This window comes from Carcharhinus amblyrhynchos, chromosome 11 (assembly GCF_965287045.1).
Source record: "Carcharhinus amblyrhynchos chromosome 11, sCarAmb.v2.hapA, whole genome shotgun sequence".
NCBI lineage: Eukaryota > Metazoa > Chordata > Chondrichthyes > Carcharhiniformes > Carcharhinidae > Carcharhinus > Carcharhinus amblyrhynchos.
In genome coordinates this window covers 75,070,390-75,358,747 of record NC_137334.1, presented here as the reverse complement: position 1 = coordinate 75,358,747, position 288,358 = coordinate 75,070,390, and positions in this window count along the sequence as shown.

Genomic DNA, 288,358 nt, shown 5'->3' with positions numbered 1-288,358 from the left:
GCAAGTCATTCAAATTTATATTCCCAAACAAGTAAATTATATTAACTAATATAACCAGAAGCACAACAAAACAGAAAGGAGAAGAGGCAGCAAGTAAAAGGGGAATGATTCAAGCACAGCAACATAGAAACTAAAAGCAGGAGTCAGCTATTTGGCCCTTCAAGCCTGCTCTGCCATTCATTTTGATCATGGCTGATTACTGACATCAATATCCTGTTCCCCTCTTCCTCCCATATCCCTTGATCCCTTCAGCCCCAAGAGCGATATCTAATTTCTTCTTGAAATCAGATGTTTTGACCTCAACTATTTTCTGTGATAGTGAATTCCACACATTAGAGTCACAGAATCATAGAGATTTACAGAATGGAAACAGGTCCTTTTCTACAATTTGTCCATGCCACCCTTTTTTTTAAACCCTTAAGCTAGTTCCAATTGCCCGCATTTGGCACATATCCCTCTATACCCATCTTACCCACGTAACTGTCTAAACGCTTTTCAAAAGATAAAGTTTTACCCACCTCCACTATTACCTTTGACAACTTGTTCCAGACACTCACCACCCTCTGTGAGAAAAAATTGCCCCTCTGGACTCTTTTGTATCCCTCCCCTATCATCTTAAACCTGTACCCTCTAGTTTTAGACTCCGCTACCTTGGGAAAAGATGTTGACTATCTAGCTGATCTATGCCCCTCATTATTTTATAGATCACCATAAGATCACCCCCTCAGCTTCTGACACTCTAGAGAAAAAAGTCCCATTCTATCCAGTCTCTCCTTATAACTCAAACTATCAAGTCTCGGTAGCATCTTAGTAAATCTTTTCTGCACTCTTTCTAGTTTAATAATATCCTTTCTATAATAGGGTGACCAGAACCATATACGGTATTCCAAGTGTGGCCTTACCAATGTCTTGTACAACGTCAACAAGATGTCCCAACTCCTGTACTCAATGTTCTGACCGATGAAACCAAGCATGCTGAATGCCTTCTTCACCACTCTGTCCACCTGTGACTCCACTTTCAAGGGGCTGTGAACCTGTACCCCTAGATCTCTTTGTTCTTTAACTCTCCCCAATGCCCTACCATTAACTGAGTAAGTCCTGCCCTGGTTCAATCTACCAAGATGCATCACCTTGTGTTTATCTAAATTAAACTCCATCTGCTGTTCAACAGCCGACTGGCCCAAGTGATCAAGAGATAACCTCCTTCACTGTCCACTATGCCACCAATCCTGGTGTAATCTGCAAACTTACTAACCATGCCTCCTATATTCTCATCCAAATCATTAATATAAATGGCAAATAGCAGTGGACCCACTGATCCCTGAGGCACACTGCTGGTCACAGGCCTCCAGTTTGAAAAACAACCCTCAACAACATCCTCTGGCTTTTGTTACCATGTCAATTTTGTATCCATTCACCACTCTGAAGAAATTTCTCCTCACCTCAGTTCTAAAAGGTTTATCCCTTATCCTCAAACTATGACCCCAAGTTCTGGACTCCCATACCATTGGGAATATTTTTTTGAATCTACCCTGTCTAATCCTGTTAGAATTTTATAAGTTTCTGTAAGATCCCTCTCACTCTTCTAAACTGCAGTGAATATAATCGTAGTCAACTTAGTCTCTCCCCAGACCTGCCATCTCAGGAATCAGGCTGGGTAAACCTTCACTGTACTCTTCCTGTAGCAAGGAATATCCTTCCTCAGATAAGGCACCAAAACTGCACACAATAGTTCAGGTTTGGCCTCAACAATGTCCTATACAATTGCAGCAAACTATCTTTATCCCTACACTCAAATCTTTTCGCTATGAAGGCCAACATACCATTTGCTTTCTTCACTTGCTGCTGTCACTTTAAGCGACTGATGCATGAGGACACCAGTATCTACTGCTCCCAATTTATACCCATTCAAATAATAATCTGTCTTCCTATTATTGCTACCACAGTGGATAATGTCACATTTATCCACATTATGCTGCATCTACCATGCAAATGCCCACACACTCAGCCTGTTCAAATCACACTGAAATATTTCTGCATTCTGTTCACAACTCACCCTCCCACCCGACTTTGTATCATCTGCAAATTTGGAGATAATACTGTCAGCTCCCTCTTCCAAATCATTGAACAGTTGGGGTCCCAGCACAGATCTCTGCGGAACCACACTGGTCAATCAGGAAAAGATCCATTTGTGCCAACTCTTTGCTTCTTATCTGCTTTCTATCCATCTCAAGACATTACCTGCAATCCCATATGCTTTAACGATACCTAGTAATCTGTTAGGTGAGACCTTGTCGAAAAAAAATCAGCTCCTCAACATCTAAAAATTGGATCAAAGATGTCCTGATTGTATGATGTTCAACATATTTGGCTTGTTTCAATTCTGTGATATAAAAGATTTTTTTTAACGAATAATCAAATGGAGAACTTAGGTTCTCTCAGGACAACCAACAGTCTAGGTTTAAAAGCTTCCCATCATTTTACAGATTCAATGCCATACTTCTGTTCACTACAACACGTTCATATCCACTCTGGAGAATCAATATTTCTCAATTTTCCCAAGAGTGATGGTCTGCTGAAAAAGTTGGATTTTCTCTGTGGTTGGCCCTCAATGGGAAATGCATGAGCATGGCTGTCTTTCCCAGAGAGCTGTGGCATTCCTTACCATTGAAACAGTAATTGCCCAGGCATATGTTATTAATCAATGCACACGTCTCCAATAGCATTACAGTTCTTTTAAAAAGCTAGATTTTGATTTTAGAAATAATCCTATTCGTGATGAAGGTAGCGTTTTCGTTGCCAGTAAATTAGGCAAGGACGGATCTTATTTACTTTCAAATCCTCAAAGGAAATCCTATACAGACTGATTGTGGTAGTTTACATACACCCTACTCTATAAGTCTTAGTGACGACTGATACATCAGCTTTCAACAATCCCGTATCAAGTTTTCTCAAATGTCAGACAGGCTGTGACATAGGATATTTTGCAACGATAGAGCATCTTATCCTATGGAGAAACTGGCGCTGGATATTTTCTTCTCTTGCAAAAATCAGATTCAGACGTGGGGTCTGTAACAGAAAGCAATGTTCCTTGGCCATAATGGGTCATTTGTGAAAAGAAGAAAAAAGATGTGAACCTAGCGAACAATGTCAAACCATTTCCAGTTCACCGTTCTGTGAACATTAAAGGACAGGAAATAGAGTGATTACCACCAAGTTTTAATATTTATATTGATGCAGTATGATTGAGCAGGTGAGCTGGGGGAATAGGTGACCCATTCTTAAGCTTTTATCATATCTATTCTGTTGGGTCACCCACTTGCATACAAGTGGCAATTGATGCTTTCTTCATATGAGTGCAGCCACGCTCTTGATGGAGGGAGGGTCAAAGAACAACACAGCACGGGAAACAGGCCCTTCGGCCCAACGAGCCCGCGCCGCCGTCCTACTATCTCAGTGTCCTATTCATGATTTTAGTCTACGCCTAACGTGCAAGGATCAGGGAGGTCCAATTTAGGGACAATTTTAGTACCCAATCAATCAGCCTAAAAGCACATCTTTGGGGGATGTGGGAGGAAACCGGAGCACCCGGAGGAAACCCACGCAACCACGGGGAGAACGTGCAAACTCCCACAGACACAGGCCCAAATCCATGTGTCCGCACAGCAACAGAGATAGTCTCTGAGCTGTCATGTTGCCCTCGAGATGGTCCAGTTTAAGCACACTAACGACATGAAGCAATAGGCAACTCCCGAAGCAACATCCAAGAGCAGCCCACTACAACCTGCCGCCTGCATGCCCCATGCTGGACTTAAATGCCTGTGGAGACAAAAAAATTCATTATTAAACAGGCAAAGACTAACATTCCTGAGGCAAAACGTATTCCCAAGCCTACAATGTTCAGTAAGGCCTACTATATCCCCCTATATGTAGCCCGCTCATATGGCTGTCTAAGTGACTCTTAAACAACCCTAGCGTGCCTGCTTCCACCACCTTACTCGGCAGTGCATTCCACACCCCCACTACCCTTTGCGTGAAAAACTGCCCTCTAATATTTGTCTTATACCTAGCCCCCCTCACCCTAAGCCCGTGACCCCTCGTTCTATCCATTTCTTGTAGCGGAAAAAGCTTACCACCATTTACTCTATCTATCCCCTTCATAATCTTATAAACCTCTATTAGATCCCCCCTCAGCCGACGTCTCTCAAGGGAAAACAGCCCAAGTTCATCCAATCTTTCCTCGTAAGACAGCCCTTCCATACCAGGCAACATCCTGGTAAATCTCCTCTGCACTCTCTCCAGGATCTCTACATCCTTCCGGTAGTACGGCGACCAGAACTGGACGCAGTACTCCAAGTGAGGCCTAACCAACGTTCTATACAACTGCAACATCAGACTCCTACTCTTATATTCTATACCTCTTCCTATGAAGGCTAACATACCATACGCTTTCCTCATCACATTCTGCACCTGTACCGACACCTTCAGGGACTTATGCACTTGCACCCCCAGGTCTCTCTGCATATCTATACTCCGGATAGTTCTACCTTTTATCGTATAACTCCCCTCCACATTATTCCGGCCAAAGTGCATCACCTCGCATTTCTCCGGATTAAATTCCATTTGCCATCTATCTGCCCAATCTACCAGCCTGTCTATGTCCTGTTGCATTGCCAGGCACTGCTCCTCAGTACCCGCCAATCCAACCATCTTGGTGTCATCAGCAAATTTGCTGATCACACCACCTACCCCCTCTTCCAAGTCATTAATATATACCACAAATAGAAGAGGTCCAAGTACCGAGCCCTGCGGCACACCACTGGTGACAGGCCTCCAATTGGAAAAGGAGCCTTCCGCTACTACTCGCTGTCTCCTCCTCCCAAGCCAGTTCTCCACCCATCTACATACCTGGCCTTGTATCCCATGAGCCTTCACCTTTTCTATCAGCCTACCATGAGGGACCTTGTCAAACGCCTTACTGAAATCCATATAGACGACATCAACGGGTCAACCATATTTTGTATATATTAATCTATATTTTGAGTATATATGTTTATATTCTGCTTCTTTGGGGCATTTTAGATGTGTCAACCCATTTGGCAGCATTGGGAAAGTTTGCCAGTTCTCAAGAGGTCTTTAAAAGAGGGGAGACAATGGAATGATTTTCTAGCCTTCCCATGCAACAGCGTGGAAATTTCCTTGAAATCATGGGCAATGAGTTACTGACCAGGGGACTAACCAGTTTCCATGGTGAAATTAATATTCTACAATATTATGTGGCTGCCTGCATGAATGTAACATGTTCTGTTACTAATACATAGAGCAGAATTAGTATGAACTATTTTCATTGTGAATGGTAGGATATGTGTAACACTCACACTGCAGAATCTTGCTAAAAAATTGCAGAAACAGGGTGTTTCCCTCCAACGATGCTGGCATGTTTTCAGACCGAATCTTATACCACATTAGTAATAATGTTTATGCCCACGAGTATCATGCTGCACTTGCGACATGTTCTATCAGATTTGCTTGCCTCACGAGAACGTAATTGCTGCAAGCACTGGAGAGCTTCACAGTGTGGGCCTCATTGTCATGGGTCTCCACTGGTGTCTGTTGCCTCCGCACTAGCGTCATCAGCCACCTCCTGAGAGGGTGTTATTTTTCCCTGAGAAGCCAACCCTCCAGTTGCTGCTCTCCCTTGAAGAAAACTGGGATCTGAGAGTGCCCCAAGATGCACCTGTCATGGATGCTTCCTGGGAAACGGGCACATACCTGCATGAAGCGCAACGTGTGTCATGGATGAGTTGCACATTGAGGAATATCCTTTGCGGTTCATGAATGTTGCTGCGTGGTCCCACGGAGCACCTCGGGCCACGTGGATGCAGTCAATCAAACCTGGGATAAGTCTGCTAAGCAATCGAAGCCCATGACTCTGACATCTTTACTCACCTGGTCACAGTCCAGGTTGATATATTTGTGAAAACTTGCCTAAAGGGCGTCTGTGATCTCTCGGATACATTTGTGTGTGGCAGGCTGGGAAATGCCACATGGGTCACCCATGCTGCCCTAGAATGAGCCACTTGCACAGAAATTCAGAATGGCTGTGCGTTTAAGGGCCACAGGCAGTGGGTGTCTTCCCATTTCACGTGGTGCCAGCTTTTACAGGGTCTGGTAGAGGTGGTCCACCATCCCCCAGGAGAGACGCAGCCTTATATGGTACTGAATCTTGGACATTTGCAGGTATGATGATCAAGAACAGAGTACCCTCGGCCAGTACCTATGCACCTGCAGTGCTGCCTCTAGAACAGTGACAGGTCCAGCCTCCCCTCTTCTCTGCAGGGTCCTGGCCAGGTGCCACAGCATGTTGGTGTCTTTGCTGCTACTCTATGGTAATAAATAGGATAGCCAACAAGCCAGGTTCCATGATCCTCCAGACCATGCACTGTTAAGAAGAGAAGAGCAGAGTGAGCTACAAGGGTTCATGAGAGAGTCCCAACCTTCATCTCATAATTGCTCTGGGATTTCCACCCAATCTCCGATTATTCAGTAGGTGCCTCAATGCCATCCCTCACACCCTCCACTCAGATACTATAGTCACATCGTCAGATTGGTCCCTGTCAGCTCCCGGAGGATGCAATGGTCTCAGTAGCACCAAATGCCCACACTCCCTTAGTCCCCAGGCCCCTCCAAAGGGACCTGGCATCAGGTTAGTGATCACTCGAGTGGCTGCATGTGACCAGTGTTTGCATCCTGATAGGGGATCTCACCGATACACCCTGTCATGAGCTCGATTGGGGTGCTTAATGATAGACATCACCATCACACCTTGCACTGTGGGGGACATCAGAGTTATCTGTCTAATGCCTTACTGGGGATGTCAGCTCAATGTCTGGAACGTCAGCTTGCAAAGGATAGCTTCCACTAAACAGCAGTGCATTTTGGCTGCACACCACTTAATGGCACAACCACATGTGAGGAAAGGCTAGGGTGCCTGTTCAGCCAAGTGTCCGCCTCTTCTGGCAGAGATGAGGTACTGCTGAATCACTCTGAATCATTCGGCCAGTAATTAGCATGTCTAGCTCATTCCTAGAGGGCATCCTGTTTCTCCCAGCTCACAGCTTTGAGCTATCCCTTGCTAAGGAAGGGCATTCCCTCAGTTGTGATCAGGACATGGGAAATGCTGCCTTCATACCAGCCTTCACAATCCCTTTAAAACAAGGGGCACCCTGAAATGAAGGGAAGGTATGGCCTGCAAGTGACCCCTGTGCCCCCCCTGAGGTATTGTGATCATGTGACTGCCCCCAAGTTGTACTTACCTGTGTCTCCCACATCCTCTCTGGTGCCCGGTGTGCAGTGAACACCCCGGAGTTTGATGGCTGCCTGAACACTTACTTCTGAACTCCCCCCTTCCACTTCCCTATCCCCCAGAGGTGAAGGCACCAGGTTCATGCTTAGAGCTGTTGTAAGTGATGCTGGCGTGACATCACACTAGCGCCCGCTGAATGTCCAGTCAGGGCAGAGAGAATTTTTGCTATTGACCTGCTAATGTATTAAAATTAGCTTCCTGGGAAGTTTCACACTACTCCACCAGCAAGGGGACGGGAAGTTTGGAACTCAGAAACGCGCTGGCCTGAATAGCGCGTTTTTGAGTCCTCCAGATTTTGACCATATGTCACCATTCCTGTGGGTGGGAAGCGTGGGTTCAAAATCACCCTTTCCAATGTCAGGAGGGTTCAGTTTTCCAGGGCTTTTACCGACTGCCACCTTGGTTAACAATGAGAGCTGGATAGTGGAGATGAAAAGAATTACAAAGGTCGAACTATTGAGAACCTGAAATAAAAGTAGACCAAGTTATGATGAATAGTCTCTCATACAGATACTGTGGCAATGTATATTTTATAGATCCTTTTGTTTTTATGGGACCTATTTTAAGTTACAGTTCTGGGTTTTTTTGATCAAATTAAGCTGCTAGCAAGATACAACACTATGGATGAATGAAAATTGACATTTCTTTTGACCTAAGCCACCAGCCAATTTTGTTCCTCTCAATGCCATTCAATGCTAAACCATAGAAGCTCAGAATATTATTGGATAAAAAGCCATTGCCATTTTTTCTTCTTTTCCCTTTCCCAGCTGATAGAACCATTAATTGATGCATTTCTAATACTTATTTCATATATGTAGATCAAAGAATGCTTTTTCATTACATCCTGACCAGTTGAAATTCATTACAGTATGACTTTACCTCCAAAACTCACATATGACTTTCCTCAAAAGTACCGCAGCGGGATGGAAGAATTGCCCCTATTATTTTTCCTTCCAGTTTTCTCTGCCAATTACTTCCACTTTCCTCCAGTAAGCTTCGACTCCTTGCTTGGGTGGGGTTCTATACCACGTGCTGAGTGCCCATTAAGTCCTAGTTACATTGTACATCTGTGAGCCTCGGCTGTGCATTTCAATTGGCTATTCACCAACAGGAGGAATCGTATGTGTCCCAGCTTTTATCCTCTTTCAGCATATACATACGCTCAGTCCCAGTAGGACCTGCTGCATAGCAATCAGGAGCTGAAACTTTGGACAATATTACTTTTATTAACCCAGGGGCACTGAGACCAATTGTGGATGATGCCTGAGCAGTAATCTTCTAAATAATGGAGACTAGCGATCAAGCCAGGGGGCTTTCTTATCGCTAAAGCTCAGCTGTTTACTGAACAAACTTGCTGATTCATCAGGGAACCCCAGTCAAACTTCTCTACAGTAAACTCAGTTTATTAAAGACTGCTTTATGACAAACTTTTTTCATCTGGTCTGACTGAAAATTTATTACAGTTTATAGTGCTCAATTCCAAATGAGTCAATCTTCAGTATACAAACACAATGATATTCAAAATTAATTGTACTCTTGCCCCCACCCTTTCCTCCTCTCTCAGAACGCCAAGGCCTGTGGTACTTTAAGCATTGGTAATACATGCCTGGTGCTGTCAAAATTTCCTGCTTGCAGTTTCAGTACATGCACCATTGAAAAATGGGCTGATGTATTAGATTTTCTCAGAGGTATGTTTTGAACAGTAGAAGGAGGGTTCCAATATCACCATAGGAACTATTTTGTCCATTCAGATTTGTCATAATGCCATCTGCTTCATGTACAGTTTTTGATTTTAAACATATTTAATCAAGGTTAGCCTAATAGTGACATACCAAGTCTTATTTATATTGCAGCTCTGGGGCCAAAGCAGAAAAGAATGTAATCTCGAGGAATATTGGCTATGGCACTGGGGTTACACCCTGCTGTTGATGATTAGAGCCAAAGGAGCTTTATTATCGACTGAGGAGAACAAAAAAAATCTATGTACAGTGCCGCCCAAGTGAAGTGCTCCCCAACCTGCAGATGCTGTCGATATTGGAAGTTTTAGGCAAGCATTCAATTCTTCAGATACAAACCTGGCACAGTGGTTAGCACAGCTGCCTCACAGTGTCAGGGACCTGGGTTCAATTCCAGCCTGAGGTGACTGTCTGTGTGGAATTGCACATTCTCCCTGTGTCTGTGTGGGTTTTCTCCGGGTGCTCTGGTTTCCTCCCACAGTCCAAAGATGTGCAGGTTAGGTGGATTGGCCATGCTAAATTGTCCAGTAATGTCAGGAGGTGAACATGTGAGATTACAGGGATAGGGCCTGGGAGGGATTGTTGCTGGTGTAGGCTAGATGGGCCGAATGGCCTCCTTCTGCACTGTAGGGATTGTATGATGCAAATGGGAGTCCAGAGACAATAGCCATGTTACTGTAACCAGTGCCAAATTTGTATGTGAGGACAGCGGAGGAGTGCGGGTGCTTGGTAAGGGGCTGGCAGGGAGGGGGAAAATAAAAGCAGAACTGTTTCTGCACACCGGAAAATTAATCTCACTTGAATATCTGCTCCCAAAATAGTATGGCGCTGTAATTAAAGGTAAACAAATGTCTCCGTTACACCGTGCACTTTGACATGTGTTTGCCATTATTTCCTCTCTCTCATATGTCTCACACATCCAACATTACTAGATGATTAACATCCTCTCTGGAAATCTTCACTGTGGTTACATGGCTTCATTCAAACCTGGCTCGCCTGAAACCTCATGTTTCTTTCTGATGTTTCTTCATTACATCCTGTCCAGCTGAAATTCATTACAGGATGACTTTACCTCCAAAACTCACATATGACATTTCTCAAACACACAATGTGCCATTATGGCTTGCATTACTGCTGATGCATGCACAGAAGAAGAACAAATTGTACTCCTTCCACAACTGATCATTTTGTTTGCGGCTGCTGGTAAGTGTTTCCTGCTACGTAATAATTATAAGGCCTCGGGGGAGAAAAATTAAATTTAAATATAATGGAGGACAAAACGGAGCACCTAAAGGATGTCTCTTTATGAACAGACTTGGTTAAATAAACACAAAAAAAACATGCTAACTGGCTTCTGCTATTGAGTGATGTGGAAGAAGAAAAAAGCAACAGGGCTGCGTTACACCCTTGGAAGGCAGATCTGTACAGTTCATATGTCAGTTAGGAAAATATGATCAAGTTTATAGAACTCCCTCATGTTTGCTGAGTTACAACCCTAATTTGAAGCATAGGCACGAGGATAGATTACAAGCCTCTCAGGTTCTTTCCAAACTCTTTCTGCTGCATCTGCAATGTTTAATGGAAGCAATGTTTTGAAAAAGTGCTGGCACAAACATCACGGACATCTTGTTCATGCAAGGTGCAGCTCAGGGCAAAATAAATCACTGTGAAAATAACAACTGATTTTTTTTGGGAGAACCTCTTTAAACATCAATTATAACATTCGGAAGGCCCTCACATTTTGTTGCTTTGCTCGAATTAGTGGGGTAAATATGTGGGGGTTATGGGAATAGGGCTTGAGTAAGTTGTTCTGTCAGAGAGTTGTGCAGATTTGATGGGCCGAATGGCCTCCTTCTGCATTGTAGTGATTCTATGATTCTATTACAGCTGAAAGTATATCTAACAAAATAGTTGTTTAATGTATTGTGTTGACCAGCTCTTTCTCCAACTAGTATTTAGCTTTGGAATACAATTAGCAGAGTTTTTTGAGGAAAGCCCTCAAATGAGACCAAGGGGGAAATTTTCTCCCTTCACTTTTGTAGCAAAATCACAGCCCCCACCCCATATTCCACCCCCCCCCCACCCCCCATTCCTACTTGTATTTTTATGATTTTGCTAAATAACACAGTGAACGTACTCAGGGGATAATGGCTCCGAATTTCCTCATACCTTGTGTCAAAGTCATGACCCATCAATGGAGTACTATGTGATGGTGCATTAACGGCCCTTAATATGTCAGCACAGTGTTCAGTCATAATGACATTTTAATCTCCTGGTTAAATGCATCATTCCAATAATACACTTTCTGCAAATAGCTAAAAATTAAATATAATGACATGCCCCCAGGCAAACCATTGTGATGATGACCAGTTCCTCGATTCTCAGTCATTGTCTCATTGCTTGAAGGCAAGCCAATAAAGAAAGGTGCGCATACACACCAAGACAAACTGTATAAACAAATTTATATGAAAAATGGTTTGGCGAGATCATGATTAATGAGAAACCAATACTCTTGAGAAATTGCCTGTGTGGAGTTTGCATGTTCTCCCTGTGTCTGCATGGGTTTCCTCCGGGTGCTCCATTTTCCTCCCACAATCCAAAGATCCACAGGTTAGGTTGATTGGCCATGCTAAAATTGCCTCTTAATGTTGTGAGATGTTTAGGTTGGAGGAATTAGTGGGTAAATATGTAGGGATGTTGGTGTAGGGCCTGGGTGGGATTGTGGTTGGTGCAGACTCAATGGGTCGAATGGCCTTTTTCTGTGCTGTAGTGATTCTACGGTGTCCCCAATTCAAAATTCTATGGTAACTCAAATTGAGAAAGTGGAGCAGCGAAGAAAACAAAAGCATGAATTGTGTCAATTCATTAGGTATAGAATGATATTGTTTGTATTGATTCGCTTAAAACTGGCATTCCTATTTTCATATCCTTCGATCATCCGACTATTACAGTCTGTGTTAATGGATAGCTCTACTATTCCATATTTGAAACACAATATAGACTAATGAAAGGAAGTTAAATGTTTTTGCACCTATTTATTAGTCTTGGTTTTGATTCAATTTATTTTACCGCATTCTCCAGAAATGATCCTATTGCCAGTTTATATTTGCCAAATTTGTAAGTAACCAGGTAGCACGGTGACATAATGGTTAGACCTACTTCCTCACAGCACCAGGGACCCAGGTTCAATTCTGGATGATTGACTGTGTGGAGTTTGTACCTGCGTGGGTTTCCTCCAGGTGATCTGGTTTCCTCCCACAGTCCAAAAATGTGCAGGTTAGGTGAATTGGCCATACTAAATTGCCCCTTAATGTCCCAATATGTATAGGTTAGGGGAATTAGTGAGGTAGGTATGTGGGGGTTATGGGGATCAGGCCTGGGTGAGATGCACTGTCAGAGTCGGTACAGACTCGATGGGCTGAATGACCTCCTTCTACACTGTAATGACCATATGATTCTGTTACAGCTGATAGTATACCGAATAAAATAACTATTGTATTGTGTTCACCATCTCTTTCTCAAACTAGTATTCACCTGTGGAATACAATTAGCACTATCAGTGTTGAATTGTGAGGAAAGCTAGGTAAATAATTTATTATTTCATAAAAATATTTTCCAAAACAGCCAAGGTAAGTCTTTTTTTTAAGAGATACCCAAGAACAAAGGCAACTAAACATAGTGGAGAGCGGGGGATTCTGCTGTTTTCAGACTAAGTGCCCACACACCAGGGAACAATTGGAATGTTTCCCATTTGCGCTGGCAGCCTCATTCAAATGGGAGTCACCCACCTAAACAATGCAAATTAGCTCATCTTGGGGAACTCAGCTAGCTAGACTCCCTGTACCGAGATCTGGGCACTTTTTTTTAAAAAGAGCACCACCATCGCCCAACCTCCCAAAAAATGAAATGAAATGGTAGCACCCCCACTCCCCTCCCCGGGGTGCCACAGACCAGGAGAGCATCACCAAACCCTGACCAGAAAGAGACACCCCATCCACAAATAATGGGTAAACCGCACCTCCCCCCAACACACCAATAATGAATATAAACCATTTCCACCACAACCCCCCCAACCCCGACACACAGACACACTATGCAGGCACGAGACTGACCTGATGTGAATCCCTGCCATCCCCCACCAGGACTCCCAATCCCCCCAGCCTCCTCTCCATTCAGACACCTCACTCAGCTCCCCTCCAATTCAATGTTGGCATTGACTCTAAGCCTGGTTGACAGCTAAAGTTTCTTCAAAAATAATAAAGTGAAGCCACTTATACCATTTGAAGAGTGAAGGTGCATCTGGGAACCTAAAGCTCTGAGACCCACTGACTACACCGTAAGCCAGGGCTAAATGCTCGATCGAATTTCTCATGTTTCTCTGAGTGTCTTTCAGATAAGAGCCATGATCAGGATGTCAGCAAAATTGGACATTGAGGGCTGAATTTTGCAGTTCTGGGTGTCTGTTTTGACAACACAAACTGTGCAGGTGGGAACACCTGTTGGAATTTATCCCATCACATGTATAGACAGTTTTTGGTTGGCAGGACTAGTTCCAGTCAAACAGGTGGGTAAATCCTTTAAACATTAATTTGGGGCACTTACCAACTTTCCCCACTATCTGGTATATAGATGTCAGAGACTATACATGTCCTTGTGAAATGGGCACTCAGACTTGCTAGGCAGTATTAAGTATGCTCGAGGTCATGGAAAGGACACATCAATATTTAGGCAAGGAGCTTTCAGTATTTCTTTTTTTGAATGTTAGCTTATCCTGGCATAACTTAGGTTCTCAAGAGTTTTACGCCAGATGCCAGAAATAATTATATGTATTTTTAAATCCCCAGTACCATGACTGGCATCAATTGGTTTTCAAAAGGAATCCTCTGCTTGATGTCATTTGAAGAAAAGAATGGTCTATTAAAAGATGCTGAAAAAGAGATGGACTGCACTTGCCAATCAGTCCACATGCCTTTCCATACTGGCAATATAGTTTGTTATTCTAAAAGGACACTGAGATAACTGACAAAGCAAATGTGTAGAAGAATGTGTGCCAAAGAAACAAATCCACCAAATTCCCAACTGGAAATCATGGATGAACAGGGATATCTATTGCTTGCTTAAGTCTAGGTCTGATGCGTTCAAGTCAGGCGACACTGACCTATACAAGAAAGCCACATACGATCTAAGCCAGATACGGTCAAAGATGCCAAAAGACAGTACTGGACCAGGCTACAGTCCCAGGCTAGCCATACAGACCACCTCGAAACTATGGCAAGTACTGCAAGACATAACAGGCTACAAGATGAAGGCTTGTAAAATTGCCAGCTCCAATGCACACTTCCATGATGAATTCAATGCATTCTATGCCTGTTTTGAGTAAGAGGTCAGCAAGGGCATGCCCCCCATCCTGGAAGTCTCGGATGAACATGTATCTGAGGTCACCATTGCAGTTGTCAGAGCAGCTTTCTGGAAGGTCAACTCACGGAAAGTGACTGGCCCGGATGAACACTCAGATCCTGTGCGGATCAGCTGGCGGGGGTATTCACAGACATCTTCAACCTCTCTTTACAACAATCTGAAGTCCCTATCTTCTTCAAGAAGATGACCATCATCCCACTACCTAAGAAAAGTCCAGCAGCGTGCCTTAATGACTATCGGTTGGTGGCCCTGACATCCATCATTTATGAAGTGCTTTGAATCATGGCACAACACAATTCCTGCCTCCTGAACTGCCTTGATCCACTACAGTTTGCCTACTGCTGCAACAGGTCCACAGCAGACGCCATCTTCCTGACCCTGCACTCAACTCTGGAACATCTAGATAACAAAGACACCTATGTCAGACTCCTATTTATTGACTGCAGCTCAGCCTTCAACACCATTATTCCCACAAAACTTATCTCCAAACTCTGTGGCCTGGACTTCGGCTCCTCCCTCTACGACTGGATCCTGAACTTCCTAACCCACAGACCACACCGCCTCCTCTATGATCATCCTAAACACCAATGCCCTACAAGGCTGTGTTCTCAGCCCCCTACTATACTCTTCATACACCTATGACTGTGTGGCCAAATTCCTCTCCAACTCAATTTTCAAGTTTGTTGATGACACCACCGTAATGGATCAGATCTCAAACAATGACAAGACAGAGTACAGGAATGAGATAGAGAATCTAGTGAACTGGTGTGGTGACAATAATCTGTCCCTCAATGTCAACAAAACAAGGGAGATTGTAATCAACTTCAGGAAGCGTAGAGGAGAACATGCCCCTGTCTACATCAACGGGGATGAAGTAGAAAGGGTAGAGAGCTTTAAGATTTTTGGTGTTTGTGTCACCAACAACCTGTCCTGGTTCCCCCCCCCCCATTCTGACACTATAGTTAAGAAAACCCACCAATACCTCTATTTTCTCAGAAGACTTAGGAAATTTGGCATGTCAGCTACGACTCTCACCAACATTTACAGATATACCATAGAAAGCATTCTTTCTGGCTGTATCACAGCTTAGTATGGCTCCTGCACTGCCCAAGACCAGAAGAAGCTACAAAAAGTCATGAATGAAGCCCAATCCACCAGGCAAACCAGCCTCCCATCCATTAACCCTGTCTACACTTCCCGCTGCCTCAGCAAATCAGCCAGCATAATTAAAGATCCCAAGCACCCCGGACATTCTCTCTTCCACCTTCTTCCATTGGAAAAAAGATACAAAAGTCTGAGGTCGCACACTGACCGATGCAAGAACAGCATCTTCCCTGCTGCTGTCGGACTTTTGAATGGACTTACCTTGCATTAAGTTGATCTTTCTCTCCACCCTAGCTATGATTGTAACATTACATTCTGCACTCTCTCGTCTCCTTCTCTATAAATGGCATGCAAGAAGCAATACTTCTGACTGTATACTAATATATGTGACAATAATAAATCATGGCACCATTATGCCGTGCTAACTATAATGTTGGATGTTTTGTTGAGAACACTGTATGAAGAAAAGGTGCATCACACCGATTAATGGCTAGTGTAAACGTGGCCTTAGCAATCTCTAGGAACTCGATCAGTAATATGCTATTGGGCCCAACTAGCCCATGACTAGTTCTAGCCTCCTCCTGAACATTCACGTACTGACCATCATCTCATCATAGCAACATAAGGATGGAAATCTGTCATTCTTAGCTGGTCTGGCCTACATGTGACCCCTAGATCCACAGCAATGTGGTTGATTCTTAAATGCCCTCAGGAGTGGGCAATAAATGCTGGCTCAGCTCACATCCCATTAAAAAAAAATCCAATGATTTCATCTTGCCTGACACTAGAACCTCATTGTCATAACAGGAGAGAAACCAGACTGCAAAACTGGCCCAGCCTCTTTTGTGTTCTATACAGATGGCAGTGACATCATTTCCTCTCACTATTTCAAAGCACAGGAGTAAGTGACAGGCAAATTGTTCTCTTTTACCAGACAAATAAACCATAGAATAATGTTAAAACGAAAAATAAATCCGTGGGTGAGTGAATTGTGTAATCCACTATAAATTGATTACTTTTTATTCCGTCATACTTTCCAGGCCATTTATTTGATTTATAGCCACTCGCTGAATAGCTACTTGGTTGAAATTTCATCACATTTTGGCTGTTGCAGACATATCTCTGAACATTTAGAGGAGTCTAAAACTAGAGGGCATAGGTTTAAAGTGAGAGGGAAGGGATACAAAAGTGTTCAGAGAAGCAATTTTTTCACTCAGAAGTGGTGAGTGTCTGGGAAGAGTTGCCAGAGGTAATAGTAGAAGGCGGGTACAATTTTGTCTTTTAAAAAGCATTTAGACAGTTACATGGGTAAGATAGGTATAAAGGGATATGAGCCTAATATGGGCAATTGGGAGTAGCTTAGTGGTAAAAACTGGGCAGCATGGACAAGTTGGGCCAAAGGGCCTGTTTCCATGTTGTAAACCTCCATCTATTTATCTTTCATTTTGACATAAAACATAGAAAATAGAAGCAGGATTATTGGCCCTTCGGGCCTGCCCAGCCATTCATTCTGACCATGGCTGATCATCAAAAGCAATATCGTGATCCAGCCTTCTCCCATATCTCTTGATCCCTAAAAATTATGTCTAATTTCTTCCTGAAACCACACAATGGGTGGCATTTTCAGACAATATGAACTACAGTTTATTTATTAGTGTCACAAATAGGCTTACATTAACACCACAGTGAAGTTACTGTGAAAATCCCCTAGTCGACACACTCCAACGCCTGTTCAGGTACACTGAGGGAGAATTAAGCATGGCCAATGCACTTGAACAGCACATCTTTCAGACTGTGGGAGGAAACCAGAGCACGTGGAGAAAAGCCACACAGACACGGGAAGTCTCCGCAGACAGTGACCCAAGCCAGGAATCGAACCCGGATCCCTGGGCTCTGAGGCAGCAGTGCTAACCATTGTGCTACCATACTGCCCAGGGCTCGGTTTTAGCAAACATCCATTTTAAATTAATTATATAGCTCCTCCAGTCTCATCACAAATCTCAAATTTCCATGGTGCTTGCACTGTTAAATGACAGTACTTTGCTGGGATTATACCGCTTATTTCTTGTAAGACTCTAATATGTGTTCATTTGAAGAAAGACAGTAATTAATATATTTTACCATTGGAAAGGTGTACTGGTTGAAGAGTCACATGGGACCGTGAATGTTTGGGTAAGAGCTAGCAAAAAAAAAATCATATTTCTTTTTCTCCTCCGATTATTTGATCTGGAAAGTTTTCATCACCCACAGCTGTAATCAATTAATGGTGTGTTCACCCAACAGTACCGTGTTTAAGTTTAAACAAAATGGTTCCAGGATGACATAAGAATGTTTCAGGTTGACGTACTTTTGAGTGTCTGGAAATGTTACTTTTATCTTAGTCGCCCATTATGAACTTGGAGCCATTTCCAATGCTTATCTTGGTCCTTTGGCAGCTTAACAGTGAAAGCGGGCTTTCCCCTCACTATAAAGTGGAAATAATTACTGCAGCAGTGTGATAACTTTTCCAATCAGTTAGTTTCAATTAACAAGAACCGATTAGCAATGACCACTATGGCAGGATCCATCTTTTCTGCACCCCCAGCCCATTTTCTGAGGCTGGGGAGGTGGGGAAGGGTGTCAGGAGTACTCACCACTTAGCAGTTAATTACACTAAAATGAGGGTCTGATGACATTATAAAAAGTCAAAATAAAATGTGTCCCCGGGGCTGCCAAGTTGTGTCATATATTTTCGGTCATATATTTAAACGATCCTGTAGCTAGTTTCTTTTGGCAGAATGTTTAGGCTTTTTTTTACATTTTTATTGTTTTCTTAAAATGCCTTTCTTGTTTATATTTAGTTGGTTCGGAGAATTTAGACCAAGTGTTCTGGCACTACCATTTATTTGGGATATTCACAATTGGAATAATGTGTTTCCTAATGAGACTCACCCTTATATTTTTGAAACAAAAGGATTAGTGGCTCGAGGCCAATTGTCTCTTGAGGGAAAGAGTCCTGAAGTAGAAAGCAGGCCACTTTCTTCAGTATTACATCTTTCGTTCCCTCTCCCACTTTACTAATCATCAAACAAAAAGGTGGGAGTGCAGCGCTGCTCCAGCACTTGACCGCAAATTCATTTATTGTGCTAATTATTGGATGTTGCTAAGCAGTTTTGCTACCTCATTAAAAGATAAAATGAGTTAAAAGTATTACAACCAACATTCTTATCTGCACATGCTAATCGTGTACCTTGACCTCCATGGCAGCCTGAAAACCCAGAGAATTTCACTTTGTCGCATGGGACATTGAGTAACAGTGTTAAGCTTACTTACAACATCATTGGCCTGCACCCAGGTGTCCTTGTGAACTTTGGGCCTGTGAGGGTCCAGGGACTGGCCATTGCACCAAATATTCCTCAGGTTTGATATGCTGATTGAGACTACAGTTACAGCCAGAAATAGGAAGACCTGGGTAGCTAGAAAAGTGATAACAGCTTGTCTACACCCAATTTAAGACTATTTGCATTGTTAAGGAATCTCAAACCAGCACAGGGGAACTAAAAACTTTGTCTTACAGCTCTCTTCTTCTTCCTGGCTCTGGGAAGAAGTAAATCACTCTGGTGTAGCTTTTTGCAACAACAAATAAGACTTGACATTATCAGCAAAATACTTCAACCTGTATTTGCAGCAGCACAGTGGTTAGTCCTGCTGTCTCACAGCATTAGGGATCTGGGTTCAACTGCGGTCTTGGGTGACTGTATGGAGTTTTCACGTTCTTCCCGTGTCAGCGTGAGTTTCCTCCGTGTCCTGCAATTTGATCCCACAGTCCAAAGATGTGCAAGTTAGATGGATTGACTGTGACAGCACCACAGTCAGTTTAAGAACATAAGAACATAAGAAATAGGAGCAGGAGTAGGCCATCTGGCCCTTCGAGCCTGCCCCACCATTCAATAAGATCATGGCTGATCTGTCGTGGCTCAGTTCCACTTTCCCGCCCTCTCCCCATAACCCTTAATCCCCTCTCTTATCAAAAACCCATCAACCCGCTTCTTAAAAATATTTAGCGAGGCAGCCTCCACCACTTCAACGGGCAGAGAATTCCAGAGATTCACCACCCTTTGAGTGAAGAAGTTCCTCCTCAACTCCGTTCTGAACCGCCCCCCCTCTATCTTGAGGCTGTGCCCCCTAGTCCTACTGTCTTTTTTGAGCGGGAAGAGTCTTTCCACCTCTATCCTATCCATCCCATTCATCATCTTATACGTCTCAATGAGATCTCCCCTCATTCTTCTAAACTCTAACGAGTACAAGCCTAGTTTATTCAGCCTCTCCTCATAGCTCAACCCCCTCAACTCCGGTATCAGCCTAGTAAACCTCCTCTGCACTCCCTCCAAGGCCAAAATATCCTTGCGCAGGTGCGGCGCCCAAAACTGCACACAGTACTCCAGCTGCGGCCTCACCAATGCCCTATACAGCTGCAGCAAGACCTCCCTACTTTTATATTCAATCCCCCTCGCTATGAAGGCCAGCATCCCATTCGCCTTCCTGACCACCTGCTGCACCTGCAGGCTGGGTTTTTGCGACTCATGCACAAGGACCCCGAGGTCCCTCTGCACCGTCGCCTGCTGCAGTTTTTCGCCACGTAAGTAATAGTCCTTCCTACCATTCTTCCTACCAAAGTGGACCACCTCACACTTGCCAACATTAAATTCCATTTGCCATTTCCTGGCCCATTCGCCCAGCCTATCTAGATCCTTCTGCAGACTCTCCACACCCTCCGCACAATTTGCCTTTCCCCCAATCTTGGTGTCATCAGCAAATTTCGACACCCTACACTCGGTTCCCTCCTCCAGATCATCTATATAAATGGTAAATAGCTGAGGCCCCAGCACCGACCCCTGGGGCACCCCACTAGTCACCAACCGCCAATCCGAATAGCACCCATTGACCCCCACTCTCTGCCTCCTATTTGACAACCAATCCTCTATCCACGCTAACACCCTACCCCCAACTCCATGTCCTCTGACCTTCTGCAGTAACCTCTTGTGAGGTACCTTATCAAACGCCTTCTGAAAATCCAGAAAGACCACATCCACCGGCTCTCCTCTATCCACCGCCCTAGACACATCCTCATAGAACTCCATAAGTTAGTTGGGTAAACCATGGTAAATGAGTAGGGTTACAGGCAAGAGGTTCAGAAAATAAGCCCCAAAATGATTCCAAGGAATGGACTCAAAAAGAAAAGCATTAACCAAGCCAGCCAATTGAACGTTTCAATGTATAGCAGAATGCAAGTTGGGTACAATCTTGATTAAACTGTAAAATACTCTGGTCGGATAACCTTAGTCCTGTTTCCAGTTCTAATCACCAAGAAGATGGTATTTACACACAAAAGGCAGTCAGTGCAAAGAGTGAGGCTCAGTGTTAGCAACTGAAGCTCTGAGGAAAGATTGAAGAATCCAATTATTCAGCCTGAAGAAAAGCATTGCAGGAGTAATATTATAGAGTTATTCAAGGTATCATATTGCCAGGGAACGTTACTTTAAATGGAACCATGGGGCATTGGGCAAGAGGATAGAAGTTCAATTTAATAAAATGTAACATATCAATGTGCTCTTCTTCATACGGAAAGTGATGAACAATAAGAATGGATTTAGAGACAAGAGGTGAAGACAAAGCACTGCAAATCACTTAAGCAATACTCAGGTGCAGCACTGGAATATGTAGTGTTGTTCTGATACAGCACTGGGGCACATAATGCTGTTCCTATTAAGATAGGCAGAATGGCCTTTCACTGTCTGTCAGGATCTTGTGTCAAGAAAACAAAGGTAGTTTTAATTGATTTATATTGGTATTGGTAAACATCAGAAATAAGGTATAGTTTTAAGTAGATTTAATGTACTGTTTCCATGCCTGGAAGGAAAAAATCTATAATTAGATGCGTGTTGGACAAAGATGTGTAAATGTGCGGGAGTTGGTTAAGTTCCAACTGTGATTCTATTGTGCTTAGAGAGGTTTGTAGCATGAAGAATAAGTAGCATTAGCAGGGGCTGCTTAGCAACTAAAGGCTATTGTAAGTAGGAAAGTTATTAAGTTTTAATTTTGGCTAGACGCGTTGCACTTAGGGAACAGAACACCAGGAAGTGAATATCTTTCAACTCTGCCAGAATAAGCTGGATAGAACAAGAGAGTTGCAAAAAGTCAGGCTTCCTAAGGAACAGGTTGCAGTCCAGGTAACCAGGAAATTGGGACAGAAAGACCAAAGTGTTGTTCAGAAGAAATCAAGAAAAAGTAAAGAGTAAATTGAAGTAACTAGATTTAAAGTAAGAAGCAGACCTCAGAAGTAAATCAAATGTTTGATGTCATTTTACTAGAAGTTAGGAATCAAGAGTTAAAGCAATTATGAACAGTTCGTACAACAGTCAAGACAAAGAAATCCTAAAGGCGGTGATGTAAATCCTGGACTTGATTCACTGCTAAAAGTGGAACAGAAGCTTTCTTTAAAAGAATAATTTGTAAAACCCAGAGTGGATTTCGGTATGCAAACCACCAATGGAAAGTATTATTGTGAACAAAGATCTTACAGTGTATTTTTAAGAGTGGAGTTCAGAAGCTCTCACATGACAAACATCTGCAGAGATTCTGAGGAGAAGGCTATAGTGGAAGCTATAGTTCATAGTGGAATGTGTGTTTTTGATCACAACCAAACTGTATGTTTAAATGGGACTTTGTTTTAATGTTACCATTGTAGTATGAGATGTATTTTGTAATCCGTGTTAATCTTAAAATCTGTGTGCATCTGTTAAAAAAATGGGGAAGTAAATATTGTCTTCCATCCAGTTATCACATCAACTGGGATTGTAACACTTGTAAGTACTTAGGTATTGCCACAATAACAGAAATACATGACTTTGAGCTCATTAGATCAATTGATTGCTCTGTAAGTGAAAATCAATCATTATTTTGGAATTAAAATGTGAAGACTGTCCAAATCCCTCACTATTGAGCTAAATAGTATTGAAATTGAGTTTAAATGTTGGAAGATAGTCATGTGTACTGAGCAAAACTGTTACATGGCCATAATTAACATTGTCAAATCAGCATTTTAAGTGTATCGGAATTTTCATATGGCATATCTCGTTAAGCACAATTCTTTATCAGTATCCCAATCCTGTCATAACCCAACCTGAGATGACTTCATGACGCTAAAAGCAGAATGATAGACACACCAATTTTATGGTTTTCACTTCATAGTTTGAGTTGCATTAGGATTATTTATCTGGCTTATATTGGGGCGGGGGGGGGGGGGGGTGCGGTGGGGGAGAGGGGGTTAGGAAGAACAAGGATGGTGAAGAGGATTGGGATGTTCTTCATTTACATAAAAGTCCCAGCAGCTCAAATAGCCTCTCTGAATCAAACTCCTATTGTCCAGCTTAATGAACCAATCCCTGTTTAGAATTGTTTAGAATTATTTAGAATTTAGAATTGTTGGCAGAGTTGTGAATTTGAGTGTTTGGCGCCTCTAAACCAGGCAGTGCCAGGTTGATAGGATTCATCAGCCTTAATTCGCCTTCTATCTCGGAGGAGATAACTCTGGTTTCAAAAGACCCAGTTATGGGTTAAGAAATACGTTGGCTGACAATGTGGAAGATTAAAAAGACTGCCAATAGACTGGGTAGCAAAGTTAAGAGTTCCTTTTCAGCCTGCTCAATGACTCAATTTGGAGAAAAACAACTCCAAAATCGAACCTGCACCCTTTCAGCTGCTTTGCTTGTGGCACACATTGCACCAGTGTAGTATTCGCAGCTCGGTTGAGAGAATCAGTATCAACCCCATCCACTTAAATTTACTCAAGGTGCATTTTATTCAGTACCCAAAACATCAGACAAAATTAAAAAGTATATATTTATTTGCTGTTAGCTCTGATGAAGGGTCGTCTAGCGTTGAAACATTGGCTTTTTTCTCTCCCCACAGCTACTACCAGACCTGCTGAGATTTTCCAGCATTTTCTGTTTTTGTTTCAGATTCCAGCATCCACAGTATTTTGTTTTTACCAGACATTATTGCCCTGTGGCAATGGGGAAATGATGATGGGAATAAGTAGTGATCATACTGGCCGTTTTCAGTTAACCCCCATGCACAGCAGTCGCCAAGGTGAGAGTTGCTCCCCACAGATGAGGGCAGATGGGGAATTCATGTCCTCCTGAAGTGATGGAGCTGGTTTTCTCAGGTACAGTGCTGCTCTCCCCAGTCTGAGGAAGGGAAAGAAGCAAAATTCTGGACATAGCATGCTCGCTCTGCACCAACCAATTTACCACCCCGAGCTGGTCTTCCATTCACCGCAGTCAAAATGTAAAGTAATCGGGGCGATCTTACTGGCCACCACCCGAGGTCTTCAATGGCCTCCTGTCCCACTGGCGAGGCCATCATGTTGTTGCTGGGGACCATATGGGACCCTCACTGGTGAGGACCTCCACTGGTGAGATTGTTAAGGCAAGTGAGTCTGGACAATTGCATACCAGGCTCATTAATGACGTTAAAACTATCTCATTAATATTTAAATCAACTTTGTGCCTGGGCTCTCACATTGGTAAGAACATGAAGTTTGTCTCAGAACGAAGATAAAATCTACCATGTGATGGTTCTTGCAACAATATTTATGGTTCAAGACTGGGACAACATACCGGCATCAATTCAGCTGTCTGAGATCTATTTGTGACATCAGGTGACAAGACAAATTCCATAACACCGAGGTTCTTGCAAGGTGCTGCAAACTTGGCATCGAAAGCATGCCCATCAGAGCTCAACTTCTCTGGGCTTTGCAGGGAGGATTCCCTCATAACAAATGCAGCATTCTACTATCAGAAAAACACAGGAAAACTCAGCACAGGACATCCCAAACTTAGATATAAAGACAATCTGAAATAGCTAATCTCAGAGCTTGCAAGCTGGGTCCAAATGAATGGCAAAAAAACGTCCTTGGATAGATCTAAGTGGAGAAGCCTTTGTCATCTATCAATTTTGATATTTTAGGATAACAGAGTCAGGTACCCTTACGACAAGCGAGTGCAGAGCCAAAGCCAATGCCTCCACCCATCCCTCCAACACCGAATTCATTCACAGTGTTTGCAATCAATTGTCCAAATCAAGACTCGGCCAAATGTCAAACGTGAGACAACATCGACCTCGACTGTAAGCCAGTCATCACTGACCTGGTTGTGCACACACGAGGCGCTATGCATGCTTAAGGGTTGAAGCAATTTGTTTGGCCTTGGGCCCCGGTTTTTCATATGTATTTTACAATTGGGACTGAAGATATGTCAGATACAATCCTAAATGAGAACTTTCTGTGTTAACAATCTTTTGCTTTCTTTCTGTAATCCTGACCACCTCTGGGAAATCACAGGAATCTCCGCACTGTTTAGTTAGAATCTCACACTTCCAGCAGTTGCCGACACACATTATAGGAACAGTTTCAATGGTGGGGAGACATTTATATTTTCACTGGGATACCACTGAACGCAGAACAACTGAATAGGCAAAACCTCAGGATGACCATAATGACCTCCTGTAATGATACTTAATTACTTTTGGCTGTACAGTTGATAATTAGGTGAGGGTCCAATTAACTCCCACCCAGATACGTTTTCAAGAGTTGGCACTATTTCGATGAGGTATTTAGAAAAACAGGGAAAATATGTGGGCCACTAGCATGTTTTAATAGAAATATTATTTTAAAATTCCACAGAAAATAATTGGGAATTTATATTGTTTTATATTTATGAAATCCAATCTTATTCTGACCCTGGCATTTTGATGAAAGTCATCTTATTACTTATTATTTCATCAATTCATAGAGAGAAAAATTATGCGATGGAAAATCATGGGGTCATCAAGGTCTCATTTCTTGATGACATCACATTATAGTGCTTAAGTTTAATTGGCATGTAAGAAATTATTATGCTCCCTTTCAAATGAACCTTAATAGGTAGCTCTGGCATCAAAATGTAATGCGCTACAGCTGATTATTCCTCAGTATCACCAATGTTCATTGTTCGCTCCAATCTTCTAAGAATAGACCAAAATCATATTTCAGTGAAAGGTTTTTGCCTCTTACTTTTTATACCTCAGAAATGAAGAGATGGAAATTGAGTGCATCGATTTCTTATGGAACTTTTGAATTTGAGAGTCCCAAGCCTCATTACTTTAATTTATTTATTCATTCATAGGATGTGGGCATTGTTGCCCATCCCTGAGGACATTTCAAGAGTCAACCACACTGCTGTGCATCTGGGATGACATGTAGACCAGGCCAGGTAAGAACGACAGATTTCCTTCCCTAAAGGACATTAGCGAACCAGATGGGTTTTTACGACAATTGACAATGGTTTCATTGTCATCAGTAGATCCTTAATATGGGCAGCGTGGTGACACAGTGCTACGCTGCTGCCTCACAATGCCAGGGACCCAGGATCGATTCCAGTCTTGGATCATTATTTGTATGGGGTTTGCACATTCTCCCCGTGTCTGTATGGGTTTCCTGCAGGTGCTTTGGTTTCCTTCCACAATCCCAAGATGTGCAGGTTAGGTTGATTGGCCATGCTAAATTGTCCCTTAATTTCCCAAGATGTGTAGACTGGGGTAAGTAAGTGGGATGAGGGGTTTAGGACCTGACTAAGATGCTCTGTTAGAGAGTCAGTGCAAACTTGATGGTGGTCTCTTTCTGCACTGCAGGGATTCTGTGATTCATATATTTATTGAATTCAAATTTCACCATTTCCCATGGTGGGATTTGAACCCAGGTCCCCAGAGCATTACCCTGGATTTCTGGATTACTAGTCCAAGAACAATAACACTATGCCACCACCTCCCCCATATAAATACATGAAAATAAAACCCTATGTGTAGAGTAACACAAACTCCATTTCTGTCTCAACCTCTTTATAGGTAAATGATTCAGGTCACCAGAATCTAAAGCTTTTTATCTTTGTGTCTATAGCATTGTAGGACAGTATTATAGTGCAGTAAGAAGTCTCACAACACCAGGTTAAAATCCATCAGGTTTATTTGATAGCACGAGCCACAAGCTTTCGGAGCACTGCCCCTTCATCAGGTGAGTGGGAATTCTGTTCACAAATAGGGCATATAAAAACACAAACTCAATTTACAAAATAGTGGTTGGAATGCAAGTCTTTACAGGTAATCAAGACTTAAAGGTACAGACAATGAGAGTGGAAAGAGGGTTAAGCACAGGTTATAGAGATGCGTTTGTTTTTAATTGAGTTTGTGTCTATATATGCCCTGTTTGTGAACAGAACTCCTGCTCACCTGATGAAGGGGCAATGCTCCGAAAGCTTGTGGCTTGTGCTACCAAATAAACCTGTTGGACTTTAACCTAGTGTTGTGAGACTTCTTACTGTGCTTACCCCAGTCCAACACCAGCGTCTCCACATCAGTATTATAGCAAGCAGAATTTCTTGCTGATTGAAATCACAACATTTGAATTGACCAAAGACTATTATTTTCCTAAACTGGCACATGATAACCATGTTGCGGTAAGACTAATCATATTTTTTGGAACAAAATACAAACTATATTTGGTCCCGACAATAGTTTAACATTGCTTGCTTTGTTAATGCTCAACCTTGTGTCTCAGTTACTGTGCTCTGTTCTTCTTCACTGCATGTTCTATCTATCCATGCTGTTGTTGTGGGGTATTTTAAACACTCACACAGGGTCTTTCATTCAAACATCAGGCAGCCTTTATTTTTTGCACCGATAGGGAGACAATCTCCAGCAGCAAACCAGGAGATAGTAAACCAGGAGATTTCTCCAATGGTGCAGAGTTTCAAATCAGTTTATATTCTAGTGGTGTTACCATCACAGCGTCGCCTACAACAGAACTGACGCTATCAAAGGGACTGGAATGTAGAATAATGCCACAGGATAACCACCACCATGTAATCCGATTAAGGAATTGAGGAGGCCATTGTCTCAACTAAATGGCCTCAGACAACATCCATTCACTCCTGTCATGGAAGGAGAGAAATCTTTACATAATGATCAACTTTGGAGCCAGAGACTGCTCAGAATCCATTGTTTTCAGCTGTGGAAATCAGCACCAATGTTTGTCCAGGACAGACATGCAGGCTCAAAGTGGGTGCTAAGTACCAATCATCCAGCAAGATGTCCTCAGGAGAAGTGACTGTGTATTGTTTACTGAAATAAACCGTGTGACTCACAGATCCGCATAAACGTAGCATCTGGGAATTATTTTAACCCCATAATTGCTGTTCAGCCTGGAAGCCCGACTTCATTCTGGAGTGCTTCAGTTCTCTTCTAATCACTTCAACCAAAGTCTACCTCAAGAACTTCAGCCCTGGTTCTGTTCCATCTCTCCCATGCTGCCAGCTTTTCTTCCCACACAACGTTAATTTGTTGTTTTCTACCTTCGAGCCTTCCCCAGTGATCACTTTCTGTTCCTACACCATACTTTGTAATATTACAGCCCAGAAAACCCCCCTTCAGCCCAAAAACACTTCCTCCAATGTGGGGATCCCTGCAAAATCAACAATAATACCAATGTGCTTTGATATAGCACTGGTAATGCCAACATCCCAAAGCATTTCTCAGGAGATTCACTTAACCAGGTGAGGAGACATTAGGGAAGGCTGGTCAAAGAGGCATGTTTTAAGGAGTGACTTAAAGAAGAAAGATGTATCCTGTCGTTGGAAGCTCATCGCTGCATCAAAAATGTCACCAAAGTTGCAAGCAACCTTGCTCAATGTCTGGAGCTTTCTAGGGAAATGAATGGGGTCAGAGACTAGAAACAGTGCTTACGGTAGGGACCAAAGACAATGGCGGGAGTGGGGGGGGATTATCCGCTCCGGCTTTGGGGGGCAGGATCAGTGGCAGGAGCGGGAAATTCCACAAGCTTCCAAAATTGTGATCAACGCTGGAGAGACTTCCCAAAGTGATTGTCCTGAATCCCCATCAATGATGTAACGGGAATCCCGATATTCAATGTCAGGATCTCCTTTAGAATGCATTTAAATGTCTAAATGTAATTGTCAGACGTCTACCCACATCCCACCTCCCCCCGCCACCTTCCCTTCAAAGGACAGCTTAACATAGGAACGTAGAAACTAGAAGCAGGAGAAGGCTATTCAGCCCTTTAAGCCTGCTCTGCCATTCATTTTGATCATAGCTGATCATCAAATTCAATATCATGATCCCCCCTTCCCCCCATATCCCTTGATCCCTTTAGCCCCAAAGGCTATATCTAATTTCTTCTTGAAATCAGTTGTTTTGGCCTCAATATATTCTGTGCTAATGCATTCCACACTTTCACCACCCTCTGGGTGAAGAAATTTCTCTTCATCTCAGTTCTAAAATGTTTACCCCTTTTCCTCAAATTATGACAACCTAGTTCTGGACTCTCCCACCACCAGAGCTTGCAGTTAAGTATGAGGAAGAGGGCAAATATAGATCTTTGTGGGGACCAGAGGTAGTGGTGTTATTGCAAATGATTCTCTACCCATGAATAGATGGATAGGACAGAAACCAGGAGAATGCAGTCCCACTTAGCTGGATGATGCGAGAGAAGTATTGGAAGTAGATGGCATGGAAAACTTTGTCAAAGGCTGCAGACGGATCAAAGAGGATAAGTAGGGAAAGTTTATCTTTATGACAATCACATAGGATGTTATTTGTGATATTGATAAGATCCATTTCAGAAATGTGGCAGAGGCAGAATCCTGATTGGAAGGATTCAAATATGGAGCTCTCTGCAATTGGGAAGGTCTTTGTGAATTAACTGATAGCTTAGGGACTCTGACCTGGGGCAATCTCAACACCACACTCTCTGGAGGGACACTGAATCACTCACAACAACTTCTAGATTTCTACGTTGTCCTCTGTATGTGAATGTTCAAACTTGCAGTCAACATCAAAGGAATACTGGCTCCAAACAGTTTCACGATGACTACTGCTGCAAAACCTGGGTCATTATTTCATTATTGACGTGCGGTACTGAGCAGTGAACCACACACCCAGTTTTCCGTTTTATATTAATAATTTTTTGCCCATATTAAGTCACACAGTTATTTATGTTCCGTGTTCAGATACAACTACAATTTGCATTTATGTAAGATATCTCAAAGTGCTTCAGAAATATACATTTGGAAACAATTGCAGTGACAGAACATAAGAACATAAGAAATAAGAGCAGGACCAGGCCATCCAGCCCTTTGAGCCTGCCCCGCCATTCAATAAGATCATGGCTGATCTGTCGTGTCTCAGTTCCACATTCCCGCCCTCTCCCCATAACCCTTAATCCCCTCGCTTATCAAAAACCCATCAACCCGCGTCTTAAAAATATTTAGCGAGGCAGCCTCCACCACTTCAACGGGCAGAGAATTCCAGAGATTCACCACCCTTTGAAGAAGGATTAGGAAAGGTGACTAAAAATTTGGTTTGAGAGTTGGGTTTGGAGGAAATTTTTAAAGATAGAATGAGAAGTGAAGAATAGGAGATGTTTAGTGAAAGGGTTTTAAGAGAATAAGTGAGGGGGCATCTTGGCACAATGGTTAGCACTGCTGCATCACAGCACCAGGGACCCGGGTTTAATTCTAGCCTCGGGTGACTCTCTGTCTGGAGTTTGCACATTCACCCCGTGTCTGCGTGAGTTTCTTTTGGGTGTTCCAATTTCCTCCCACCCTCCAAAGATGTGCAGATTAGGTTGATTGGCCATGCTAAATTGCCCGTTAATGTCAAGGCGATTTGCAGGGTAAATACATGGGGTTACAGGGATAGAGCCTGGGTGAGATTATTGTCGGTGCAGAGTCGATGAGTCAAATGGCCTCTTTCTGGACTGCAGGGATTCTGTGATTCTATGAAGTTTAAAGACTCTGAAACCAATGCACAAGAAAGATGTGTGATCTGCAAAGAAAACTAAAGCCAGAAGAACAGATTGTTTTAGAGAGGATTTAACTGATTGAGAATATAGACATTGGTTGGAATTCTCCCAAAATATTTTTAAGTGTCATAACGGCAAGAATAACAGAGCAATCTGTGCTGGCCTCTCAGGCATGCTCCACATTGCAATCCTCCCACATGCAGTCATTTTTTTGGGTAGCTGAAAGATCCGCGCTGGTACTGAGGTGGGGAGGGAGTGGGGCTAAGCACACTGATAAGACCTGCTTCAGTGTGATCGGGCACTGTTTTGCAGGAGTATCCCACAGTGCATTGGGAGATCCCTTCATTTCCTCCCCTCATAGACATCGGGATCCCTACCATCGACATGACACTACCCCCCACCCGCATCCCGACATGGTTTGCCGGCACTAGGGCCTTCCCAATGGGATGCCAATCATGACCCATGGCATGCCCCTAACATGATCCATGCCATGCCCCCCATCATGACCTTCCCCTTCTCTTCAGACCCCCATGCCATCTGGTGGCCATTGCCGGGCACCACCGGTGTTCCAGTTGGACACCATCAGTGTGTTTGGTGGGCATTGCCAGGTGAGATCTGCCCAGCCACACCCCTGACCACCTGGGAGCTTCAATGGCCCCCGAGCCCCCAGTGTGACCATTGCGCCAGGTCTCAGCGAGTTAAACCGGTACTGTTTTGCGCCAGTTTGATCTCCTGCCAGAGTGGTGGGAACATTCTGCGAGCTGGAAGGACTGCTTGCCAAACTCACTAATGTGATTGAAATCCAGCCAATCTCATAGAAATCAGCACGATCCTGTTCACGCCATTAGAAAAGAGGCCAGGAGAATTGCAAACTGTTTGGCGCCGGGTACGAAACTGATGTTTAGGGTCATACACTATTCTCTGGGCTCGACGCGACTTGCTCTAAGTACAGCGAGGTCGTAGAACTGCCCCCACAGGGTGAACAAGACGATGGTGTAATTAACAAATAGGAATGGGAATCAGTGTAGATCAGTGAACATGGAAATAACGGGCAAGTAGAATTTAATCCAGAATATGAAATGTGGGGTGGTGATTTGGACAAGTTGGCACTATGGAAGATGGGGGATTGGCATTGAGAGATATGAGATCCTTAGAATAATCAAATGCGAAAATAATTTTCACGTATTTTCATTGATGGAGGGACTGAAGGAGAATGAAGCCATACAAAATTGTAGAGGAAGAGGGAATTGGTCTTGCAATTGATGGGATATTGACATAGAAACACAGAGTGCAGGAACAGAAGTAGGCCACTAGGCCCTTCAAGCCTGCTCTGCCATTCATTTTGATCATGGCTGTCATCCAACTCAATAGCCTGATCTCATCTTCCGCCCATATCCTTTGATCCCCTTTGATGTGGGGTTCAAATCTCAGTTCAGGAGTGAGCAGAATGCTGAAGTTGAGAATTATATGTTTCAATCAGGAACTGTGGTTGGGAAAGTGGTCGCAATCAGAATTTGTGGCAGGGACTGAAGATAATGGCTGCCTGATGTTGAACCGGAGGAAGTTAGAACTCAACGAAGAAGTTCGGGCAAGGCAGTAATTGAACAGCACAGAGGCAATGGATGCAGTGAGAGAGATAGCTCCAGAAACGAAAGAGCAAGGGAAGGAAAATAAGCAATTGGCGAAAGCAGAGGCGGGTTTACAGTTAGTGGGGCCCCGTCCTCACCATCAGTTCTGAGACACTCCTCGGAACCTCACATCTCACCCTGTCTAATCTCGCCCAGAAAAGCCCAAGGGCAGAAATCACAAAATAAAGTGTTTTGATTATTAGTCACAATTAGGGTTAGATTAATACTGTAATGAAGTTACTGTGAAAATCCCCAAGTCACCACACTCCTGCGCCTGTTCGGGTATGCCGAGGGAAAATTTAGCGTGGCCAATGCACCTAACTGGCATATCTTTCGGACTGTGGGAGGAAACCGGAACACCCGGGAAGAAACCCACCAGACACAGGGAGAATGTTCAAACTCCACACAGACAGTGATCCAAGCCGGGAATCAAACATGGGTCCCTGGGTGCTGTGAGGCAGCAGTGCTAACCACTGCGCCATCATGCCGCTCTAAAATGTGGATGAATGGGCACAGTTTAATACTTCAAACATTTTAAAGTAAAATGACAAACTGTCGTTTTCACCCAGCTTCATCCTCTTGCCTCACCTTCAGTTTTCTGCATTTTTGACTGCCAGATTGATATTGTCGCTTCATGTTGCTAAAGAAACTGATCTTAATTTTAATGGTGTCTACAAGAGCAGCAATTTTCACTGTCAATCCTACATTTTTATTAGCTTCAATTCAAGCTCTGCAAAAATTAAATTCATCTTTTAACTACGAAGCTGTGATTCTGGTTCTCAAAAAACAATCACTCTACTCTTCTCCTGCCTATTCCCCCCACTGCCCCCCCCACTCCTCACAACCCCACACGCTGTCCGTCCCTGCAAGCCTGTAACCCTGGCTAACCTCCTCATATGCGTTCCTCCCCCACCCCCTGATAGTCTCCCCTGACCCCTCATACTCACCCATTCTCACAATCTTACTCACCTCACTCCCCTGGGCTCTTCAAAGCAGCCTCCCACCTTATCTCCTTGATTTGGGGTATTGCATCTCGCGGTTGCTGGTCTGTCCTGGGTCGAGTCACATATCTGTTCACCTCGCCTGCTCTGCTTGGCCACTGACCCCACCCTGTGGTGGCTCTCAGTGCCTTGTAGTTGGCCTACCCTGGCTCGAGTTGTCTGCTTGCCTCACCTACTCCATTTGCTCGGTGGCTGATCTCACATCACGATGCCTTTTGGCACCTTGCTGTTGTGCCAAGTTAAATGTTGTGCCTCAAGTTAAATGATCTATAGTTTGGACCAGACTCATCAATCAGTGTCTAATTTCGTTCTGCATTGCCTATGATCAGGGTCTAATTGGATGCCCAGGACATTGACCAGCACAACCAACACCACCCCTCCATTGATATTGGGGCCCTGTACTTAGGTGTGGTATGTTTTATTGTAAATCTGCCTCTGGCTAAAATTGCTGACGGTGGCTTGGACTTTCAGAACGTTGAAGAGGCTCTTTGTCACGGCACAAATTCTGGAAATGGCCGAAGTTTCGAACTCCCACCCCCAAACCTAGCAGTTCCCATCTACATGGGGACAGGCCTGGATTTGGGCTGGTGATCACACAGCTGCATTTTGAGCAAGCAATGAGACATCTAATTCACCAGTTGCATTAATTGAAGTGGGATTTTGGGAAGCTAGGAGCAGGAAGTGGTGTGGTTGGGTGCGGAGGGCTTCAGTTGACATTGGATTAGCACGGGTACGTGGAAATAGTATGAGGAGTGGGTGGGGGGGGCAACTGGGAGCATGGTAATAGGTTGTGAGGGATCAGGACTAGAGGATCTAAATTTTAAGTACAGGAAATCTGCCAAATCTATTTGGTCCAGCCTGCTTGTGACTCCAGACTAAAGGGAATGTGGGTGATTCTTAGCTGTCCTTCAAAATAGCTGAACAAGCCATTCAGTTCAAGAGAAATTAAAAGTTGGGTAATAAATGTTAGCCTTGCCAGCAACATTCACGTTTGAAGAATTAATTATTAATAACTCCAGAAGGAGTTAATTTTGGAGAGGTGTTGGCGAGAACAACACCTTCAACCATTGTTAAATAATATGGAAAGTTTGAGGGATAAACAGCCACAGTCAGGAAGTATGGGATTCATGATTTTGGTGCTATAGGAAGGATAAGGGTGGGGGTGTTAGGCTTGATAGGTGTAGAATTCTTGGGAGCTGACAACATTTTTGAAGGACTAAAGAGAGAAAGGCAGGAAGGGGATGATTTGGTAGGTGCAAAGGAAGTCTCCTTTGATGACATTAACTTTGACAGGGAGAGACAGATTTCAATAATTCTTTGTCCATTTCCATCGTCACAATTCAAACCAAGGGTAAATTTGATTTTTTTTTAAATTATTGGTGTTAGAAATTATAGAAACCCTGCAGTGCAGAAGGAGGCCATTCAGCCTACTGTGTCCACACCGAAAACAGTCCCACCTCGGCCTTATCCCTGTAACTCCACATACTTACACCGCTAGTCCCTCTAACCAAGCATCCCGGGGCACTAAGGGGCAACTTAGCATGGCCAATGCACCTAACCCACACATCTTTGGACTGTGGAGGAAATTGGACCACTCAGTGGAAACCCATGCAGAAGAGGAAAGAACATGCAAACTCCACACAGACAGTGACCCAAGCTGGGAATCGAACCCAGGTCCTTGCAGCTGTGAGGCAGCAGTGCTAACCACTGTGCCACCATGACGCCCCTTACCAATCACCCAACTGTTCTGCAAATCTCTCTGTGGCCACTTAATTGCCCAAGCCACCATACACAGTGACTATATCCAAAGCAGTCATTTCCCCGAGGACACTATAAAGTGATCCGGCAGCAAAACTTACATTGCTTGAAATGAGCGGCAGATTCCCAAGGCGAAGCTGTGTCCCCACGAAGTTCCCATCTGCTGAAATTTGTTAGTTTACACAATACAATCCAAAGGTTAGTTGTGTTCGTAAGAAACCGTCACAATGTGACCCGCGTGACTAACTATGGCTCATTTATAGTTTTCATAGGGAAATGCCTTTGAAAAGGTACATTTACATATTGTGGTACTTGATCCAAAGGATGATCATGATCAATTGACAGGTGCTGCGGTATTATTTAATTATACTTTTCAGACATTCCGCAGGAGTATAACATATGTATAGTTTATTATAATAATGATTGTGTCCTTTTATTTCTCTTCAACTGATCCTGAATGGAGAATCCTGCAGATTATATTGTTTGTTGAGCTGTGATGCACATGTGGCACATTTGCTTTTGTTTCTTCAAAGCTCAAGACTGCTGTGCAGCAATAAACAAGTCACTTTTCCATGGGAGAACCCCCTAGGAGTCTCTCTGCGGAGAGTAGCTCTTGATTCATTCACATCAGTGTGACTCCAGTCTTGCACTTCCACTGCCAAAGTGCTGCTTTTCCACAGTGCTGGACTGACTCCAGAGTAAACAACTGAGAATGCACTGTTTAACCATGAACCCAGAGGCACACAACAGCAGTGAAATCATTTCCCATTGCCACTTCGCATTTTCTAGCATTTGTGCGGAAATTAATCAACATTTCTCAGCAGTCATTTTACATACCGAAGACAATTTAATGAATTTCCAAGGGTACTTTCCATGTTTGATTTACTTCCTTGGAGTGAGCTTTGATTTGTGCACATATACTAAATAATGTTTTCAGAAGTACTGTTGCCACATTTTATTAATAGAGTGAGATTTTGCATTGCCATTGAATTCAGAGTGTTCACTTCCATTCATTACTGCCTTTTTTAAAACTTAAGCTTTATCTGTTAATACTTCCACATTATCTGACCACTAAAGGTCACTGTTGATTCAATTTTGTTGCAAGGCTAAAACGAGGGCCAATTTTAACCCTACCTGCCACCGGTTTCTACTCAGGCAAGTAGACCCTTAAAATTGGCTGAGTGATTTTCTGCCACTGTCCAAATCATAAATCATAGAATCCCCACAGTGCAGAAGGAGGCCTTTCAGCCCAATGAGTCTACACCGACTCTCTCTGACAGAATATCTTACCAGGCCCTTTCTCCCACCCTATCCCCATAACCCCACATACTTACTATGGCCAATCCACATCATTGGACACTAAGGGTAATTTAACATAGCCAATCCACCTGACCTGCATCTCTTTGGACCGTGGGAGGAAATCAGATCACCTGGAGGAAACCAACGCAGACACGAGGAGAATGCGCAAACTTCACATTGTGATCCAAGCCCGGAATTGAACTTGGGTCCCTGGCACTGTGAGGCAGCAGTGCTAACCACTGTGCCACCGTGCCACCCTAAATGGATCCTCTCGCTTGAATTTACAAAAAAATCTGCACAACGCAGGTGAGATCCATCTTTCATCATGAAAATTAACATTCAATTACGTTATTGGTCCCTGAGCTCTCAGTTACGGCTTTTCAGTCAGACAAGGCTGTAAGTAAGTAAGAAGAAAATTGGAAGCTGTGAACACCATTCAAAATAACATTTGGCCTCCTTACATGGCTCCAGAAGTGATTTTTCTGAGCCCAATAATGAGGGAGTTTGGATTCCCTCACCTCCTGTATCAGAACTGTTGCCCGGGACTCTGGTCCCCACGCTAATCTGATTGCTAGCATGCAGACAAAGGCTGCATGAACTTTCATAGACCGACAGCCACTTTCACCCACTTGCCTCCTTCTCTAAATGGCCAGTGGCATGTTAATGGAACCCAATAGTTCCCCGCCAGAAACTTGCTGGCAGTTAACATTTCACCTTGACTTTTAATCTTTTGCATTCTCTCCTGGTGTAATCGTTCTTTGCCACAACAATATTAACCATATTAAAGAAGTTTTTTGTAGCAATCAACTTGGCAACTCAAAAAATGCATAGCTGGTGTTCTGCAACATGTTCCACAGCACAGAAAGGGGAGGAGAATCCAATATTGGCTGGATTCTGAGGGAATATTTCCCTTAAATTGCATCTTTCAGCAACAAAGGGCATAAGGCCAGTAAATAGTAGCTATTGTTGGCATCTGTGAGGACTTGTTTTCAATTCAAAGTAAGTAAAAAGGCAAACCTAGGATGTGTTTATAGGTAAAAATTGAAAATAAGCGATGCACATTTTTAACCAAAAACAACAAAAAAGCATCACCTATCCAAAATGCATTTTTACTTTAGTTCGAATTGTGTGCATGGACCACAATGTGCGTCAGTTAATCATCATTTATATTTTATTTTTAAAGGTTGGTGCAGGGGGTAAAAGGGGAGGAACTGGCTTCATCACTTGTGGAAATGTCATGGTAAACGAAAATGTCATGGTAAAGGAAAATCCAGACCACCAATGACTCAGACAAAAACATGCAATAAATAGCATACATCGTTGTAATGATTTATCTATGACCACAGACTTCATTAAGAAGACCAAAGGTATTTATTAACAAGAAAAAACTCTGCAGAGCACCCCCCCACCCCACCATTCACCACCCCATGAGGCACTGGCTGCCTCAATCCCTGCATATCTTCCATGCCTTCTCGGTGTCTTCTTCCTAACAGAGGACTCCAGCCCATAAGGTGATTATCCACTCTCAGTCCCAATTTGTCCCTCAAGCCCGGTGACCCTCTTCTGATGTGTTGCACTTAAAAATACAATCACCACAACCCTCCCACTTTAACCCTTTTGGACAATATTCAGCAACTAAGTTACTCAAGCCCAAATTCTAACTAAACATTATGGACATGTGTTGGAAAATTGTAGAAATCTGTTTAGCTCAGGTGGCTGGATGGCTGGTTTATGATGCAGAGTGATGCCAACAGCATGCGTTCAATTCCCATACAGGTTGAGGTTATTCATGAAGGATCCACCTTCTCAACCTTGTCTGTCACCTAAGGATTTGATTTAGTATTGTCACGTGTATTAGTATACAGTGAAAAGTATTGTTTCTTGTGCACTATACAGGCAAAACATACTGTACATAGAAAAGGAAATGAGACCATGCAGAACGTATTGTTACAAACATAACTAGGCTGTAGAGAAAGAGAAAGGTGTGAGAATCCTCAGGTTAATCACCATTAGTCAGCTCTCCCCCTCAAAAGGGAGAGCAAATGATGGTCATCTGAGACTATGGTGACTTTACATTTACATTTTCTTCTTAAATTCTCCTTCTTAACTTCATTTTGTAAATTTATTCTGCAATTTTTTGTAAGTTTGTGGTCAATCATTTCATCTTGATGTTTTACTGTCTTCTCTAAAGCTTTAATTCTTTTTGCTGATTCCTCTTTATGTTCAATACTTCATAGTTTCTTTAAAGTTTTTAATTCCTGCATTTCTTCCAAAGTGAGTCCAGATCTTACTGACATTTACGTTTCACAAATGGAACCCTAATTTCTACTTATCTTAACTTCAGTTCAGCCCTTTTGGCTTCACTGTTGGTCAGGTCTGTCTCTGACAAAATTGTTGACTTGTTTCCATTCCTCAATTCTCTCATTGCCCTTCATTTTGTCATTTAGTGTCTTTTATAGATCTCCTCCTGGGATCTTTCATTGCCCTGCTTTCGGGTCGTTCTACAGGTTCCTCTTTGATGTCTTCTGTTGTCTCTTCCTTGATGTCCTCCTCTGGGATCTTGCACTGCTACTTGCTTGAGGTCTTTGTTGCTCATGTACCATTTTTGAGAGTTGACTTCTATCTGGGGTCTTCTCCAAGGTGGACACTGGCTTGGCCTCATCATTTTCTGTGCAGTTGTGTTCTTACTCCCACATGGAGACATATATAGAATGGATCAGACAACATCAGGAAGTGTCAATCATATCAGCTAAAGACTGGCATGCAGAGGTCAGGGTCACATGTTATTTAAATGACATGGAAGGGGGGGTTGCAATCTCCCAGCCCGCTGCGCTGCTCTAGCATCTCCTAACCTAAGATTTTCAGAGTAATCAGCTCTGTGCTAGAAATTGGTGCAGAGTTGATTTCAATATGTTAATCTGCATTTCAATGTCATTAACAGGCCCGAGACTGAAGGTTCTGGGCCCACTAGCAGCTCCCCCACCCACGATATGAGTGGTTCACTGCAGCAGGGTTTACCACTGCTCTCCACTAATGCGGAGCAGGTAACTGAGCCTATTAGAATGAAGAGAGGCGATTGAGGAGCCCCAAGGAGGTTGGGGGAGCGGGGGTGGGGGGGGGAGCGGGTAAGGTGAGCTCCCCCTAACACTGCCAGCCTTGCCCCCTCGCACTGCCCAAGAGGCATCTTGGCATTACCATCAGGCATTGGGCAGTGTCAAGGGAGTGGGCCAGAGATCTGGTGTCAATTGGATAGGCGGGGCCTATGGGGGGAGATTGGTGGAGGTGTGGGAGAGGGGTCCTGCTGCCACTCTGCATTTAGGATCGATGGATCAGTGGCAGAGTGATGGAGAATGGTGATTGGGGTTGGCCATCTGAGTGGAGGTGGGGCAGTGGCAGTTGAGGCTGCCACGGGGTCAGGCCTGCCAGCGAGGTGTTGTTGGGACTGTTGGAGGGGTAGTAAAAGGTTGGGCATGGCTGAGTGGGGGGTTGGGGAAATCAGTGCTGGCTAGGGAGTGGGAACATAGGAGCTGGTCTGGGGAGATCTGGGAGGCCAGTGATGGAGGGTTGAGGGGTTGGCTAGTGATCGGGCTGGACAACAATCAGGAGCTCAGCAATGGAGGGCTACTGCGCAAGTGCCAATCTCTGCTCTGACAGATTAGCGCATGAGCAGTAGCCTACTCAGTGCCAGCCTCTCCTATAGGAATAGGCCCTGCTCCTGATTTCCAGATGGAATCCCGTTAGGGCACTTTGTGATGCACAGTGTGAGGGAGATTCAATGTGAAAATCCTGCAAAGAAATTTGGCTGGAGTTACTCCTGTTTTTATTCGAACTGGGGACTTGGAGTTTTTTTGGGAGAATCCCGGTCATGTTGTCTTTGTCAGTGAAATGGCAAATGTTACAAGGTACCTAGAAAGGAGACAAAAAAAACTGTAAAAAGGGGGAGGAGAGATTGGTTAAGAACACAAATGTGGTTTAAATCATTTAGAATTGTGAGCAATGGTATCACTAGGTTTAATACCAGATGTTAGAAGCTAAGCAGATTTCATAGAATCATAGAACTCCTACAGGGCAGAAGGAGGCCATTCGGCCCATCAAGTCTGCACCGGCCAATCTTACCCAAACCCTATCCCCGTAACCCCACATATTTACCCTGCTAATCCTCTGATACTCAAGTCAATTTGGCATGGCCAATGCACCTAACCCTTTGATCAACGACTTTCCAATTCCTTTCTAAAGCCCCAATGCAGGGGGAGCTGAGAGTGCTATAGTCCAGTTCTTAGGACATTAAGTTTGTGGATGTAGCAACTCTCCAGGTAATTTTTCTCTGAGTGTGAATAATGAAAGGGGAACAAGACCAAATTAAAGTCCTCAGATGGGATGGCTTCTTAGGTCTAACCACAAATAATATACTCATTGTGGATCAGTAATAATGATGCAGAGATGCTGGCGTTGGACTGGTGTAAACACAATAAGAAGTCTCACAACACCAGGTTAAAGTCCAACATGTTTATTTGGTAGTACAAGCCACTAGCTTTCAGAGCGCTGCTCCTTCATCAGGTGAGTGGGAGTTCTGTTCACAAACAGGGCATATAATGACACAAACTCAATTTACAAAATAATGGTTGGAATGCCAGTCTTTACAGGTAAACAAGTCTTAAAGGTACAGATGATGTGAGTGGAGAGAGGGTTAAGCACAGGTTAAAGAGACATGTATTGTCTCCAGTCAGGGCAGTTAGTGAAATTTAAACGTTAAGCATTAGCGTTCTCCAAGGCGGCCTTCACGACTCACGACAATGCAGATTTGCTGAGAAGAGACTAATGGCTAAGTTCCGCACGCATGAGGATGGCCTCAACCAGGATCTTGGGTTCATGTCACACTATCTGTAACCCCCCATGACTTTCCTGGGCTTGCAAAATCTCACTAACTGTTCTGGCTGGAGACAATACTCTTTAACCTGTGCTTAACCCTCTCTCTACTCACACTGTCTGTACTTTTAAGTCTTTATTAGCTTTAAAGACTTGCATTCTAACCATTATTTTGTAAATTGGGCTGTGACAAGTGACATTCCTCAGGGATCAGTGCTGGGACATTTGCCATTTGTAATGTATATAAATGATTTGGAGGAAGATGTAACTGGTTAAGTTAGTAAGTTTGCGGATGACACAAAGGTTGTGGATTTGCAGATAGTGATGAGGACCATCAGACAATACAACAGGATATAGATTGGTTGGAGACTTGGGCGGAGAGATGGCAGATGGAGTTTAATCTGGTCAAATGTGAAGTAATGCATTTTGGAAGGTGTAATACAGATAGGAAATATACAGTAAATGGCAGAACCCTTATGAGTATTGATAGGCAGAGGGATCTGTGTGCACATATACACAGGTCACTCACTGCAAGTGGCAATGCAGGTGGAGAAGGCAGTCAAAAAGGCATACAGCATGCTTGCCTTCATTGATCAGGCATTGAGTTTAAAAATTGGCAAGTTGCAGCTTTATAGAACCTTAGTTAGGTCACACTTGGAATATAGTGTTCAATTCTGGTCACCACACTACCAGAAAGATGCGGAGGCTTTGGAGGCTTTGGAGAGGGTACAGAAAAGACTTATTAGAATGCTGCCTGGTATGGAGGGCATTAGCTATGAGGAGAGGTTGGAGAAACTTGATTTGTTTTCACTGGAGCGACAGAGTTGAGGGGTAACCTGATAGAAATCTACAAGATTATGAGGGGTGTGGACAAGAGTGGGTAGTCAGAAGCTTTTTCCCAGGGTGGAAGAGTCAATTACTAGGGGGCATAGGTTTAAGGTGCAAGGGGCAAGTTTTAAAGGAGATGTACAAGGCAGGATTTTTACACAGAGGGTGGTGGGTGTTTGGAACTCATTGCCGGGGAGATAGTGGAAGCGGATACGATAGTGACTTTTAAGGGACGTCTTGAGAAATACAAGAATAGGATGGGAATAGAGGGATATGGTGCCCGGAAGAGTAGGGGGTTTTAGTTCAGTCGGGCAACATGGTTGGCGCAGGCTTGGAGGGCCAAAGGGCCTGTTCCTGTGCTGTAATTTTCTTTGTTAAACTTCACTACCTCCCAGCATATGATAAGTCAATAAATCCACTCCCCTTCCCCATGTTAAGGAACTTTTACAAAATTGCTGGACCTTTACCCATCTCCCTGAGAGGCTAAATTGTTAAACCATCTTGAACTCCACAGTACAATTTCAATAAATTGAATTACCAGCCACATGCCTGTGGCAAGGGCATTCAAACAGGTGAAAATGCCATTGTTTTCTACTGCAATGACAGAGCCAAACATGATTCAACAGGATTTTTAAAGCTCACAAGCGGACAGATAATATTCACTGGTTCGAAACCTAGAGCAAGAGTCCTGAATGAATGAACATCTGAATAAATGGCACTGCATTGTGAGTGAGTGAGGATATCTATGCAGTGAAAAATAATGGGGAGAATGCTGACTCTTCTGATATCAAAGCAGCTTTCTTGTGAAATTGGAAAGTAGGCTGAGCTGTCTTCAGTGTTTGAAATAAGAGAAGCACAAAGCTAAAAAGTCAACTTAATTAACATCGGGCAGTTATGGTGCAAATGAAGCATTTAATAGAGACCTTTGAAATAGCTTCTCCGGGGCTTGATTATTTGCACTCTCAGTTCCAATTGTCTAAATTGACGACAAAAACGTTTTGTGAAAAAATGTGACCTCATTGTGCTGCCCACTACTGCTTAGCTTCTCTTCCCAATTAATACAGAAGCACAATGCTGTGTATTTGCTTGTCCTCATTCCCTCGTTCATGGTATAGTTCAACCATAAAATTGCCAATTATCCGCCAATTTCTGTTATTTGATAGAAGGTCCCTCTATCTGGTTGGGTCACCGGCGGCGGCTGTTCCGTGTTCGAGGATGGCATCTACTCAGGGCGTCACGGGTTTCTGCCATCAGGTTTCCATGTGACTAAACAGGCCAAATTGTGACCTTCAAGCGCAGGATATCCTTCAAAGTAGTGGAATCCAAGATGTGGGATGGGCTTTTTTTTCTTTCTTTCTTACCCAATTCTCTGCCCTGTTATTAAAATTTTTGGACTCATAGCACGATGCAGGCGGCTAGACAAGTTGTCACCATCTTGAACGATTGGTAGTGAACTGGACTGCAGTGATGTGGGCTGCAGCATTTCAAGTAGGTAGTTCACCTCCATCTTCTCAAGGGGAACTAGGGACGGGCAATAAATGCTGGCCAGTCAGCGATGCCCGTGTCCCACGAATGAATGAATAAAAAGAGCTCCTCTGAGTCATTAATACCAACGCTGCCACACTTCAAGGAGACCTTCAGTGTGTCATTGAAGCACATTCTTTATCCTCCTCTGGAATGCAAGAATGGAGAAAACACAGAGATTTGGCGAGAGGGATGCATTCCAGCCATCCAGACAAAATGCCTAGTTCGCTGAAGTTGATATTGGACTTTTGCCTGAGTGTTGATGGAGCTGACTTCAAGAGTGATTCTAGAGTTTGTTTTATGGGCTTCCCATTTAATCTGGGGGATGCAGCAGAGGTAATGCTGATGGATTTTCCCTAGCACTCCCATGTGCCATGATACCCAATCCAATTCTCACAGCCACCCAGAAGTATGGTGACGAAAACTACTTTCTCCACAAACAATTTTGTTGAGTTTCAGACAAAATTCGTAGTCAAACATACACTGCCATTTATGAAATATAATAGAATCCCGACAGTGTAGAAGAGGCCATTCAGCTCATCGAGTCTGCACCAACTGTCTGACAGAGCATCTTACCCAGGCCCTCTCTCCCGCCTGATTCCTATAACATTTCCCATGGCTAATCCATCTAACCTACGCATTCTGGGACGCTAAGGGGCTATTTAGCATGGCCAATGCACCTAACCTGAACATTTTTGGACTATGGGAGGAAACCAGGGCACCCAGAGAAAACCCACACGGACACAGGGAGGATGTGCAAACTCCACAAAGTCACCCAATGCTGGAATTGAACCCGGGTCCCTGGAGCTGCGAGGCAGCGGTGCTAACCACTGTGCCACCGTGCCGCTGAGCTAGCTCAGCTTTATGGAATAAAGGAGAGTCCACTGAATTTGTAGTTCAATTGTGTCAACATTTCAAATGATTATGACCCGGCATGACTGTGTTCAGTAATAGGTTCTATGGCCGGAATTCTTCCTTCCACAGGAATTGTAGTGGGTGTGGGGTGCACCATGCAAAGGTACTATTGACCTCAGGTGGGATTCTCCAGTTTTGAGGCAAGCGCGGTGAAGAATTTCACTATTATCTTTGGTATTAACTAAAAGTTTACCCATTTAAATAAAAAGTAAGAAAACCAGAAAATGTGGAAAAAGAGTAGAATAGAATTATTGGTTGAAGCACAGAAGAAAATACCTGGAGGGCCCATCAATATCTGCTGAAGAGTTGCACACCTGAAATATTTATAATCTAGATTTTATCTGCTGACTGATCTGCTATGAATTTTCAGCATTTCCTGCCTTTATTGATTCATCCATTGGGCTTTTTCAATCAAATGAACTGATGCATTTCTTTCTTACTCAGCCAGGTTTTGCTGCATTACAGCATTTAGTACTACTTCATTAAAATAGAAGAATCCATACAGTGCAGAAGGAGGCCATTCAGTCCATCGAGTCTGCTCGACCACACTCTCACCCAGGCCCTATTCCCTTGACCCCACGTATTTACCTTGCTAATCTCCTGACACTAAGAGGCAATTTACCATGGCCAATCAACCTGACCCGCACATCTTTGGACTGTGGGAGGAAACCAGAGCATCCGGAGGAAATGCACGCAGAGACAGGGAGAATGTGCAAACTCCACATAGTCAGTGACCCAAGCTGGGAATTGCACCCGATCCCTGGCGCTGTGAGGCACCAGTGCTAACCACTGTGCCACCGTGCCGCCTGTTCTAATTAACCCAGGTTAATTAGACTTCTCCCTTCACTTCTTTCTCAAACAATGTTTGCTCACAGAGTTGCTGATACCGTGAGCTGATAGTCTCACAGTGAGGAACAAGGTGTCTGGGCTATGAGTGAACAGGACAAACAATAGGATGTTCCCTTAACCGATACATCTATGGTTTGATAAATTGCAGAAGCACTGGGAAGGAAAGTGAATTAAAGGTGGGTGAATGCATTGTCAAATCGAGGCCAGGAAGAGAAATAAAGAGAGAGAAAGATTGAACAAAAAATGGGGAGCACTGTAAGAAAACACAATGAAAATTCAATTTGACCTTTCTTAAATCTCATCAAAACATTCAGAACCTGAGTACTTCCAATTGTTCATTTTTGGTGTCAAAGAGGTTGATTGGCAGACATTAATGTATCTCACATCATTAAAAAATATTGGCAAAATACTGCGGATGCTGGAATCTGAAACAAAAACAGAAAATGCTAGAAAATCTCAACAGGCCTGACAGCATCTGTGGAGAGAGAGAATAGATGTGGAGATGCTGGCATTGGACTGGGGTAAGCAGGGTAAGAAATCTCACAACAGCAGGTTAAAGTCCAACAGGTTTATTTGGCAGCACAAGCTTTTGGAGCGCTGCTCCTTCATCAGGTGAGTAATGAAGAATGAAGGAGCGAGACTCCGAAAGCTTGTTCTGCCAAAGAAACCTGTTGGACTTTAACCTGGTGTTGTGGGACTTCTTACAGAGAGAATAGAGCCAAAGTTGAGAGTCTGGATGACCCTTCACCAGGGCTGATTAAAATGGTATTTACGCTTGCAAGAAGAAAACTTTGTTTTGTGCTGTGTTAAGTGGGAAATTAACACTAAATACAGCAAATCCCAAAAGAAAATGAAAGGCTAAAGGCAAGAAATTGTTTCCACAAAGCTAACAGTGGAGTGGCACGACTTTTGCATATTCGAATTCAACTGCGCATCTGCATCTGAAGTTGATGTACTATTTAACCTGAAGTAACAATGAGCCCCATTCACCTCAGCATTATTTTAACAGCAAGTACTGTCCATTCTCTCCTTTCTCACTTCCATCATCACTTTGTTGCAGTTTCCGAAGTATGTTTTCACCGTAATAAAGCTATAGGAGTTAATTATTTTTTGATATTTATGTGGAACTAGAAAAATAAATAAGGATAGAGAAAGGTCATGTCTCAGCTAGTAGGAAGGTTTGATAAACATCTCCACAAGCAAGGCTGACAAGATAACTCACGGACAACGAGGAAGCGACTGGTTTAAAGTTACCCTTGCGAATGGACACGTTATCATATTTCCGCTTCGCCCGTGACATATTCACTTTGAACTAGCTGTTTAAAAAACGGTTCTGACGTAAATCTATATTTTTAAGATGTCGCAGATAGAAAGATAGAAAAAAATGTAACGATAGAAAAATATCTCCAGGGTTCACGGACCGCACATGTTGTGTATTTACGATCTGTTTATCATTCCACACGTTACATGCTTGAAAGGTTAAAGGAAAATGAGAACAAATTAGAAGCACGTTTTGCTTTTGTTTGCATGTGACCATAACACCTCAGTTTAATCAAGACAGAGAAAGGGAGAGAGCAAATCTTCTTATGGATGAGGAAACTGCATGAAAGAATGAAGGATGTGCCTGTACAGTGAGCTTGAGATGTCTCTCTGCGATGAAACACTACATGACATTTCAACGGATTGTCTTGTTGTCTCTCCATTTTATTTACCATGACAGCCAGAAGAGCCAGGATAAATGTGTTTAGATGAGCCTTTTGGTAGGCCATTCCACCAAGGGATTCCCCCCTCCCCCCGCACACACATACACACACACACACACACCCGCTCTTCCTGCTTGCTGTATTCTGCAGTTTTTGCCTAGTGGAAGCCTTCTATTAAGTGGCAGTTGGCTGTATTGGAGCGTTCATCAATATCCCAGGCAATCATGCAGACAGCCAGGAGGCCATTCCATTAATGAAATGTTAATGACTGAATTAGACCTGTAATAACTGCACGATGCCACACTGCTGTGAGTCCATTAGCATTGCCGGACCCTGCTGGGGAGCAAGTAAACGAGACAGGCACCAAGAGGAAAACTTCAGTGCCACAGAGTTGTGTTGCTAAGCAGGTGTGAGAGGTTTAATGACAAATTCATCATGAACAAAGCCTGTGGCGACTACATTTCAGAAGAAGGTGCTTAGAAGCTAGATTACTATATTCTTTAAACGAAACAGCATCCCTTTTATTAGTCCAAACAAAGAGTGCAAAACATCTCACTTCAGCCTTCTTGCAAAGTTGCTATTATAGTTTTCTGATTACCTTCTTTTATTGAAGATTCAATCACATAATGTGAGACTTGTTGCCATTGTACAATAAGAAACCTGCATACCGCACAACAGCTTCAAGGTAATTAACTAACAGTACAAAACCATAGGGATACTAATAGGATCCAAAAATCCTTTGAGCTGTGTTAACTAAGCACAAGATCTGACAAAGTCTTTCCACATGGGAGCAGAGATATGTCTCTAGTTTTCCTCATATTCTCAATGAGAACATTTGGTAGATTTCATCATAATGACTAAACTTTGTTCCTTGAGACAACTCCACATTTTTTTTTAAGTAATCACAACAATGATGTTTAAACCATTAGCTTACTATGGCTGAAGAAGCATATAGAATCTTGCCCAAAATCTGTGCAAAATACTACAAAATTTCTACGGTCAATAAGTATAAAATAATAAAGAGGTGTGAAGGGATGGCAGAGTAAAACACAAGTGAGAGCTTCAGATAACATCTTGAAGTGCAAAACCAAAGTTTCAATGCAGCTCTCTCCAACCAGGAGATTATATTAAGACCCCTGACTCACTCAGCTCTGCGTCATGTAATACCAGCAAATTTTGGTCTGGATTTTATCAGCCATTTGAGCATTGGCTAGCAGGTTAGTAGGTTAGAATGCACAGGAAGGTGACAGGTAGCATATCCATTGCCTTCCTGCTACGTGCCGCTCTGCTAGATGTAGGAGATGTGGCAGATGGTCCTCCTGCACGGAGTCCAATTGATACATGTGGCCAATTAAGAGCCTCCTCTCACCTCCAACCAGTGATGGGGAGATCCTCTACTGCATGTGCAGACCACTAGGTAAAACCTGGCAGACACCTAGCAGGCTCTGGAAGGGGTGAGTCTCTCTTTTTGGGCACCATCTGGCCCATAGATAAAGTCGAGGCATTGGATGGGTAGAAATGTCAATTACTAGGGGATATTGGTTTAAGGTAAAGGGGGAATAGTTTAAAGGCGATGTGAGAGGCAAGTGTTTTTACACAGAGGGTATTATGTACCTGGGATGTGCTGTCAGAGGAGGAGATAGAAGCAGATAGAATAGCAATGCTTAAAAGGCATCTTGGCAGATACAAGACTAGGCAGGGAATAGAGGGATATGATCCATGTAAAGGCAAAAGGTCTTTAGTTAAAAAGGCATCATGTGTCGGTGCAAACTTGGTGGGCCAGGGGACCTGTTCCTGTGGTGGACTACTCTTTGTTCTGTGTATGGGAAAACTTCAAGTGGAAATCAGAGGCCTCAAGTGGGGAATAAGGTGAGAGGCCTCAGGCCGAGTTCAGGGAGAATGGAGCTGTCAGGGATGGTGTCTGACCATGGAATGTTGAAGAGACAGGTAGGCTGAATCCACTAAATGAGTGAAAATCTATTTATGAATAAAATTTATAAAATGTATTTATTCTGAATCCAGCAGTCCTCGTCTTTCTGTAGTCAATGGCCTTCCCAAGACCTGGAAAAATCCAGTTGGCTGGAGTTCAATTTGAAATTATGGATAAAAATCCAGACATGTAGTCTTACTATAATATGTAAATTTCCAGCCCTTTCCTAAAGGCTGGTTAATCACCCACTCCTGTCTTTGTTAAAGGATTGGAGGCAGATGGGTTAGCATTCAGATTTTAAGACTCTAACCTCCTACTCATTTCTGGAGGTTCAAATTCTGTGTGTGACAGTATACAGATCATGTACAATGACTAATAATCCTGAGATCTGGGCTGGTAACACTGTGAGAAAGAATTTGGAGCCAAACATAGGAATGTGAGGATTTAAGACTTGAAGACCATAAGAAAGTGGAACAGGAAGAGACTCGAATCTGCTCCACTATTCTATAGGAACATGGCTGATCCGACATTCCTCATGTTCACTTTTCTGCTCTTTCTCTATAACATTTGAATCCCTTACTGATCAAAAATCTACTGATCTCAGCCTTAAATATACATAAGGACTCTGCCCCGACAGCTCCTTGTGGCAAAGAGCTCCAAAGACCATTTGAGAGAAGAAATTCCTTCTCATTTCAGTCTTAACTTGTCACCCCTTTATTCTGAGACAATGCTCTCTGGTCCTAGGCTCTCCCGCAAGAGGAAATGTCTTCTCAGCATTTATCCAGTTAAGCCCCTTAAGAATCTTATGTGCTTCAATGCGATCATCTCTCATTCTTCTACATTCATAAAATACCTACAGTGCAGAAAGAGGCCATTTGGCCCATCAAATCTGCACCAACAACAACCCCAGCCAGGCCCTATAACTATAAACCCTTGTATTTACTCTGTTAATCCCCCTGTCACTGACGGGCAATTTAGTATGGCCATCCAACATAACTCGCACATCTTTGGACTGTGGGAGGAAACCGGAGCATCCAGAGGTAACCACACAGACATGGAGAGAACATACAAACTCCACACAGACTGTTATCCAAGGGCTGGAATTGAACCCAGGTCCCTGTCGCTATGAGACAGCAGTGGTAACTATTGTGCCACCGTGCCACCCAATGAGTACAGTCCCAAACTGCTCAAACTCTTTGTGCATAAGACAATGTCTCTGTATCGAGGAGCTATTCTAGACAACCTGCACTGAACTGCCGCCAGTAAATAAGTATCTTTCCTTAAATAAAGGGATCAAAACTATTCACAACACTCCAGATATGCACTCACCAGTACTGTGTATAGTTACACCAAGGTTTCCCTACTCTTATACTCCAATCCCCTTGAAACGGTTGAAGAGTGCCCCATATTGGCATGGCAGGTTGAAGCCGGGTGGGAAAGTTGCAGGATGTGTGATGAGGAAGTGGTTTTTAATGGTGGTTTGTTGGTTCCATTCCTGCTGCCACAGGGCATTTGATGTTATTCCTTGGGCAGTAAGAAGACTCACAACATCAGATTAAAGTCTAACAGGTTTATTTGGCAGCAAAAGCTTTCTGGGTTGAGTAGTTATTAGGTATCTCAAGACGATATGCGTTCTTGTGTTGAGCTAGGCATCTATAAAATTGTTGAGGGATGAGTTGTACCATACTGGCGCATGGTACTCTGCTGTCAAGTGGATAATGGCAAGAGATGAGGTCCTTAAGGTTTGAGCATCTGTACCCCATGAAGTTTGTTTAGAAGGTTGCATTGCTCAGGTATTTTTTGTGTGTCCGTGTTCGGTCAAGGGTAACATCAAGCTAAACGGGATGTTATTCATGATTCAGTCCCTTGCCATTCAAGTAGATGTTGAGTTCTCTCTTGGCACTGGCATTGTGGAGGTGCAATATACTTGAGTCTGTTTTGTTACGGCTGGCTGAAGGCAATATGTCTTGCTACCCAGTCTTGCTACCCAGTTGGCCAGCTTTGCGACATCTTTGGTTAGTGTTGCTTCCGCTTTAGAAACTGTCCAAGCCTGAGAGACACAGTAGATATTGTCAATATAGATTAAATGCCAAGACAGGGACCTAAATTGGGTCCCGCCCGCCAAGGGAGTCGCCAGGACAGATAATTTGATAGACCACCAAAAGGTCTGTTGATCTCAGGTGGGAATTCCCTGTCCAGAAACAACACACAGACACAGAAGTATTGATTGATAGCTTGAAGGTAAGTTTGGGTGTTTGCCTAGTTTTGGGAGGTTGATAATCTTGCGCATACACCAGCCTACCTTCGCAGGTAATATTTGTAAGAAAGTGAGACAAGTAGTCGTGGACATGTGGGCCAAGTTGTTTGAGAACAAGGTGCAAGGTGAGGCCAAGGAAGGGTGGTGGTCTGTAAGACAATTAGCATAAATCCATTGCTTATGGATTTGCATCGCTGTCTCTAACTTGGTGGTAACTGAGAAGAAGAGGTTATCTATGAGGAAAGAACAAACAGATTCACATTCCCTTAGGCTCAGGTGTGACAATTGAGGAACAAGCTTCCTCTTCAGGCTGCTAACCTTTCCTGCTGGGTTGCTGACATTCTGCATGGATGGTGAAGACAGGTGGGCAGGAGAGACTGACATGAGTGTGCTGCATTGGTGTTTAAAAATGGTGCCAGGGCATTCAAACCCATCAGTGTCTGGGAGAAACTGAAGCAGAGGGGAACTCACCTGTGTACAATTCACAAGATACTGGTGCAGGATCCCGCCATTCTGGCCAACGGGAAAGGTACTGCCGGAGCAACCTGCCACCAAACTTAGTCTCAAAAATGAAGAATTCCACCCTTAGCTTCTAGAAGTTTCCAAACTCTGAAGTTGAGCTTAAGACTGGTCTGGAGTTGCTGGGCTCATAGTTATATCCTTTTTTAAACAAGGATCTAACATTTGCAATTTTCCAGTCCTCTGGCATCACACCTGAGTCTAAGAGAGCGTGAATCTGTTCCTTCCTCATATGATAATATCTTCTTCTAAGTTACCACAGGTTAGAGACAGAGCTATGCAAATCCATAAACAATGAATTTAGGCTAATGCCTTGCTGTATTAATGTGCTGCACATTTAAGCAACAAACCCAGAAAAGAAAGCTCTGTGAACATACCCCTTCACAATGATGGCAGAGCCCAGAAAGTCAGTGCAAAAGGTAAAGATTTAAAATTGTCTTTGTCCAGAAGCACAAGGGGATAATCCTCCTCGGCCTCTCCCTGAGGTCCCCCACCACACAACTGCCAGTCATTAGCCAATTCGATTGAAGCTGATTCACTGCATGGATATCGGAAAGTGCACTTGATACAGCAAAAACAATGAATCCTGACAACACTGTGTTTCTGATGACACATACTCCAGATCCCATCTGTATGCAAGTGATGTCTGCTCTGCTCAGGTGGATATGGCCAATTAAGATCACACCATCAAATGGTCACTTTTTTAGATTCGCCTGGAAGCTAAGAGGAATCCCTGAATCCACAGTACCTTTTCCGACTGCTTCCAACATATGTTAGTGCCCCTTTCCTGTTTCCCTGTAAGACTGAACGGTTGGCTGTTACCGGTGAGGCAGGAGTCATATTGCCTATGGAGACATAACAGATGCTGAAAGTCTAAGGCCTGAGGTCCAATTTTAGGCTAATCTTGGGTCCTGCAGTTGGGGGCCCGGTCTCCTTACACAACACCCGTTTCAGACCATCCCACTGTGTACACTAAGGCCAATGTCATATCCTGATTAGAGCAAGCTTTAATTTTGATGGAAATGAATTAACATATAAGAATTTAATTCCTTCTCAATGTTGTTCTTGATGTGCTGGTTAATGCATCCATATTTATTCCTGCCTGCATTATTTTCACAGAGTCGCTAACCCATTTGTTCTAAATAGTTTAATAAGTGCAATAAAGTACACAGACCGGAACATACGCAAGCATCATAAAAATAACACATAGAGGGAAATAGACCTAGTGTGCTATAAAATTTGCACTGCCAATGACCTGCGTCTGCATTTTCAGTGTACATTTAATTCCTGCCAAAGCTGTTGGATTTTTAATTTGAATCAGAAAAGTTTAGTTAATACTTATTTTATGATGGAAGGTAGATTTTACAAATCTCCTGGCTTCCATAAATGGACAAAGAATTCCATGGAGCATGCTAATCTGCCCACATGTGTTCCCAATGCACCATCTTCAGGGTCACGAGAGCTAATTGCTAAAAATCTACCTCTTTGATGTATTTCTTGTCACTTGTGGCTCAGTGGCAGCCCTCTCAGCTTTGAGCCAAAGGCTTGTGGCTCTATTGAAGTGACACTCCCGAGGTTTGAGCATACTATCTAGGCTGACATTTCAGTGCAGTGCTGAGGAAGCCCTGCACTGTTGGAGGTGCCACCTTTTTCCGATGTTAATCTGAAGCCTGCTCGGGTTGATGTAAGAGGCTCCGTGGCACTTCTAAAAAAAAGAGCAGCTGAGTTTTCCAGGCCAACATCTACCTCTCATCCGACACTGAAAAAGAGATGATCTGCTCATTTGCCTTGTTGCTATTCGTGGGATCTTGCTGTGCACAATTTGCCTGCTGTGCTTCAGATACAATAGACACATTTAAGAATCAGCTTGACAGAAACATGAATAGGCAGGGAACAAAGAGATAGAGGCAAAAGATCTTTAGTTTAGAAAGGCTTGGTGGGCCAAAGGGCCTGTACCTGCGCTGTACTGTTCTGTCTTCTCTTTGTTCTTTGTAAATCACCAAAATGACTACCTGTCAAGAATTGCTTAGCTGGTTGTAAAAGGGCATTGGGATGTCCAAAGGCCACCAAACCATGCCTATTCTGTCCAAAGGTTCATTGTCTAAGCAAGTCTGGGCAATGGACACTACCTCTTTCTGTGAAAAGTTGTTTGAAAGTACTGGGAGGGCGTTCTCGTTGTTACAGTTACGAGCTTGATCAGGGCCAGCTGGGTTTGTGGTGAGGTTTACTCTCCTTACTCTCCTGAAGGTATTCATTTCACTGCAGTGTCATTCCATGTGCACCAGTTGCCCTCCAGTACCTTGTTGATTCATTCTTTATTGCTTGAGTCTAGACAATGTGTGTCAGCACCACTGTCCGGTCTGATTTCCTCACATGCCACCTGTACACGCATTTTTAAATCAAGTAGAAATACACCCTGTTTTCTCCCCATCTGTTTCCAGCTCAATTAGTGCTTTGTAGGAGCATTTTCTACTTCAGGCACGATCCATATATCACTATTATTTTTCTCAACTTTTTGGAGGATCTGATCAGTTTAATGACCTGTTCTTTAAGCTCGGCCACTTCTGATCTATGTTCCCCCTGAGCTTCTCTGCTGACATGAGCTACAAAGTTGATTTCGATGAAAAGTAGCACTTTGGACCTGCCTGGGGCTAATCCTGAATCACCTGAACTTCAGGAAAATCATTGCCAGATGGGTGCTACACACTGTGTAGCTTAAAGTAAGACATTGCAGTGATTTCTAATGACTGAAAGGGAGGTCTCTTCATAACATTTCCTCCTCTGTTAAATTATGATCTCAGTTGTAGACACTTACAAATATAATTGGGGGGATATGCTATTACATCTTGTGAGTTGAAGGTTACCCTGCTTCAAGAGCCTGCAGGAGTGCAGATATGGATGAGGAGAAGAGAAGGCCATGGACAAAAATTGTACAGTAGGACAGTGAAATGTTTGTGATTACTTCCTGGTAAATGCATTAACATTCTTATTATCCATTTCAGAAAAGTAAAGAAGTTTCTGCATCTGTGTAGTTACATAAACAAATAAATCTCCCCAATTATACAAATAACTATACGGTTCAACAAAAAACCTTGAATACATCAATTTTCCTTTCAAAGTTACCTTTGATGGTTTTCATAAGTTAACATTTATCTTGTTTTGATGTTTCTACACAGCACAAAGTCACAGTTTTAACAATAGGATCCTAAGCTTGTTAATGCTCCTGGGCTTTTTCCATTGCTAAAAAGAGATGGGCAAAACCTTACAAACTGCAGGTCCCAGCCACGCATTCTGACTGATTAGGTAGCTGTCAACACATATCAAAAAATACTGGCATGGATAATTGACTTCTGTGGAGCTGAATATTGGACGGGGTATATAATGGATGGTCCACGTGACTCTGACCAATTTGCATTGCAGGCCTTGAAGACTTTCCACCCCATTGTCTTGTGCCTAGTTGGTCTCCTGCTTTTTATATCACAGTGATAGCTCAGGAAAACTGCTGAACTCAAGGCTGAGGCTTAAACAAACAGTGAAACGGCCTTCTCCTGCAACACAAAAGACATTTTTTTGAGGAGTTTGTAATTCTTTATGTATTTGTGCTAAAAATTATTTTTCTGTTCGCTATCTTGAGCCTGCTAAGAAGGTAAATTTGCACTGTACTTCTTCATCACATCATGATTGGTTGGGAAAATGGAGGAGTACTGAATAGGATTCAGCTGGAATCCTATGTTCAAAGACTCCGGGCAGGATTTTCTGGTCATACTCGTCCCAATGTCGGAAAATCCCAATCAAGGCCAACGGACCTCTGCATGGTCCATGTTCTGTCCTTTATGCTTCCCCTAGTGAGTGGGATGGGAAAATTCCAATCTTCACCTGTGGTTTAAAGTAGTAAACTTAGAATGGATATCTAAAGCAGCTTTGCTTCATTTCTATGGACCTGTGCATACACACATTGGTCTCGATGTTGTGGTTTCCCAATCATCAGACCCTGGAAGGATTCCAGAAAACGTGCTGGGGGATCCCCTCAGAAGTCCCAATACAAGCGGCAGAATTTTCCGGCCACACTTGCCCCAAAACTGGAAAATCCTGTCCAAGGTCAACGGACCTTTGCATAGTCTCTACGGCAATCACAAAGAGAACAAAGAGCAACACAGCACGGGAAACAGGCCCTTTGGCCCAAAGAGCCCGCGCCACCATTTTAACATTGTGAGTGCCCTCTTCTACCTATGACCCTTGTCTACGCCTATTGGACTCCACAATAAAGGAACCATAACCAGATTGAGGGAAGACTAATTTAGGGACAATTTGTTAACACCAATCAATCTAAAGGCACGTTTTTGAGGCGTGGAAGAAAACCGGAGCACCCAGAGAAAACCCACGTAAGCACGGGGAGGATGTGCAAACTCACACAGACACTGGCCCAAATCCATGTATCTGCACAGCAAACAGTGATAGTCACTGAGCTGTCGTGTTGCCCGTCAATTGGTCCAGTTTAAGTGTACACTAACGACATGAAGCACTAGGCAACTCTCAAAGCAACATCCAAGAGCAGCCCTCGCACAACCCACGGAGTGTATACCCCTTGTTGGACAACAAGGCGAACCGAATCACCTGTGGATTAAAAGAAAAGACATCAATAAACATGCACAACTTATACAGACATTGCTGGAAAGTTTCAATTTTCAACGACTAAATCCCTGCACCTGAAACCTTCTAAAAAAGTCCCATTCTGAGTTAGAAATGGAAATTTTGGAGCATGCTGACTTATTTGCCTGGATAGTTACCCAAGAAATGTCAGACTGAAAAAAACCAAGAGGTCTAACTCCTGTATAACTATATAACTAAACACTCCCGTTCCCAATCTCCCCCCATTTTGCCCCACCCCACGACTCCCTCATGAACACCAAACTCCACCCTCAAAAATCTGACTCTGCTCCGATGCTCCATCTCCCTCCCGATTCTTCGAATCACCCGCAAGAATCCAACTCCCCACAGACCTGACCTGATTCAACCTCAACGTAGCACAGTAGTTAGCACTGCTGCCTCACAGCATCAGAGACCTGTGTTCAATTCCCAGCTTGGGTCACTGTCTGTGTAGAGTCTGCACATTCTCCCCGTGCCTGCATGGGTTTTCTCCGGGTGCTCCAGTTTCCTCACACGTCCAAAAGATGTGTTAGTTAAAGTGCATTGGCCATGCTAAATTCTCCCTCAGTCTACCTGAACAAGCATCAGAGTGTCGCAATTAAGGGGTTTTCACAGTAACTTCATTACAGTTTTAATGTGACAATAAATTATTGAATTTTAAACCCACCATGCCACCTTTATGTTTTATTTATTCTTTCATGGGACGTGGGCATCGTTGGCAAGGCTAGCACTTGTTTCTCATCCTTAATTTCCCTTCAACTGAGTGGCTTGCACAGACTCTTTAGAGGGAAATTATGAGCCAACCCCATTGCTATGGAGCACAATGTCGACTAGACCAGGTCAGGACAGCAGATTTCTTTCCTTACAGGACACTAGTGAACCAGATGTGTTTTTATGACAATCAGTGGCAGTTTCATAGTTGCCACTACTAAAACTAGCTTATAATTTCACAGTTATTAACTGAATTCAAATTCCATCAAGTGCTAAAGTTATTTGTTTTATATTGAAGATATGATTTTTTATTTCATTCATGTGAATCGCTGGCTGAACCAGTATTTATTGTCCATTCCTGATTGCCTTTGAACTGAAAAGCTTGCTAATCCATTTTTGAGGGTATTTTTCTGAGGGTATTTTAAGAGTCACCCACATTGCTATGGGTCTGGAGTCACAAGTAGCCCAGACTGAGTAAGAATGGCAGATTTCCTGCCCTAAAGGACATTAGTGAACCAGATGGGTTTTACAACAATTGGCCATGGTTTCATTGTCACCATTAGACTTTTAATTCCAGATTTAAAGTTTAAAGTTTATTTATTAGTCTCACAAGTAGGCTTATATTAACACTGCAATGAAGTTACTGTGAAAATCCCCTAGTCAACAAACTCCAGTGCCTGTTCGGGTACACTGAGGGAGAATTTAGAATGATCAATACAACGAACCAGCCTGTGGAGTAAATAGGAGCACCCGGAGGAAACCTACACAGACACGGGGAGAATGTGCAAACTCCACGCAGACAATGACTCAAGCCGTGAATCAAACCCGGGTCCCTGGCACTGTGAGGTACAGGCACTGTACCTTCATGCCACCCCATTTTATTCAAATTTCACCATTTGCCATGGTAGGATTTGAACCAGATCCCCAGGGCATTACCATGGGCGTTTGGCTGGCATGTTTGTAGATCAGTTAGATGGAGAGACACCACAAGTTCTCTTCTCACTGTTACCCACTTATGGGCCAGGATTTGACAGCCCTGCCCAGACGTGCCGTGGTCTATTTAAATTGCTGTTATGTTGGGAAATGCAATATCCCAGCATATGGGAGTTGCCGCCAAATCCTGGCCATGGTCTGTCTGAATCCAACTTTGGAAAAGTATTGTCTTTTTTAACATAAAGGGGTGGCTTACAATCACATAACCTCCACTCACCAACTAGCCAGTCACTAAATATGGCCATAGCAAGCTTAGGAATTCTCCTTCTAGTTTCATTGTTTTCATGATTAGATTAGTCAGTGGAGCCTCTCCTCAGTCAAACTCAATTGTGCAAAGTGATTGAGTTTAAAAATTTGGTCCACACCCAATTGAATAATCAGATTATTATTTTTTCATTCATTCGTGGAACATGGGCTTCGCTCACTGGTCAGCATTTATTGTCCATCCCTAGTTACCCTTGAGAAGGTGGTGGTGAGTTGCCTTCTTGAAATAATGCAGTCCACATGCTGTGGGATGACGCACAATGCCGATAGGGAGAGAATTCCAAGTTTTTGATCCAGTGCCTGCGAAGGAACAGTGATATATTCCCAGGTCAGGATGGTGAGTTGCTTTGAGAGGAACTTGTAGGTGGTGGTGTTCCCATGTATCTGCTGCCCTTGTCCTCCTAGATGGAAGTGGTCATTGATCTGAAATGTGTTGTTTAAGGATCTTTGGTGAATTGCTGCAGTGCAATTTGTAGATAGTACATACTGTTGCTACTGAGCAGTGGTGGTGAAGGAAATGCATGTTTGTAGATGCAATAGGAATTAAGTGGGCTGCTTTGTCCTGGATGGTATCAAGCTTCTTAGTGTTGTTGGAGCTGCACCCATCCAGGCAAGCGGAGAGTATTCCATCACACTCCTGACTTAAAGATGATCTGGAGGAGGGAACAGAGTGTATGGTGTCGAAATTTGCTGATGACACCAAGATTGAGGGAACGGCAAATTGTGCGGAGGGTGTGGAGAGTCTGCAGAAGGATCTAGATAGGCTGGGCGAATGGGCCAGGAACTGGCAAATGGAATTTAATGTTGGCAAATGTGAGGTTGTCCACTTTGGTAGGAATAATGGTAGGAAGGGCTATTACTTAAGTGGCGAAAAACTGCAGCATGCGACAGTGCAGAGGGACCTCGGGGTCCTTGTGCATGAGTCGCAAAAACCCAGCCTGCAGGTGCAGCAGGTGGTCAAGAAGGCGAATGGGATGCTGGCCTTCCCATTAGCAAGGGGGATTGAATATAAAAGTAGGGAGGTCTTGCTGCAGCTGTACAGGGCACTGGTGAGGCCGCAGCTGGAGTACTGTGTGCAGTTTTGGTCGCCGCACTTACGCAAAGATATTTTGGCCTTGGAGGGAGTGCAGAGGAGGTTTACTAGGCTGATTCCGGAGTTGAGGGGGTTGAACTATGAGGAGAGGCTGAATAAACTAGGCTTGTACTCATTAGAGTTTAGAAGAATGAGGGGAGATCTCATTGAGACGTATAAGATGTTGAATGGGATGGATAGGATAGAGGTGGAGAGGTTCTTCCCGCTCAGAAAGGACAGTAGGACTAGAGGGCACAGCCTCAGGATAAAGAGGGGGGCGGTTTAGAACGGAGTTAAGGAGGAACTTCTTCACTCAAAGGGCGGTGAATCTCTGGAATTCTCTGCCCGTTGAAGTGGTGGAGGCTGCCTCGCTCAATATTTTTAAGACGCGGGTTGATAGGTTTTTGATAGGCAAGGGGATTAAGGGTTATGGGGAGAGGGCAGGAATGTGGAACTGAGCCACAGCAGATCAGCCATGATCTTATTGAATGGCGGGGCAGGCTCAAGGGGCTAGATGGCCTACTCCTACTCCTATTTCTTATGTTCTTATGTTAAGATAATGGACAGGCTTTGGGGAGTCTGGAGATGATTTATTCACTGGAGTATCCCTAGCCTCTAACCTGCTCTTGTAGCCACTGTGTTTATGTGGTGAGTTCAGTTGAGTTTCTGGTCAACGATAACCTGAAGGATGTTGATGGTGGGGATTCATTGATGGTAACACCATTTGAATGTCAAGGGGCAATGGTTGGAATGTCTCTTATTAGCAATGGTCATTACCTGGTTACTCGCCACTTGTGAGACCAGGCTTGGATATTGTCCCAACCTTGTTGCATTTGAACATGGACTGCTTCAGTATCTGAGAAGCTGTGAATAGTGCTGAACATTGTGCAATCATCGGCGATCATCTCTACTTCTGGATGTCTATAAGGAGTTCAGCTGGAATTGGGCCACTCAGACCAATTTACGTATATTGACCTGGTGGGCTACTTCCGGACTGCACGATTCCTTTCTGATTGCTTTGTAATTTGCAAAGTGAAGTTGCATAAATGTTCAGCCATTTTAAGAACTGTTGTTTAGGTCACTTAAGAATATTGTCAGTCTTTTTTTTTAAAACTCATCCTGTGGCTTTAGTCCACTCAATAAATAAAATCATTTTTGATATAAGATATGGTTTTATAACACCTCGCTACCAGGATGAATGAAATGCTGCAGGTATTTCATTACAATTTCTTCTTTCAGAAAAAGAAAAGAAATGGACATGCATTCATTCTCAAACATTCAATTATACATATATCAGACATAGCAACTGTGTTCTATATGGTCTGGAGTTGGAATCCTACTGTCCACAGTTTGGGGGATGGTTTGTTGTGTCATTTCAAACCCAAGATAGGGTGTGTGCTCCCATTTTATTTTTTTCCTTCAATGTGTGTAATCTTCAAGTGAAATGGTTGCAATAGTAGATTCCATCGGAATAGCCTCTCATTTTGTATTTTGAATTTCACGACAAATGTTAATGGGTTGTGATCCATCTAGGCTAAGGTTTTTCTGTATCTATTGCTAACATATATTTCAAAGTGCTTGAGGGCAAACAGCAGTTTCAAAGTTCTCTTCTGTACTGTGGAGTATCTCTTTCAGTGTCTGTTCAATTTATTTGAGAAACACCCAATCGGTCTTTTAATGCCTGATTCATCACCTTGGAGCAGAACTGTGCCTACCTCTACTTCACAAGCATTGATCGCCACATTGCAAAAATTGCATTATTCCCTGTTTAGTCTTGCAGGTGGGGAAACCAATCAGCGGTCATATTAGACATCTGTTTCCAGTGGCTTTCACAGTATCATAGAATCCCTACAAGTGCAGAAGGAAGCCATTTGGCTCATTCAGCTTGCACTGACAACAATCCCACCCAAGCCCTATCACCATAATCCCACACATTTCCCTGCTCCCCTAATACCAAGGGTCAATTTAGCATGACCAATCAACCAAACCTACACACCTTTGTACTGTGAGAGGAAACCGGAGCATCCAGAGGAAACCCACGCAGACATGGGGAGAAAGTGAAAACTTCACAAATATAGTCACCCAAGGCTGGAATTGAACCAGGGTCCCTCGTTCTGTGAGGCAGTAGTGCCACCATGCCATTTTCTGCAGGAGTCAGTACTGACTGCCTCACTTTTTGAGTTACATATCAATTATTTGAAGTTAAGTACAAGGGCCAACATTCAGAAATTTGCAGACAATAAAAAAATTAACCATCTGGTTGCTAGTGAGGAAGAAATTTGTAGATTGTGCCGTGAGATATCAATGCACTGAATAGATGGACAGAAAATTGGCAAATAGAATGCAATCCAAAGAAAAGTAGGGCAATGCATTTGAAGATGGAAAATAAGACAATGGAATTCATAATACAATTGTAGGATTCTCAGGATAGGAGAGGAACAGAGGGATCCTTGAGTATATGTCCACAGATCCCTAAAGGTAATAGGATAGATATATAAGGTAGTTAAGGATTTGATTTGATTTGATTTGATCTGATTTGATTTATTATTGTCACATGTGTTAGTATTCAGTGAAAAGTATTGTTTCTTGTTCATTATACAGACAAAGCATATCATTCCTAGAGAAGGAAAGAAGAGGATATAGAATGTAGTTATAGGTAGGATGTAGAGAAAGATCAACTTAATCTAAGGTGGGTCCATTCAAAGATCTGAGGGCAGCAGGGAAGAGGTTGTTCTTGAGTTAGTTGGTATTTGACCTCAGACTTTTGTACCTTTTTCTCGATGGAAGAGAGTGGAAGAGAATATGCTCAGGATGCATGAGGTCCTTGATTATGCTGGCTGCTTCTCCGAGGGAAGTATAGATGGAGTCAATGGATTGGAAGCTGGTTTGCATATGGACTAGGCTTCACTCACAACCCTTTGTAGTTTCTTGCGGTCTTGTACAGAACAGGATCCATATCAAGCTGTGAAACATCTAGAAAGGATGCTTTCTATGATGCACCTGTAAAAGTTGGTGAGCATGTCATTGCAGGCATGCGAATTTCTTTAGTCTCCTAAGAAAGTAGAGGTGTTGGAGGCATAAGGGATACTTTGCTGTCTTACCAAGTCCATTCAAGGATAACTGCAAAAGTCAAGGAAGGATTCAAATCCTTTGGCCTTGTCAGTGGTTATGAGTATAATGGTTTTCCTTGCTCTGATGTTGGCATAATCCATCTTTCCTGTGAATGAACATACTTTTTGCACCATTTTATTGTTCAATATAGTTGCTGAATTTGCACATTTAGTGTTTTTCTAGCTGTTAGCCAGACTTCCTGGAGATGATGTCTTCCTATTTTTCTACTTTAGTGCACATATCTTGTAGCTTTGTTCACAATGGTAGAAGGATATTAGGCATCTGTGTATAATTTTGGTCACAGTCCCATGCAATCATGCATGGGGTGATGACATATACTGTGCATGTATATTGTTAATTGAACACCAGAGGGCCCCTGATGGGAGCAGGTTAAAATAATACTCCAGGGTCTCCTCTTGATACCAGTTAATATATCCAGAGAGAACTGTTTCAGAATTAACTGGATAAAGTAGCCATTAATTAATGTTTAATGGACATAATAGTTGACATCACTGAAAAGTCAGTTCGTCCACCCAAGTCAGCCCAACTCCCAGTCGTAATTACATGTGAATCCATAACACCCTATCATAATTGCATGACTATGTGTGTTTAATCTTCTCTATTTGAATAAATAGGAAAGTTAATGTTTATTATTGCTAATTCCTGAAGCATTGTAAAGCGTTTAGAGTGTGCACAGGGAGATTCAGAAAAAAGTACATTTATGTAATAAATAATAATGACAGCTCAATTTATTGTTCAGAATATAATGTGTATAATGGATTAAATATGAAAGGTTTATGGTTTTATAAATGCCTCCGCGTAGCTTGATTAACGAGAATGGATATATTAAGTTGTAATGGAACAGATCAATAATTGCTCACACTCAATGGTGAGATTTTCAAATCTGCTCAGTAATCAGAGTTCAGCCTATTTAATATAGTAGATATCAGCCATAATTGAAACATTATGTAGAAAGAAAGAAACAAGCATTTTAGATTACTTAGCACCTTTATTTCGAAGGGAAAGGGGCGTATTAAATTAGTGCCTATTTTTTGGGACCTCTCCAATTCCTGTTTCAAAGTAACTAAACATTATCAGATGTTCCTGCTCCTTCAATGAGTAAGAGCACAACCCAGTCAAGTGTTGAGCCAAGCATTGAGTTAGCAAATCTCAGCCTATGTGAGAGTAAAGTTTTAGAACTCTCCACCAGTTAAGAGTGGTGGATGAAGGGAAAAGTCAGTAATGATCCCCGCTGCTGATTAGTACCTTGTGAACTACACTGTAAAGTGGGTTCACATGTATGTCAGGTATGTGCACAGTTAGGCATGGCTGTGATGTTTTTGACATCCTCCTCATCTCCAACATCACCCTTGTCCCTGTAACATTCAAAAAGTTAAAGTTTATATATTAGTATCACAAATGGCTTACATTAACATTGCAATGTAGTTACTGTGAGAATCCCTTAGTTGCCACACTCCAATGTCAGTCCGGGTACACTGAGGGGGAATTTAGCACGACCAATGCACCTAACCAGCACATCTTTTGGACTGTTGGAGGAAACTGAGTACCCAGAGGAAACCCACTCAGACATGGGAAGAATGGGCAGACAGTGACCCAATCTGGGATCAAACCTGGGTTCTTGGCGCTATGAGGCAGCAGTGCTAATCACTTTGCCACCATGCCACACTTAATTCCCAGATCAAATAAGCTGCAGAAGCCCCTTGCTGTGGTTCAGGCATGAAAACAATGCTGCAGGTGTGATGTTGATGTACTATGATACCTTGGACTTCACCTGAAGCAGAAGGGAAGAAATGTAGTGAAACAGATGGTGAAAAAAATGCTAATTTCACAAGTACACTTGCCCTTAAAGACTCCAAGTATAGACTAAAACATCTTAAGCTTCAGTGCATAGAACCATAATCTGTGTGATGTCCAAGTTTTTCTACTTACATTTTGAAGATAAAAAGCAGAAATGTGCAACAAGTAAATGTATGCAGTAGCAAAAGGCCCCTGTTTTTATTAAGCATTTCACAATTTAACGGTACAATGACTACTCCCATTGTTACTGCTGGAATGTGTACCACACTCAAATCAAATTCCTCTGCTATTTTGATGGAGATGGTAATCTCATTAAGAATGATAGTTTAATGCCTCAAATAAAATCACATGCGGAGGAGTATCATGTGAACGCTTGTCCACTATTGTGGCACCCAGTGGGAGTGGAGCACAATTTTCTCCCAGTGTCCCAGGAATAACATCATGTTGCTATCTTAACCATTCAGGAGCCACTGGGCACTAATCTGCTGTGAACCACACTGGCATGGACCTTTGAAACATCCTTGAACTCTTAGCTACAAGCCTGAGTTGGGAGCTACAGTGGAAGATTAGGCGACTGAAGGCAGTTATCACACTCTAAAGGAACATTTAAGAGGCACCTGGACGGAAACATGGATAGGGGGGGAATAAAGGGATACAGACCAAGTAAATATGGTATGGAGTTGCCGGCGTTGGACAAGGGTAGGCACAGTAAATAATCTCACAACAGACTTGTACTTTAACCTAATGTTATGAGACTACTTACTGGACCGAGTAAAGGCAGAATAATTTTTTTTAGTTTAGCTAGGGCATCATAATCAGCCCAGCCTTGGAGAGCTGAAGGGCCTGTTCTCATGCTGTACTTTATTTTGTTCTTTATTCTCTGTTCTTTGTTCTTTGTTCCAATAAAGCAAGTAAGTGCAACAGAGAACTTTTGGGTGAGACTTGCAGAAGGTTTCCTCCTTGCTCCATAGTGGAAAGCCTCCTACCTACCTTGGAAAGCTACCTCACAACTCCCACAGCTTTCCACCAGGTTCACTCAGACTAAATTTAAAATGCCCACCAGGCATTGGACCCTGTCACAAACACAGAAAATGGGGGCAAAACTCAACCGTCCCGAGAGCACCTGTGGAGAGAATACAGCCTTTGTCTGACGAAGGGTCATCCTGACTCAAAGCATTGGCTCTGTTCTCTCTCCACAGATGCTGTAAGACCTGCAGAGTTCTTCCAGTGTTTTCTGTTTTTGCTTTGGATTACAGCATCTGCAGTACTTTGCCTTTACATTGGACACCCTGACTTCACACAAGTTTTTTTAAGCCACCACACCTCAGCAACCTGACTACAACAGGCAGTAAAAGTGGCTGCCAGTGATATTCCAGGATGGAATAATGATTGAACATTCCACTTTATAGACCCCGCTGCCCCTCAGTTAGACAGACAACCCTACCTCTGCCCCATGTTGACTGGGGTCAGTTAAAATTCTCCCTGCCATTTGAACTGAATTCTCCTGGAATGTTTCTGCAGTGAAAGAGTTACTAATAGAAAGTAGACGTATGCTCCTGAACAACACATGTCCTTAGGAGCAGTTTCAAAAATACCTGTTCTCTCTTCTTTTTGCGAGTGAATCATAAGCAATATGTTAATTGCTCCTTGTTGATTCTCCACACACACACACACACACACACACACACAAAACGCTGAGGTGATGTTTGTTTTATCTGTTTTGCCAGAAGCTCTTCAGGCAGCACCAAGGTTTGCCGTAATGTGCAATGGCCATTATTTAAATGTGATGGAAATGTGCAGTCACTAACATTACACGTCTGTGTTAGCGAATAGCTGAAAGTCTTCTTTGAGATAACATATCTGCTTACTGTTTACTCAAACTAAGACTAAAGATAAATGTTTCTTGGGGGGGTGCACGGAAGAGATAAAAACATTAATCTCCGTTGGAAGTTCATTTCAAAGCTTAACATAAAACAGATGAAGGTATAACTTTAGAACCATTGGGTGGGATTTTTTGGCCATGCTTGCCCCAAAACTAGAAAATCCCACCTGAGGCCAGTGGACCTTTGGAAGGTCCACCACCCCCGTCCACTACCATTCCCATGGCAGCCAGGATGGGAATTCGCCACCACCACCACCACCACCCCCCCCCCCCCCCACCCACAAAGATTCCTTACAGGGCAGAAGGAAGCCGTTCGGCCCATTGAGCCTGCACTGACAACAGTCCCACCAATACACTATTCCATTAACTCTATATATTTACCCTGACACTAAGGAGCAATTTAACATTGTCAGTCAACCTAATCTGCACACCATAGAACCATAGAAAATTACAGCTGAGAAACAGGCCTTTTGGCCCTCTTATCTGTGCCAAACCATTTTTTGCCTAGTCCCACTGACCTGCACTTGGACCATATCCCTCCACATCCCTCTCATCCATGAACAAGTCCAAGTTTTCCTTAAATGTTAAAAGTGATCCCACATTTACCACTTTATCAGGCAGCTCATTCCACACCCCCACCACTCTCTGCGTGAAGAAGCCCCCCCTAATATTCCCTTTACTTTTCTCCTTTCACACTTAACCCATGCCCTCTGGCTTTTTTCTCCCCTAGCCTCAGTGGAAAAAGCCTGCTTGCATTCACTCTATCCATACCCATCAAAATCTTATACATCTCTATCAAATCTCCCCTCATTCTTCTATGCTCCAGGGAATAAAGTCCTAACCTATTCAATTTCTCTCTGTAACTCAGCTTTTCAAGTCCCGGCAATATGCTCGTGAACCTTCTCTGCACTCTTTCAACCTTATTTACATCCCTCCTGTAACTAGGTGACCAAAACTGTACATAATACTCCAAATTCGGCCTCACCAATGCCTTATATAACCTTACCATAACACTCCAACTTTTATACTCAATACTCCAATTTATAAAGGCCAACGTACCAAAAGCCACCACCTTTGGAGTGTGGGAAGAAACCAGAGCACCTGGGGGAAAACCACACGGACACGGGGAACACCGGGAGAATGTGCAGACACCACACAGACAGACACCCAACACTGGAGCCCCTGGCTCTGTGAGGCAAGTCAATAAAAACTGATTAGAATTTATGCCATACCTTCATCGTCCAATACAGCTATAATATTTGATGCTCCCTACAAGGTGGCATGGGTCCAATAAAACAGCTTTACAAAATCTGTACCAATGTGGTTTCTGATAAAGACAGATTGTAGGCCAATGGACAAGACATTTCTCAATTCATTCACACACACACACACACACACACACACACACACACACACACACACACACACACACACACACACACACACGTGAAAGCGACAGACTAGATGTAAAATGAAGCGAATTCTTTGTGATGATTTCTTGGTTTGATCTCAGAAGATATTTTGTTCTCATCTACGTTGGAGAGATGAATAACTGTTTGTCTCATACCAGAAACCGCAGAAGATGGTCACATATGCAATCTGTCTAATTGAAAATAAGGGCCAGCCCTAGAAACCATGCAATGACAAAATGTGTAGCATACTGGTTGTTAAGCATATGTGCTTTTATTTCTCTGGGTTGCTTGGCAACCAAAATGATTTTCCAAATAAATTTTTATTCTGCCAAAATACCTTCAAATGTACAGGACTAAAGACATTTTAGAAGCAGGTCGCATTCCTCTGATGTCTATGTCCCTCTTAAGAATATAGATAACAAAAATATCCTGTATCCACAATAACAACCGATACAAAAAAAGTTATCATTCTCCGTGGAAAAAGTCTTCACAGCCAGAAAATGAATAAGATAAAAAAAAAAATTAATTTTTGAAAAGACATGTACCAAGTGGAAGAAAAAGGTTATGTCACCTTCAGCCAAGCACTACTGTCATTTGTATGCTATCAGCTCATTAAAATCACATTAGGCTACTCCAAGGGGCTCAAAGAGCTATTAGTGTACCTAAAATGGCATGACAAAATCTCAATTCACTTTAAAAAACATTGCAATGCGACATTTTGTATTTCATCACTGAATTATTGCAGTCTCTGATGCATTATACAAGTAAGGTAATGGAAACAGGAATACCGCAGAGAATGCAGCCCATTTCTTTATTCCAATCCCAGGAGAACGGAGGCAAACTTTTCAGAAACTAGGCCAAAAATGTGGCATTAACAATTTAACCCTCGCAGCATTTTGACAGACTTTAGCGATCCCACAGTTGTTAAATCCTGTGGTCACTTAATGGCAAACCATAATCCAGTATTAATTCGATGTCTGTGGCAAGACAGGAATCCCTGCTGCTTTTTTCTTCCCCCTGAATTTCTGAAGCTGCTTTGCAACATATAATCGCCTGAGAAGTAAGTAGTTTGTATGCCATACATTACATTTTTATTCACCAGTTTCTCTCACAATGAAATTATCAGGTTTTTAAGATTTGCGGCAGCTGGATCATTTTCTTGGTCATAAAATTTTACTCAAACACAAATGAATTATTTATTTATATAGATATATATTATATATATTTATATCTGTCCATAGTATTGAATGTCTTAACGCATGTTCCATGGTTATAAGTGTGCACATAATCTTCGGCTCACTGTGAAATAGTCATCCACTGATCTGTGCTCAGGTTTTTAGTGGAATTCTTGGGCACAGAAGAATAACCAGAAAATCTAACCAAACATTCCTTGGAATCCATATCATTTCATTGCAATCAACTTATAGGACGCATAGATCCACAACATAACATCCAAAATTGCTGGAGAATTTAACCTGATGGAACATAATTCTCACTCGTAAGTTATAAGGGCAGACTTAGGTATGTTTCTTATTCCGTTAATCTGCCTTCTTAAATTTCATATTATGCTTTGACATATTTAGTTACCCATACCGGTTAATAACTGTATTAAATTTCCATTCAAGTGGAGTTATATTTTCTTTCGGAATGTGTACTTTGAACAGCTTTTCAGCAATATGGTCTGAGATCCAAGCGACTGTACAAAGTAACATAAACCGTTTTACAAGAGAGAAACAGGAGTCAGTCTCGATCAGTTCCTCTCCAATTAGTTCACTTGCATTCGATTATTAACTTGCAAACGTATGAAAATGTTCAACAAGAAATGGCCAACTGGTCCGTCTATCCTACATAAGAACATAAGAAATAGGAACAGGAGTAGGCCATCTAGCCCTTCGAGCCTGCACCGCCATTCAATAAGATCATGGCTGATCTGAAGTGAATCAGTTCCACTTTCCTACTTTCTCCCCATGACCCTTAATTCCCCTGTCTATAAGAAACGTATCTAGCCATGGCTTAAATATATTTAGCGAAGTAGCTTCCACCACTTCAACAGGCAGAGAATTCCAGAGATTCACCACCCTTTGCGTGAAGAAGTTCCTCTTCAACTCTGTTCTAAATTGCACCCCCCCTCCCATTCTTATTTTGAGGCTGTGCCCTCTAGGTCTGGTTTTCTTTCTAAGCAGAAAGAATCTCTCTACCTCTACCCTATCTAGCCCCTTCATAATCTTGTAAGTCTCTATATGATCCCCCTTCAGCCTTCTAAACTCCAACGAGTACAGGCCCAGTCTATTTAATCTCGCCTCATAAGCTAACCCCCTCATCTCTGGTATCAGCCTGGGGAACCTTCTCTGTGCTCCCTCCAAGGCCAATATATCCTTTCGCAAATAAGGGGACAAAAACTGCACACAGTACTCCCCCGTACAAACATGATGCACCGTGATACAGATGCCCACCACTCATCCTGGGACATATCCTCATCTGGAAGAGGAGAGAAACTAAGTAAAACTAAGGCCAGTCAGGGGTAGGAAGTATGCAAACTTCCCTAATAGTCCCTTTAGGTCATCCAGAATGTTCATGGGACGACACTGATCATAATTTATATAATTGGATACCAATCTTTGATAGCAGGTGATCTCCACCACAGCCAGAAAAGGTCCATCTCTCCTTTGAGAATATATAATGAACCAGCTTTCATGGGATTAGTCAGCAACCTGTTCCCCAAGTTAACTAAGCTCTCAGAAAAGAAGAAGTATCTCAATGTTTGACCTAGTTCTTCCCTTCTGTAACTTTGAAGTGTGATCCCTGGTTCTCCCTAAATTAATTGTTGAAATAATGTAAACACAATCCAGGCTCTTTTATGAACCACAATCAAATTTCCCTTGAGCCTACATCTCTCTAAAGTATACAGATCCAACTCACAAGCCTAAATGGATACGTAACAGATTGGAGAATGGGGCTTATGGCTCTTCTCTGTCTCATTATCCTCTACCAAAATTGTCCAAATGATATCTAAAGAAGATCTTGGACAAGAATAAAATATTGGGCTCAACACCAAATTCTCCATCCTCGCTTTTCGCGGCAGCAGAATGTGGAAAACCCTAACTAGAATGTTTATTTTGTCATGAATTGTCTTATGAATATAATCTAGTGCACATTTACTTTAGATATAGCTTTCTGCTAGTGATCACAGATGTTTAGAAAGTGTTGCATTATCTTTTTGGTTTCTATAACATTGCGTGACCGCAAGAACAAATTCTTGCAATCACACAAGAACTTGGGGCTTAAGGAGTCAAGGGAAATGGGAGGGGAAGTCAGCATCAGGATATTATAATTGATGATCATCCATGATCAAAATGAAAGGCAGAACAGGCTCAAAGAGCCGAATGGCATAATCCTGCTTCTATTACCACCGTTTCTATTATCTTTTTCTTGACTTCAATTCTGTTCCCTATGGATAGAGCTACCTATCTGCATAATTCTACAGGTTCTAAGTTAAAGATCTCATGCCAAATACCAGCCCAGTAGTTTACATCCTCGATAGTCCCAACACTTGCTCTTAGCCATATACCACCTGAAAAAATGCAAATATTTCCCCCAACACTTACATCTCGGCAAATAATTTTGATCGTAGTGAGCAAAGATCTTAACAATCTCTGGGCATCACTGGTACCCAGTCTTCGTATTGATCCCAATTCTCAACACAGTTTTCTGCCAATCAGCATTCTGCTAATTGTTAACCCATCATTGTACATTACCAGCAATTCCACTAGATTCTATTTTATAAAATAGCCCTGTGTGAACCTTGGGAAGAAAATGAACAGGTTTAATGGAGCTGTAAATGCTTTTTTCAAGCTTGTTCGAAGACCACCAAAAATGAAGATTTGCTGTATTTCTTAAAAAGGAAGGGAAATCTCAGGGAAGTTCTCATTTTAGTCAGAGCGCTCTCCCCCAGTCATTCTATATTGAAAGTATACATGCAAAGCTACCTGTGGCACAGTGGCTGCCTCACAGCGCCAGGGACCCAAGTTCAAATCCAGCCTCGGGTCACTGTCTGTGTGGAATTTGCACATTCTCCCCATGTCTGCATGGGTTTCCTCCAGGTACTCCTATTTCCTCACGCAGTCCAAAGATGTGCAGGTTAGGTTGATTGGCCATTCTAAATTGACCTTAGTATCAGGGGGATTAGCAGAGTGACTGTGTGGGGTTACGGGATTAGGGCCTGGTCGGTACAGACTTGATGGGTTGAGTGGTCTCCTTCTGCACTGTAGGGGTCCTGTAATCTTATATTGCATAAAATAGAATCTTGTGGAATTGCTGGTAATGTACAATGATGAGTTAATGATTAGCTGAATCCTGATTGACAAAATCATTGTGGATCCATATTGATTCTCTTACTAGACCCAAGATTATTTTGTTTGGCCTCTGTCAGCTTCTAAGTAGGACGCTCCATAACTGTTAGTCTTTTCCAATGATGACACTGATTGGGAGAATGTCAATGGCTAGACTTTACAATGGTAACCACAGCAAAGTTGTCAGGTGTCCACCATCATTACTCCACCCAGACTGATGGAAACTTTGAAAAGTCCAAACAGGCCCCAAGAAACACCAAAATCTGGAAGTAACTGACTGTGATTCAACACTCCCCAGAACATGAACATTACAGTCACACCAAACAAACTGTAATCCTTAAACAATCAGTAAATTGATAGAAGTTCTCTTTTATGTTGTTTGCCCCTCCCCAGCCCCCAGTAAAAAGTCTTACACCTTTCTGAATGAAGTGTGCATCCACTGACTCTGTTTACACTTCCTGCTGCCTTGGCAAAGCAGCCAACATAATTATGGACTTCACGCACCCTGGAAATTCTCTCTTCCACCTTCTCCCATTGGGAAAAAGATACAAAAGTCTGAGGTCATGTACCAACCAACTCAAGAGCAGCTTCTTCCCGGCTGCTGTCAGGCTTTTGAATGGACTTACCTTGCATTAAGTTGATCTTCCTCTACACCCTAGCTATGACTGTAACACTACATTCTACACTTTCTCATTTCCTTCTCTATGAACAGTATGCTTTGTTTGTATCGCACGCTAGAAGCAATATTTTTCACTGCATATTAATACATGTGACAATAATAAACCAAACCAAAACAAAAATCAAAGTATGCATTTTAATAGCACATTAAGTTCATAATTACAGCTCAATACCTCATTAGTCCTGAAAGACTAATTTGTGGAAAGTCAAATTTCTCTCTTCTGATAAAAAAGCCATACTTTTGAAATACTTTTAAATTGTGTTTCTAACCTTTCAGTTTCTTTCTTAATTCAATCATAATCATTGCTTTCATGATGTGAACATGTAAATTAAAAGTGAATGATTTTAATTTCCTGTTTTTCTGTCTGTTAGAATGGGTGGGATTTTATGGCCAGAACAGACATTCCCACCCGAGGTCAACGGGGATTTCAGTTGTCGGTCCCTTGCCCGTACCGACTCTGTGGCAGACGAGGTGGTAGAATTCCGGCCAATGTCTCAATAGGATTCTCTGCTTACCCTGACTGGATGTCTGGAGATTCCCTTGACTCGTCTCCACTTTTAAACTGTCATTGGCAGAGAGAAGCCCCACAGAGATCGTCCTATTTTTGTGGGCAGATTTCTTTGAGCTTGTCAGTGAGTAACTCCACAGGCAGAACCTTACAAACTTGTTTCCTGCTGGAATGCAGGAATATTTTTGGATCTGGAACAGAAATCTCTTTATATGACCCAGCAAAGCACACAACTATCTAGAAAATATGCATCCTGAGTTCGGAGCATGGGTTCCCTCTGTCAAAATGTGTTGAAGATACAGCCATTATTTTCTTTCTTTGAGATCCACTTTTGGGCATACTGGCCGGGATTTTACTGCCTCGCCTGCCCCAATTCAGGCTCGCAGTATGACATTCTCCATTGGCCTCAGACAGGATCTGAAGAATCTCGGGCAGGTGAGGTGGTAAAATTCTGGCAATGGAGTCACTCACAATCTATTATATCACCAAAGTGGCCTAACAAGGATCTGCCATTTCAATCTATATACTGAAAAAAATGGTGGGTTTATTAAGCTCTCCTGGAATGGGAAGCATTTTGAATAAAGATGACCTCCTAGAACTTCCTTCACCATTAGTCTTATGGCCCAACATTTAAAATAGAATGCTATAAAGCGCAACTTTTGCATTCATTCTGAAAAATGACAAAGGGAATTTAAGTGTCCCAAAAGTCAAAGTAGAATTGTTTTTTTAACCATTCACTATAACTGATATATGAACTCTGATGCTTTCACAACAATGCATATTTCTACCTTCTTCAATAAAAAAGATTCATGTGAAACACTCTGTAATATTTTGTCACTCTGACATGTTGTTTTGTATGGTTCACAAAGTCAGTGTTGTTCAGAGCACCTAGCGGAATTTGACTGACAGTTTTGATATGGAAATTTCCAATGGACTGCGTTGGTCAATCACCCTTTCCTGCTGGGTCATTTCATTTTTGTCATATGGCATATTTAAGTAAAACACACTCAGTATTGTACATATTTCCCTGAATTTGTTTTTGAAAACCTAAGACTGTGTGCTTATTCAAATTTCTAATGTGTTCACATCAAATTCCTTGATTTCTGACTTTAGTGGAAGCATTAGTCTGTTTATTTCAAATGGATTACCGATGGCAGTAAAATAATGGACAAAGGAATTTGGTGCGGACGTGTTAATGTGTCACAAAATAGCAATGCAGAACTTAATCTTCGAGCTTCCTGATTACCATGTGCCTGACTTGGAAACATGTAAACTGTGTACAGTTTTGGTCTCCTTGTTTAAGAAAGGATATAATTGCATTAGAAGCAGTGCAGGCAAGGTTTACTTAGTTGACTTCTGTGATGAAGGGGTTGTCTTATGATGAAAGGTTGGACAGGCTGGGCCTGTACCCATTGGAGTTTAGAAGAATAAGTAGTGATCTTATAGGAGGGCTGGATAGGGTAGAGGTAGAGAGATTCTTTCCACTTAGAAAGGAAAACAGAACTAGAGGGCACAGCCTCAAAATAAGGGTGTGGGGGGGTGCAGTTTAGAGCGGAGTCGAGGAGGAACTTCTTCACTCAAAGGGTGGTGAATCTCTGGAATTCTCTGCCCATTGAGGTGTGGAGGCTACCTCGTTGAATATATTTAAGTCACGGGTAGATAGATTTCTGATAGACAAGGGAATTAAGAGTTATCGGGAAAAAGCGAGAAAGTGGAACAGATCCACTTCAGATCAGCCATGATCTTACTGAATGGTGGGGCAGGCTCAAAGGGCTAGATGGCCTACTCCTGCTCCTATTTCTTATGTTCTTATGTTGATCTTTGAAACATGCAAGATCCTGCAGGGACTTGACAGGGTGGATGCTAGAAAGATGTTTTCCTTCAAGTTAGAGACTAAAACTCGAGGACATTAAAACTAAGGGGTCGCTCATTTAAGATGGAGATGAGGAGAAATCATTTCACTCAGGGGGTCATTAGTCTGTGGAATTCTCTGCCTCATGAAGGAGTAGAAGTGGAAGCATGGTCATTGAATATTTTAAGGCTGAGTTAGATAGATTTTTGACTGACAAAGGAGTCAAATGGTATGGGAGGGGCAGGGGTGGGGGGTATGGTTGGAAGATATGAAAGTACAGACCACAATCAGATCAGCCATCAAATGGCGGAGAAAGCTTGTGGGGCCAAAAGGCCTACTCCTGCTCCAATTTTGTATGTTCATGAAAGACCTACTTTCAGGTTTGCACTCATTCTGATCATCATTTGATCCTCCGAAAATGCGCAAGAGTAATTCAAGTTAATTGCTGAGCGAAATGCTCCCTTTCCCATCGAGAAAAGAAAGGGCAGAGCAAATTTGGGTGCAGGAATTGGGGTTCGTTGTGCGGGGAAAGATTGGCTAATACAGATTTAAGAGGATAAATATTCTGGGACTTTCCTTGGTTAATTGTGAAGGTCAGGGAACATTTATGCATTCAATTTAATAAGATTACATGAGTGGGGTAGAATCCTTTCAAGATTAAGTTACGCATTGGCTGCAGATAGACCATATGGCCCATTTTCCTGTTCTTAAAACTCACTTACATTTGGCAAACCCTTTGATGGCCCAGTTGAATTTTACCATATGAGAAATTACAGACAGAAAATGCCACAGTGTACACTATCTAAAACATCAAGCAGCTGACACATTCAGTATTAAAATTGCAGATGGACCAAATTTACAAGTTGGTGTTTTATTTTCAATTTCTTTGGTACTTTTTTGTCACATGGAAGGAATCGTTCACCCAGATATCCCTGAATGGTGTTGCACATAAATTTGAGCAAACTTAATTTGATCTGAATCTTAACTAAGCAGCTCCATATAACTCGTATATAACTGAAGCTACAAAACGAGTTATTAGCCATATGTAGATGATGATTCAATCCATGAACTTATATCATTAGCATTGGCCACATTAATGTTTGATATGACCAGCCATCCAAATGAATAATTGCGCAATGAGTATTCCTCTGCTTGACTGTTGGCGGACTATTAAATGTAATATTATTCCTGATACTCCACAGATTGCATAGTTCTCTTATTGGATATAAAAACTGAATTCATCACCTACAGTTGCATTGTAATGCTAAATATATTTTGACAAATTTTGAGGATTTAGCTTCCCTATTAAGAATATATGAAAGAAACATTTTGCAGGCTATCTGTTGGTTGGAAAACAGAGAAGTGAACCAGTGTGCTCTGCCAATGGTCTATTTTTTTTCTTTATTCATTCATGGGATGTGGGCATCATTGACAGAGTCAGCATTTATTGTCCATCCTTAATTTCCCATGAACTGAGTAACCATTTTAGAGTAAACTACATTGGATCTGGAGTCATATGTAGGCCAGACCAGGTAAGGATGGCAGATTTGTGAACCAGATGGGTTTTGGCAACATTTGTTGCATTTCAGCTTCCTCTGGATTCAAGTTTCATTATGTCCCATGGCGGGATTCGATCACTGGTCCCCAGAACATTACCTTGGGTTGCTAAATTACTAGTCCAGTGATGTCACCGCATGCCACCACACAGGGGCTTAAGTGGGGATTAAGGGCCTCATTCAGCCACCACTCTGATTTACTTGGTGGACAGGGAGGTCTGCGCCCAATGTGTAGCCCAGCAGATTTAACACTTTGAGTGGTTAGTCAGTGAAAGGAAGAGCAGGTGTCTCCTTCCCATTCCCCTGTGTCAATCAGAGTCCCACCACCACTCCCCACTCATCCACAGGTTTTCCTCCTTTGATCCTCCTTCAATATGCCCTCATTGGTGGCCTGCCAACCCAATGCCAGTGAAATAGCGACACCCAGCAACAACTCTGTACAGACTGAAGGGCATGTCATGATAGACGATGTGTGGTAAATGTCAATGGCATCTATCAGGGAGAGCGATTAGTTCAATGTGACTATAAAAAGTGGAAAGCATCACACAGAATAGAGCATATCGATATCATAGATGGTAAAAAGTTGCCCAGCAGCTGACATTCAGAAGGACTGAGATGAAAACACAGAAAATGGCTCATTTCCCGAGGTGATGGGCAAACTGAAACCATGCAACCCATTTTGGACCTAAGTGTTATTTTTATTGACTCCAGGAATCAAACATGGAATTTGCAAACGACTCGGTGTTGAATAAAATGTCAACCTCAGCACTGGTGCCTCAGAGCGAAAGCCAACCAGTGAGATGTTTGGATCTGTCTCTCACATCCCACTTCCTGAATCTGTAGAACAGGCAGAAAGAACAGATTCAAAATTGTGATTGACGAGGAGATTAACCACTCGTGTGTGGGAGTGAACATCAGTCAAATTTATTGCTCCAATCCCATGCCAGTGAATTGGCAGGCCACCCACAGGAAATTACAGTAGACCCAGAGAGTAATTGCAACTGGCTGCAATGTGGTTCCACAGCTTTCGAGCTAAAGCTGGTATTAATTTGGCTGCAATCAAAATCCGGTTTGCCTGTGCCAGTTAAAACATATTTGCTGCAGTTTCCTTAATTTGCAACAGTACTGACCTTTAGTCATGGTGGTATTTGACACCACTGGCTTTAATTTTCTCTCTACTCTGGACGATGATTGGGTTAAGCCTCATTCTGAATGAGGCTGAAAGTTTTCATTGCTTTGCAGTTGAAATCGAGTGAGCCAACGCAAAAGAAACGCAAGTTACGTTGAATATAAACCGACTTCCCCCTTGATTTGAAAAGTTCTGAAGCGTAAGTTTAATTTACAAAGACTACTTAATTAACGTACACTAATGTGCACTAACACCTTCCCTCCCAATCCCTTACAGTAGTTTGAAGGGACTCTTTCTTCTGAGCCACCCTGGTCACATCCCACAACAAGCCTTTCCCCTTCCCACGACGGCTTTCCATTCCAGCACACTTGCCGTTTTTAGCTCCTCTCTCCTCAGTGTGCAAGGCCCCAAACACGCCTTCCACATGAAGCAATGAGCTGTATTTAATATTGTGAAAACAGAATTCCATCATCCCGTGGTGATGGAATATCCAGCGTGATGGCGTTAGGTCACGAAGCTGATGTCATTATGTCGGCTGGCTATAAAAGGGTAGATAGGAAGACACTGAAATTGGGAAGCCATTTTGAAATGAGCAATTAACAATTGTCAAAGTTTATTTGTAAACCGATTAACTGCAATAATATGCCCCCTGACGTCATGACACATTTCTTGCACGTGGAACACCCCAGATGATCCCCTGCTCTCACCCATCTGTGTAGAGATACAGAGAATTAACAGCCCGATACTCCATATCTCCCAGTATACATCAGGACCATGGTTCAAATGCATTGTGACATTTTGACCTCCCTCAAATCATACGGTAACTAAAGAATCTCACTCACTTCTGGCAATGTTTCCAAATAATTCTATTCAGTTTTTTCTACTGTTAGTGTTTCAGCCCAGTATAAAAGTTGGAGGTGGGTTGCTGCCTGACTATGGCAGGTGCAGGAAAACCTTTGAAATGTATAATTCCCTGGGAGGTACTAGGAATATTATTTATCTCTCTGCCTTCAAACAGGTAAAGAATGGGTGAATAATGTGAGGGGGTCGAACAGCATCCCATCCCAGAAACAAAGTTAGCGTGCAGCTTAAAGAGTCATTGAGACACTTTCAACACTCAATTCAGGCTCTTTGGGTGACCCCAAAGCAGCTGACCCCCACTGTGATCTTCATCCAGGATTCTTTGATCAGCTGAGAGGTTAGCAGCCATTAGGGTATCCAGCTGTCACCTACAGCCTGGATGAGGGCTTGTAGGGAGTCATCAACCAACCTTAGGGTTATCATAGTCTTTTTACCTCCCTCCCCCATCTCAATTGGCTCCCTGCTCTTACCCTTCTGTGGAGACAAAGAGAGAGAGAGAGAATTGACAGCCCGATGCTCCATATCTCCCAGTACACATCAGGACCATGATTCAAATGCATTGTGAGGCTTAGTCCTCCCTGCCAAAGATTCTGAAACCATACAGTAACTAAAAACTCTCACTCACCTCTGGCAATGTTTTCAAATAATTATATTCAGTAACAAAGTCTTTTCACTTCAACAATGATCACTGGTGCACCTGACACAGTCCAGGGCCTGGGATCACTTTAAGTGAGTGGCTATGATCTCATTGTGCCGGCTTGGTGCCTAGAAGTCCCGCCTTCAATGATCCATTGGCCACCCTGCACTATAATGCTGTTGGCCAACAACCCACCTGACAGTCTTGACTTGGCCGATTGTTTTGCTGGGCATCTTGGAATGCCAGGGTGGAGTCAACAATCTACGCACGTCCGAGTCAGATTCCCACCGACCGCCATGGACTAAAAAAAAAATCACCTCAATAACTTATTTGTACTTCTTTCAATTCAGTTTGCTGTATTTGCTGGCGTTTAGGAGTACAATGGGAGACCAGATGAAATTGGGTGATGGTTTTACAGAGCACCACTGGTTATTCCTCAAGCCTATCCCTCTAACTCTTCACTTCAGTCCCACTCTGACCTCTCTGCACTTGGCCTGCTTTACTGGCTCAATGATGTTCAAAATAAGCTTAAGAAACTGCATCTCATCTTTCAATGAGGTACTAAACAATATTCTGTCCTTAATATTGAATTCACAAATTTGAGATCATAACCTTTGCACCCATTTTATCAGAGTGGGGCTGTTGGCATCACTTTTACTAATCCCATTCTCGCCTCTTCAAGACCCACCTTTTGCTCTTCACTTGTCCCATTATCACCTGCTTTTGCTTTGCATCATCATTTTTTCTTTGCTCATTTAAGTTTGCCGACTGTCCGCACCATTACAGAGAGGCACTGGAAGCCTTTGATCTCACCTGTGGCTGGGATTCTCCAGTGCCACTGCAATGAATGAAGTTTTGGCTAAATGCCAAATTCTCCATTCTCGCAGGCAGTGGGGAAGGCGAGAAGGGATGGACAAGATCGGAGAATCCCTCCCAGCGTCTCTCCTCCCTCCCACTTTCCCTGCATTCTTACTTATTTAAATCCTCTTGTGTCCCTAACTTTACCTTGTTCTGGCGACAGGTCATCAAATTGAAACAAATACAATTCCTCATTCCACAGACACTGTCTGATCTGTTTTCAGTATTTGTGGCTTTTACTGCTTTCATTTTAAGTGAGTAAATGATTCAGTATAAATTTCAATTCATTTTCAGTGATTTAAAATTGATTTACTCACAGATGGTGGACTGCTTATTTTTTGGTCACAACACATTTTCAGCTATATAATGTAAACTCTACCAGGTTACTGCTCCTAAATATATGAAGGAATATTTTTAATACTAGGGGCAAAAAAGCAATTGCATTTTAATACACTTTTTTATTTATTAGTGTCACAAGTAGTTTTAAATTAACACTGCAATGAAGTAACTGAAAATCCCTGAGTCACCAAACTAGAGCCTTTTCGGGTACACCAAGGGAGAATTTAGCATGGCCAATGCACCTAGCACGTCCAGCATGTCTTTCAGACTGTGGGAGGAAACCAGAGAACCCGGAGGAAACACACACAGATACAGGGAGAACATGCAGTCTCTGCACAGTCACCCAAGCCAGGAATTGAACTCGGGTCCCTGGCACTATGAGGCAGCAGTGCTATGTTGGTTCATGGACAATTTAAATGTGTGATTATGCAAATAAGTTTGGGTGGAAGCTTGCATCCTAATGTCACTTTGAAAAAAGAAACACATCACAATTTCAAGTTCAATTGACACCCAGTCGCTAGATAGGAGCAATGTGAACCACATTGTTCAACATGTAGTTCAAATCTTTGGTATACATTGATGTACCCTGGAAGGACAAAGAAGCTCAAAACTTCGAACAACAGGGTAAGCAAGCTATTTCATGCTGCTACTTCGCAGGGGCTATGCCAAAGGTATTGTTCATGAACAGGATGTTGCCATCAGCCCAAAAAGATGTACGGCCCACCACTTCACCGAGCAATGTTGTGTATGAATTTCAGCATTGTGTGTTGCCAGGTATGTAGACTGTACATCCAAGCGATGGTCTGATTGAATCAAACAGCACGTTCCTTTGGTTGTTCGTAATAAGCAGAGGGTGCACCGTATTCAACTAGTCCATGCTTAGAAAACCCAAAACAAAATGCTTACCATTAGATGTGATTGTTTGAGTGGGCAGCACTGGCTGAACAATCCTGAGTATGCTACTGGCTACACTAATCGATAATCAATTGAGTTCTTAACATGGTGGTAACATATACTCATGTAGTGACCTATTCTATGCAACAAAAAAAGGAATGTGTTCTAGCCTTGAATCTCTTTTGAATCATCTGGGAGCTTGGGGAACTTATAGTTCCCTGATGCTTTTTCATTGTAGCAACTCAGCCGATCAGAGTTGATTTGCTATCCAATCAGCACTCTCTTCTCCTGTACAATGACTTGCTGTGATCATTTGAAATTTGCCATTCTTGTATTTTTCCTGATGTTTACAAAGCAAAAAGCTTCAGCAACTTGTCTCTCTTTTCAGCGATATTGTAGCTCCATTAGCTTCATCCAACTGTATTGAAATTTGATAATGAGGAGAGAGTCAAGACATGCCTTAAACATGTCTGACTAAGAAGCCATAAGAACCCGTTGATAATTATGATATTTTCTGAAAGGAACATCTTACTCTAAATCCATCAGACGAATTACATCTTCCACGTATATAGGATGGCACGGTAGCCCAGTAGTTAACACTGTTACCTCACAGCGCCAGGGACCCAGGTTCAATTCCGGCATTGGGTGACTCTGAGTGGAGTTTGTACATTCTTCCTGTATCTGTGTGGGTTTCCTTCGGATGCTTCGGTTTCCTCCCACACTCCAAAGGTGTGCCGGTTACGTTGATTGGCGATGCTAAATTGCCCCTTATTGTCATGGGAGTTAGCAGGGTAAATATGTGGGGTTACAGGGATAGGGCTTGGGTGGGATTGTACTCGGTGCAGACTAAATGGACTGAACGGCCTGCCTCTGCACTGGAGGGATTCTATGATTCAATAGCACCTTTAACGGAACAAATGTTCCAAAGTGCTCTGCATATTATCAACTCAAATTTTAATTATCTTTCTCTATAAACAGTAATTGTCTCATTTCAAGTTCAAGGGTATGTTATTATTTATCCTTAACTGCGTGTAAACTATTCTTTTTAAAGCTTGGCAATCACTACAGCTCAGGTAAATTTTCCTCAACAAAGAAAGACAAGATTGTACTGTAATGTAATTTGCTTGTGAATGATGTAAAAGTAAATCATTACATGCTGAATGATAAAATTACATTTTTGTTTAGAGGCACAATGTCACATTGTGTATCTACTGTAAGAAGTGGCTGATTGACAAGATAAATGTTACAATAAATCACCGCAACTCTATAAACAAGGACACGGGAAAAGGTCTTTGAAGGGGAGAGGATTCTCTGCCTGATAAGGTAGCTATGACTTTGGGCAGGAAAGTGCTGTTGGCTTCACATGAATCAAGGTTCCTTCTTTCCACTGGGAGCCATTCAAATATGGACCAGTAACTATGGTATTTATTAGGTTAAAAATGAAGATGCTGCAGAAGTGTTCATACAAATGAAGATGCCCCACCACGGGGATTGCATGGGACATATTTATTACTGCTGCTTTAATGTATAGTGAATTAAACTTTAAAGGATTACATTCAGGTAGGCTGGATACATTTGAAGAGAAATAGCCATTAGTGCACTGAAAAAAACCTGCAGTCCCTAGTGACGGGTGAATGTCATACTGTCAGTCAGTCAGCCATACCTCTACCTCTGCACCAAATTTCACTCAAAGCTTGAATGATGATGCTACTTGATGAATAACATACAAAGAACAACAACTGAGATTTTGTTTTTACCTTGAAACTTAAGGCTTTCCAAAAAGACCAGAAGTTTGTATTGAAAAGAAACATTTGTAAGAGTTTTGCAAACACCCAAGTGCAATGAATCATGTTTTTTTTAAAGCCTGTTGTCATTTCCTTACAAGAGGTTTATTCATACATTAGTCCATCTCCCTATAACTAGGTTTTCAGTGTGGTCAGGGATAGAGATGTTTAGATTTTGAATGTAATAATCCTGATAAGTATATCGTAATTCTTATAATAAAGCAAGGATTAAAATAGAGAAGCTAAATTGATGGTGAAAAAATACATTATTTCTGAGCTTTCTTTAAAACAGAGTGATTGGCAATAAAAACAGTTTTCATTGATAATATACTGTGGAGTGATAGGAAATGGTTTGTTGTTGAACAATTGAAGGAAGGAATCTAAAATCAAAGAAGTTAAGTTTAAATATCTGGTAAAATCAGAGTGCTGATAGTTACAGCATAAGGTTCCCAAATGAAGAAATTCAAATGTGCCAATGTTGGCTCGGTCATTCTCTATTTATTTGCAAGTTACTTGAGCCAGTCTTGGTAAGTTTTCCAAAAGTAGTCCGTAATGAAGCACTTCTATAAACTTCATTCATGAACAACAAAGGGTTTATTCACAATGATCTACATGAGCAGCAGCATTTCCACAGCTAATTCTGGAATGCCTCCTGCCTAAGAGAATTCCTCCCCCTGGAGTGATTCCCCACCCTAAGTCCCAATTAGTCACCCAGGCCAGGTGACCATTACTCTGCTGTGTTGCCTTTAAAGGGTCATTCACCATACCATCCTAAATTATTTGATGGCATTTATTTCAATCTTTCAGATTGACCAAGGAGAAGTACTGACAATGTACATCCACTGGAATGACTCAGTTGTATAGCCCTCAAGCGACAGGCAGATTGGAGTATTGGAAGCTTTTTCTAACAAAATAGCCTTTGTGATTTTTATAGTATTACAAGAGAGGTGGCGATGAAGGTTCCTTAGTTTTTGTACAAATCAGTATTTAGAAGACTGTATTCCCCTGACAGTTGTGTGCTTGTTCATTTCTGAATTGGTTCACACTTTGGGGAAAAAAATATAACATACAGCTGTCAATTTTGAACCTGAAAAATAGTGGGGGTGGGTGGGGGGGTGGGAGCAGTTGAACATTGTGGGGTTTGGGGGCAAGTGCGACCTTGTCATCCCACTGACACACAAAGCCTACCTGATTACATATTTAACTTGGCAAGCAGCCAGCTCATCTTAAGCAGGTAAGATAACTTAAATGTGCAAATATGGGTGCAATGCCACTTTAAAGAACCCAGTTACAAAATTCAGCTGAAGTGTCACGCATTCCCTGCCTATTTATGCCAGGTACTGTAAAATGCCTCTTGGGTATATCAGCATGACGACATTAGAAGGGAAATGTAGCGTGTGGCCTAGTCTTTGTTTCACTTTTGCTTTCAGTAGAGCACACACGTGCAGCTCTGATGTATTCAGACTTTATATCTGTGTATAATGATTCACGTGCCTAATCTTAATATGAATGCAGAACAATTATGAACAATTGGTGCCTTGAATCTTTACAACAAATAAGCTCAAGAACTTATATTATTTTAGGAACATAACAGTCACTGGAGTTTCTTAAAGGAGTTGTTTGAAGCCACTTAACCTTCTGGGTCCAGAGGAAGCATGGTCGAACACACTTAAAAACGTGACTCAGGCACTGAATGGTCCCTCCACCCACTTTATGTGCTCGCCAAATGTCTCCCCCTCTAGGTATACTAATTATTAATTTTTTAAGCACATCTTCACACCCACACTGTTCATTTCCTTTTGAGGAACAGAATGGAAGTGGTGGAAGGATTTCTAAACTGATTATCAGCTCCATTGAACCACACTGAATGCTCCTTTTGTGGCCAACAAGCGTTGGCACTGGACTCAAACCCAGAGCTTCTGGCCCAGCAATGGGGACACTACGTCGGTGCTCCAAGGCCTCCTGATAATTAATTAATTAGTAACAGCTATTATATAATGAGAGGATGCATGTTATAAATTTTAAATATGTATAGCTATTGGCAAAATAGTTTCGTGATCAACATAACATAATTTAGAGGTCTGCTGACCTTCTCCCCAGAAATTATCATGGATTATTTATTGTTTGCACATATTATGCAAAGTTTAGGATCAGGCCCTGAGGATGTTGATTGCAGCAACTATTTAAGGCAGTTAGATTATAAAGAGCGCCGTACAAACATGCTATATTTTAGGTACCAGAAAGCAATACGATTATATTCCATAAAAACCGCTCTGACTTTTTCTGCTTTGTACTTTAGCGCTCACAAATGCAATGCTGTTTCTGCGGTCACTTGTCTTCCCCCGAGGTGCCTTTAAACCAATCCATCGTGATGGAAACACTGCCAAACAACTGGTCAATTAGTCTGTATTAACAGAGATAGGTCAACAGCGTCTAGCCCTCAGAAGTTTGAAATAATCACACTTTCTAAAATGTTGGAGCTCATCGAGTGTATATCTTGCAGCTCCCTATTTATTTGGTGAACAGATACACTGTTGCCCAGCACCTGACTGCAGTGCAGCAGTGGTATCCTGGATGTATATCCACATAGCAATTAGTTCTGAGCTCTTTATGAATAATATAACAATATAACAGATAACTATGCAAATGTAGCAGTCATGAAACCCCTACTATGTAAGCTTAACTCTTGTCCAGAATAAACTCTTGTGTTCTTATGACTCCACAGCAGGCAGCTCATCTTAATGGACTATGCACTGTTGATTCTGTCTTTAAAAAAATTACAGAAACATTTCCCCACAGAATATTTGCAAATGTTGCAATGAAAATGAACAGGCTATGTTAATGTCTTTCATAGCAATATCCTTCCAGTAGATTTTTACATGCAAGACCATCTGTACTTCACAGTAAGCCAGGAATTTTTTTTCCACACTTTTAAAAGATGCCTGATCAAAAATAAAACTTTGCTTTGTCAAAACACAAAACTTATTTTTATTGAAAATAAACTTTGGAAGAAAAGAGCAGATTGCTGGCGGTTCCCAATGGAGTTCGGGTTCTTCTCTTTCTCTGAGACCTTGCTGTTGTTAAAAAAAATCATGAAGGATCAAAGGTGAATGTTATCTTGTCCTCTGCACTTGTGACTGTAAAGAAGTGTCAATGCAAGCTAATTTTAGCTTGGAACGTGAATCACTAGGAATGCCCTGGGTAGAGGGTGAGGGGACAAATATCTCCTTTATTCCCTCCATTTGTGCAAATTTTCAACGCCGCTTTCCATAGGCGAAACCTTCATCCACAAACCGATTATTTTGAGAATCAATTGCTCGAGTATTCTTCTCCACAATTTTCTGGCCTATACCTTCCACAAATTTCATCTAATCCAGAACTCTGTAGCATGAATTATCTCCTACAAAATGTATTGTAGCCATCCTCATTCAATTTGGTGCATGATTATATGAATATTTGAATGCTTCTGTGATTCTATGAATCCACTGGCACTCTGCAGGCCAGCAAATCAATTTCAAAAACCTCATCCTTGTTTTCAAACTTCTCTATTACCTCACCTCATCCTATTTAAGAAAGTCTCCTCCAACCGCATCTCCCATCAATGCGTTTGTCTAACTTTTGATCACTTGTTTGCTGCTCCCTCTAATTCTGTTATCGCCAGCTTGTCCAACCCTTTATGTGTGAGGGGCCACATTTCAATTATCTTTTCTCACTCAAAGAGCCAATGGGCAAACCTTGGAAATGCTTGGCACAACATTAATTATGGATTTCAAGAAAACAATTGACATATGGAGAAAAGAAACAACTTGCTGAGCAAGAATGAAGCAATGTTAAAGCAATTACTTGGTAATTTAAGAAGTAGTAATTAATAAAGGTGAGTGTAGAGTGTAAAAGGGTGAGAGTGTGTGTGTCCAGTGCTGTCCTCATCTCAGAATGCGCACTCACTCATCCTCACCCACACCCACACTGTGGGTAGGTCTTAGAATGTATTGGTGTGCAGGGCTGAGGGTGAATGAGAATCCTGTGACTGGGAATGTCACACTCACACATTGGCAGCCACACTCCCCCACCTGCCTCCAACACCCCCACCCATCCTCCCCCCAAACCCCATCCCACTCCACTCACCTGGCAGCCACCTTCCCTCCCTCCTTGCTTGGCAATCTCTCTGCATCCCCCTCATCCAGCATGCCAACCTCTCCCACCATCACCTGCCCAACCCGGCAGCCATTCACCACCCCGCCCACCAGGCAACTACAACCAATCAATAGGCTAAGGGTTGGACAATGCTGAGTTATCAGAATGCCTTTCATCCACGAAGAAACTGAAACTGCAATTCTTTTCCAAAATCATTTCAACTTGCTCTATCTCTCACTGCTTGCTTCGAAAAAACTTCTGAAAAATTCTTTTAACTATTGTTGTTATAATGTAACAAGTGATAACATTGGAATCTGTTATAATGTAATCAATGGTAGCATGCTGTGAGGGTCAGCTGACCCAGTGGACAACGTAACCAATGGCAAAATGATGTTGTGGTCAGCTGACCAGCTGAATTGGTAAGAATAGAAAGCAGATGGAAATTGAGGGGAGAATTTGTGGTCCAGGACGTGGCCCAAGTGATGGTGTAACAAAGTTTCTTTATTAAACCTTTTCTGTGATTTGTGAAGTTAACTCTTTTATTGCTGCAACTGAACTATCCTTACTGCCAAATGGACAATTTGTTTCCTTTCAATTACAGGTTCCCCACTTATTCACTTTCTGTTTGTGATTCAACTTTTCCTTTTGAGAAGTGCTCTGAGATGCTCCATTACACAAACAGCTTTATATAAAAATAAGTAGATTATGTATCTGAGAAATGGTCAATTTCTGTATTGGTTGACTTCCAACACTTGGTCAAATAAACCCAAGTGCCTGCTCATCATTGAAGTCAAACTCACCCTGGTGCAAACCTATTCATTCTTAGAAACATTAAGTTATACATCATTGATGGTGGTTGTTCAGCGCTTCATATGTACACCTGTCAATATGTGATGTCAAGGCTACTACCTCAGTGGTGCACCCTCTGTTGCCACCAATCCAACCCTTTAATATGGCAATATGGTATCAAGAAGGAACAATAGCGCAGTTCAAACCCGAAGCCATTGAGTTTGCAGAGCAGACAAATAACTGTGCGGCAGCTAGAGAATTCAAGATGTCAGAGAAGAATGTTAGAGACTGGGGAAAGCTCTCTCCACAGCTTAGGCCTAAGGATAAATGTGCAAAGCCTAGCATGTGCCTCCGTTGGAAAATGAAGTTGCAAAATGCATCAATGAAAATCGCCAGAGTGAACTCAGTTTCTCGAGGACCAATCCGAGTCTTCACCCTGAAACAAGCAAGAGAATTAGGCACTGCAGATTTCAAAGCCAGCCCTGGATGGTGCACCGGGTTTAAGAAGAAAAATAATCTTACACTGTAACAGAAGAGCAAGGATAGATTGTCCTATATTGGGAACATGGATGAGATTCCTATGAATTTTGACATGTCAAGTGGTGAACAAATTTGGAAAGGAGTCAGAGTTGAGACAAGTGACCATGAATGAAATTGTATGCATTTGATGAATTTGATGAATTTAGTCTACACCAATTACTGATTGCTTCCATAGAGGTTATTATTTATTTATACATTTTTTAAAAATCAACAGTAAAAATACTTTTGGCTCCATCTGTGCCTCTTCTGGGGACACAGTCAACAGGAACTCTCTCTGAACTGGCAGTGCTGCAACAGCTAAATGATGGGAGAGGGTGGATTCCAATGCCTTGAATATATTACTTGTGTAAAAGTTGGCCCCCTGCTTTTTAGCAAAAAATTTAGTTTTGGAAACTCACCTTCTACAGAACCCCACTCCAAACTTTATAATGCCATGGTGATTTAGTGGATGGAACATATTCACTGGGCTTATATTTGCCCTCCCAATGAAAGTTGCTAGTAAGGGCAAAAGGAGAAAAGACAGAACTTACATTTATGTAGCACCTCTCATGATCTCAGAGTAACAGTAAATAAAGTACCTTGAAAGTGTAATCTGTTGTATATTGTCACCTTCACATCAAGACTACAATCACAAACTGCCAGCTTCAAATGGAGAGGATCTCCAAGAAGATCACGCATATCAACACAGACATCAAGTTTCTACAAAGTTGCAAGAAAGCAGACAAGATACCGACTGGCATCCCCACATCATAATACAGAAAAACATGGCAGTCAATGTGCAGACAGCAAGATCCCAGGAACTTCATGAAATACTTTACCAAATAATCTGTTACTTTGGTCACGTTTGAAGTATAAGTATTGACCAGGACACTGGAAGTGAAGCAAATCTCCCTGTACACCACAAGTCTGTGCTTTATATGCTCTGTCTGAGGCCAGAACTCTCCATTCACCTGACAAAGGGGCTAACCCGAAAGCTTGCGAATATATTATCAAATAAATAGGTTGGACTAAAACCTGGTGTTGTCAGACTTTTTACTGTGTTTACACCAGTCCAACGCCGGCATACCCACATCATGACCACAAGTAGTCCATGGGATTTCATTTAATGGAATGTATCTCCAGCAGTGCAACCTGCTTTGGTAGTACTGCTCAGAGGAGGCAGCCTGGCTTTTATGGTTCAGTCTTTGTACTGGGGCACCTACAAACTTCAGAGGTGAACGTATTCCCACTGAGCCAGTTACATGCAGAACGGAGTGTGGGTAATTCCACCACATAAAAACCGGAATATTGTTAATTTTGTTTCAAAGCTGATCTGTCAGGTTGTCACTTTTACTGCTGAACTTGAGCAGGTAAGATTTTTGTGGCTTGATTTTGTTTCCTTCTGGTCAGAAGCTGTTTGTTGATTGATTGCCTGGTCCTCATCATTTACCACCTTGCTCATTGCGTGCTGTCTAGCTGTCAGCTTTTATTGCTTATCATCTCCTTTATTCTTATTGTTTCAAGAAGTCCAGTTCTTTACAGGGTTAATACTAGACAGGCAGTATCAGCATATTTATTCAGCTCTCTGTTGTACTGCGGCGTCTGATAGGGAAACCACATCAAACACAACCTTCTGGAAAATATACCCCTCACTGTAACGTGTTTTTAAAGTGTTTCCCAGAAACAATATTATACAGATGCTGTGCTATTTCAATTAATAATAAACCACACTCGGTCAATCACAGCCAGATATTGAGGGATAAAAAGCATTTTGTTAGGATATGCTCTATTATTTCTTGGAATGGAAATTTGGATAAAATTAAACCTCCACTCAACTGGCAAAAAACTATGCAAGTTATGTTACTGGGTATCATCAACGATATAAGTCCTATGTAATTTCTGGAAACAGTTTGAGGTTTTTTTTCCAGGTGCACTTGTCCAAAATACAACTTCCCCGGGTTGCTTCGGGATTTAAAAAAAGTATTCTTCAGCTACCAGACTTCAAGGCTTACAGAGTGAAGGAATTGTCATAGTCTAAACTATCGTCAGAAAAATAGGGTCTCTTCAGGCAAGCTAATCTGTATATGAGAAATGTGCGAGCCAAACTGAGACAGGCAGACAGACGATGAAAGGACACTAATTCCATCAGATGGTATTGGCAAGGAAGTGATTGTGACGGGGCACTGAGTGCCATTTACTGACACAAATGTATAGTATCATTTGACTGAAACTGCACAAGATACTGTGGCAAATGACAGATATTGAGATTATACACCAGCTGCTTGGGTTTCAAATGTCTCTTATCTCCCCGCAGAATCATTAATAAGTTACTTATTCATTGAATATCCACAAATTGTGATTGAGTTGGAAAGAGACAGTTGTCCGGGAGCAGATTGGGGTGTGACAGAGGCCCAGCCAATCTCAAATGAAAGAGAAGGATCAACAATCAAAATGAACCTTTTGTAATGTCGACAATCAGATTGTGTTGTAATCGTACTTATTCGTCACAGGCAACAAACAACAAAGCATCACGTTTAAAGGCTTGACAGAAAAGCCACAATGGCAACTTTAAAATCATCACATTTTCATGGGCAGGTTGTTAAATAACAAGAGGCAGCATTTCAGAGTCATTTCAATCACCAGCTGCAAAGATAATTGGCTTGTTTATATAAATAAATCTTCTATTGATTGCAGAATTGGTTTAGTTTGATAATTGGAGTTTTTATCTGTTGCTAGTGAAAATTAGATGTCATTATAACACTCCTGCAAGGGGCTTCATAGACAACATCTACCAGCTAATGTTCGAGATGTTACATTTTCTTTATTTATTGACAACATATGTCAATTGTCTGCGACGGAGAATATAAAAGGTGTGCTGATTATCATCAAGTGGTTGAACTGTACATAGAAAATGACAGCTCCTGATCACTGCAGCTTGAAGGTGCTGTCATTTAACTTATTTTCACAATGATTCATTTCTTTCGGTGTAAAAAAGCTTGCTTGTGTGTGGGGGCGAGAGGCCATGGAAGAGCAAATGTACTCACATGGCTTACAGTGGGCTGAATTTAATAGGGATGATGAGGCTCTCATCTACGGGCAAGGGAGCCAGCAAGATTCATGCTCTCTTAAGAAAGGTTTACCATATTAAGTGTCACTTAAGTACTTAATTGGGCAGTGACTTTGCCTGGATCAGGGTAGTAGTCCCACCCACTGAGAGCTGCCAGCAAATCAGAGACTAACAAATGTGATAAACAGCAGTGTCACTGGGGAGGCAGTGATTTTGATTTGATATATTGTTATCACATGTATTGGCATACAGTGAAAAGTATTGTTTCTTGCATGCTACACAAACAAAGCCATGGGGACAATTTTGACATCCCGTTGCGCTAACCTTTCAGCACAGCGGGCCGGGAGATTCAAGCAGGGCCTGATGTACGGGATCTGCGTTGGGCGTCACACCTCGATAACGTCTCCCAGCGCCGTATTCCCAGCGGTGCCAGCTCAGTGCAGGAAATAGACACGGAGCTTCATATGTATGCAGGATGTCATTTCCTACAATTTAAATAGATTTGGTGAGCCTGGGAGTAAAATATCCAGTCCACTCGCCTCTCCCCTCCCTACCAGGAGTATTTCACTCCAGCGGGGTTTACAGTAGCACCCCACTTGCGAGGAGCTGAAGCCCGTATATCTCTAGGCTAGACCAGGTAAGGATGGCAGGCTTCCTTCCCTGAAGGGCATTAGTGAACCAAACAGGTTTTTATAACAATCAACAATGGTCTCATGGTCATCAGTAGATTCTTAATTCCAGACTTTTTTTTATTGAATTTAATTCCACCATCTGCCATGGCGGGATTTGAACCTTGGGTCTCTGGATTACCAGTCTAATATTTGTACAGAAGCAATCTCCCTTGCTGCAATATTTGTTGCAGCAAGGGAGATTGATGGGAGATTTGATCGAGGTACTAGATAAGGGAGATGAGGGAAAGGCGTTCCCTATTAGCCGACCAGATAAGTACTCGAAGATCAGGACCAAAGACAAGAGGTGTAAGGAAAGAGACTCCGGTGAGGAGGAAGACTTTCACGCAGCAAGTGCTAATGACCTGGAACACGGCAACCATGTTGCAGGGACAATTAATGATTTCAAAGGGAAATTGGATGGGCATTTGAAGGAAATAAACTTGCAGGACAGGGACTGAACAGGGGAGTGGGAACGGATTATTCCGAGGGGAGCCAGCATGGAATCAGTGGGCCATATGGCCTCTTTCTATGCCGCAAATGGTGGTGTGACTCCAGTGAGATTGGACTGTATTGTGTAAAGTGCTGTCGCTCAGATGAGATGTTAAACAAGGGCCCTCATCTACTTTCTCACGCGTGTGTAAAATTTCACATTACACTATTCTGAAGGAGTGCAAGGCAGTTCTCCCTAGCATCACTGGCCAGTATTCATCCAGTAAGAAGTCTCACAACACCAGATTAAAGTCCAACACGTTTATTTGGTAGCAAAAGCCACTAGTTTTCAGAGTGGTCGCTGCTCCTTTGTCAGGTGAGTGGGAGGTCTGTTCACAAACAGGGCATATAAAGACAAACTCAATTGATGAAGGAGCAGCGATGCTCTGAAAGCTAATGGCTTTTGCTACCAAATAAATCTGTGGGACTTTAATCTGGTGTTTTGAGACTTCTTACTATGTTTACCCCAGTCCAACGCCAGCATCTCCACATCAGTATTCATCCTTCAATAAGGATCACAAAAACAGATTATCTATTTGTTACTATATCGCTGTAGGTCCAAGTTTGCTGTTTACAAATTGTTTGCCATGTTTCCTATATTCCAACAGTGACTACACTTCAAAAATATTTCATTAAGTGTGAAGTGCTTGGAGATCACCAATCGTTGTGAAAAGTACCAGAAAAATGCAAAGCTTTCTCTCCATGTCATCTGTGTCAGTATCTATTCATCCACATCAGACAGGGGATTTAATAGGGGACTCTTAATTTAGAATTTCCTCATCCTCAACGTGGCATGCTCAGGGAATGGAAGTCTACTCGAGATTGCAGGAGTGTAAATGGAACAGGGTGTAAATGGTACAAGCCTGAGGACTGTCCTGGGCCGCTGTACAAATTTGAATGTGAGGCTATGAGGAGGATGCATCAAGGTTGCACAGGTTAAGGACAAAAAGAAAAGGAAGAATAAACGGCGCAGGAGCTGGAAGTACATGTGAAAAAGGGCACTGCAAATGAGATTCCTGCAGCAATTTACAATGGCAGCCTGGCAAAAGCATCTGGAAGATTATAGAGAACAGCACAAGGCGGATGTTAGCAATTTTTACTGTGGTCAAAACTCATGATCTTGGAAACAGAGAGGCTGCCAGGATACAGACGCCAGCTTGGAATCTACATCTGGTTTAGACCATGCCACCTCTGAGCTCTGAACAACATGAAGCCTACCTCAGAAAGTGTGTAAGGATTCTCACCAACATGACTTTGGTTTAAGCAAGTTTAGGCAACAAAGAGAGAACCCCATTGGTTACATGGGAGACATTCAGTGGAATAAAATGTCTTTCAGTCACTTAAGTGGCCACAGTTGGGCCTCCCACTGCAATTGAGTCCACAGCAACAGATGTCCCACTTATTGAGAGAAGCCAGCCAGTGGGAGCAGTGATTACTGCAGCATTGCACCCATCAGAGGCTCAGGAATACCATGTTTAAAGTTCATTTCTTAATGTCATAAGTAGGTTTACATTAACACTGTAGTTACTGTGGAAATCCCATAGTCGCCACACTCTGCCACCTTTTCGGGTATACTGAAGGAGAATTTAGCATGGTCGATACACTTAACTAGCACATCCTTTGGACCGTGGGAGGAAACTGGAGCACCCAGAGGAAACTCATGGAGACATGGGGAGAATGTGCAGACTCCACACAGACCGTCACCCAAGGCAGGGAATCGAACCTCGGTTTCTGGCGCTGTGAGGCACAGTGCTAACTATCGTGCACCGTGCCACCAAAGATGAGTCAGGGCAGGATGCAGCTCATGGTGTGGGTCTACAGAGAGGGACGTGGAGAATTGGAGGAAGGGGGGTTTGGCTTTCAGTGCTTCTCTCACCCTCTTTCTTCTCGATGCAGCATACCCCAATCAAGCAGAGTGCGCGATTATGAGTAACTCTTCCCCACCCCTGGGAGGCCACTTGCAGACCTGGTAGGGTTTGCTGTATGGTCTTCCAACGGCACGGGAAAGACACGTGGCTTTGATTAATTCCCTAAGTTATGGCAGGCTCAGGAATAATAGTTGTCAGTTTGCTTATTAAACTTTAAACTGACATGCCACCGGTGGTGGCTGGGAATTTGCCAGGAAGTTTGAACTTCTGGTGGGCATTTCCTGTGGTTCCCAGGACCCTCTGGAAATGCTCCAACACAGTATTAGACTTGGAGACTTTGGATGGTGCTACTGGTGCAAACAGTTACATAAGAACATAAGAAATAGGAGCAGGAGTAAGCCATCTAGCCCCTCGAGCCTGCCCCACCGTTCAATAAGATCATGGCTGATCTGAAAGTGGTTCAGTTCCACTTACCCACCTGCTCCCCATAACCCTTAATTCCCTTACTGATCGGAGATCTATTTACCTGTGACTTAAACACATTCAACGAGGTAGCCTCCATCACTTCAATGGGCAGAGAATTCCAGAGATTCACTACCCTCTGAGAGAAGAAGTTCCTCCTCAACTCTGTTCTAAGCTGACAACCTAAAAATGTTAGACAGGAAAATCCTGATCTGATAGGTCCCTACCATCCAACCCACCCGCGACCCTCCAACTCCTGTTCAATTTCTTCCACATCCAACTTAATCAGGAAAGGTTCTCATTCCAGTGGGAGACTGATGCAGAACCTCTCCCGTGAATAAGTGAGCCTGGTCACTATGTTTCTCAACATGACTGGCTACATCAAATCCAGCCCCAGGTCCACTTGCCAAGTGTTATCAACCTCTGATTTTTGTTTATAAATGTCACACTGTTTCTATCACTCTAATAAGTAAAGATAGCTGCAAGAAAAGCTGTCCCTTGTCCATTGCTTTGTCAATATATCACTATGAATATATTTAAATTATCCTGAATCACTTTCACTCTTGCTAATCATAATTTTTTAATGATTTCGTCTCATTGAAATCTCTGACCCTATCTGCATAACAACCCTTCCAAACAATGCATCACCTTTAAAAAGTTACACTTTGAAAAAAATGAACATTGTAGCCAGTGGCAGAGAGAAGTTGCTCATTGTTCAACTCACTGACAGAATATTTTGTGCTTTTTAGCAAAGACTGGTTCTAATCTGGTGCCTGATGCTCTTCAGAGGAATCTGGAATGCCTACAAGTAACTGTGAGGCTATTCAATCTTCAAACTGAAGAACCCTCACTGTGACAAACCAGGAAGTTTAAGCTAGATTGAAAGCAAAGTAACATAAAAATTGGGAAAGGATCAAGTGATTTAGGATAGAATTTCCTGGCTGCCTTTGCCCCAAAACTGGAAAATCCTGCTTTGCATGGTCTGCAGCGCCCCCCCCCGCCCCAATACCCCATCCCCGGGTCCCCGGGTACAATTCCCACAGCGGGCAGGATAGGAAAATTTCTCCCAGAGAGTTGAAAGACACATGGCAAAGTTTTAGAGAAATGCTATTTTATTTATTTTTAAATCATCAACACAAATCCACTTGCAAACGAATAAGACCCCATACTTGGTAAATTAATTTTTCAGGACCAGAGAGGTTGGTTGGTAGTTGCACTTACCCATGAATGCATCAGCCCTAACTTTTTTTCTGGCGTCCTTAGTGGAGAGCTTGTGGATAATCTCAGCAAATGCAGTGATGCATTGATTCTAGTGCTGAATATATCGATGAAAGCTCCAGCACCAGACCCTGAGCTGAGTATCTCTGACAGAACCTTCCAGATTTCTGTGTTTATCTGCATATGTGCAGATACCAGAAAGTCAGTGTCAAAATTCACCAATATATCTGATTATATCACCATTATATCACCATTGTATCAAGATTCATTGCCACACAAAATCATGGCCAATATGTTTTGTACCTTAAAGAAGCAACATCTACAATCATATGTAAGTCAAGTGCTTTGACTACTCTAAAACTAACCCCCTGCACAGCATTAATCATCAGCTGCAGGATAGGTAGGTCGTGTATATAAACATAACATCTTGAGACATATAAGATGATGAATGGGATGGATAGGATAGAGGTGGAGAGGCTCTTCCTGCTCAGAAAGGACAGTAGGACTAGAGGGCACAGCCTCAAGATAAAGGGGGGGCGGTTTAGAACGGAGTTGAGGAGGAACTTCTTCACTCAAAGAGTGGTGAATCTCTGGAATTCTCTGCCCGTTGAAGTGGTGGAGGCTGCCTCGCTAAATATTTTTAAGACACGGGTTGATAGGTTTTTGATAGGCAAGGGGATTAAGGGTTATGGGGAGAGGGCGGGGATGTGGAACTGAGACACAACAGATCGGCCATGATCTTATTGAATGGCGGGGCAGGCTCGAGGGGCTAGATGGCCTACTCCTGCTCCTATTTCTTATGTTCTTATGTTCTTATCTGGTAGATTAGCATATTCACATTGTCATTACATACACTGTATTTGACCCAAATGCTCTTACCTTTTCTCTAAAGGAAACAATAGGTTTCATCATTTAAGTACATTTTATTGGCAGAATAATACATCTTCATTGTGTGTCCATCAGTTGACATGTTAATATGATGTTCATGACAGTTGCAGAAGCTAAGCCTGCAAAATAAGACACAGCCAATATCTTACAATACATAGTCACGTGCAATCCCTCCATAACAAAAAAATAAATCGGATAATCAAATAATCAAAACTTAATTAGTATTAAATTCCAGTTCTTAATTGGAGAGGGGAAGAGACCACCATTTCTCATGATTTATTCATTGTGCACCAATATTCTGTGTTTCACGCAAGTTGTCATTTGCGACTACAAAGTAATGCGCTTGCCAAATTGTAATGCAGTGACATGTTTATTGATAATGTTACCTTGTTTATTCCACACAACTCTACCTTGGAGACAAAGCAGTAAAAGAATTGGATTCACTGTACTTGTTTGCACAGAATCAAATCTAGCAGACGCCAATTGGCGCCCTTATCACTGTGGGAGCTGTAAAATTCCAGCAGACCTCAACACAAGAAAGCATTAGGGAACACGAGAAATATTTTATATGCCTAGTAAAGTTGTGCATGCAGCTGGAACAGGAAGGCTCCTTTTAGTCTTCATACTCTTAACTGTTCACTGCTAGTGATACAAGTCTGAACAATTCTTAGAGTGTGAGATTGTAATTATTTTATGATTTGACTACAGTAAAATGTGATAGCGGTGCATATTTTAAGATAACAATATCCTGTTAAGCAAACATCTCCATGCAAAATTTGGACGCTAAAGTCTTGGTTTATTAGCTGCTTAGTTGGGATAACATTGTGAACATAAACATATATTAGTTGCTTGTTCCATCCAATATCTTTACTATTGAAATGGCTTTGGGTGAATTGATGAATAATGAATGACTTGTGAGAATAGTTAGAACATATTATTCAAAGATCATATCAAACAACTTATATCAGTTAAGGCACAGAGAACAGTTTGAGCTTAAACTGAATTTCCAATGGTAGATTTATCAATGAATCATTAAAATGATTTTGGCATTAATTTTAGAATAAATTAGATAAATAATAAAAATACTGCAAGCTATTTCTTTATCTGCAATGTTCCCAAGCTAAACTAAAGCACCGTGTCCTTGTTGCACTTTTTAATTTGAAACCAAATGCTACCGTAGTTGGCACTATTTCTGGTTGATCGGTCTAAGTAATATATAGAATAATAAATATTGGCAACAAGGCTCTAATATAATCAAAAGGATCTGACAATGCTGTAAACTACAAGAGCACAGAGATTGCAGAAACTAGGACATGCCTGTATGGGGAAACAGCTCACATGCTTAATACAAGCCCACTTCTGACTAAAAATTCACACGTCTTGCCAGATATTTCTAAAACTGCTTTTCTTTTGTTGCTCAGTGCAGAAGAATCACGAACGCATTAGTTTAATACATTTACAAATTAGACCAGAGCAATCCTTCCACCATTATTTGACTTCTACTGAACTTGCAATTGCACATTATATAGCTCCGTTCACATCCACAGTTTTGCTGACAGCTGCAATTAACTCATGCGACTTTGTTGTGTGACCTTTAACCTGGCTGGTACGCAGTTGAGTTTTTAAGCCAGTTGGGTTAGTTATTTTCCATGGATGTGAGGATTAGTATGTTGCCAGTTAACGTCTCACAGGCCTGTTCTGCGCATTGGCCTCAGACACTTTGTGGATGCCCAAAATTTACATAATCACTCAGGTTCATCTCAAACCGCATTACATTTTTTTTGAGTAAGAATCAAACTTGATAAGCAGCAGCCAGGAAAAATGTTTAACAAAGATGATGAATAAATTATGATTGACTGACTAATCAGTACAAGCATCTGACCTGATCTTGATGTTCGGAAAGCTATAAGAAGTCAATAGGGTAGATGCAACGTGGCACAGTGGCTTGCTCTGCTGCCTCACAGCGCTAGGGACCCGAGTTCAATTCTGGCCTTTGCTGATTGTTGTGTAGAGTTTGCATGTTTGCCCCATATCTGTGTGGGTTTCCTCTGGGTGTCTTGGTTTACTCCCATAGTCTAAAGATGTGCAGGTTAGGTGGATTGACTGTGCTAAATTACCCCTCGAGTGTCACAAGATGTGTGGGTTAGATGGATTAGCAGGGCAAATGTGTGGGGTTACAGGGATAGGGTAAGGAAAAGAAACTGGATAAAGTACTTTGTCACAGAGAGTTGGTGTCGACTGAATGGACTGAATGTCCTCCTTCCGCACTGTTGGGATTCTATCTATTTTCTCAGCAAGGGGAATCAAGAGAGAAGGGACACAATCTTAAACCTTGAGAATTAGGCCGTTCAGGAGAGAATTGATGCTTTTGAGATTGAGACCAATAAATTGTTGTTAGATGAGAGCCAAGATGGGGTTGAGATACAGGTCACTTGCGATCTACTGAATGGCAGAGAAAGCCTATTCCTGTTTTTTCACATTCCTAACCTTTCTCCTTTCGATCTTCACTGACAACAGAATCTGAAGTTTGCAGTGACTTACTGTCATTAAGGGAGTGGAATGGTATCTCCTAACTATAAACAGTTTATACGTTTGCTTATTCCATTTATTAAAAATACTTCAAATTTTAAAAATTTGTTTCAGATTGCTTAGCTTATGAATCAGGATTGCCTCTAACTTGAGTTGGAGTTATGAGCCTGCGAAATTTGTGGCGTTTTATGTCATTTCTCAGCTGGTTCATGAAGTGGAGCAACACTAATAATAGAAACTTTCCACCAACTTGGTTTTCCTTGATTTATGAATTTAGTCTCCAGCCTCAATTCTGTTCTTTCTCATTCCTCCTCCCTCTCAACAGCATAAGTGCACAGACTGTGGTTACACTGTGACTCATTGGTAAGATTCCTGTCTTTGAGTCTCTTGGCTCAAGAGACTTGAGTGCATCCCCGACAGCAATAATAGAACATAGAACATAGAAAAACTACAGCACAAACAGGCCCTTCCGCCCATAAGTTGCGCCGGTCATATCACTACCTACTAGGCTTACCTATAACCCTCAATCCTATTAAGTCCCATGTACTCATCCAGAAGTCTCTTAAAAGACCCTATTGAATTTGCCTCCACCACCACCGACGGCAGCCGATTCCACTCACCCACTACCCTCTGAGTGGAAAACTTACCCCTGACATCTCCTCTGTCCCTACTCCTCATCACCTTAAATCTGTGTCCTCTCGTAGCAACCATTTCAGCCCTGGGGAAAAGCCTCGGAGTATCCACTCAATCAATACCTCTCAACATCTTATACATCTCTATCAGGTCAATACCTCGCAACATCTTATACATCCCTAATCACTGCCGGAGGTGCCGTTTTTAAGGTGAGACATCAAACGGAGGTCTCTTCTGCCTCCTCAGGTGGATATCAATTATCCAGTGTCACTATTTCAAAGAAGATCAAAGGAACTTTCCTTGTAAGCTGGCCAATACTTATTCCTCTATGGACAGATGACTTGGTCATGAATACATTGTTGTATGTGGGATCATGCTACATGCAAACTAACTGACACATTTCCAACATTACAACAATAAAGATTTCAGAAGTGTGCAATTGGTTGTAAAGTGCTTTGGGACATGATGTCATGAAAAGCGCAGAGTTGGATTTTCCGATATTCCTCACTGCTGGGGTTCTCCGGACCCTTTACTGTGAATGGAGATTTGACTGAGCACCAAATTCTCCATTCTCACTGACATCGATAGCGGGGCATACGACACCAGAGAACCCCAGCCGCTATACAAATGCAGGCTCATTCTTTCTGTAATCTGCGACAATGTAACTGATTTTAATTACCAACTTAAATTAGGATTCTCTGACCTCTATAATATAAGCACACTCAGAAGGGATATATTTCTTAACTTTAAAGAGCCCACTTGCTGTGAAACATATGCAATTAATACACATGAAGGTAAAAGCAAGTCACTAATAACTGCAAACTCAAATCCCATAGTGAGTCTTACGTATCGTTTTAACTGGTTATTGCACTGATGAGACAATCAAAATGCTTGTAGAATATAATTTGTCAGAGCTGTATCATTTTAGTTGTAAGCATCACGCTGAAAATGCCACAGTTTGACTGGGTCAGCATCAGAAAAGGCAGTGGAATTTTTTTTTTTGAACAGATTTGTTTGGGAGACTAAATTGAGTAAAGTCATTGATTTGGATTGATCTAAAAAGTAGATCAATCGATTGTTCTAAAAATGATAAACCACACCTTTTATCGTCACCACTCCTTTTTTTTAAACATTATGTGCTTTCCGACACAATATTCAGTTGTTACCACACCAAAGTGTTTGACATGAGTTTAATATTTTATTTGATTTGGTGTATTTATTGAACTAATAAATTACCTAAGTACCTGTCTGTCACCATTGTTGACAGGAAACAATAATCCTATTCTCATTTGAACAGAACTAATAAATTGGATCAAGAATCAAATAAATATTTATAGCATTTTGTATAAGCAGACATGTTAATTTCACCCCTGATCTTTTCCTGTTAAATTAACCTCCTGAATACTGAATAGTTTAATAGATTTTCAAAACTGGTGACATTTTTTATTTTGAAATGATAACTTTTCCCTTTATGCCTTTCTTTTATTATTTATTCATTTGTATTTTACACAGACCAGGCCACAAAATAAAGTGGATAGAATGCCTTTGTGCCTTATATGGAGGAATAGTCCAGGAGAAGGAATGGCGAATTACCTTTCATCTTCCCATCCTTTGATAAAGAGCTACAACAACATTTGGTACAAAGTGCTTCCACACCCTCATAGTCTGGATTACTTTTATTCATTTGTTCGTGGGACATGGGCATCGCTGGCTGGTCAGCATTTATTGTCCATCCCTAGTTTCCCTAGGAGGGGTAGTTGAGAGTCAACCACATTGCTGTAGCTCTGGAGTCACATGTAGGCAGCCCAGGTAAGGATGGCAGATGGCAGAAACAACATATTGGAAAAGAACTCATTCAAATTCGATGCCTCTCCCATGCCATACAGCCAAGCTAGGGAATACATGGAACGAGTGTGCTAGCAAATATCCATGACAGGATGGGTGGAACCTTATGCAGGTGATGAGGGTCATGGCCACCAGCTAGAGAACCAGTGAGGCCCTCACATCACCAGTTTTCAGGAAGGTCTGCCACCCCATGTTCCACTCGAGCACTTGATAACTTGATAGGCCAGTGGCAGACTTTCCCCCAGAAGATCAGAGGCACTGGGATGACGCCCTGCCCACAGAACTGCCAGGCAGAGGCTGGCAGCTCTATTTAATGTAGCACATGGCTTTGCTTATTATTATTGTGGTTGTGGGTGGCATGGTGGCACAGTGGTTAGCACTGCTGCTTCACAGCTCCAGGGACCTGGGTTCGATTTCCAGCTTGGGTCACTGTCTGTGTGGAGTTTGCACATTCTCCTTGTGTCTACGTGGGTTTCCTCCGGGTACTCTGGTTTCCTCCCACAGTCCAAAGATGTGCGGGTTAGGTTGATTGGCCATGCTAAAAATTGCCTTTAGTGTCCTGAGATGGGTAAATTAGAGGGATTAGTGGGTAAATATGTAGGAATATGGAGGTAGGGCCTGGGTGTGATTGTGGTCAGTGCAGACTTGATGGGCTGAATGGCCTCTTTCTGTACTGTAGGGTTTCTATGATTCTATGAAGTAGGCTTATGTTAACATTGCAACAAAGTTGCTGTGAAAATTCCCTGGTCAACACCCTCTAGCACCTGTTTGCGTACACAGAGGGAGGATTTATTTTGGCCAATGCACCTAACCAGCATGTTTTTCAGACTGTGGCAGCAAACTGGAGCACCTGGAAGAAACCCACTCAGACATGGGGAGGATGTGCAGACTCCGCACAGACAATGACCCAAGCCGGGAATTGAATCCAGGCCCCTGACACTGTGAGGCAGCAGTGCTAATCACTGTGCCACCGTGCCACGGTGCATGGTGAGACCTCTGCCCACCATTGGACTAATACAGATGGTGATGGGAAGTTAAGTAGGAGTTAATTTCTCATTTAAAGGCTTCAGTTGGCAATGGGGTGAGAAGGCTGTCCGCAGGCCCTCCCACCATGGAATTAATTGTGCTGGATGTGGGAAAGTGGCAGCATTTGTGCCTGCCATCCGCCCATCTGATTAAAGGCCTCCCTTCACCAAACCCGCCACAGGGGCGGGCACAAGATTTTCCACACCCCCGTGACATGTTTCACAGCGGCAGAGTCAAGCTGCCGTTGGCTGGCAGCGGGATCTTCTGGCCCCGCATCAGTCAGCGGAGTTTCCTGTTGTTTGCATCCTCTAATGCTGTGGAACCCGCAGTGGACGGGTCGCCGTTGACGGGACTGGAAGACTCCACTGATGGGAACATCTGTAAAATCCACCCCCCTTCCTCCCGTGCCCCTGCCATATGTGGGAGCAGTAGCATAAGACACTTCCTGGCTCCCAGTGCATACTTTGCACCATCTGGAAATACAAATGACAGTAAAGCACACATCTGTGAAACACTAGTAACTCAAAAACATCATCCATACTGCGGTTATGTGAGTGCAAACATATTCCCGTCTTCTCAGATACTTAAGAAAAAAAAACACATAAACACACTCGCCCCTTTTAAGAGTCAGAACCAATGGTGCCCGTCCACTTTCTCCTCCTTTGACATCGAGGCTACTTCTCAAAATGTTCCACTGTTTTTCTTGTTCAGCGTAAAATGACAAAATCAGCCTCAAATGATTAATCTCTAAAGGATCCGAGTCGAGTCCAAAAGTTTGGGATGAATTTTCTCATCTCTAATTTAACAGTACTCCACTGCAACTTGGTAAAAGAACACTTTGATTTCTTCTTTAAACGAAAGGTTGCATTTTTTTTCCGTCAAAGATTGCTAAGTGCCACAAGTGAATTGAGCTCCAGCACTCTCAGGCTTACTTACTCAGGGATATTCTGACAGCACAGTACTCTCAGCAGTGAGAGAATGTGTTCAGAAATGGGGATAGTGGATGCATCCATTATCGCACCGCTGGCTGCTTCTCTGAAGCAATGTTTTCACATCTAAAAGAGATTAACTGCAAAACTGCAAACCTTGATGACCTGAAATTTAAAAAAAAAATGCACAGTGTGGGGTGGGAGACTATGCAATGTGTGGTAAGTGTGCCTAAATTATTGTGATTTCATCACCCCGGTGGTACCCTCCTCCCGTTCCAATACCTTCCCAGGTTGCAGATGGAGTATAACGTTGGCAAGTGTGAGGTTATCCATTTTGGTAGAAATAATAGTAGGCGGGATTATTATTTAAAGGGTGAAAAGCTGCAGCGTGCTACGGTGCAGAGGGACCTGGGAGTCCTTGCGCATGAATCGCAAAAACCCAGTCTGCAGGTGCAGCAGGTGATCAAGAAGGCAAATGGAATGTTGGCCTTTATAGCGAGGGGGATAGAATATAAAAGTAGGGTGGTCTTGCTGCAACTGTACAGGGTACTGGTGAGGCCGCAGCTGGAGTACTGTGTGCAGTTTTGGTCACCACACTTGCAGAAGGATATATTGGCCTTTGAGAGAGTACAGAGAAGGTTCACCAGGCTGATACCGGAGATGACGGGGTTAGCTTATGAAGAGAGATTGAATAGACTGGGCCTGTACTCGTTAGAGTTTACAAGGCTGAGGGGGGATCTTATAGAGACATATAAGATAATGAAGAAGTTAGATAGGGTAAAGGCAGAGAGATTTTTTCCGCTTAGAAAGGAAAACAGAACTAGAGGGCACAGCCTCAAAATAAGGGGGGAGGGCTACAGTTTAGAACATAGTTGAGGAGGAACTTCTTCACTCAAAGGGTGGTGAATCTCTGGAATTCTCTGCTCATTGAAGTGGTGGAGGCTATCTCATTGAATATATTTAAGTCACGGGTAGAAGATTTCTGATAGACAGGGGAATTAAGGGCTATGGGGAGAAAGCAGGAAAGTGGAACTGATCCACTTCAGATCAGCCATGATCTTATTGAATGGCGGGGCAGGCTCGAAGGGCTAGATGGCCTACTCCTGCTCCTATTTCTTGTGTTCTTATTGTTTAGCAACTGAAAGAGTAAGACAGGTTAACATTTTTTATTATTCATACATGGGACGTGGTCATCGCTGGCTGGCCAGCATTTATTGCCCATCTTGAGTTGCCCTTGAACTTGAAAGGCTTGCGAGGCTCTTTCAGAGAGCAGTTGAGAATCAACCACATTGTTGTGGGGTTGGAGTCACATGTAGGCCAGACCAGGTAAGGATGGCAGATTTCCTTCCCTAAAGGACATTATTGTCAAAATAACCATCGATGCCTTTCACAAGCTATGGGCAGCCCAACCCACTTCACAGACAATTAAGTAACTTTTTGAGGGATTCCACAAACAGCAATTTGAAACTAGTCTGATAACCTGTTTTGAATCATGCTGGTTGAAGGTTAAGTACTGGCCAGGACATTCAGCTGTTTTTTTCCAGAATGGGGCCACAGGATAATCTCCGTGCGTTTGGTTTTGTCATGTCATCCAGAAAACAATGACCGGGGTTTTCCGCCCTCTCCACAGAGTGTTTTCTGGTTTATCACTGGTTGAGGTTTATGGCGTTTTGTGTTGCTTGCTCACCCTGCTGCCAGGGAGCCTGCCATGGTGGCGGGGTGAGGGAGGAGTACGCCTTCTGTGGGACTGGAAGATCCTGCCAGCAAATAAGGCCGAGCATCTTAACAATGCAGCAGTCCCTGCAGTTTGAGCCCAGGCCTGATGCTGAAGGTTTTTCTAATTCATTTGTGGGACATGGACATCACTGGCTGGCCAGCATTTATTACCCATCCTTTGTTCAGAGGGCAGTTGAGAGTCAGCCACACAGCTGTGGCTCTGGAGTCACATGTAGGTCAGACCAGGTAAGGAGGGCAGATTTCCTCCCCTAAAGGGCATGGTGAACCTGATGGGTTTTTTTGAATTCACATTCCACCATCTGCCCTGGTGGGATCCGAACCCAGGCACCCAGAACATTAGCTGAGTTTCTGGATTATATAGCTTGGCGATAGTACCACTAGGCCATGATCTCCCCTGTCTGGAATGAAACACAAACATTCGTGTGAGTGACATAACTGTGCTATACTTGGCAAGGATGCGCTTCTTGGCTTTTTTGGCTATAACAAGCTCAAGATGGAGCGCAGTGCCTTATCTTGTCAGCTTGGATCTTGTACATGTTTCTTGTGGGGACCATAAACTGGATTTAATTTAAATTTGGTTTTTGGACCAAGAAGCAAGATTGATTTGGGTTTGCCTGGCCTGTTCTGTCTGTTGGTTTTGTATCTTTAAGAATTGGGTATAACTGAGCTCCAGCTTAGAACTGAAACGTTGGCTTATCTCTCTGCTTCAAATGCTGCCTGCCCATTGTCCATCTTATTGTACTAACAATTTTGCACTGATGAATCCATCTGTAGTGGTCCTGCCTGCCTTGCTGGGAAGTAGCAAATTCCTCAGTGAGGAATGGTTTTGGAATCATTTTAATTATAAAACAGAAATGGGGATGTTAATGGAGGCGCACACACAATAAATGCCCAAGAAGATTAGAAGATAAACATGGAGGAGGTTTGCAATTTATCCAGTCAGAAAAGTGAACAGTCCTCCTGACAAGAGAATAAATGTGATGAGAACTTGTAGAGATGGAAGCTGACATGACTAGTGGGCCAAGTGGTCTTTTTCCTGATTGCAAAAACAAAATACTGCCTATGAGAATCATAGAATCCTACAATGCAGAAAGAGGCCATTCGGCTCATCAAGTCTGCACCAACCACAATCCCACCCAGGCCCTGGCCCCATATCCCTACATATTTACCCACTAATCCCTCTAAACTATGCATCGTGGGACATCAAGGGGCAATTTAAAATGGCCAATCAACCTAGCCTGCGCGTCTTTGGACTGTGGGAGGAAACCGGAGCATCCAGACGAAACCCATGCAGACACAGGGAGAATGTGCAAACTCCACACAGACAGCGACCCGATCCAGAATTCGAACCCAGGTCCCTGGAGCTGTGAAGCAGCAGTGCTAACCACTGTGCTAGTGTGCTGCATTATGCTAGAATCTGAAATAAAAACAAAAAGTGCTGGAAAATTTCAGCCGGTCTGACAGGATCTGTGGAGATTGAAAACAGTAAGAAGTCTCACAAAACCAGGTTAAAGTCCAACAGGCTTATTTGGTAGTAGAAGTTACAAGCTTTCAGAGTGCTGTCCCTTCAGCAGGTGAGTGGGAGTTCTGTTCACAAACAGGGCATGTAAAGACACAAACTCAATTTACAAAATAATGATTGGAGTGTGAGTCCTTACAGGTAATCAAGTCTTAAAGGTACAAACAATGTGAGTGGAGAGAGGGACACCACCATCTGTCGTGCAGTTAGACATAACTGTTGTGGCTGGAGACAATACACATCTCTTCAACCTGTACTTAACCCTCTCTAAGAGGCATGCAAAATTGGATGGGTGGCTAGCCCATCACCTTTGCACCCATATGCAAGCTACCTCCCAAAATATGGGGGGAAGCTTATCACTCTTAGACATAAGCGGGCCATTAACTGACTAATTAAGGGCTAGTTAAGATCCTAATTCCACCTCTGTCGTCATAACATGGTGGATAGTGGAAGGAAGAATGAAGGAGGCCACCCTACTTTTTCACCAGTTCTAGTGCCTCCTTTGGTGGGGGGAGGTGTCTTGCATGCATCAGAGATAACTACTCATAACGATAATCCTTCTTTGTGCTTTCTCCTGTCTTTAAAACATTAGCTCCATTCACCTGCGCCTCCCAAAACTTCCTGATCCCTATCCATCCAACGTACTATAGTTCAGCATCCAATGACACTTCTTCCCAGGGACTTCCTTGTAATCACAGATGTGGCCATGACCTGCTTCTGGTTCTGTTGGGATTATCCTATCTCAAGGTGGGACGTTTGTCCCCGAGGAATGCAAGTCCCACACATACCTCATTAAGATTGCCGCCAGCATACCATTGTCACCAAGCAGCCTGTATTAAAGTTGGCCAGTTTGCACCTAGCTTTTCTGCTGTGGGTGGGGGCAGGAGCGGTGAGCAATAAGCCACCCCATAAATCCAGCCCCGTGGTCTCCAGGTAACCCAATAGGAGCTGTCACCCTGGGATATGCATCCTAGCTGGGCACCAATAGAGGCCTAGCCCTCCAAGGTGAGAACGCGAACCTTCCCTTTGACCTGTTAATCTTTGCCATCCGTTGGGACCCATAGCCAGAGCCTGCTAGCCTGGTGCAACTCTTGACTCACCTTGTCCTCCAGGTTCATTGGTTGAATGCCTTTCTTGGAGCTGGGACAGTCCTGCAGTAACCTTCACTTCCAGCGGTGCAGCTGGGGCCACTGGCCATTTGATTGGCTGATAGCTCTCTGGGGTGGGACTTATTCATAGAAGGGGACTGAGGCCCCGTCTCAAGCAAATTAAAGGCTGGACAATCATCAAATGGCAATGGGGAGAGTAGGCAAATGCAGGTGGGCTTGCCACCAACTATAACATCGGGGTGGGATTGTCCTGTTCGTAGTATAAAATTCAGTCCATTGTGTGTATGTGTTGGTGGGGGGGGCGATATTAGTACTAAATTCACCTTTGACACATTTGAACCTGGACCCCATGAATCCAATGTCACAATTTAAATAGAATTCAATAACTTTCATGTCCAAAGATGTCAGATCAGAAGTCTTTTATACTGGATATCAGTATCTTGGCCTTTCCATCTTCATTCTTGCCTCTTATGGAGACCAAACCAGGCCAGAGCATTCAAAATGGAGCCTGACTGTGGCGATTCTAGCAACGATATCCTACAATCTGTATTCTACAGCAAGTCTAAAGAGTCTTAAATATAATTTCTAACCAAGTTAAATTTGTGTCACCCAGACATGCAAATGCTGTTATTAATGTCGTTCTATTGTGACTATAACTGGTGATTATAAGAGTTGGAGACTTTTTTTTGTCACCTGGATTCGGGACACTCTTTGGTCAAGAAAGCGATTCGGTTAATTTTTCCAAGGCATAAAATTCTCCAGGGTTTCTTCTATCCATATCGCAGTGGCTGTGAGGCAGGGGGGTGGGGGTGGGGTGGGGGGACATCTGGTTCCCCCTTTTTGCTTCTATCTCCTGTTCAGTTGGCATGAGAGGGAGCTAGTCCCGGTAAAACCCGTGAGATGTGTGCTTCATTTTAGAAAAGAGAAGACAAAGTAAGTGAAACACCGTATTGTCTGCCGACGCATTCGGAAAGTATAACACAATCAAGCAAAAATGTATGATTGAAGACATTGGTATAGGTTGCTGTGCCAGGTCTTAGGGTAAATATTTGTATCTCTGTGGTAGTCATGCATCACTGATGTCAAGCAGTTGGAATTTTCATTGTTTATAAACTTTTGTTGTTTTAGTTGGATTTGGCAGGAAGGAAATTAAAGGGAATGATCACTTCAGGATGAATTCCATCTGAAGGAACATTTCATATGGACGTGATTCATGTGGAATCCTGCGGATTGAGCTCTTCACCCTGAACCTAATTTTTGTTTAATGGTGATATGATGTTAACTTCTTTACTGCGCTCTCTCAATCGAGTAATGTTGTGATATAGGCTATGCACCAATTTCCAGAACTAAGTTCATTGTGAGGGTGCCAAAAGAAGCGAGGGGGCATGCAGTTGTCATCTTCCCCCTGCGGACAGCAGAGTGAGAGGACATTACCCCAGACACTTTTGTTTCATAGACTCATAGAGGTTTACAGCCTGGAAACAGTCCCTTCAGCCTAACTTATCCATGCCACCCCTTTTTTTTAAACAACTAAGCTAGTCCCAATTGCCCATGTCTGGCCAATTTCCCTCTATACCCATCTTACCCATGTAACTGTCTAAATGCTTTTCAAGAGACAAAATTGTACAAAAGACAAAATTGTACAAAAGACAAAATTGCACCATCCTCTGTGTGAAAAAAAAATCCCTCTAGATCCCTTTGTGTATCTTCCTTCTCACATTAAACCTATGTGTCCTACTTTTAGACTCTCCAGCCTTTTTTGGGAAAAGATATTGACTCTAGTTGATCTATGCCTCTCATTATTTTATAGATCTCTGTAAGATCACCCCTAAGCCTCCTATAGTCCAGAGAATAAAGTCCAGTCTATCCAGCCTCTCCTTATAACTCAAAACATCAAGTCCCGGTAGCATCCTAGTAAACCTTTTCTGTATTCTTTCCAGTTTCATAATATCCTTCCTGTAATAGGGTGATCAGAACTGTACACAGTATTCCAAGAATGGCCTTATCAATGTCTTGTACAACTTCAATAAGACGTCCCAACTCCTATATTCAATGTTCTCACCAATGGAACCAAGCATGCCAATGCCTTCTTCATCACTCTGTCCACATGTGACTCCACTTTCAAGGAGCTATGAGCCTGAATCCCTACGTTTCTTTGTTCTATCACTCACCCCAACGTAATGTTGATGCTGTTTGATGCTGTTGTGCAGAGCTTGATTTCAAAGATCGATCCATGGCTCATGCTGAGACACAAGGACAGACTTTCAGGTGTTGGCAGGGTCGGGGCACATTGTGAGGGGGCAGGCTGATTTTAAAGAGATGTGCAGGTGGTCGTATCTCTGGATCATCACATCTCTGGGACAGATACTTTTTACAAAGTACTGGCAGGTGTGGAGGAAAGGCAGAACCCACTTGCCACAAAATAATAGACCATTCATGGGGAGGTGATGGCCTAGTGGTATTATCGCTGGACTATTAATTCAGAAACTTAACTAATGTTCTGGGGGCCTGGGTTCAAATCCCACCAAGATAGATGGAGGAATTTGAATTGAATTTTTAAAAAATCTGCAATTAAGGATCTACTGATGATCATGAAACCATTGTCGATTGTCAGAAAAATCCATCTGGTACACTAATGTCCTTTAGGGAAGGAAATCTGCCGTGCTCACCTGGTCTGGCCTACATGTGACTGCAGAGCCACAGCAATCTGGTTGACTCTCAGCTGACCCAGCAAGACACTCAGTTCAAGGGCAACTAGGGATGGACAATAAATGCTGGCCCAACTAACGATGCCCATGTCCCATGAATGAATTGAATAAAATTAAGCTCCTTGTTCACAGGCTAGAGGGGGTGAGAATGGGATTTTCAAAAGGCAGCTCAGCAATCCCAATCCATCTGGTGCACAATACTGCCCAGTGTTGGGTTCATTGTGAGGACATCTGAAAGTTTATATCTATTTGTTGAAAACAGTCTCTTCATCTCATGCCAGGTCAAGCTCGGAACTCTTATTCTGTATTTTTTTTCTCCCTCTGAGGAACTGCTTGGTCGATCTGGCAAATAAGGCAGCAGGCCCCATTATGACTGCCATCTAACTTTGCTACCGGTGCTAGGCTGGGAGCCCCCCTGTCCTTGAAGCATTCAGTGCCATTAATTTGGTACCAAGCTTGCCTCCAGGCCAGCTGGGTCATTTCCATTTAAAATTGGCATCACATCAGCAAAGCAGCTGAGGAGCAGAGGGTTAGGGTCGGGATTAAAATTATTCATCCTGTGTTAGGTTCCTGATCCCACTTGAAAATACAACCCATGCAATCAAGCTTCCAGGAATGCTACAGCATCATTGCATAGAATCATTTGGTCATATGCCACAGAAGGCTCTTCAGCCCATTGTGCCTGTGATGACTATCCCCTTCTTATCCCATTTTGCTGTGCTTTCTCCATAGCCATGCAATTCTTTCCTCTTCAAGTATATGCCCAATTTTCCTTTGAAAGTGATGATTGAATCTCCTTTCAGCACCATTCCATGTATTCCAGCTCATAGCTACTCACTATGGAAACTAAATTCCTCATCTCCCCACTTCTTCCAATTACTTCCAAAGTTGCTTCCTTTGGTTACCAACCCTACAGCTGGTGGAAACTGTTCCTCCCTATTTAATTCCCTCAAGCATTTAAACACCTTTTATTAAGTCTCCCTGGCTGGTAAACAAGCGAATGAGATTGAGCAGCCATGACGAGCTATTCTGTCATGAAACTACTGGCTTGGTCTAATCCCTTAACGACACAGTTTCAACCAGGAAAATCATTCATTTTATGGGATGTAGGCATCACTGGCTGGGCCAGCATTTATTGCCCCACCTCAACTGCCCTCCATTTTAGAGGGGTATTTGAGAGTCAACCACATTGCTGAGGATCTGGAGTCACGTGTAGGCCAGACCAGATAAGGATGGCAGATTTCCTTCCCTAAAGGACGTTAGTATGGGCATTTACAACAATCCACGGTCATCATTAGGCTTTTGATTCAAGGCTTTTTCTTTATTAATTCAAATTTTACCATCTGCCATGGTGGGATTCGAACTCTGGTCCCCAGATCATCACCTTGGCTCTTTGGGATTGTCACTGGATTAGTACAGTGACAATCCCACTACACCACTGCCTCCCACCACTGCAGAGCGTCACATCCCACAACTATTTTTTTTAAATCCCACTTCGAATCTCAGGGTACTTTTTGATTTGTTACACCTTTCACCACATGCACTGCCCCAACTACAACTCGGAGGCCCATTCAAAGCTCTAGCCACTGAGAGGCGTTGGAGAGCAAAGTAAATGACTCAATTTCTGCTCCTGCCTTACAGAAAGAACCTCACCGCTTCTTGGCACTTTCCCGAATACCCTTGCTGAGCTAAGAACTTTGCTGAGCAAGAGATATGGTTGAAAGCCACTGGCTGGCACTGTTAGCTAGTATGTTAACGCACCATGCCTAGAGGGTCAATCTGTTTCACTTTTAACATTGATTGGGATTATACGCAATTGCTCAAAGCCAAAATCACTGTATCAAATGTATCCAAACAAACTTTCACTGGAGAGACACAATACCCTAGCTCTTTTTAAAAAAAACTCAATCAGCAAAATGTTAAATCCAAGCCCTAATCAGTGATACAAAGTATGTTCAGTCCAGCGCAAGAAGGCAACTTGAGACTCGTGCGGCATGCAGAGTTTTAGAAGTCTTTTTGTGCAGATTGTTTTTAGCTCATAGATGAGTTGCACATTATTTTAGCGGCTTCCATGAGAAACCCGACTTCTGATGATTCTGCTAATTGTTTGCAGGTTCGTTGAGTGGCCTGTGAGAATTCCAATACTTTGCACAGAAAGGGGGCAGCACAGTGGTTAGCGCTGCTGCCTCACAGTGCCGGGGACCCGGGTTCAATTCCTGGCTTGGGTCACTGTCAGTGCGGATTGTGCACGTTCTCCCCATGTCTGTGTGGGTTTCCTCTGGGTGCTCCAGTTTTCTCCCTCAGTCCGAAAGACCTGCTGGTTAGGTTCATTGGCCATGCCCACTTTGCTGAGGATGTCATGTGTACCCGAACAGGCACTGGAGGGTGGCAACTAGGGGGATTTTCACAGCAACTTCATTGCAGTGTTAATGTAAGCCTACTTGTAGCAATGATAAATAAACAAACTGAAGTGCCCACTTTCTCTGCGCCCACCCGGCCCACCACCCTCCCCACAATCAGCTCGGTAATAGTTAAATTATGATTTACAACAGCTTTCTACAACGTCAAGGAACCACGTCACTATGTGTTAGGACCCTGACTCTTTACGAATGTCATCCTAGAGTTCGAGATCAGCTTCAGATGTCTGCGTTATATCACTGACCAGTAGATGGAGCTCTAATCTGACATCTGTCAGCTCAGCGATTTACAATGAGTTCATTGTTCCCTGGCTCCTGTCACCATGGTCCCGGGTCTCCTCCCACATTCTCTCTGGTTGCATGTTCCACTTAGTTTAATGTATACCTCTGTGCAACTCCTGTCTCCCGGTGGTTATGTACCCTGATGATATGTGGCCTGCAGGAAAAGTGCGCAAACTATTCCCATGACATCCTCAGCAAAGTGGGCCAAAAGCAGCACAGGAACACCTAATCCTTGGTTCGGCTCCAAGTACCACAATATATGAACAGCTAACATGGGCCACTGGGGAGCCTTGCAGTTTAGGTGTGTCTCTTAGTGCTAGACCACAACTAACCGTGAGGCAAATCTACTTCGACTAAAGCAAATAAACTGCGGACACCTTTTTTTTTGCTGTGATGAAGTATTCAGTTACATGTGTGGGAAACCATATTACCTTCTGCTAAAGCATTAAAAACGCTATCCTCCACAAAAGTGCACATGTTTTAAGCAGAGCAAATAACATGCACGCATATCACCACCTCCCCCCCCCCCACCCCCACACCCATCCTCCCCACCACCACCCCACAAACTCTGGCAAATGCATCTCCGCCTAAGAATTTTAAAAAAACCAGAGTAAATCTCAACAGGAAAGTGAGGAAATCGAGACATAAAAGAAAGTTGCCTTATTCGTTTTTGTGGTGTTTACTTTGGCTGAGTTTTTGAACTAATTACAGTCCTCAAGGCTTTTGTTTTTAAGTAGTTGCTAGATTTTTTCAGCAGATATTTATGAGAGTTCTTCGCAGTCCGCGGGAAACGCAATAAAACTCCACATCCTTCTGACATCACTTTAATGTTCATTTAAAACAAAAATGATCTGTTTTATTTTTATCTACCACACGAATACTTGTGAAAGAAGTTGTTTTTTTTTGTTTGTTTTCACATCAGGGGGTTTTCTTCCCCCCTCACCACCAGTACCACACAGGGTAATTTAAATGATGAGGGCACCTGGGACCTTACGTGGGCGAGGGTTATAGGTCAGGCTCTTGTGCAAACTGCAGTGTTTTTCCCAGAAGAGTTTTTTTTTCTTCTTCGAATCGTTAAGCTTTCAGTGCTTGAATATTTTTCATATCTTATTTGCCGTCAGGAAACGAGAAGGACGAACGTAGCAGGAGAATTACAGCCATGAGCATCTTTAGATTCCCCCACCTCTCCCACCCCACCCCACCAGCACCCCCCAGTAAAGTTACCTGACAGAGTGGCATAGAGGACTGGGTTGCTGTAATAAAATGCTTGTGAAAGTCTGTCCAGTGGACTCAGTGAAACTGTCAACTTGATCAAACAAGTGGCAAGTTTGAGGGTTGAGACTTAATGTTTGCCTTGTCATTTAGCCAATACAGCAGTGAGAAAATGGGATATAATTCTGTTCAGTGTCATGTACATGTCAGGAACGACAGTATAACATACTGAAAGCCGGGACGTACACTGCCATTCCGGGGAAATGCAGAGTTCACTAAACCTCATGATATCCAGGACATAGCAAGCAAGTTAATAGGCATCCCGTTGATAAGAAACATGCACTTAAAAGGAAGGTTTGACTCTGTGCCAATTATTTTCCTGTATACGACAATGTTACTTAATATGAACGATAAGATAAAGGCACATTTTAAACTTGAAGAAGTTTCTGTTGTAAAACTGGGAATGTTGAATGTAAAGCTGGGCGTCTGCACACCACCCATCGATATACTTTTCAAACAATGAGCAGGATTCTCCAGCCCCGCCCTTCTATATAAATGGATGTTTGGCTGGCCTGTCTAAATCACTCTGAAGGGTTACACAGCAGGATTGGAAAATCCCCCCACAGTGGGAAAGTGATTAGAATGGGTCAGAGGGAGGAGTAAGGGGGTTGGCTGGTCAGGGAGGGGTCATTGGGCTGTTGATGGCTTGGTGGAATAGTCAGAGGGATGGGGGTTCGTAGAGGGGTGGCGGTAGATGGAAGGGTGGTTGAGGTGTAGTCAAAGGTAGTCTCACTGCACACATTATATTCCCTCTACTCATACTGCAGTCCTCACACTCAACCCTCTCCACCATAGACTGCCTTAACAGCAGAGGAATGCCATTCAGCCCATCGAATCTGCACTGACTTCCTGAAAGAGCACCTTACCCTGGCTCACCCCCATCCTATCCCTGTTATCCCATGCAATTACCGTGACTAATCCATCTAACCTGCATATCTTTGGACTCTAAGAGGCAATTTAGCATGGCCAATGTACCTAACCTTCACATCTTTGGGAGGAAACCAGAGCACCCAGAGAAAACCCATACAGACACAGGGGAGAATGTGAAAGATCCACACAGTCACCCAAGACAGGAATTGAACCTGGGTCCCTGGTGCTGTGAGGCAGCAGGGCTAACCACTGTGCCACCATGCCACTCATATCATGCTCCTCACACTCTACACAGAAGTGCACACAACACACTTCTGATATACCCAGCTCTCTGCATATTTCCAACTCACTATAAAGAGAGGTAGCATGTTGGCACATTGGTTAGCACAGCTGCCTCACAACACTAGGGACCCGGGTTCAAATCCAGGCTTGGGTCACTGTATGAGTGGAGTTTGCACATTCTCCCCATGTCTGTGTGTGTTTCCTTCGGGTGCTCTGGTTTCCTCCCACAGTCTGAAAGAGGTGCTGGTTAGGTGCATTGACCCAAACAGGAGCCGAAGTGTGGCAACTAGGGGAATTTCACAGTAACTTCATTGCAGTGTTAATGTAAGCCTTACTTGTGACTAATAAACAAACTTTACGAGCATGATACATATTCCCCACACATTTCCCGTGCATTCACTCCCACACACTCCTCAAAGTTCATGAACTGCCCACACCGAGCTCCACACTTATTATAGTGTTGTCTCGAGGACAGAAGAATCAAGACAGCTGAATACATCTTGAAATCTAATTACTGTAGGAAGAATCAAAGTTGGTGCTACTCTGTGAAATCAAAATAGCTCAATAACCTTTCATGTTTCACATATCGTTAAATTGCTCTCGATGTCTCCGTTATTAAATGCACTGTCCTGTATGGGGATAAGCTCGGCTAGAAATGTTTGAGGTCCAGACCTGGCTGATACTGAATCTGCCAGTCTTATTCAGGCTGATAATTAGAGGCAATATCATTGATCTCATTGCCACAGGGCTAGGGAGACAAACCCCAGCCATAGCTTCCAATCCTGATATTGATCCAATGGATTTCTGGAAAGTGTTTTGTTGGATGTCAATAAAGACCGGCAGGGGGATATACATTGCGATACCTAAAGCGGGTTAAGAACATGAGAAATAGGAGGACAAATAGACAATTTGGCCATTTGTGCTGATGCTGCTGACCTGTTGACCCTTATAGATCAAAGGTCATGTTGCTGACTTGTAAAAGATGCACATTTTAATTCTGGTGTAATCCAGCACCCCATACAACATTGATGTGGGGTGGAATTTTCCAAAAAAAATGGCAAGGTCTCAGGTTCTGACTGAAAACTGGTGTGTTTCTCACTGCCAAGCTTTCTGACCAGATCTTCTGACACTATGTCAAAAGAATGGGGGTTGGGGTTGGTTTGTACTATCAGTCTGTCAGAGTGGGCCCTTATAGGACTACTCCTCGGAGATCAGGGGTCCATCATCAATCTATGAAATCTTCCCCACCACGTCTATGGAGGAGGACCCTTCCCCAACACCACAGAGGTATTGGAGGCACTCATTAAATCATAGAAAATAGGGACAGGAATAGGCCCTTCAAATCTACTATTCATTATGATCATGGCTCATCAAACAACTCAATATTCTGATCCAGCCTTCACACCCATCCTTTGATCCTCTTTACCTTAAGAGCTATTACTATCTCCTTCTTGAAAATATATATTTTGGCCTCAACTGCTTTCTGTGGTAATGAATTCCATAGGCTCACCAATCTCTGGGTGAAGAAATTTCTCCTAATCTCAGACCTAAAAGGTTTAACCCGTGTCATTAGAATATGACCCATGGTTCTAAATGCTCACGCCATTGGAAATATCCTTCCTGTATCAACCCTGTTTAGTTCTGTTAGAATTTTACATATTTCTATGAGATTCCTCCTCATTCCAGCAAATATAATCCTAACTGACTCAATTTCTCCGCATATCAGTCCCACCATTCCAGGAATCAATCTAAGGAACTTTCACCGCAGTCCCTCTACAGCAAGAACATCTTTCCTCAGATAAGGAAATTCAGAAAATGGCCTGTTTATTCCCTCTCTGTTTCCCATCTGCCAACCTGTTTTCTATCCATCTGTGCACTGTAATTTTACATGCTAATCTCTTATATGGGTCTTTGTCGAAAGCCTTCTGAAAGTCTAAATAAACAATATCCACTGGCTTTGCCTCAACAATTCTACTAGTTGCACCCATGAAGAATTCTAGCTAACTTGTCATGCATGATTTCACTTTCGTAAATCCACGCTGATGCAGATTCTACCACTGTTTTCCAAGTTCTCTGCCATAAAATCTGATAATGGATTCCAGAACTTTCCCCACTACTGACATCTGGCTGACTGGCCTATAATTTCCTGTTTTCTCTCTACCTCCCTTTTTAAATAGTGGGGTGACATTAGCTATCCCCCTAACAGTAGCAACTGTTCCAGAGTCTCTCAAGTCTTAAAGGATGACCACCCAATGTATCCTCAATATCTAGAGTCACCTACCTGGATTACTCTAGGATGTAGATCCTAGGATGGGCCCTTAAAGGACTACTCCACAGAGATCAGGGGTCCTGATGGATTTATTGGCCTTCAATTTCCCCAACAACAATTCTCTACTAAAATTGATTTCCTTTAATTCCTTCCTTGCACTAAACTCTCTGTTCCCCAACATTTCTGGTATGTTATTTGTGTCCTCCTTTGTGAAGACAGAGCCAAAGCATGTACTTACTGAGTCACTTTTTTGTTCACCATTATAAACTCACATGTTTCTGACTATAAGGAGCCTGCATTTGTCTTCACCAATCTTTTTCTCTTCACATACCGATGGAAGCTTTTACAGTCAGGTTTTATGTTCCCTGCAAGCTTACTCTCATACTCTATTTCCCCCTTCTTAATCAGTCCATTGGTCCTCCTTTGCTGAATTTTAAACTGCTCCCAATCCTCAGGTCTGTTGTTTTTTTTTTGGCCAATTTGTATGCCTTTTCTTTGGATCTAATAATACCTCTAATTTTCCCCTGTAAGCCATGGTTTGACCAGCTTTCCAATTTTACATTTATGCCAGACAGGAAGGAGCAATTGTTGCAGTTTATCCATGTGCTCTTTGAATGTTTGCCATAGCCTATCCACCATCATTCCTTTTATTAACATTTCCCAATACATCACAGCCAACTCATGTTTCACACCAACATGGTCAGCTTTATTAAGATTCAGGACCCGAGGTTCAGAATCAATACATCACTCTCTATAATAATGAAGAATTCTACCATGTTATGGTCACTCATCCCCATGAGGTCTCTAGTTGACCAATTATCCTTTTTCATTACACAATACTCAGTATAGGATAGCCTGTTGTCTAGTTTGTTGTTCAAAAAATCCTCCTGTTTACACTCCAGGAATTCCCCTTTCACAGTATTGTGACTAATTTGATTTGCCCAATCCTTAACTTCACAACCACAGCTTGGAGATCTATGTAAAACCTCCATCAATGTCTTTTGCCGTTTAATGTTCCTCAGCTCTACCTAAATCACTCCATGGCTTCACTGCTCCCCATCTCTGTAACCTTCTCCAGGCTTGCGGCCTTCCAAGATTATTCCACTCTTTTTCTGAAGCATACCTTCCTTGATGCAACTAAAATCAAAGTGGAAATATAAAAGCAAAATACTGCAGATGCTGGAATCAGAAACAAAAGCAGAAAATGCTGGAAAATCTCAGCAGGTCTGACAAAGGGTCATCTCGACTTGAAGTATTGTCTCTATTTTCTTCCCACAGATGCTGGCAGACCTGCTGAGATTTTCCAACATTTTTTGTCAAAATAGTAATACACTGGTAAAGATTTTTGGGCCCTAAACAACTTTCTGAAAGGAACTTTAGATTTTGGTTCAATAATTCTGCCAGAGTATCACACGGTGTGAAGGGAAACAATGGCATTCTATATTCCTGGAGAAATTATCCTCATTACTCACTCTCAAAACAGAGTATTGAGAATGTCACTGATAAAATACAGAATGTATTGATTGAAGGTTTTATTCTTTCCCCTTTCAGGATTTTTAATATATATATGTGTATTCTTGTTATGTACGTGCAATTTTTTCTGACTGATTGGATAACAAGGAAAAAGGATTGCTGATATGCCACACCATGGGTTACTTAAACAAGCCAACACAGCTTTATTCATAACATAATGCCTGGTTGAAATCCAACATGGAACAGAGACAAAAGCCCATGGATGCCTTCACTGATGTCATAGCAGATCATGGGGTAGCACAGTGGCACAGTGCTGCCTCACAGCCCCAGGAACCCAGGTTCAATTCCAGGCGTGGGTCATTGTACAAACTCTGCAGACATTCTCCCTGTGTCTGCATGGGATTCCTTCAGGTGCTTTGGTTTTCTCCCACGCTGCAAAGATGTGTAGGTTAGGTTGTTTGGCCATGCTAAATTGCCCATTAGTGTCAAAGGGACAAGCTGGGTGCATATATGAGGTTACGAGGATAGGACCTGAGTGGGATTGTTGTCAGTGCAGGCTCGATGGGCTGAATGGCCTCCTTATGCATTGTAGGGATTCTTTGATTCTCGGATTCTTTGTGACTAATCACACAGAGATACATTGCTTTACAATACATAACATCCCTCCCCCTTTACTGCAGTTGTACAACAATAAACTTTTACACATTAATAATTACCCGCTATGGACATCAGTTACATTTTCAAGTATTATTATCTACATATGTATAATTAAATTGAGTGTCTTTTTGGTGAACCTCGATTTTGTTTTGGTAAGATAGGACATTCCAGAGTGTGATATTTCATATCCTCGGTAGTTTGTTCCTCACAGGTATCTGATACTTCATATTATGAAGTTGCTTCAATGTCAGCTTCCAGAGGTGGGTTGTTCTACTGGAGTAGAATCTGAACTTTATTCGTAGTAATCCGTGGTTCAGAGATTTCACAACCTTAGGTGTCTGATGTAATGTTTCTGATACTGTCTCCGCTAATTCACTTTTTGAAGTGGGGATTTGATCTCTGTGCCTTTGTCATATTCTCTCATCATCAAATTGCACTGTATAAGAAATTGGACCTGTCTTAGCTAGAATGATTGCAGGTACCCACTTCTCACTTATTGAGTAGTGTTTTGCTAAAGTCCTTAATTCTTGTTTAAAACTCCTCAGTTTTGAAGCTTGTTCATGGTGAGTAACTTGTGCTTGTTGTTGTTGCTCTCCTATTGCAATAGAGTCAGGTGGTGTGAGTAGATTGAAGTTAGTTCCTTCTCAGGAACAACATTTCCAGTGAATTTTGTATGGTGGCATGAGTCTTCTCACATATATGAGGAAGTTGTTTACTCTCCTAGATAGTGAACCTTTGTCTTTTAACTCTTCTATGGCATGTTTCGTTGAATGTATTAACCTCCTCGTCAATCCAGTAGTGGGGCAGTCCCCATGTGCTGTATACCATTGTTTTTAAGAGAATCCACAAATTCCTGGGCTGTGAATTGTGTCCTACTATCACTGACTAGTTCTTTGGGCCATCCAAATCTTGCAAACAACTCATCCAACTCCACCTGGCTCTTTCTTTTGTGGTAGATTTCATCACCCTGACTTTGGGCCACTTTGAATGCATATCCATTAGGACAAGAAACATGTAGCCTTCAATGAGCCCTACAAAGTTGACAAACATTCTCTGCCAAGCTTGTTTTGGCCACTCCCATGGGTGAGCAGGTTGTGGAAGTGGAGTATTCCATGTTCTGGCAAATGACTGGCATTGCCCCACTTTTTCTTCTATTTGTGGGATAAGTCCCAGCCACAAAAAAGTAGCTTTGTGCAAGATCCCTAATCCATACTATCCCTGGAGTTGATCCAGGATCTGGCATCAGAAGCATAGAGGGACGATCATCCTGATCTCCCATGGCAATACTCCATTTTGGCCAGTTAATTCAAACTCCCTCATTACATAAGAATTCAGGATTCTTCTTTTGTTTGTCGAATGATGTTCCTTTTAAAACCCGATCCATGACCCTCCCCACTACCGCATCATTCCCTGTGTGCCTTTGCACCTGAGACAATGTTACTGGAACATCCTCAACCTGGATGAAGGATAATATGTTGATGTAGCTGTCTTGTGATCCGGTTTCATCCTCAAGTGGCAATCTCAATAAGGTGTCCATGTTGCCATGCTGTTCTGACCTCCGATACTTGATTTCATGATTATTCATTGACAAGAGTAACACCCATCTTTGTAGATGACTTGTGGCTAATGATAAAATTCACTGGTCTGGACCAAAAATCGTCATCAACAGCCTGTGGTCAGCCAACAAAGTAAATCATCTGCCATACAGCTACTGGTGAATTTGTTTAATGCCAAAAATTATGCTGAGCACTTCTTTCTCAAGTTGTGCATAATTTTGTTCTGTGCTTCAAAATGGTCACTATTAGTGACTCCTCCCCAGTTACCACGATGTGAGGTACAACAGCACCCACCCCATACGGCAGTGCATGACATGTTAGCTGAATTTTGAATTCTGGGTTAAAGTGGACTGCGGATTGCTTGAGTTTTTAATCTCCTTTGTATGCACTTCCAACTCCTTTGTCCAATTCCATTGTTAGTTAGCACACAGTAAACATGAAGTGGCTTTATTAGTGTTACAGGGTTTGGATGCACTTTCTGTAATAATTGAATGGTCCTAAAAATGATTGTAACTGTGACACTTTCTGTGGTCTTGGCACATCTAGGATCACTGTCGTTTTTTTAGATTCATTGTGGAGGCCATCCTTTATCTATGCTGTCTCCTAGATAACTGTTTTAAAGTCTGACCGAACTCATTGAGACTCAAAATGTTGGCCTACACTCTCTTCACAAATGTTGTCAGACCTGCTGAAATTTTCCAACATTTTTCTGTTCTTCTTTTTCAAGGCTCAGTTTTGCTTCTTGCAGTTTTCTCTGCTCTTGAGAGATATTTTACCGCATGGCAAGGTTTCTCGACCTGTTTCACATTGAGGTGCTGATGTTTTTTCCCCTTGTCTTCCCGATGTCAATGTCCCATTTCATGCCAAAGTCGCTGTTTAAAAGAAAAGCTTCAGAATCCGGTCTATTCCGGCTTAAAACTAATCTGGTCGCCAGTGTTTCCTTCTTGTACAATTGTTCCTGATGAACCTGACAACAAGGAACAAGAATTTCTGAGGCGCCACAACTTAGGTTACTTAAATAAAGCATTGCAGCTTTATTTACAAGGTGTGGCTTGATTGAAATCAAGATGTTAGATGTCTCAAAACTGGGTCCACTGACCTAGTCACACCTACAGCTCACCATGTCAATGGACCCAGATTTGAGACATTTAACTCACCAGCAATGGCCCTCTGTAAAATGCTAGGAAGTGAATCACACTGGATGGCACAGTGTTTAGCACTGTGCCAGGGCCCTGGGTTTGATCCCCGACTTTGGTCACTGTCTGTGCGGAGTTTGCACATTCTCCCGGTTTCTGGATGGGTTTCCTCTGGGTGCTTTGGTTTCGTCCCACAGCCCAAAGGTTTACGTGGATTATGTGGATTGGCCATGCTAAATTGCCCCTTATTGTTAGGAGGACTAGCTAGGATAAATGCATGGAGTTATGGGGATAGGGCCTGGGTGGCTTGTGGTCAGTGCAGACTCGATGGGCTGAATGGCCTCCTTCTGCACTGTAGGGATTCTATAATTCTGTGAAAGGTGGGATTTTGGGGGTGGGAAGAGCATATTTAAAAACACATTTTATTTACCTCTCCGGTGACATCCTCCTGCTACACATGCACATCAACAAAAATCGCGCAATCAACAGCATTAAACAAGTGTAAGAAAGTCACAGCACGTCTGGCAGCATCTGAGGAATGAGATTGGAACCAAGATTTTGAGTCTGGATGTCTGTTTGTCAGAGTGAAGAGCCAGATACATTCTCGATTCTCTCTGCACGGAAGCTGTCAGACCTGTTGAGATTTTCCAACATCCGCAGTATTTTGCCTTTATGTCAGAAAGTCCAATGTTTGTTCCAATCTGACTCTTTTCCAGTTGTAATTCAGTCATCCCATGCAGTGAAAATGGAATTTAATTTTGTTCGCTGTGGCTCGATGGTGATTGGAACTTCGTCTTTTAGCAAAAAGTGCAGGAGAATGTCTGGTTTCCTTCATAATTAATGAGTCTTCAATAAAAATTGTGGGGATCGTGGATTTAATTTCATTAGTGAGTGGCTAATTATGAAAAACATAGGCATTCTCCTGCTTTTTCCTTAATAAAGTGGGAATTGCAGCCTTTAGATAAGAGGTTTTTTTTGTTCACCAAAGCGGTGTTTCAATTAAAAGTTTTCCACAGAATCAAGTCTTACTTGTGCAATCTTTATGGGGTGGGGTGGGGGGAGGTTATGTGACATCAATCTTTAATTATATTGAATTTCAATATAATGTTACTTGTAATGACAGGTTAGCTTGTGAGCAGCTTGTTAGCAAAAGTCAAATAGCTATTTTAGTTCTCAAAAATGACAGTTGTAGTCCTTTTTTAAAAAAAATGCATTAGTCATCACCGTTGCGTCTTCAGTGTTCCAGCTTCAGGCTCAGGCAGCAGAACTCTAATAACTGCACACCGTGAACAAAGTTGCCGTCATCTTCATTGTGCTGCTATTTTTTGTTACTGGGGTGTAGCATACCATGTCTTACCCTCCCTCCGCAGCCTGAAAGGAACTCAGGATCTATGTCTGTCCGCTCCGACACAGCAAGGTTAGTTAATCAAGCCTGAGCTCCTCTTCTTGCGTGTGGCCTATGAATCAGCAACTGACACAGGAGAATGGGCAAAATGTCAGGTGGCGTTTCATCAGTCGTTTCTTTCACAGCCGTATGAAAATGGATCATCAGCAGGGGCTGGATAGGTTACCGACAGTTAAAAGTAAAAAAAAAACCCCAGTGGCCAGCCGATGGCCTCTCTGTTCCCAAACATCTGGAAGTGGTAGGTAGTCATCAGGGCTGCGCCCCTCACCACCCTTGCTGACTGTTTCAGAAATGACCACCTTCTGGTAAATATTATTCACTAAGGTTTCGTTAGAGTCCCACAATTCTGAACCACACCACATTCCTGAATAAAACATTGCTGTCATCCGAGTTAAAGATATTGATGATGCAACAGTGTTGCAGTGCCAGGAAGAACATTGTTGTGCAACTTCTTCTATTAAAAAAAACAATTAAGGAAGGATGCTAGGTGAAAGGCTGGACACCCTCACAATGCAAGTCACCTCTGAGGGGGAGAAAACACTGTACAGTCAGGGGGAAAGGCGTTAGGTGACACCGAGTTTAAATTTTCAGTATCTATAGATTGGATGGAAAAGGCAAAATTAAAAGCCACGAGGAAGCGCTATTAATTTTGAGGTGCTGGCAAGGATTGAGAGAGTGGGAGGTAAGACAGTGAGTCACGATTTCAACAGAAGGGTGTTGAATCTGGTACACTGCGAGGGTACAGTGGGGACTTTCTTTTGAGTGGAAACTTTCATTTTGTGATGAACACTTGCTGAAACCAAAATGGCACTTGTTTGGGGAGACAGCAAAGGCTAGCAATTTTGTACTCAAAACAGCATTGGCAAAGTGGAGCGCAGTTATAACTTTTAATTTGCCCGTTCAGAGAAATAACAATAAACCTGAAGTGACAATAACAGTGATTCGCGCCAATATAGTCATTCAACCATTAAAATCACTGCAAAAATAAGTCAGTCATATATTTTCCAATGACTGCAACTGTAGTTTTTTGGAGATTCTTGATTATGTTGCCCATTTAGAGGGCACTGTGAAGGCTTGCATTTGACTAGTGTGACAAGAAAATGGGATAAAATGTATATAAGCATTAGTGGCGCATTGAAGGGCTGCTCCATGTTGACAATTTAAATGTTTTAGCTGACTGCTATATTTATTTTAACCTCGAGAGGTACATTGATGGCATTGTGTGCATTGTTACCTTTCTGCCCATACTTCTGGGTTTTGGTGAAATAGAAGTGCTCAGAATACAATGCCGGCTGATGAAGTTCAATTTATCTTGCTACCAGATGTTTCTCTTACATATATTTCTGTTTAGTTCAGCAGCTTCCACCCCTCTACACCCCCCAATTTCCCCCTGTAGGCAATGGGTCTAACTCTGTATATGGTCTGTCACTCAGTCATGATGTCATGACTTAATGTCATAGAATCACAAAATCCCTACAGTGCAGAGGGATGCCATTCAGCCCGTTGAGTCTGCACCAACTACAATCTCGTCCAGATTCTATACCTGTAACTTCACACATTTACCCTGCTAATCCCCCTGGCACTACGACCGGAATTTTACTGTCCCATCCGCCACGGGAATTGGAGTGGGCGAGGGGCAGACAATGGGAAGGTCCGATGAATTCAGGCAAGTTTTCCGGTTTAAGGATGAGCAAGGCCGTAAAATACCATCCTAAGGATTAATTTATCATGTCCAATCAACCTAACCCACACATCTTTGGACTGTGAGAGGAAACTGGAACACTTGGAGGAAATTCATGCAGACACAGGGAGAATGTGCAAATCCTACACAGTGTAATTCAAGGCCAGCATTGAACCCAGCCCTGGCGCTGTGAGGCAGCAGTGCTAACTATTGTGCCACCATGCCACCCTTCTTGTCACTCTACCTGCATTTATCATCATAATTTACTCTCAAGAACATTCCAGTGCTGATCGGGAACACAAATCCTGTCTCTTCTATTATCTCCCTCTCTTAAGTTGAGCAGCATTGAAGCCACTGGCGGTGGTGTTAGTGCCAACCTGGACAAGATCAACAAACTCACCAAGAACCAGGCCTTGAATCTGAAGCTCAAAAGGTACAGTATCTGTTTGAAACATTGCTAAAGTACACTCCGAGTAAGATGGATATGTGTTGAAAAGAGCAGGAGCCATGAAAAGGAAAAGGATGCGCCATCAAAGGTCTTTTGTAAAACTAAATAACCAAACTCAAGTATCTGTGCAGAGGGCACTAGATAGCGCCAGATTTGAAAAGAATCAAAGTGACAACAACAACTTAAACTTAGTTGGCGCCTTTATTATAGAAAACTGTCCCAAGGCATTTCGATCAGCAAGGGAGCATTACAGTACATTCCAATGAAGGTTGTCAGAATTATAACAGAATGAGGAACAGTAGAAAGATATGGAGAAAAGATAATGGTGTACCATAGATATCACCAGCAACAAACCATCCAAAAGAGAGAAATTCTTTTTTCATTAATTCATGGAATCACAGAATCCCAACAGCATAGAAGGAGTCCATTCAGCCCTATCGAGTTTGCAACACCTCTCTGGAGAGCATCCTACCCAGGCCTACCCCCATGAAGAAAGGATGAACATGTTGTGTCTGTTCCTTTTGGGGTTTTGGAGCATATTAGGAGATCTTATTGAAACAAATAAGGTCCTGAGGGGATTAGATAAGTTGGATACTGAGCAGATGGGTGGAATTTTACAGCCTCACTCGGGCCAGACCGGAAATTCCTGCCCGAAGTCAACAAAGATTCCCAATGCCACACTCTTTCCCACTCTGATTGCATGGCAGGTGAGGTGGTAAAATTCTGACCGGTGTTTTCACATATGGCAGAGAGTAGAACCAGGGAACACAGTGTGAGAATAATAGGCCTACTAGGAATGAGAAGATTCTTTTTCTCTCAAAGGGTTGTTACCACATGAAATTCTCTCCCCTAGAAAATAGTAGAAACTGGGTCATTGAATTTACTCACGGTAAAGTTGGACAGCTTTTTGACAGGTGACGGAATCAAGGGTTATGGGGGAACAGACAGCAAATTGGAGTTGAGACCATAATCAGATCAGCCACGATCTCAGTGAATGGTGGAGTGTGATTTAAGAGCTGAATGATTTACTTCTGCTCCAAGATCCTGTGTTCCTCTGTTCCAAGGCCTCCATTAAGCATTAAGATGGGGGAACAAAAGTTATTGATATGACTGCTCACTAGTTAGAAAGAATGTGTGTAGGGGTTTTGCTACCTTTGGTACACAGAGGTAGGGTGGGATTCTCCCAAAAAATTCTAAGTGTCAAATTTGTGTAAACACAGGGGAAAATCTCACTGGTGTTTTCAGCAGAAGTTTCAAAATAAACCTCCCACTCTCCTTATTGTGATTCACTCGAGAAACCAGTGGGCGGTGCCTATTCCTGCTGGAGAAGCCGGCAGAGTAGCGGTGATGGGCCACTGGGCATGTGTCAATCTGTCAGTGCCGAAATCGGTGCGTGTGCGGTGGCCCCTGTCTGCCGGCCTCTCGATTGTGGCAGTTCGATCGCTGGCCAGCCTCACGACCCCTGTATTGCCAGCCCTTAAACCCTCCCACGGCCCAAGTGTTGTTCTCTTAGACGTGTCCAGGCCAGCTTCGAACACGCCCCATCCTTCTGGCCTGCCTCAATCACTCACCCCGCCCACCGGCAGTCCCAATTCCCCACCTCACACATTGCCGACCCGCCCTGACTCCCACCCCCCCCCCCCCAACACTCCCCCTTCAGCAGGCTGCCCCTGCACCCCCACCCTACAAACAGATCAAACAGATAGCCAGCCCAGATCACTGGCCTCCCTTCCTCCCCCACCGATTTTGACTGCAGAGTGGCAGCAGGATCCCCCCACCAGCACAGGTTGCTTCTGCCCGCGCCCCCCCCCCCCCCCCCCCTTCACCCCCCGCACAGAGGTCTTGCTCTCATTAGGCACTGCCCTCTTGGCACTGCTCTCTGTCTGGTGGACTGTGCCAAAGTACTCCCGGGCATTGGCAAGTTGTCCCTTGGGCACTGCCAGGGGGTCCAGGCTGGCAATGCCCGGGGGGGGGGCTCCCTCCCCTGGTGCCCAACCATCTCGGGAGAGCCTTGATTGCCCCCCTCTTCACTCCAGCAGTGTCAGGCCATCAACTCCCCGTTAGTAGGGAGGTATAGTAAACCCTGGTGGTGGTGGTGGTGGCGGTGGGGGGGGGTTGGAGTGGTTCGGTAGGGGTAGAGGCTAGCGGGCCCAGAGCCCACTAATGATGTTCATACTAGATTTAAATTGGCTACTGCATTGATTAGGCAGCTCTGCGCCAGAGTTGACTGCGCTGGAAACCCAGCTCCGAGAGACACTCAGAGATCCGGACGCTCAGTGCGAATCGACTGCCGCTCGAGTCTTGCGACCCACGGTGCTAAAAACGCATTGGCATGGGAGAATCACCCCGTAGCCTTTACCCCTTACTGTAACATGAAATGCAGTATTTATTTTTAGTCTCTTTCCATGACTGCCATTGGCTAGCTTTAGGGACTTTTGTCAACCCTACTGCTTGCATTATGCATCATCATAGCTGCAGCTACAGCCGTGACAAATTTTCATTTGGTTAATTTTACCAGCGATTCCAGAAAAACAAAATGATGTACAGAGAACGGGTTCATTTTGGAAAAGTTCAATTAGAACATCTGGATTTAATCACACTGATTTTAATAGTAATTTGGATCTGAGTGGAAAATCCAGTACCATGTTGTGGGAAGTATGTATGTTTGGTAAATACCAGACAAGCATTCCAATTCTATTCCCACACCTTGTGGTGCACACAGACAGACTTTTGTCTGTTTCTACAGCTTATTATTCCCAGAACTCATCACGAGCCTGCTACCCGGGACTTATAGCTTGAGGAGGCCACTCTACATCAAGCATGGATGACCAGGAGCTTCCCCCAGTCTTACCTCTAGCCATTGTCATGTTTGGAAGAATATTGCAGGTTGACACACTCAACCGTCTTGACCACATTATGTACGCACCCTCCTTGGCCATCAGATGTTGGGGTGGGACTCGTAATGTGGAGATGCCAGCGTTGGTCTGGGGTAAACACAATAAGAAGTCTCACAACACCAGGTTAAAGTCCAACAGGTTTATTTGATAGCACAAGCCACTAGCTTTCGGCGCACTTTCGAGGAAGGAGCAGCCCTCCGAAAGCTAGTGGCATGTGCTACCAAATAAACCGGCTGGACTTTAACTTGGTGTTATGAGACTTCTTACTGTGGGACTTGTACCCAGAGCTTCTGGCTCAGAGGCAGGGACGCTATCCCCTGCACCAGAAGACCGCCTGCCATGTAACTACAGCAACTAAAGACTTCTAAGTGCTCCTGACACGATGCAACAAGAAGGCATTTCACATCATGAAAATGGCTAAGAGAAGTATTTCAACTACTGACAATTCTTAGTTCATGTACCATAATGTTTTTGCTGTTATTGTTTGTGTAGTTCAATAATGATCATTCAGATTTGATTATAACCCAAACCTCCAGAATCAGTGTTTCATATTTTATTAACTCATACATTTTTTCCCCTAATTTAGAACCATAACATAAAAACTAGCCCTCAGTGTAATCACTGAAAGCTTATTCTGGCCTATTGCACTAATTGTACCTTTACATCATGATAAGCAAGCCTCAAGAAAATTGGGCTAAACTTAAATCTTTTCTGGTTCTGGCTTAGTTCTCCATTAACGTAAAGTGACAAGCTAGATCCTAGTCTGAGGATCTAAGAGTTAGTTATGCAGCGTGGCAGAATGCTTAGAGATCATGGCAGAGACAGTAAGACAATATGCAACAAATATATGCCCCTAAAATGGGAAACTGCTGACTGCACATAGACCCTGTAAAAGCACTGAGAGCAGTTTTGTCAGCCTTTGACTGTATTTAGGTGAAAGGTCTTTTCTGTGTTTTGTTAACTGAGTAATACTTCGTGAGCTGGAAACTCCATAGAGCCTACCTTTGGGATGAGTCTTGTTTTTTGGAGGGCGTTCACATGTTCTGATGGTAAATCTGCTAGTCATCCGCCCAATTGCTAACACATGTGGGAAAATCTAGCTGTAGACACTTATGATTATAAGGATGGCTGCCACTGTGTCATTTCTTTCAGGGCAAGTAGTGTGTCTGAGAAGAACGACTCTGAGTTTGGCAGTTGCCATGGCACAAGATGTACGTCCACATTGAAGACCATTTGATAGAGTCATTTATGGGAAAAAAATAGAGATTGACAAAATAATATGATTTTGTGATACGATTTCTGGAAGTGTTTGCAAGTCCTACCCATTAGTTTCCAAGAGTAGATCTCATAACCTTTCTCTTTGAAAACCCCTTTTGATTGCAGCTGTGTGCAGTTCTAACGAAAGCAACTCATCTGGACAGGAACAAAGAAAAAAATCATTACGTTCATAAGCTTTTTTTTCAGCTTGCTCACCTTTAGATGATAGATTTTACTTGCCTTTTAAGATCTTTGGTTTGCTTAAATATGTACAAGCCAATAGACTGCATCTTACACTGTTTCAACTCATGTGGAAGCACTGAAGATCTAATGTGCACTGTGCAGCTATTAACACATTTTTGTCTCACAGTTTTCAGCTATATGAAAGGAGAGATGGTGACTTCCAACTGAGCAATTTGACTCAATTTGTATCTTGGCTTTGGGCGTCCCCTGACTGAACCCAGGATCAAATTGACCTTCTGGTTTTTTAACCATCCATTTGTAGGTGAAGAATTGATTTAAAATAAAAAAAACAAATATCATCTGATTTTTTTATTTCCTGGCTCTAATTAGGCAGTAAGAAATAAACAAAGAATTTGCATTCATATAACACCTTACACAACCTCAGGACATCTCAAAGTGCTTTACAGGGAATGAAATAGTTTTGAAGTGTATGTTGATAATACAGGAAATGTGCAGACACACAACAAATCACATTAACAGCAATGTGATAATGACCAGATAATCGGTTTTAGTGATGTGGGTTGAGAGATAAATACTGTCTAAGACACCAGAGAGATCATCTGCGTTCTTTTTTAAAATAATGCACTGGGTTATGTGCACCTAATAGAGCAGAGTGGGCTAATGTTTTCATGTTTCATCTGAAGATCAGCACCTTCGACCTGGCAGCACTCCTTCAGCGCTGACCTGGAGTGTCCATCTAGATTTTGTGCTCAAGTAATAAAGCATTACCATGACATAATCTTGAGTGCTGTTGTAGCCAGAAGCATTCCTGTCAGAATACAATAGCTCCAAAGTTGGAGGATTGTGAAATACCAAAATTAAGGTTTAAAGTTTATTTGTAAGCGTCACAGGTAGGCTCGCATTAACATTGCAATGAAGTTACTGTGAAAATCCCCTCGTCGCCACACTCCGGTGCCTGTTCAGGTACATTCGAGGAGAATTTAGAATAGTCAATGCACCTATCCAGCACATCTTTCAGAATGTGGGAGGAAACTGGACCACCCGGAGAAAGCCCACACAAATACGGGGAGAATATGCAGACTCTGCACTGATAGTGGCCCAAGCTGGGAATGGAACCTGGGTCCCTGGCACTGTAAGGCAGCAGTGCTAACCACTGTGCCGCTGTGCTGCCTTAGTTTATTCTAAGAGAAAGGAAGAACTTCTAAGTCCTGCATGACCACACAAGGAATCAACCAGTGAAAGAAGAATATGCACCCCCTACCACCCATACCCTGCCACACTCCCCTTCTCTACATCGCATTGAGTCACATTAAACTGATCCATACAGGCTAGACAGATTCAAATCATTGAGCTACTCAAGATGCTGGTTTCACACAGCAACAGTGCATTGAAATAGAAATGCTCTGGCATTTCCCTCAGTTACTAGTTAAAACAGGGAACACTGCTTTACAGTCACACCTAATTTCCATTAAAATCTCCTCACAGAGGAGAATGTGCACGTTGATCACAACTGAGGGACAAATGCTCGGAAGCACACATGTCAGGTGAGGACAAGATCAACCTTTGCTGTTATAGTCCCACACTTGTCAATTCCAGAGAATCGTAGAACGGTCAGTAGACTCAGTTAACTGTGTTTCTCTCTCTATGGATGCTGACAGACCTGTTACGTTTTTTATCTATTAGTGAGGAATAACCACTTAGATGAGATACTAGAAAGCCATTGACCTGGTGGGACGCAACAAAACCGGAGAAAATTTAGATGCTAAATTGTGGTTTTGAATTTTGAAAACCAGAAAGCCCAATCCAAATCAGAAACCAGCCTCCCATCCATTGACTTTGTCTACACATCCTGCTGCCTCAGAAAAGCAGTCAGCATAATCAAGGACCCCGTGCATCCCAGACATATTTTCTTCTGCCTTGTTCTACCTCGTTCCATTGGGAGAAAGATACAAAAATCTGAAGACATGTACCAAATGAGTCAAGAACAGCTTCTTCCCTGTTGCCATTAGACTTTTGCATGACCTATCTTATATTAAGTTCTCTACACTAGCTGTGACTATAAGACTACATTCTACACCTGCTCCCTTCCTTCTTACGAAAGGCTTGTATAGTGTGCCAGAAACAATACTTTTCACTGTATCCCAATACATGGAATAAATAAAATCAAATTAAAATTGTGCAGAAGAGTCTGGGAAAAATGCATCATCACATGTGTCTACAGGGGTATGAGCCAACATTTGGATGCCTGGGTAAAATCCCCCAGGAACTTCCCGGCATATGGATTTAACTTCCATGTTCAGCACGTAGTCACTTTGTTGAGGACATAACAGAGAACCTGGGAAATTACAACTTATTTTTACTAGTCCTTCCTTTTATATTTTTCATCTTTTAATTAACAAATGGTAGACAACTAGACATTTTCTGTAAATGGGCAGCCAACAGTGTCAAGTTGACCTGAGTGCCACATTGAAAATCTATCAAAATCACTCCTTTCACTTTGGCAATCAATTCTTTTGTGATGTAATGATGCTACTCATGATTGCTCTTGTCTACATCACTGTGCCAATGTGCATCATGGTCGTCCAATGCTTAAAGAACCCAGGAATTTCCTGCACAGTCTCCAAATCGCCCCCCACCCCCCATACCCCCAACTGATGGCCACCTACTTCCCATCCTCATCATCACCATTCCTCTCCAGTTACAGTACCATACAAAGGAACATCATTCCTCCCTTCAAATGAAGAGTGCCTTGTAGAAAGCATTACTGTTAATTTGTCTAATTCACATTCTATGTCCCCGAAAATGGCCCACAGGTCAATCTGCCAGTGGCTTACAAATGTTTTTCATGCAATTTGTGAGCATAGACTTATTACCCTGCTGTTTAGAGATATAGTATGAGTGAGATAGACTGCAGCAGCATAAGGGAGATAACTTGCAGACAATGTAGTTTGTTTTCTGTAGTAAGCCATTGAATTATGATTATCAAAGATATTTGAACTGAAAGAATTAAGTATAAATGTGCACTTATGGAATGCACATTGAATAAAAATTGACAAGAATTTTATTTTACTTTGCTATTACACGGCCTTCGTGTGTTATTGTCAATTTCAGTACAAGCAAGCTTTGAACTAGTTAAGTACACGCTCACCCCAGCAAAGTGGTCAATATTTGAGAGTGTATCAATGTGCATCGATGGATGGAGGGGACCAGTATCATCTCAAAAAAGGTATTCCAGCTGTACAAATGAGGCCAATATAAAATAAAGTTATCGATGCCTAAAGGGAACATATTTGTTCACCTTCCGAGAACGAAATAACTTCAAAAGGTATGGTTGTCATTGTGAGGGTGTTATTGACTCGCTATGGATCGCATGGACTGCAGGAGATTCACAAGCAGATCAAATAAGGTCTTTCATCAAGGTTCACATGAGCTATTGGTCAATATTTATTAATCACCATCTGTGACTACAAACCCCCTCCCTTTTCCCCACTGTTTAATAATGCACATGTTAGTCATACAGAGGCCAAACTGGGTACAGGTCAGCCAGTTCATTTTAATCACCTCAATGCAAATAAGCGTAGTTCAAAATTTACTGATTTGTCCCTGTTTCCACTCAGATTTAAGTCCCACATTTAGCTAGGGAATACTGGCTACTGAGTTCAGAGAAATGTAATTACAGAAATATTTGATTCATTGATGTATTTCAGAATGAAAGGCTAATAATCACATTTCAAAATAGTATAGCTATGAGTCGACATACAATCGGACATATGTCTGGTGGTATCTTCTGCTTTCAATCACACCAACCGGTCCAAGATTGTTATTTTCTATTTAAAAAAAAAAATCACATGATGGTGAGATTGTGTAACTGTCAGAATCCCCTGAAATGATTCACTTGGTGTCATGCACACAGCTGAAATGATGTGAGAGACAATACAAAGGAAAGCAAGAAACAAACTGAACAGTTCTTTTTTCATCATTGTCCTTTTACGTAGAGTAACAGCATTGTTTCATCAGTCTGATTGCCTGCTTCTAAAAGGGCAAATGTCAGTGTATTAAGGAGTATTTAGACAGGCAAGGACAGCCTGCTACAGAGCCTACTTCCAGTGCCACCTTTTTAGACACTACGGCAAGTTTGTGCAATAGGGAGATGCCTTGTCCAGTTCAGTGCAAGTTCTCAAGGAACTCTTCCATTTTTGTTTGTTTCTTATTTAACTCTGGATGCGATTGACAAAGTGGCAAAGAGCAGGATTTTCCAGCCTCACTCACCCCGAAACCAGAAAATCCCGCTCGAGGTCAATGAACCTTCCATAATCCACTGCTCACCCGCTCCAATTCCCATGGCAGGCGAGACGTTAAAATTCGCCCCAATGAGCCGAAGAATTGTCCTGACGACTTCCCGTGGTAGCATTGAAAAAAATCTGGCTGGAATTCTCCCAACCCACCTGCCACTGCAACTTTCGTGGGCAGGTTGCGGAAAAATGTGAAGGCCCATTGACAATCGGACGGGAATTTCTGGGCTTTAGACCAGTCTGGCTTAAGAATTCCACCCTCTGTTTCAGGATAAGACACTCAAGGCGAAAGAATTAAGTTTAGGTTTAAGTTTGGTTTACATTCTCCGTTCAGTTTGGCCTGAACTGACTGTGGTCCATCAGACTGAAAACCCAACCCAAAGTTCTGAACCTTCAGGAAACAGTGTAATTGAAAGTTGGGCTTGGCTCCAAGGTTTTGTATATTCAAGTTCAGATTTCTTGACCAACAAAGAAATCGCTCATTTTGTAAAAAAAACACTGAAGCCTGAACTCAGCTTGACCATGTTGTAGGAAGGGGAAAAGGATTTCATAGCTATCAATTTAGTGCAGCATCTTATTTCTTACGATAATGACAAGCCAGACATACCATTTATGATAGTCAAATGGAAAAAGTAGCAGGTTGTCCTCGGTGCTTATCCATTCATCTAATCTTTGCTAATCTAGTAGGAATAATAATAGACATGTCAATGCCAGGGCCTTAAGAACACAAGAAATAAGAGAGTCAGAGCTATAGGACCATTTCAGTCTGCTCAGCATTTAATAAAGATCATTGCTGAATTACATTACCTCCGCTTTCCTGCCTTCTCCCCATCTCCCTTAATTATATTAATGTCCCTCTGGGATAGAGAATTCCCAAGGATCACAAAAAAAGGTTGGCATGGTGGCAAGGCTAGCACGATGGCATAGCAGTTAGCACTGCTGCCTCACAACACCAGGGACTCGGGTTCAATTGCCGAATTAGATCACTGTCTATGCAGAGTCTACATGTTTGCCCAGTGTCTGTGTGGTTTCTCTGGAGTGTTCCACTTTCCTCCCATAGACCAAAGATGTGCTGGTTAGGTGCAGTGGCCATGCTAAATTCTCCTTCAGTGTACCCGAACAGGCACCAGAGTGTGGCAACTAGGGGATTTTTGCAGTAATTTCAATGGAGTGTTAATGTAAGCCTACTTGTGACACTAATAAAATAAATTTTAAAACCTCTCGAGTGAAGAAATTTCCCCACGTCTCAATCTCAAATGACCAAACCCTTATCCAGCGATTAGTTCTAGACACTCTAACCAGGGAAAATAACCTCTTAGCTTATATCCTGCCAAGCCGTCAAAGAACATTCTACACTTCAATGAAATCTCTTTTCTTTCTTCTAAAATTCAGAGAATATCGGACCATTCTTCTCAATAATCACAGGGACAGCCCTCCCAGAAATCAATCTAGTGAACCTCTGTTTCATTCCCTCAGACAAAATTGCATATGTATGCTCTCTCAGGTGACTACTGGGGTGGGGTTTTCCAGCTGTTCCCACCAGTTGCTGACCAATAGTTTTTTTCGAATTTACTCTGTCAAAATCCCTCCTGATCGAACACTAGACTGAGTAAGATGAAGAAGAACCACTATTTGTCATGCAGTTTCACTTCAACTGTGGAGAATCCGAATTTCATGTCTTCTGAGGCTGAAGATACACTTAGTGCAAATATTGAAATTAAGGTTGCGCAATTAAACCTTGGCTTGATATTATAGTTTCCAGGCGGTATAATACAACAAACAAATGATCTCATCCGTGACCATGGGTTCCAGGTGTTTTCTCACTCATGTGGAAAGATTGATGTATCTCACTTATGACTGCAGTACTCATTGGTTCTCCGACTTAGAGAAATGCCAAATCCTCTCACTGAAGAATTAAACTGTGAATGCCAACATCTACTTTGAGCTCTTGGATAATAGTATAAAAGTCTCAGCTCCCAGAGTTTACATTTTGTTACATTATCACAAAGAGGTCCAAGGGCTTAATACATATGATGTCAAGGGGGCATAACTCTGCTCACTGCACTCTCACCCTTGTACTAATTGTCAGATCTATGCTCCTCAAGTTGTTACTTTCATGCACTTGATAATTCTCCTGCACTATTTGAGGATTGGCAGCCCATCCAGCCCCTTAGATATCCACTCCCTCAGCTTCCAATAGAGATATAGTTTCCATAGCCTCAGATGACCACAGGCTGCTCTCTTTGAAGGGGAGAGCTGACTGGTGGTGATTGAACCTGAGGATCACCACACCTGAGGTGAAGAGCGAGGTTGACAAGGTGGGGTCCCTGAATAACCAATAATACACTGTGGCTGATTGGTGCATTTTTCTGCAAGATGCACTATAGCAGCTCGTCAAGGCCTCACTAGCAGCATCTTGCAAACCAACAATCTTTGCCATTGGTAAGGACAACACCTGCAGGAGAATGGGAATGTCATCACTTCCACATTCCCCATCAAGCAACACACATCCTGAGTTGGATCTATATAGTCATTTCTTCATCATCTCCATGTAAAGATCCCGGGACTCTCTCTTTAACTCCATCACAGACTGTAGTGGTTCAAAGAAGGTAACTCACCTTTACCTTCTCCAGGATAATTTAGGATGAGGAATAAATCCTGATCTTGATAGTAATGACCACATCATTAGAATGTTCTCAAACATAGAAACTAGGAACAGGAATAGGCCATTCAGTCCTTCGAGCTTCTTCCACCATTTAATATAATCATGGTTCACCCTTGATCTCAATGTCATATTTCCATTTTCTCCCCTTACCCTTTAATGCCATTAAAATCTAAAAAAAATCTCTTTCTTGAAGAGATTTAAGTTACTTGGCCTCCACAGTCTTCTGTGGTGGAGAAATCCACAGGTTCACCACCCTTTAAGTGAAGAAATTTCTCCTCATCTCTATCTTAAATAGTCTACCCCATATCCTGAGACTCCGACTCCTGGTTCTAGATTCCCTAGCCAAGGAAAACATCTTCTCTGTATCTCATTTGTCTGGCCCTGTTATATTCTTGCGCATTTCAATCAGATCTCCTCTCATCTTTCTAAACTATGAGTGGGGCGGCACAGGTGGCTAGCACCACTGCCTCACAGCACCGAGGACCTGAGTTTGATTCTCAGCTTGGATCACTGTCTATGTGGAGTTTGCACATTTTCCCTGCATGGGTTTCCTCCGAATGCTCCAGTTTCCTCTCATCGTCCAACGATGTGCAGGTTAGGTGGATTGGCTATGCTAAATTGCCCTTTAGTGTCACGGGGACTAGTTAGGGTGTATGCATAGGGTTATGGGGATGGGGCTTGGGTGGAGCTGTGGTTGGTGCAGACCCAATGGACCGAATCAACCCTTTCTGCGCTGAAAGGTTTGATAATACAGGCCCAGTCAAACCAACCTCTCCTCATTGGACAGCTTCACCAACCCCAGTATCATACTAGTGAACTTTTGCTGCATTCCCTCTACGGTAAGCATATCCTTCCTGAGGTAGGGAGACAAAAACTGCATACAATACCCCAGGTGTGGTTTAACCAAGGCCCTGTATAGCTGCAGTAAGACATCCCTATTTCTGAACTCAAATCCCCTTGCAATAAAGGCGAACACGCCATTTGCCTTCCTAATGACTTGCTGTACCTGCCTCTCCACTTTCATTGACTAGTGTACAAGAACACACACATCCCCTTCTACATCTGCAATTCCCAATCTATCACTATTTAAATAACTCTCTTCCTTTCAGTTTTTCACAACAAAGTGTGTAACTACACATTTAAAATGGTCTACATGTGAACATCTCTTTCTTTATAAAACTCTGATGAACACCAGCAACCATTCCTTGGCCCACATATGGGACAATTTTCTCATCCTACTGTTTTCCATGTTGTCATTACAGGCGATAGCTCACCATTTCCCAAAGCCAAAACCATAACCAAAACTATAGGTAAATCTTCAAAACAAATGCTACTTATCACTTATTGTCTAATCAGGATGGATATTTGATTCTTAGTGGTTTTCTGGAGACCATCAATCTATTCCCTTTCTGGTTGGTGTTAGTTTGCATGGACAGGAAGGGTTTAAACACAATTTCTAGTATTGCAGAGATGAATTAGCATCAATTTTCACAGCAAGTACACTGGGAAGATTTTCTTATATTGTTTGGGAATGTTTTCACCTCAACCATTGGGATTGGATTCTTGGATGTTAGGAGTGGATTAACTGCAACCTTCCACTATAGACCTAATGTATGCTATGTTAATTGTTTAATAATATTCACTGGGATATATAAAAGGGTTACAAGTGCCACTGGTATTGGGTGTGTGCATATAGTGTTGTAAAATACAATAAAGTGAGTTTGTGAAGAAGCTGGACTTGCATCATCGTTTATTACTGGGCTACAACTGAGAGGCTTAACATCGGACTCATTCTGGTTAAATTTTGTACCTTTATGGCCAAAAGCTAAAAGAAATAACTTGACCCCCAAATCTGAGGACTGGAATTATTTTGGTTTTCCATTTAAATATTTCAGCCCTCTTTAGATTAGCTTTTCCATTTCTTTGCTGGTGCATTAGAAGGAAGAAGGCCAGTTTGCTCGAGTGTAGGACCGGAGGGCATAGTTGCAGAATAAGGGGGTGTTCATTTAGAATGGATTTGAGGAAGAATTTCTTCTCTCGAAGAGAGGTGAATATTTGGAACTCTTTACCTCAGGAAGCTGTGGAGGCGAGTCCTTGAACATTTTCACAGCCAAGTTCGATAGGTTTCTAATCTGTAGGAGAATTAAGGGCTATGGAGAGAAGGCAGGAAAGTGAACTTAGTGAGTGCTAGGTCAGCCATGATCTTATTAAATGGTAGGACAGTCTCGAATGGCTGAATGGCCGACTCCTGATCTTATTTCTTATGGTCTCATGGTCTTGTGTGGGGGGGGGGGGTCACCTTATCTCAATCATTGATTAAGTTCCCGGTGATGGCAGCAGTTATGAAGCAAGAGGCAGCCCTCATGAGTCTTGCAGCAGGATTAGGAAGGCATGGAGTCAGGTGGGAAGCACTGGAAGTCTCAATGGAAAAATAATTTTAGCAGAATAGGAGGAAGAAGCAGAAAAACAAGAAATAACTTTGCACTACGTGCATTTTATTTACGATTGTCTTGCAAACACAGCAGCTGTTTGGAGTGACTGGTTCGATGTTGTATTTCTGGGATCTTGGGTCATAAATGCGAGGGTATATTTTACTGAGAAATGTGACTCAAAAACAACCCCAGTAACGTAATAAATATTGTACGGTAGATAGGTGTCAGAGGAACATACAGAGCTGTTAACATGCTCCCTCAGTACTGAATTATAAACCTCTGGTGCTGTTAAGCAGTTCCCCCCTCCTCCCTCATCCCGCTCAGCATAAAGTTTCATCTGCTTTTGTCACCGGAGAAATTATGAAAGTGTCACCCTGGCATAGCAGCTCATTCAATGTGATCCTCAATTTTAGCAGGGCACATTTTAATGCAAATACAGCAGCACAATTTCCAGGCCCTAATAGCTTCTTACAAATGATGTGCCATTACAACAAGGTTTATTTAAACAAATTTAATACATCTTTAATCAAGCTGGAGAGAGCTTTCAAAGGTCACACTCCAAATCAGGATCACTGTATAGCCTATCAAGGTATTGGTTCCGAGGAGGGAAAATTATTTCTTGAATGAGTAATTTTTTAGCAAATTTGTTTGGTCTTACTTAAACTAAAGCTTAATTACAAGTCCTTTGTCTAAATGAAATGGCAAAACTTATTTTTTCCCATTAAAATTTAACTCTTTCGCGCCTCTGTGTTTCCTCGTGCGTTGACATTTGTACATAAAGAATAGCTTGGTTAGATGAAGCTAACTAAATAAAGGTAAGACCCAGCTGATAGTATGAAAAATGGATTTTCATTTCCATTTCATTGATTCTTGTAAATAACAGCCTAAGGCCTGCTACAAAGGAAGGAAACAGTAATAATTTAATTTGAGGTGACACAAACCAAAATGTATGTGGACAAAATCATCCTTGAATATTAAATAACTGTCTGGAGTCAGAAAAAAAAAGTGTTGCGGGTGAATTTAAATGTATGCAGATAGCTCAGTAATGTCTTAAACAACACAAATTAAACATTCGTGTCATAAATCACATTTGCTACCATGGATATGCCTTGTTATGCAGGAGTTTAAAACCTGAAAGGTTAAAGCACTTGGTGCATTAAATTCCGTGAGGATAATTAATACATTTCTTGTGGCTATTTATAAGAAATGGAAAATGTAGTCTTCTCGGCTGCGACACTACAGTAATTTGAGAGAGAAAAAATCCAAAGCACAAGAAAGGGTTTTAATCGGACATCTATTAGTGCTCATAAAGGCCGGGTGTGTTTTCAAGCATTACCGTACTGTAATATGCATGAAATTCAATTGGAAAATATATTATCAAAACCATTGCGGTTGATTTCTTGTAAGTAAGTAAACACCCTGCCATAGAATGCAGGGATTGTTTGCAAGATTTCGATAGATATTTCTGCAGCAGGAACCAGATTTAAACCTGTTTCTTATATCTTCGCCCTGTGCTATCCGGAACTACTGTGCAAGACACTTCTCAGTGAAACATGCAAGTAGCTGTTCTTAAAGCCAGGGCTGGCAGTCTATTCAGCTATGCAAGTCATCATAGCCAAGCACAATTCTGTTGTCCCCTGATGTGGACACAGGATGCTTTCCAGTGGGATTCAGTGGCTGCCAGAACAGTTATACTAACAGACCTTTCCCCTCCCTATTGGCCATTTGTGACATCTCACAATTGCTCCAGCTGAAATTAGCCTTTATAGACCATTATAGAGACTGGAGCTGAATTTGAGTTTTCTGTGTGTGGCGTCATGATGCGAGAATGAGAGAATTGCTATGGACCTTCTGTGCCAGAATGATGTTTGCAGCTAACTGGGGTTGCCTCCATAAGGTCAACGCTGTTCTTTTACTACAAAATGAAATCCATTGCATATTTCGTGCACACATGATTCAATTCAATGCAAATTAAAATTAAAATGCTGGCAAAAAATATTTCCCATTTCACTTCATAGAGATCGACCTTATATTAAGTTGATCTTTCTCTATACCTTAGCCATGACTGTAACACAACATTCTGCACCCTCTCCTTTCCTTCTCTGTCTATGGTATGCTTTGTCTGCATAGCACACAAGAAACAATACTTTTCATTGCATACTAATACATGTGACAATCATAAATCAAATCAAGTTGTGAGGTAAAATGGTAGACACATTAAAAATAAGAAACATGAAACTAGATTATTAAATTAGAAACTCAAAGCCATTTCTTCAGGAAAATAAGTCATTTGTAAAAGAAAAACATGTTCAACAGTCCTCATCTTTTTGCCTTCTTTTGAAGTAATGTTTGCATTGAAGGAATTTTACTACATAAAAATAGTCACTGCGCTTCAAAAAAAAATTAATGTGTGAAGTATTTTCAGATACATCAACAAAATATGGCAACAACCATGCAAATGAAAGTGTTGTGTTTCATTATTATATAAACTTTGCAGCCAGTTTTGGGTCAGTATTTCAGGTTGAAGCATTACGAGGAAAACATGTACATTTGACAACCTGTGTAAAGAAGTACTCAACTTGCACTTGTGATTTTGTATAGGACAGTGACACAAGGGATTTCTATAGAGCTGGTGTAGATGGCTAATGCATCTCTCCTGCAGGCCCGAGCTATTAATCAAAAGGCAGCTTGTATATCAAGCAGGTAACTTAATACCTCCAGGCACGCAAACTGAGTCACAGCAGTTCTCATGTAAATCCTTGGAGGGATTGTAGTGATTTCAGGTCATCTTCCTCCAAACCCTTTTGGGTTGCACTATCTACTGGGTTTTGTAGCAAAGGGCAAGCAGTTCATGTAGAACTGTGTAGCCCACAGACGGGGGCAGGATTTGTTGGGCAGTCAGGGAACCCTCGTCAGTTCTGTGGTGGAGGCTCAATGGAATCAAGTGCCTTTCAGGCCACCACCATGCCTTCCCACAATTGAGATCCTTGGCGGCGGAAGTTCTGCCAGCTGAGAGCTGCTGCCAGTGGGAGTAATGGAGCTTGCACCAAAGCCCTTGAGAACTGTGGGATGACCAAAATTGAATGAGGGTAGGATAGGGTGGAGGAGGGGAGGGGGTTGAGTGGGTGGAGGCAAGGAAGGGCGTGAGGTGGCTTTCAGTGCACTCTCTTCCCAATTGCAGGTCCCCCAATCAGACGCAGAGCGATCCCTCACATCCAACCCTGGGCAGCACTGACAAACCTGACGGGGCAGCCTTGTAAGGGTGTGGGAAATTCCTGCAGCTCTCATTACATCCCTGAGGCATCCACTAAGGGGAGGTGATCTCAGCGACAATGGACATCATTAATGAGCATAACTGACATCCAATGCCAGCAGCCAGGAATACTGCACTGAACATGCTTTTCTTTAACAAAAGACTTATTTTCCTGAAGAAATGGCTTTGAATTTCTAGTTTAACAATGTAGTTTCATGTTTCTCATTTTTAATGTGTCATGTTCTCAGGAAACCCCAAAGTACTTCACAGAAATACAAAAAAAGGCAATAAACATGAAGAAATATAAAAAAATGTATTTATGCATAAACATGAACTAAACTTCTAAAGAAATGAATCAACTGTGAAGTACTTTGGGGTTTCCTGAGAACATGAACATGTCAGCTGGGAGTCTGACATGGGAGCCTCCCATGTGCCACCATGCTTTCCTGCCACAACAGTCTGCATTAAACTCAGTCGCCTTCGGCCCTTGCCAGTGCTGTGCTCCCAAAGGGTCCATTTGGATTGAACATTAGAAACGTACAATGATGCAGCCTGAGCCACAACATCAATATTAAAAATTTCTCCAGTTTTTTTTGTTTGGAGAAAATGGATGGCACGGTGGCACAGTGGTTAGCACTGCTGCCTCACAGCGCCAGAGACCGAAGTTCAATTCCAGCCTCGGGTGACTGTCTATCTGGAGTTTGCACATTCTCCCCCATGTCTGCATGGGTTTCCTTTGGATTTCCTCCCACAGTCCAAAGGTGTGTAAGTTAGATGGATTGACCATGCTAAATTGCTCCTTAGAGTCCAAAGATGTGCAGGTTAGGTGGATTGGCCATGCTAAATTGCCCTTTAGTGTCAGGGAGATTAGCAGGATTACAGAGTTAGGACTAGGGTAGGATTATTGTTGGCGCAAGCTTGAAGGGCTAAGTGGCTTCCTACTGCACAATATGATACTATATAGATTATATTACAATTTTAGTGATGTACTTTCAGCACGGTGAAACCTGGAAGTGTCTTTTCTGAATGTCAGAATTGCACTTGCATTTTATTTAGCTCCATGGTATTCCACAGTATCTGAGTTTGTCTACATTTCAAGCACAATCTAGGCAAACCTTTTGAGATAAAGTGCATTTTTAATGCAGCTTCACATTCACAACTGGGCATTTGTTGATGATTCAGAACAATTAAACAGATAAATACAGTCTGAATGCTTTCTCTTTCAAATGAGTGCAGTGGTAGCCTCCAGCTAGGCAGTAATTATTCCTAAAGATAAATTAAATCATTACCTTACTGACTTCCGTTTTTCATTTTGATATAGGGAAATTACCTTTTATGCGGCGCTTTACCCGAAAGCAATAGTTTGCATTTTCTGATATATAAAAAAAGTTTTCTCTGACCATCTGGGAAAAGCTACTTGCTTCAGAAAACAAGGCAATATGTGCACTTCCTAAAGCAACCGACTGCAAGTTCTATTGGATTGTTTTAGTTCTAAATCATCATTTTAATTTGTTTTTTCTGATATAAGATAATGGAACTTTTCTATTTCTTTTCCTGTTGGCATAAGATCACTTCTCTTAAAAAGAAAGATTATACAGCAGCTTTATACCACATGGCACTGTCACAAACATATGATAGCAGATTCTGCCAAAACCAACTCATTTCAACATGGAATCATTCCAGATTGTTTAAACTTATAGTGTAACTTCCATTGCCCACCAGAGTGCAGGAGATGACCCCAAATAGATGACGGAAATTATCAGAGAATTGTCAGTCCCCCAAATCTGGTTTTTCATGTATGGTGCACCACCCTTGGCACGGAAAGGAAGTAGGGCGGCGTGGTGGAACAGTGGGTAGCACAGCTGCCTCACTGCGCCAGGGATCTGGGTTCAATTCCAGCCTTGGTGTGAAGTTTGTACGTTCTCTCTGTATTTGCATGGCTTTTCTCTGAGTGCTCCGGTTTCCTTTCACACTCCAAAGATGTGCACATTAGGTGGATTGGCCATGCTAAATTTCCTCTTGGTGTCCCAAGATTTGTAGGTTAAGGAAACTTTTGCAGAATAAATGCTTGGGGTTATGGAGATAGGTGGGATACTCTTGGAGAGTCAGCCCACACTCGATGGGCCGAATGACCCCCTTCTGCACTGTAGGGATTCAATGACTCAATAAGAGCAAAAACAAATCAGATATCGGATGCAATATTTCTCTCAAGCTAATGCCAGATGGGGATGATCACCAAGGCACAGTGATTGGAATTCTCCAACCTCTCTCTTGGCTGGGATTCTTCAGTCCCGCTGCAGTGAATGGAGATTTTGCTAAGGACTAAATTCTCCGGTCTCACCGGCAGTGGTGATGAGGTGACCGACATTGAAGAATTTCAAACATTTTCCCTGCTGCGGGGGGTTCATCAGTTAATCAGAAAAGCAGATAATCGAAGCAAGCATAATAAAAGTTTCACTGAGTCTTCAATAATGAAATGCAAGAAATTAACCATTTTAACCAGGACAATGACGCCCAGTTTAACATTCAAAGATATGACACTTCTGTGAGATTAGTAACTGTTTCTTTTTAATCAATAAATATCAATAGACATAAATATTGTAAGATGGTCATTGATGAGAGATTCTTGATTCAGAATGCCAGCTACACTCAGAGAAGCAAGTATCTATATTCCTTGATTCATATTGAATGAAGCATTTGTAAATTATCAAACCTCAGAGGAAAGAATTAAATTTGGGTGTTAATCAGTAATGGAATACTACTTTGAAACCTGGAACTAATAGTGTTAACATTTTGGGGATATGAATTGTTATAATCCAGCTGAGTGTTATATTTGGTCCACTATTAAGTGTGGCTAGGGAAGCAAAAGCTTTCAGTTTCTACCAATAAATAAGATGTGAGCTTATAAAATGTTAAACAGTCTTTGGCACAAAACACCCAGCTGACCCTGCCAAAGATACTTGTGCCCTTAACTGGTTCTTCCCATAGATTCACATAGGCACCAGGGTTGTTTTATGCTGATCTAGTTGCCTCGCCAGTGACTTTACAATGGATTAATCAGAATTGGATTCTGCCCAAGGTCTGCATGGGTAGAACTCATTTAGATTAATACGACTTGGATGAAAAACCTCAACTTTACACACATCATACAAATGACACTGTCAGTCCAAATTCCCATTTGGCTTGATATTAAAGTGCTTCCAGTGTACGTAAACAAAGTAAGTGTAGCTGTATTATTTAAAAAAACAAATGTGTGAAGAGACTTCACGTCATCTCCATAAAGAGGAAAGAGCTTCCCCTAGAGAACACAGCCAAATCACTTTGAAAATGACATTGTGGTTTTTAACTTTAAAATGCACAGGGCAGATGTAATTCGGCATAATCCTATTCTTGTACTTTTTGATTTTGTTTTGAAAAAGAGCAACCTATTACTGAACATATTTTTTCCACTTTGCCTATTATGTGCTAAAAATCACAAAACAGCATCCATCCTTTGGGTGAAAATTTTCTTCAGATTGGTCCTCAATGGGCACCACTTATACACACACATCCCCGTGGGGAACTGTGGTGATTATTGGAGAGAATATAGTAATATTTGAATTTCCACATGTGAGAATCCAAATGTGTTACGGTTAACAATTTTTTTTAAGAACTTGTTCACGGAATGACGAAAATAAAGCTAGTCTTAAGCATATTTTCTCACCTCTTCCTTTTACTCTAAAGAATATTTATGATCAATGGGGTTTTTTTTTAAACCTGTTACTTGGAAAAAGTAAAATTGCAGCACTGTAGGTTGCCACAATATTTCTATTAAAAGCTAACTGGAAATGTATGTAATTTCAGGCTGACAACCATAACTGCGCCACTGAGTTGTCAATCACACAATTCTTACAGTGCAGATGGAGGCCGTTCAGCCCATCATGTCACACTGGCTCTCTGAATATGCAAATCACTTGCTGCCTTCTCCAGCCTTCTCCCCATAACCCTGCAAGTTGTTCCTTTTCAGATAATTCACTTTAAAAATGTCTTGATTGAGCGTGCCTCCATCACACTTTCAGTAAATGCATTTTAAACCTTATCCACTCGCTGTGTGAAAAGGTTTCTCCTCGTGTTGCTTTTGCTTCTTTTACCAATTACTTTCAATCCGTGTCCTCTTGTTCTCGACGCCTTTACAAGTGGGAACAGTTTTTCCTGCTCTACTCTGTCCAGCCTTCTCATGGTTTTTTGAATGGCTCTATCAGACCTCCTCTCAGCCTTCTCTTCTCCAAGGAGAACAGTCCCAACTTCTCTGGTCTACTTGTATAACAGAAGCTTCTCAACCCAAGAACCATTCTCAACAATCTAGACATTGAGGATGTGCATGAGGGAAATACAGTTTGAAATCTGTGTATATGTATTCCACTGAGGTATTTCAAATTAATATGTCTAATAGCATAAATATTTAAAGCGGGGATATTTGCATTACCATGGGTCACTTGTATCCATGTTATGGATATGTATGGGTCAGTTGTAGATTCTATTGTGCTTCGTGATGCAAATCCACTTTTGGATCTGCCTCATCTTGCATCAGCTGTTATTTTCTGATTAGAACAGCAGCAAATATCAAACATTCCTGCCAAAAACAGGCAGCACCTTTGTCATAATTTTATTATTTTAGGAAAGCGCTACTTTCCAGACATCTTGCCACTTTGTGGTCTAGAGTATGTGATTTTATAAAGTTCATTTGATTAACAGGTAAAATACAAGGTAGGGTTCTTGAAGATGAAGAGGAATTCTGCAACCCTAGATTCTGACATTTGAACAGCTGTCCCATCTGTAAAACTGGACGTGACACAAGTTCTGGCCAGTTGAATCATAAAATGGCAATCAGGATCCAAATTCACCGTAAGCCCCTGTTTCAGATATTAAGAGGATTCAATGCCTAAGATAGATGGACACTCCAGCCATCCAGTGTTCATTCAGGATGACAGTGACAGGATTATTGACATGAACAAAGGTAAGTACCCTACAGCTATTATAATATCATTATTCCCTCACTTACGCCAGGTTCCCACATTGAAATCCACCCCCCCAACACCCCCCACCCTCCACCATGTCCTCGTAATCACCAGGGTCATATGCTTCTCATTTTGTAACATCACCTTTTTTTGTATTTATTAGTGTCACAAATGGACTTACATTAACACTGCTATGAAGTTACTGCGAAAATCCCCTAGTGTCCACACTCCAGTGCCTTTTACGGTACACTGAGGGAGAATTTAGCATGGCCATTGCACCTAACCAGCACATCTTTTGGACTGTGGGAGGAAACCGGATCACCCAGAGGAAACCCACGCAGACATGGGGAGAACATTCAGACTCCGCATAGACAGTGACCCAAGCCGGGACTCAAACCCGAGTCCCTGGTGCCATGAGGCAGCAGTGCTAACCACTGTTTCACCGCGCCACCCATTTACCCTTGCCACCTGTCTCTACCCTTAACTCAGTTTATCCTCCATACTTTTAGCACCTCAAACCCAATTTCTCTAATGCTTAGCTGGTCAACATCCCAACCTACACTCTTCATTAATTTCGGTTCATACAAAACCCTCTCACTCATATCCTAACTCACACCAAGTTCTGCTTGCTCAGATTTACTGCCAATACCAGCAGTTCAAGTTTTAAATTATTGTCTTGGTCTTTAATTGTCTTAAATACTAAAACATCCCCCCATTTTTAAAACACTAATTCAGGGGATATGGACTTTGTTTTCAGGGTCAGCATTTATTGCTCATCCCTAATTGCCCTTGAACTGAGTGACTTGCTAAGCCATTTCAGAGATCATTTAAAACTCAATCATATTACTGTGGATCTGGAGTCACATGTAGGCCAGACCAAGTAAGGATGGCAGATTCCCTTCCCTGAAGGGCATTATAAACAGATGGGTTTTTACAACAATTGACAGTGATTTCATAGTCTTTATTAGAATTTTAATTCCAAATTTTTATTAATTTTAAATTTGACTATGTACCATGGTGGGATTGAAACCTTTGTCTTGAAAATAGCACCCTGGGTCTCTGGATTATCAGTCCAGCAACATTGTCATTCCTCTGAACTTTGATCTTTTATGTATTCCTCTGCCCCATCCTGCCCCACCGCCATCGGCAGTTATACTTTTGGCCAGCAAGCTCAATATTTGTGCACCAAAATTCTTCAATCCCTTCACCTCTCCAGCTTCTTTGCTTTCATAAAGGCCTGACTTAAGCCTGACCTCTTTGACAATGCTTTTCATCACTCTTCAGAATACCTCCTTCTTAAGTTGATCATCTGCTACATTCACATTTCTGTGAAGTACAAGGGGTGGGTCTCTATGTTGAAGGTGTTCTATAAATGCAAGTTTTTGACATTTTAATGTTAGTTGGAGAAGGAGGGAGCGATGATGAGGATTACTCAGTAACTGAAAGAAATTCCACCACTATGATTATGCTATTCATTTTGAATATTAGAATAGGCTTTACTAGGATCTCCAACCTTAGGACCCCTGGGGAGACCATTAAATGTTTCGTGCAGTCGGGTCTGAGCGAGGTACTGATCATATATATTATAGCTTGTGTCACATCTTTTCAAGCACCCTAACTGACTCATTCTAATGCCTGACTAACCTGACTGCACTAGCTCCCTCCATTGTATTACCTTGCTGCTCCAACAGCATCGGGTTGACATGACGAGTGACTCACAATTACTACTGCTGCAAGCCTCGTTCAAACTCCTGCAAGGCTTTGAAGACCCTTAGCAGCGCATGTTTTCATTCTGGCAGTGGGAATGTTATTAATCAAAGATGTAATCCTTCGTGCAACTTGTTCACAATATGGTTCCGCTTCCAGTTCCACAACACCTGCACCTTGCCAACTCCACACACAAAGGCTAGAATTGTCTTTGTAAACTTTCAATTCATTAATTTGCAGCTTTTATAAATTACTAACAGACCTTGGTGATCTGATTTGAGATACATTCACCTATTAGGCAGCAACACTCATCACAGCAGTGTCCAAACCTTTGTCCTAAACTCCAATAGGGTTTATGGGGATAAATTTAAATGGCAGGGATGAGGAGCTTTCTCCAGATAACTAACTGTAACTATGACAGAAGGACTGCAGATACAATTGAAAAATGGTACACAAGGTGGTTACCAGATTTTCCTCAGCCCTTCCATTTCTAACATATATATTTTCTCCCCTCCCACTGCCTGCCTCCACAGATCCACTCCCTGGAAATGTAAACCACACTGAGATTTCTAGGCTTTGTGAGCTGAACTGTTTCAATTCACAAAACAGGTGTGGGCCAAATGTCAGCAGCTCAATTTTAACCCCCAACCCTGACAAAAAGTGGGTCAGCAGGGATGTGGGATAGGGGTTAAAATTGTGGCAATGACCTTCAGGATTGGTATACATTCATACCCCACACTAATATTTACAGGCACACGTGGAGCAACATGCAGTGGCTCTCCCTGTCTTCGACATTGATGTTCAACATTCAGGGTCTGATGATGTCAATCTGACTCCTGCATTATTTTAACCTTGTGTGGCAAAGTTTGCCGCTGGTGCTGGTCTTACCAATTTAACCTGACAATATGGAGAGGGCCAGGAGGATTAGCTCTGTTTATTTTTGAAATTTCTCAGTGGAGTGCAAGCAAACTGGGTATTTTTGGGCACATTTTCCTTTGTTTCTGCCTTGTCTAGGCCCAGCCTGCTCATCACGCAAAAAGGAAGCTATTTGATTTGATTTATTGTTGTATGTATTGGTACACAGTGAAAAGTATTGTTTCTTGCGCACTATATAGACAAAGCGTACCGTTCATAGAGAAGAAAAGGAGAGCATGCAGGACATAGTGTTACACTCATTGTTAGAGTGTAGATAAAGAACTTAATGCAAGGTAAGTCCATTCAAAAGTCTGATGGCAGCAGTGAACTAGTTGGTCTTGAGTCGGCTGGTATGTGACCTTAGACTTTTGTATCTTTTTCTCGATGAAAGAATGTGGAAGAGCGTATGTCCAAGGTGTGTGGGGCCTTTAATTATGCTGACTGATTTTCTGAAGAAGTGGGAAGCGTAGACAGTGTCAATGGATGGCAGGCTGGTTTGTGTGATGGACTGGACCTCGCTCACGGCCTTTTGTAGTTTCTTTCAGTCTTGAACAGAGCAGGAGCCACGCCAGGTTGTAATACAACCAAAAAGAATGCTTTCTATTGTGCATCTATAAAAGTTGGTGAGAAGCGTAGTGGACGTAACAAATTTCCTTATTTTCTTTATTTGTTGGTCTGCCTGCTGCAGTTCCAGTCCTCCTTGGATGGCAATGTTGTCTAACTCATGACTGGATGTCATTATGGATGAGACACTGGCTGTAGAGAAGATGAGCCCCAGACCTATCTGTGCATTGAAAGAGTTGCTTCAGGAATAAAATGGTGAGCTCAATGATTCTCCTCTTGCTGTTATAGGTGTTTTTTATTTCTGAACTGCTCAAGCGCAATGCGTTTGTGACAGCGTGTTGGGGCTAAGATTGAAGTGAATTGTCCCTCCCCCCCAACATCCCCCTCTCACGTATCTGCCCTGCCAGATGAGAAAATCAGGGGGATATTTGACAAGATAAATAACTCAGCAGCTACTGCGGAACTGAGCACAGACATCCACAATATGCTTATGTGGTCACGTTCATCGATAGGGTAAATCACTTCAGTGGTAAGGGCACTGAACATTTTGTCAACCTGTGTTCTTGTGGATGGACGACTGAAAAATATTTAAGATGATTGCAGTGGCATCCCGCTGAGATAGAATCATAGAATCCCTACAGTGTAGAAGGAGGCCACTTGGCCCATTATGCTTGCATCAACAACAATCCCACCCAGGCCCTCTCCCTGGAACCCCTGCAAATCTCCCTGACACTAAGGGAAATTTAACATGGCCAATCAACCTAACCTGCACATCTTTGGACTGTGAGCGGAAGCTGGTGCACTTGGAGGAAGCCCACACAGACACAGGGAGAACGTGCAGCCACCCAAGGCTGGAATTGAATCCAGGTCCCTGGCAGCGTGAGGCAGCAGTGCTAACCACCGTACAGATCCTTGGTAAGGGCCTTGCAGTATGGTTTGATCACAGAACATTGAGCAGGACAGCAGCAAAACCATCTGTGCTTCCTTCAAAATGATTTTTCTTGATCATTTCTAGTATGTTGTTCTTTGCATTATTCCATATCCTCTTCTCCCCCCATTCAAATTCCCTTACTTCTTCTTAGCCATTCATGGGACATGGGATTCACTAACTGGCCAGCATTTATTGCCCATCCCTAGTTGCCCTTGAGAAGGTGGTGATGAGCTATCTTCTTGAATCGCTGCAGTCCACATGCTGTGGGTTGACCCACAATGCCACTGAGGAGAGAATTCCAGGATTTTGACCCAGCAACTGAAAAGGATTTATTTCCGAGTCAGGGTGCTGCCCTTTACAGTGGAATATTCCTTGGACCAGGATGATGGACAGTCAGATTTCACCTGAATCCCCCAATACTTCACCTTTGCTTTTCTTTCTTCTTTCTCAAAGGGGACTTAAAGAAAGAAAGAACTTCACATTTGTACAGCATTTCAGAACATCCCAAAAGCATTTAAAAAGCCAATTACATGGTTTTGTAATGTAATCACTATTGTAATATAAGGGAGAGGCACTCAGTAAATCGCTCCTACGGAGAGCTGGTGCAGACACAATGGGCTGAATGGCCTCCTTCTGTGCTGCAGTGATTCCTTGATTCTGTGAAGTATTTGCTGATTAAGTACCAGCTAATATTGGAAACTTGTGGTGCAGCAAAATATGAATATGAGCCACATTTTATCAGCCTGTGCCCTAACACTTTGGCATGGTAATGTATTAACTGCTGTGCTGCCTCTTTAGTAAATAATTTAAGTAAGTGGCAGATAAATACAATTTATCTTAGAATGTATGTGCATGGATGTAAGAGTTGTGTATTAGCTCTTGCACAGTGCACATATGTCAAGTTATCAGAAAAACAAGTATGAAGGATCTAAAGGTAAATCCGTCAATTTCTTTTTCCACTTACTTTTATCGTGAACTTAGAATGCATCTTGACTTTGGCACATAGCCGTCGTCACAGCCAGCCTGTCTCAATTAAACTCACTTCACGACTCAAAGTTTAATTGAATTAGTCAATAGTGTAGCAAAGGACCCTGACAAGGGCACACATCACTTTTCTAAGAATATTGGTTAATTTTACAAGAACATCAGGGCTCCAAGTCCTGAAATGTTCAGCTTTGAACATATTTCAGCTGTTGTAGGAGACACTTCTTAAAACAGTTGGACCTTAATTCTAACTCTGGAATCTCAAATCAACCTTATTGGCATCATCTTTGCTACCCTTTACATCAGCAATCACTTTGTGGTGAAAACCGTGCAATTCCATGTGAAAGGGGAATACTGACCACCTCATTTTTCCTGCACACAAAGCCTTCTTTCTCATCAGGAAAATTCTTCTTTCTTTTCTTAACCTCCAATAAAGATCGTCCAAATCCTCAAGTGATTTCAAGTAAATCAGATTCTGTACAGCCTGCACAAGGTCTATCTTCAACCATTATCATAGAATCTCTATCATGCAGGAGGCCATTCAGCCCATCAAGTCTGCACTGACTACAATCTCACCCAGGCCCTATATATTTACCCTGATAATCCCCTGAACAATTTAGCATGGCCTAACCTGCACATCTTTGGACTTGGAAGGAAACTGAAGCACCTGGGGGAAACCCATGCAGACACAGGCAAACTCCACACAGACAGTGACCCAAGGACAGAACTGAACCCGGGTCCCTGGCGTTGTGAGGCAGTCATACTAACCACAGTGCCACCGCACCACCATTAGTTGTCTACATGGTGGAAGTGTTTCCTGCTTTAGCTCATATGCATCTTTGACAGCATCCCAAATTCACAGGAGCAATTGTCAAGCAAAACTTCACATTGAGCTACAAGGTGATATGGGAACAGATGTCCCAAAACTTGGTCAAGGAAGCACATTTTCAGGAGCTTTAGATAGAGAATTCCACAGCTGAGAACTGAGACAGCTGAAGATGCAGTCTGTGAATAGGATCCAAGCCAATTGGTGGAGCAGAAACCAAGTCACAGAGTTGTCATTTATTGAGAGCAAGTTTGTTGACTCATCCAGTCTCAAAGGTCTTCTTCCATATCACCCATGTCCCAGCTGTCCCCTATTTATATGTGCTCAATTAACACCCATCACCTGTCTCTATTAACCTTAATAATGTATTTAACAAACCTTAACAATGTAATTTGACAAGCTGGCAACATACTTGGCAATGGTAGAACTGTGAGTATTGGGAATGTGTAACAGACCAGAATTGGAAAAATGCAGAGATGTCAGAGGTTTGTGAGGCTGGAGAAGGTACAGAAATAGAGGGCGAGGTGAGACCAGGGAGACCTGGAATAATCTGCATCTTGTAACACAAGTTCAAATTCTACAACGATGTGAATCAAAAATAGAGAGTTCATATCAGCGAAGGTGAGCATGAAGCTAACAAATTAATGTAGAAATCCGACTAAATTCACTGAAGTCTTTTAGGTATCAAAGGTGAAGGTGAAGAATTTGCTGCACCTTTAGGGAAGGAAACATACCATCCTTACCTGGCCTGATCTATCTGATTCCAGATCCACAAGAACATGGATTGCTCCAAGCTGTGCACTAAATGATCTCGCGAATCACTCAGTCATATCAAACTATTGGAATGTGGGACAATGAGAATCAAACTGGACAGAACGCTCGGTTTTGACTGTGGTGGATTTAGACATGCCAAAGGATTACCAATCTCAATCCTCCTGACAAAATTTGGGCACTTATTCCAAAGTTAAAAGAGGTCTCTCACACTCCACATCAAGCAATATTTTGGCATGGAACGCTCACTGAATAATATCTTTCAGTCAATGGCCAGTACTCCTCCATCACTATCCCTGGGAAGGTGTAGTCCCACTGGAAGGTTAGATCATTAGAGATAAAGCCATAGTTAGATGGAAGTAACCCTGGGAATCTAACATTATCTTTGAACTTCATGAAGTCTCATGGCATCAGGTCAAACATGGGTAAGGAAAACTCCCAAATGCTTGTCATCTCCTGTCCATTCTGAGCTGATAAATTGTTACCCTTTCATGTTGAACGCTATTTGGAAAAAGCACCAAGAGTTGCAAAGGTATAAATTGTCCATCATGAAGAGTGGTGCATCAGTACATCACTGTCCAGACTGAAGCTGGCAGATTAATCTTGTGGCGGGTGGTGAAAGAAAGAATATGAAAGGAAAAACCTACAGGCTTCATCCTCACCAGTTGCAATTGCACTTCTTAATTGGTGGACTTGACTAGTATCAGCCTTAGAGGTCAGTGACATGGCTGATCACACAGGGCACTGTGGTGCCTAATGATGACATGGTGGGGAGTCTCACATGATGGCTAAAAGAGCTCGTTCAGCATTCTTCGCATAAATCATAAGGAATAGCTTGAGCTGTGAACTGTTCTACATCCCGATTGAGTAGAATCTCCACTGCATCCTGCCCTTAAACCCTATGATAGAAAGCTCCAACAATGGATTGCCACTTTGTTTGATTGACAACCATTGGTGGAAAAATCAAAATTCTAACAGGGAATATAGATTAGATGAGTAAACGATTGAGCAATGGCCCCAAGGCAAGAGCAGAGGTCAGCGGGTTCAGTGCAAAATGGGTAGGCTGTCTCATCTAGGGGACCAGGCAGGAAGGAGAGCTGAGGGGATACAAATTGTTTTTTAAAAGTTTTATTTATTAGTGTTACAAATAGACTTACATTAACACTATAATGAAATTACATAGAAGCATAGAAGATTGGAGCAGGAAGAGGCCATTTGGCCCTTCGAGCCTGCTCCGCCATTCATTACGATCATGGCTGATCGTCAAACTCAATAGCCTAATCCTGCTTTCTCCCCATAACCTTTGATCCTATTTGCCCCAAGTGCTATATCCAACTGTCTCTTGAATATATTCAATGTTTTAGCATCAACTACTTCCTGTGGGAATGAATTCCACAAGCTCACCACTCTTTGGGTGAAGAAATGTCTCCTCACCTCCATCCTAAATGGTTTACCCGAATCCTCAGACTGTGACCCCTTGTTCTGGATTCCCCCGCCATCAGGAACATCCTCCCTGCATCTATCCTGTTTAGCCATGGTAGAATTTTATGTTTCTGTGAGATTCCCCCCTCATTCATCTGAACTCCAGTGAAAACAGTCCTAACCTAGTCAATCTCTCTCCTCATACAACAGTCCCGCCATCCCTGGAATCAGCCTGGTAAACCTTCACTACACTCCCTCGAGAGCAAGAACATCCTTCCTCAAAAAAGGAGACCAAAAATGCATACAATATTCTAGGTGTGGCCTCATCAAGGTCCTATATAGTTGCAACAACACATGCCTGCTCCTGTATTCGAAACCTCTCGCAATGAAGGCCAACATACCATTTGCCTTCTTTACCGCCTGCTGCACCTGCATTCTTATCTTCAGCAACTATGAGAATGCCCTGCTCACCACTCTCCGGTGCCTGTTCGGGAACACTGAGGGAGAACTTAGCATGGATTTAGCGCGGCCAACACACCTAAGCAGTACATCTTTTGGACGGTGGGAGGAAACCAGACCATCCAGAGGAAAACCACGCAGACATGAGAAGAACGTGCAAACTCCACACAGACAGTGACCCAAGCCGGGAATCGAACCCGGGTCCCTGGCGCTGTGGAACAGCAGTGCTCACCACCGTGCCACCCACAAAGATCACCACCTGCGCAACACAGTTACCAAGGCTGTGGCTGAGCATTAGGCAAATTCAGTCAGGTTTCTAAATAAACCAATTAACCTGTAATATAAACAAAAATCCCCAACCGTGTTTAATGTGCAAACTTAATAAGTCATGTTCAAGAGAGGGGATTTCTTTTTAAATATTTAAATGTGTATTAGTTGGAAGTGAGTCACTCTCTTTACTGGCAGTCGTGGGTGAAATTTGCATAGAAAACACAATCATTTTGTTTCTAACTGAGACACAAAGGTTTAGAGATTTGAAAATTGAATTAATATTTGCTAAAACTGCCACATATTTAAAGTCAAAGGAGAGCAGAATACAAATTCGTTCAGCATGCCACTTTCCCCAGCGTTGGGCTTCGGAATTTTCACTTAAACAATCCTTGTGAAGGCAAACTCCTATCTTCACACTGAGAATGCTCTCCACCGTGTTGTATGACATTACCATCACGCAAAACGGGATAGATTCAGAACAGATCTAGCAATTCAATACTGGGCACCTGTGAGCGCACTGGACCATCAGCAGCAGGATTGTACTCAACCAGAATCTGTAACCACCTAGCCGAACATATCCCACACACTACCATTGCCATCAAGCCAGGCTATGCGCCTAGGTTCCTCGGTATAGAAGTGCATGCCAAGAGCAGCATCAAGATCTCTGAGAAAGAGACACCAACCTGGTGAAGGAACAACATAGGACTGCATGCGTGCTGTACAGTGGGAACAGCGGGTGGAAATTTACCCAAAATGTCATAATGGTGAGGAAACTGTGTAATTCTCTCAGGGGCACTCCGCACTGCGATCTTTCGATACTCAGTCACTTTGCTGGAGTTTCACACTGGTGCTCAGGGTGGTGGGACCTAAACACGCTGCTCAGCCGGCTGCAGAGGGCTCAGGCAAAGTTTTGCAAGGGCACTCCGATGTCAGAGTGTGCTGGGAGTACCTCACAGACATCAGGACACCCCTGACCCCCATCTCCAGCAGTATGTTCTCCCCCCACCCCCCCAACATGGGTCACTGGCGTTGGGGCATCAGGACCCCCATGACATTCACCCCCATCATGACCTCCTCCACAATCCACCCCCATACAATCTCCCCTGCATAGCCCCCACCCCCCCAAACATGGCCCTCACTCAAGCCCAACCTACCCCCAGAACCGCTTCAGGCACGCAGGATGTGCCCAACTGGCACCACCAGGAATGTCTATTGGCCACTATCAGATTGCATGGTGGGCATTGCCAAGGTGTCCAATGGGCACTGCCTGGCCATGCCCCTGACCACCTGGGGGGGGTGCTTCGATGGCCTCCAAGCCCCCACCCCAGACTGACAATCGTCCAAGGTCTGTGCTGTTGTGGCACTGCACTCAAAGGCCAGAAGATTCTGTGCATTGAGTTTCGAATGGGCAATGCATGTTTAAATGCCATTTTAAATGTGCTAATTGACTTTTCACCCTTCCTGGAAAGGGGCCGGAAACATGGAAAACAATTTGGTGTTGGGCAGCAATCAGACTTTTAGCATTGCACACAGGTTTCCCAGCTCACCGCGCTGTTCACTGGAATGGCCAGCTGGTAAAATCACGCCCAACATGTCAAAGTCAAAACTAAGCAATCCCACGACCAATGGATCACATGATCTGTTCTTGATTAATAAGGGGATCACGGGTTACAGGGAAAAAGCATTCCATCAGCCATGATGGAATGGCGGAACAGGCTGGATGGGCCAAGTGGCTTAATTCTGCCCCTATATCTAATGGTCTTATGGACCTATCTGTACTCCTCAGTCCTGTTACATCCAATCATGAATATTAGTGGACAATTAGACAGCCAATGGGAGAATAGAGCTCCACGAATTCTCAATGATGTCAGAGCCCAGCACAAGTTTGAAACATTCGCAAAACTCTTCAGCCAGAAGAGGCAATTGGTTATCAGATTTGATCTTTTCTTGAGGTCTTTGACCTTCTCCTGAGATTCCACCATCAAAGGTGCCAGTCTTCAGCTAATCTGACTCAATTCACATGATAGTAAGAAACGGTTGTGTGCACTGAATAGAAAAAAGCCATAAATTCCAGTAATGTACTGACTGTAGTTTTGAAGATCTGTGTTTCTGAAATAGTTGTGTCTGAGAACAAGCTGCTCCAAATCGGTCCAACAATGCAAACATTACCTTGCTAAATCTTGTCCGTGAAAAGGAGGACAAATCTAATCCAACAATTACTGTCCCATCTCAATCATTAGAAAAGTGGCAGAAGGTGTCATTATCATTGCTATCAAAGAGCACTTACTCATCAATAACCTGTTCACTGATGGTTAGTTTGGGTTCTTTCAAGATCACTCAGCTCCAGATTTCATTACAGTTGAGGTCCAAGCATGGGGTGATACAGTGGCACAGTGATTAGCACTGCTGCCTCACAGCGCCAGAGATTGGGTTCAATTATGGCCTCGGGTCACTGGCTGTGTGGAGTGTGCACATTCTCCACATGTCTGCATAGGTTTCCTCCAGGTGCTCCAGTTTCTTCCCACGATCCAAAGATGTGCAGGTTAGGTGATTTGGCCATGCTAAGTTGCCCTTTAGTTAGCAGCGTAAATAGATGGGGTGAAGGGGATAGGGCCTGGGTGGGATTGTTGTCAGTGCAGATTTGATGGGCCAAATGGCCTCCTTCTGCACTGTAAGGAATCTATGATCTATGAATAAAGGAGTTTAGTTTTAGAGGTGAAATGAAGGTGTGCAGGTTAGGTGGATTGACCATGCTAAATTGCCCCTTAGTGCCCCTAAATGTGGATTGGCCATGGTAAATATATGGGGTTACAGGGATAGGGTGGGGGTAAGGGCCTGGGTAAGATTCCCTGTCGGAGAGTCAGTGCAGACTCAATGGGCCAAATGTCTTCTTCTGCACCGCAGTGATTCTATGATTCTACAATTCTACCTGATCTTGACAACATTTGACAGAGTTTGACACCAGGAGCATTGAAGTTACTAATGGTCTGGGAAATCTGTTCACTGACCAAAGTCATACCTCATGCAAAGAATGATTGTTGTTGTTGTTGCTACCGGTCGCCTGAATGCCACTGCAGGAGTTGCTCAGGGCAATGCTATGGTCCAGTGATTTTCAATACTTTCATCAATGACTTTCCCCTCATCATCAGGTCCGAATTGAATTATGTTCACTACTGGTTGCACAAAGTTCAGTTCTGCTCACAATTCTTCAGATAATGAAGCAGTCAGTGCTTGCATACAGCAAGACCTGGACAACATTCAGGCTTAGACTGATGAGTGACAAGCAACATTTTGGCCACAGAATTGCCAAAGATTGATTATCAACAACAAAACAATGAAGGAAACCAGCTCCCCTTGGTACTCAAAGATATTCCACCATCAAATCCTTCAATATCAACATCCTCGGGGTCATGGTTGACCAAAAACCTAATTAGACCAGCCACATAAATATGATAGTTCCAAGAGCAGGTCAGAAACAAAGCATTTTGCAGTTGTTTATTCACTTCCTGACTCCCCAAAGTTTTTCCACCATCTACAAGTCACAGGTCAAAAATGTAATATTGCCGATTTGCTTTGATGAGTGTTCATCCAGCAGTACTCAAGCTCGACTCCATCCAAGACAAAAAAATTCCCTTGATCACCAACCCATACATCATCTTAAGCACTTATTCTCTCCACAACTACTGTAATATGGCTGCACTGTGAACAATCTACAAGTAGAAACTCGTCAAGACCCCAATGGCAATGCCTCCAAAACCTGAGACCTTGTCACCTAAAAGAATAAGAGCAAAGGACCTCTAAGCTCCCCTCCGCATCATGCACCATCCTGAAAATATATTGCTGTTTCTGATTGTCAAAATCCTGGAACTCACTACTTGACAGCACTGTGGAAGAACCTTCATCACACAGACTGCATTGATTCGGGAAAGTGGCTTGCCACTACCATTTTAAGTGCAGTTCGGATGGGTAATAAATATTGGCCTTTTCAGTGATGCCTAGGTGCTGAATAAAAGAAAATTCAACTAATAGATAGGGATGCATTCTCTGTATTCCACTCATGCACTCTGAGAAGTGGAGAGTGAGCAGGAGGAGACAACAAGCTGATTCAGGTCAAGAAATGGCATGGCCAGTTGAAAACCCAACGTTTTCCTCAACTAACTTAGCACAGAGCAGGGAATGACCCAGTCTGCATGCTTTAATAAAAAGCCATATAGTGCCGTTACGCACTGAACCGTCAAGAAGTGTTTTAAATTAATACATTTAAAATTCTATTATGTTTTCTCCAAATATTGCAAACATGCTTACAATGTGTAATATAGTGATACTATGCTCACATTACTTTGGTATGGGCTTCATTTTTAGCATTCATAGATGCTTCAGTCCTCCAGCATCATATGTGAAGACTTTGATCAGTTCCTCCATAACATTTGCTGCACGCTGATATATAAATCCTTGAGGGTAAATTTATGACTTTGCAATCCTTGGAGAGAGCTTTACCCACCAATTTATTAAAAAATCTGGCTCTGGCTGCATAGGATTTTCTGATCATTCATTTCCGAATGAATGGTCCACAGCTAAGTGTTTGATCCAGCAACTTGCGTTGAGCTCCTTAACAGGCAAGCAAAAAATAAATAAATGCCACCAAGGAACAACACAACTCTCAAGTTTTCAGACATGAGAGGGCAATTATCTTATCCATAGGTTATCTTCACAGAAGTTATGAGGCCATCACATTTCAGAATTCTGTCAAAAGGCATTTAAAAGATAAAGAAAAAGGAAGCCAACCATTTCATTCTGGTTTCTTTTTGCTTGGGGCCTGAAATTTTCAACCACCTGCTGATCTGTGAACTTCTCGTATCAGTAGTATTAACCCCTAAATGACTGCAAGATCCATTTATTCACAGCAAATAGAATGTTATGGCCTTAAAGGGAAAGGATTGCACACCACGTGGTGTCTATCATCATGTTCCCAGTGGTGGGGCTGTCCAGAACGAGGGGTCATAGTTTGAGGATGAGGGGTAAAGCTTTTAAAACTGAAGGGAAATATCTTCACTCAGAATGTGGTGAACGTGTGGAATTCATGACCACAGAATGTAGTTGAGGCCAAACCGTTGTCTGATTTCAAGAAGAAATTAGATATAGCTCTTGGGGCTAAAGGGACCAAGGGATATGAGATGAAGGGGGGATCAGAATATTGAACTCAATGATCAGCCATGATCAAAATGAATGTCAGGGCAGGCTCAAAGGGCCAAATGGCCTACTCCTGCTTCGAGTTACTATGTTTCTATCATATAACAATTATTATAAATATAATCATGCAAGATCTATTTGTATTGTATGAATTGATATCTTTAATCATTTACATGAAGTATAGAAACAAACAAGGCCTTCTCATCTATTCTATCAGTTCTGGATCTCTGTTTGAGGATTAAAGCATTAATCTCAATGGCCAGAATGTTACTGCCCCACCCGCCATGGGAATCGGGGGTGGAGGGTGGGGGGTGGAGACAATGGAAAGTCCTTGGCTGGGATTTTATAGTTTCAGGACTAATGTGGTCGGAAAGTCCCGTCCTATGTGTTCATCTTGTCCCTGTATTCTTGCATCTTTTTTCTGTTTCAAGTGCATATTTGTTATTACCTTAAAGGAGCAATAGTCTCCGCCTGAAGTGTTTCTTGTGTCAAATCAATCCACACTCCAGCAACAATCTACATAAACCAATTTCCTGAAACTCCCTCCCCACTTTCTTAGTGATAATTTTAAATTGTAGATCTTTCATCACTAGTTGCCCAACCAGAGGAAATTGGCCTTCCCCATTGATCCCATTGAAAAGCCTCAGAATCCTAAAAACATCTATTAAATCACCTTTTTTCTATGGCAGTGTAAAAGAATAATGTTCGAAGTCTCTCCTCATAAATATAACTTCCCAAATTAGTTCTGTTCTCATTACACATGTTTATTTCTTATATGGGGAATGAAATATAACTAGCTAGAATTCAAAAAATTGGTTTCATTCTACACTTGTGCAACAAATCAGGTTCATTCCTATTCAACAACAATTGGCTGGCCTTCATAGGCTTACAACTGTAGCATCAGTCTCTTAACATGCCGCTCTTTAAGTGTTCGCTGGATGTGGGGGCAGTGCGAGAGTACATTTCCTCCATCTGCTCATTTTAATTTCCCAACAAATTGACTTGAGAAGTAAGAAAGAAAGATAGAAACAATTATATTTATAAAACGTTCCCAGACAGACTTTCCTGTTCCTGCATCTGGGCTGTTGCATTGTCTTCAGGCAATGAATACAGGTAAATCATATGGGAAAAAGAACACTTACTTCTAAAAAAATCCTTCCCAATTTTTACGTTATTCATTTGATCATCTAGAAAATGTAACAGGGGCTGCATTAGGATTTGCCACCTCCCTGCCCCGAGCATTCTAACAGCTCAGTGTCAAAACAGGTTGTGATATATGTATGTTGGGGTTTGGGGTGCATTCAGCTAGCTGGTTAAGCAGCGTACACCAATAATAAGGTGCTCCCAGTGTTAACATTAAGAAACCTACTCTGTAGTTTTTCTTGCACCTTATTTTGGTAAGTACATAAATAACATAAGTCATTTGAAGTACTTTGAAATCACATGACTTTGTTTTATGGATAAGCATGTGCTCAGAACAAGGTTTCACAAAGACACATGATGAATCACAAATTAATTTATTTTTGGTGGCAATAGTTATGGAAAATGCACACAAAAACCACCCTAGAATGCTATGCTTTGCTTTGAATAAAGCTTATAGGGCAGCTATAATAACATTTTTCACTATTCCTTCTGTTATATTGGGGTTTACCTTTAATTATCATTGCCAAATATAAGCGGTTAATTATATCGGGATTAATCTACGTTTTTGTTAACATTATATGGAACTGCTCTTTTTGGAACAGTTGGGTGTATATTTCAATCAGCAGACATTATTGGTATTCTATTGGAGAATCTACTGTTATTTATTGCTATATATTTTTAGCACTTGGAAGTATTTTGCTGTAAAAGTTTATGCACATTGATCTAATCTTGGAGTTGGATACTAGTCTCTCTATTTTATGACTTCTAGCCATTAACAAAGCAAGAACACATTCACAACAATGAGGTGACAGCATAGTTTAAACAATTTTAATTGGAATAAGCACATATAATGAGGAAGAAAACTAATTTGGGAAGCTATATTTAGGAGGAGAGATTTATGATTTTTTACATAGGAACAAAAAAGAGATGATTTGGCTTAGTTTATAATCTGCAATAAATTATGCTGTGCAAATGTGGGAACATGGCATTTTCACCCATCCCCCAATAATAAGTAACTACAATCAGTGCTCCTTCATTACAAAAACATTATTTTTAGAATGGAAAATTCCTCAAGTGTTTACATTTGAAGCTTTCATTCTGTGTATTTTTGTCCAGCAGCTTTTTAGTTTCAGGGGCAGTTTTATTTGCACCCCAACTCTACATTTAAATTTAGTCAACATTAGAAATAAAAATAAAAATTCTGGAGGGCAATAACAAAAAAGACAAGCAAAAAAACTGCTAACCAAAGAGTGATTTAACTCAAGTCCATACTCCCTTTGCCTTGAATGTACCTCGGGTGATTTTTACGGCCTCACTCATCCCAAAACCGTAAAGTCCCGCCCGAGTTAAATGGACTTTTCCATGGTCCATCCCTCGCCCACTTCGATTCCCGTAGCGGGCAGGACAGTAAAATTTCAGCCTATATTTTTCAGACAAAGTGAGCACCCAGATCCCAAGAGCTGTTAATTTGCTGGGACAAGATGCTGGGAATAATCTTTAATTTGTCTCCTGGGGGTAAATTGGAATCTGTGGATTAGCTGCCCATTACATAAACTGTCAAATCGTTGTCTCCGTTCATTTTGTTGGGTTTGAAAATTGGCTGATTTCATTCAGTCTTCAGCAAGTCCTGTTTCACACCCAAAGAGCACATTGACAGTTTACCCCACTAGACGCAATTTTTGATTTTTGGCAAGAATGAAAAATGGGCAACGTTGAATTGTTCATCTGGTCTTTGCTCTCATTTAAGCCAGGGGAAATTAAAATGAGGAGAGATTTACAATAGCCAGTTAATCGATATTGCCTGCTTAACATAATCAACACAGGTTAAATTACCTTCGTTGTGTGGGAAATCATGAGGTAGACAACTATGGTGCCTTACCAGACAAGTTCAAAAAGGTGTATTTTTAATTGTGATGACACTTTCTGGGACAAAATAGTGCTCGCGTTTCCTGATCACCGTTTCCTGTGACGGAGGCCTCACTGAGAAATGAAAAATGTTACATGGGATTAAATTAGTTACATCTTGTGGGAAAAGAATAGCAGTGCTGATCTTAGTGGTCTACTGCTTGTTTCCTTTACTGTGTCATTCTGTAATTTAGTGATTCGCACAACATTGAGAAAGATCAAAGACCATCCTCAACATGCTTCTTCAGGACATCTGTAACCATCAATTCTATATTCATTAACAAAGCTTTTCCCTTTTGACTTTGCTTTGAATCTGCTCCTCACGTTTATTCATGACAATCACTTAGAGGTATCTAAATTGTGTATCAAGGTTTCAAAGCATCCAAAATAACATCCACAGGGTTGAGTCATCTTATCACACATTTTGAAAATAAAATTGTCTTACATTGCAAAACCACTAACAGAAGCAGCTGCAGAACTAACTTGAAGGATGCACCTGGACCATTGTTACTCTTTGGCATCGAACCGGATTATTTTTTTCATCGGTAGCACTAATCAGTTTGAGATTATTTTGATAAACCACTCAGTGGAACTGGAACTGGCAATATTAGTAATTGTATGTTGTCGCTTCTGAGGCACTTCTGAGGCTGATGGGATCAGTGATAGTAGTAGTAATAATTAAATTCTGGAATTAAGAGTAATCATTCTGATAACAATTGCCACAGTCATTGTAGAAATAGGAGTACTATACCTGGTAGAAATAGACAAATAGTCATAGTTAACTGAACTGATCTTTGAATAACAGACAGGTATGGAAGGAGGCCATTAGATTACTTTCTCTATTGGATTTTCCTCTGTAATCTCATTTATCTGCTCTTTCCTTGTACCCGTTAATGCTTTTGCTTTTCATGTGTTTTATCTAATTCCTTATTAACTCTGGTGATTGACCTGAGGTACTGCAATTCATATTCTAATAGCCCATTGAATGAAAAAAAAATCCTTCTAATCTTGTCCTTTGTGTTTCCAGTGCCACTTCTGAGTTTATGTACCCTTGGTATTTAAACCCTTTCTGAATTTTGAATGTTTCTATTATATTCCCCACATCCCTCATTTGAACTTCTCTGTCATACTGAGGATAGTCCTGGATATTTTTATTATCTGTCATAATACATTCTCTCTTCCACTGGTATCATCCCACATTGCACTCCTTATCCTTTTCCGAAGCCCCGATAGCCTTTCTATAGTGGGCCTAACCAATGTCTATTCATTGTGTTGACATTTACTGCCCCAATATATACAAGCCACAATGCTAATGGCATTATCTGTGCCCCTTTCCACTTAGTGATCTGGGTTTTGCCATTCCTACATCTGTTTCATTACTCAGTTAAGAATCTTATCATTTTATGTACATTTCTGTGACAGCTTTTGATCTTCAACATCATTTGACTGCAACAATATAGGATTTAGTTAAATGGATTAACTTTCTTTTTACATGTCTTTTTATCTGAACTTTGGTGGCATTTAATTTCTTCTAAGTATCTGTCAAGCATTGAACTAAAAAATGAGTTTTTTGATAAAAATGATGTAGTTTTATACACTGAACGGTTTACATAAACGCCACTGTTGGTAAAAACAGTTCACATTTTAATCAGACTAGTATACACTGAGGGACATTCCTCCTATGGTTCACTGGATGTCCTGACAATGATTTTCATGGACTGCCATACACTAAAGTCATTCTGGTTGAGGATGATCACATGACTGTGAATAGTTGATAAAGTCTTTGTTGTTCTGGGCTTAAATACCACAGTAACATAACAGTTGAGGTATTGAGAGGGAAAGAGGGAGATGGAGAGGAGGTGGGGAAGTGGATTTGAGACCAGGGAGAGATTAGCCATGACCTGATTGAATGGCGGAGCAGACTCAAAAGGCTGAATTTGCCTACTTCTGCTCTTAATTCCGACGTTCCTTGTTCTTATCACATAGAACTATTTTGAAGCTTTATCATGAGTTAATTACAAAATGGACAATGCATTTTACATCTGATAAGTCTAGGTATGAAAATGCTCTGGATAAGCCAAAAGTAATCAAAATCATCATTGCCAATCATAATATCTGCAGACATTTTCATCATCTTTTAAGTTCATTTATTAGTGTCACAAGTAGGCTTACATTAACACTGCAATAAAGTTACTGTGAAAATCCACTGGTTGCCTGTTCAGGTACATGGAAGGAGAATTTAGCATGGTCAATGCACCTAACCAGCATGTCTTTTGGACCGTGGGAGGAAACAGGGGCACCTGAAGGAAACCCACAAAGACAGTGACCCAAGCCGGGTATTGAACCTGGGCCCCTGGCACCATGAGGCAGCAGTGCTAATCACTGTGCCACTGTAACGCCGTTTCAGACAAAGTCTTAACCTGAAATGCACTTAAGTAAAAAGTTAGGCAGCACATAATTATATCTTATGAAAGATTCTTTAAAGTATTTGAACTCCAAGTGTTTCACAAGATGCTATTCCCTCATAATGGAGCACGTGATTTCTGGTAAGTAAACGATCTTAGTCCCAATTTTAACCTAATCCACTTGGCTTCAATGAGGCAGGAATAGTTTGGGCAACTGATTTACCTGACATTACTGTTCATTGAAGCATACAGTCATAGAGGTTTATGGCATAGAAACAGCCCCTTCGGCCCAACTTGTCCATGCCACCCTTTCTTTTAAACCCCTAAGCTAATCCCAATTGCCCCTGTTTGGCCCATATCCCTCCATACCCATAGTATTCATGTAACTATCTAAATGCTTTTTAAAAGATAAAATTGTACCCGCCTCTCCTACTACCTCTGGCAGCGTGTTCCAGACACTCACCAGATATCAGCAGTGGAGAGCAAAACCAGGAAGGGTGTAAAACCAGTGTCTAACACAACCCCACATCATTCTTGTTGGAGATGAGTTAAATTTGAGGCTCAGTTAATGTTCTGAGGTTATTCAATTCAACCATTCAAGAGCTACTTTTGCCAAGAGCCATATACACCAGTGTGAAGTGTTTCCAACATCAAATGTTGTCATCTACTGTGTTCGTATGCCCAAATAAACAAAATAATTTCCATTTATATCAGTGGAAAAGAGCAGATGCAGAGGGAGATTGGAATAAATTTGGCTGTAAATCCTATGACCATTTCAGATTGAACTGGCTTTGAATTTGTCCCAGTGTGAAACTTTCCCAAGATTGGGTTTTTGTGATACCATAGCTAACTTCTAGCACGTGATTTGACAAGTTTACTCTATAAGCAAGTACAAAAAGCAAATAAAAGCAGCATTATCTGAGTTGGCAACAAAGTGCTTGGACTATATCTACCCACTAAATTGTATGTGTAATTGTCCATATTAAGGCTGATTATGTCTCACCTCATCAAATAAAACAAAACTAATTGAACCTATGCTGATTCAGTTTACTCAACAGCCTCCTGTCCTTCTCTCCCCATAAACTTCAATCTGACCTTTATCCTGTTCTGAGCTAAATCCTGTTTACCAATTGCCTGCTTCCTTGTTGACCTACATTGACTCTAAAATGCACTAAAATGTGAAACCGCCATTACCATCTTCAAATCTCCGTCCTATCTCTGCAGTCCCTCCCAGTCTTATATTCCTCCCATGCCTTTTGAATCTGCTCCTGGCCCCTCTTTGTTCCCTTTTTCTTGTGGAAACATAGAATCCCTACTGTGCAGATGTTCAGTGCATCATGTCTGTACCGACTCTTTACCCAGACTGTATCCCCGTAACCCCATGTATTTACCCCCGAGTAATCTACCTAACCTACACACTTCTGGACATTAAGGAGTAATTTAACAATTTAGCATGGCCAATCCACGCAACGCTAACATAGCCTTTGGACTGTGGGAAGAATCTGGAGCACCCAGAGGAAACCCATGTAGACATGGAGAAAACAAGCAAACTCCACACAATCACCCAAGGCTGGAATTGAACCTAGATCCCTGGCGCTGTGAGACAGCAGTGCTAACCACTATGCCACCATACTGCCATGGTTTCTTCATTAGTGGAAAAACTTTGGTCATCTTCACCTTAATCTTTGGACCCTCTCCCGAGAGCTCCAATATCTCTTTACTTCTCTGCCTCATCCTTAAAAGGCTGTGTTTATTTATGTTGCAACAGTAGGAGGAACATAGTGTGGGCATGCAACTGCTCATGATGCTCTCCAGGTTGGCAGCCAGACTTCTAGTTTCTGTTACTGTTCCTGTCTGCATTGCTGCAATATCCTCAGACACATAATTTCAGGCATAAATTGGGCCTGTTTTTTCTTCCAACAGGCATTCCTGATTACAGTCGCCATTTGAAACCATGATAAAGTTACTCGTACTCAACGCATACTAATTCATATGGTTAGACTGTTCCAATGTGATGAGTGAAAAGTTCTTTGAAAAAATCAAACTGTATGAGAAATATCTATTTTCATTGGAGCGTGACAATAGACATTGATTTTCTGTCCAAGTGTCAGAGTTAATCTCTTAATGCAAAACTTGATTCTGGGGTGAATTTTACTGTCCCACCCGTCATGAGAGTCCGAATGGACAAAGGGCAGACCATGGAAAGGTCCGCTGACCTAGAGTGGGATTTTTCGTTGTTGCAATGAGCGAAGCTGGAGATTCCCGCCAAAAGTTTTTGTGAAAACGAACTGATCCAACTTGGGTTCCCTGTTCCAATTCAGTGCCTCTACCTTTACAGCACCAGAGATAGCACAAGCCTAAATAGCAATAACAAATTTATTAAATACAGACATGAAGAACTGGCTGCAGCAATCAGGAGCTTCAACCAAGGCTGAAGAGAGACCAAGAATAAAGACCATCCAGCCTACAACCTTTTCAACCTGTGACTCCCTATGCTAACCTGTTGGCAAGAGTAAAACAGACACAGCAATCTGTATCTGAGAAAGATCATACAAGGATTAAATTGTCCTTTTAAATAGGAAGTGAAAGTCATTTAAAGTAAGTTAATGGGGGGAGGGATGCACCTATTCTGGGTTATAACACTCAGCCATTTAACCTGCAATCTGGAAACATCTGCAAAGAATTATCTGCAGCACTGAAAATATAATTGTTATTTGAACCATCAATCACAGATGAGAAAGGCTTTTCCTAAAACAAACCTAACTTGTGTTTCTTTTGCTCTAAATACAAAAGCAAAGCATAACTCTCTTTAATGTAAACGTCAAAGAATTTTGCCGTGTCAAATTAAGAAGGTGAGGGGAAAGGGTTACAATGTTGGGAATGTTGCCAAACCATATGAATTCTTTAGTGCAGCACTGACATTTATTGGTTTAAAGACTGGGTCGGTCGCTGTACATTTTATAAATTAATTTCTACGGTTTCTCCTGCTCTTTTGAAACCTTGCAGATTGTAACAGAGTTTTAAGCTGAGATCCCAGCCCAAGGCAAAAAGAGAAAGCTTTAAAAGGTTCCCACAGCTGTGAAAACAGAGGCCGGAGGCTGTGTGCAGAGTACATCAAACAGCTGCTTCAGGTGACTGAACACCTTGAGTCCCATTCATCAAGTGTTGTTTACACTAGCTGACAGGGCAGGCATTGAGAATTACCTCTGAGCTCTGTGGTATGTACACAGGAGAGAGTGTTACTCATTGTGGCATGTGCATATTCATTGAGGTGATGTCTTTAAGAGACACTTTCACGTGTCATTTGATGAGCATCAAGATTTTTCCCAGGATTGGTGTCCAGACATTCGTGTACGGGTTAATTCCAATGAACTGTGTCAGCGACAGATATTTATAGAATTACTGGTGAAGCACAGGCAAAGCAAGAATGGGGCCATACGCTTCCACTTTTTTTTCTCACCTAACATTTATTCTGTGCTGAGACTCTGAAGCTGTGTTTTGGCTAGGAAAAGATTTTAATTTATTCTTCTAATAAACAGAACAATGCAAGCATGAATAGGATGTTTTTGCACTCTCCTCACGAACATTGAAAGGTTATAATTATGAAATAATAACTTTCTATAGAAAAGTGTCACATATGAAAGGTTGAAGCTCAAATTGCAGAGGACCTCTAGAGTAAAGCAAGGAAAATTCACATTTAATAAATGAACATAAATAACACTGGATGTTTGTGATTCATTGCGTTAATACCTGTGATTCATTATATAAATACTTCCATATGAATTTCAAAAGAAAGGCCGTAGGAAGACATATTTTCAGTACGAGTCACGAGAATGCCATGCAATTCCAACATTAGAAGTCTGCAGATACCCGTTATTATCCATCACCAGCGAACAAAATTATTTAGTTGCAATGGTAATATGTGCTTCAGAGTGTACAATACAAATTGAGAAGATGCAATAGGATCGATGGATTATGAAAATCGGGTGAAGTGACATTAGCCCACGGAACACGTAAGAGACATAGGTTCAGATTATGAAATATAAACCGTGAGGTAAGGTCTAACATGCAGTTTATTTTTCCTAATTTCTCAAAATCCGTAAAGTCATTGCTATGTATCCTACTTATTATTGCAAATACTTGATTTCACTCGTGCCTTTTAAAGTTTCCTTTGAAATGTGATATTTAATTCCACAACAGTTGATATTTCACTGGGTGATTTTCAGGCAGAAGCAGCAATTGATGCAGCTCGCATACATTTCCAACTTTCCATACGTTACCTCATTGCAATACTAAACAAAATGGCAGCAAGTTTCACTTCCTAAAAAGCTGTTGTTTAGATCATTTTTGAAGCAGGCATAGTGGATGATTACGTTTTAAGTTTATTTATTAGTGTCACGTAGGCTTACATTAACACTGCAATGAAGTTACTGTGAAAACCCCCTAGTTGCCACACTCCTGCACCAGTTCGGTTACACTGAGGGAAAATTTAGCGTGACCAATGCAGCTAACCAGCATGTTTTTCGGACAATGGGAGGAAACCCACAAAGATACGGGGAGAACATGCGGATCCTGCACAGACAATGACCCAATTAAAATGTTGGCCAGAACTTTCTGTCCTGCTGCTTCCGCAGGTAAGAATGGAGAATTTGATACTAAGCCAAATCTGTGTTCACTGCAGTGAGATCAGAGAAAATTCTGAATGTTGACTATGTTTCTCTCTCCTCAAACGCTGCCAGACCTGATATCAGGCAAGAATTTTCAAAGTTAATTGGGGGAGTCTGTGGGAAGGCAAAGGGACGCCTGGTAAGTGGCACGCTTTCAAAAGTGTGTTAACCAGGGTTCAGGGTAAACACATTCCTCTTAGAGTGAAGGGCAAAGCTGGCAGAAGTAGGGAATGCTGGCTGGCATGGGATATTGAGGTGCGAGTCAAGAAGAAGAAAGAGGCGTGCATAGGTAGCTGGGATCAAGTGAATCCCTTGAAGAGTATAGGAGTGTAGGAGTAGAGTTAGGAGAGAAATCAGGAAGGCTAATAGGGGACACAAGATTGTTTTGGCAGATAAGGCAAAGGAGAATCCAAAGAGCTTCTACAAATACATAAAGGGCAAAAGTGTAACAAGGGAGAGAATAGGTCCTCTTAAGGATCAACAAGGTAATCTATGTGCAGATCCAGAAGAGATGGTGAGATCCTAGAAGAATATTTTTCATCAGTATTTACGGTTGAGAAAAGCATGGATGTTAACGAGCTTGAGGAAATAAATTGTGATGTCTTGAGCGGTGTACATATAACAGAGAAAGAGGTGCTGGAAGTCTTAAATGGCATCAAAGTAGATAAAGCCCCAGGACCTGATGAAGTGTATGCCAGGACATTGTGGGAGGCTAGGGAGGAAATTATGGGTCCCTTAGCTGAGGTATTTGAATCATTGATAGTCACAGGTGAGGTGCCTGAAGTTTGAAGTGTGACAAATGCAGTGCCTTTGTTTAAAAATGGCTGCAGGGAAAGGCTTGGGAATTACAGGCTAGTGAACCTCACATCTGTGGTGGGTAAGTTGTTGGAAGGTATTTTGAGAGACAGGATCTACAGGCATTTAGAGACACAAGGATAGATTAGGGACAGTCAGCATGGCTTTGTGAATGGAAAATCATGTCTCACAAATCTGATTGAATTTTTTGAAGGGTAACCAAGAAGGTAGATGAGAGCAGTGCAGTTGATGTTGTCTACATGGACTTTAGCAAGGCCTTTGACAAGATACCGCATGGTAGATTGTTGCATAAGGTTAAATCTCATAGTGTCCAAAGTAAGGTGTCTAAATGGATACAAAATTCACTCCTTTACAGAAGAGAGAGTTGTAGAGAGTTGTTTTTGAAACTGGAGACCTGTGACCAATAGTGTGCCTCTGGGATCAGTGCTGGGTCCACTGTTATTTGCCATTTATATTAATGATTTGGATGAGAATATAGGAGGCATGGTTAGTAAGCTTGCAGATGACACTAAAATTGGTGGCATAGTACACAGTCAAGAAAGTTATCTCCAATTGCAACAGGATCTTGATCAATTGGACCAGTGGGCTGACGAATGTCAGATGGAGTTTAATTTAGACAAATGTGAGATGATGCATTTTGGTAGATTGAACCAGGACAGGACTTATTCTGATAATGGTCGGGGGTTGGGGAGAGTTACAGAACAAAGAGATCTAGGGGTACATGTTCATAGCTCCTTGAAAGTGGAGACAGAGTGGTGAAGAAGACATTCGGCATTCTTTGTTTTATCGTTCAGAACATTGAACACAGGAGTTGGGACATCTTGTTGAAATTGTACAAGATATTGGTAAGGCCACATTTGGAATGCCGTGTATAGTTCTGTTCACCCTATTATAGAAATGATATTATTAAACTAGAAAGAGTGCAGAAAAGATTTACTAGGATGCTACTGGGACTTGACGGATTGAGTTATAAGGAGAGGCTGGATAGACTGAGACTTTTTCCTCTGGAACGTAGGAGGCTGAGGGGTGATCTTATAGATGTCTATAAAATAATGAGGGGCACATATCAGCTAGATAGTCAATATCTTTTCCCAAAGGTAGGGGAGTCTAAAACTAGAGGGCATAGGTTTAAGGTGAGAGGGGAGAGATACCAAAGTGTCAGAGGTGAATTTTTTTCACACAGAGGGTGATGAGTGTCTGTAACAAGCTGCCAGAGGTAGTAGTAGAGGTGGGTACAATTTTGTCTTTTAAAAAGCATTTAGATAGTTGCATGAGTACAATGGGTATAGAGGGATATGGACCAAGTTTGGGCAATTGGAATTAACTTAGGGGTTTTAAAAGGAAGGGTGACATTGACAAGTTGGGCCTAGGGACCTGTTTCCACGTTGTGAACCTCTCTATGACTTGCTGAGTTTGTCCAACATTTTCTGATTTTATTTCAGATTTCCAGCACCTGCTGTACTTTGCTTTTATTTAAGTGATGAGTGGATCTGCAGGCCTAACAGTAACAGTAACCATGATGTGTGACAAAGTATACAAGAGGAGATATTGGGTGTGTGTGATAAAGGGACTGCAATAATCATGGGTAACTTTAATCAACATCCACATGATCTACTTAAAAACCGGATTGGCAATAGTAGCCTTGATGAGGAGTTCATAGAATGGTTTCAATGTGGTTTAACAGAGCAGCATGTTCTGGAACCAGCAGAGAGCGGGTTGTTTTATATTTGGTATTTTGCAATGTGACAGGGTTAATTAATTGCCTCAGAGTAAAGGCACCTGAATTAGCAGCAATCACAATAGAATTTTACAAACAATTTCAAAGTAAAAAAATAGGTTGAAGACTAATATTTTTTACTTAAATAAGGGCAACTACATGGGCATGAAGGCTGAAGTGAACTAGGACACTAGGCTAAAGGATAGATCAATAGAGAAGGAATGACAGATATTTAAGAGGATATTTCAGAACAAGTATATTCCTACTGTAAAGAGAAATTCTCAGGGGAGGGCTCACCATTTGTGGTTAACTGGAGAGGTTAAGGAAAGCATCAAACTTGAGGGAAAAGCATATGACGATACAAAGACGAGAGGCAAGTCAGATGATTGTTAAGAACGTAGGGAATGACAAAGAATGGCTAAAAGATTAAGCAGGGAAATAAATTAGGGTATAAGAGGAAGTTAGTTAGAAATGTGAAAATGGATGGTGAGTGCTTTGGTATTTAAAAAGGAAAAGAGTAATTACAGAGTGATTGAAGAGTGACAATGGAGAGTTAATAGTAAATAATAAGGGGATGGCAGATGAAGTGAACAGTTTTTGTTTCTGTCTTCACTACAAGAGAATACAAGAAACATTCCAGTAATAATTGTAAATCGGGATGTGGAAGAGAGGGAGGAACTTGGAGAAATTACAAAGCCTAGGGAAACATTACTGAACAAAATGATGGAGCTATAGGTAGACAAGTCTCCAGATCCTGATTGAGTTCATCCTAGAATCTTAAAAGCAGTGGCTAATGAGATAGAGATATGTTGTTAATTTTTCAAAATTCCCTAGATTCCGGAAAGATCTATCAGACTTGGAAATGTCAAATATAACCCTTCTTGAATTGGAAGGTAGGAAAAAGAAAATTATTGGCCAGTTGGCATGATGTCTATAATGGGGAAGGTGATAGAATCAATCATTAAAGAGATTGTAGCTGGGCACTTAGACATGCTCAAGATAATTGGGAAGAAGCAGTATGATTTTATGAAAGGGAAGTCATGTCGAACCAATTTATTAGAGTTCTTTGGAGTAGAGTGTTGTGGACAAATGGGAGCCTGTAGATGGCTTTCCAGAAGGCATTTGATAAGGTGCCACATTGAAGGTTATTGCAGAAAATAGAAGCTTATGATGTAGGCGATAATATATTATCATGGATTAAAGACTGGCTGGCTGGCAGAAAACAGACTGTACTTAAATATTTTCCTCTCTGATTGGCAGGATGTGAGGAGTGAGGTCCCACCGTGGTCTGTGCTGGACCTCAACTTTTTCCAGTTTGCATCAATAATTTAGATAAGGGGAATGAAGAGATAGTAACTAAATTTGCAGATAAAGAAATAGATAGGAAAGTATGTTGTGAAGGAAACATGTCGCAGTTTGCAAATGGATATAGATAGATTGAGGGAGTGGGCAAAAAACTGGCAGTTGGAGTTTAATGTGGAAAAACATGAAGTTGTGCGCTTTGGCAGGAAGGATAAAAAGTGGAGTGATACTTAATTGGAGAACAAAGTAAATTCTGAGACACAGAGGGATCTAGGTGCTGTGGTCCGTGAATCACAAAAAAGTCAGTATGCAAGTACAACAAGTAACCAAGAAGGCTGATGGGATGCTATCCTTTATTAAGTGGGGAATTGGATGTGAAAGTAAGGATGCTGTACCAGCAGCCACACAGTCTGCCACTCTGGCTGCTTTGCAGGTGATAAGCAAAATTTGAAAAACACTGCCGTTGAATATAGAAGGACCCCTGCGATCCAGGATTCCTGGGTTTCCAACCCTGCTACTGTACTCTCTCTCCCTCCCTATCTGTGTCTAACTAAATAAAAGCTGATTTTTAAATTTTCTTTTGTTGTCTTTAGTTTGAAATGATGGTGGGCAAAAGTGCCAATGCCAGCAGCTCAGACCAACCTACATCAAACCTAATGCATAGACAATAGCCAGCAGCATTTGCCTCCTCTCTATTAATTGTCATTGGCAAAGTTAGATACCTTGACAATATTTCATCCCCAAAACATGTATGACAAAGAGAAACAATGGTAGCTCTCGTGACAATGCCTACCCTGCGGCATTCACAGCCAACATTATACCAGATACAAGACCTGTCCTTATCCTCTGGGTCTATAACCATCACAAGAAACTCAATGAATTGCTGAAATATCTATCAGTCCTAACTCTATGTTGTCTCTGATTAAAGCCTGCCCCTCATAATGATCACATATGCCATTCCTCAAATTAGTTTCCACAAAATAAAGCTCACAAGTCATTCTTAATTCCATTAAGTTCATTCTTAAGTTCCTTTTTCTGGTAGTAAGTTCAGGAGGTCAGTTCAAGGTACTAATCACTCCAAACCAGCTCCTCATAAAATTATAGAATCCCTAAAGTGCAGAAGGACCATTCGGCCAATTGAATCTGCACCGACCACAATCCCATCCAGGCCCTATTCCCGTAACCCCATATATTTACCCAGCTAATCCCCTGACACTAGGGTCAATGTAGCATGGCCAATCAACCTAACCCGCACATCTTTGGACTATGGGAGGAAACCCACTCAGACACGGGGAGAATGTGCAAACTCCACACAGTCACCCAAGGTCAGAATTGAAGCCAGGACCCTGGTGCTGTGAGGCAGCAGTGCTAACCACTGTGCCACCCTGCTGTCCATCCTCTGGGAGGGACATGTCATTTGTACACCAGGCATCAGATTCCAGAAGCAACTGTTCTACTCAGAACTCGGTCAAAGCATATCCCCTTTCCAAAAGGATAGAGGAAATGCTTCAAGGATGTCCCCAAAGCATTCCTGAAGAGGTCAAACATCCCTGCTCACACATGGGAAACCCTGGTTGATTCAAACCAAAATGGAAGATGTTAATTTGGGAAGGCAGTGGCACAATGAGAGACTTGTTGGCAACATGGAGAGACAAGGCCGTCGGGTCAGGAAGAGTGCACAAATCTCCAAACAACTCATCTACGCAACTCTCCAAGCATCACCTGCTTCTACATGTAGCAGAATCTGGAGATAATGCATTGGATTTATTGACTATCTAGGAACCTATTGGACTGGAGTGGATCAAGCTCCTCAATCCTGAGGAGCTGCAAAGGGAAGTTGAGATTTATGCCAGCTTATGATTTTCTCTCATAGTTTCTCCCACCCACTGATTTTTTAGCACAGCGGACCGCGTGATTCAAGTGCTGGCTGATTTGCACAATTCGCACAAGGCATCCGGTCCTGAGCGTGCCTCCCAGCACCGGATTTCTGGAGTCATCAGCTCCATCCTGAAATTCGGTGCAGCGCTTCAGTAGGTGTTCAAACATTTGTTTTAATCTAATTTAAATATGATTAGAGGACCCAGGACTTCTAACCTGTCCCCCTGGTGCCAGGAGTATTTGACTCCAATGGGGTTTACAGTAGCTGCCTACTAATGGGGGGCTGGTGGCTTGACCCCACAGGAGGGAAGGGGGAGCAATTGAGGCCCCCCAGAGGGTCAAGTGGTGGGGGGTGCCCTCTAGGCATTGCCATCTTGGCAGTGCCAGCCTGAACCCCCTGGCACTGCCCAAAGAGCAAAGTGCCAATGCCCAGGGGGCATCTTGGCACTGCCCACTGGGCATAGGGCAGTGCCAAGTGTGTGGGGCCTATGGGGGACATAGCTTACCGGGGACAGGGCCTGATGAGGGCAGGGCCTCTGGGAGGGTGACCTAAGAAGGTGGGGAGTCCCGCTGCCACTCTGCAATCAGAATAGGTGGGGGAGGGATGGAGGCCAGCTTTCGGGGCTGGCCATCGGGGTAGGGCAGCCTGCTGGTATGGTCGGGCTACAGGGTGGCAGGGCAGGGGGGCTCAGCACTGCGGTGGCTGGTGGGGTTTGGACTGCTGGTGGGGGGGTGCTGCTGGGTGATCAGGGTGTGGGGGAAGGGATCAAAGTGGGCTGGGAGGGGGGACATTCGGGGCTGGGCCCAGGCATTTTGGGAAGCCAGCAATTGGACCGTGGGGTGAGTGGGGGGGGGGGGGTGTTTCTCACATGGCCAGTGATGCGGGATCATGGGGCTGGCCAGTGGTCAGCAATCATTGGGCCGGCAGACCAAGGCCACTGCGCATGCACCGATCTCGGTGCTGAAAGACCCGCACATTCACATACATAGAGGCCTGCTCAGCACTATGCTGCCAGCGTCTAAGAGGGGAATAGGCCCTGCTCACTGAATTTTAACATGATTCACGCTGAGATGCTCTGCAACACACAGTGTATGGGGGATTCTTTTTCCAACTCCCACTGAAAATACAGTATGATTTACTCCAGTTTTTTTGGCGAATTCCACACTTAGGATATTTTGGGAGAATGGCCTTCAGTATTTTGATCCTTGTGGACTTGTCAAAATCTATTGTTTACAATGAAGATCAAATGCCTTCTTACTTTTATTGCTCATTTTGTACTGAGGTTAACTTAAGTGCTCCCTATCAATGGCTGAATGTTACCCTTTCTTTAGCCCCTCTTTGGTTGCCGCCAGATATCCTGATTACGTTAAATGCATTTAATAGCCTAGACTTTTTCAAACGCAATATCAATAGTTTTTTAAGTGGGACCATCTGGAAGCACCCAGCAGATAGACAAGGGTGTCCTCTAACAACTCTTCCTCTTATTTGCAATAGCAGGTATTGGTGCCACACATCTTAAAGGCAAGAAGCAGCAAAACGTATCCAATGAATTCAGGCAAGCTTACACATCTCTCAGGGCTAGGATTAAAATTGCAACCCTTAACTTGGAAGTCCAACTCTCTGCCACTTAAGTCCCCAGGCCCTCATGAATTAATTAAAGATTCAACCCAAACACTGCAGCGCTTTCAAGTGTCCACTGACAAGTGATGAAAAAAAATCGTACCTGTTATCTTTTGCCAGGGAATGATATGATTCTCAGTAAGTCAAGACTCTCAACCACTCATCTCTTGTGTCCTTGACTATGACAACCTGTAATTTGATTTATGCTAGTGTATACTAATTTTGACCTTTTAGAAAAATGAAATCACGTTTCACTACCCACTTACTTTGCTTTTATCATTCTCATTTATTTCCCAGCTACATTCAAATATTCAATCACTTGAACCTTATCAATTTCTTTTGGTATGAATCCTCTCTTACATACAAACTAATTTCTCAGAATAATTGATGTCTTATTTTTTAGCATTGTTTATAAGAAATATACAAATATCTGCAAAGGGCCGACATTTAAATCCTTAAAAAATGCAGAAAACCTACTGCAAGCTGACATTGATAGTTGACATTGCTAACCGGCAACAATACCTATAAGTATGTAACGAGCAAAAGATTTTAATATCATATTTACATGCAAATGATTCTGATTAAGGCTAATAACTAAAATATTAAACTAGTTATCTCTTTCAGATATTGATCGACCTCTGTGCACTTACAGCATTGTCTATCTTTATTTCAGATTTCCAGTATTCACTATTTCAATTTCATCTCAACATGGTGTGTCGCTAAAGGGAAAACGGAAAGCTTTTCCTATTTTGCAGCATTCATCATTGCCAACTAATAAGTCCTTAGATGTGATACGAGCCAGAAATCTCAACTTTGATATTGCTTTAAGATTAAACTTAAGGATAGCACAGATCCAGATTAAACACAGCACCCAGGGCTTCCACTGAGATTGCACAGATTGGGAAAATCTCCAAGGAAATTCCCAGTCATAACTTCCAAAGGCATGGTTTTACTTCCTATACTTGGAACTCCCTGGCGTGTCCTGATCAGGCTTCCTATCTTTCTTCCATGTATGTGTCCTTACAAGCTCACAAGGTCTTGTGTCAAGACGTAAAACCCATTATTGTGCGAAGTACATCTGCAATAAACTTTGACCATTTGATCACTTTGACCACTTTGACAGTAACCATTTTTGTGGTGGAAATTTCTTCTCTTTTCATGCATTCTTTCACAAAACATTGGGCGGCTTTACATATGAATAATGTGACTTAGAAATAGAAATGATCAGGTCCGAATGAAGGTGAGGTACAAAGGGAGATTTTAGTATTTTACTGCAACACTAATGAATGTGCCTATTATCTGTGATTGATAGTATGTCTATGAGAAACAGAGTAGTTGATCTAACTAATGACTAGGGAAAAGGCATGAGTAATAAAGCAAACTGATTTTATTTAACTCTCCTGATTGTAACAGATTCAAAGAACATTATTATTTTGTAAGAATTTCATAGAAGTATTGACCTTGAAAATGATACTATTTACAGATATCGACAGGCAATTTATATGTTATTCAGGATTTTTCCATCACTTTTAACTCCAAAGGCAGCCTGGGTCTCTCATGAATCAAAACTTGAGCTGTACGTGTGCCGCCAGGAGTGTACTAGTGTCCCACAGGGTGAACAATTACCTATTAACCAGGTGAGATGTTCATCACAATCTCTGTCGACTCTCAAAGGCTATAAATACCACATCATCAAACCAATATATTCAAGTTAAATCTAATGAGATTCAACTGCAAGTATGATGATATCACAGAAGCAGATAATCATAGCAAGCTGGTGATGGTACAAATATGAACATAGAACATAGAACATGAGGAAAGGATTAAAAATAAATCAGTTAAGGGGTTAAAATATCTTCCTCTGAAGCTACTTTCCAAACAGCACTTTAAGAATTTTGGAGAAAACAATCTTTTGTAAGCTCCTCAATACAAAGAACAAAGAACAACCTAGCACGGGAAACAGGCCTTTTGGCCCAACGAGCCCGCGCCGCCATTTCAATGCTTGTATTTCAGACACTCATGGAATCCATTTCAAAGGCCTCTTAGTAAGCTACCAATCAATCACACAGGTACATTTCAGTCACTGAAGTGCAGTGCTGAGGGAGTGCTGCGCTAGTTGTTGGAGCTACCTTTCAGTTGAGACATTGGTGGGAAATCTACCACCTTACCAGCCATGGAATTGGAGCGGATGAAGGTCCGACAACAGAAATCTCCATTGACCTTGGGTGGGATTCCTGGTCTCACCCAAGCAATCCCGCCCATTATCCTCAGACATTGTCAGCCATCACAAATTAATGCGAAAGAACCTATGGTGCTACTTTGAAGAAGAGCTTAGAAATTCTTGTCAGCGTCCTGACCAATTTTTATGCCTTAACCAACATTACTAAACAGATTGTCGGGTTATTATCACACAGCCGTTTGTGGAACCATGCTGAGTACAGATCAGCTGCTGCATTTCTTACATTACAATAGTGACTACATTTCAGAAATATTTAAGAGGCTGTGAAGGATTTTGGGATTTATTAAGGTCATGACAAGTATAAACATAAATCCTCCTTTTCTCTTTCATACTTTCCTTGGCCTACTGTTGCTCACACCTCAGCCAGACTTTGTACTAACACACTTACCAAGCTATGGGTGGGATTTTCCAGCCATACTTACCACAAGGCTGGAAATTCCCACCCAAGGTCAATGGACCTTTGCATGGTCTGCCAAACTTTCTTTCCCACCCACTGTGAGTCCTGTGACGGGAAGGGTGGGAAAATATTACCTGTTTTTCTGTTAATATCCAAGACAAGGGGGCGAATTTTCCTGTGGGAGTCAGAGTGGGCAAGGGACGGACCATGGAAAGGTATTCCGGTTTTGGGGCGAGCTTGGCCAGAAAATCCCACCCTAAGTTTCTACGTGTTAGTTCATTTGTAGGTTAAAGAAACTACTTATGGTGTCTCAGATGATGGGTGTCCAACCTCCAATTGCACTTCATTCATGCTAGGCAACTGCTTGACAAGGGCAGACAAACTTTACCCTGCTTGATATGGTCGCATATCATTGCAATTATATGGGGACACATACACATCTCAGCGAGTCCAAAGTGAAAAAAAAGGAAAGTCATCAGAGTCTCAGTGTGCTGTAGGCCACTCTACCCCTTTTTGAGAGAGAGAGAGAGAGCAAAACAAAGCTGACATGTGGTGATTTAACCTGAGGATCACCACAGCTCAGGCAATGGGCAAGGTGGAGAAGGCAGGGACTTCATGGATAACCTCAGCGGATACAGGAATTGAACTCACGCTGTTAGCATCACTCCGCATCATGAACCAGCCAAAAAGTATTTCACAAATAATAAATGACTTTTTATGAAGTTACTTTTTTAATATTAACATTTGATGCTCACAGAGTCATAGAGTCACAGAGGTTTACAGCATGGAAACAGGTCCTTTGACCCAACTTGTCCATGCCGCCCTTTTTTTATAAACCCCGAAGCTAATCCCAATTGCCTTCATTTGGCCCATATCCCTCTGTACCCATCATACCCATGAAACAATCTAAAACTTTTTTAAAAGACAAAATTGTACCTGCCTCTACTACTACCTCTGGCACTTGTTACAGACAATCACCACTCTGTATGAAAATATTGCCCCACTGGACACTTTTGTATCTCTCCCCTCTCACCTTAAACATATGCTGTCTACTTTTAGACTCCCCTACCTTTGGGAAAAGATATTGACTATCTAGCAGATCTATGACCCTCATTATTTTAATGACCTCGATAAGATCACCCCTCAGCCTCCTACGCTCCAGAGAAAAAAGTCCCAGTCTATCCAACCCCTCCTTATAACTCAATCCATCAAATCCCAGTAGCACCCTAGTAAATCTTTTCTGCACTCTTTCTAGGTTAGTAATATCCTTTCTATAATAAGATGATCAGAACTACACACAGTATTACAAGTGTGGCCTTACCAACGTCTTGTACAACATTAACAAGATATCCCAACTCTTGTATTCAATGTTCTCACCAATGAAACCAAGCATGCCAAATGCGTTCTTCATCACTCTGTCCACTTGTGACTCCACTTTCAAGGAGCTATGAACATGTACCCCTAGTTCTCTTTGTTTTGTAACTTTCCCCAATCCCCTACCATTAACGGAATAAGTCCTGTCCTGGTTCAATCTACCAAAATGCATCACCTCACATTTGTCTAAATTAAACTCCATCTGACATTCGTCAGCCCACTGGTCCAATTGATCAATGTCCCATTGCAATTGGAGATAACTTTCTTCAATGTCCACTATGCCACCAATCTTAGTGTTGTCTGCAAACTTACTAACCATGCCTCCTATATTCTTATCCAAATCATTAATATAATGACAAATAACAGTGGACCCAGCACTGATTCCTGAGGCACACTGCTGGTCACAGGCCTCCAGTTTGAAAAACTTCCCTCTACAACCACCCTCTGGCTTCTTCCAAGAAGCCAATTTTGTATCCATTTAGATACCTCACCCTGGATTCCATGAGATTTAACCTTATGTAACAGCCTACTGTGCAATATCTTGTCAAAGGCTTTGCTAAAGTCCATGCAGACAACATCAACTGCAGTACCCTCATCTACCTTCTTGGTTACCCCTTCAAAAAACTCAACCAAATTTGTGCAACATGATTTTCCCTTCACAAAGCAATGCTGATTGTCCCAAATCAGTCCTTGCATCTCTAAACACTTGTAGATCCTGTCTCTCAAAATACCTTCCAACAATTTACCCACTACAGTTGTGAGGCTCACCAGCCTATAGTTCCCAGGCTTTTCCTTGAAGCCCTTTTTAAACAAAGGCACAACATTTGCCACTCTCCAATCTTCAGGCACCTCATCTGTGACTATCAATGATTCAAGTGTCTCAGCTAGGGGATCCACAATTTCCTCCCTAGCCTCCCACAAGTGCATTAGGGTGCACTTCATCAGGACCCAGAGATTTGTCTACCTTGATGTGCTTTAAGACTTCCAGCACCTCCTTCTCTGTAATATGTACACTCCTCAAGACATCACTATTTATTTCCCCAAATTCCCTAACATCCATGCTTTTTTCAACAGTAAATATTGATGAGAAATATTCATTTAGGATCTTACCCATTTTTGTGGATCTGCACATAGATGACCTTGTTGATCCTTAAGAGGCCCTACTCTCTCCCTTGTTACTGTTTTGTCCTTTCTGTATTTGCAGAAGCTCTTTGGATTCTCCTTTGTCTTAGCTGCAAAAACAATCTTGTGTCCCCTTTAAGCCCTCCTGATTTCTCTCTTAATTCTACTCTTACACCTCCTATATTCTTCAAGAGATTCACTTGACCCCAGCTGCCTATGCATGTCATATGTCTCTTTCTTCTTCTTGACTAGGGCCTCAATATCCTGAGTCATCCAAGATTCCTACTTCTGCCAGCCTTGCCCTTCACTCTAAGAGGAATGTACTTAATCTGAACCCTGGTTAATACACTTTTGAATGCGTGCCACTTACCAGACATCACTTTGCCTTCCCACAGACTCCTCCAATTAACTTTTGAAAGTTCCTCCCTGTTATCATCAAAATTGGCCTTTCCCCAATTTAGAATTTTAACTTTTGGGTTTGAGCCAATAATTCTCCATAGTTATCTTAAAACCAGTAGAATTATGGTCACTGGACCCAAAGTGATCCCCCACTAACACTTCTGTTACCTGCCCTTCCTTATTTCCCAAGAGGAGGTCAAGTTTTCCCCCTCATCCCCAATTGCCCTTGAGAAATTATGGTTAGCTGCTGTCTTGAATGGAGGCAATTGATCTATTGTAGGTACAGTCATAATTCTTTTACCAAGAGCAGAAGTAGGCCAGTGAGCCCATCAAGACTGCCCTGCCATTCAATGAGATCTTTATTGATTTGGTATGAAAATCCTCAACTCCTCTTTCCAGCCTAATCACAATAACCCTTGATTCCCTTACTGATTAAAAATCTGTCCATCTCAGCCTTGAACGTATTTAAGCCCCCAGCCTCTACAGCCCTCTTCAGTAAAGAATTCCACAAATTCACCACTCTTTGAAAGAAGAAACCCCTTGTTCTGAGATTGTGCCCTCTGGTCCTCAAGTCTTCATAATAGGAAACAACCTCTCAGCATCTATTCTATTAAGTCCTCTGAGAATCCTAAATGTCTCTCAGCAGTTTTTGACCCAGCAACAGTGAAGGTATGGCGATATAATTCCGAGTGAGTATGTTGTGCAGTTTGGAAAGGAACTTGCAGTGTTCCCTTGCTTCTGCTGCTCTTGTCTTTCTTGGTGGTAGTGAGCATGTGTTTGGAACTTGCTGTTGAGTATGGGGCACACTGTTGCCACTATGTGTTGGTGGTGGAGGGCGTGAATGTTTAAGGTGGTGGGTGAGACAAGATGATGCAAACTTCTTGAGTTTTTTTGTAGATGCACTCATCCAGGCAAATGAAAAGTATTTCATCACACTCCTGACTTGTGTCTTTTATGTGGATAGGCTTTGGAGAATCAGGAAGATTTCTCAGCCTTTGATCTGCTCTTGTAGCCATAGTATTTGTATGGCTGATCCAGTTCAGTTTTTGATAGTGTAAATCCCAGGATGTCAATCGTAGAAGTGGGAATGCCATTGAATATCAATAAACGATGGTTAGATCCTCTCTTGGGCATTGCTGGCACTCAAGTAGAGTGAATGTTACTTGCCACTTACAAGCTCAAGCCTAAATATTGTCCAGGTCGTGCTGGACTCCTTCAGTATATAAGGAGACTCAAATGGTGCTGAACATTGTGCAATCACCAGCAAACATCCCCACTTCTGATCTTATGATGCCAGGAAGGTCACCGATGAAGCAGCTGAAGATATTCGAGCCTCAGACACAAGCCTGATGAACTCCTGCAGTGATGTCCTGGGGCTAAGATAGTTAACATTCAGTAAACTTAGCCATCTTCTTTTGTGCTAAGCTTGATTCCAACCAGTGGAGAGTTTTCCCCCTGATTCCCATTTACTTCAATTTTCTAGGATTCCTTGATGCCACATTTGATCAGGCTCTTTGGTGCCACATTTGATCAAATACTATCTTCATGTGAAGGGCAGTCACTCTCACCTCACCCCTTGAGTTCGACCATTGCCCATGTTGGACCAAGTCTGTAATGAGGGCAGGAGTCAAGTGGCCTTTTGTAGGCAAATGTCAAATCAATTTGTACTAAAGCAAATTGGAGGCATGGCCCCGAGTCTGCTTTTGATGCGTGAGGTTCATTGAGAGAGGTTATTGCTCAGGGCACCAGGGGAGTAGACTGTGAATTTGTGAAAGAATGTTTTCCATCTTTCCCAATTAATGGAGATAAAACCAGGGGAGATGTAAAATAGGCTGTCAATTCACTACCATTGGTTCTGCACAAAAACTATTGCTATAGGAAGTTTGGCATGTCTGCCACAACTCTCACCAATTTTCACAGGTGTACCACAGAAAGTATCTTTTCTGGATGTAACACAGCTTGGTGTGGCTCCTGCTCTGACCAAGACCGCAAGGAACTACGAAGGGTTGTTAGAGTAGCCCAGTCCATCACACAAGCCAGCCTCCCATCCACTAACTCGGTCTACACTTCTTGCTGCTTCAGAAAAGCAGCCGGCATATTCAAAGACCCCACACACCCCAGACATACTTTTTTCCACTTTCTTCATTCAAGAAAAAAGATACAAAATTCTGAGGTACCGACAGACTCAAGAACAGCTTCTTCCCTGCTGCCGTCAGATTTTTGAATGGGCCTACCTTATATTAATTTCTTTACATCCTAGCTATGACTGTAACACTCTATTCTGTACCCTCCCCTTACCTTCTCCCTTATGTACTCTATGAATAGTATGCTTTGTCTGTTTAGCACAAGAAACAATAATTTTCACTGTATGCTAATACATGTGACAATAATAAATCAAATGAAAATATTTATTTTCTTCAAGAGGCTTGTGGGATGATGTTGGCTGTCAGATTGGACAGGTTCTCTTGTTCCGGTCTCATCACGAAGACGGCAGGTTTGAACCCATGGCAATTCCTCAGCACAGTGTTGAACAGAATGCTCAATTTCTGAAGTGAGGGCTTGAATGCAAATATTTTAACTCACAGATGAGAATGTGACCAATTGAACCAATCTGATTTTCAATTAGCAGTGTGACGCTGAGTTCTAAAGCAAAGGTTGGTCGAATCTGAGGTAATTCCATTGTGATGCCAAATGTCTCAAAGATCTTTTTGTGCGTGTTCGGCCCTGTAGAGGTTTCTGTACAGCTGACAGTTAAATATTTTCCTATTCTCAGAAGAGTTGGGTGACATGATTAATCAGTTTTGAAAAATAATGACTGTTTAAGTGGAAAAGCCCAAGTACTGAATTCCTTTCTCGGTGTCCTTTGTTAGATCATGTTGAAATCTATAAAAGTAAGAAAAGTGTTATCCCCTTTCATGTTATGTAATTATTTAATTCGATTTGTTTCTTTAACAGTGACAACTTTAAGCCGTAAAACATCAACTGCTTTGGTTAGTACTTTTTGAAACAGGCCCCAGCATTTACTGCAAAGGGCATTGTGACATTTTAATAATTGTTATGTATAAAGAAAAGTATTGCATAATATTATGTATTATACAGGACATACTGCAGAGGTTCTGACTGTTTTTGGAAAGGATTCAATCAGCTATTGGCAGGAACCTCTGAAATTTTGAGACATAACACAGAAACCATTGCAACAATTATAGCTATAATAACACTTTATATAGACCATTGTCACACAATGAATCATATGTATAATGATTAGGGTTACTCTATAACTCAGGCCTAGATTTATTATTTGTAGAGTGAATGCAATAGAAGTCAGTTCTAAAACCTCTAATGTTGACAATTGCTTTAATTGGAATCATTTTTATGATTTAACACCAGTAATTTTCATTCATGAAAATAAGTCAGTGCTGCATAACCCTTTTTTAACAACAGCAGTCCTTGATAAATTTGGATTGGGTTTTAATTATGGTTGATTATTAAACAAGAAATATGTCAATAGTAAAGGCCACACCTTTGTACCTTACTTACTCACAAATTGTTGCAAATATAGGATAACAATTTAGATAGCCCACAATTCACCCAATTACAACTGTATTCTTTTATATTTCAATGATAAGCCGGAATCTTAAAGAGGGTCTCAGATAGTCCTTTCTCCATTCAGATATCAGGCCTGGCTTTCAGCCAGTCAGGGAGAAGACAATGGACCTAAGTAAAGAACCTGCAGCTATGGACTGGTGACATGAGGGTGAGAAGGCAGCAGTGGAGACGGGGGAGAATGCAACACCTGGTCCAGGGAGGATCCGAATCCAAGTGGGCTGAGTCTATTTCTGACTGCAGTGGGAGCTAGAAACTCAGTTATATTAGATCTCTGTAAGCTCTGTGGTTCCCTATTTGCCAAGGACCCCCACCAGCTGATTGCCAATGTCATGAAGTGAAAAGGGCCAAGTCAGGTGCATAGGCACCTATGTCAGATTTCCCACTACAGTCTGGCCCCAGCAAACCTGTGAAGGCTGGTAAGCCCAATAAGATGAGGGAAGCTAAGCTTCAGATTGGTGCTACCACGCTAGGGTCATAAAGAAAATGGTGCCGCTTATTAAAGTGTATTCAAATTGTCAGGGGGCTGACGTGACCAATCATACTAGATGCATGTGATTCCACCAAAACTGCCAGGACTGTATCTGAAGCAATTTTAACAGTAGCTAGCTCAAAGCTAACAACAACCTACTATTAATGTTTTTAGAATTAAAGAAAGGTGCATAACACAAAATATTTGCCTAAGTGACTTCTTGGCATTAATCTGCAATGCATGAAAGAGTGCAGTCATAGAAAGTTAATCTTTTTTTTGTTTTAGCAATTCTGTATTTAACCTTAAATCACCATCCCTTAACATCTATCTAGATTTATTGCATTCTTATTTCAGCCGAATCTTTGTGTCCATTGGCAATTTCATATTTGATATCTTTCACTTATTCTTAATTCAGGTACTCCTAGGGCAATGATTCTTGGATACATATTGAGGTCTGTCAGAATTGTAAACAATCTAAAGTCATCATTTAGGAAAGGAGTACTTTGTTAATCCTGAATTTCAAATTACGACTGGGACAAAGAAAACATACATGCAAATCCCTCAGCTACCAGCTAAAATTCTAACAAGCTATACTGATGAATAATGATCTTTCCAAGTGCTAACATTATTTTATGAGCTTAAATAAAATCAAGGTCATTCAGTATTATTGAGAAAGAGTTTGAATAACATCTTCACTAGTGAAAGGTGACGGATTTAGTGAAAATGATGCACTGCATTGTGGAGAGGTCTGAAATAGTGACACGCAGGAAAATGTGTCTCTGTAGGTCAGAGGTAAAGGAATGTTGTGAGTGCCTTGAACAATGTCGGACACTTGACCCTTTCATAACAATCTTAACATTCCTTTATCCTTAACCCTCTAGTGCCATTTTAACTTGTATTGTGATGTTGTAAATTGATTAGACTCAATCGCATCTGACGTAAGGGTTGAAATTTGATAACCCGAGTTAAACTTGAGGCCTGAACTCAGTCCAGTGTTTCTTGACCATTCCATCTATCCTGCATAATGCATTCATACTGTCATAGTACTGTTCCTGTGTCACATGTAATGACTCACTTCCAGGCTTGGTCAACAAACAAAGAATTAAAAGAATTAAAACAAAGCCAATTCCATGGGTAAATTTAATGGCTGGTATGGGACCACACAGACCATGACGTTTACAGATTTGTTCCACAGTCAGTGTAGAGTTAGACAATTTCAACCAGGTTATATTGCTGGTGACCTGATGGAGCTATGCACCTCTGGTTACAGAGAGAAATGACGTGGAGATGCCGGCATTGGACTGGGGTGGGCACAGTACAAAGTCTCACAACATTAGGTTAAAGTCCAACAGGCTTATTTAGAATCACAGGCTTTTGGAGTGCTGCTCACTCACCTGATGATGGAGCAATGCTCTGAAAGCTTGTGATTCCAAGTAAACCTGTTAGACTTTAACCTGGGGTTCTTCCTGTGCAGAGAGAAAGTCTGACTATTAGAAGATTGAAAATACTTTACAGAGGATGTGAAATGATGGGGTATGGGGTTTTAATGAATTCCTTGGCAAATGTTCGCTATATAGCTCATGAGTTGACTTCCAAAGCTCACACACAACAATTAGATCTTACATGGGATTCTTTTGCATTTTCATACAGGAAAGAGCTGGACATCTCACTGTAGAGCCCCTATACACCTTGCTACACATGTTCATCTGCTGCTCACCTAATTAGTTTTCTCCAATTTTAATACAGTGCTTCTAAGTTCAACTTTGATATTTTGATAATTTTCATGGGGTCATTTGTATGCAGTCTCTCACGATATCACGTGCTGTGGTCTCAATCTGGTCTTGTTTAAAGTCAGCCTCTAGGTTTTAGTGTACTTAACAGGACCTGGGGCCGTTTTCATAAACTATTAGGTTTTTCCCTGACTTCCCACGCTTTTTAGTAAATCTGTCAGGAGTCCGGCTTTAATATAAACATGTTACAATGCGGAAGTTAATTTATTTCATTCAAATCTATATTATTTTTACTTTTTTATGAGATTAAAATAGTTGAAACATGCTTAGATTAAAAAAAAATCAGCATTTGAAGGCAGAAAGAGAAAACCGCAGAACCACACACTTTAAAGAAAAGGCAACCCACTGGCTCAGCGTGTTGATGTGCTAGCATGCTGTGCTCAAGAGCAGTAGGATACAGGTTTATCCTCAGGATTCCATGTACAATAAGTGCTTGATCTTAAACAGGCCATCTGGTTAAGGGAGGGGGGTTGTAAAGGAGAGGAAGAGTTCTGCCAAGAGTGGAGGCAAGGAGATGGATGATTAAATGATAGGGCAAGACAGTCTTGCACATCTCCAATCAGCCAGGACATTAGAGGCCTTGCCAAGGACTTGATAGCAGGCTGTGTTTTTGCTTTCATTTTGCTGGGCCCATGGGTTGTTCCATGGCTATGTTTGCGTGTATTTACTAATGCGTGTTTTTGTAACTTGTGAAATGTAGTGAAACAAAAAATCAGGACAAGAGGAAGAATATGTATTTATTTATTAATGTCACAAGTAGGCTTATGTTAACAGTGCAATAAAGTTATTGTGAAAATCCCACACTCTAGTGCCTGTTTGGGTACACTAAAGGAGAATTTAGCATGGTCTATGCACCTAACCAGCACATCTTTCGGATTGTGGGAGGATACTGGATTTCCCAAAGGAAACCCGTGCAGACATGGGGAGAATGTGCAGATTCTGCACAGTAAGAAGTCTGACAACACCAGGTTTAAGCCCAACCGATTTATTTGATAGTAAACTCACAAGCTTTCGGGGTTTCTCCCTTCGTCAGGTGACTGGAGGGTTCAGGCCTCAGACAGAGTATATGGCTTCTTACTGTGTTTACCCCAGTCACAACGCTGGCATCTCCACATCAGATTCTGCACAGACAGTGACCCAAGGTATGAACTGAAACCGGGTCCCTTAAAAAAGGAACAAAAGGATTCCTTAGAGATTATTGGAAAATTTTGGTTTTCCATTAGTATTCACTTAAGGATATGGATGTGATAAATACATCCTTCTGTATAATAGTCTGCACTATATATAAAACAACATAGTGATAGCCCTCAGTATTTAAATTCCAACTTCATATTGGTATCTCATACTTCAAGGAATGATAAATAATCAATCTTATGGTTCACTGTCACCTACCTTTCCAACTGGATTGCCTCTATAGTCTGTGATTCTCAAACAGTTTGCAGTGAGTCAATTTACAGGGCGGTAAATGGGATACACACTATACTAGTCACAGTTTAGTCTTGTAACTGTTCCCTGCTGCGATTACTTTGTTTTTGGAAGAACTGTGTATAAGTTGTGACATTTTAAAGATTGGCAAGTTAATGTTTGAGACAGGAGTGCTTCAAATTCTTAAGTTTTTGCCCTCTGGATATGACTAATCTGTTACATCAATTGAAAACCGAAGTATCACATGCTGATCTGTTCAGCAAGTTTTGTTTGGAAATTGTCGATATCTTTAGAAGTGACCCACTCTCCTGCCTGTGATGGTTGCTTTTGTCGCTGATGTTGAACTGGAGTGTACAACATCTTTTGTAGATTGTTCTGAGAGTCTGCAGAATGCAGTTTTCGTATCACAAATGTTTCCAGCCTCCTTTCTGCTTTAGCCAATAGAGGTAGTGCAGAAAACCCAGCTCTCCAGTGGTATTCCCAGCACTCTCATGATCTGTTAACATTCATCACACAGAACTTGCACCGCGCGATATTGCAAATTGTTGGGAAAAATAATTACAGCTCAAGTGCTGCTTATACTGTGTTTTTTTTTATTTGGATCCGATTTTCTCTTCTCCTTTGGTCTGGGAATGAAATCCTGGGTTCCAGCTCCACAGCTGTCAGTAGTCATCTGGCAGCTGATCCAAGTATCCTTCCTTCATTGAGTGCTGGCAGCCTATTATGCAATGCTGAGCCCAATTCTGTCTTAACCTAAGCATCCACATGCCTGGCCTTTCCAGCAGAGGTCACCAGATAGCAGTCAGGAGCTTGAGCTAACCTGTACCCCCTCCCCAAATCCAGAAGCAGTGAATTCTGGTCTCCAAGTTGCCACCCTGGCCGACATGAACAAACCCAGCACAGGCTGAGAGTTAAATCTTGACCTCCTAGTACATTTAAATTAATATCGCCCTAGGTGGCACCTGTAAGTCTATCTCAGAGGAACTCAAAGAGGCAGCCTTTGGCAGTCTTTAATGTCAGGACTTACGCACTTGAGTGACCTGAAATTGATTATAAAATCGCCAGTGCTCATGGCAAGTGTTTGAGAATGTCCCAGTTTAAAAATAGTCTCAAAAATATTTCAGAAAAAAATTGGCCTATAGCAAAGGATTTTCATATTTCAAGTGGGAATCTGCTTGCCTGTTTCCTGACCTATTTCAGATTGCAGCGAGGTCAAATGCCAGCTGGAATTGGCCACTTTGTGGTGACTTTCACTCGAGCGGTGTTCAAAAACAAGGGGGGAAATCAATTGAATTGATAGGATGAAACTTAAACAGTGTGCTTTTTTTTTAAAATGCTTTTTGTCTTATTTTGAAATGAGCTACATAATTTACCACGCAGAAGTATTAGTTGGGTCAGGCAAATGGTGAATCTTCCTAATGGTCTTGGAGTAACTCAGAGTGACTCAATGTGGCAAATAACAAACTAAAAGATTTATTGACTGAGAAGATCTATGTAAAACTTAGGGATTCGACAGCACAATGATGCAGATCTACTCCCCACAATGCCCTGAATCCAACTGAAGCCTTCCAGTCCTGAGAACAGGCACCCTCACTACACGTTTGGCCCAGATTCGCGCGCTTGCATTCCAGTGGTTCTGACCCAGTCCGTGGCCCATGAAAAATCACCCATTAAAGGATTGCACAGAATGTCTCTCCTTCCTCAACTTTCACTGCGTTAAAATTAAAACCCTTCACGAAATCTTTGAACTTAACTCCTTCTTTTCCAGGGCCTCAGGCATGTGGACCTTTTTGCCCACCTCAACCTTCCTGCCCTTGTGCACTCAGAATCACAGAATTGTTATGGTGCAGAAGGAGGCCATTTGGCCCATCACGTTTGCAGTGGTGATGAGGTAGTCACATTGAGTTGCATCATGACCTGTCCGCTAAAGTGTGTGCATCCAGCCTCTGTCACTTAGGGTACCAGAGGCACAGATTAGTGGAAATTTAGTCAGTGGCACATGTTATATCTGTTAAAAAACCAGGCAATGTATGTGGGAGGGATTTTCCAGCCCCAGCTGCCAGCATGATCTTCCAGTCCCGTCAAAGTCAACAGACCTTTGGCTGGCTTACCTGAGCTGCAACAACAGGGCTAACAAGTAAGGAGCAAAAACAGAAGTAAATTAAGAAGAGGTCAGCTGATATGAAGCAAAATCTGCATAGAGTCAGCACAAAATTTGCCAGTGCAGATGTGATGAGCCAAATGGCCTTCATTTGCTTCGTAACAATTCTGTGATTCTGAGCACACAAGGACAGGAAGGTTGAAGTGGGCAAAGAGACCCACAAGCTTGGGGCCTTGGAAAGGAGTTAATTCAAAGATTTTGTGAAGTGTTTCACTTTTAATGCAGTAAAAGGTGAGGAAGGAGGCACATTCTCTGCAGTCCTCTTTGAAGGAGTGGCAGGGACTGATTTCCTCCCCCGAAGAGAAAACGGGATCATAGAGGAATAAAGGATTAAGTTTAAGTACTATTGTTACAAGTAGGCTTACATTAACACTGCAATAAAGTTACTGTGAAAATCCCCTCATCGTCACAGTCCAACACCTGTTCAGGAACACTGAGAGGGAACAGTGCACAGCTAATGCACCTAACCAGCATGTCCTTGGACTGTGGGAGGGAACTGGAACATCCAGAGAAAACCCACATAGATATGGGGAGAATGTGCAGACTCCACACAGACAGTGACCCAAAGCCAGGAATTGAACCTGGCTCCCTGGCGCTGTGAGGTGGCAGTGCTAACCACTATGCCACTCTGCCGCCCCAGGGAGGTGAAAGGAAAGAGGGGATACTTTTGCCGAAACACCTCACCTCCGCATTCCCACCCCCCATGTCCTTGTTTGTGGCTGGGTTTCTCCGGCGCTGTTGAAGTGAATGGAACTTTTTGCTGGAAAGCCTAACTCTCTGCTCTCACTTGCAGCGGAGTTGGGCACAGATGAGTTTGGAGGATCCCGTCCATTTAAATGGGGAAAAATAAATCTTTGGAACAGGTTGGCAATTAAAAAGTACAAGTAAATGAATTTAGGTCTCTGCATCAGTTTCTATGACTTTGAACAATATCGCTGTCCCCGATAAACAGAAGTTAACTATCAGACAGGACAAAGCAGCTTAAAGATCTATACGTACACACAGGCAAAGCAAAATTTTTGCTTTTGAAAGTGAAGCTTTCAGGAAACTGAGTAGGTCTCCCGCTAATTTCCCATTGCTTTTTGCATCTGGAATGGAAAAAAAACAGAATTATTTGTTGCTGGAAATGTTGAGAAATTAAAGATACTCAATGTTTAATCACAACCTGCGTCTAATCCCACTGCAACCGTAATTTCCTCAGCGCACTCTGTATTTTTACTGTAATACTACTCTAAGAAAAACATCTATTAATACCTCATGATTGACCACCCACCTGGCCTTGCTGCTTTCTCATGCATGCCTGACCAGCTCATAGATTTCAGTTCAAAAATTTACACTCCTTGCCTGCACTTAAAACATTGGATTTGTAAATTCTAGTCTGATATGCATTACAAAATGGAGATTTCAAGTCTTGACTTCTTTTTCTTTTTGGCACTGGGAAATTTACCTTTGAGATCCAGCAGTAATTTAGACAGATTGCTTTCTTACCCATCCCGAGGTTTTTCCGACAGTTGTAATTTATTACTTGCTTTGTTCGGATGACATCACCCACTCTTTATGAGCCTTTGTACACAAGACGCCATGATGACTTTATAGGTGTTCTTGCAGCATGACTGCACACCCAGATCAGCTCCCATCCAACTCAACTTCATAAAAAATATACAGGAACTCTGAGAAAAATAATAAAATAAATTACTTCCAGATGCCATGCTTTACATAACACTGGGATCCTTGCAACCTCAGGCCCACCCTTGGAAAGCGTTACGAGAGTTCATTTGTATATACTTAATATTCAATAACAAGAGCTTGGCTTTAAAAAAGAGAAACTATGTGCATTGAATTAAGACACTTGTTTTCGGGCTGGACCCAATTAATTAATCTCTGTTTTCCTGAGCCGATCTCATGGTATTTTTTTTTACTTCTAGATATTGTAACTACTTCATTTCTCAAAATCATCTCTCTTTTTCTTGAGGGTATACATTTTAGACACAGAAGCAGCAGAATATGACTGGTGAGATATTAATCCTTTTCCATCTTCTTGCAATCATCTTGTCAAATGTTTCCAAGTAAGCTGACATCCAGCCCCTTTGCCTGATTTGCATAGGCAATGTCAATTTGTGTACTGTCAAAATATTTCAGCCCACTGTAGGTAAGAGAAGGCTATTGATAACTATGGTCTTCCTGATGCAAGCTCCTTCAATCACTTTATTCTCTTGCCTCATACATTTCTCATCTTCATTGTGCTACCCACAGTTTGCATTGCTGTTTTTCATGCTATTGTTAATGCTGTTGCCTATATTCATTCATTTGTGAATTTTAGAGCCACAATACTGACTTTTCACAGAGTCAAGAAGACTCTTAAAAATGGTGCCCAGAACCCAATTCTGAGATTTCTGACCACCAATCCCAGTGCCCCTAATTTTCGCCAGCGCAGGCTAAGGGCTACGGATCGGTGCTGGTTGCTAGCTACATCTTGCATTCCCAACCTTGCAGGCTCCATTGTGCAGGGAGGTGTCACTTGGCTATTGACAGTCTTTGTTGAGCCAGACTAAGTTTTCGAGGACTTATAGTTCACAGCCAGTCAAGAGCCGAAATCCATAATCTGGATGAGGGAACCTTTTGAAAAGTAAGTTCTAAAGGTCTAACCATGCCTCCTTGCATCAGCCACCATTCATGACCCCTTATATCCTCCATGCCAAACTATGGTGCTTCCATGTCCATTCATTCAGGGTACACTCTGTACAGAACAACTGAACCCTATAATAAAATAGCATGTGTGAAAAAGCTTTAAAAAGAGTCATTCATCAATAAAACATATTTTACTACTGCCTTGTAAAAGTGGCAATCATCTGAGACATTAAATGTAACAGTATCAGAAACTGCAAGCTCTTGAAACCGCTTCGTCTTGTGTAAATAAAGATTGTGCAATTTACAGAGCGAGAGCTGTCAATTAAATAATACTTTCCCTCAGGTGCAGCTATTTCAACAGAGCAATGGATGTTTGCATTCTCAGCCAAACCTCATTATGTATGCTTGGCTGACAGACTAGATGTCCATTACTCTGTTGAAGCAACCATTCCCCAGGGAAAATATTGTTGAATTGGCAGCATTTGCTCTGTGAGGAGTTATGGTTGGTGGAGTACATGAGGTGGCATCAGTTGGCATGCATGGGGCATGGGGAGAAGGGATGGGGGGCTGAGTGCCAATTAGCTGGGCTTTGTTTTGCCATTATTATTAAAAGTAGGAAAAAGTCCCAGGGCCTATTAAACATCCGTTCTGGCACCCATCAACTACCTATGACTGCTTCTGAAGTATTTTTCAATATTTTTGATTTCATTTGATTTATTATTGTCACATGTATTAACATACAGTGAAAAGTATTGTTTCTTGTGTGCTATACAGACAAAACATACCGTTCATAGAGAAGGAAACAAGAGACTGCAGAATGTAGTTTTACAGTTATAGCTAGGATGGAGAGAAAGATCAACTTAATGCAAGGTAAGTCCATTCATAGACAGTGACCTGAGACTGGAATTGAACTTGGGTCTCTCTTGTTATATCTCTTATCTCTTTACCATCCTCTCCTCCTTTTAGACTTTACATTCCATCTCTTTGACCAAGCATTTGGTCATCCCTCCTAATTCATCCTGACTTGAGCAGTGTTAGATGTGTTTCCATCAATAACTGAATTAAGAGGTTCTGCATTCAGCATAAATCAAGCCATTCAATGTTCTCCGTTGCAGTAATGAAGAGATGCTGCACTGTCATTTGGATTTCAGGTGGACATAAGAGACTCCATGGCTGTCTCTGTGTGGAATTTGCATATTCTCCCTCTGTCTGTGTGGGATTCCTCTGGGTGCTCCAGTTTCCTCCCACAGTCCAAAGATGTGCAGGTTAGTTGGGATAGTGGGATTTCCTCCCATAGTGTCCCAACATGTGTAGGTTAAGGGAATTAGCATGGTAAATAAGGGGGTTATGGGGATAGAGCCTGAGTAAGATGCATTGTCAGAGAGTCAGTACAGACCTGATGGGCTGAATGGCCTCCTTCTTCACTGTACTGATTCTATAATTCAGTGACACTATTTCAAAGTACAGCAGAGGAGTTATCTCTGGAACCTTGGCCAACATTTATTCCTCAGTCAACATCAGAAAAGCAGGTTATCTGGTCATTAAGACATTGCCGTTTGTTGATGCTTGCTGTGTGCAATTTAGCTGCAGCATTTCCTACACTGCAACAGCGACCACCACACTATGGAAGTATTCCATTGGCTTAAAGTGCTTTGAGATATCTGGTGGTGCTGAAAGACAGTATAGAAATACAAATCTTTCTTGTTCTTCTGGCTTTCCTTGCATCTCTGTGAAGCACCTTGAGTAAAGCCATCACAGAAGTGCCGTTTTTCACGATTGAAGATTGGGCTCAAGTGTATCTGGGCTCTTGGGTTCAACATATTTAAAGCTTTGAGGATAACTGATGACACGTGTATGGTGAAAAAAAAGTTGAAATTTTCCATGATATCAATTTAGCGCAAAAGTGGGAATAGGAGGTGGGAGGGAGGAGAGCTCATTGGTCCTAATTTAAGAACACCCAAATGTATAACACCTGAACCATCCAGTAAACTATATGCAATGTGTACATTTATTTAGACTTCCCAGTTCATTTAATTAGCTCGATGAGATGGATAATCCTTCAATAAAAGGGGAAAACTTGCTACCCACCAAAAAAACCCAAACCTTCAGAATATTAATCCATCAATACTATTCAACACATGAGTCTCAGTATGCATATATACTAGCCAACAGCATTTTACACACCTTGATTCAAATGCCAATCTGTTAATATTTCACATGGAAAAAATAGCCTTTTAGGCCAATGTTGGAAGTTGTCAATATTAGCCAATCAGATCAGTGTAAAGATAGGACTGAATATGATTGGTTGACAGGTGGAACTGGTATATATTCAAACGAAAGCAAATCTTGAAGAAAAGTGAATTTCTCCCACTGTGGTTGCACAGGAACTTGAGTTGGAATAATGGGCCTTGAATTGCAGTTACCAACGTGATTGTTGATTAAGCTTCACTAAAGAATAAACAGCTTCTGAAACACTTTTAAAATCAATCTTCCAAAGAGGACCTTCTGGAGCATTCTTAAGTTGTTTTATGCGAAGGTTTATTTTCTTTAATGCTCATTTTTTGAAAGAATGATGTTCCCCAGTATCAATAAGAAGTCTCACAACACCAGGTTAAAGTCCAGTGTTGTGAGACTTCTTACTATGCTTACCCAGTCCAACGCTGACATCTCCACATTATGGCTACCCCCAGTATCATACATTAGACTCTGGGCTCCACCTTGGATCCGGGTTTCCACCTTTGTCAGGTTGGTGGACTGGATAGATAGGAGCTTTCACAGATTCACATTCTCTGCTATGTAGCTCTGTGGCTGATCACTGAATTAACATATCCTCAGTGGAGTGGCAGTGGCACAATGGAAGTTGTCAAAAGGAAAAATGTGGCTAAAATGACAGTTGGTGGGAATGCAGAATAAGTGGACCAGGAAACTCTCTGCAGCAGTTTTAACATCTACTTCAACCATTTCTGGTGGTTAAAATTGCCTTTCTGAGTGAAATTTCCAGTCTCTCCGGTGAAGGACTTGGAGCACGGGACCAAGAAAATAGAGGGAAGCTGAGTTGGGACAATTCCAAGGATAAGGCTGAAATTAGGGGTGATTTTGTGGCCTTGCTAACAGTTTGCCACTGATGGATCAGTCTCCCCACCATGTAAGGAGACCATTTGTTCATTGGAGAAGGTTTCTCTGCAACAGGCAAGAAGGCTGCCAGGTCCAGAGTCTCCAGCCCCCATTGATGAAGCCATGAGCATGGAAGATCTCAATCCTGGCCAAGCCCAATCAGAATAGAAGGGTTTGCTTCCATCCCGATGGACCGTTGGTCTCAATCTGTTTCATTGATGTACAGACAACAGGAGTGACTCCATGTTGGGGCTGCCGAGACTGCCAGGTCTCTAATTGGGTTGGCAACATTGGGAGCCCACTGTGAACATGGAGGCAGCCAGTTGTGAGGCGACCAGCCAGACAATTTCTGAGCCAATCTCACTGCCTGCAAGTGCTGGTTCAGAACCCCCATTTGATCCTGACATTATGGTCCCAAGGTCCACGGGAAAACCCAGTCCTGTATTTTTAATGTATTTAAATAGATGAAAAATTAGATCACAAATTTCACAATAAGTTCTCCAAATATGTGCTTTCTCACTGAAAGTGCCTGAATGGGGAATTGGTCCTGGCATTAGCGTGCAATTTAGTGATTCAATGTGTAATGGTTTTTATTCCCAGCACAAGAAAATAAACCCTTTTGACAGGGTCAAAAGACTAATACAGGCTAGAAATCATTGTTGGTGATAATAGCTTAATGCATTCATATGACATTCATTTTTCAATATTTTACCGCAACATTATCAGATTTAATCATTTGTCCACTATTATCACAAAATCGTAATCTTTAGGTTAATATGTTTTAAAGCTTTCTAAACGGGAAATGAACTGCATAACAATTTGATCAACATCTAAGAGGAAAAGACAAGTTAATGTTTGGATGCGATCCTTCATCACAGCTTTTGTCCACGGTTTAGCCTCAATGACACTAATGCAGCCTTACCCTCCTTAAGCTACTGAAAGATGAAAAATTGCAAGCCAACTGTTGTGACACAAAAGTGGTTCAATTCTGATGCAGGGAACGGCAATCAAACCAGAATTATATCTCTTCCAAAATGCATGGCTTTTGAATTTCTGAAAAAAGCTCTCTTGCTTGGCCACTGGGGTTGTTCTCCCTGGAGCTACATAATAGAAGTTTATAAAATTCTGAGGCGTATAGATAGGGTGAACAATTGGAAGCTTTTTTCCCAGGGCAGAAATGACAATTACAAGGGGGCACAAGTTCAAGGTAAGGGGGGAATGGTTCAGTGGAGATGTGTGGGGCGAATTTTTTTACATAAAGAATGGTGGGGGCCTGGAATGCACTGCCAAGTGAGGTGGTTGAGTCAGACACATTAGCGACATTTAAGACTTATCTGGATAAACATATGAACAAACGGTGAATGGAGGGATGAAGGCCTAGATAGAAGACTATGATTGGCACAGGCTTGGAGGGCCAAAGGACCTGTCCCTGTGCTGTACTATCCTTTGAATCTAACACTATAAATTTTATGGCAGATGGGCAGCACAGTGGTACCGTAGTTAGCACTGCTGCCTCGCAGCGCTAGGGACCCGCGTTCAATTCCAGTCTTGGGTGACTGGCTGTGTGGAGTTTGCACATTCTCCTCGTGTCTGTGTGGGTTTCCTTTAGGTGCTCCAGTTTCCTCCCACAGTCCAATAATGTGCAGTATAGGTGGATTGGCCATGGTAAATTGCCCCTTAGTGTCAGAGGGACAGGTAGGGTGATTACTTGGAGTTATGGGGATAAGGTGTGGACCTTGGTTGGCGCAGACTCGATGGGCTGAATGGCCTCCTTCAACACTATAGGGATTATATTAAGATCTATGGGATCCCTGAAAAATTGATTCAACAGCATTTAGACCATGGCTCGCTTCTAGTATCTGGCTTGGCTCAGCACTCTCATTCCTGGATCAGGAGGTTGTTAATTCAGGGTTGTGATTCTCTCCAGTTGGGATTGAGTGCCTCTGTCTGCGGGAAACCTAGAGGGTTTACTGTTAGTATTAGCTGTTTCTATGGGGTGGAATTTTCCCACCTGATGGATGCTAATTTATGCACGGCGGACAGCCTGCCAGCCAGCCCTACTGTTCCAAGACCAGGCCACAATTTTTAAATGGCAACTTGATCTCTGCGCTAGGAGATGGGCACCTTCTGCCACAAAAGAAATAAATGATGTCCCACTCACACTCACCAAAGAGGAGTATCCACCGCTCCCCCTCATCGTCACCCACAAATAATGGTGAAACCCCCTCTCCACACACCACACAGGCATGAGGGTGACCTGACCTGACCTGACCTGACCTGACCTGACCTATCCCCGCTCAGCCCTCCCTCCCTTCCCTCCCACACCCTCACCAAACCCCCTTCAGGCCATGTACATTGGCAGGGTCAACAGTCCATGATATCCTGGTACTGATACTCTGGGCTGGTACCTTGGGGCCCGTGGTGGCTCAAAGTAGGTCCAGTAGTCATTGCTCCTCTGCTGCTTCCCTGACACTCTCTCCCATAGGGTTATCTATCATTTGTTCCTATGTTTTGCTTTCACAGAACGCTGGGCCTTTCTTCTGATGTTCGCACATTCTGCTATCCTGCCTTTCTGCCACGATCAGCACCTTCTTTAGCTTTTAACACTAACATTAATATTCTTTGTCCCTTGTGCCCATGACATCCTTGTCAACCTCCCCTGAGCTCTCACCTATCCCTGACCTTCTATTTTGCTTCATCTGCTCCATCCCCTCTTAAACAGTGCAAAATCCATCACATTTCCCCCTCACCTTAGCTCAGAAGAGTCATATAGACTCAAAATATAGACTCCCTGTAACTTTCCACATATGCTGCCAGCTATGTGGAGTTTTTCCAGTATTTTCTGTTTTTAATTCAGTTTTCCAGCATCTGCAGTAGTTTGCTGTTATGGCCCAGTGTGTTAAGTCATCCTTCAGATATTGGCATCAAGAGTTACATCAGACCACACCCTCACCATCATCGCCTGTCTCAGCTCCTCCACAACAGTCCTCACACAACCTCCTTTTTAAAAAGCAGGGCCTCTGAGATCTGACTCTGCAGGCTTAGAGGAGGCATGGTGGCACAGTGGTTAGCACTGATGCCTCACAGCACTGGGGATCAGGGTTCGATTCCCGGCTTGGGTCACTGTCTGTGTGGCTTCTACACACACAGGGTGCTCCAGATTCCTCTCCAAAGATGTGCTGTTTAGGTGCATTGGCCGTGCTCAATTCTCCCTCAGTGTACCCGAACAGGCACCTGAGTGTGGCGACTACGGGATTCTTACAGTAAATTGCACATTTATCACAGTGTTAATGTGACCCTACTTGTGATATTAATAAATAAATTTCAAAGCAGGTGGAACACTGAGAGAACTCTTCCTACTTCAGTTCTGCCTCAGTGGCACTGGGATCAGAGCAATGGAAAAATGGGGTGGTCCAGATGTGTACTGTTTGGGACACAAAATTTGCAGTAATAATTCTTTTGATTTGATTTAATTTAGTATTGTCACATGTATTGAAATATAGTGAAAAGTATTGTTCCTTGTGCGCTACACAAAAAAAGCATACCATTCATAGAGTCCATAGGGGAGAAGGAAAGGAGAGGGTGCAGAATGTAATGTTACAGTCATAGCTAAGGTGTAGAGAAAGATCAACTTAATATGAGGTAAGTCCATTCAAAAGTCTGATGGAAGCAGGAAAGAGGCTGTTCTTGAGTTGGTTGGAATGTGATCTTAAACTTTTTATCTTCTTCCTGACAGAAGAAGGTGGAAAGAGAATGTCGGGGGTGCGTGGAGTCTTTGATTATGCTGGCTGCTTTTCCAAGGCAGAGGGAAGTGTAGGTAGCGTCAGTGGATGGGAGGCTAGTTTGTCTGATGGATTATGCTATGTTTTGCCTCCTGAGACAGGGACAACAAGAAGATCACAAATGTAACAGTGAAGGTTGGACAGCCTGTTGTTATAGTAGTTTGACACACCAGAATACATGATGGAAAAAAATCAAGAAAGAACAGAGTTAATGAGGTTTATGCATGTGGAGAATGGTTCATTTGTAAGTATTGGCTTGCACAGGATGAAAGGAATCAGAAATCTTGGAACACCCTAAGACATCTATGTGAAGTCATTATCTGTGTTCTGACACAGTAAAGGAATTAGAGTCAAGGAGGTATTATTCACGGCCCCTGCAATCTCTTCCAACAGAATGTAAATGATTTTCACCTCAGATCTCCTGATCTCAATTGCACACAGTCCATCCTCCCTGCTCCTTATCTCTACTTGAAGGATATGCACATTAGATTCCTTCAAACTTCCTGCTGTCATTTTAGTCCTATAATCTTCTGGATTCCTTGACTTCTCCAATGTTGTCCCTTCTCAGTTAAACATTTGCACAGCGTGTCACCACCTCCCATTCCCCCCCCAGGACTTCTCATCTTGGCTTCCTGTACCGCTCATTTCAGGAGAAGACCCTCCATCTCTGCTTCAATTGCACCAGGGGAGTTTCCATGATGCTATCTGTGAAAATGGCTGCTCTTCTGATTCATGCATATCCTATTTAATTCCTGAAAAAGTTTGCTGTCTTGTCAAACTGCAGCATACTGTGTATGCCTGTTTAAGGTATGCTCTTGCTCCCTTCTGCAGTTCAAAGATGTGCAGGTTAGGTTGTCTGGCCATGTTAAATTCCTCCTTTGTGTCAGGGGATCAGTGGAGTTAATACATAGGGGATAGAGACTGGATGGGATTGTTGGAGAAGGCTGGATGGACGGAATGGTTACCTTATGTACTATAGGAACTCTATGATTCTAACAACAATTCAAAGCTGATGGATAGTTAGTAAAGCCCAAATGGTTCATCAATGTCCTTCAGTGGCACGGTGGCATATTTGTTAGCATTGCTACCTCACAGTGTCAGGGACCTGGATTCAATCCCAGCCTTGGGTCACTGGCTGTGTGGAGTTTGCACATTCTCCCCATATCTGTGTGGGTTTCCTCCGGGTACTCCGGCTTCCTCCCACAATCCGAAAATGTGCGGGTTAGGTGGATTGGCCATGATAAGTTGCCCTTTAGCATCAGGGGGACTAACAGGGTAAATACATGGGGTTGTGGGGATAGGTCCTGAGTGGGATTTTTATTGGTGCAGGCTCAATGGGCCGAAAGGCCTCCTTCTACACTGTTGGGTTTCTATGATTCAGGTAAGAGAACCTGGTCTGACTCAAGTTCACCACTGCATCGCTCACTCTTAATATTCTTAAGGTTGCCACTTAGATGTAATATGAAGAAGTTTCGCCATAACAACCAGCACTATCTCAGGGTGATTAGGAATGGGCAATAGAATTCAGCCTTGCCAGTTTTGTCAAAGTCCTGAAAAAAGCCACTTATCCTTCCCTATCAATCAGTGGGTGAGTTTTGCAATTGCAGATAATTTACAGCAACAATGACTTTTATTTATTCGCACTTATAACATTGAGAAAGTTTGAAAACACAGACGTATCAACAACTCACCTACGTTATGATGATAAGGTTGACCAAAGAACACATAGAATCATAGAATCACAGAGTCCCTACAGTGCAGAAGAGGCCATTCGGTCTATTAAATCTGCACTGATTCTTTGACAAAATATCTTACCCAGGCTTTTTCCCATGCCCGGACCCTGTAACCTACACATTTATCCTGCTAATCCACCCAACTCAAACAGCTTTGGACACTAAGGGCAATTTATCATGGCCAATCTGCCAAACCTGCAATTCGGACTGTGGGAGGAAACTGCAGCAAACAAAGGAAACTCACACAAGCTTGGGAGAGTGTCCACACAAAGGACGGTATTTTCCCATCCCGCTTACCACAGGAATCTTAGCGGACCATAGGACAAGGACCACACAAAGGTTTGTTAACCTCGGCCATGGTTTTCTGGTCTTGGGGTGAGCGCAGCCGGATAATTCTGCCCAGACAGTCATCCGATGCTGGAATTGATTCAGGGTCCCTGGTACTGTGAGGCAGCAGTGCTAACCACTGTGCCACCGTGCCGCCCATAGGAGTTAATGCAATCACTGTGGGGCCGGTGCCTTTTCAGAACACTAGACGTCTGGCTGATTATACGCGTGGCCAGAAAATCTATTTTCTGAGGTTGAGTGTGAATCATGTTACCTTGAATGTCTCAATGTATGCTCAGTGCCAATATTACTGTACAAAGTCAAATTGTTGAAGTGTTTTTTTTCAAATGAGAATTGCTCTGAACTATAGGAAAGAATATGAAAGCTCATTATTTGTACCTCATGGGCCTTTCATCCTATTGAAAGACCCTAATACGGCTTAGTTTAATCAGAATTATATAAAATGCTCGTGTAAGCTTACAGCTTTCAAACAATAGTGCGCAATAAAAATAAACCTGTCCCTCTGCAGTCTATTATATCGTGCCGTTCTTACAAAGCTTCGTTCTCCTTTCCTTCCTGGCTACTTCATAAATAGGGAAATGGCTGCTGGGGAGAAAAATGATATCTGAGCACACCTTCACAGTTTATCAATTTTCCACAAACAATTTCAGCCATGATTGAAAAAAGGATTGATGGAGATAGAAATGGAAGAGGCATCTGCTGCCAGAAGATGAATGAGCTGAACCAGCATCCTGTGAACCGTGCCTGACACACAAGAGATAGAATCAAAGGCCAAACAACCTTTGGCAACACATGGTTCACAGCCTGGACAATTGTGGAGCCACACGATATTCCCACTGCTGATAGCAGATGACTGTGAGAAAAAGCCATGCACGGTCTCTTAGGTAAGACCTGGCATAGATTGCAGCTAAAATATCAAGTTCCTTTGTGAAATATCAGTGCATCTTAATTTTATTACACACCACACAAAGAAAAAAATAGATTGATCTTTTATGTAACAGCTTTCTTGTTTATTTTTCCAGCTAGAGCATTTAATATTTGTTGATTTTCTGGAAAGACAGATCAGAAATATTTGCTTTATTCTTCTGAGATTACAGGTTGCTTTTTTCCTCCCAAGGTGGTGTTAAACAAAAGCTTCATTATAAAAATTGGAGCAATTAAATATACAATGCCTTTTGCTTTATGCATTTAAATGAGTTAATGATATGCTGAAATCGCAAAAAGGCGCATTTCTGGCACTTAGTAATTGATCAAAAAGGATATTGCACTGGACCATAAGAAACCGCAAGAAGCTACAAAGGGTCGTGAATGGTGCCCAGTCCATCACACAAACCAGCCTTACGTCCATTGACTCTGAGCCTGATTTTACCATTTTGATTCTTAAATGCTGGGTGGACTTGAATCTGGGAGTGCTCCAGATCTGACTTTTACATCCACTCTCAGGTGCCCCCAAACGCACTCTGCTTGGAAAAATATCAGCGATTCCAAATCGGTCTGCAGAAGCCTTTGAGCGGGGCTTATCGCGCCCAAAATCTGCAGCTCCAATCAACGCCTCCAATTGCTCACGCGCAGTAAAAAAAACAGAAAAACATTCTCCTGCCACATTGCTCCTGGGCCAGATAGTGCCTCCCCACCCCAACAACATTACTGTCCCCTTATCCCCCATCCTCCCACTATCCAGGTTGATTGCAGTCCCTTGTCCCCCTCCCCCGCACCCCCCCCCCCAACCTATTGCATGCAGAGTGGCAGCGGACCCCTCCTTCTCCTCTACCGACCGCATGCAGAGTGGACCCCCACTCCCCCCCTCCCCCGCTTTCCCCACCAAAAAGCCATCTGACCCACCTCCCTCCCTCCTCCCCCCACCACCGATCTGAGTCAGAGAGCCGCCGGAAGCTCTGAACGTAACTCCTCAGAAGCTGAAGTGCCCGAACTGGACATTTGCAGACCAAGTCTGTTTCGTGCCGAATCTGGATGGACAAATGTGGTGGTAAAGGGGGAAGTGTTGGTAAAGTCCGGCCCATTAATTCACTTTAAATGCATTCAAATGCATTTAAATTGCTGTTGCCCCCAATCATGGCCATTTTCAGCCATTGGTAAAGGGGGAACGGCCGCAGAGGCGGTGGCGGATTATGCTCAAATATCGGATTGTGCTCAGTGTGACTCTCACCTGACTTTACCAAGTTTTTGCAGGTGCAACAGGATGGTAAAATCGGTTCCTCTGACACTTCTAGTTGCCTCGAGGAAAGCAGCCTGCATAATTAAGGGCCACACGCACCCCAAGCAATCTGTCTTTCACCTTCTCCCGTCGGGGAAAGAATATAAAGGTCTGAGGTCACGTGCCAACTAACTCAAAAGAACAGCTTCTTCCCTGCAGCCATCAGACTTTTGAATGGACCTACCTTGCACCAGTTGATCATTCTCTATACTCTAGCTATGACTGTAACACTACATTTGCACTCTTCTCTTTCCTTCTCTATGAATGGCATGCTTTGTCTGTATAGCGCGCAAGAAATAATACTTCTCCATGTATAATAATACGCATGACAATAATAAATCAAATCAAATCAAATGAAAAATTGATGTGCACCAGCCTGCCAATCCCTGCAGTGGAACAGACCATCCTATGATTAGCCCAGCAAGTTGCAAACTCCAGCAGGGAAGCTTTGGGCTGCTTGCCCATGAAGAACATTTCAACTTTGTAATACTGTCCCATCAAGTTGCCAAGTAGGTCCTGGAAGAGGGACAAAGGAGGGTGGACATTCAGGAGAAAGAGGAGCAAATGGGGAAAAGCAGGGGGATGTTGGACGAGGATAAGTGATTGGGAGTGGGAGGTCGGGAAGCAGGAGAGGAAGGCACAAACAGAAACAGAAAATGCTGGAAAATCTCTGCAGATCTGACAACATCTGTGGAGAGAAAATGGAGCCAACATTTTGAAACCAAAAAAGAAAACATTGGAAAATCTCAGTACTTCTGGCAACATCTATAAGGAGAGAAAAGCTTTGACAAAGGGTCATCTAGACTCAAAACATCAGTTCTTTTATCTCCTTACAGATGCTGCCAGAATTGCTGAGATTTTCCAGCGTTTTCTCTTTTGGTTTCAGATTCCAACATCCACAGTAATTTGTTTTCAGTCAGCATTTTGAGTCTAGATGACCCTTCTTCAAAGCTGTGTCCAGCATCTACAGTATTTTGTTTCAGATTCCAGCACCCATAGTATTTTGCTTTTATATTCGAAAAGGGCAATTGGAGGAGGGAACGGGAAGAAACATTAGCAATGTGGTGAATGGGCACCAACTATGGTCCTTGGCATTGCAGTGGAAATGGAAGAACAATTCTATACCTCCAGCTTCACATCCAAACATGGAGATTTCAAACAAGACTTTCCTTTCTTATGGAGGCTTCCAACTCTCCCTTTTAAGGCTGTTGATTTGATCATATATGGACCATACTTTCATGAACGCATCTCAACCCTAATGTTTTTAATGCTTTTACCAGTACTGCAGATGGCACAATTTCAGTGTATAATGAGTGCATACTCTCTCCTTGACTTACTGATGCATTGAGGTCCACTTCATAGCAGGATTGTGGGTGTGGTGCTATCAGATTTATAGGCCATATATGTTTCAAAGTTCCATTCTTAAAATGCTGTGCAATACTATCTCATCATTGTCAAAATTACAGCAAAAGATAAAATATTAATTAATATATCTCATAAGAGTGATATACACCAGGCTGGAGAATCTTTGAATGAATAATCTTTATGCTGAATATATGACAAGCATATGGAGCCCAGTCACTCAGGTTATGCAGAAGCCATTTTTGCAAAGTGCACACTTAATTAAAGGAAGGTATAAAAGTAGCTTACTTAATCACTTAGTTCAAATTATTGATTGCAATGAGTGAAAATTAAAAGGTGATATATGTTGCCTCATTTGCCACCATATTTCTGAAACATTTTGGATTAAAATTGTATTTGCAAATTGTAAAATGACAGCTCTTTAGTAATACTGATATATTCCCTTTTCAAATCCCATTGCAAAGAAGCAGCAGTCCATGTAATTTAATATTTCCTTAGACCTTACTAGAGTATTTGCTCTTTTTCTGTATTTTATTTAAATAAATGATCAGGTTTGTTTTTCTTTGTTTTGTTTTAAATTCACCCATTGGATATGGACAATGCTGGCAAGGTCAACATGGCCCATACCTAATTGCCCTTGAGAAGGCGATCGTCAGCCACTACAGTCCATGTGGTACAGGTACACTGCTACTGTTAAGGAAGATGTTCCAGGATTTTGACTCAGTGACATTTAAGGAACAGTGATATAGTTCCAAGTCAGGATGCTGCTTGACTTGGAAGGCAACTCAGAGTGGGGTTGTTCCAATACACATTTTGCCCTTGTTCTTCTAGATGGTGGCGGTCAAGGATGTTGAAGAAGCATTAGTGAAATTGCTGCAATATGTCTTCTAGATGGTCTACACTGCAGCGATTATGCACTCATTTTAAAACACTGCAGTCAATTTAGGTTAGTTGGTTTCTTGGATATGGTCGGGTGTAGAGAATGTCGCAGTTATTATGCAATTTCTGGTAGAGTTTCTTCTTGAATCAGGAGACATTCTTATTCCAATAGAGACAGAAAACAGCTTCTAGCCTGTTCCCTCTGCTGAAGACTTTCTTGACATTGCCTATGTCACTTGCACTCTCTTCAGTGGCTGGGCAGTCATGCCTTCGAATACTTCACCCATTGTGTATTTCTAAAAGGTTTTGGGGTAGGTCAGTCCGTGGAAGATATTGTTTCAATATCCAGTACTTTGCATTTTTGATACCTCTTCCTTAGACAGTTACAGCTTTTGATGGGTCTGTGGGTTATGAAAAATGCCTCTGTCTTCACCCATGAGAGTGATTTGTTTGTCCCTCAAATTCACTTTGAAAGGTGGCCTCGTAGTTTTAAGCAAAAGTTTAACATTCTTTCTCAGGTCATATTGCAAAATTTAAAATTAAGAGTTAAGAGTTGAAAAATCATATTTTCAAAGATAAAGGGGGATCCTATCCATTTAACTTTATGTTCCCCACTATCGCTCCATCCCCTTCCCTGGAAACTGTTGGTGGGTTGCAGGGGAGCATAAATTTCTGGCTAGTAATTTATTTTTCTACTGTCAAGCACCATTTTTGATGTTTGTTCAGTTTTTTTGGAGAAGTACCTGATTGGTCACTCTATCTCTGATTCATTTTCCATATGGAGGACAACTACCCAGAGGTTGCTAGAATCAATGGCTCCTTTAAATGCTTTTGGTTAAAATCTGAAGCTGCAAGCATTGATTCATTTATTAAAATGGCTTTCTGTTTTGGGAAACTGCCTGACATTTCTCTACTTTTCCAGCAGTAGGTCTATCAGCAGGGCAGCTACAGTGCTGAGTCTTGGGATAAACTTGCCATAGAATTCACACGTCTCTAAAAATCTCATGATTTCCTGTTTTGTTGTGTGGATGGGGAACTGTACCATTGCTCATACCTTTGCAGCTCTGAGCTCTACTTATCCTCGACCCTCCAGAAGTCCGAGGTAGGTCACCTAAGATGGCCTTAGCAATCTTGCTCTCTGTGAAATTGACCACAAGGCCAGTTGACTGTAATTTCTGAAAGAGATGCCTAGATTTTCTCAGTGAGTTTCTCAGGTGTTGCTGTACACTGGGATGTCATCTAAATGCATTGCATGATTGGATAAGCCTGTCACTACCTGATTCATCAGCATTTGAAAGGTAGCTGGGGCATTTTTGAAACCAAATGGCACAGCTCGACACTGGCATAACCTACCTGGAATCACAAAGGCAGAAATTTCCTTTGCATGTGTGGTCAAGAAACCCTTCCAGTAACCCTTAAATAAATCTATCTTTGTAATGTGGGCTGCATTACTTGACATGCCCATGCAGTCTGCCAGGTGGGAAAACAGGAATTGACTCTGGTTACTATGTTAATCTTTTGGTCTTGGTGGGCACCATACAAAGAAAAGAATTGCGTTAATTCCCCCACCACTATTTTGACAGATATGGTTCTTGGGGAAATACACTCTGAGATGTAGGTAGCCATGTCCACAATGGTAAGGATATGCTGCTAATTCCCTTTTGTTTTTGGCTAGGTGTCCACACAATTTACTAACACCTTAGAATCATAGAATCCCTACACAGTGCAAAAGGAGGCCATTCAGCCCATGGACCCTACACTGACCACAATCCCACCCATGCCCTATTCCCGTAACCACACATATTTACCCTGCTAATCCCCCTGATACTAGAGTCAATTTAGCCTATTAACCTAACCTGCACATCTTTGGACTGTGGGAGGAAACTGGAGCACCTGGAGGAAACCCACACAGACATAGGGAGAATGTTCAAACTTCCACGGACACAGTGACCCGAGGCTGGAATTGAACCCGGTTCCCTGGTACTGTGAGCAGCAGTGCTAACCACTGTGCCACTGTGCCACCACCTTGCTGAATGGTTCCCCAAAAGCCAGCACAGGAATCATAGGTCAGATTTCATTGCAGCGTGGAGAGATGTGGCCAGTAAAAATGTTGGCTGTTGCGAGTTTGGGTTTTTTCATACAGCATCTTGCCCAGCCATCGGGGTTTTGTGTGTAAGCTGTAATAATATTTCCCCATGGTACCTTGGTGGCATCATTACTGATTGGGTCACTCCTCGTTTGCAGGTCTGTGAGGGGTCTCCACTTCCGCATCAGCATCTCATTTGTAATGTAGCTGCATTCAGCAATTGTTTCTGTTTGGGCAGTCTGGAATAACTTCTATAAGAATGGGTCAGCTTGTTGAGCGTCAATCAGGGAAGACATTCTTATTACCTCCTTAGTGTCCCCTAGATTCCTGATTCAGGTTTCAGATAAGCAGAAAATAAGGTTATCTGCTGCAGTGCCCCTTCAGCCTCCTCTGACAGTGTTTGTCCCTCCATAGACTGGGTTATCACACAGTCAGGGTAAGTGTCAGTCACTCTCTTTTGCAGCTGTTCTGTCTCCCTGGACTTGGTTGGCTTCCCTAAGACCAACTGGAGGATGGTATCACTTTCAGTGCCATCAAGTCATTGTAAGCAGCAGGTCGATCTTATCTACTGGCAAATTTGGAATGACTCCCTCAGTTACCAGTCCTGACACAAGCTTGCACTCCAGGTGTACATGGCATAAAGGGATGGGCATGAACACTACTTCAGAACCCTTTAGCAATAAGTTGGCACTTACTGCACTCTCTGGTGGAAAGGTAATGGCTTTTCCCAGCAGTAGAGTTTAGTTAGCCCCTGTATACCTCAGAATTAGCATCGACCTTTTATCTCATTCTGGGGAAATATGGTCACTCTCCATTTTGATATAAAGTCCTTGTAACTCTCAGGAATTTTTAAAAACTCACCCGCACTCTCAGTAGTGCATCGATAGGCACGAGAACAGAAAATGCTGGAAAATCATAACAGGTCTGACAGCATCTGTGGAGGGAGAATTGAGTTAATGTTTCAAATCTGGATGATCCTTCATCAGAGCTAAAGACAAAGAAAATAGGACCGTGTGTGTGTGCGTGTGTGTAAGGGAAATGGGAATGTGAATGGTGATGATCATGACTGAAAAGTGATCGGAAGAGACCATGAAGAGTTCGGAATCTGTCAATGGCAGAAGAAAGGTGCAGAATGTCAAAGGACAACCTGAGGCATGTGACAGATGGCCTCAGTGGAGTGGAGAGTGGGAAACAAGATGGAAAGTTATGGATCTGCAGGGATCTGCTGCTGCAGTCAGAGCCATAGCCTGGTCTGCTATGATCTTTGTCTGACTCCCATTGTTTGTGGGGGTTTGCATATCCCAAAAATTCCACAGGATTTTCCTATAACCCCCAGCAATCAGCAGTGTCTGTTCTGCATGTGAGAGTTAACACACACAGTCTTCTTGGCTTCATTCCTGTGCTGAGGACCTTTCTGCCCTGAGGAGGTTCCCCCCTGCGTTTCCAGCAGTCCCTTCTCTCCCTTGGGCGGTCAGTTTCCTATCAGTCTCCCTTCTATTATTCTCAGTTGGTTGGAGGTGAGTAAGGAAGCTTTTCCTTCAGGATGAGCAACCTGTTACTCCCTCTTCCTCTTTGTGAGCTCTTACGGGCAAGGGAATGAAGATTTCAAATTCCTCAAGAAGAAGAACTTCATGAAAGTTTCATAGGCGGCCTCAAATTTAAACACCTGCACCCACCGATCAAAAGCAAGCTGCTTAAGCCATTCAAATTCCAAGAACATCCAGTCAGCATTGGCGTAGTCTGGAAATATGAGCCATAGCTGGTTTTCCTGCTTATCTTCACATTTCTCCATGAAATATCTGAACACAAGCATTGTGTCAGTTGTACCCTCTCCAGGTATGAAGTCAAACTCCTCCTCTGCCACTTCTCTGAACTCTGCCTGATGGTATTAAGCAGTACTTTAATTGCACAACTGATGAAACTGAACATATGATTTTCTGTACAGTGCTGTCTGCCTGCTATCTCGGGCCATTCACCTGTTGCCCATATCGCATCAATAATTTCTTTCATTGCATCTACTGTTGTTTCACTTCCCACTTATGGTATTTCCATTATTATCTGATCTTGTCTTTGTGCCTTTCTTGATGTTCTTTATAGCTTTTTTTATCTCATCACTCAGCACCTCAGGTTCTAGTTCTCCTTCTTTAAACTTCCAATCTTTGTTCTTTATCTTTTCTGGTTCTCCTTCAAACAGTTTCCTGCAGTAATTTTCCCATCTCGGCTTGATCTTGTCCTTATCATACAAAAAGTCTCCATTTTTCTCTTTGTTATCTATTCCTGGATTTATATACTTCTTTCAGCCATGACCTTGGCTGGTGAAATATACTTTCTTGGTATTGTCATTGTTGAAACTTTCCTCTGCTTCTTCCGCTCATTTGCTCAGCCAGTTGTTTTTGACTTTTAAACAGACTTTCTTCAATACCACAAGAAACTGCAGCGGGTTGTGAATGTAGCCCAGTCCAACATGCAAACCAGCCTCCAATTCACTGACTCTATCTATACTGCCATGTGAGAGTTAAAACACAGTCAGTTTTTGGTTAATGATAACACAAAGGATATTGATAGTGGGGGATTCAATGATTGTCTTGCCATTGCATGTCAAAATATGATGATTAGATCCTCTCTTGTTGGATAGCCATTGCCTAGCACTTGTGTGGCATAAATGTTACTTGCCACTTGCCAGCCCAAACCTGGATATTGTCCAGGTCTTTTTGCATTTAGGTATGGACTGCCTCAAGATTTGAGGAGTCACAAATAGTGCTGCACATTGTGAACATCCCCACTTCTGACCTTATGATGGAAGGAAGATCATTGACACAGCAGCTGATGATGGTTGGGCCTAGGATTCCACCCTGAGGAACTCCTGTAGTGATGTCCCACAACTGAGATGATTGAGCTCCAACCACCAAAACCTCCTCTGTGCCAGGTATAACTCCAACCAGCAGTTAATCCCCATTGACTTCACTTTTGTTTGGCATCTGGTGCAGTCAATAGCAGAATGGGCAATACTGTCCATCTCTTTTCTTTTTACTGCATCTGAGCCTATTACTTTTCTTTCAAATTCCTTTGGATTTTTCAGATGAATTCCAGTGTTTCCTGAGGCCTTTGCCTGTTCTTTAGCTTGCCACAATCCCAGTTCAACTTATAACTGCATGGGAAGATCCCAGAATGGAACCCTCCTCAAAAGATCATGGTTGGGATTCTCCCAGCCCGCTGCACTTCTTGATTAGCACAGCGGGCCAGGAAGATCAGTGCATGCATAGTGGCCCACTCAACACTCTGCTGCCAGCTTTTCAGGTGGGATGAAGTCCCACCCCCCACTTAACAGCACAAATCTCCCTGAGACACTGTTTGAAGTGTAGGAGATTTGTTCAGCTAAGTACACCCAACAAATGGGCAGGAAAATCTCCCATTTTCTTGCCATTGGGCATTTAGCTTTTTTTTGGAGAGAAACCCCAAAGAAGAAGAGAATCTCTTCATATCCTTTATCTTCTTTCTTCAACATGGAGGAACAGAGTCACAGGACAACTATTTATTTTTAACAACAAGAAAAAACATTTGATAATCATTTAAAAAATGGATTATAATGCTATACTCCTTTACTCTCCCCTTAGCTTAACAAGTACACATAGGTTTCAAGATGACACAGTACATTTGAATCTACAGTAGTTTACGACCCTTTACAACAAAGATGAGGAGGAATTTCTTCAGCCAGAGAGTGGTGAATCTGTGGAATTCTTTGCCACAGAAGGCTGTGAAGGCCAGGTCATTGAGTGTCTTTAAGACAGAGGTAGATAGGTTCTTGCTTAATAAGGGAATCAGGGGTTATGGGGAAAAGGCAGGAGAGTGGGGGTGAGAAAAATATCAGCCATGATTGAATGGTGGAGCAGACTCAGTGGGCTGAGTGGCCTAATTCTGCTCCGTTGTCTTATGGTCTTATGGTCCAATGGTCTCATTCACATAAAAGTTTTAAAGTGCACAGTTCTGTGGTCCAACATACACTCCACTCTGAATCCAGATTAACATCTGTGCATTTCTCCTCAGAATCCTTCCAAATGATTGTCACATGAGAGTTCCTAAACTCCACTTCCACAACATGCTTTAAAATCTTCTCTCTTTCTAATTGCAGTTTGCATTCTGAAATCCAGTCCAGGTTTTCCAAAGGACTCTTTTGAACAGAGCTTCCGCTCCACTATTACCAGTGAATCCACTCCAGGTTTTATATCAAGCCTTTAGAATTTTTTTGCCTTGACTGTGTTTACACATACAAATTCTGATATCCAGCCATCAATTGATCCACAATTATTTCAATTAATGTCTTACAAACTGTAGCAACATATCACAAACCTTAGAGCCACTTTAGATACCTTTTTGGTTTCTCATTAGCTAGCTCTTTTTCAGTTCTATGACTTGAAATGAGTAGTATCCTGTTCTGTTCCTAGTTCCTCCTTGTCCCTTTAAGTTCAGGCTCCTTGAAAATTCCTCTTCATTTCTCTAAGATCCTTAAGTAGCTTTCCTTGAACTTCTGGCACTGACTTTCTTTGCCATTACTCTATTGTATGGCTTTTCTTCTATTAAAGCTGAGACAGATGTTTTTTCTCTCTCTAGCTGCCCATCAAACTGCCGTAGCTTCCAGCTAAAAACTAAAGAGAAAAGGAAAGCTAATTTTTCTCATAATGGCCTCTAGTTGCTAAGCAACGATATTTATTCTTCTTGCTGCAGCTCTCTCTAAGCACAATAGCATCACAGTTGTAATTGAAACCAAACCCCAAACATACAAACACTTTTGTCAGCATGAAATCTGACTGTGTGGAATTTGCATATTCATGGGTTTCCTCCGGGTACTCCAATTTGCTCACACACTCCAAAGATGGAGCAATTAACCAGGTTAGGTTAATTGGCCATGATGAGTTGCTCCTTGGGTTAGGTCAGCGGATTAGCTGAATAAATACATAGGATTATGGGAATAGGACCAAGTTGGAATGCTCTGTCAGAGAGTCAGTGTGGATTCAGTGGACTGAATGGCCTCCTTCACACTTTAGGGATTCTATATAACGATTGTATAAAGGTAAATCCAAAAATATTGACATTTCAACTTACAAGTGGGAGCTTGATGCTTATGACAGCTCATGGTTAAAGCAAGGATAGCGCATCGAAACTCTCTTCCTCTCTTCCAGGGATGGTGGAAGCAAAGTCTTTGAATATTTTGAAGGCCGAGGTAGATAGATTCTTGATTAACAAAGGGGTGAAAGATTATCAGTAGTAGGCAGAAATGTGGGCTGAGGTTATAATCAAATCAGATAAATAAGACAGATCAGCCATGATCTTATTGAATGGCAGGGCAGGCTCGAAGGGCTAGATGGCCTACTCCTGCTCCTATTTCTTATGTTCTTATGTTTAAATCAGCAATGATCTTATTAAATGGCAGAGCAGCTCAAGGGGCCGAGTGACCTACTCCTGTTCCTAATTCATTTAGTTAGGGGATCCTAGAGGATCCTATATTTAGGGCATCCTACCTTAGCGGATTTTCACAGTAACTTCATTACAGTGTTAACGTAAGCCTACATGTGATTAATATTTGTACGTATGTCCACGTTTTCATCAGTGAAAGGTGATCAATTTGACAATTTATGTGAGGGAAACATTTCTTGAGAATATTAAACTTTATAGTTACATTGGAACATATCAACAATGAACAAGAGTAATGGGCCTTTCAACCCCTCAAATCTGGTCAAATCCAGAGGAGAGACTGAGGGATTTGGGGTTGTTTTCGTTAGAAAGAAGGCGGCTAAGAGGGGATCTTATTGAAACATATAAGATGATTAGAGGTTTAGATAGGGTGGACAGTGATAGCCTTTTTCCTCAGATGGAGAAAGCTAGCACGAGGGGGCATGGCTTTAAATTAAGGGGGGGTAGTTATAGGACAGATGTCAGGGGTAGGTTCTTTACCCAGAGGGTGGTGAGGGATTGGAATGCCCAGCCTGCTGCAGTTGTAAATGCGCCTAGTTTGGGGGCGTTTAAGAGATCCGTGGATAGGTTTATGGATGGAAAGGGATTGGTTTAGGTTAGAGGGTCATTGTTTTTTAACTGGTCGGCGCAACATCGTGGGCCGAAGGGCCTGTTCTGCGCTGTAATGTTCTATGTTCTATCCATATAATAAGACCATAACTGATCTGACCATAACCTCAAGTCTGCATCTTGCTTCCCCAACAACCTATCACCCCATTGCTGATCAAGAATTTACCCACCTCTGCCCTAAAAATATTCAAAGGGTGGAATTTTCCTGTCCCGCCCACAGCCGGAATCATAGCATACGGGACAGGACCATGCAAAGATCCGTTGACCTCGGGTGGAATTTTCCAGTCTTCAGGAAAGCGTGGCTTGAAAATCCAGCCCAAAGACTCTGCTTTCACTCCCTTTTCAGGTAGAGAGTTCCAAAGACTTATATCCCTCTGAGTGTAAACATTTCACCTCATCTCTGTTTTAAATGGTGACTTCTTAATTTTAAACAGTTATCCCTGGATCTAAGTTCTCACACAAGAGGAAACATCCTCTCCCCATGCACCCTGCCAAGATCCCTCAGGATCTTATATGTTTTTTATATGTATTGATTGGAAGTGAATCATCGGCTGTCATCACTAACAATGATGGATTATTATCATCATAATACACATTACTGATGAATGGAAATAGAATGTGCATGTATTAGTAGATGCTATACACATTATGTAATAATCTGACAGTGAGGGATGGGAACACAAAACCATAACACCTGTTAAATCTGACTTAATCTTTCATCACTCACTGTGAAAGTACACGTCCCCTCCCATTCTTGGCTGACTGCTTGCCAGGAACAGGGCTGTGCCATGAGATGTTGGTATGTTGCTGAGCATGTCAGTTGAGTTAAGAAAGTCCACCCTGTCAAGGCAGAGGGGTTGTCATCCCTGAGCTCCCACAGAAAGCAAGCAAATTTTCATAATTTGTCTCAGGCCAATCTAGGTGGTAGTGATTGAGTGACTATCAAAGTGCACAGGCAAGCCAAAGGGAGGAAAGTCAGGAGTTTGAACCCACTGATATGTCTGCAACTACTGTTAATATAAGCAGAAGCAAATTGCATTGCACATGTATGTACTTAGAATGTGTTCCACTTTCGAGGGACTCTGAATCTCAATGCTGAAGTAGTTTATAATGGCAACACTTTTAGACAGATTATTTTTCATAGTGGATACTTTCTCATGCATGATCCACCAGTGCTTTAGAATCTCCATCTGACTCTCATTAAAAATGAGGCAAATGTTAATGTGCATCTGAAAAGCACATTGCACTGGGGAAAGCACATTTGAGCTGGCTTGTGAATTGCTTCATTGTTTTAATAGGAGAGAATGTCAGAAGTGTAACATTTTTATTCTTAACATGCCTAAATGTGGCCGAGTAATGTTAACAATCACATTCATAAAACTCAAATATTTCAACAATAAATTTCCAAAAGGCAGGATTAGTTCCAAACGGAGTTCACGAGAGAACTGACAGAAATTGACACAAATTGAACCAAGATGAATATTTCCAAATTGATTCAGTCCAGCCTGACCCAGATCCAGATGACATGCATGTCTTGTTGAAGTTAGTGCTGCTTTGGGTATTTCAAGTACAATCGTTCTGGCTCCACTGAATCGTGGACATTTGTACTTGAATTATCCTCTCAAGATTCTCAAACCTAACAAGAATAAGTGCCAGAGCCTGGATACATCTTTTACCCTTTCTCACTTGAATAAAAAGACAAGCATGACCTGACTCTCCAAACTATGATGTGGAGATGCTGGCGTTGGACTGGATCAAGGACAGTAAGAAGTCTCACAACACCAGGTTAAAGTCCAACAGGTTTATTTGGTAGCAAAAGCCACTAGCTTTCGGAGCACTGCTTCTTTGTCAGGTGAGTGGGAGTTCTGTTCACAAACAGGGCAAGAAAGACACAAACTCATATTTACAGAATGATGATTGGAATGCGAGTCTTTACAGCTAATCAAGTCTTAAAGGTACAGACAATGTGAGTGGAGAGAGCATTAAGCACAGATTAAAGAGATGTGTATTGTCTCCAGATTGGACAGTTAGTGAGATTTTGCAAGTCCAGACAAGCCAAGACGGCCTTCATGACACACAGCGCAGAGTCGCAGAGCAGAGACTGATAGCCAAGTTCCACACACACGAGGATGGCCTCAACCGGAATCGTGGGTTCATGTCACACTATCTGTAACCCCCACGATTTGCCTGAACTAGCAAAATCTCACTAACTGTCCTGCCTGGAGACAATACACATCTCTCTAACCTGTGGTAATGCTTTCTCCGCTCACATTGTCTGTACCTTTAAGACTTGATTAGCTGTAAAGACTCGCATTCCAATCATTATGCTGTAAATTGAGTTTGGGTCTTTATTTGCCCTGTTTGTGAACAGGACCCCCACTCACCTGAAGAAGGAACAGCGCTCAGAAAGCTAGTGGCTTTTGCTACCAAATAAACCTATTGGGCTTTAACCGGGTGTTGTGAGACTTCTTACTGCGTTCTCCAAACCACTGCAGATAGCTGAAAACATCCATGGATTTTGTTTTCACAAGCTCACAATTTAAGTGAAGATGAAGGCCCTTCAACTCTTCCTTCCATATTAACTTCCCATTACATCATTCAGTTGTCAAATACCCTGGCTTCAGCCACCCTTTCTCGCATTCTGCCCTTCACAACAGTCCTGTTGAATGTCATGATCCCAAATCTGCAGAAGCTATGTAGGAAAGTGTTCCATCAAATTACAAGCTTAGGCAAGATGCAGGAACAAACAGTGAACTTATATTAACTCATTGTGCAAAGTGCACTTAGAATTATTTACTTCCACATTAATGTGGCTGCAGTTGTCAGCATCTGTTTCACAATCCTTGGTACAGTAGTTACACTGCTGCCTCACAGCACCAGGGACCAAGGTTCAATTCCTGGATTGGGTCACTATCTGTGCGGAGTCTGCACATTCTCCCTGCATCTTTGTGGGTTTCCTCCAGGTGGTCCAGTTCCTCCCACAGTCCAAAGATGTGCGGGTTAGCTGGATTAGCAATGCCAAAATGCCCTTTACTGTAAGGGGACTAGCTAGGGTAAATACATGAGGTTATGAGGATGGGGCCTGGGTGGGATTGTGGTTGGTGCAGACTTGATGGGCCAAATGGCCTCCTTCTGCACTGTAGGATTCTATGAATCTATAAAGGTGAACAGACTCAGAATTGGAGTTCACAGTTAGCATCAATACTTCCTCAATTTAGCCCCTTTTCTCTATTAATTCTCTAGGGTATAAATACAACCATACTTGCAGATTTATTTGTTTTGAAGCCTTCTCGACCATGTGGGGTATCTCAAATAATTAAATCAAATTACTGTTGTGTAGGTCAGCATTGTAACTAATTGGCATATAGCAAGCTTCCGAAGTCTTCACTTGAAGTGTTTGTTTGTCCATATCCCTTTACTCATTCAACTCGAGAAAAACCCCTATCAACCACTGCAATTGCTTGTTATATAGACACATCACCGTACCCTGTATGGAATGTACATTGACACTAGCTGTACATTGATTACGTAGTTTTGCAACTTCTTAATTTTATATTTTTCATGAAGAAGTAACAGCTCATAACAACTTTACTCTAATGCTGGATGAGTTAATGGAATCAATTGGCTAAAGTAGCCTTGATTAACCTATATAGTTACAGTATGGAAAGCAGCAGCTGAACCAAGCTTTTTTTTATGAAGTGACGCTCAAGTGAATTTTGGGGAGCCCTACAATGTGATGAAACTTCACCTGAAAAACTAGGAGCAAAGAGCAGAACATTCGGGGATTTGTGGTAATATTTTGGGAATGAATCAGAGTTTGATCAATGAAGATAAATCAACTTAAAGGAGTTCTGTAAGTTTGTGGGAACAGGGGGCTGGAGTGTTGGTTCGAATGCCCAGGAGCCAATGTTGAATCCCTCTAATTTTTAATCATTTTAGTGGCTTGAATTCTGTAGTTCAATGTAAAATTACCAAATATTCAGACAATAGCAAAATAGATAATGCAGGAACTGCAATATTAGTTGGACAAATGCACAAATAGGCAAGACAATGATTGATTAAATTTAACATGGACAATGGAGAAATACGACAGATAGGAAGAAAAGAAAATATTCCAGGAATGGTATCAAATGGCTGAGGTGAAAGTTGATAAGAGGTCATTCAAATTTAACATTCAGTATGTCCAAATTCAGTAGAGCAGCAAACTGAACAAATGGCATCTTTGAGGTGCATAGTAAAACAGGACAGTGCAAGTCATAGTATGTCATGCTCAAACTATGGCATATTCTGATTAAGATCAAACTTAAATACAAAATTGAGACACAAGGGAGATTCAAGACAGTTCAGAGAAGAACCACAAAGTTAATTCCCGAGTGTCAGAGGATGGAGTCATGGAACACATGCATTGTAAACGAACCAACACCATGGCCGGAATTCTCCCATCCTGCCCAGCACTAAAATTTTAGCGGGTGGTTTGCGGACAAATTGAAACATCGTCGACAGTCGGACAGGAATTTCTGGCTTTTAGACCAGCATGGCTGGAGAATTCCACCCCATATTACTGACCCAACAACAAAGGACCTTAGCACTGACCCCACTTGAATATAATGGACAGCACTCAACTGAATCCACTCAGGACATTGACAACATTGTCACTTGGTCCATAAGTAAAAGATGAGGGAAGATCCAAAAGGTGTAAGGATTCGCATTTTGATCAGTAATCTCTAAACTGTCTGTGCTTTATATGCTCTGTCTGAGGCCAGAACTCTCCATTCACCTGACGAAGAGGCAGTCCCCTCGAAAGCTTGTGAGTATTATCAAATAAATCGGTTGGACTAAAACCTGGTGTTGTCAGACTTTTTACTGTGAGTCTCATACCACAGAATATATCACAACCACTTGTCCGCTAAGATCTGTTGCAGGAGATACCTCATTTATCCATCTGATGTTAAGAGAACATTGAATGGATAGACAAACTAGATATCCCTTTATAAGCTTTACTTCCAATGGCCATTGTGAAATTTGGGTTTTGAAAGGAGATGACTGGTAAGTGAACCTGCAGAAGTATATCAGGTAATTTCATAGGTCTGCCTGAAAGTATATAAAGTCATTTTCTGTGTCTACTACAGGTTATAAAGTAATTGCCAGAATCCACCTGGAGGTGCATCAAGTCTCAGGTCTATTTTTGTTTTGTGATCTGAAACACTAAACAGCTAGAGCAAGAACAGAATGCTGCACTTCAAACAATTAAAAGGAAAATTTGAGTTGATGTCCAGCCAAAGCAGAACCTACCACCTACTGCAAGGACAGCTTAAACTATGATGCAGTATGGAGCTGGCACATCCAGTAGCAGTTACAGTCGGTTAGCTGAAGCCTGAAACTTGGCTATATCTGTTCGCAATCATGTTTTAATGCAGACTTTCGGAGATGGTGCTATGGAGTGGCACAGATGGCGACCCGCCTTGCAAAGACCTCATGCAAGCAGTACCTCCATTTCAGCAGTTATTAAACAGAAGGTTGGTTGCTGGGTTGCTCTGTCAGTTGCCTGCAGGCATATGCTGGCACCTTGGGTTTCCTTTTTTTTTATTTTTGCCTTGTTTCCTAGTGCCCTCTGCTTTCATTTAGCACAAACTGCTAATAGGTGGAGAGCCTTTCAAAATAGTTACCTGACTTTTCGTTAACCTACCCTCAGACTCCTCTTTAATCGTGCGCTCATTGCCTCAAATTTCATTTGCTTATAATCTTCTCGTCCCTCTAAATCTGCACCTAGGCCTCTGCATAATTATGATCATGACCTGACCATAGGCCATTATCATAACTTGAGTTTGTCCCAAATCTACTTTCAGCCATTCTAGTCACAAATTATTTCCTTATTAATAACTTTAAGCTAGTTTTTCATAGAATCCCTACAGTGCAGAAAGAGGCCATTCAGCCCATTGAATCTGCACTGACCACAATCCCACCCAGGCCCTATTTCCATAACCCTGCCCTGCTAATAATCCACCTGATACTAAGGTCAATTTCTGATGGTCAATCAATCTAACCCGCTCATCTTTGGACTGTGGGAGAAAACCGGACAACCCAAAGGAAACCTATGCAGACATGAGGAGAATGTGCAAACTCCACTCAGACAGTGAACCGAGGTTGGAATTGAACCCAGGCCCCTGGCGCTGTGAGGCAGCAGTGCTAACCACTATGCCACCTTGCCACCTGTGTATGCCTACAATTCTCTATGTCACAATATCAAAAATCATATACTTCCAAATGAAAGTATAAACTTTTGCATTACTTTACAATTTCTTTGCCACCATTGAAATGTAATTGCATAATTTATTTTCTTAATTTTATATAAATTTTTGGTGATAAGGTGAAGGAAAAGTGCATTTGAAATATTAGTCCTTTCTGTATGAAGGGCATGGAACTTTTAATCATGCTATGAATGTATTTGATAAAAAATTTAAAGTTTATTTATTCGTATCGCAAGTAGGCTTACATTAAAACACTGCAATGAAGCTACTGTGAAAATCCCCTAGTCGCCACACTCTAGCAGCTGTTTGGGTACACTGAGGGAGAATTTAGCATGGTTAACGCACCTAACCAGCATGCCTTTTAAACTGTGGGAGGAAACCAGAGCACCCAGAAGAAACCCATGCAGACATGGGGAAAGCATGCAGACTCCGCACAAATGCTGACCCAGCTAGGAATTGAACCCAGGGTCCCTGGCACTGCCAGGCAGCAGTGCTAACCACTATGCCACCGTGCCACTTTATTTACCTTGGATTTGAGAAACAAAGTGACTGTATTTAACACTCCACCAGGAATATTGTATAATTTTGCATTCTTTCGAACCCTCTCTCTCTCCACAGCACAGAGATAGAGACAGCAACTGTTAGAAAAGGGGCATGTGTTCTGCAAATTTGAACTTGCACACTGAAGTTTTGCGATTTTGAAGTTTTTAGAACTCTCTTTCCTTGGAGTGTTTGACAGCCATCAAAGACAGAGAGGAAGAAAAAGTTTCATTTTTCTCCTTGGATAAGATTCTGATCTATTGTTTTATCCAGAATGGACCCACCAGCGACTGAAATTTATTTTGCAGCCGTGTTCGCCCAAAGGGCGCTCCTGTGAATTTATTTTTTCTCTCTCTTTTTGACTTGTCATCCCAGAATTCTAGGTAACCCATGCAGAATGAGGACCAAACACAAAGCATCTCGACAAACAGGAACTTTGATGGCCCAAGGCATGGGTTGCTGAAGTGTAACTCCATTGTGTTCCACAGCGCAGCCAATTAATGTCTGACTTCTGCTGTTCCTCATGCTTCACCTTCCTGTGTGGAGTTGCTCACATCGAAATGAGAGAGCCTGGCTGAACCTCGTTGCAGATTGGTTTCAAGAAGTATTCAGCACATGTTTGACAGGTAAAGGGCAAGTTTCAATGTAGTGCTACCTATTCCTCAAGGTAAGCAGATCCTTGCCCCATGGCCCCCATTCAATAATTTGACAGTGAATGGGAGTATGTGTAAGTACAAGCTTGCATACCTCACTTTTATCAGTATTTCCACATTTTTCCAGGTATCAGTTGTAGTGTTTGGATTCTTAAAGTAAGGTGCCTCAGATATTAAAAGTCAATTTTAATTAAAGCCTTTGTGGCTTGTCATATACATTTCTTTATACAGAGACAAATCCATTCTGAATGTCAAGGTTAGCCTTATGAAATATTCACCTCCTGAGTGTATTCAAAAGCCATCGTAAAATTATGAAAACAGCAAAAGTGCTAATGTGAAACATCCTTCATCACATTAAGATTTAATAAATGTGTCTGGGTTGAGAGAGCAACCTGTCTTGTATGTAGAAAGAAATCGGTTGATTTATAAGGGATCAGGCTACAGGAAGCTTTTTCCACATTTGACTGTCATTAGCTGAACCTTTGCAATTCAGGTTGTTCGAAATTAATCGCCTGCAGTGAATGGTAGTTTTTTTTAGCACAACGTTGAAAAGTATGACAGCTTTTAAATGTTGCAGCTAAGTAAGTGATATTGAAAGCTGCAGTCTTCCTTTTCCAATTGCCTACTTGTCAATTTCATAAATTCAAACTCAACCAACCAGTGATCTCTGGGTACTTGGGTTGAGACTGAAGTGAAGCCACTGGCTCATACATCTAAACTTTTCCATGAAAAATAATCAAGTTCTAATAGTTGAACCAGTTGAAAGGAAAGAAGGCACATTGCATTGCTTAAATTCTGATACACGGAATAGGGGCTCACACTATGTTAAAAGGGTATTTTCCAGTATGTGCTGCAGTTTGCACTGAAAGCCTAATTAAAGTACTTATTATTTAACTTGCAACTTATTAAGAAAGGAAACCATAATTTCAGCTTGCAGGCTGTAAAAGAAAACGTTGTTCATTATCTAAATCTTTCTCAAAGTAATCAGTATGATTACCCTTCTTCTTAGACAGTCCCTCAGAGTCAAGGGCAATATGCCTCCACACTAAAAAATGAGTTCTTAGCTGAGTGAAGAGTCCATTACAGTATCTACTGGCCCTAATCTTACCGGTATGCCTGCCCTGGTTTCGGGCTGGGCAAGGTTCACAGAACAGCATTCTCCGTTGGCCTCGGGCGCAATCTTACAGGCCTCAGATGGACACGCTGTTAAAATTCCGGCCACTATCTCTGACACAGGTGAGGCGGATGGTGGCTGGAGGAACGGGCGAGCAGGTAGGGGTGCATAGGTTGCCATGCAATCCTTTTGCTGTCAACATTTGGCTTCAGCTTTCTCTTGACGATGAAACTCAAAGTTTTCGGGTGCTTTTCCTCCACTTCAGGCAGTCTTGGGCCAGGGATTCTCAGGTGTTGGTGGAGATGTTGCACTTTTTTCAAGGAAGATTTGAGGGTGCCCTTGAAGCATTTCCCTTAATTTCCTGGGGCTGGCTTGCCGTGTCTAAGCTCTGAGTAGAGTACTTGTTTTGGGTGTCTGGTGTCGGGCATGTAGACAATGTGGTTTTGCCCAGTGGAGTTGACTAAATGTGGTCAATGCCTCGACCACATAGAGCAACTACTAAAAGCATATAAGCAACCAAGGAATTCTGCAGGTGTATTTTCCTGGAAATGTGGAATATTGAATACCAAAATATGCATTTTCATCCATTTTTTGTGGAATATTTTGTTATATTGGTTTGTAAAGCAAGATGACAGTCAATGGGATATTGAAACAAGGTCACTGAGATCATTGAGCAGTCAATTACACAAAATCAAGGGGCTTGCAAGTTTGAATGTTGACAGTGACTATGATGTCAATGTTAGTTAATAGGAAACAGTCATTGATCCAAGCTCCCAGAAGAGAACAATTGTAAGGAGTCTGAATCAGAGAAATATGGCTTCAGATCAACTTTTAAAATTAGATAAAACAGATGTATCATATTATAATACACCAGCTGGTTCGGTGCATTGACCATGCTAAATTCTCCCTCAGTGTACCTGAACAGGTGCCAGAGTATGGCAACTAGGGGATTTTAACTGTAACTTCATTGCAATGTTAATGTAAACCTACTTGTGACCCTAATAAACTTTAAACTTTAAAACTGTTGGAAATCTGAAATAAAAAAGTGAAATGCTGGAAACACTGAGTTGGCAAGGCAGCATCTGTGGAAGAACGTTTATGCTGGAAAAGATGCTATTCGCGAATGTGGTTGGATATCACAGCACAAAACAACAATGAACAAATGAATTCATGTGCCTAACAGTTACTGTTTAACATTTTGCATTTCTCTCAGAGCCACGCTGAGGTGACACGAGTTGAAATGTGTGGAAGAACTTTATTTACAGGAGTTTGATACGATGCTTTAAAAGGTGGCGGAGTAGTTAGCACTGCTGCTTCACAGCACCAGGGACCTGGATTCATATCCCATTTAGGTTACTGTCTGTGAGGAGTCTGCGCATTCTCCCTGTGTCTACGTGAGTTTTCTCCAGGTGCTCCGTTTTCCTCCCACAGTCCGAAAGACGTGCTGGTTAGGTGCATTGGCCATGCTAAATTCTCCCTCAGTGTACCCGAACAGGCACCGGAGTGTGGCAACTAGGGGATTCTCACAGTAACTTCATTGCAGTGTTAATATAAGCCTACTTGTGACACTAATAAATAAACTTTAAACTTTCCCACACTTCAGCTCCAGCTTCCAGCTCATCCCATTTTCTCTGAGTCCATATCCAGGCTTAACCAGTCAAGCACAATGAGCATCAATAATAAACTCACAAAATTAAAGACAGAACAATTGAAGACAACAGTTACTGTATGACTTGTTGGACAAAGTCAACCCTTGCTTCATTTACAAAACGTTATATCTGACTGGCTCCTCTTGCAGGATTGGATCCCTGCTGAAAATGTGCAGCAATGATTCTTGTCTGTAATATTCCCAAGCCAGTTGCTGAGATGAGGATATGACCAAAATGAGAAATAATGCTGTCTTTCCCTTGTTCTTCTGCTTTGCAAGCCAATGCATGCATTTATTTTTCAGCCAAATGTTTAAACATCTCTACCAACATATTGGAGTGCGCAAATATGTATTCAGAATGTCATTAGTGTGCAGCAAAAACTGTGAGAAAAATATTTCAAGTAATTTGACCCTTGTTGATAGAATGTAAACACTTTTTTTCACTGTTGAGTTGATGCAAGCTAAGGAAGTTATTACCTGTCCAAAAAAAAGGAAATAATCTTATGATAATTTGCTAGGAATATCCATGTACATATAAGGAGATTTTGTACTCATTTATCAATAAGTGGCTGAAATAGGCAGGGGGAATGGGTGGAGTGTGTTCTATTTTAACATCTTGCCCTGTTCAATTTTCCCATAAAAAATAGGGCAAAATTGTATAACCATTCCCAAGCTTAAGTATTGAGGAATATAATTCAGAGTTTTTGTTACAGAAGTTTGCTGACTTACAAAATAGAAGAATGATAGGGATAAAACTAAGATACTAGCTTTAGACTCTGAATTTCAGTCAGGCTTACTTACTGTCAATGGGTGGCACAGTGGTTAGCAGTGCTGCCTCACAGCACCAGTGACCTGGGTTCAATTCCAGCCTTGAGTGACTGTGTGGAGTCTGTGTGGGTTTCCTTTGGGTGCTCTGGTTTCCTCCCACAGTCCAAAGATGTGTAGGTGGATTGGCTGTGCTAAATTGCCCTTTAGTATCCAAAGATGCGTAACTTAAGAGAATTAGCCATGTTAAATGAGAAGGATTATGGAGATAGGGTGGTGAGGTAGGCCAGGGTAAGATGCCCTTTCGGAGGGTCAGTGGAGACTTGATGGGCTGAATGGCCTCCTTCTGAACTGGAGGGATTCTATGATTCTTAGGGATGAGGCAGAGTCTGTCAAAGGAAATCGGTAAAATCTGTTAATGAGTAAATTTTTAGAAAATCAGAGGGAGGTGTTCACAAAGAAGTGTTTTCTCGCTGATGAGCTAGTTTATACCCCCAAAAGTTAACAGTTCCATTTCTCGAAAAAGACAGCCATCAACAACTAAAGAGGTAGCGACAACATAAACTTAGAAGGAAAAGCGTACCAAATGCAATAAAATTACTGATTCTGGTGAACGGAAAGGATACAAAGAACAGAAAAAGTGGATAGTAGAAGCCACAGAAAGCAAGTATGAAAAGGGATATAAAATCAACACCAAAATTTTATACAATTGAATTTGAAAAAAAAGAGAAGTGATGAAGGCCTTTGAGATCTGGTAATGGTGATCTTGTTAGTGAAAAGAAGGCAATGGCAGGCATGCTGAATAGTTACATTTCTTCAGTATTAACAGTGGAGGAAGAGGTCAACATGCCAGTCATTCCTACTGGGGACAGTCCATCAACAAAATTAATCTAAATAAGATATTGGAATGGAGAAATTAATGGCACTGAAATGTGAAAAATTCCAAGAACTGGGAAGTTTCCATCCCAGAGTTTTAAGAGAAGTATTAAAGCAAAATACTGTGGATACGGCCCAAAGATGTGCAGGTTAAGTTGATTGGCCATGCTAAATTAACCTTAGTGTCAGGGTATGGAGCCTGGGTGTGGTCGGCACAGACCCTTCTGCACTATAGGGATTCTATGCTGGAATCTGAAACAAAAACAGAAAATGCTAGAAAATCTCAGCAGGTTTGACAGCATCTGTGGAGAGAGAATAGAGTTCACAGACTCAAAATGTTGGCTCTACTCTCTTTCCACAGATGCTGTCAGACCTGCTGAGATTTTCCAGCATTTTCTGTTTTTGTTTTAAAAGAAGTAATTCTATTTTACGCTTTTATGGTATGTGAGTAGGCAGGGCTGCACTTTACCCACAGAGACTATTAGGGGACGCAGGCAGAACCATGGGGTGGCAAGGTGGCACAATGATTAGCACTGCTGCCTCACGGCACCAGGGACCCAGGTTCAATTCTCGGCTTGGGTCACTGTCTGTATGGCGTTTACATTTCTTCCCGTGTTGGCATGGGCTTCCTCTGACTGCTCCAGTTTCCTCCCACAGTCTGAAAGATGTCCTGGTTAGGTGCATTGACACAAACAGGCACCATAGTGTGGCGAATAGGGGAATTTCACATTAACTTCACTGCAGTGTTAATGTAAGCCTTCCTTGTGACGAATAAATAACCCTTAACTTTAAAGTTTATTTGTAGTCACAAGCAGACTTACATTAACATTGCAATGAAATTAATGTGAAAATCCCCCAGTCGCCACACTCCAACACCCATTCTGGTACACTGAGGGAGAATTTAGAATGGCCAATGCACATAACCAGCATGTTTTTCGGACTGTGGGAGGAAACCGGAGCATCCAGAGGAAAACCACGCAGACACGGGGAGAACATGCAAACTACACACAGACAATGACCCAAGTCGGGAATTGAACCTGGGTCCCTGGTGCTGAGAGGCATTAGTGCTAATGACTGTCCCACTGTGCCACCGTACATAGTTGCCAGAGAGAGCAAACTGGAAAAGAAGAGCCTGTTGCCATCTGGCAGGACATGCTGTAGAGTCCCAGCCGAAGGTACATGGTCAAAAAGAGCACCAGAAAGTCCCAGATGGTGAGGAGATGAGACACATCCCACAGCGTTGACTGACATATTCGAGGATGTACTGAAGATTGCAGAGGATGACCATAGGACTGGTAGTCTACAGCACCTAGAAAGTCAGATGAGGACACAGGGACAGGCAGTCAGCAGCACAGGGATAGGCTGTCAGTAGCACCTAGGGGAAAGTGCGAGAGGAGGACACTGAGCCAGGCATTCAATGGCACCTCAAGGAGAATGCGAGAGGAGGGCCGTGGGTCAAGCTGGCAGCATCACTGTGAGGGGGAGACCCTGAAATAGCAACCACTAGAACCTAGAGGAGACGGTGGATAAAAAAAATAAATAAAAGCTGCATGAGAGGAATGAATTTTATAAATATCCCTGAGGAACATCACAGGGGAAACGAGTGGGACCAGAAACTAGCACAAGAGGAGTGGTGGTGACCTTGGTAAGTAGGGCTGGGTGAGTTTTTTATACTGCTTTTAAAATAAAAATTGGTCTTTAGTTTAGATTCAGTAGTGTTTAGAGTACAAGAAATAAGGTAAGGTCCCAAGTATATTTAATATTCTTTAAGCGAGAGGAAGTACATAAAGAGAATAATTTAAGGGTAAATCATGGCTAGACAGCTCAGCCAAGTGGAATGCTTCCCCTGTAGGATGTGGGAAGCCAGGGACACTGCAATTGTCCAGGTTGACATGTGAGCAGGGAGTGAGTCCAGCTTCAGCTTCTCAAAATCCGAGTTTTGGATCTGGAGCAGCAGCTGGAATCACTGTGGGGCATTTGTGAGGCTAAGATCTTCGTTGCTAGCATGTACAGTGAGATGGTTACAACACAGGTTAAGAATGCACAGGCTTAAAGTGGATGGGTGAATGCCAGACAGAGTAAAAGCACTAGACAGATAGTGCATCTCCCTCTCTAACAAAGTTGCTATTTTGGAAACTGCTGGAGGAGATGGTTTCTCAGGGGAATGTAGTGAGAGCCAGGTCTGTGGCAGCATGAGTGCCTGTTTCACACTGCCGAGGAGGAAAAAGAGTGGGAGAATCCTAGTGTTAGGTGATTCCATCGTAACGGGAACAGATAGATGTTTCTGTGACCACAGAATGGTGCATTGGATCTGGAGTAGCAGTTTGCCAGGGTCAAGGATGTTACTGAGCAGCTGCAGGACACTCTGAAGGCAGGGGATGAATAGCCAGAGGTTGTGGTCCATATCAGTACCAATGACATCGGTAAAAAGTGGCTGAGGATCTATAAGCAGAATATACAGAGCTAAGAAGTAAATTAAAGAGGTAGTAATTTCAGGGTTACTCCCAATGCTACTTGCTTGGGAGATCAGAAATATGACAATAAACCGTATGGCTGCCTGGCTGGAGAGATGGTGTAGTAGGGAGGAATTTAGATTCCTCAGGCATTGGGACCAATTCTGGGGAAGATGGGACAAGCTGGATGGATTGCACCTCAGCAGGACCAGGGCCAATAGTTTTGCAGGGGTATTTTCTCACACTGTTGGGAAGGTTTAAACTACAGTGGCAGGGGGATGGGATCCTGAGCAGGGAGACACAAAAGAGGGAAGCAAAGATAGAAAAGAACCATAGAGCCTCTGCAGTGCAGAAAGAGGACACTCGGCCCATCAAGCCTCCGGAAGAGCATCCCAACCAGACCCTCCACTCTGCCCTATCCCCATTAACCCATGCATTTACTATGGCTAAGCCACCTAATCTGTACAACTTTGAAATGTGGGAAGAAACCAGAGCACCCAAAGGGAACACACGCAGATATGAGGCGACTGTATAAACTCCACACATACAGTCACCCAAGGCCGGAATTGAACCTGGATGTCTGGAACTGTGAGACAGCAATGCTAACCACTGTGCCACCGTGAAAGATATAAGAATTGAAAGCAGAAATGGAAAACAGAGGAAACATGGGCTAGTAGCAAAAAGGGCCACAACATAAAATAAGATGTGTCGGAATGTTAAAAACACATGTCTAAAGGCACTTTGAATGCAAGTAGTTTAAAAAGTTATGAAATGGTTGAAATTACAGAAACATAGTTGCAGGGTGATCAAGGCTGGAAACTCAATATCAAAGGGCATTCAATATTTAGGAAGAACAGGCAAAAGGAACCAAATGTAATATTTCCAAGTTTGCTGACAACATGAAACTTAGCTGGAATGTAAGTGTTATGGAGGATGTTAAGAGGTTGCAAGGTGATTTAGACGAGTTGAGTGAGTGGGCAAATCCATGGCAGATGCAATATAACAGAAATAAGTGTGAAGCTTTTTGTTTCAAACGATGGTGATAGATTGGGAAATGTTGACGTACAAAGGACCTGGTATTTTACTTTCAATGACACCTATCATTGAAAGTAAGAATGCAAGTACAGCAAGCATTAAGGAAGGCAAATGGTATGTTGGCCTTCATTGCAAGAGGATTTGAGTACAGTGCAGTTTTGGTCTTCTTATCTCAGAAAGGATAGATATACTTGCCATAGAGAGAGTGCAGCAAAGGTTCACCAGACTGACTCCTGGGATGACAGCATTGTCATATGAGAAGAGATTGGGCCAACTTGGCCTATATTCCCTGGAGTTTAGAAGAATGAGAGGGCATCTCATTGAAACATTAAATACTGACAGGGCCAGACAGACTGGGTGCAGAGATGGTGTTTCCCCAGCTTGGGGATCTAGAACAAGGGGTCACCGTCTCAGGATACGGGTTGGCCCTTTCAGACTGAAATGGGGAGACATTTCTTCACTCAGAGAGTGGTGACCCTATAGGATTTTCTAGTACGTAAGGCTGTGGAGGCCAAGTCATTGGATGTATTTAAGAAATAAACAGATTTCTAGACACTAAAGGTGTCAAAGGATATGGGGGAGAGGGCAGTTGAAATAGAGGATCAGCCATGATCACATTGAATGACAGAGCAGGCTTACTCTTGCTCCTATCTTCTATGTTTCTATGAAGAAGACTCTCGTATTTGGAGATGACCAAGAGGGAGTGCCGCAGATGCCTCCAGTTGTCAAGGGATGTGATGGCTCACATCTACCACAGAAGATCTGATGTCACATGGAATTGTTTCCATCGCTTGTCAGTGGCTGTAAATGTGACAGCCTCACTCAAGCAAGCAGCTTGATCGAGGGATCAACTGGGGGCTTGTGCATTGATCTCTGTCCCCCACACATAAATGTATCAGGGAAGTTACAGGTGCTCTTTACAGTAAGACACATCATTACATCCAATTCACGATGGATGAAGCCAGCCATGCCACTTTATTTCTCAGACTTTGTCATCTCCAGTTTCCCACGGGTACAGGCTGCCATCACTTGCACACGTGTCGCTTTATTCATCAACAGGAAAGGGTTCCACGCTCTTAACATGTGGCTAGGCTGCAATCATCAGGAGAAGATCATGCATATTCCTGCTCAGTTCCCTGGGAGTTCATACAGCTCCTACATCACTCCAAGGCGCCACAGATCTTCAAAGGCGCAGGGCACTTACAGGATTGACTGCTGGGAGATAAGGGATAACTGCAGAAGACTCAACTTATGACACCTATGCGGTATCCTCAATTGCCTCGGAGGAGAGGTACATCACTGTGTGTTCTGCCACAAGTTCAGTTATAGAGCAAATCATTGGCACCCTGAAGATGTGCTTCCAATGTTTGAACTGTTCTTGTGAGTCTCTACAGTGCAGCCCACAAGAGGGTGTCCCACACCACCACGGTCTGCACAAAAGGAAGATCACTTGCCGGAGGGAAACATGGAGAAGGCAGAGATTTCCTCAGGTGAGGAGGATTTGGAAGGGCCAGAACTTACGGAAGGCCAGGATGGAAATATTTCATGTGAGGACGCCATCGTGTCATCACATATGACATCAACGCGAACAACATACATTTATGAAAAGCCCAAACCGCTTCCATGAGCAGACAATAAGCAAAAGCACTAGAGGAGCAGGTCATTGACAAACAGGCTTAATGAATTAAATTATGGACATTCTTGATATAAGAAACCTTGGGAAAGACAGCCTGGTTTCTGCATATAGTTAAATGACCAATTTGCACACGATCAAATTTGGTGATGGCCATTTAACCTGGGTGATGGATGCACATTCTATCCTCATGGGCTTGTATCTTGGGAGTGAAATAAAAATATTTGGTTCCATGTTCAGGTTATTTGCATATGCATAACCATAAACATGCACGTATATGTGATATTCGTGCAGGACAATGTAATGAAGGTTGAAAATTTCGTCTATCATATTTCCTAGGCTATAATATGCATTGTAAATCTCCTGGAAAGTTCATCCCATAAAATAGAGATGAGAGTAATTGAGCTTTGACTACTGCCTTTGTAATTAAAAATCTACAGCATGGAACACCATTGCAGAATGACAGGGGTAAGGGTAACTCCTAGTGAATATTTTATATTGTGCCATTAATAACAAAGAAGGGGTGCAGATAACACTACTATAATTGTATAATTAATAAAGATTGTCACATTTATATATTCTTAATTTATTGATAATAAAAATATGTTTTGTCTTTATTCATGGTTGAATCACTTCTGGCACTTCAAAATGGATGATTTATAATATGTTTGTAAGGCTGATATTTACTCTTATGCTTTTGATTAAAATGGTAGGCCTGGGGTTCATGAATGGTATCGCCAAGTTAAATTAGAATGGGGAGAGACTTATTCTGCAAGGCTCCAACCACATAGCCACATCATTACTACTTTCACAGCCATAAGATCACCTAGTTCCATGCTTGCCTAAGCCCATCTGCTGTTGAAACCCTCATTTCTTGTTACCTTCCCATTTGACTATTCCAATGCATTACCGGCCACCTCTCACATTCCATAAATTCACCCAAAATTCTGCCCTCCATGTCCTCATTCATACCAGGACCCATTCTCCCATCACTCCCATGACCTACACTGGCTCCTGGCCTAGATTTTAAATTCTCATCCTTGTTTTCAAATCCCTCAATGACCTCACCCCCTTCCTTACTTTCTAAACTCTCCCCCCTACAACTAAAACTTGCAAGATGGCTGCGTTCATCAAATTCAGACCTCTTGAGCATCCCAGATATTAATAACTCCATCTTCAGCTACTTAGGCTCTAAGATCTGGAAATCTCTTCCTAAAACACTCTGCCTACCTAGTGCTTTTTCCTCCTTTAAAAACTACCTCTTAGTATCGAAACTGTTGACCATCTGCCCTAATGTCTTTTTATATGGCTTGTTGTTTAATTTTGTAATACTCAAATGTGGTTAGCACTGCTGCCTCACAGCACCAGGGACCCAGGTTCGATTCCAGCCTCGAGTCACTGTGTGTGTGAAGTTATCACGTTCTCCCATATCTGCATGGGTTTCCTCCAGGTGCTCCGAGTTCCTCCCACAATCCAAAGATGTATGGATTAGGTTGATTGGCCATGCAAAATTAATCCTAGTGTCAAGAGATTGGCGGAGTAAATACGTGGGGTTAGAGGGATAGGCCCTGGGCAAGATTGTGGTCAGTGCAGGCTCGATGGGTCAAATGGCTTCCTTCTGCAGTGTAGTGATTCTATGATTCTCCCCATGTCTGCGTGGATTTCCCTTGGGTGCTCTGGTTTTCTCCCATTGTCCAAGGATGAGCGGGTTAGGTGAATTGGCCATGGTAAATTGCTCCTTAGTGTCAGGGGATAAGCAGAGTTAGTACATGAGCTACGGACATAAGGCCTGGGTGGGATTGTTGTCAGTGCAGGCTCACTGGACTGAATGGGCTCTTTCTGCACTGTCAGGATTTTATGATTCTATGATCTTCTATCTTAAGAAGATTTATTATGTTCAATGTACTGTATAACTGTTTCCCCGATTGGTTGAGATAAATTTATACATATAAATGCATACAATTTCAGCTAAGAAGCCCTTCCAGTTTTAGTTACTTATTTATGAAGCAGGTTAGATAACTTAAGCTTTCAAAGGTAGGCCAGGAGTAACAGTAAGATACAATACACCTACCTGCTCACCGATATTAGCAGTTACAATCCAACTCACCAGCCAACCTTGTGATTCTTCCCACTAACCTTCAGACCCAGATGAAGTGGAATGGAGAAGAGGAAACAATACATGTTGTTTCATTAATCTGAATTGTGTACACTTCTTCCAAATAAATATCCACGCTGTATCTCCTATTTCCTCAATTCTCTAGTTTGAAAAGTTAATACCTATTTGAAGTTTTCCCGTGAATACAGGCCTAGCTGATCCAGTCTCTCCTCATACAAGGGCACAATGGTTAGCACTGCTGCCTCACAACTCCAGGGGCCCATGTTCAATTCTGGCCTTGGGTGACTGTCTGTGTGGAGTTTGTACATTCTCCTCGTGTCTGCTTGGGTTTCCTCTGGGTACTCCAGTTTCCTTCCACAGTCCAAAGATGTGCAGGTTAGATTGAATGGCCATGCTTAATTGCACCTTAGTGGCCAGGGAATTAGTAGCGGGTTATGAGAATAGGACCTGGGTGGGATTGTTGTCGGCGCAGGCTCGATGAACCAAATGACCTGCTTCTGCACTGCAATGATTCCATGATTCTATGTTGTTTTGGAGTGATGTGGAATGTTTTTCCAGTAAATATGGTAATTTTATTTGGGGGAAAAAGTGCTCATGTTGGACGCAGGCTTCACACATGACTCTAGTTAACAAAAAACAATTTGATCAGACACATCCTCTCCCTCATTGTTACATGGATCTGATCTCTTGTTTCGAATGATTGGACGGTCTTGACTGAAATATTGTGGAGCCTCAGAAAGGACCAGCCTGCTTTTTTGGAAGGAGATGTGTTCTGATTTTGCTGTATGGTTTAGCTCATAAAGAAATTTATTAAGTTTTTAAAATGTCTCCTAAGACTGTCTGGAATATTTCAAAATGAAGGATTTCTGTAACACAGAGCTGTCTCATAATATACACACTTCACATGAACATTTTATTTCCTTTACAAAAAGGAATACTCATCCGCATTTAAAAAATGACGGGTTGAACTTTTGCCAAGGAGGCCTTGTTTTTGGGTCATAAATCCTCCTTCAGTGGGGACCAAATAAAAGATTCATAGAATCATAGAATGGAGACAGAAGGAGGCTATTTGGCTTGTTGTAGCCACAATGACAATCTTCAGGAGCAATTCATCTAGTGCCTTTCCTGTCTCTTTTATCCATTGCCTTGCGTGTTCTTTTTCAAATAATAATCCAATTCCTTTTTGAATGTCTATATTGAATCCTCCACCACACTCTCATGTAGTCTATTCCAGATCCGAACTATTCACTGCGTAAACATTTCTTTTCCTACATCACAGTTGCCTTCTTTGCCAATTACCTTCAATCTGTGCTCTCTGGTTCCCAACCCTTCCACCAATGGGAACAATTTCTTTCTATCAGCTCTATCCAGACCCCTTTATGACTTTGGACACCTTTCTTGAATCACTTCTCAATTCTAATCCTCCAAGGAAAATAGCCCCAGCTCCTCCAATCTATCTGTGTAAGTCTATCATGCCTGGAACCATTCATGATTATTTTCTGCAACCTCTTTAAGCCTTTTACCTTCTTCCTGAAATTTGGGACCCAGAGTTGGATGGACTATTCCAATTCAAGTTGAGGTGGTTCAAATTCTGCATGGGAAACCCCTAATTGATGTGGATATGGGTTTCCTGTCCATATTGACAGTAGGGATTCATTTAGACTCCCATAGCAGCCATCACGGAAATGCTGGTTATCCTGAAGGAGAGCTCTGTGGTCTGTGTCAAAGCCTTTCCTAAACTAGAGGTAAGAGATATGACAGGGGAGTCAGAGACCTGGCACAGGGGCAAGGCAGAATCACACTTCATCAGTGCTGACTTGGATCTAATGCTGAAGGCCGGGAAGAAGGTCCTCTTCCTGGATGGTGACAGGAGGAGGCCATCTCATTGGAGAGATAACCATGCTGCACATTCAGCATCACCATATCCCTATGCCTTCAATTCCTCCTCTCCTATTTCCCGCATGTACCCTAATGACATATCTCCTTCAAGTCTGGCATTGTGGCACAGTGGTTAGCACTGCTGCCCCACAGTACCAGGGACCTGGGTGCAATTCCCGGCTTGAGGCACTGTCTGCGTGGAGTTTGCACGTTCTCCCCACGTTTGTGTGGGTTTTCTCCAAGTGCTCTGGTTTCCTCCCACAGTCCAAAAGACAAGCTGGTTAGGTGGATTGGCCATGCTGAATTTTCCCTCAGTGTAACAGACATCGGAATGTGGCGACTGGGGAATTTTCACAGTAACTACATTGCAATGTTAACATAAGTTTACTTGTGATACTAATAAATAAACTTTAAAATTTTAGAATGTTATCCTCAAAGTCTCCACCTTGCTGGAAGGCTCTGTTTTGGAGACTGTAGCAGACTACCACAATGACCGAGGTACTTGAAGTAGGATTTTGGAAGGCACCACTCAATTCTTCAAAGAATCAGAATTGCACCTTCAAAAGCTTGATGGTTAATTATTATCCTAATATTCAAGCAGTATCCCTTGCCCTCTGTGATCTTCCATGCACTTTAGGAGTTGAAGTAAAGGCCCCTGAATTGATGGGAGATGAAGAAATCATGGGAGCTACCAAATAGGTGAATGTATATATAGAGGAAGCTCTGGATCTGGTCATAGACCAGTTGCCATGAAGGTTTTCAGTAATGAAGAAGTTACACTGTTATATTCTTCATAAGGAGCTAGAAACTAATTTTTTTGCTGACATACATCCAGGACACTACATTTATTGTTGCACTGCAGTCAACTGCTGAGTAATAATGTATCAGTCTACCAACCACATGGAGAGTTACAAGAAACACACTCAATGAAGCTCCAGCATCTTATGTCTAATAATATGCATATTTCAGACATCTATAAACAAGAAAATGTAACATGGTGGCAGCGAGTGTCTATGGGTAAAAAGAACAAACATTTTAAATGCACTTCAGTGCTGTATTAGATTGAAAAAAAAATCAACCCAAATCTGTGCCAGAGAGAGAAAAAACAGAGTGAATTGCGCACAAATGAAATTAGCGCCACTGCAGCAATGAAGGCACAGATACTGTCCACAATGAATTGGGAGACTGATGATGTAGAGGCATTTGAGAAGTTTCAATAAAAGTGCAAATTGACACAGTAGCTTTCTAAAAGATACTAGTGGAGAGGAAAGAGTCAGTTGCATTCTTTTTTGGGCAGACAAGAAAGGGTTAAATTTGGAGTCATAGAGTCATGGAATCATAGAGGTTTACAGCATGGGAACAGGCCCTTCAGCCCAACTTGTCCATGCCGCCCTTTTTTTTTAAACCCCTAAGCTAATGCCAATTGCCCACATTTGGCCCATATCCCTCTATACCCATCTCACCCATGTAACTATCTAAATGCTTTTTCAAAGACAAAATTGTACTTGCCTCTATTACTACCTCTGGCAGCTTGTTCCAGACACTCACCACCCTCTGTGTGAAAAAATTGCCCCTCTGGATACTTTTGTGTCATTTACAAGTTCCGAGGTGAGTGAAACCCAGGCAAAATATTGGACAATCCAACATTGTTACCCAACCAGAGTCAAATTATTGAATCCACTGATATCAATTTCAAAGCCTGAGTCAGGAAACTGTTGATCTTTTCTTCATGAGATTTAAAAATGCATCTGGAAAATCTAAATTCAAAGGAACACGAAAAACTGATAAACATATGACATCATCCAGTCCTACAACCTCAATCACTTCAAAGAACAAGAACAACAATGGAAAGGGAACACGAATACCTGTGGGTTCCCCTCCAAGCCACACACCATCCTGACTTGGAACTTCAATATCGCTGGGTCAAAATCCTGGAACTCCCTTCTTTAACAGCATCGTATGTGTACCTGCACCACATGACCTGCATTGGTTCAAGAAGGAGGTTCATCACTACCTTCTCACAGGCAATTAGGGTTGAGCAATAAATTATGGATGAGCTAGAAATGCCTGTAGGATGTGGTTTCAAAATTTTTATTTCATAAATTGAATCAACACCTCAATTCCTTAATTAAATGGGTCACTTCCTTTACAGTGTCTTGTTCGTTGATGGTAGCTCTGTCGTTGGCAGTTAACGCTGTGTTGAGATTTTGGCCAGTTCATTGTTTTCCTGCCTCTCTTTCCTCTCCTGTACACTTATAACAGCTGGGGGTCTGCCCTTACTGCTGAAGGAGTTGCCTCTCATCACCATTGGACCCAAACTCTGACAAACCCTCAAGGTCAACAAAACGAAGGAGATTGTCATCAGAAAGCATAGTGGAGGACATGCCCCTGTCTACATCAACGGGGACAAAGTGGAAATGGTCAGGAGTCTCAAGTTTCTAGGTGTCCAGGTCACCAACAATCTATTCTGGCCTCTTCACATCGACATTATCATGAAAATAGCCCACCAATGTCTCTACTTTCTCAGGAGGCTAAGGAAATTTGGCATGTCCATTATGACTCTAACTTTTACAGATGCATCCTAGAAAGCATTCTTTCTCATTATATCACAGCTTGGTATGTCTCCTGCTCTGTCCAAGACTACAAAATACTATGAAGAGTCAAGTATGAAGCCCAGTCCATCGTGCAAACCAGCTTCCCATCCATTGACTCTGTCTACACTTCCCACTGCCTTGGAAAAGCCGGCAGCATAATCAAGGATGCCACACACCCCGGACATACTCTCTTCCACCTTCTTCCGTCAGGAAAAAGATTCAAAAGTCTGAGGATCTGCACCAACTGATTTAATAACAACTTCTTCCCTACTTGCCATCAGATGTTTGAATGGACCAACTTTGTATGAAGTTTATCTTTCCCTGCACCTTAGCTATGATTGTAACACTACATTCTGCACTCTCTCATTTTCTTCTCTATGTACGGTACACTTTGTCTGTATAGCATGCAAGCGACAATGCTTTTCCCAGTCTACTAATACATGTGACAATAACAAATCAAATCAAATTAAACATGCCCATTGCCAATTGAAGCATTCCTTTGCGGCAGGAGGCCGCCGAGTTGTCCATAGCAGCCTTGCACTTGCGAGGTCAGAGGGATTGACCCCATTCAGAGTCTTGGTGCAGAGCGCCTATTTGCCTGACCAATCTATGGAAATTCAAGACCATTTCTTACTTCCATAAAACAATATCTGTTCTGTTTCCACAGTGAACCTTAAACAAATATATGTTCCCAGATATAATTGTCTAATTGAAACTTGCCAAATTCTAAAAGTGATTGATAAGAGAGCTTGCTTCCATTGGCTGGGGAATCTAAAACGTGGGCCACAGTTCAGAACAAGAGATTGGTCACTTGGGACTGAAATTAGGAGAAATTTCCAAACTCAGAATTATGAATGTTTGAAATTCTGTACTCCAGGGTTTTGTAGAGACTCCGTCATTGAATTTATTTCAAGCTGATATAGGCAGATTTTTGGTTTCTCAAGGAATCCAGAGATAAGGGGAGTAGGTAGCAGAGTGGAATTAAGGCAAACCAGCCATGATAATGTTGAGTGGCAGAATAGGCTTCAGGGGTCGTATGACCTACTGCTGATCCTGTTACTTATGTTCTTAATCTCTGCAGCATTTTGATATGGTTGTTATTGCTATCCTCCTCCAATGCCACTCCTCTGCTGTCCAGCTGAGTGGAACTGCCCTCACCTAGTTCTAATTCTTATCGATCTCGTCATAGCTAGAGAATTTCTTTCCCCAATTCTTTGTCCCTGGAGTCTCCCAGGGTTTTCTCCCACAGTCCGAGAGACATGCTAGGTAGGTGCACGGCAACACTAAATTCTCCCTCACTGTAGCCGAACAGGCACCGGAGTGTGGCAACTAGGGATTTTCACAGTAACTTCATTGCAGTGTCAATGTCAGTCTACTTGTGACACTAATAAATACATATTAAAACTTTAAACTACCACCTGCACAATGTAAAGGCAATCCCCAGCCAACCATACCAGTTGTTCAGTTCCCTTTTATATCTCCTTGACAGCACAAATCATGTTACCTGTACCTAATTCTGTTACCCACTAGCTTTCCAGGGCTTTATGTTTTTTTTCGATTTAAAATATGTATCCACTTTTCCCTTGAAAGATGCATTTGCCTCTGCTGCAATCACCTCTTGTGACAAAACATCTATATTCCAACCTCCCTCTCTACAAGAACAGTTTTCTAAACTTTCCATCCCATTTCTCATTTATTGTTTTAAATTGATCGTTCCTTGTCAGTGACTCCCAAATTGTATTTACCTCATCAAAATATTTTGTAAGTTTTAAAACATCACACTAATTCTTTTCATGGCCTCCCTTCCTCAATGCAAATAGATTGAGAATCTCAAAGCTCTCCACATAATTTCGGCTTCCATTTTGTATCAAAGGAAAATGAATACTTCAGTGCCACAGGACATGAGTAAAGAAAGGAAAGGCTTGCATTGCACTGCTCTTTTCGCAACCCCAAAATGTCCCAAAGTGCTTCACAGTCAATTAAGTATGTTTGAACTGTAGTCACTGTTCTAATGTAGGAAATGCAACAGTCAAATTGTGCACAGCAAGTACTCAGAAACAGCAATGTGTTAATGACCAGATAATCTCTTTTGGCCATGTTGCATGAGGGATAAGTATTGGCCAGAACACTGGGGAGTTCTTCCCCGGTGAGTCTACACTGTAAACCCTGCATGGTTTTAACTTTCTTTCCATTATAGGGCATTAATATGCTACTGTAACTTAATCAATGTTTATCTACGTTTGTCATTACTTTGTATTTTATGTCTTTATTTATAGATTTAAATTATTGTTGATATTATTGAATGTGGACATTATTGAATGATCTTTAATTTTCACTTTTAGGGAATTATATTCATCAAATTGCAATCACATTCTTTATTTTATCCAACATGAATTAGCTAAATTTCTTATGTTTGGATTTTAAGCCTAAGTTTATTTATTCATGTCAGAAAGAGGCTTACATTCACACTGCAATGAACTTCTTGTGAAAACCCCTTGGTTGCCACACTCCAACACCTGTTTGATTTGATTTGATTGATTTGATTTATGATTGTCACATGTATTAACATACAGTGAGAAGTATTATTTCTTGCGCACTATACAAACAAAACATACAGGTCATAGAGAAGGAAATGAGAGAGTGCAGAATGTGATGTTAAAGGATGGAGAGATAGATAAACTTAGTGCAAGGTGTGTCCATTCAATAGCAGCAGGGAAGAAGCTATTCTTGAACTGGTTGGTACATGACCTCAGACTTTTGTATCTTTTTCCTGAAGTAAGAAGGTGGAAAAGAGAATGTCCGGGGTGCGTGGCCTCCTTAATTATGCTGGTGCTTTGCTGAGGCAGTGGGAAATGTAGATAGAGTCAATGGATGGGAGGCTGGTTTGCGTGATAGTTTGGGCTACATTCACAACCTTTTGTAGTTTTTTGCAATCTTGGGCAGAGCAGGAACCATACCAAGCTGTGATACAACCAGAAAGACTGCTTTCTATGATGCCAAATTTCCTTAGTCTTCTGAGCAAGAAGAGGCGTTGGTGAGTTTTCTTAACTACAGCATCGGCATGGAGGGATCAGGACAGGTTGTTGGTGATCTAGACATCTAAAAGCTTGAAGCTCTTGATCCTTTCTACTTCGTCCCCATTGATGCAGACAGGGGCATGTTCATTTTTATGTTTCCTGAAGTCGATGACAATCTACTTCGTTTTGCTGACATTGAGGGAGAGATTATTGTTGCCACAACAGTTCACCAGATTCTCTATGTCATTTCTGTACTCTGTCTCATCATTGTTTGAGATCCGACCCACTACGATGGTATCGTCAGCAAACTTGAAAATCGAATTGGAGTGGAATTTGGCAGCAACAGTCATGGGTGTACATGGAGTATAGTAGGGGGCTGAGAATACAGCCTTGTGGGGCACCGGCATTGAGGATGATCATGGAGGAGGTGCTGTTGCCTATCCTTACTGATTGTGGTCTATGAGTTAGGAAGTTCAGAGTCCAGTCGCAGACGGAGGTGCTGAGGCCCAGGCCATGGACTTTGGGGATGAGCTTCATGGTAATAGTAGTGTTGCAGGCTGAGCTGTAGTCAGTAAACAGGAGTCTGACACAGGTGTCCTTGTTAACTAGGTGTTCCAGGATTAAGTGCAGGGCCAGGGAAATGGTGTCTGCTGTGGACCTGTTGCGGCGTGAGGCAACTTGTAGTGGATCTAGGTAGTCCGGGAGGCTGGAATTGATTCATGCCATGACTAACCTTTCAAATCACTTCATAATGATGGATGTCAGATGCACCGGCCGATAACCATTAGGGCACATTGCTTGGTTTCTCTTAGGCACCGGGATGACGGTCGTCTTTTCGAAGCAGATAGGGACCTCAGATTGTTTGGGTCCACTGAGGGAGAATTTAGCATGTCCAATGCTGCTAACCAACACATCTTTCAGACTGTGGGAGGAAACCGAAGCACCTGGAGGAAACCCACGCAGACACGGGAAGAACATGCAAACTCCATACAGACAGTGACCCCAGCCGGGAATTGAATCCAGGTCCCTGCCGCTGTAAAGCAGCAATGCTAACTACTGTGCCAGTAGTCTGTTTCTTCCGTTGATTCATTCTTCTTTGTTTCCAAGTACATCACCCACTTAAACACTGTTTAACTTGTTTTGTCTAACAGACTTGCTGATATTACCGAGAAGCTGTTTGCCCTGATTACTGTACTTGTATACCAATAAAATGGATCCAGGTGGGAGATATTAGCCAAATTACCTGGTTAGCAGCAAAATCCTGTCCTGTTATCTTCCAAAATAAGAAGGTATTTGGCAACTAAGCACTGTGGCTAATATCTCCCACCTGGAACCTTTTTATTGTTACATGTATAACAATCAGGGAGCAAAGCTTTCCTGCAACATTAATGAGTCCATTAGATTGAAGACAAGCAAACCAGAGGGACATGTCAAATGACCCTGGTTTCACACAAAATGAGAAGACAAAAGATAGAGTATTGAGATAGGCCAAGTGGGAGAAATCCCAGAAAATGAGGCTTCATCTTTCATATCAAAAGATGCAATATGCATTTGCAATTTTAAATGAAATTAAGCTTATTAATTTAGTTAGGCTTTGCTTTGTTTCGTAAACGTGCATATCTTTCTTTCAAAAGTTGGGGAAAGTTTCATCTCAAAATTGCGAACTATGTATTATCATGACCTTTCAGTGGGTGGATTGTGCTGAGAATGCGCTGGTTGGGGAAATAGCCCTACTTGCTCTGGATTAGATGTAACAAGCTGAGTTTCTCTAATCATGCATCAGTATGCAGCTTAGTTCAATTGGTAGGGATTGTATTTGTAAAAATAATGAAATGCACCATAATCTGCTGACACTTGTACCAGTTAAGAAGATTAGTAAGTTCATAGTAAACATCATTTGAAATGACTGTGATATGATTGAGTGTTAAGTAACTTTTGTCACAGGCAATTATCATGCACTGTCCTTTCACAGCATACTGACAACAGGGAGGCGATTCTGTGGGGGCCGACATAAGAGATGTAAAAACCGCTTAAAAACCCTTCTGAGTGAAGTGCAGATGCCAATGAATAAAAGGCCAGGAAATGCTTGTAGGTGTTATGTCTAGCCTTGAACAATAGCAAGGTGTACTGTCAATTGAACCAATGCTGGGGTCACATAAACTGGGAAAATTATGACTCAGAAACATGTGAGTCTCAGCAAACAACTGAACATTGCCTTCTGTTACTGTTCATCATAGCATCTGCTTGGCCACAATGAAAAAAATAAAAACCACCACAAAATAAACATTTTGTCATCAAATTTATTGAATCATAGAATCATACAATGCGGAAGAGGCCCTTCGGCCCATTGGATGCACACCGACACTTGTGATACACCTGACCTCCATCTATTCACATTTTCCTATGATTGAGGTCATATACATTGCATACAATCACATCTGTACATTCTGTTAGTGCCTGTTTTGGTGTGGCGGCACAGTGGCACAGTGGTTAGCACTGCTGCCTCACAGTGCCAGGGTCCCGGGTTTGATTTCCGACTTGGGTCACTGTCTGTGTGGAGTTTGCATGTTCTCGCCATGTCTGTGTGGGTTTCGTCTGCTTACTGTAGCTTCCTCATACAATCTGAAAGACGCGCTGGTTAGTTGCATTAACCCGGACAGGCGCCAGAGTGTGGTGACTAGGGGAATTTCACAGTAGCTTCATTGCTGTGTTAATGTAAGTCTTACTTGTGATTAATAAATAAACTTTATCTTTGCCTGTCCTTGTGCTATCAGTGGCTGCAGCATGGCTGATGGAAGGCTGCTGACCCATGGTGAGAACAGCACATGACCTTTGGAGGTTGATGAGAAGCTCTGGGTCCCAGAGGCCTAGCTGCAGATTGCACCATCTCAGGCAATAAATGGCTGGTTGACTGTGGCAGGGGTGGGAGGACAAATACTGTCTTTGGAGAGAGGACAACAGAATCCTGATCTGTGGAGTCACAACTATTTCTGCCAGGGCAGTGCCTCCACACTCCTAGAACACGTTGCAGGGCAGATTGTGGGACTGCTGTGACATCCTGCAAGCCCCTTTGCGCATAGCAGTATCCAACCACAGTGGCAGCAGTCTGACCTTCCACTTCAGCACTCAGATGCTTGGTAGCTACTGTCTGTGCTTTAATGGGAACTTTGGAATTTGCCCTGTAAGAATGTTCTATGTTGCAATGAGATTACCTCTAAAGAATACAGTTCCAGTCTCCCCAATCTCTGGGACAAAACTGTCAACCCAGATAGCAGTCTGGTGAACCTTATTGCACTCCCTTTATGAGTGAGACCAAAACTGTGCACAATTCCTGGTGCACTCTCGCCAAGGCTCTATCCAGTTTCAACAAGAACATCTTTACTCCTGTACTCAAATGCTCTTGTGATTAAGGCCATTTATTTGCATTCCTAATTACTTGCTCCAGCTGCATACTTGCTTATAAACAAGGACCCTTTGGGCATCAGCACTTCCGAATTTCTCACCATTTTATAAATACTCTGCATTTTTGTTTTGCCAACCACAGTGAATAACTTCACACTATTCACATTATATTCCATCTGCCATATACTGGTCCATTCATTTAGCTGGAGTGAGGGATATTTCCAGAATCCAGTGAACTTCTGATCAAAAGAGGAGACAAGAGAGGTGGACAGGAAAATGGAGTTGAGATCACAGTCAGATCAGCCATGATCTTATCAAGTGGTTGAGCAGACTCAAGGAGCCGAATGGTCGGTCCTGCTCCTAATTCTTGTGCTCTTGTGTTGTGTTCAGAAGAGAGTCTGGCATGAGATGGTGGTGGGATGTTAGAAGGAAGATTATGTACGAAGATGTCTGTCATCTTTGACGGTTTCAGCCAGCTTGCTGGTCACAACATTGGCAATAGATGACCCGGCAACATCTCTTCCCTGGGGTAAAGATATGCAGACCTGTTTGTCCCACTTGGGTTAGCTGCTGTTGCCCTCAGTTATATGCCAACTTGCCCAACCAGAAAAAGGAAATATCTGACAACGTTTGATACAGAATCTGTTTGGCTGACGTGAAAGTAATATGGAAGTTCTGAGATGCGAATGAGAGGTTTACTGCACGTATATAAGGGTATGTTCAAGCGTATGACTGTCAGGTATGCATCCTGATTGGTAATGATTGTTGGTTGGTGAGTGTTGGGGTTGTGATGAATTGTGCAGTGTCTGATGGAATATTTGGTAGGATATGACATTAGATAGTGCATTCACTGAACGATTCAGCACTCATGTGAGGACATTAAACTTCTTACACCACTGCATTGAGGTCCAGCTAGCCTTTGATATCTGCTTCCTCTGCCTCCTGGACCCTGGTGGATAAAAGACATCACTCCTCCACCAAGGCATCAAGTGCAGGGGCTGGAGACCTTACAAAGTGTGCTATTCCACATTATGCCATTCTTCAAGATTTCCCTTTTTTAAAAACCAGAAAATCCGTGTTTATTGCCGGATGTGTACATTTCTTTACAAAGCTGATAACGACCAAATTCTGGAATGTTCAGGTATCTACATAGCCTGGAAGCCCAGGATCAGTATAACATTAAACGGGAACAATGCTGCCCAACATAGGCAGACAGCTCACTCTTTGGCAATGGCACAAAGTTTTTCCACCTCAAGCTTGCCACATACTGCAAGGACCACGTCTTTCAGTGGTTTATCCTTGCCATCTGTCTTCAGAGCTTCAAACTTTCTTACAACACCCAATCCTTCGACGACTTTTCCGAATATCAGTGTCACTTCCTGCATGACTATCGGACCTACTCTAGTCACAATGCTGCTTGGATTTAAGCAGTGCAGGTTACATTTAACTGGTGCTGGGCACTCATGATATTGTTCCCCTGGTGATACTTCCAGCCAACGAGCTGCATGGTTAGTGCTGGGTGGATGCTGAATTCATAGAAATGAGCAGCAGCAAGAACGTAGCAGGCAGCCTGTATCATAATCAATGAGAGTGGGGTAATCGTATACTGGAACCCTGGCACCTGCTTATGGTGGCTATTGAATATAGGCCCCACATTCTGGAGGTCATCTAACACATTAGCTCAAAGAACATGAATGAAACAAATGTTATACAGATGGAAATAACAAATCCAGCTTCTCTCATCCCCAAAATGATTGTTAGGATTCTGCAACAATTCTTTAATGTGATCTGTGGAAATCTACAGAGACGTTTAATGAAATTTACATAACAACTTCCCCTCTAAGTATGTTTTCTCATTAATAAAACTGATATACCATATCTTATGAATAATAAAGAGGGCACGGGCACATTGCAATAAACATTGGTTTAATTTATTACCCAAGCAACAAAGTCATGAACCATCATATTTATACACATTCATTTGCTTAGTGTAGTAATTAGATAACTTGGAAACAGGTCTATCAAATGGCTGTAAAAGAGTTTTATGATATGGGAATATTCAATTTATCCAAATGCTCATAGCCAATGTGAATTGCCATGGGTATTGTGTGCATTGTGCTAATGTGGGTGTCATAAGCGCATCAGTGCAATGGCAGCCATTAAATATGGCACCAGTGATACTTAAGCAATGGTTGGGTGACTGTCATGAGTTTGATAGAGAATTCTTAGAAATACAGTCAAACGTAAATCCAAAATAGTAAGCTGCATGCTGTTCTATATTCTATTTCTACTTAAAAAGATAGCTTTCTAAGCCTAGAAATTGCTGATGGAGATATTAGGACAGAAACTTAACATAATGTTTCCATGATAATCTATTGTATGTCATTTTAGTGAAAGTATTAACACATCAAAAAAAGTAAGTCATTTTATAATAATGGCAATAGTAAAATCTAGGCTTCAGATTTCAATGGAATCTATAGAGAATTGATCAATATGGAAAATTACATGGAATTTTCACAGAATATTAACAATTGTCCAATAAGGGGAATTATCTCTATTTAAATGGTTTATTCTGGAAATATTAAAAAATGATTAAAATGTATACATCTTAAATTGTTACGTTTTAGACTTTTCCAAATATGTTATTCAGTCTGTTTTAAATCTTTTTTTTGCAGTACTGAAGATAAGAGCACATTTATGCATTTGCATGTTTCTCCTAATAATAATTTCACAGTGAAGGAGAGAGGGTGTTTCAGTATAAAGAGACGATGACGGGGTGACAGTGATGGAGAACAGTAAAGTCATCACAAAGGAGGCAACTGGTGACCTTGACAACGTATGATGTAAATCTAATGGACAGTGCTGAAACTGGAGTGAAACAATAAAACGATGAGCGATAGGAAAATGTGAGATTCTGGTGGAAGATCTTAGAATAGAACAGGGGGTTAGAGAAGCAGCTGTGAGGGTGGAAGATGGTGTGAGGAGGGTGATGTAAAAATAGAGTTTAGTGCTTGAGGAAGAAAGAAGCAGGTTAAAATCGATCCTAGAGCTAGGTCTACACCTGTTCTTTATCTGTTAAATTACCTTGTTAACTTATGATTCAACACATATCCAAGAGAGCTGGGATGGGATTTTACGGCCTTGCTGGTCCTGAAACCATAAAATCCCACCCGAGATTAACAGACCTTTCCATGGTCCACCTTTTGTCTGCTCCGATGATGGGCAGAATGGTAAAATTCCGGTCATGGATTTTTAGAAGGGAAAGGAATGTTCATTCACAAGCTGATTTTCAGACAAGATGAGCACATCAATAAATTTATCCAGACTATTAAACTGCCAATCTTAACAATGATGTTGAGGGAGCTTCTAGAATTGCTTATGCAGGACAAAATCTATCATAATTTGGGCATGGGAGTTAATTTAAGGAAAGCCAGCACAGATTCATTAAAGGAAAATCCCTGTTGAACTGACTTGCTTTTGTGTTTTTCTGATGCGGTAACAGAGAGGGTTGATAGGGATAATACAGTTGATATGGTGCACATGGAATTCCAGAAGGCGCTTGTCAGGAAAGTTAGAGTTCATGGAATAAAACAGAGAGCAGCAACATAGTTACAGAAGTGGCTGAGTGGCAGGAAACAGAGAGAGGATTAATGGATGTTTTTTTGGACTGAAGTTTACAAACTTTAAGCATTACAAAAGCAAGCACTGAGAATCACAGTACCTCTTCAAAGAGTTTACAGCCACTTGGAGCTGTCAATCAAATTGTGGAAAGTCAGGCATCCCACTGTGATAATAAAAGGTTGGGAAATCAGTCATTCAACTCTAATCCTGTAATGCTGTATGGCTTCTGTTATCAGATAACGTGAAATAGCAAGCACTGATTTTGAATGAGTTTTAAATGCCTTGATAACTCCTTTCAATAGCTCATTTTGGCAGTTATGATGAGCTTGACAGTTCCAGTACGTTTTGGCACTTTCTACACACATATCTACTTTTAACAATCTGAAAGAGTACTTTACCTCTCCCAAAGAGTAGTTTACCTCTCCCAAAGGGACCTGACCTCCCCAAAGGTGTCCTGGGCTATATCAAAAGGATACCCTACCTCTCCAAAAGGGTACCCCACCTATTCAAGTGAATCTGCACAGTTTAGACCTGTTCTTACCAATTCTAAACTGCACACGTCATATTTCCCACCTGTACCTGATTTTTAAAAAATCCAGTGGGGCTGGAATTAGCTGCTAGCTTTGCAATGTACAAGTTGGAAACTGCCCATATTGCATCCCCGCGCTCCCCCCCACCCCCGCCACGCCACACCCTCCCATTCCCTGTAAGTACCATATTATGGGGCAGAACCAGATCTGGGCTCCTGCAGCCATTTTTGAAAAGATGGAGCGGCTATCCCTTCTTTATGAAAATTCATGCTTGTATATATACCAAGCAGTCACAAGGCTCCAAGCGAATTTGTTGTTCTTGTAGCAGTAGCTGAGATCTGGCTGCAGAGGCAAGCAAATAAATAAATTTAACAGACTAAATGACAGGAAACTAGCATTTTGACAAGCATTCAGGGACAAGCAATTGAGCAGAGAGTGTGCTAAGCTAGGATATAAAATTAGCTAACTTGATAAAACTGGGATTAGGCAATCATTGGGCTTGCCCTTCTAAATGCAATAAAATATTAAACTCTGAGGACTTCACTCATTATTAGAGCCAAATTTATTCTCTAATCTTTTTTTTGCAAGGAAGATGGCTGATATACACAAGAGAGGGATTTGCCTGAAGATTCCCAATTCCTAGATGATTGGAAAATGAGATCCGTCAGTAGGTGGAAGAGATTCCCTTAAAGTATTTCATTCAGTTGAACAGAAGGGGACAGGAGGGGGAACTATTACTCAGCTGGCAGGCAGAAGGACAGATTATTTGGATAGAAATAGGCCTTTTGGAGTTAAAAGATGTACAACATCAGGAAGACATTGGGTGGGATTCTCTGGCCACGCTCGCCTAAAAACCAGAGCTTCCTGTCCGACCTCAATGGACATTTACATGATCCGCTCTCTGTCTGCTAGAATTCCAGTGGCAGGCAGGATAGGAGAATTCCAGCCATTATTACCAAGGAACTACATCTGATCTAGTGCTTTAGATAGAGTTAGTGGCATTGCATGAAATGTATCAAGCTCAAAGAAAAGGCATATAATTGCACAAGATTGAGTGGCAGGTTAGAAGATTGGACAAGAACGGCAAAGAATGACAAAAACATCAATAAGGAGGAAAATTAGAGTATGAATCATAGAATCCCCACAGTGCAGAAGGAGGCCATTTGGCCCATTGAGTCTGCACTGACCACAATTCCACCCAGGCCCTATCCCCGTAACCCCATGTTTTTACCCTGCTAGCCCTCCGACACTATGGGTCAATTTGGATGGCCAATCCACCTAACCTGCACATCTTTGGACTGTGGAGGAAACCACAGTCACACCCGGAGGAAGCCCATGCTGACACGGGGTAAACGTGCACACAGACAGTGACCCAAGCTGGAAATTGAGCCCTGGTTCCTGGTGCTGTGAGGCAGCAGTACTAACCACGTGCCACCATGTTGCCCAAAGAGAGAAAGCTGGCTGTAAATATGAAGACAAATAGAAAGATTTCCTATTGATATTTAAATAAGTAAAGAATGAATAAAGTGAGTGTTGATCCTATCAAAGGCGAACAAACAATGAAAAATAAGGAGATGTCAGATGAACTGAACAAATATTTTGCATCAGTCTTCATTATAGATGATACAAGTGACATTCTAGAAATAGCTGTAAATCAGGAAATGAAAGAGGGGGAGAAACACTATAAATTTACAATCATCAGAAAAGTGGAACAAGTTGTTGGAGATGCACAATGAAATATCCCATGGTTCCGATGGACCTTGTCTTGTAATAAGTGGCTAACGAAATAATTAATAATTTTAATTTTCCAAAAATCCCTAGATTAGAGAAAGGTTCCATTCGATTAGAAAATAGCAAATGTAACTTCTTCATTCAAAAAGGGAGGAAGACAGAAAACAGGAAGCTGCAGGGCAGTTAGCCTGTCATTGGGAAAACGTTCGAAGTTCTGGGCGAGATTTTACGGCCTCGCTCGTCCCGAAACTGTAAAATCCTGCCATGTTCAATGGACCTTTCCACGTTCCGCCTCTCGTCCACTCCGATTCCCATGGCGGGCGGGACATTAAAGTTCCGGCTTATGTGTTTTACTAAAGCACTTCAAAAAATTCTAGGCGAATCAGGCAGAATCAACATGGTTTTGTGAAAGGGAAGTCATATTTAGCTGATTTATTGGAGTTATGTGAAGGAGCCGTATAGCCTATTGGTAAGGGGGAACTGCTGAATGTAATATACTTAGATTTATATAATAATTTTATACTGGATGATTCACATATGTTTCTTCAATAACAACTTCATCGATAACATAGAGATTAAATTATGTGCACAAAGAATCCTAAGGTTTTTCTCATGCCAGGGTTCCTATAGGTTGCCGCCAGCTAGCCCCAAGGTTTTGAAGGTGAATGTATCCCAATCACAAAGGCCACATAGAAGCATATAGAATCATAGAATCCTACAGTGCAGAAGGAGGCCATTCAGCCCATTGAGCCTGCACCGACAACAATCCCACCCTGGCCCTAACCCCTTAAACCCACATATTTACCCTACTAATCCCCCTGACACTAAGGGGCAGTTTAGCATAGCCAATCCACCTAACCCGCACACCTTTGGACTGTGGGAGGAAACCAGAGCACCTGGAAGAAACCCACACAGACACGGGGAGAATATGCAGACTCCACCCAAAGTCAGAATTGAACCCAGATCCCTGGCACGTGAGGCAGCTGTGCTTACCACTAGAACACTACACCCACCACCCTTGGCAAAAAAGGAATGAGGGTGGAGAAGGTAGCCAAGGAGCAATCCCACAGCAGTCACATCATGGAGAAAATTATGGACTTCAACCAAGAGAAGAGGGCAACTCAGGCTCCACCAAACCAGTCAATGATGTAGGATGGTGGGATGTAGGGATATTGGGATGCGGGAATGGTGGGACATGGGGATGTGGGAATGAAAGGATGTGAGAATGGTGGGTTATGGGGATGTTGGATTGTGGGAATGGTGGGATATGGGGATGTGAGAATGGTAAGTCTTTTTCTGGTTGGCAGGATGCAGCAAGTGAAGTGCCATAGGGATCAGAGCTGGGGCCTCAACTTGTATAGTTGCTAAATTCATTGAAGACACAGGGATGGATCAGAAAATAAGTCGTGAAGAGGATGTAAAGAAGTTACAGAGTCAAAGTAGATTAAGTGATTGGGCAAAGACCTGGCAAATGGAGTATAGTTTTTTTTCTATCTTGGAATCCCCATTTGTGAAGCTTGCATGGACACCTGTGGCAATCTGTCAGGAACTGTAACACCCATCCATCACAGTCATTACCTCCTACTTCTTGTGTGATGGGTGATTGTTTATAACCATTTGCTCATTTCACATCTCCAATACCTCAACAGATAAAGATCACCTCTTTAAGTCCAGACCTCCTGCTGTCTTATATCCTGTGGCAAAAGTGTCTGTGATTCTTTGTAGTGTCTCTGTAATTTAGCCATATTTCCCATCAGCCTTTAGTGCCTCTCTCTTTCAGCTAGCCAATTTTTCAGCAATATTTGGGCCAGAGCCACAAGTGTTTTGTCTAATGAAGCTTATTTTCTATCCCTTTTTTGTTCTTCTAAAGGACATTGGTGAACAAGATGGGTTTTTTCTGACAATCAGTGGTAGTTTCAAAGTCACCATTGCTGAGTCTAGCTTCATATTCCAGATTTATTAACCAAATTCAAATTCCACTAGCTGCCGTGGTGGGATTTGAACCCATGCCCCCAGAGCAATTGCTGTGTGTCTCGATTATTAGTCCAGTGACTATGCCACCATCTACCCAAATGAGCAAATGTGAAATTGTCCATTATGACAGGAGGAATAAAAAAGAAACATATTATTTAAATGGTGAGAGATTGCAGAGCTCTGAGATTCAGAGATCTGGGTGTCCGAGTGCATAAATCACAAAAGGATAGTATACGGGCACAACAAGTAATTAGGAAAGCTAACAGGATTATTTATTGTGAGGAGAACTTTTACAAAAATAGGGAATGTATACTTTTTTGCCCTACAGGTCATTGCTGAGACCATAACTTGAGTACTGTGCGCTGTATTGGGTCGCCTTACTTAAGGAAAGAAATAACTGCATTGGAAGCAGTTCAGAGAAACTTTGCTAGATAAATACCAGAAACGGATGTGTTGTCTGAGTCCCTCTCTTCAGTTGATTGATGGACACAAGACCATTATTCTTGAATCAAATCCATATGCTTGTCACTACTGTATCTTGCGTAAAATACACAAATAATTCTACCTTCCTCTGTTACCCCTTCAAATTCCTCAGCATAGGGTCGAAACAAACAATACTTGTCTAATGAATTCCAGTGAAGTTGTGGAAATGTCACCGCCTAATCGTACTGGCCAGGCATGAACCGGGATGGAACTCCATCTTTAGGCTCCCAATTTGAAGCTTCCTTCCATGATGGTTCTTTCTATAGATTATCACTGACTTGGCTAAGTCTGTGACAATATTTATATCATCATTGGGATTGTGTGCCACCTTGCATTTTTCTGTTCCTGACAGATTACCTCATATGTCCATACTAATGGCCTCCCATCTGTCACAATCGTTACCTCTTACTTTTGATATGATGGGTGATTGTTTATAACCATTTGTGCATTTCACATCTCCAGCACCTCAAACAGATAACGATCCCCTCTTGAAGTCCAGACCTCTTGCTATCTTGTCTCCTGCTGCAGAACCGCCTATGATTCCTTGTAATGTCTCTGTAATGTAGCCATATTTCCCATCAGCCTTTATTGCTTCTCTCTTTCGTTTCACCAATTTTCCAGCAACATTTGGGCCAGGGCCACAGATGAGTTGTCTAATAAGGAAAGGTTGGACAGGTTAGGTTGAATCCACTGGAGTTTAGAAGAGAAAGAAGTGAGTTGACTGAAACCTTTAAGATTCTGAGCAGTAGTGAGACAGTGGAAAGGATGCTTCCTTTTGTGGGAGAATCTAGAACTATGGGTCGTTGTTTAAAAATAAGGGTCACCCATTTAAGATAAGGATGAGGAGAGTTTTACTCTTAGAAGGTTGTGAGTCTTTGGAACTTTCATCCTTAAACAGCTGTGGGGTCTTTCAAATGTGTGAATGTGGTAGTAAAGGGGGAAGTGCCAGTGAAATTGGGCGTGCAGCTCATCAAGTCAATTTAAATACATGTAAATGGCCACCATGCCTGTTTCAGGCACAGTCCCGACAGTGGCCACCTTCAGCCCATGGTAAAGGGGGAACTGGCACGGAGGTAGGCACGGATCATGCTACTTGCCTCATGCCCAACTTTACCAAGGTAAAATCAGGCCCATAGAGTGGAAGATTTAACAAAATGTATTGCTGTATAAAGTGCACTCAGTAAGTAACTGAAATACTTGAGGAAAATATGAGAAGGAGATAACATTAGTTGTCACATATGTTTAGTATGTTATATTACTCGACGGCAAACATACTAAACTATCCTACATAACTTGGTGAGTTCCTAATAAATGATGGATTATAGAATCATATTCCTCAGAAAGAGGCCTTTCGGTCCATTGTATGCAGCTCCGATCAGTCCCTCACTCCTACACTTTCCCCATTGCACTGAACATTTCTCTTTTCAAGTGTATATTGAATTTCCTTTTGGAAGTTACTGTTGACTTTCCATGAAGCACCTTGCATTCCAGATCATTACAACTTGATGCTTTTAAAAAAAAACCTCAGTTCCCCACCCCGGATGTTTTGTGAGTTATCTTCTGTGTATTTTATTCAAAATGCACATTTGCACGATCTAGTAGTACCCTGAAACAGCGAATGATTTGTCACCCACATGCCCACCATCACCAGTGTTAGGCACACAGCAAACAGGCCTAGCTTACTAAAACCAGACTGATATCTAAAATTCAGCCTGCGTCAGCAGAATAATGGGGTGTGTATTCGATTCTTAGAATCCCTACAGTGCAGAAGGTAATCATTCGACCCATCAAGTATGCTCTGACTCTCTGACAGAGCACAGTTAGCACTGCTGCCTTACAGCATCAGGGACCCAGGTTCGATTTCCGGTTTGGGTCACTGTTTGTGCAGAGTCTGCACATTCTCTCCACATCTGCGTTGATTTCCTCCAGGTGCTCCAGTTTCCTCCCACGGTCCAAAGATGTACAGGTTAGGTGGATTGGCCATGTTAAATTGCCCCTTAGTGTCAGGGTGACGAGCTAGGGTAAATGCATGGGGTTATGGGGATTGTTGTCGGTGCAGACTTAATGGGCTGATTGGCCTCCTTCTGCACTGTAGGATTCTATGAAACCATGAATCTATCTCAGGCAGACCCATACCCCATAATCCCACATATTTACCCCACTAATTCCCCTAACCTTTGGACACTAAGGGGCAATTTAGCATGGCCAATCCACCCAATCTCCACATCTTTGGACTGTGGGAGGAAACCGGAGCACCCAGAGGAAATCACGCAGGAGAATGTGCAAACTCTGCACAGACAAACATCCGAGGTTGGAATTGAACCTGGGTCCCTGGCACTGTGAGGCAGTAGTGCTAACCATAGATTGAGATGCTCAAGCAATACCTCCATGCTATTGTTTAAAGTAAAAAAGAAAAGTGTATTTTCTAAGACTTTTATTTAATATTTCAGACAAACTAATCCATAAGCACATTATAAAGGCTATTACTTGAGCATTTTTACTGCTGTATAGTATCTACTTGTATTACTATTTGATTAAGTGAACCCATATTGATGAAATTTGGCACATGGTATTCAATCTATGTGAATAATAAATGACAATCATGAAATAATTGCTTCTCCAGTTAGAAATTTGAACATGGCACATATTTTGATTTCAAGATTTACTGTCCTGAACCAGAGGAAATTTGTTTTAATTTTTATTTATATTAAAATGGCCAAATTGAACCAATAAATGCTGTCATAGTTTTGGTTGATAGTTAGTCACCACATTCCTGTTCTGTCCTAATATTTCATTCCAGTTTAAAAATCATTATGTATTTTTACGGAACAAGAAATGAGAAATATCTCAATCAGAGTGGAGGTCTATTATTTTAAATAAAGTATCCTCAATGTTATGATATGACTCTGGGGTGAAAGTGGTGAAGAGGTGCCCTCCACTTTTAGAACATCAGTTGCTGCTTATTAACTTTGGCCTTCTTCATCAGTATTATGCAGGGTTAATTGCAAAACGAGAACAATTATCTCAGAATTATGAAAGGAACAGGATTGTTATCTTGAATTCTGAAGAAGTCATATTGTACTTGAAACTCTTTCATTTATTAGTGTCACAAGTTGTGAAGTTACTGTGAAAATCCCACAGTGGCCACACTCTGGCGCTTGTTTGAGTACACTGAGGGAGAATTTAGCATGGTCAATTCATCTAACCAGCATGTCTTTCAGACTGTGGGAAACCGGAGCACTCAGAGGAAACCCACACAGACACGGGGAGAACGTGTAGACTCCACACAGATAGTGACCCAAGCCAGGAGTCGAACCGAGACCCCTGCGCTGTGAGCCTACAGTGCTAACCACTGTGCCACTGTGAGTTTTAGTCCCGCCTGCCCAGGGCTGGAAATTTCCGCCCGAGGTCACAGGCTTGCCCGACCTGCTCATGACGATTCCTGCGATGGATGAAACTGGAAGTTTTAGGCCTCCGTTTTTCTCCTTCCTCAGAAGCTGTCAGACCCGCTGAGTGTTTCCAACACATTCTGTTTTTATTTCCAATCTCCAACAAGTACAGTATTTTGCGTTTATCGAACCTTACGACATTGTTTTTTTAAATAAAGGGATCTGTATTTAAGATAATGATGCCAAGGGAGAAATGAGATGCGATCATGTGATTACTTAAATTCTTCCCAAGGTCCCACTATTTTTGCATTCAATCCTTTCACAGTTTAGGTGTTCTCTGTTCAGGCAAGTTAGTGATTTTAGACAGTGATCTATAGTGATCGGTTGACTGATCAGCAGTAAAATCTATACCTTGCCAGGCAGCTGGAAATATCTGCTAATCATATGGAATCTTCAATACTCTTAGTTTGTAACTCATCACATTCCCATTGTAATTAGGAATAGACTGGTTTCACCTCAACGCAAAAGCTGAAGCAAACATCTAATAGCAGACTGTTTTTATATTGATGTTATAAATGGTATTTACTACATGATTTCTTTCACTGTGTAAGTAGTTTGGTAGCAGGTTAACTTTTCCTACATTAACTGGTTCAAAACATGTTGTTAAATTTTTTGCGGTCTGTCATGGTGGCATCCAAGGCAGCAGCCCCCCTTAATCAGGAGAAAGACCTTACCTCACGTTTTTCCACTGACACTGGAAAATCTCCCCTGGTTATGTTGGAGGACAGAAGGCACTGACATAAAATCCTGTTGGCTGCATGACGTTAATTATACTCATTTTCGGGTCAATTAGCATTCATTATCCCTGAGTCCACTGCAATTTAGTGATGGAGGTCACATAGGTCTCCCACACCCTCAGAAGGCCGTCCAGCAAAGCCTGTTGGCTTTACCAGCGTCCTCCTAGGGCAAATTAGGGAGGGGGATCCCTTGTTATCAGGTACTCTGTTCCCAATCAAGGGACCCAGCATCAGGTATGGGAAAAAGCAGCACACCTGTCCTTGCCTCTGATTTCCCCCTCCTACCCCCTATGATGACCCCATCCCTATGACTCTCATTCCATCTTTACTCACAGTGGCCTGGGGTCCTCCTGTGATTCTGCATCTTGAGCTCCTACAAGCGGCCAATAGTGTTGCTGCTATTGGCAGGCTTCCGGCCTCTGATAGGCCATCAGCTCCCGGGGGGCAGGGCTTCTACAGCCAGTGGCTTCAATCAAGGGGAAGGCCCTATGGTGGTCAGTTAAGTGCCTGAAGGGCACGTGATTCCATTATGTTCCCCCACAGCACTAGACAGGGATGTTTCGATGGGTGTGTAAGACCCTGATAAAATCCTGGCAGAGGATTTTGAAGTCATTGCTACTGGACAAAATAGCTCAGCCAGAGCCCATTACTGACTAAACTAAAAAAGCTGTTTATTTTTTATTTTATCATTTCCTGTCAAGATTGGCCCAAAATGTATTACGTGCAGGTTTGGTTGATTGGCCATGCTAAATTGCTCCTTAGTGTTCTGGGATGTGTAGGTTAGAGGGATGAATGGGGTAAACATGTGAAGTTACGGGGATAGGGCTTGGGTGGAATTGCTGTCGATGTAGATTTGATGAGCCAAATGGCCTCCTTCAGCACCGTAGGGATTCTATGATTTCTATGATTTCCTCAGGGAAAAAAACGTCCAAAATTCACGGAAAATTAGGACAGAAGAGGGGAAGTTACTGACACTAAACTGTAATTTGCTCTCATGACTGTTGTTCATTTCATTGGGATTTGAAAGCCAGTCTATTGTTCGTAAAACAATATTCACATGTTTCAATTTAGTGTTTTACACTGAAACCAAATGAGAAAATGAAACAGCAAGTCACTGAGCCTGATGCGGAACAAAGTCCATTTGGTGAGTCTATCATTAAGAACAGCTGGAAAAATGTTCCGATTGTGCTCCAGGCCAATCTGCAGGCTACCTTGATTAATCAGTAGCATAGGCGCATTAGAATATCATTGAGCTAAATGATGTCTTCAAAGAGCTACATGGCCCCAGACCAATCTTACACCTGATTTTGTTGTTGTTTTGAATTATTTGGTACACACTGTCTTCATTAGAACTATAATTACAATGTCAATATTACAGGAGATGGACATCTATGAAAAATTGCTTGCACATGTCATACAATGCTACAGTTACAGCTGAACGGATTTTGGCACCAGTGCCTCGTATTTTTAGGTATGTAAGTCAATGGTTTGAAGGCTGAGTATTACATGTTCGATATATAGGTCTTTCAACAAGTTAGTGTTGTCAGTTCAAAGTATACTCTGAAATTTTCAGGGATCTACACAGATAGCTCGTGATCTTTGCTGAAGTAAATGCTCCGTCAAAGAGAACAAATTGTGAAGGGTCAACATATCAGTTTTGTGATTCAATTTAAGTAGTGTAATGGTTAGCACTGCCCCCTCTCAGTGCCAGGGGCCCGGATTCAATTCTGACCTCGGGTGACTGTCCGTGTCAAGTTTGCACGTTCTCCCCATGTCTGCGTGGGTTTCCTCCGGGTGCTCCAGTTTCCTCCCACACTCCAAAGATGTGCGGGTTAGTTTGATTGGCCAGGGTGAATTGTCCTTAGTGTCAGGGGTTATGGGGATAGGGGCTGGGTGGGGTTGTTGTCTGTGCAGACTCATTGGGTCGAATGGCCTCCTTCTGCACTGTAGGATTCTATGATTAATAGCATGGATTTGTTAATGCTGGATTCCAAATTGCATAAATCCTGATGTTCATATTGACAATTGTGCACAATAGCTGGGAAAAGAGTGCAAATCTGAAATTTAGGAGAGTTTTTTTCTGCTGGTCCTTTTCATTTCATTCCCCATTTGAAATTGTCCCCAATCTCTATTCACGTCTGTACATCTATCAGCGGGGAGCACCAGGCTGCCCACACCACAGATAGATCTTTTTAATTAAGAAAGAGCAGAGATCTGGGATCAGTTTAACAGCAGGCATGCTTGTAAGGGCCAAGAGTCAGTTTGTCTTTTGCCTGTGGTCTAAATGTTGCACAGATACAGGGTGAAAAAGCTAGGTGACAAGAATTAGAAAAATTATCACAACTCTAAAAGGGAGATTTGAACGAAAGTAGCTCTGAAATTTCTGCCATACAGCCATGAAAAGCCAATATTTTTGCGGCGTTAACCTGAGACTATATTCAGACTTGCTTCAGTATCAGTCTGTGTGAATACTCTAAATCCTTTTCACATCTGAGAGAAGGACCTCTGAAATCTTTGAAAGTTTATTGTTTAATTAATCACTTTAGGAAATAATAATTCACATTTAGCTGGTAGTATAACATTTCACTAGTGCGGTAGTAATTTAAAAATTGGCAATGAACTGAAGGTATTCTTCCAATTGTTTGCAAGAATAATTGGCTTGGTAATATGCGTTTTTCCCATGCTTATGCATATCCTGGTTCTGTCACTTCTCCAGACGCGAGTTGTACAGCCCAACCATTTTTGTGATATTAGTCATAGAATCCCTACAGTACAGAAGAGGCCATTCGGCCCATTGAGTCTGTACTGACCACAGTCCCATCCAGGCCTTATCTCTGCAACCCTCATTTACCTTCTTAATCCCCCTGACACTAGGGTGAATTTTGCATTGCCAATCAAGCTAACCCACACATCTTTGGAGTGTGGGAAGAAACCGGAGTAGGGAGAGGAAACCCATGCAGACACGAGGAGAACGTGCAAACTCCACACAGACAGTGACCCAAGGCCAGAATTGAACCTGGCACCTTGGCACTGTGAGGCAGCAGTGCTAACCTCTCTGCCACCCGCACAGTGGCACAGTCATTCTTCAGAAATTGCTTCAGCTGCTTTATGAGTGCAGTCATACAGTTTACCGAACTTATATTCATGATGCTAGTATTAATTACTCAGAAAAGCAACCATGTAAGTGGAATTTTCCACTCCTGATGCTTTTAGGTGGGTTTGGCCAGAAGGTGGGGAAGACTCAGCGCCGGAGGTGGAAGACAGCCAAGCCTTAAAATGGCCTTTCCTGAGGCTGCGTTCATCCGCTGCTGGAGCAGACTTCTTGTCAGGTCCTGACACTAGGGAGGGAAGCCTGGACTCATGGGTGGGTGGGTGGGTCATCAAGGATGGCAGATCCACTCATATCTTTTGTGGGGTGGAGTGGTGGCAGTGGGTGTGGTGTAGTGAACTCGTTATTGACAAGGCAGGTCGAATGGTGAGACATGTCAGTGATGACTAGTCCATTCCAGCTGAGAGAATTTAGCTCTGACTCAATTAAATGTGACAGCTCAAGTGAGTAACATCCTGCCTGAGGAGGAGGTAGAGGAGAAGCAGCACAGTCCCTCAGATGAGAAGTGTATTGAGGTGAATGATAGAGAGGAAGTGCTGGAGGGAAAGATGGTGACTTTGAGACATTTGGGGCAGGCAAGCTCAGGACCCGCTCGTAGCTGCATGATTCAGAGATGGTGATGAGGCAAACTACTGAGTACACCCCATAATCCTCATGTCCCTTCCATAAGCATAGCTGCTGGGAAGCTGCCCCCTCACTGAAACAGCTCATGTCATGGGAAGGGGTACAGTTGCCCATAGTCCCTACATTACAGGAGGATGTTGACGATTTGCACTGAGGCCTATCCATAGATCCTCACAGAGCTTCTGTGACTGTCTGACTCCTGTCTGGTTGAAGGCAATTCACTTCTCTCAGTGTGCAGAGTCATATCATGATGATGTCGTGCAGGGAGTTTTATCTCTTCTAATCAGTAATCAAGAGGTTACTGATCTGCTCTCTTGAGGTTCAGTTTCACCAGAAGCTGTGGCTAATGGAATGTGGGGGCGAGCAGCATAGTAATATGTTAGAGCACACATTGACAGTGATGATAGCCCTGAACATTGTGGGAACTGCCCTAAATTCCCACAAAAAACAAACATTATTGATGTGTCTAGTCAGTATGAGGTAATAGCAGCAATGTGCCGGCAACCTTGCAGAGAGCACATGGAGGAAGTTCTGGACTGAGCATCCAGCCTTTCCATGGAACAGAAATCAAGTATTCAGTCATTGTTCCGTAAAGAAAAGGAGACACTTCTTACATGAATGTTCTGAGGACAGGTCCCAACCTGACACATTCATTCTGTTTCCCTCTCCACAGGCCTGCTGAATCTTTTGCAGCGTTTTCTGTTTGTATTCCTAACACAAACATGTCTCAGACAGAAATTCCAATGATGTTCCACATTAACTCCACCTTCACTGTGGGATTCCTCCCCCCCGCTCAAACACCCCACAAGAAATTAGCATTTTGTAAGAAGGCAGGGGCGTGCCCTAATTTGAATGTTGCATTTAATAACCACATTTTGTAATTAGACGGAAGTCCTTCTCACTTCTCAACTCAAAGGATAGGTGTAAATGTGAAGTGACAGCTTTCATGGAATCATAGAATCCACACAGCGCAGAAAGATGCTATTCAGCTCATCCAGCCTATACCAACAACAATTCACCTTATCCTCATAACCTCACGCATCCACCCCACCAATCCCCCTGACACTAAGGGGCAGTTTAGCATGGCCAATCCACTGAAACTACACAACTTTGGAGTGTGGGAGGAAACCAGAGTACCTGGGGAAACCCACATAGAAACAGGGAGAATGTACAGAGGAAGTAAAATTAGATCATTCTGGGATCCAAGCAGAGAATCTATATCTGGGGAGGGCTTCTCTGGCCTCACTAGACCCAAAACCAGGAAGTCCCACCCAAGGTCAGCGGACATTTGCATGAGCTGCTCCCCACCCGCTGCGATTCCCGTGAAGGGAGGGATGACAAAACTTCCGTCCCTCAGTTTTCAATTCAAACAATTCGGATTTCCTTGACCAGTCAAAAGAGATGTGCAAATAGGAGACGTGCCCAGTATAAGCTTCTGAGCACCATGACAGGCTGACGAGCGATCAGTGATATTTGTAGACGGTGGCATTGAACTTAAAAAATATTGTTAAAAATGATTTCATGCTTGGTAGTTCCGAGTGGAGACTGAATCAGATACAAATGGTGGAGGAGAGACATTGGTACCTGACAGTTTTCTAGAATAATGGTATGGGGTCCTGGATTAGTAAACACATGATGCACTGTCCTCAGCTTCAGTGGAGGACTTCAAGCCAGTGTGAGTTTTGGACCTTGAGTCAAACAGTAAATAGTTCTGTCCAACAATGAGTGAACCCTCTACATTCCACTGTTTTAACCTAGCCATTTGATTTGTAATAATGCATTGATTTTTAAATATTTCTATATAAAGTTTTTTAAACTTAACTTATTTATCAGTCACAAGCTTACATTAACACTGCAATGAAGTTACTGTGAAAATCTCCTAGTTGCCACACTCAAGTCCCTGTTTGGGTACACTGAAAAAGAATTTAGTGTGGCCAATGAATCTAACCTGCATATCATTGGACTGTGGGAGGAAACTGGAACACCCAAAAGAAAATACGCAGACACTAGGAGACTGTGCAGATTCCACACAGACAATCACCCAAGCCAGGAATTGAACCCAGATCCCTGGTGCTGTGAGGCAGCAGTGCTAACCACTGTGTCACCATGCCGCCCCCATCTCACTCATTCATTGAACGCAGCAATTTTTATAATGCATCTTGCAGCCAAAATTCACAGTGAAAAAGCTGGAAGAATGACCTAATTTTCACAGAACAAGGCAGGATTACCTCAAATGTATTCTTCAGAAAACAAGTGGGTTATGAAAATGTTTCTGCTGAGATAAAATTGCCCCCTGCCCAAAATAAAGTCATTGTGTACATCTATTCATTAGATCCACTTCCATTAACTGCATACTCAAAGCTGTAGATTCCTGTCAAGTGAATGGTTTTCTACCTATCACACACTATTATGTTTACAGGGCAAATTACACATATTCTTTTATCCTTCACATTCTATATGGCAGATGAAGTAGAGCAGATAAAAAATATTAAATAGGATAAAATAGTATTTGATGTCTTTTAAATCCTTTATTACTGTTGAAATCACAGCAGACATTTTGCGAGGAAACCTCATTTCGGTGCTGAGAGCTATCGTGTATATATTCTGATGAAGAGGAACATATTAATGTCATTCACTTCACAGGAATTGACTGAGCTCAAAAGTAATCATGATATCTTCCTACACTGAAATATTTCTGTGTTTTTTTTAATATATCTCTTCTTAGCCATCTCTTTTATGTTAAACAATGGTAGCAGATGAGATTTCAAAGCTCTGACGGAGGGGAGGAGGGGGGTGCTTCTGCCACCCCCTGAATTTGATCAATGAACCTAATTACAGTCCTATCCAGGAGACGCTCAACGTCTCTTTACGATGATGCATCGCATCCGCCACACCTGACACTTCTCCCAAAATCCCTTCAATAAATAAGAAGGTACTCTGGAGCACTGGTTCTGTGTCTTAACAGCTCTTCCATGTCCCTAGCTGATCCTCTTCACATGGGTAACCGCTAATACATTCCTAGCACCCATGCATTATTAATGTGCACCGTTCTCCAAGGTGGCAGTGACAAATAGGGAGCAAAATTCACTGACTTGTGGGGAATGTACATTTTAGTCATGCTTGGATTTTCCAATTCATTCTGCAGGTTGAGTATTTTTTTTCTCTCTCTCTCCCTTGTATTGGCGAGAAGCTGAATTCCTGAAGGTTTAAAAATACTCTCTGTTAACTGGTGTAAGCTCTAAGGGTTTGCCTCATGAAGGTTTGAGAGTGCACGGAATAAATGTTCATCCAATGTTTCGTTGCTGCCATTTTTTGTTTGTTGTTTTTTTTTGTTATTGGACCTAAAACAGATGGAAATGTGAAAGCCCTTGCTGAACTGCGACATAAAATAAGCTCCTCTCAGCCAAACCAGTTTACATTTATTCTACATCCTGCTTTTGCAGCAGTGTTGCTCTTCAAGCCCTTTGATGTGGAACTTCCCTTTGAGTGACTGCCCCTGTGGTATGTACATGGCAATTTTTGTTACAGTTACACGGGACGATTTTCTTCAGGTGAATGGACTTTGAATTCGAAGTAAGATTGCCTCTCCTCAGTTAAGCTGCTTAACAGGCAGGCCTGTTGGTGAGGCAGCAGTCCAGCATACAATTAACCATTTCACTACCTCTCCAGCAATTTGAGGCTAATACTGAATTTCTGGACCCCAGTGTTAGAGCAACAGGTCCAACATATCTAGATTTTTTGGAAGAGATACTGCTTTATTTACAGTTTTCTCTCATCTTACTGGAATGATCCAAATTCATTCTGAAATTAAACATGATCCAGAAAATGGGCCAGTTAAGTTAAACTCTCAAAATTGAGGTCTCACAATGTTTCTCGCAACAAAGCCTTGTTCGTGCGAGTGAGACGTTGCTATTTCTTTACCACTTCCCAGTTCTTTGCTATTTCCCTCCCAGAAGGTCTCTGAATGGAAGTGGTAAAGTGGATTTTCACTCCCAAGGCACATGCGCTGGGGTCAGGCAATCGCCCAGATGCAGATTGGAGGTAGGTGGTGGGACTGCCAAAGGTTGGGGTGGGCTGTTTAAGAGGCCCACCTGGTTCTCTGTGACTTTGTCACAGTTGTTTTTTTTAAGTTTTAGATTCTCTATCCCTCAGCCCTCACATCTCCTCTGACATCCCCCCCACCCACTCCTCATGCCATGCATCCTAATGCATGCCTCCCATCCACCCTTAATGCCCAAGCATATCTCAATGCCAATCCATGCCACCACACAGCTCCATGGTCCTTTATATGCGCTGAGATGAAATAAAATCAAGTTGTAAGTATCCAGCACAGAATTCATTATATGAAAAAACACTCCCATTCATGAAAATCTTTTCAATTCATTCGAATTGACTCAAGTACTTACTCCCTTAAAAACATTTGAAGTCATAACCCCATATCAAAGACCATTAATCATTTCATAAGCTCTGAAATCCAGAGTGAAGGAGGAAGATCCTGGATCTTGACTCAGTGACAATGAAGGAATGACAATTGAGTTCCAAGTCAGGCTGGTGTGTGACCTGAAGAGGAACTTACAAATGGTGGTGTTCCAATATGCCCGCTGCCCCATGATAGAGGTCATGGGTTTACAAAGATGATTGGCGAGTTGCAAGATGCAGAATGGAGAGGCACCCAAGTCTGTATAAGGACGTGACTGGTTGACACAGGACTCAGGGTGGCTCGCGTGCCAGGGAACTGCTGAGCCAGACACATTTCACTCGACCGTTTTCCACCCAGCAGCACTGCACATTCTGGTATTGACTATGAGCAGCCTGTGAGAGCACTTCTGTTGGAGACACAGCTTCAATAATCCACTTTCATTGCTAATGAATGAGGTGCATCTGTGGAGCAGCTTCACTGCCCTCCTCCAAACACTACTGCTTCCCTTCACCACTTCACACTTCCTTGCGAATTTTACCACTACAGAATGGAAGCTCACATTTCTGGAGTCATGAATCTGTACTTATAGTGCGAGCAAAAAGTCATAAAATGCACAGTAACATGTGAGCGGATCTCCGGTGAACCATTCAGTGCTCTGTCCTACGTCATGGCCTGCACACTTTGCCATGTCTACGTGGTTTTAGTGTTGTGGCCTCAAGTAAGGTGGTGGCAGCTGCTCACTTGTGTCTCCTTGCCACTGAGATTCCTCTGGTGGGTGTCATCATTTTGGCAGTGCCAGTGGGAGGACCTCTAGAGGCTGCTGACTGGCATCAATGTGGGGGCAGCCTCTGTCATGGGGCTAAAACCACCCCTAGATCAGAGAGGCTAAGAAGTCCAATGCTGGTGCCCCCATGAGCAGTGACACGCTTATCCTTATCGTTGACTGCCTCAGCTTTAGATTTCTTTTTGGATTACTGGAAGCGACTATGAGCTGGGGCGGAACTGATATTCAGTTCCCATTCTTGTACCAGCAGAATGACTACCGGCCAATGTTACAGAAAGGAGCATTCATTCCGCGATCCATAGACGGCTGTTCTTATATCCATCTCATGTACAATGAGCTGAATGGACTCCTCTATTCTCAGCTCATGATTCACATTGACTCAGAGAATTCTGACATGTGAGTACACATCTCTCACTGCTGGTCAAAGCTGTTCTCCATTCTCCAAGCAGCATTACCCACATTGTTTCTGACTCTCTCATCTTTTACTCACTGGTGCCATGCTCTTCACATAATGTCTGCTTTGCCAGCCACCCATGAGTACCTAATGATGTGAACGTACCTGCGGTGTTGGAGGATGTGCTTGAATGATGAGACGTTGCTGGGTTTATTGGTTTGGATGCTTGAGATGGTGACATAATTGTACTTTAATGCTTGCCTTCAATGACTGACGCTGTGGGAGAAGCAGAACATGAGAATTTGCTTCTGAAACCAGATGCAATGTTGAGGCATTTCAATACAGCTGTGTCTAGTTGAAGGGGATGGAGCGACCTTCTCCCTGGCTGATAGCATCATCATTTCCCCCTCTCCTTCAGTTATCCCTATCTCTCCTTGCCCATTTGACCATGTGGGGCCATCCTTATGATTTCCATTTCATTTTCCTCCATGGCTATAACAATAGTGAACTGGGGTACTCCAATCCTTGTCTGCACTCTCTGTCCTAAAGCCCCCAAAGTCCCCTTCTCCTGCAAGATCAAAAGACAAAGAGAAATAATGCACTGCTGGCTGCTCTTCAATGTCATTTACATAAGAGCCTTATTTCTTTAATATGGGGCGATGTGTACACAGGGTATTCACTGAGCCATTTCCAAAGTCCAGAGTATTAACACCCTTGAAGACCTGGAAACACTGCTCGGGTGCTCAGGTTCCCCGGCTGGTGTAACTGCTGGAGCTGAGATCTGAAGGTCTGTCACCACTTTGCTAGAATAAAGCAGGTCACTGAACCTCTAGCAGCACAGCATTCAGTTCCTCCGTTTACCACTTCTACTGCTTTGTTTGGCTGGATCGCTTTCTCCTGCTATCCTTCAGAAACAGGAGTTCACTCTTCTCTTGCAGACAAGACCTCAAAGTCTGCATCCATGAAGCACGGGGCAAGCCTGTACTATACGCCAAGCCCCTGCCTCTCCTCCTGTTGCATTGGCAATTGTACCCTGTTTCCAAATGGCTGCCGCAGTAATGACTGCTACAACATCTTTAAATCAGACTCGTGCTTTTGAAGTCCCATCTCCATCCTGTAGTTGGTGTCTCCAATTGGCTGCCAAAATTTCCTTCCAGCCAATTTAGCAACAGACGTTCGGGAAAATCGTGGGCACTTACCCTTGCCCCCTCCAACTGGCATGAGGTTTTGACCTGGAAATGGTTCTAATGTTGGGCTCCTTCCCCAGAACAAAGCTCCTGCTTTTCATGTGGACTATTGTGAGCAGCATTGGAACCCATATCTAAGGAAGGATATGCTGGCCTTTGAAAGGGTCCAGAGGAGGTTCACAAGAATGTTCCCTGGAATGAAGAGCTCGTCATATGAGGAAAGGTTGAGGACTCGTTGGAGTTTAGAAGAATGAGGGGGGATCTTGTTGAAACTATAGGATACTGTAAGGCCTGGATAGAGTGGAAGTGGAGAAGATGTTTCCATTCATAGGAAAGACTAGAACCAGAGGGCACAATCTCAGACTAAAGAGACAATCCTTTAAAGCAGATATGAGGAGGAATTTCTTCAGCCAGAGAGTGCTGAATCTGTGGAACTCTTTGCCGCAGAAGCTTGTGGAGGCCAGGTCTTTGAGTCTCTTTAAGACAGAGACAGATAGGTTCTTGATTAATAAAGGGATCAGGGGTCATGGGGAAAAGACAGGGGAATGGGGGTGAGAAAAATATCAGCCATGATTGAATGGTGGAGTAGACTCGATGGGTCGAGTGGTCTAATTATGTTCCTATGTCTTACGGTCTTGTGGTCTTTTCAGTGGCCTTCAAGAGGTTGGCAGACTAGGAATCACTTTCCCAACTAATAAATACAGAGCTTATTTGTGAGCAGATTTAACAAGGTGAATTGTGATAGAGGGAGATGTTAACTTGTCCCTTCTCTTTGCAGGCAATGAAACACCCGATATGTATTTGCAGCAATCTTTTTTTGTTTTTATTCCAGATTTCCAACATTTGCAGTGTTTTAAGCCTTGTATTCCTATGATGGTTTCAGCAGGAGAATTCTGCTGTTTAAACTTCTCAGAAACAGTTTCCCTTCCCAGGAATCGAGCACAGTCCATCAACATCTGGGATGCTGGCAAGCACATTTGTTGTTAATGGGAACAGCTTTAGCTGTTTTAAACTTGTTTCCATAATTGCTCACCTATAACCTGCTGTGGAGGCTGAAACACAGGCCTTTTAAAATGACAGATTGCACCATCGAGCAAGTCAAATCCCACTACTACGTGTTCCTCGGAAAATAGATTCCAAAACACACAGGATCTCCTTCACATTTAACTCAACATTTAGGACATGCCAAGGCTTGATGGTGGGAAAAGGTAGCAACCTTTAAAATGGAATTACATGGCATGTGTTACATGCGGTTTTATAGGAGAAGAAACTTTGTTTAACTAATCTATTTGAGATTTTTGTGGATGTATCTCACAGAGTAGATAAAGAAGAACCAGTGGATGTACTGTATTTCGGATGTTCAGATGGCATTTGATGAAGTGCCACCCTTAAGGCATAAGGGTGGCAAAACATAATGGGCTTGAAAATAAGAGTTTGGAGGACAGAAAGCAAAAAGTTGGAACACACGGGTTATTTTCAGGTTGGCAGGCAGTTAACACTGAGGTGCCAAAAAGATGGGTGACGGGGCCTCAGCTATTTCTAATCCTGATTAATGACACGAATGAGGGGCCAAGTGTAATATCGTCAAGTGTGCCAACGTGACAAAGCGAGTTGGAAAAATAAGCTCTGAAGGGGGCACAAAGGGTTGAATTATTCTCACTCAACATTGAACAAACCTGCACCGAGAAGACAAAACAGGAGACGTAGGGAGCCACAAATTTATATTTGCTAAGCCACGCTTACCTCATGCCACTTGCCTCATTTGGGGTCTGACACTCATGTAAAATGCTGTTAGGTTTGTTATTTAAATGTCCGATCCAAAAACAATTTTCCCCAAATTGCTATTTTATATGGAGTAGGTGCCTCCTGCAGGCTGTGGGAACTGTGCCAGAGAAGTTAGCTTGTGAACCATGGGGGCAAGATTGCAGGAATCCTTTGACCATAAATTTAAAACCTCTTCACAACTTCTACAGGCATAATTAGATGTCATTTGATTTGTTAACTATTTTGTTAATGCAGTGATTTATCATAGAGAAAAATAAGAGAGAATTAAATTGATCAGCACTGCATTAAGGTTCGGATGCAATAGAGTACTTTATCAAGTATATAAAGTTCTCTTCTGTGTTCAATGGTATGGAAAATTAGAAGTTTAAAGTTTATTTATTAGTCAGAGGTAGGGTTACATTAACACTGCAATAAAGTTACTATGAAAATCCCCTCATCACCACACTCTGGCATCTGTTCCGGTATACTGAGGGAATATTTAGCATGGCCAATGCACTTAACCAACACATCTTTTGGACTGTGAGGAGAAACTGGAGCACCCAAAGGAAACCCACGGGGAGAACATGCAGACTCGCACAGACAGTGACCCAAGCCAGTAATCGAACCCGGGTCCCTGGCACTGTAAAACAGCAGTGCAAATCATTGTGCCACCATGCTGCCCTCAACTAATGTGTGTAGAGGACGCTGTGGTTTGATTTTTACATTGATTCAGTGTCCTTACATCTACAGAGCCTTTGAAGCACTCTTTCAGTATTCACTAGGTATAGAACAAATGAGCTATATCATAACACTGGCAAGTCTTTGAAATGTTCACAAACATTTCAAAATCCCCTTTTGAAAAACCCTCTTACAAGTTTGACAGTGTTATATGGTTCATGAGTTCTATTCCTAATGAATGCTGACTCAATGGACATGGTGGAGGGATCATGAAAGTATGGAGGTGACATGGATGACATGAGATAAATAGAGGGTGAGTGATGGATAAATGGTGAGGACAATAATAAGTCTCATAACACCAGGTTAAAGTCCAACAGGTTTATTTGGTAGCACAAGCCACTAGCTTTCGGAGCGCTGCTCCTGCATCAAGTAAGTGGGAGTCCTGTTCACAAATAGGGCATATAAAAAGACACAAACTCAATTTACAAAATAATGGTTGGAATGCGAGTCTTCACAGGAAATCAAGTCTTAAAGGTACAGACAATGCGAGTGGAGAGAGGGTTAAGCACAAGTTAAAGAGATAGAACATAGAACATAGAACATTACAGTGCAGTACGGGCCCTTTGGCCCTCGATGTTGCGCAGACCAGTGGAACCAATCTAATGACCCTCTAACCTAAACTATTTCAATGTTGTCCATATGCCTATCCACTGACCATTTAAACGCCCTTAAAGTTGGCAAGTCCACAACTGCTGCAGGCAGGGCATTTCACACCCTTACTACCCTCTGAGTAAACCTACCTCTGACATCCGTATATTGTATATGGAGATGTATATTGTCTCCAGCCAGGACAGTTAGTGAGATTTTGCAAGTTCAGGCAAGTCGTGGGGGTTACAGATAGTGCGACATGAGCCCAAGATTCCAGTTGAGGCCGTCCTCATGTGAGCGGAACTTGGCTATCAGTCTCTGCTCAGTGACTCTGCGTTGTTGTGTGTCATGAAGCCCACCTTGGTAAAGCTCACCTGAAGATCAGAGGCCGAAAGCCCATAACCGCTGAAGTATTTCCCAACAGGAAGAGAAAACTCTTGCCTGGTGGTTGTTGAGCGGTATTCAATCATCCATTGTCGTAGCATCTGCATGGTCTCCCCAATATACCATGCCTCGGGTCATCCTTTCCTACAGCGCATCAGGTAGACAATGTTGGCCGAATTGCAAGTGTATGTACCGTGTACCTGGCGGATGATGTTCTCACGTGAGATGATGGCATCCGTGTTGATGATCCGGCATCTCTTGCAGGGGTTGCTGTGGCAGGGTTGTGTGGTGTCATGGTCACTGTTCTGCTGAAGGCTGGGTAAATGCTGAGGGGCTGTTTCTCTTGGCTGGAAGAAGGGGCATCATCTCTGGAAAAGGGGATGGCCATTTCAGACTGAGACAAGGCAACATTTCTTCACTCAAAGGGTTAGGAATTTTTAGCAGATCTACATGGGGCTGTGGGTGCCCGTTCAGTCAGCTCAAGGCAGAGAACAGTAGACTTTTGGATCCGACAGAGATCAAGAGATATGAGGATCTGATGGGAAAGTCGAGTTGAGGCCAAGAATCAGCTATGATCTTCTTAAATGGAGGAGCAGCAATGATCTTCTTAATTGGAAGCACAACAATGCAGTGTCTGTAAAAGATGATGTCAAATTGTGAGGGTTGTAGCCAGCCCATGCTAACCTCAGTGTCATTGTGGTAATTGAATGAAGCAGTCTGCTGTTAAACCAGTCTTTCAGAGTCTGCTTTCGTCTAGCATCCTAACTGAATGATGTCCGATGTCTCGAGGACGTCCCTTACATGAAAAGCAGTAACTTCCCTCCTGGCTCAGAGTTGCTCAACAATTCAGTGCTGTGCAATGTTGAAAAGCTTGATTGCATTAATCACTTTTATTTATATAAACTATTTTTCCATAGAAATAAATTCAGGAATGCCTTTGATTCTTTTTCTTTCATAACGCTGTTTTTGTTCAACAATTCAAGAGAGGTAACTTCGGATGTCACAATATTTTTCCAGTCAGTGCTAACCTCCGAAGAGGTACAATAGAAGACAGAGGTGCTTTGCTGGTGTTTCCGTTCAGATCCTACCATTACTGAAGACAGAAGGTAATGGAATCCAAATGGATTTCTAGAGTATACAATGGGCTTTGCCAAGTTTGGTCTCCTTGACTTTTATGAAAATTATTGTAAACATAGCGTAGATGAATATTTATATGAGAAAATAGTTGTTTATAGATTGGGATAACAATTGAAAATTGGTTTATAGTCTTATGCAAGTTGAATGTTAAACATACCACACATATTGCTGTCTAACAGTCCAGACACCTTTAATAGCCCACAGCCACAGATGCTTACATAGCGAACTGGCATGTTCGCAGTCACCTCATGAGTTAGAACAAAAGTTAATGTTAATATTAATTAAATAGAATATTTTAATTAGTCTATTTTACTCCAGCCATTCACTTTTCCTAGTTCATTCTTTTACATCAGATTTAAGGATGAAACAAACTTTTTTAACAAACCAAAAATGCGTTTCCCGTTTTAATTGATCACACCCCCAATCTATCCATATTCTTGGCTTTTCGTTCAATGAGTTGATCCCTTCTATTGCCAGAAGATATCTAATTGTTTCTTGAATCAATTCACAATTATTCACAATTCACATTATAATTAAACATTAACTCTGTTTCTCTCCCCTGATGCTGCCAGGTTTGTTGAGATTATCCAGAATTTTCCATTTTTATTTCAGATTTCCAGTGTCTGCAGTATTTTATTTTTATTACAGGTTATCTATTATCATGATTTTCCTTTCGTTTTATTCATTCATGGGGCATGGGCATCGCTGGCTGGCCAGCATTTATTGCCCATCCCTATTTGTCCTTGTTCAGTAGGCAGTCGAGAGTCAACTACATTGTTTTGGCTCTGGAACCAAACGTCGGCCAGAGAAATTACGGATGGCAGATTTCCATCCCTGAAGGACATGAGCGAACCAGATGGGTTTCTCTGACAACCTGCAATGGTTTCATGGTCATCAGTAGATTCTTAATTCCAGATTTTTTTTGTTGAATTCAAACTCCATCACCTGCTGTAGTGGGATTTGAACCCGGGTCTCCCAGGACATTAGATCAGTTTCTGGATTAATGGTCCAGCGATAATGCCACTATTTTGATTTGATTTGATTTATTATTGTCACATGTATTAGTATACAGTGAAAAGTATTGTTTCCTATGCATTGTATACACAAAGCATACTGTTCATAGAGAATAAAAGGACAGAGTGCAGAATGTAGTGTTACAGTCATAGTTAGGGTGCAGAGAAAGATCAACTTAGTTCAAGGTAGGTCCATCCAAAAGTCTGGTTGCAGCAGGGATGAAGCTGTTCCTAAGTTGGTTGGTACGTGACCTCAGACTTTTGTATCTTTTTCCCAACATAAGAAAGTGGAATACAGTATATCTGGGGAGTGTGGAGTCCTTGATTATACTGGCTGCTTTTTCAAGGGAGTGGGAAGCGTATACAGAGTCAGTGGATGGAAGGCTGGTTTGTGTAATGGACTGGGCTTCATTCGCCACCCTTTGTAGTTCCTTGCGGTCTTGGGCAGAGCAGGAGCCATACCAAGCTGTGAAACAAGAATGCTTTCAATGATGCATCTGTAAAAGTTGCTGAGAACATAGCTGACATGCTATGTTTCCTTAGTCTTCTAGAGGCGTTGGTGAGTTTCTTAACTATCGTGTTGGCACTGGGGGATCAGGACAGGTTGTTGGTGATCTGGACTAGCCATTGCCCTAATAGCATATTGCCATAAAAACATTCCAGCACATTTATGTAACACTTTTCACATCTAAGGTTATTCTAAAGCCTTTCAAAACCAATAAGCGTTTTTGAAGTGGAATCACTTTTGTAATGTAAACAATGCCTCTCACAGCAAAGCTCTACAAACAGAGAATAAGGTAAATGGCCAACTAACCTCTTTTAGTTAATATTATTCAGGGATGAATGTTAGCCAGGGCATTAAAAAGTCCTTTGCTCTTTAGATAATGTTGTAGAACCATTTAGAGTCACCTGAAAAAATATGTTCAGTCTCTTGTCTAAAATGTTGCAATACTCGCAATGCTTTACTCCCTCAGAATTGCCCTAAAATGTCAGCCAAAGGTATGTCTTTGTGTGAACTTTGAAACTATAACCTTCTGATTTCAAAATGTGGGGTATTTGTGTTCCTAGTTTATCCATGAAGTCATACCACTGGACACCAATTAAGAAAGCCTGAAACAAAATTGAGGCTATTTACAGCCATTCTAACCATCCAGTTGGCAGCAAACTGAAAAGTGACAGAGACAAAACGTCAAACATGACCTATATCTCAGATTGGGAGCACTATAATAGGAATTTGAAATGCTTTCATTTGGAAAGCATTTCAATCATCAATTTCATTCATCAATTCACCAATTTTAATTTTTCAATTACTTATAATATTTTGCAGTTTTCCTGAAATCAGCTCTCCTTCAGATTCCTCATCATGTTCATTGCTGTCGTGCTGCCTTCTTCAACCAACAGAGTAATGTACTCATATAAGGTACGTGCCTCTGCTGCTTCATTATCAACCAGTAGGAGGGGCACTTCTGTGGGAGGAAGAAATGGGAACCACCTTGCTAGATTATCTATCCCATTCTTTGCCACAGAACTAAAAAAAAGGAATCATCCAAGGTTCTGATTTACTAGTAGTTGAGCGTTTCTCCAATATTTAAGCTTAAGTTTTAAGCTTATTTATTAGTGTCACAAGTAGGTTTACATTTACTCTGCAATGATGTTACTGTGAAAATCTACTAGTCATCACAATCCGGCACCTGTTTGGGTACACTGAGGGAAAATTTAGCATGGTCAATGCACCAAACCAGCATGCCTTTCGGACTGCAGGAGGAAACCAGAGCACCCGGAGGAAACCCACGCAGGCATGGGGAGAAAATATAGACTCCACATAGATAGTAACTCAAGTCAGAATCAAACTCACGTCCCTGGTGCTGTGAAGCAGCAGTGCTAACCACTGGAAATAAGACATAGTTTGCAAAAGTACTGGTCCTGGTAGGTATGGTGTCTGCAGATACAATGCCCTTTCAATTCATAATCAAAAGTGAGAGAACTAGATTTGAATACTCAGCTAGTCCATAAAGAGGCCAGTGTTATGTAGAGTGAAGTGGAGGGATGTATCTTCAGGGCCATGAGGCTTCTATCGTTATGTGTCTTGTCTTTCGTCCATCCTTGTTCTGAGACTAGTCCTCACTCTGAACAATCTCACTGCATCAAAAACTATTCTCTGCTGCCCTCACTACCTGTCCAATAGAGAGTTCAGTTCACCTCCTGAAATCATCCATCCATCTTGGGTCTTTCTTGCACAGGTTTTCCTGGTGCTTTGCCTTGCATTGTCTCTTTTTCCAAACACTCACTTCCTGTTCGCGTCACATGTCCAAAATAGCTGCCTGCGTGGGTTTCCTCGGGATGGTCTGAAAGATGTGCTGGTTAGGTGCATTGACCCGAACAGACGGACTGTGGCATCTAGAGGAATTTCACAGTAACTCCATTGCAGTGCTAATGTAAGCCTTACTGGTGACTAATAAATAAACTTCAGAATGGTTGAAGGGGTGCATGTGAACTGGAGGGGGCGGACAGGAGGGTAGCCCTATGATCTGAAAGGGAAGAAGTTGGATCGGGCCCACATAAAGTGGCACAGCGTCACAATGGTTAGAATTGCTGCCTCACAGCACCAGCGACAATAATAAATAACAAAAATAAGATAGCAGAAAGTAAAATGTGTTTCCATGAACTGAGCATTAATTAGTGGAGAAAGACTTTGGCTACATGGTTTATCAGTACAGTACCTATTTACAATAGACCATGTTTTTCTTGAAATAAATGAAATTTTCACAGGTCTTGCCTCCCTCTTCCTCTCCACATAGAATTCCTATAGTACAGAACTGGTGGAGCGTTGGGTAAAACTGCTTCAATTATGTTGAGCCACTGCCTCACTTCACTTTCAGTGTAATTATATACCGCTGTCATATATTCAGCTCTGCCTTTGTGTGATCGGCTGTTAGCTTTTCTGAAGCTGTTGGTCAGACTTTGCCAGCTTTTTTAGGTTGGCATGTACATGCTATAGGTACCCAAAGGCAACAGCTTCTCCTAGTAAAGCAATAGTGATTCAAATAGAGGTCAGAGCCTTATGCACATAAATGCACTTGAACCCTGCGGAAAGGAACTCTCAAAGGATGTCACAAATAAATGTAATACATGAATTAATGAGACCGAAAGTACTAAGCGCAAGGTTTGCTTAAAAAAAAGCCAGATAATAAGTGCAGGTAAAAATAGAGGTCATTTTAATATGCTTCTACAGATACATTATGGTATTCATTGAAAGCAATACTGCGATTATCCTCTTAAAGATAAATGAGGAAATTTTGACTAAAGGATCTAATTATTCCACCAGACTCCATAAGCTTAAAAGGTTGAAACTACAAAGACTGTAGTGGAACACTTTAAATTGAGCTTGATAGAAGCTGCCAAGCCTCTGGTAGAACAGAACTTGAAAGAACTTTGAACTACCTTTTTTAGCATTTTTAGTTCAAAAATAGAACGATAAAGGCCTTAGGCTTTTCTGCTGAAGGTGGGATTAGAGCAAGCCTTACAATGGTAACTACCTGAGGGCAATAAGGAAGAAAGACTAATAAAGTCAATGCATTCAATGAAATTTGTACAAGACAACAGTAAGGTTTGTGTTGAATCTGGTATATCTGCACAGTACTGTGGGGAGAGAAAAAAAATTGCTGGAAGGAATGTATCAGTTCCTCTTGAGCTGTCCATCTACACCAAATCAATAGACCTTCCAAGCATAGGGGAATCAGCCACTCTAGCTGAGAAATCAGAGGTCTCACATAAGTCAAATCTGTGTCCTGAGTCACCACTCCATCATATCTTTCTATTGTGTGTCACCTAAATTAAATGAGTTGTCTCCACTTTGACTCCTGACTGATTTTAACCCTTGCCTGACAAAAGCAGCTTCCCTTATTCAAAAGAAGTTACAATTCTGGGAATCAGTGCTATGCGAACTAAGAATTCTTTGGCCGCACATGTTTCCCTCTTCAGCTTTGCACTGTTCATCATTAGAAATGTACAGTATTTTATCTTTAGCTGATGCGCTGTGTGACAGATGGTAGATACCACTGGAGATTAGCACTGGAGTAAACTAATACCTTGAGCAGTTTGAATTTAGTCGTATGTGGCTCCTTCTGCAATAAAGTGAAATATTTTATGAATTGTTACAGTTCAACCTTGCTTTATTTATATCTTTTTTTATGTAGGGGAAGGAGATGAATGTACACCTCAAATTCTAGCACTTAAAAAAGCACTTTAAAAAATATAAGTTGTGAATGTGGGAAATTTACTATTGTTGTGATGTTCGTTGGGACCAATAATTTAAAAAAAAACATTTGAACTTCCAGTGTGTTGCTGAAAGAATGACATAGCAAGATTTCACATTTTAACAATTAAAATAGCAACAATATTAATTAAGCATTTTTTTTTCTGGATAACATCCTTTAAACTGCAGGAACAAACTTTCACTGCTTACATTTAGCACAGTTGAAAATCCCACTTCACTGTCCTTAAGTAGGCATTCAGTTCTCCCAGAATCACTCCAAAGTGATTCTTAGTTACTTCCATTATTTCCTTTCTAAGCCTGGTAACTTTTAATTCCAGAGTTGTCTTTCACCATGAGAGTTTTTGTAAGCATTATCTCTCTAACTCAAGGTAGGTGAATCATCCAGCCTCATTTTAACTCCCCCATGAACTTGGTCATTTGATTCAAAAGTGAGACCCCACCTATATTTCTATGTGATAAACCATAGAGATTTATTCTCATTCTCTGAGATCCATACAGATTCAATTAGGTCTGGAAATTTCAGGGGTATCTTAATGACCATCCCCTCTCAAAGCTCATCTCCATGGCAAAGTGAACTACAAAGGCCTTGTATCAGGTAAAAATACTGAATAGCTATCTTTGAGAGCCCAACTCTCTCTTACCTTGGAAGTAAATGGACAGTTTACAGCATAACTGTCTTCAAGTGTTGATGACTTCCTAGGATTTTGGAGATGACTACTGTAAGCGCAGATGCTGCAGCCATTGTCTCCAAGTGTGGATGCCTCACACATTCTTCCAAGAAAATATATTCTGAGCCTCCCTTTAATCTTTGACAGACATGTTATACAAACTTACTCAATTCCTCCTCATACACGCCCACGCCCTCTTGCTCATAAACCCCGTGCCCCTATGTATTCTTCCATGCCCCCCATACTTCCATGTCCTCTCATACCACATGTCTCCTCTATGTTCCCTCATACACTTCTATGTCCTGCACATATGCTCCAAAGCCACTCATTCAGTAACCACCATGGGCAGACCTCAGGAACCACGTAAAAATTAACTTCTAACAATGAAATGGAGCTATCACTCAAACATAGTTCATAATGAAAAAACCTCAGAACCATTGAAAACAGTATATCCCAGTCAACATCCAATTGTAAAAACAAGCATCCATTCACAAACCCCAGCAAAGATAGATGATCGCCTCATAAAGCTTTTGATTAAACTGTGTACACAACACTCTTCTGAGATAAGTGGTTTTTTAGCTTTTGCAATTCAGCCAAACATTCATAATTGTCTTAACTGTCCAATGGAAAACCATTACAGCTGCACTGGAGCCCATTGAAACTGAAAGAACAGGGTTTTTCTTTGTATTTCAAAATACTTGTCAATCAAAGAATTCAAGAAGTAGGCGGCTTTCTTTTGGGCCTGCCACATGGGTGACTCCTATAAGGTACTATGATCCATACGTGCATATGGAACGGGCCTGACACCACCCAAACTGTGAAGGAGGGGTGTTTTGAACTGCCCACCCTTGTTATGGAGCTAGCAAGTTGGGGGGGGTATATTGCATGTAGTTGGTTACCCACACCCTTTTCATACCCTGGCAAAAATTGCCGGAAGCAGGAATGGGACAGGAATCCTGAATTTGGGTCCCGCCTGCCATTTTTAAAGGGCTGCTGAATTGACTGACTCAGCAAAAATTTGGTCTATGATCTAAGTGGACACTTCAGTTTAGTGCAGAGGGATATTAAACCAACACACACAACTGTTCCCAAGGTGGAGCATTTCCCAAGCCTTTCCCAGCAAGTTAACACAGGAGATAGGAGCAGGAAGAGGCCATCTGGTCCTTCGAGTCTGCTTTGCCATTCATTAAGATTATAGCTGATCATCCAACTCAATAACCTAATCCTGCTTTTTCCCCATAACCTTCGATCCCATTTGCATCCAGCCACCTCTTAAATGCATTCAATGTTTTGACATCAACCACTTCCTGTGGTAATGAATTCAAGAGGCTCACCACTCTTCGGGTGAAGACAGGAACATGTAAGTTCACCTACAATTGGCCAAACCAACTAGCCACACTCCTGGAACTAATTAATCACCATGGTGAATTTCTTTTAATTCTGCCTGATTGGTAAGCTTTGAGTAGGTCCTCAAAATTAAGATTTTTTTGGGTTCCAAGGCCTCTCAGTCACCTTGACACAATAATTAAGGAGAGTGATATACTTAGAACTACTACAAGAAAATAATTAATAACCACAAACAACTTTATCCCAGTTATTTATTTCTTAGTGTCACAAATAGGCTTACATTAACACTGCAATTAAGTTACTGTGAAAATCCCTGAGTCACCACACTCCAGCGCCTGTTCAGGTACACTGAGGAAGAAATTAGCATGGCCAATGGACCTAACCAGTACATCTTTCTGAGTGTGGGGGGGAACCAGACCATCCGGAGGAAAGCCACACAGACACAGGGAGAATGTGCAGACTCTGCACAGACAGTGACTCAAGCCAGCATTCGGACAAGAGTCCTTGCCGCTGTGAGGCAGCAGTATTAACACTGTGTTACCATACCGCCCTGATTGAAAATAATCAACAGACAATCAGTAGCTTTATCCAGATTATGATGGAGAGTTGGTTGATTTTTAAATTGTTCAATCATCTCTCACTTTTAAACATTTACTACCATCCAATTTTAATGCACGGTGGGACATATTTTGCAGCAACATAAACTTGAGGCAGTCACCTTTACACTTTCTGTACCAATACACCTTATGAATAGGTTTTAAGCCATAAGTATTTTTTAAAAATGTTTATGGGGGAAGATAATTGGGAAATAATTGTACAGCGAGTTGCTTGAACATTTGCTGATCCTGATAATCTGCAGTTTCCAGAGACCCCCTGCATTAGTAGAGGTGGAATCTTCACACTGTTGAGACCAATGTATTTGACAGCAACAGAAACAAAGCCAAACACCACATGGACTACAGCTAAAACCACAATAATGATTATCTGTTACGTGGTATCTTCACCTTTGCCCATTTTTTGCCTGATGGATCCTAATTCTCAAACCAGATAGATAGACGGAAGTCAGTCAAGATGTATAGACACCTAACAACTAGAAAACCTTCAGCAGAATACAATAAGACTGCAGGTCTGTTGCTAGGTAAGGAACACTCAGTAACCCCGCAAGAGCTGAAATGTCAATGAAGTGGATGCCTTCCAGTAATCCCGACATTTCACCCTGCTCTCTAATGCATCCAAGGTTAAAGGTGTATTATTACGTACAGGAGCTCATGTCATTTCCTAACATTTAAAAGTCTGTATTGGAAATTTCAAACTGGCTGTCTGAACGAGCTACATGGGGTGCTTCGGAAGTTGTTAAACATTAGTCGGCAGTTGTTAAACTGAATAAACATTTGTTAGTATACAAGATTACATTGTTAATTCCTTGGAATCCTATTACAGTAAATGGAACCAAGTTGAAACAGACAAGTTTGTGACTGAACTTACGCACAATAGGAATGAAACTGTCAAGTCAGTGAAGCAGAGCCATGTATGAAAATGTGTTTGCATTAGAATTTCATGTACAGTACATTGACCTGCTTTTGTTGCATTAGAACATCTTGAGAATAACATTAAGCCTGTCAGGAATAGAGCAACCCATGGCCCTTCTTTTCAGGAGACAAGAGATATTTTTTAATATTGTACAGTATGAGATGCCTGTTTACTTCATTTATATTGGATCCATATATAGAGGGTAACAGGGAAAGAACAGAAGGTACCTGACAAATATAATGACAGAAGGAACAAGGCAATGGAGACCTGAAAATGATATTAAAGAAATAACTCTTAGGCAAACGGAAAATGAGCTAGACATTTATGTGGAAAGTTTGGAAAGCTGTACTTCCTGTAAAGGTGCAATGACAGACAATTTCCTAAAAAATTATTGACTTGCACATTGGCATTTGCAAACTTAGTTGGTGAAATTTTATTTTTCAGACTGCTTTCCCTGTGCAAACTCTCGCTTATGACCAGCAGCCTACTGGCTAGTGGACTCCATGCTGTGCATCAGTGCTTTATGATGATTGGTTCAAGATTGGGATGATCTCTGACAAACTAACGTATGCTTTGTTATTTATTTCCTAACAATAACAGTAATAAATTGAGTGGATAGAGCTTTTTTTTAAATTGGCCGTATGTGTACAAAATGTATTTTAAACTGCGTGTAATACACACCAGGAAATTGGGTGAAAAGCAGAAATTTACACAACTGCATCATGTACATACTGCTGACTGTAATATCAGCTAACTTGACGTTTGCCAAATTGGACTAGTACACCTGAACCAAGGCCAACACTTGCATCCCTAATGGTTCAATAGAAAAAAATTAAGTTCACAATTTATTGCAACACTCCACAGTCGGCTCAATGGGTTCTTTGTAATTAGTATCAATAATACTGTGTGGATAACACGCAGATTTTGAGGTTTGATTTTAAAAGGGATGAAAGGGAGTGTTGCACTGATAACATATGGCTGAATAGCCCCACGCCAGAGAATTCTCCTCCCACGCTTTGGACACACATTTATCTTCATCCCTGGGAGGAATTGAATCCATATTTTCTGATTGCAGGTATTGCACCCTCTTCCCCTCTTTTCAGTTGAGTCAGCTGTAGCCCTGACCTCGGTGACCTCGGAGATTTTTCTACCAACTGTCCTCCTATTCACTCCAATTTGTATTGCCAAACTGCTTACTGGAGTGTGTCCCTCTGGCCATTTGAGAGAGGTTTTATCACACTACAATAAATGTGAAATACTGATGCATTTCAGATGGCAAAAAAAAAACAGCTTGATATCAACAAGGGACAGGACACAAGCATTTATTACACGTTTCTTTCATATCAGGCCCTACCTTCCAACGAGAAAGAATGTGAAGTCCCTTGTGATCCCTAACGATCAATAAAACACAGGAGTTAAATTAGACCTCAAGTCATGCACGCATCTTACCTTGACTGGGAGATCTACAAGCTATAGCTCTTTCAAAATCTATTTTTTTCCACTAGGTTAACTGATAACCAAATGAAATGAGGAGGAAAAAAAGCAGCTGTCTGAACTTTGCTATGGTCTTGTCGTTGATAAGGTTAGTCTGCTGTGAGCACTAATGAAATTTTCATTCCATTTTTACTTTATTTAGCCTGCTTATTTGCACAATTGATGAGGTTTTAAAAGAGAGGATACGTTTTAAAACTGTAAATGTGTGTATACTCTTCGAATTATGTTATACTTTTACGGGAGGATCAATAATGGACATTGAAAAATACACTTGGTAAATAAGCTTTGAACAAAATTGATCTCCACCTTATTTACGCATCTTAATAGTCCAAGCTACTATCTATTAATTAAAGCTTTATTTTCTTGCTGTATGCAATGTGTTGAAATTTGCAAAAAAATATATATATATATTCCTGGTCCACCTAACATGTAATCATTCAACCCTGTGCATTGATATTCACACTTTGTGTACCTGTAGCAAACTACAAAAGTATCAATAAATTTACATCTTTAAAGTGCCGGTTCTGTTTCAACCGTGTCAGTATTGATATGTAAATATGGCGTTGCAGCTGTGTGGCTGGTAAAAGGAAAGAAAATGTAAATCAATGTAGGAAATTGAGTCTTCCTTGGTTAGCAGAAGATTGCATTTCCCGCATCCTGATATTTGTGAACGCAATGGAATGTGCACGTTAAGTGTGGAAATATGACAGTCTTGATTAAGCACAAGCCATGCTTCCTCTTAAATGGCCATTGAATAGATAGTGATCTAACTGTCAAGATGCAGCAGCCGAGCTAATTGTAGGAATGTCGGTTTTTATTGTGCAGAAATGCTGACTCTCTTACCTAATATGAATCCTGGATCAATAACC